Raw genomic sequence first — 264703 nt, 5'->3', positions numbered from 1 at the left:
AGCAGGTAAAAGCCAACGCCTGGTTGCCACAGTCAGGGCACTGCAGCCAGGCCAAAGAGCAGTGAAAGTGCCCGTGCCAGAAGCTCCTCGACCTGCTCTAGTGATTGAAGTGTCGCTAGAGCTGCAAAATGGACACCCCCTAAAAATAAAGGCGCTGTTGGACTCAGGCAGCTCCTGCAATTTTATGAGCAAGGAGTTTGCTGCTGAACACCAGATACAGACGATCCCTTTAAGCAACCCCCTTCAGGTGACCACGATCGATGGCAGGGAACTGTTGGGAGGAGGAGTCAGCTTGCAGACCGTCCCAATGATAATGAGGGTGGCAAGGCACACAGAACTGATAGCGTTTAATGTGGCCACCTTGGGGGGCGCTCCCATTATTTTGGGAATGAGCTGGCTAGCCTTACATGATCCGCTGGTGGGCTGGCATCAAAGAGTGGTTTCCTTCGGTTCAGCACATTGCTTAGAACACTGCAGGGGGGAAAAGGGTTCAGCAGGGGCCCAAGCCACCCTGGCAGGGACTGAAGTAATGGAGAAGGGGAAGGTGCCACCACAGTATGCTGATCTCAGCGACGTGTTCAGCGAAAAGGAAGCTGACCAACTACCCCCGCATAGGCCCTTTGATTGCCAGATCAATTTACTCCCTGGAGCACAGCTTCCTGTAGGCAAGTTGTATGCCATGTCAGACAGGGAAATGCAGGAGTTGCGAGAGTTCATTGACAAGAACCTGAAGAGAGGCTTCATCAGAGAGTCCAAGGCAGCGGGGGGTAGCCCAGTGTTTTTTGTGGATAAAAAGCACACGGACAAGCCGAGACTTGTATGTGATTTCAGGCGGTTAAATGCAGTGACAGAGCCGGCGGCTTTTCCTATGCCCAGGATTGATGATATTTTGACCAGGGTGCGGAAGGGAAAGATTTTTACAAAGCTGGACCTAAGGGGGGCGTACAACCTGATACGTATAAGGAAAGGGGATGAATGGAAAACCACCATGTTCACCCCTTTGGGGGCATTTGAATACCTCGTGATGCCTTTTGGATTACAAACAGGCTCCGCGTGTTTTCAATCCTTCATGAACCACGTACTGGGGCCTTTGCTCTACAAGAATTGCGTGGCCTTCCTAGATGATGTGTTGGTGTATTCGGAGAATGAGGAGCAACATGTGAGAGACGTCAGAGAAGTGTTGAGCAGGCTGCAAGCCAACAGGCTGTGGGTGAAACTGGAGAAGTGTCAGTTTCATACCAAGGAGGTGGAATTCCTGGGGTACCGCTTGTCAGACAAGGGGTTGGCCATGGACCCCGGCAAGGTTCAAGCAGTGCTGGAATGGAAAACACCCAAAACCAAGAAGGATGTGCAGAGGTTCCTAGGGTTTGGAAACTTTTATCGTAAGTTCATCCGAAACTTCGCCCACCTGACGGCGCCCATCACGGACTGTCTCAGCAATAAAAAGAAGTTTGTTTGGACGGCGGAGGCGGAGCGAGCGTTTGAGGAACTGAAAAGGGCCTTCACCTCTGATGAACAACTTCTGCATGTGGATTTACAAAAAAAGCTGAGGGTCGAAACAGACGCATCTGACAGAGCCATAGGGGCGGTGCTTCTTCTGCAGCCGGGGAAGGAGGAGTCAGAGTGGCGACCGTGTGCCTTCTTTTCGCGAAAGCTGAACAAATCCGAGAGGAACTACACGGTGTACGACCGGGAACTTCTTGCGATTCATGAGGCTTTCCGGAGATGGAGGCACCTGCTAATTGGTGCACAACATAAGGTGCAAGTGTGCACGGACCATAAGAATCTAGAGTATTGGAGAACTGCGCGAGTGCTCAACCAACGGCAGTTGAGATGGGCCCAGGAGTTCTCCAAATTTAACTTTGAGATTTGTTACGTGCCAGGCCCAGAGAACGTTAGGGCGGACGCTCTCTCACGCAAACCTGAATATTTGGAGGGGGAGGAAGCACCCGAAGAGACCCATGTCATTCCAGAGGACCGCTGGGTGTGTGGGGCGGCATTGGTGGGGCAAAGGGAACTGGTAGAGGGAACGGTGCAGGATGAATACGCCCAGGACAAACTCAGGGGTCTCAGGAGGGAGGGAGACAAACCCGGGGGTTTTGAGAAGAGAAACGGGGCGTTGTACTACAAGGGAGCGTTATATATACCTGAAGGGGAATTGAGGGAAAAGGTACTCAAGCAACTGCACGATAGCCCCACAGCAGGGCATTTTGGGCAACACAAAACCATGTGGCTGGTTACCAGGGAATTCTGGTGGCCCAAGGTCAGGGAAGATGTGCGGGAGTATGTGAGAGGGTGTGACCAATGCCAACGAGCCAAGGGGGAGAGGCGGGCACCGGCAGGTTTATTAGAACCACTACCCACGCCGGAAAGACCATGGGAGGCAGTGGCAATAGATTTCATGACTGATCTGCCAAGGTCCAGAGGGAAAACAGCCATCATGGTTGTGGTAGACCTGTTAACCAAGATGGCCCACTTTATAGCCTGCTCACATGCGGTCACAGCGGAAGAAACCGCTAAATTGTTTGTGGAAAATGTGTTTAGGCTGCATGGCGCCCCCTTGAGGGTGGTTTCTGACCGAGGGAAACAATTTACTTCCAGGTTCTGGAGGAAGCTCATGAGCTTATTGCATGTAGAGGTGAATTTCTCAACTGCCCGTCATCCAGAAACCAACGGGCAGGCGGAAAGAGCTAATGGTGTCCTCCAGCAATATTTGAGGTGTTATGTGAATGACAGAGAGAATGATTGGGTGGAGAAGCTGGCGTTGGCAGAATTTGCCTACAACAATGCAGAGAACGTGAGCACGGGGATGAGCCCCTTTTTGGCTAATCACGGGTGTCATCCCCGAGCCTTCCCAGGGGGGGAAGGGGAGAACTGGAGCGTTCCAGCTGCAGAACAGTTCGTTGAAGAAATGGAAGCGATCCATCGCCAGCTCCAACTTAACTTTTTTTTTTATAATAATTTTTATTGCATTTTTTCCAAATTACAGAAAGAACAAAAGGAAAAGCAGAATAGAAGAAAAAAAGAAAAGAGAACAGAAAATCACATCCATTTCAACAGCTTATTTCAAATTTCCATTGGACTTCCCCACATCTCCCGCATAATGCATTCTTGATAATAAAGTCATCAGCAAATTATACCCTTATTTCGTGTGTTTCTTTATATTTTCAGTTGCAATTTAAGTTTAAATCTCTTATTCTCCATTTACTCTAAAAATATAACATGATATCATTTTTACCCATTTAAACTTTGATTCTTTCACAAATGTTAGCAATTTCATAGATAATTAAATTTCATTGCTGGGGCTAACGTTCCAAATCATACGACGTCTTATGTTTCATACAACTTATAATACTTTTGCAAATAGTCTTTAAATTTTTTCCAGTCCTCCTCCATTGCCTCTTCTCCCAGGTCTCGGATTCTTGCAGTCATCTCGGCCAGTTCCATGTAGTTCATCAATTGCGTCTGCCACTCCTCCAGTGTGGGCAAATCTTGGGTCTTCCAATGCTTGGCGATAAGAATTCTTGCTGCAGTTGTAGCATACATAAAAAAAGTTCTATCCTTTTTTAACACCTTCTGGCCGACAATGCCCAGAAGGAAGGCCTCTGGTTTCTTGGGAAAGGTGTACTTAAACACCTTTTTTAACTCGTTATAGATCATTTCCCAAAAGGCCTTCAATCTTGGACAAGTCCACCAGAGGTGAAAGAATGTCCCTTCAGCCTCCTTGCATTTCCAACATTTATTGTCAGACAAATGGTATATCTTAGCAAGCTTGACTGGGGTCATGTACCACCTGTATACCATTTTCATAATATTTTCTTTCAAGGCATTACATGCCGTAAATTTCATACCGGTGGTCCATAACCTTTCCCAGTCCTCAGACATAATGTTGTAACCAATGTCTTGAGCCCATTTTATCATGGCTGATTTAACTGTCTCATCTTGAGTATTCCATTTAAGCAGCAAGTTATACATTCTCGATAATACCTTGGTCTTTGGTTCTAACAACTCTGTCTCAAGTTTCGATTTTTCCACCTGGAATCCTATTTTTTTATCTAGCTTAAAAACCTCATTAATTTGGGCATAGTGTAGCCAATTTTGCACCTTGTCCTTTAATTTTTCAAAGCTCTGCAACCTCCAATTACCTCCAATGTTTTCAATTATTTCCCAATATTTCGGCCAATATGCCTCCATATTGGATGTTTTCCGAGCTTTGGCCTCTATTGGTGAAATCCACCTCGGAGTTTTACTTTCCAATAAGTCTTTGTATTTTTTCCAGACCATATATATTGCTTTTCTGACAATATGGTTTTTGAACATTCCATGTGTTTTCCCCTTGTCATACCACAAATACGCATGCCAACCTAATGAATTGTTAAAGCCTTCCAGATCTAGGACATCAGTGTTTTCCAATAAGATCCAATCTTTCATCCAGCAGAAGGCCGCAGCTTCATAGTATAACCTTAAGTCCGGCAGGGCAAACCCCCCTCTCTCCTTTGCATCAGTTAGTATTTTAAACTTTATTCGGGGCTTTTTGCCCTGCCAGACAAATTTAGAAATGTCCTTCTGCCACTTTCCGAAACAATCCACTCTGTCCACAATCTGCAAGGCCTGGAACAAAAACAACATTTTTGGCAAAACGTTCATTTTTATAGCTGCAATTCGGCCTAACAAGGATAGTTTCAATCTTGACCAAATTTCTAGATCTTTTTTGACTTCTGACCAACATTTTTCATAATTATCTTTAAATAGATTCAAATTCTTAGAAGACAGATTGACCCCCAGGTATTTCACTTTTTTAACAATGTTTAGTTCTGTTTCCTTCTGAAACCCCTCTGTTTCAGTAACCGTCAAGTTTTTCCCTAACACCTTAGTTTTTTGTTTGTTCAGCTTAAAACCCGCCACCCGACCAAATTTCTGAATCAATTCCAAAACTCTTTTTGTACTAGGTTCTGGCTCCTGTAATGTTAAAACCAAGTCATCTGCAAATGCTTTCAGTTTATATTGTTTCGCTCCGACCCGTATTCCTTGTACCTGCCGATCCTCCCTTATCATATTCAGCAAAACCTCCAGGACTGAAATAAACAACAGAGGGGATAGGGGGCACCCCTGGCGTGTTCCTTTTTCAATATGAAGTTCTTCTGTCACCACATTGTTCACTATCAACTTAGCTTTTTGTTCTGAATAGATTGCCTCTATTCCATTCTCAAACCCCCTTCCCACTCCCATCCCTTCCAAGTTTTTCTTCATAAATTTCCAAGAAATGTTGTCAAAGGCCTTCTCCGCATCAATAAAAATTGACACTGCTTTGGTGTTAATATTTGTTTGTAAAAGTTCCAGAATATCGATAATGTTCCTGGTATTATCATACAAATGTCTACCTGGGAGAAAGCCTGCTTGGTCCTTATGGATTACTTCATTTAGTACTTTTTTAAATCTGTTAGCCAAAACATCCGCAAATATTTTGTAATCCACGTTTAGGAGTGAGATGGGGCGGTAGTTCTTGAGTTGAGTCTTTTCAGTTTCCACTTTAGGTATCAGTGTGATGAATGCTTCTTTCCACGTATCTGGTGCCCTCCCTCCCCCCATAATCTGGTTGCAAACCTCCATTAATGGTTGTATCAAATAGTCTTTTAAAATCCTGTAGTACTTGGAGGTGAGTCCATCAGGGCCCGGAGATTTGCCTAGTTGCATATTCTGAATGGCATCCTCGATTTCCTGTTGTGTTATTTTACAATTCAAGAGAACGTTAGGGCGGACGCTCTCTCACGCAAACCTGAATATTTGGAGGGGGAGGAAGCACCCGAAGAGACCCATGTCATTCCAGAGGACCGCTGGGTGTGTGGGGCGGCATTGGTGGGGCAAAGGGAACTGGTAGAGGGAACGGTGCAGGATGAATATGCCCAGGACAAACTCAGGGGTCTCAGGAGGGAGGGAGACAAACCCGGGGGTTTTGAGAAGAGAAACGGGGCGTTGTACTACAAGGGAGCGTTATATATACCTGAAGGGGAATTGAGGGAAAAGGTACTCAAGCAACTGCACGATAGCCCCACAGCAGGGCATTTTGGGCAACACAAAACCATGTGGCTGGTTACCAGGGAATTCTGGTGGCCCAAGGTCAGGGAAGATGTGCGGGAGTATGTGAGAGGGTGTGACCAATGCCAACGAGCCAAGGGGGAGAGGCGGGCACCGGCAGGTTTATTAGAACCACTACCCACGCCGGAAAGACCATGGGAGGCAGTGGCAATAGATTTCATGACTGATCTGCCAAGGTCCAGAGGGAAAACAGCCATCATGGTTGTGGTAGACCTGTTAACCAAGATGGCCCACTTTATAGCCTGCTCACATGCGGTCACAGCGGAAGAAACCGCTAAATTGTTTGTGGAAAATGTGTTTAGGCTGCATGGCGCCCCCTTGAGGGTGGTTTCTGACCGAGGGAAACAATTTACTTCCAGGTTCTGGAGGAAGCTCATGAGCTTATTGCATGTAGAGGTGAATTTCTCAACTGCCCGTCATCCAGAAACCAACGGGCAGGCGGAAAGAGCTAATGGTGTCCTCCAGCAAAATTTGAGGTGTTATGTGAATGACAGAGAGAATGATTGGGTGGAGAAGCTGGCGTTGGCAGAATTTGCCTACAACAATGCAGAGAACGTGTCCACGGGGATGAGCCCCTTTTTGGCTAATCACGGGTGTCATCCCCGAGCCTTCCCAGGGGGGGAAGGGGAGAACTGGAGCGTTCCAGCTGCAGAACAGTTCGTTGAAGAAATGGAAGCGATCCATCGCCAGCTCCAACTTAACTTAAACAGGGCTAAGGAGGAATATAAGAGGCAGGCAGACAAAACCAGAAGGGAAGGGGAAAGCATTAGGGTGGGGGACCAGGTGTGGCTGTCCACCCAAGGGTTACCATTCAAAGGGGGTTGTAAGAAGTTAAGACCCAAAAGGCTGGGCCCATTTGAAGTCACGCAGCAGGTCAACCCAGTGGCTTTCAGACTCCGGTTACCGAACCACATGAAGCTGCACCCAGTGTTCCACAGGTCGTTGCTGTCACCATATAAAGGGGACAGAGAAGGGAGGGTCAATAGGGGACCAGCTATGGAGGAAAAAGAACACAGCTACCATGTAGCGGAGATTCTCGATTCCAGGTGGAAGGGAGATCAAGTAGAGTATTTGGTAATGTGGGAAGGGGAGCCGGAGTCGGAAAACACCTGGGTCATGGCAGAGGATGTAGATGACGAGGTTTTGATAGAAACTTTTCATCAGAGATTCCCTCGTAAACCTCAGCCAGTGGCGAGGTTCCGGAGGGAATACTTCGCCACCACCGACGAAGAAGAAGAAGAGTTGGAGGGGTTCTCTGATTCCGAGGCGGAGGAGGATTCAGCGAGCCGGAACGAAGACCGATGGAGGGAAATGTTCGAGACGTCTGAAGATGAAGAGGATTCTTTTCGGGGTTTTAGCTCCTCACCGCCCAGAGGAGAGAGTAGGGGCGGGGGGGAAGGGGGCCCTGGAGGTGGATGTCAGGGAACTGACATCAGAGGAAGATGAGGTGGTAGGGCTCCCAGAGGCTGGGAGAGAGTCAGCAGCTAAAGCAGGGACCAGCAGGGGGAGCGAGGGGTCTCTGGAGGAGGATCTCAGTAATGCTGAGAGAGACGCAGTAGCCAAGGCAGGAACCAGCAGGGGAGAGAAAGGGGTGAGAGACACGTCCAGCGAAAACAGCGGGGAGGTGTCAGAAGCAACCGTAGGGAGACCCATACTTCGCCGGAAGCTGCCACGTCGTGAGTCCAGGAGACGCGTTTCCGTTAAGGAGCTTCTTTGCTGGAAACGCTTCCGCAGGCAGCCACTGTCAGACTCTACTAGTGACTAGAGCAGACATGTCTGAGGAGCTCTGTCACACACAGAGGTTTGTGGAGCCGCACAAACTCTGAGGGGGCACAATTTTAAGCACAAGCAGCTAATCATCCCCTCACACCAAGTATAAGGACTTCTAACATTATATAAAAAAACATCCTTAGGTGAAGTATGCATCCAGTTTCAATTGAGAAAAAAGTTTGAGAGATTACGCTTTACATAGATGTTTTAAAAAATCAAGCCTTGTATTTCTGTTCTCCCCAGCACAGTAGCTTTGAAAGTAAAATATTGTCTGTTAAACACATTTTCACAGCATGTATAGTTATGTAAGATGGCAGTTTAATTTGGATTGCAAAGTACGTTTCTGAATTTTGGCTTTCCAAATACTTTTACTTTGGGGAAGGGCTTCAACTTTTGTTGTGCATCTGGACCAGTGTTGTGTGCGTGTTTCAAATTCTCTCTGTGACTCTAGTCTGCAGAGTATATTCACTACTGCATCACATTTACAGCATATCGCACTGGTGAATTGTTTTCTGCAATTTGCCACCAGGGCTGTTCCAATACATTTTGGCACCTGAGGTGAACCCAAAAATGGTGTCCCCTGCTGGCCAGGGAAGAAAGAGTGAGTGAAGATCTATATCAGGGACAAGGGAGAAAATAAATATCTCCATCAGGATTTGCTGCCCTTGTGGAACCTGCCGCCTGAGGCAGTTGCTTCACCTTGCCTCATGGGTGGGCTGGCCCAGTTTGCAGCTGTTGATTAATTGAGGTCTTAAAGCTCTTCTGCATGTCATTGTATAAGCATTTGAATAATTTTGTATATATTCAATTCATGATTTTCCATAACTTAGAACTTGATGGATGTCTGCCATTGGTACCTAGTCTGTATTGCTTTGTTTTTGTTTTATAAAAACATCTGCTGTCTTTTTTGTTCTTTTTATTGTACAAGCAATGACCAATTGACCATGCACAAAACAGTAAATGGCTTTAAAAAATGGCAAAATGGTCCGAAAACAATGCCTAGCAATCCCATGAGCCTTTGCAAGTACAACACCAGGAGCTCTTGCACTGACCTTTGAGGCCTGGGGACAGTTGAAGTTCGAGCAAGGAGGTCTGGAAGGAGCAATTGTGGTAGAGTTTGGTGTCTGGAAGTACTGCTGATTTTTCAAAGGATTTTTCAAGGGTTTGCAGAGGTTTAGAGGGCATTGGCAGGCTTTTCCAAAGGTGTTTCAGGTATATGTGATTTCATACAGAAGTGTGGTGCCTTGGAACATATCCCCCACGTAAATGGAGAGTTGCCTGTTCATTGTACAACACAGAAGGGCTGACTCACACCCCCCCCCTTGAAGCAAGGGAAGGAAATGCAGCTTAGCATCTAACAAGGTCACCCCCTCCCTGCAGTAAACACTATTCAGGACCTAACTGCACCATCGGGAGATCCCACCTGCAGTCTGCAGTGTCACAATCCAGACAGGTTTACCTCCTCATTGGCTGTTTATGATAACCAAGCCTCGGAGAGAATGAGTTTAGAGAGGGAGAGAGCAATTCATGGCAGGGACAAAAAAACAAAGCACCCCTTTGTGCCCCAGCTTCACTTCCCTCTTCTAGATCTGTTATGTACTGAGTTGAATAGGATCCAAAATGCAGCAGTTTGATTGGTCCTAGAACAACAGGATCCAGAATGCAGCAGTCTGATTGGTCCTAGAACAATAGGATCCAGAATGCAGCAGTCTGATTGGTCCTAGAACAATAGGATCCAGAATGCAGCAGTCTGATTGGTCCTAGAACAATAGGATCCAGAATGCAGCAGCCTGATTGGTCCTAGAACAACAGGATCCAGAATGCAGCAGTCTGATTGGTCCACAGGAGCCACCCAATCCAACTCCAGGTGGAAGTGAATCTGCAACCTGATTGGCCTACAGGAGAATCCCAGAATTAGCCAAAGGAGTACGGCAAGGCTGTATATTGTCTCCCTGCTTATTTAACTTATATGCAGAATTCATCATGCGAAAGGCTGGGCTGGATGAATCCCAAGCCGGAATTAAGATTGCCGGAAGAAATATCAACAACCTCAGATATGCAGATGACACAACCTTGATGGCAGAAAGTGAAGAGGAATTAAAGAACCTTTTAATGAGGGTGAAAGAGGAGAGCGCAAAATATGGTCTGAAGCTCAACATCAAAAAAACGAAGATCATGGCCACTGGGCCCATCACCTCCTGGCAAATAGATGGGGAAGAAATGGAGGCAGTGAGAGATTTTACTTTCTTGGGCTCCATGATCAGTGCAGATGGTGACAGCAGTCATGAAATTAAAAGACGCCTGCTCCTTGGGAGAAAGGCGATGGCAAACCTAGACAACATCTTAAAAAGCAGAGACATCACCTTGCCAACAAAGGTCCGTATAGTAAAAGCCATGGTTTTCCCAGTAGTGATGTATGGCAGTGAGAGCTGGACTATAAAGAAGGCTGATCGCCGAAGAATTGATGCTTTTGAATTATGGTGCTGGAGGAGACTCTTGAGAGTCCCATGGACTGCAAGAAGATCAAACCTCTCCATTTTGAAGGAAATCAGCCCTGAGTGCTCACTGGAAGGACAGATCGTGAAGCTGAGGCTCCAATACTTTGGCCACCTCATGAGAAGAGAGGACTCCCTGGAAAAGACCCTGATGTTGGGAAAGATGGAGGGCACAAGGAGAAGGGGACGACAGAGAATGAGATGGTTGGATGGTGTTCTTGAAGCTACTAGCATGAGTTTGATCAAACTGCGGGAGGCAGTGGAGGACAGAAGTGCCTGGCGTGCTCTGGTCCATGGGGTCACGAAGAGTCGGACACGACTAAACGACTAAACAACAACAACAACAACAATGGGGCCCATTGTATAAATAATGTATATAAAGCAGACATTTCGGGGGAACTTCCATTCCTCACTATTCTGAGCTGAATAAACAGCATGAAATCCACACTTGACTCCGAGTATATTTCAAGATCCCTCTTCTACCTGCCTGAGCAGCTGAGGCTGATGAGATTAGCATCCAGCCTGAGACAGTGTACCTGCAGGCTAGGTTGGGGGGGGGATAGGATGTAAGGGGACCCCGCCCTTTGAGCTGCCTACAAGGGTTTGCAGGAAGGAGGGAGGGGCTCAGCCACCCAGTTATATAACAGGCTATTTTTTGAGGAGGAGTTGTTAGTCAAAAGTCCAGTGGGGTGGGGTCCTAGATGGCCAGGAACAGAGATGAGCAAAGGCCCACTAGGTTACAACCAGCCTCCCCTCCTCCTAGCATTTCTCCCTCCCCACAGCTCTCCTCTCTCTTTTTCTCTGGCCAGCCTAGCAAGCAGCCCTGTTTTCACAGCTGCAGGCCTCCTGTGCCTTGGAAGCGGCATTACCTTACTGCTTCCCCTTCCCCGGCCGTCATCGCCCACCCTGCCCCAGGACGCGAGGGGCAGGAATGGCAAGGGCTGCTGTGAGATGCAAGCCAGAGACGGCTGCTTTCTGGGTAACAAGAATCAAGTCAAGACAGACCAGAGGAAGCGGGTGGTTCAAGGACCGACTCCACTCTCCGCAACCGACAACAAGCAGTCAGAAACACCTCTCTTGCTTTGTTTTCTTCCCGACCCTTTCTGCCTCCCAGCACCCTCTCTCCATGAACTGTCTGTTCTCAGCATCATCAATACTTGTATAACCGGGGTGGCGAATGTCAAGCCCAGGGGGCAGATGTGCCACCACAGGCCTCACCCCTCACTGGCCTGCTTCACACCCTGAATATTTTTGCCCTCAAACCCCAATGATGCCTCTTGCCAGTCTGGGTGAAGGATAAGAGAGCATGTGTAGAAACTAGCACATGGTGCAAAAGCAAATTTTATATTTGTGACTTGGTGCACTCTTGCCTCTGGCCCTGCCTGCCACTGGCATGTGGTCCTCGAAAAGTCTCCGAGGAGGAAATGCGGCCCCTGGGTTGAAAAGGTTTCCCCATCCCTGCTGCAAAACTCATACCCTCCAACATTTCTCTGCTGAAAATAGGGACATCCGATAACTTATTTTGGTGTAAGGGATATTAATGCAACCTTTTCACGATGTATTGTGGTTGGTCCCTAAGATTGTTCAACCAAGCCTGAATACTTTTTAAAATTTGTCTCTCTCTCTCCCCCCCCCCCCAGGCAGACTGACCAGCTCCTTGTGTTTTTCGGGTTCCTCAGTAGCACCTTCTGCATCAGGAACAGCTGCCTCTTGGTTTTTCATTGGCGTCTGCAATGTGATGCAAAAAACCCCCACGTAACACTGAAAACCTGTCTGGGCCCCATGAGCTGTGTGCACCAAGGAGGGGCAGACAGCCCAGCCATTTTTTCCATGTTCCATTTGGGGCCTCTGGCTGGTGGCAAAGTCTTGGAGCCAAGTTGTCATTGGCCTCCTGCTCTCACAGTGCTGCTGTCTTTTTGGCTGTGAGGCCGGGATTAATGATGACGCCGGAGTTTCCAAACCTCCCCCCTCCCACCCTCTCCCACCCCACTTCTCCACCTCTCCAGTTTTCCCAGCCAGCGCCATGACTAAGAGTCCAGTTTTGCACAGGGCTGCTGTACACTGGCCTACCCTCCAACATTTCTCTGATGAAAATAGGGACGTCTCATTCCATCATGATAATTTCACTATTTATACCCCAAACATCTTACTGGGTTGCCCCAGCCACTCTGGGCAGCTTCCAACATATGTAAAAACATAATAAAACATTAAACATTAAATAAACTTCCCTGTCCAAGATTGCCTTCAGGCGGCTCGGTCGGATAACTCCATACCTTCCAACATTTCTCCAATGAAAATAGAGACATCCTAAGGAAAAGTGGGACATTCTGGGATCAAATCTGAATCCGTTTCTCTCTCTCTCTCTCATTGATATTTATTTTTATTTGCTTTCTGAGACAATTCCATGTCAAAGAAATGAGCAGAAATAATGCTACAGGAGGGCTGGAATATCAATGAGATCACACCTAAGTGCCCTCTGCGACCCCGCAGAAACCGGGCTCCCTGGTTTACCGAGGAGCTCCGGAAAATGAAGCGGGACCTCAGACGGCTAGAGCGAGTATGGCGGGGTGCCCGTGACGGAGCCTCAAGAACATCTTATAGGGCTTTTATGAAAACCTACGAGATGGCGGTGAAGGCTGCTAAGAAGTCTTACTTCTCGGTCTCCATTGCATCCGCTAGCGCTCGCCCGGCGCAATTATTTAGTATAATTAGGTCTTTAACATCCCTTGAGGGACAGCCAAATTTAAATAACAATTTGACAAACAGCTGTGAGGCATTTGCGAGCTTTTTTGCCAAGAATGCTGCGGCAAGGCTCCTTACGGGGTCATCACTGTGAGATCACATTCACCCGGTGCTATACCAGCTGCACTGGCTCCCGGTGGAATACAGGATCGGGTTTAAGGTGCTGGTTTTAACCTTTAAAGCCCTATACGGCCTAGGACCCTCGTACCTACGGGACGGCCTCTCCTGGTATGTCCCACAGAGGAACCTACGGTCTGCAAATAATAACATCCTGAAGGTCCCAGGCCACAGAGAGGTTAGGCTGGCCTCAACTAGCTCCAATCTGGTGGAACGCTCTGTCACAAGAGACTAGGGCCCTGCGGGACTTGACATCTTTCCGCAGGACCTGCAAGACAGAGTTGTTCCACCAGGCCTTTGGCCAGGGCACAGCCTGACTCCCTTCTTCGGCAATCCTCGCGGAGCTCTGGCCCAATGGTTGCCAGTGGCTTGATTTGAATTAATTTTATAATGAATGATTTTAGAGTGTTGTTTGTGTTGTACTGTTGTACTGTTTTATTGTTGTTAGCCGCCCTGAGCCCAGCTTCGGCTGGGGAGGGCGGGATATAAATAAATTTATTATTATTATTATTATTATTATTATTATTACAGACACAAAAAAGAAAACTCTGAAATAGAAAAGAAATAACAATTTTAGGATATCGAAAAATAAACAGAAAACCAGAAAGCATTCCTCCACCAACTTCCCACCCTTCTCCTTCCATGGCTCCTTTTGTCTCCTCTTTTTCTCACATTTTCTTGGTTCACCTCATCTATCATAACTATTTATCTACACTTTAGTTTTTGCTTACCCTGCTGAAAATATCACCATCCTGCTAGGTTAATTGTGTGTTTATCATACTTTTTCATATAGTCAATAAAAAATATCCAGTTCTCCTTATATCTTTCATCATTTTGATTTCTTATTCTAGTGGTCATCCCTGCTAACTCCGCATATTCTTATACTTTAATATGCTTTTCTTCTTTTGTTGGTACCTTATCTGCTTTCCTTTTTGGGGCTAGTAATACATGTGCAGCTGTTTCTCTCTCTCTTTTTTAGTCACTTCTGTTGTTATTAACCCCAGCAACAATGCTTTTGGGTTTTTAGAGAAGGATTTTTAAAAACATTTTGTTTATTTCATTATAGATCATTTCCCAGTAGTTTTTAATTATGCTACCTGACCACCACATGTGGTAAAAGGATCCCTCTGCTATCTTAGATTTCCAGCAATTGTCCTTTATTGATTTTGAGATTTTTGCTCGTCTGTTTGGTGTCAGGTACCACCTATCCAGCATCCTCATAAAGTTTTCTCTTACTTTGCATTTACTTTCCACAATTGTTCCCATAGTGCAAAATCAATACAGTGGTGCCCCGCAAGACGAATGCCTCGCAAGACGGAAAACTCGCTAGACGAAAGAGTTTTCCGTTTTGGAGGTGCTTCGCAAAACGAATTTCCTATGGGCTTGCTTCGCAAGACGACAATGTCTTGCGAGTTCCTGCGGGTTTTTTTTCCCCTCCCCCCCTTTTTCTAAGCCGCTAAGCCGCTTATCAGCTGATCCGATCAGCAGATAAGCCGCTAAAAGCCGCTAATAGCGCTAATCCACTAATCCTTCAATGGGCTTGCTTCGCAAGACGAAAAAACCGCTAGACGAAGAGAATCACAGAACGGATTCTTTTTGTTTTGCGAGGCACCACTGTATTTAGTCCCACGTCCCTAGCCCAATTTATCATTGAAGATTTAACCATTTCCTCCATTGTTTCCCACTCAAGTAGTAAGTTACACATTCTTAATAATATTTTGACTCTGGACCCTAATACCACCTTTTTAAATCATGAACTCTGTGCCGCAAATCCATATTTTTTGTCTAACTTTAAAGTTGCATCAAAATAAAAAAATTCCTTCCAGTAGCACCTTAGAGACCAACTAAGTTTGTTATTGGTATGAGCTTTCGTGTGCATACACACTTCTTCAGATACACACGAAAGTTCATATCAATAACCAACTTAGTTGGTCTCTAAGGTGCTACTGGAAGGAATTTTTTTATTTTGTTTCAACTATGGCAGACCAACGCGGCTACCTACCTGTAATTTAAAGTTGCATGCAATTGATGGTAACTTAACCAATCTGTCACTACCAATCTTTGCTATCGATAATAATCTTATGTTTTATCCTGGGTTTTCTCCCCGGCCAAATAAGCTTAGATAGATCTTTCTGCCATTCTTTAAAGTTTCGTATTTCATTGATTATAGGGACTGTCTGAAGCAGAAATAGCATCCTCGGGAGTACCGTATATTCATTTTAATAACTGAGATTTTACCCAACAGTGACAATTGCATTCTACTCCAAATTTGCAGATCTTTTTAAATTTCTTTCCAGACCTTTGTATAGTTATCATGTTAAATGATATTGGCCCGGGATGGCTTTTCTAAATCAGGGATATCCCTGTAAAATAGGGACACTTGGGGGGTCTGTACTTGGTGTGGTTTGACTTTCACTTCACATTTAAAGGCAACTGCTACAGAAAATGGCCTTTTCACTCTTACCATGCCTGTCTTCACAAAGTTTGCTGTGCTGTGGAGCAACTTCTTCTTTTAGCAACTGGCAGGCCATTTCCCTCTTTTCTTTTAAATCTCCCCTTCAAACTAGATGACCTTTTAGTCCAGCTACATAATCAGTCCTTCGGTAAAATAATTACAGGAGGGAAGGGGAGCCGATTTGTCCAAAGAAGGGCAGCATCTGGGGAGGCTTATCCCTTCACTCCCCCACTGCAGCTGGAATGGAGGTACCCTCCCCATTGCTTGGCATAATCGCATGAGCACTGTTCCAGAGTATTTTTCATTCTCATGTATATTCGAAAAAAGATTGGTTAATGAAGAAATTACATATCTTTCTACTTACGAATGTTGAACTAACTGGCTGATGAAGAATTCAACGAAACAGTAGTTGTTATCCAGAAACACTGTTCAGCAGAGTTCAGGGTTGGACATCAGAATTGGGCATTTGCTAATTATACAAAGCTTCACAGCTTGTTCTCCGCCGGGTAAAGTCTGGCACTGTGGTTCATTTAAGGACTTTCAGAGACTTTCAGAGACTTCAGTTTGTTAGTTTTGATGTTTTGAATTATTTCACAAAGTTTTCACATTGTAATTGTTTCTGGCCATCGTGTTGCTTTTGATATTGCTGGCTAGGAGCTTTGGCAGGGGGAGGAGTCCCCAACTGCTGTTTTCGGATCTTGGACAAAATTGGACTACATGCCAGGAAAGTGGCTTAATTAAATGCCTAGATAGAAGAACAAGCCTTGCATCTCCCAACCACAGATGTATGTGTGTTGGCTATGAGTGCTCAAAAATACTTAACAGGCACTCTGCACATGCTCCCAAGCACTCTTGTCATTACTTGGCATGTTTCTTGCACACAAGAATACCATTGCATATTTCAATGAGGGGTGTGAGCAAGGTTCTCAGCAAAGATTGGAAGCCTTTTCTTGGATATATTCAAAATGAAAATGCTTCCTGCCCAGAGCTGTGTATATTTTAAGTGCATTTGTTGTGGTTACCTTTTTATACTTCATATAATCTCTAGAGCAATGTTATGAACACCAGTCTGCACACACCCCACCAAAATGGATCTGGGTTTTTGGCATGCGTATTTGGGGCTGAGGTCCACATTCTTGGAACAAACTCTCCTTATATTCCCTGCAGCCTTCTCCTACATAAAGCTGGTGCCTTAACATGTTTATAACTATGGATATGTAAATGTGTAGAATCCGTGTACTGGTCAGAACTACAGGTGCTCCATGGAATAATTGCATGTTCTCTGAGGTGCAGAGAGGGCTGAGGGCCCATTCTGGCACTTGACGCAATTTCTGATTCAGCTGAAGCACAGCTGGACTGCAGTTTTTGGAACCTGCTGAAACAATGCTCCCAGTCCTTTAAATTAGAGCTGTCTGGGCAAGGCTGAGATGCAGCCAGCTGTGATCAGTGCCATTTGTCTCCTGTTGTTCGTCATGCTGAATAATACTTGTGGCATATGTATACATAGACAGGCACACATATAGTTGAGAACCTCACTTTAAAAAATTGGCAATGTTTCAAGTTCTCAAAGTTTCACAGATGTATCTGCAAATATACAGGCTATGCCTTCAGCCATTCAGGAGCATGGGAGCTTTTGCATTACACATGTAGCTCAATCTAGATAAGACAGAGGCACTGTTAGTGGAGGTTCCCTAGGCTGGCTGGATGGGAGGTGGCCTGCTCTTCAGAGGGGTTACACTCCCTCTGAAGGAGCAGGTACGTAGCTTGGGGGTCCTCCTGAATCCTTTGCTGTTGCTTGAGGCTCAGGTGGCCTCAGTGGCGCAGAGTGCCTTCCATCAGGATTGCCTGGTGGCTCAGCTGCCCCCTTATCTGGACAGGGATAACCAAACTTCTGTTGTCTCTGCTCTGGTAACCTCTAGGCTGGATTATTGTAACACATTGGAAGTAGGGCTGCCTCTGGAAACTTCAACTAGTGCAGAATTTGATGGACAGGTTGCTCACCAGAGCAAGACAGTTTGAGCAGATTGCACTGATTGTGGCCCAACTGCACAGGCTGCCAGTTAGTTTCTTGGCCCAATTCAAAGTGCTGGTTTTGACCTATAAAGCTCAGGACTGCAATACCTCAAGGACCGCCTCTCCCCATATGAACCTACCCGGTCCCTGAGATCATCTTCTGAGGCTCTCCTTTGTGTGACTCTTCCTCAAGAGGTCCAGAGGGTGGCAACACGAGAACGGGGCCTTCTCTGCAGTGGCTCCCCATCTGTGGCATGCTTTCTCCAGGGAAGTTCGCCTGGCGCCTTCATTACACACCTTTAGGTGCCAGGCAAAAATGTTCCTTTTTAGCCAGGCCTTTGGTTGATCTGTTTGACATCCAACACCCTTTTAGAATGTGGCTTTTTTTGGGGGGGGGGTTATTGGGTCACTGCTTTTGGTTTGATTTTATATGTTGTGGTCTTGTTGTGAACCGCCCTGAGACCTCTGGGTATAGGGCGGTGTATGAGTTGAATAAATTAATTAATAAATAATAAATAATTTGCCCAGCCACTCCCCCCCCATCTGTTCTTAAACACTAAATCGGCACAAATGGCAACCTGTGGGAAATCCCGTTGCCGTTTGTTCCCATCCAGTGCTAAACCAGGGGTTTCCTGGGGTGAAAGAGGTGGAAAGTGTTATGTACTGAAGTTCTCACCCTGGGCCAGCAGGGGGATACTGTAGATAGTTATGCAAATAAGGGATTGAAAGTGACGTTCAGTGATTGGATAGTTTTAGAAAGTTGTTACTGTTGCATTGTAGTGGAGCTCTATATAAGCAAGCTGACTGAACCCTTCAGTTCAGTTCTGTCCTGGCCTGTGACTAAACAAGAGCTGTTTGAAGAATCGCTGTGTCGTCTGATATGTTCACCCACAACTTAACAGAAAGGAGTGTGGGTGTGCCTTGTCAATGTTTACTTGTTTGATAGACTTTTGCATTTGGAGTGAAGGACAAGAGAGTGAGAGGGGGATGTTGTTGTTGTTATTTAAATTTATATACCTGTTATGTACTGAGCTTAGATCCTACTCAATAGGCAAGTAGGATCCTAGAATGCAACAACTGATTGGCTTGCAGGAAAAGACCAATCAGGCTCCAGGAGGGAAGCAGAATCAGCCAATCAGAAGGGACTCATTGTGTAAATAATGTATATAAAAGCCTGAGGTTGGAGGGGGGTGCAATTCAATCACTGTTTTACAAGCTGCAAAAAAGAGCATGAAATCACTGCAGGACTCTGAGTATATTTCAATACCACTCTTCCTCTGTAGATCTCAGGGCAGTTCACAATATGAAAACACAGGTTAAAAGCACAAAACAAATAGTTAAAACGAAACATAATCCACCCTCCCACAAACACATTTAAAAGGCTGTACAATGTTAATCAGCCCAAGGCCTGGTTGAAGAGGAACGTTTTTGCCAGATACCTAAAGATGTATAACTGCAGAAAAGGCTTGTTCTCATGTTGACACCCTCCAGACCTCACGTGGAGGCAGCACACGCCGAAGGGCCTCAGATGATTAACGCAGAGTCCAGGATGGTTTATATGAGGCAAGGCGGTCCTTGAGGTATTGTGGACCTGAGCCGTTTAAGGCTTTGTAGGTCAAAACCAGCACTTTGAATTGGGCCCAGAGACTAATTGGTAGCCAAAACCTCTCAGACTAGGCACAGGACAAGCAGGAAACTGCTTGGACCTGTGCTTTCTAGGAGTGCACTGTTCATTATCAGATTCCAGGCTAAAAGTAGACAACTTCATGTTACAAGCAAACAAGGAAACCCAAGGCAGCTACTAGAACCCTTTGCCTCCCTGCTGTTTTCCACTCTAAAGTCCCTCACCTGCACCCCATCAGCTCTTGCATGTACTTCAGAGAAAAGAGCAGCAACAGCAGCTAGATTTATTGTAATAACTAGCTCAAAACCGCGTCTCTTAAGAGAGAAACACCTGAGCATATAAAAACAGCCCTGCCTAGTGGATCTCTCTCTCTCTCTCTCTCTCTCTCTCTCTCTCTCTCTCTCGTTTGCCTTTCAGATGTTGGGATACCGTGAGGCAGAAGAAAGCAGCTGGCACATGGTTGCACAATTTCTGTTTCCCAAAGAATTCAGGACAGGATGTGCAGGATATTTCTTGACCAAGAAAGTGGGTGAGAGAAGGAGGCGGGTGGTTTTAGAGAAGAGAATGGAATTTCCCCAGCTGGAGTCAGAACAGGAAACAGGGGTTAACAACACACTGCAGCTCTTGAGGCTCTGGAAGTTTGGACCTGCTTCAGTCTTCCTGGGGTACTTGGTGACTAGGAGGGGTCTCATCCGCCCCATACATTTAGAGCATTTTTACAGCACTTTAAGAATCCTGGGAACTGTAGTTTGTTAAGGGTGCTGATCTTACAGAACTACAGTTCCAGAACCTGTGACAAACCCAGTCACCACCAGCTAGAGAGGAATAAAGGTTGTGGAGCAGTTGCACTTGCAACCCACTTCTCCCAGTAAGAAATTATGAGGTTTGGGGATTCTGCCACTCAGAACCTTTAGGATGTAATTTTGAAAGTATAAATAAAGTCATCCACAAAGGGGAAAAGGCCCTCAGCAGGATGCAGCAGCGCAAACCCAGAAGGCGCAAGGCAGCGCCCTTGTTTGTCGAGGATCAATACACATCTCTCTCCTTCCTACTAAATGTTTCAGATGGGGGGGGGTCCTCTCTCTCTCTCTCTCTCTCTCTCTCTCTCTCTGTGTGTGTGTGTGTGTGTGGCCTTGTTGACCCCATTGGGCAGGCAGGTGAGAGGGAAAACAAAGGATTGTATCCAACATAGTGTTTCATGAACTTTCTGCTTGCACAAGGATTTCTGCTTGTACAACTGAACATTTTCCTTCTCTTCCTGCTCCTCCTAAATCTGTTCTAGGGGCTGCTTCTACCTCTATAACATATTCAGGCAGGGTGTAGTGTGTGTGGGGTGGGTGGGTGGAGACTATGAAGTAGTCCTGTTGCCTGGGCGGAAATGCCTGCACTGACAGGATGGGTTGGTTAAGTACCTTCCAAAAATCTTTAAAATCAAGCTAGAGGAGCCATTCTTCCAAAAGAACGGTAAATTTATAACAAATGTGATGAATGGTTTACAACAAGAAGTAACACACACATGTGTGTAAATGTTCCATTCTGTCACAAGACATTCATTTTTGTCTCCCTGACCCCAAGTAAGTTTTTAGAATAACAATTCAAATATTTTAGTGCACTCGGATATTAAATATTCTGAAGGCATCCAGTTGCATAACACTCTAAGCTGGCTTTCCTGGTAAAGAACAAAGGCAATTCCTGTGCTGTGTTAAGTAATCTTCTACTCTGACTACAGCTGCAGTGATTTGGGGTGAGATTGTCCATCAGATTCTCAGTTTTCACATTTGCTCACTTTTAGATTCATGTGACATTTTGCTTGTGTTCTGACTATGACTGCAAAGCAGGAAGGACTGAACATGGAAGTTTCTGTATGCAAATCGTGTGCTCATTTTCCTGCATTCATTTCTGCGGAGCTTCTGTGGGAGTACTTGCCTGCACAGTGTTCCCCATTATCCAACCTACGGTATCTCCTGTTACAATTCTGCTACCCTTACTGGGACCCAACATCCAATATCTGGGAGCCAAACTACATAGGACATCAGTGACTACTAACCATGACCGCTGTGCTGGTTGCTGGAATTGCAGGTGGGAAGAGTGTTGTTGCGCTCAGCTTCTGCTTTCAGACTTCCCATAGGCACCTGGACAGCCACTGTGAGACTAGGATGTTGGACTAGATGGGCCAGATCCAGCAGAGCCTTCCTTATGTCCCCATGACATTCGCCCTCCCCAATCTGCTATTTGCATCTGGTCCCCTTGACACCAGTGGAAACTCCCCTGCCCTGGAGCTAATAGCAGCTTAAGGGGGGCAGAATGGTAGTCAGAAACAAAGTGTGAGAGGAAAGCTTAACTTCTTTCCCCGTGTGCTGCTGTGCCAACCCTGCTGCCTTCAGTGACTCCCTCCCCTTCTTTCTCTTTCTGTATGTGCGTGTGGATAGACAGATAAATAGAGCTAGAGATATATTATGCACATAAATTGCTCACAGTAACTCTATCAGGTCCAGATCCCAGTAACTGGGGGGCATTCCCCAAATCCAATATGGTAAGGGACAAGGAAGTGGGTGGGGGGATAATTGCCTGGGCTGGCACATATCCCTTCGCTTCAATAAACAAGAAAGCTGACTTTAACTAAATAGTTATTTCAAAATATTAAAAAGCAGCTCCAAGCAGTGCTCTTAAAAACTCTGTTTCTCTCTCTCGGCTATTTAATATTGTTGATATCCAAGAGCAGGCCTTTAAGCCTTCCTGGAATCTTGAAATCAGGCATGGCACTCTCAGGAATCAGGCACATCTAATCTGATTGTCGCTAAACGGGGCCAGGCTAACTTCAGTCTCTTGTGTGGTCTGCTGTTTTCTTCACTAAAATCCCCTATGGCCCACCAATCTGTTTTTAATGTACGAAAAAGAGTGCATCTGTAGGCTATCCTAAGGCATGGCTAGTTTATATTAAATGATCCTGAGAATGCACTCCTAGTCAATATTGGAACGGACTCCGTCAAGAAGTGGTGAACTCTTCTTCCTAGGAGGTTTTTAAGGTGAAGTCGGATGGCCAATTGTCAGGGATGCTTCGGTGGAGATTCCTGCATTTCAGGGGGTTGGACTAGATGACCCTCGGGATCCCTTACAATTCTATGATTCTGCCCACCCCCAGTTTAAAGGCCCTGAGTCCATATTCCCCGCTAACTTCCGCCCTATGTTGTCTGGCACACATGCACACACAAGCGAAAGGGTCTTGGCACAAAATTATCTCTAGCTGTGTCATGGGGTGGTTCCTCCTTTGCGGGCTGTTGACCAACAGGTGACCCAGCCTTCAGTGCTGCATCGCATCTTATCTGTGGTAACAGGCAAAGCAGCGGCAACAGCAGGTGCTGGAAGAGGCCTCTCCCTGCTGCTCCAGCACTCCTTGCCCTGGAGCAGCAGGTGGGCAGGAAGCCCGAGGAAAGAGGAGCAGCTTCTGTTGGTGATGCTAATAGGGGCAGACAAGGCTTTGGCTGGTCACATCAGGCACCGCAGCACATGGCAGGAAGCGAAGGCACTGGGAAGGGAGGAACATGTTGAGAAAGGAGGGAGACACTCATTTCCTCCGCAATTACAGCAGAACTCCACCTGTTCTTCTGCTATCATCTCACTAAAGTACAGCCAATAATGTAATTTCTTAAACAAGTATTTGGTATATACTTTGGTATATACATCCAACAAACCAATAGGGCGATAATTGGCTGCTTTGTTAGGATTGCCTTTCTTAAATATAGCAATGACTATACTAATATTCCACTGAGCAAGGAAGTGACCACTATTATTAATTTCTGTAGCAGAGCTGCAGGGATAGAGGCCCAGAAATTGCAGGCTGCTTTCTACACTTCTCCAGTGATTCCACCTTCCCGAGGCACCTTCCCATTTTTTAGATTTCACTAGGAGTGAAGGCTTTCCTCTCTATTAACAGTAGGGAGGTTGCTATCTGAACAGGGTTTCAGAAGAAGGCCTTGGGGAATGGAATGTTGAACAGATCTCAGAAATGGGCTCCCAAACTTGTGAGGGAATAGTTGACTGCCTCAATGTGCCCCTTGGCATGCCAAACTACCCATTCAGACTCCTCTCCCTCAATAGCTAACCAGCATCACAAATGTCAAATGAAGAGAAACTTTACAGCTCTACGGCTCCAGTCCACGCACTCGACCAGAGCTGGACGGATGCCATCACCAGATCCCCTATGAAGAGAGAGTTTGCCCATGTGGAAGTACTTGCTTGTTTGTCCCATCTACAAGGACTAAGCAGCAGACTTGTTCAAAGATTTAAATCTCCCAGTAGGGAGATCAATTGGCTATTTGATTAACTTTTTTTTAGGGGACAAGTCCCCTCTGAAAAGTGGTCTGCCTTGCCTTTAGAATGGCAATTCTAAGGAGAAAAGCTTGTGGGGATCATAAGTTCAACACTTATCTGATAAAATGTCTGTTTTTAATAACTTTTTAAACTGTGTAATGTATTTTTCCCTGTTTTGTGTATTTTATCTTTTGTAATGGCTTTGGCTAAACAAACAAACAAACAAACAAACAATATTTGTGTTGCATTTGTATTTCCTCAGCACTGAGCGCATTGTTCTAGCTGCCCTGCTGTCTTTTCCCTTCTCACCATCCATTCATCCATGACTTGCCTTTGCTGTGATGAGGAATATGCCACAGTCCTACTGGAGAGTGGAGGCAGGCTTTATATTTGACGGAGGGTCTGTCTGCATCCCACTGGCAGAGTGTGGCCCTCCGGGTCTCTATCTCTGGCCCTTGTTAGGACTCTACCCAAGCCATGCCTCTCCCTCCCTAGGCCATGCCCTCTCACCCCACCCCACACACGGGCTCTTCCGTCTTCTCCATGTTCTCCTTGGGTAATTTCCCCTGCCTGTAACTTGTCCTTCAACTTTGATAGTGCTTCTGGTTTGCTGAGACAGAGAAAAGTGTTTGTGTGTGTGTGTGTGTGTGTTGCAAAACCTCTGTTCATATCCCATTTGGCAAGGGGGCTCCTCTGCCCTTGCCCCATGTTCCTTCAGTCCCCAATACAGCATTTCTTCTCTCAGCTGACGTGCTCCTCTCCCTTCCCCACAGCTGGGCCCCACGAGGGACCCGTCAAGAGCAGGGAACAGTTAATGCCCAGCTTGCAGCTACAATCTCCTCCTGATCTGGATCACAACAAAGGCACTTCCTGTTTGGGGAAGGTCAGAGGGGCCAGCAGCAAATGCTGGCTTTGGCTCAGGCTCCTGCTACGCCTTCCAGTCCCCACGCCGGGTTGACCTAACAAATTGATCTCGCAAATTGGAACCAGCTTGGGAGGCTGCATCATAAGCGTCGAACCCCTGCCCCCACCCCCACCCTGAGCCATTTACTGCACAGACCGAACAAGGCTGTGCGGTCAGGATGAGCCTCAATGTGTCCTGCCCAGTGAGAGACTACAGTTGCTCTTATGTGGCAATGATGCCTCTGAGGGAAAGGCAGCGGTTATTCAAGGAGGTCTCCTTCTGAATCCATAGGGGTCCATGCATTATGAAGTGGCAGGCTGGAGGTTTAACAGATGTTGGCTCTCATTTTTCTCCTTTGGTTTAAAGCAGCTGAGGTGAATGGGGGCATTTGGATTGGGGCTGCTGGCCCAGAGCCTGAGGCCCAGAGCGGGTTCCCATCCCCCCACTTTCCCTAACTCGATTTCCAGCTCTGTGGTTCTGTGATGACCCTCCTGCCAGCAGACTTGCTTCCTCCTCTCTGACATCAAGGGAGAACTTCCCTCCTCCATCCCTGGGTGTCCCCCGTGTTGTCCCACTCTCTGATCCTTCTCTTTCGTCCAGTGCTGCCAAAACATGCCAGATCCTGATGGAGCCAAGGGATCCATGGCTTACCCAAAAACAGGCTTGAGGGTCAAATGGATTATGTGTGAGGGCCAGAGATTCTGCACCTCCTGCCGCTGAGCAAGTTGAAACAAAGCTCAGTCAGTAGAGCATGAGACTCTTAATTTCAGGGCCGTGGGTTTGAGCCTTGTGGGCCTTTGCTTAACAAAAACAGGGCCAAGTGCAGATGTGTTGCCATACAAATTGCATTGCTGGGGGAATGTCTTTCTCTGCTCCCCTGGCTGGAGGCAGTGTCATCATGGTGTCTGTGAAAGGGGACAGAAGAGGCCTTATTTGCTCTCTGTGAGAAGTGAATGCGATGGGAAATCTCCATGCGTCTATTGGAATGTTAATGCTGTGACTCTTCCAGTTTGTGCTCAGTTTGTATATGTGTAAATTAAACCTTCTAATCACAGAAATGCCATCAGCCCAGTGACCTTCATTCTAAGGAAACCAAATCTGAGGGACATGTTGGAACTCCTGAAAACTTTTCCTGCTCAGAGATTGGGGTTCATGTAACAGTACACAACATTTTGCAAAGGGTGATGCAGAAGTTTCAGCAGCTTCTTCATTGTCCACTGCTTTACTGGAAATCAGTTATAAACAAGCATAGTGTGGCCTTTCGCACAGGAGCATCCAGCATCTTTGTTGTTCATGAGTTGCAGCCAAGTTGACTTTTTTACTCTTCATGAGGCATATCAGTGTTTTGAACTTTGGGTCAAGAGCATTTGTTTCGTCATATGGTTTGCAAACCGCGAGCTCATCCTCTCCCTCTCAAAGGAGTCAGTGTTAACTTTAAACTTTGAGATACAGTGGTACCTCGGGTTAAGAACTTACCATAATTCGTTCTGGAGGTCCATTCTTAACCTGAAACTGTTCTTAACCTGAAGCACCACTTTAGCTAATGGGGCCTACCGCTGCCGCCGCCGGAGCCCGATTTCTGTTCTCATCCTGAAGCAAAGTTCTTAACCCAAGGTAATATTTCTGGGTTAGCGGAGTCTGTAACCTGAAGCGAATGTAACCCAAGGTACCACTGTATATCCTGGGTCACTGTTAGGAATGATTAAGTAAGGTGCAGCAGAAAACAAAACACTTGAATTAATATGTTTTAAACTATTTTGTTATTATTTAAAGAAGGTTTTTTAATTCACAAATTGAAAGAGCAAAAACAGTTATACATAAAACAATTGTGAAAGATTTCAACGTAAGTGAAGAAATACAGAAAGTATATAGCACCAGACATATTAATAACATTTACCACATAAAAAAGAGGTGGGATAAGAGCACTGAGCTGTCTGATAGAATTTGTGTTCATTTGTTGTTGTTTTTAAAAAAACTTCTTATCAAACTGATACACCGGAGAGAAAATGCTACCATATTGTGAGTTTTTGCTGTGGAAAGTCTAAAGAGAGAGAGTCTGGAATGCACCCCCCCCCTCTTTATATGTAGCAGAATTTGGAGGGTTATGAGGTGGCAAAAGCCTCAGGTGCTGACTACAATGGTTAGGGTAGGGAGAGTAGAAACAACATCCTTGGAAATGTTGTCAGTACCATACAGATGACAAAACACAGACCATCCATAACAAAACCTATCTACCTTCTGGTGCCAGACAGAAGATCTCGTTTAGGGATGTGGAATCGGTGGCCTTCCAGGTGGTTTTGGACTCTCATTTCCCACCAGCCTGAGCACAGCACGGCCAATGGTCAGGGATGATGGGGGTTGGAGTCCAGCAACATCTGAAGGGCCACAGGCTTCTCCATGCCTGCACTAGAAGAACTTCTCTCAAGGCTTTTTCACAATTGCTTTGCTAAAGGTTCCTGCTAAAGGCCTTTGATTAACGGGTGGCAACAAGCTAACTGTCCTGTCCACCTGCTTGAAGAAGAGCTAAGGAGACAGTCTGGTGCTGCAACAGAGTCAGCAAAGGACACGGAAGCCTTGAATTTTGTAGCAGGATGACAAGAGAGGTTCAAAGATATGCTGCTGCTTTGGGGGCACCGGGTGTCTGTGTGGAATGTTGTCTGCTAGGTATTCGCCTGGTCATCTGTGTTCACCTTTGTACATTTGTAATGTTTCCAGTACTCTCTCATCACAAAAAAACCTGATTCCTTAAAAGACTGCCCCTGAAGCCTCTAGTGGGGAGCATGAAACAAGTGACAGAGAAGAGAGAGGTGCCTATTTCCTTGCCCCTGCAGCACTGTGATGTCTTGAAGAGCAATTATCTCTCCCCGCGCCCCCAGGTTGGGACAGTGTTTGGTCCCATAGCTTGTGACCACCTCACAGCTGTTGCGAGGGATCTGCCAGGCACCTTTAGTAGTCGTCCTCTTCATTCTGTTGCGGCCGCAACACTACACTGTGGTAGGCTTTGATGCAGGAGAAGGCTGTGGGTGGGATCCGGCGGCGGTCAATCAAGTTGTTTTCCAGGTGCATCGACACAATGTTTGAGTCCTCTGCCACCCGCGTGTCACAGACAGAGTTCAGGGGGACATGCCTGCCAGGAAGAGAGACTAAGAACCCTCAGCATCATGCAGCCCTTGACAGGGCTTCACATACAGTACCTTCTCTCTGCAGTACAAACAACAACCCTGTGAGGCGTCTGAGCATGATCCCCATATTACAGGTTTGGTCAGGAGAGGTGCTGACTGGCTTACCCAAGAAAACGTAGTAGTGAGTTCATGGATAATAGGAGAATGAGATTAAAACTTCTTGGCTCACATAAGTCATCTTTAAAATGAGGGTGAGAGTAGCAAGGCTAGGAATCTGATTTCCTGTGTTTTATCCCAGGAGCAAAATACAAGCTCAAGATACCAGGTACAGTGGTACCTCGGGTTAAGTACTTAATTCGTTCCGGAGGTCCGTTCTTAACCTGAAACTGTTCTTAACCTGAAGCACCAATTTAGCTAATGGGGCCTCCTGCTGCCGCTGTGCCACCAGAGCATGATTTCTGTTCTCATCCTGAAGCAAAGTTCTTAACTCGAGGTACTATTTCTGGGTTAGCCGAGTCTGTAACCTGAAGCGTATGTAACCCGAGGTACCACTGTATTTAAAATAGTTGCCTGCGGAGCCTGACAATAGCAGTTCTGTTGTGTGCTGGGCTGCCTGTGTGCTTGCTTGCTAATTGGTATAGTTATATACATTCAGATTTTACACAAACGCCACCAGTCCCTACAGCACTCTTTCCTCCAAACAGACTGACTGTAATGCCCTAGGATTTCTCATCGCTTGTGGATGCAAGAAGCACAAAGGAGCAAGGAGCAGAGTAGGCTCTCTTTTGGAGATGGAGAACCTGTGCCTTTCTCAGTACTGATGGACTCCCACAAGCCCCAGCCAGCATGGCCAATGGTCAGGAATGAGGCAAAGTGGAGTCCAATAACTATGCAAAGGGCCACTGTCTCCCCATCCCTGCTTTACCTGATGCGGTTGTGGCTCAGTCTCAGAACCTGCAGCCCCTTTAAGTTCAGGATGCCACGGGGAATGGCTTGGAGCTGGTTGTTGTCCAAGAGCAGCTCAGCAAGGGAGCGGTAGAGCCCCAGGAAGGAGACGGCGTGGATGCCATCGTCTCGCAGTGCATTGTGTGACAGATGCAGAAACTCCAGGCCAGGCTTCATATGGGCAAAGACGTAGCCAGGGATGCGCTCAATGCGGTTGTGGTGCAGAGTCAGCTGCTTCAGGTGTCGGGGTAGAAATGAAGGCACGTGCACCAGGCGGTTGTGAGACAGGTCCAAGGCCTCCAGCTTCCTGAGGAGGAAAAAGACACACACAGCCCTTGGGGATTCCTGACTTCCCAACAGTGGTGTTCTGGATTTCCTCCTATATACATGAATTGCTGCCATTCCCTTCCTTGGGAAAAACATTGCACTTGGGGGCATATTGTAGTTTAATATGGACAATAAACTTCCTGTATCTCTGTTTTCTCTGTTGTCCATCTGACAGTTACCTCCAGCCAGACCTACAACTTTATTATGAGGCATCTTGTCTTTGCTAGCTAAAGAAGTGGTTAGTATTGAAAAATACACAGACTTGGAAGGACATGGCAATAAGTTTGGCTCACATTCATATTTATAGTATAGGTAAAGTTAAAATGCATAAAGGTTTAATGAATCATGTTAACAGGAAGAATTTATATACAGTATGAGATAAATATAAAAATTTGTTAGAAAAAGACACCTTTGTGGCTTTCTCCCATAGAAGTTATATCAGTGAAAAAATGAAATATGAAAATGTAGAGATTTCTTAATGGATGGAGATGGAGATGTTAAAATAAAAAGGTCCGGAGAAGATAAGTATAGTAACAGGTTGGTTACAATATCATCAACTTAATGAATTGTTCAAATTAGATAAAAGAAATAGATTTGTTAATCAAACCTCACAATTTGAAAGAGAACTTAAATAAATTTGTTTTTTAAAAAATGACAGTCACCTCCAAATCACCTTCCCACATTTTCCCCTCCCTCAATCTGGATTTTCTCATACCCTCTCCTTTTGGAGTATCACTGGTATGAGAAAATGATGCCGAGATACTCACGGGAGGTTTATCCAGGCACGTGGAGCAATGCGATCTTCCTGCAATTTGTTGTTGCTCAGAACCAACACAGTGAGGTTCAGGGTTTTGTTGAGGACACTCTCGGTCACCTCCTCAATGCGATTAGAGTCGAGGTGCAGCTCCTGCAAGAGTGGGAAACTGTTGATTTTAAATCTGTCTTTTAATATGACTCCAGCTCCCCCCCCCATACAGTTGATTCCAGCATCCTCCCCCCCCCCCCCGCCGCCGCCCCTTCCTTGATTCCAGTTCTGCTCAGTCCCTGTCCAGCTTTGTGTGGCAAACCAATCCAATACCTATTTCACACAACCTATCCACCTCTAAAACAACAACATACAGAAGAACTCCAGAATGAGACAAGTTAAATGGGGCCTGACTGGAGACAGACAGTCATCTTTAAAGAGAGATGTAGGTGGTATCACAGGAGCAGAGGGAAATAACCCTGCTGGACCAGCCCTGGTTCAGCATCCTGTTTCACACAATGGCCAACCAGGTGACTCTGGGATGTCCACAAGGACATGAGGGCAACATACACACCCCTCCCATGGTTGCAGTGTTAGAAACTGAAACATGAAGGCTAGGAGATAATTGGCATCCTTAAACCTAGGTTTAACCACGGAATGGCTAGGCACACTTTTTTTATAACAAGAATACAAAGCTGAAAATGAATGAACTGCAGCTAAAATATTATGTTCATTTTTCACATGGTCTAGTCCTTCCCCTGCCCACCCCCTAATATTCTTAAGAGGGTCTCTTCTCCAGTCTTCATATTGTAGCTGGAAGTGGAGAGGCAGAAAATGATCCTCTTTTCCTTCCACTCTGCAGTTTTAATATTAGGTGCAATACTGTGCCCAGTATTTGGCTGATTTGGACAGTGGTGCTGCTGCCCTGAGCAGACAATGCAGACATCACTGGCTCACTTCAGAGCTTCTTTCTCTATCCTGGCTGCTGCCCAGAGAAGAAGCGGCGCCAGGTGAGAGCTCTGCAGTGCATACCACTAGCCCAGCTAGTGACCTTCTAGGGTGGAGCAAGCAGGAGAGACCAACAGACAGAGCTGTTTGGCCCAGAGGGGCTCTAAAATAAGCACAGCTTAAAACACATGTGTTAGGGGGGAGCGGGAAGAGTATGTTTAAGTTGAAGAATGACAATGGATAGATCAGGCATAGGCAAACTCGGCCCTCCAGATGTTTTGGGACTACAACTCCCATCATCCCTAGCTGACAGGACCAGTGGTCAGGGATGATGGGAATTGTAGTCTCAAAACTTATGGAGGGCCGAGTTTGCCTATGCCTGGGGTAGATCACTGCCCATTTTTGATACTGGGTAGTAGTTCACAGCCTATTTGAAGTTGCACATTGCTTGCTGTACGGTATTCCTTTCAAATCTCATACATTACTTTATACCCTTTGACCTACCAGGTTTGGCTCCTGGTTCAGCTGACAGCCCCCTGACTAGGGTCTGGTCCTGTTACAAAGAACAACCCCTGCTGTGCTCACCTGCAAGGAGGCAGGCAAACCTGGCGGGATGGCCCGAAAGCGGTTCCGATCCAGTCGCAGGTAGATGAGTCTGCTCAGGGGCTTGAAGGTGGTGGGGGGCACATTCCCATCATGCAGCTCGTTTGCCTCCAGCTCCAGGGTGAGCAGCTTGAAGAGGCCTGTGCAGAGGAGAGATGAATCCATGAATCTCCTCTGGCCACTTGCAGCCAACCTGCTTATTGAGCATTCATCCTGATGATGTTTGGCAGAAAGATTGTGGGAACGTTATACAGTGGTGCCTCGCAAGACGAAAAGAATCCGTTCCGTGAGTCTCTTCGTCTTGCGGTTTTTTCGTCTTGCAAAGCAAGCCCATTAGCGGATTAGCGCTATTAGCGGCTTAGCGGATCAGCTGATAAGCAGTTTAGTGGCTTAGCGGATCAGCTAATAAGCGGCTTAGCGGATCAGCTGATAAGCGGCTTAGCGGATCAGCTGATAAGCGGCTTAGCAGATCAGCTGTTAAGCGGCTTAGCGGCTTAGCGGCTTAGGATCAGCTGATAAGCGGCTTAGCGGCTTGGGAAAAAGAGGGGGGGAACCCCGTAGGAACTCGCAAGACATTTTCATCTTGTGATGCAAGCCCATAGGAAATTCGTTTTGCGAAGCACCTCCAAAACGGAAAACCCTTTCGTCTAGCGGGTTTTCCGTCTTGCGAGGCATTCGTCTTGCGGGGCACCACTGTATGGTGGCAGCTACTTATTAAGCATTTCTTCTTATTTCTTTGCAGAAAGGTTGTATGATGTTGCATCAAGCATATCCAGCACTTTCTGGGGCATTTCCCCATCCTATTGATTGATTGATTGATTGATTGATTGATTGATTTTGATTGATTTTCAAAATATAAAACAGCAAGTTCCCCCCACAACTGCAATAAAGAAACTTCCCTGTTCCTTCCCATCATGTTTCCTTGCTGCAGAAAGCCCAGATTTTTTTGGGGGAGGACAGTTTTGTTGCACAAGACCACTGAAGCCGTTTTAATTGCGTGGTATAAATTTGCTGCTATGCCATTTAAATGTACCTGCAAAAATAACAACAGTCTGGATGTGCTATCACAGTGCTGTGGAAGAATTAATTCTTTGAAGGCTCACGTATGAGATGAGAATGGGGGCTCCCCAAATGTATTATGAAATGACATTCAGAAATGAGTCCAGTGCTGGAATTATACTGGGACAGGTAGAGCACCCCTTAAGGAAATGCACTAATCCCACTCCCTGAATTCCTCCAGGTTTAACCAAATCATGCCCTCCGTAGCCTTTGAAAAACAGCTGCAAAGGAGGACCTCACAGAAGCTAAGAAGGCTACCCCCCCAACTGAAATACAGGACTGATATGCAGGTCAATATACATTTGAATATGGGTCAAATATTCCCCTCTCTGCCCACCCCCACCCTGCCTCCCATTACCAGCCTTGCTCTTAAGCTCTTTGCCTTTTCGCTGACATGGAGGGATTTAGCAAAGAATGGAGAAAGCTTCACCTGCCAAATTTCTGCCTCCCCAGGGTTCTTGGAAAGACACAGGGACAACAACAGTTTAACAGGGGAGAAATATATTGGCAACACAGCTATCAGAATCCCCCAATTGTTAAGGAACAAAAATTTCAAATTATATAAAATTAATGCATGTAAGCATATTAGTCCAGTTTTTACATTTCCTTTCAGTTTCCACTGCTGGAACACTCTCAGGATGGACAGGGTAGAAACAACGGGCCTCTGTTAGCAGCAGAACTTGCTCCCAGGAGGCCCAGTGTGTATCCCAGCTTCCTGTTTAGCCCCCATTTATCAGCTGCTAACAAACTTCTCAGGAAACAACCCACACACATCCAGCACTGGGCAATTATAGAAACAGAAAGACACTAGACCAGTAACAGCAGGCTTCCTGGCTTCCAAACTGATGGAAGATCTTCACACCGATATTGGAAATAGCATAACGTGTCTGCATGAAAACGGTGCATTGCATTCAGTAGGCTTTGTCAAAGGACAATGGAGGGCGCAACATACTGTATCTAGATTTGCCTTTGTAGTAGCAATCCATGTGATTTGTTTATATGGGGGATCTCTTTTTGCTACTGTTGTCTACTTTCAATGTGTCTGGGCAATAGTTTCAGGTCATTTAGACACATGGATGCTGTTAGCAAAATTAGGTCACTTGAAATTGCCGGGCATCCCGTTATGTAATTGTTCTACTGTGCATCTTGATAACATGTGTGTGCACTGTGTAGGGCTGCGGCAGACACCGTTATCTGCAATGTAATTTGCCCATAAGGGTATACAATACAAGCCTATGTATCTCTCCTCAGAAGTTGTTGCCACCTGTCTGTCTTGGGAGACAATGGAGTGTGCCTCCGGGAGGGGGCAGGGGAGCCAAACTGCTGGAGAATCACATTGCCTGAAGTGACCTCTCTGGGGTGCAAGCCTGGTCAGTGTGTCTAGAGCAGGGGTAGGCAAGCTAAGGCCCATGGGCCGGATGCGGCCCAATCGCCTTCTCAATCCGGCCCGCGGACGGTCCAGGAATCAGCGTGTTTTTACATGAGTAGAATGTGTGCTTTTATTTAAAATGCATCTCTGGGTTATTTGTGGGGCATAGGAATTTGTTCATTATTTTTTCCAAAATATAGTCCGGCCCACCACATGGTCTGAGGGACTGTGGACTGGCCCACGGCTGAAAAAGGCTGCTGACCCCTGGTCTAGAGGTCCTGGGCTGCCCAGATGACAAGCCCCTCCCCCTCTTGGCCTCTCCAAAGGAAAGCAAAGAAATGAGTTTGGCACCAGCTGGGCTGCAGGAGTTGCAAGAAACAACGTGTACAAAATGGCATCCAACTGTCTTGGAAACTCCACTCCAGATTTGTGTAGGATTTGCTCCTCGGCCTTTTCTTCCCCTGAATATGTTCCACAAGGCAACCGTGGGGCAAAGGGAAATAAGAATGTGCCCTAGGGCTCTGGAGACTAGGATTCAAATTCCCACACAGCCACAGAATTCATGTTGGGCAGTCACTATCATTCAGTCTAGCCTCCTTCGCAGGATTGTTGTGAAGCTAAAATGGGTGGGGGAGAACTTTGTATGCTGCCTTGGGTTCCCTGGCGGCAAGGTGGCCTATAAGTGTAGTAAATCATGAGCAAAGGAATGAATTCTTAACATCTTATTAAGTGGTTTCCATAGCTCTAGTCCTGCTTAAAATGTGGAGATCATAAAACAGGGTGGTTGTAATCGCCATCACAATCTTAAATATTAACAGCGGCTATTCTACAGAAATGCCCACATGGGGTATTGTTTTCATTTCTTACTATGGTATGTATTTTTGTGTTTTTATATTGTAAACTACCCTGTGACCTTCAGATTAAGGGCAGTATAGAAATTTAATAAATAATTATATAATTTCCATGTCTCAGTGCAGTTCTCTTTGCTATGGAAAATGTAATTTTTTTTTTCTAATGACGAAGGGCTTCTGCACACTTCCATTCGTCCCATGCCTAGAAACCATGGGGGGTCTGAGCAGTTTTCCGCTTGCCCCACTCCTTCTTCAGGGAAAATCTGAACTTTAGTGCTCAATCAGAGCAAACGTCAATCCTAAGAAAACCTGAATTACTGTTTGTTCCGATTGAGTGTTAAAGAGCACCTTTCCCCGAGGAAAGAAGCAGAACAGTAGAAAGTATAGATGAGCCCCTAGGTGTGTATGCCAGAGTTTCACAAATCTATAGGAAATGTGACTTAATAGGGTGCCGCCTTGTGTTTACAAAAATTCCGGCACCTAGGAATGAGGGCCTCTGATCATATGCAGAGTACACACACACATCCAAGGAAGGACTTTTTATAAAGTGACCCCTACCTCGGAAGTTGTGTCTCTGCAGTCCTTCTAAATTATTGTCATTCATCTTTAGCTCTTGTAGTGAACTGGGCAAAGCTGGGACTGTAGTGAGGCGGTTTCCATCCAGATTCAGACGCTTCAGCTTGGTGAGATTCTGCATGGAAGAAGAAAGGTACTGATGGGGTTGTGATCATGTTCAGTAGTCAACAAGAAATAATTATTTCTTGCAAATGGGCAAATTATAGAGCAATGGCTCAACACATTCTTTGCATGTACAGTCCTAGTTTCAGAATCTCCTTTAATTGAAGACGTTAGGAGTAATTGATCTCCAAAGGTGCCTGTGATAATCTATTTCCCCCTCAGTCCCCGTCCCCCCAAATAAATTGACTTCCCTCTTTGCTTCTGAACTTCCCTTCACAGCAAAAGGTCTTTCCCGTCTCCACTCACCTTGAAAGCTTCTGGGTGCAGGCCTGCGGAATCCAGCTTGTTCTTGCTGAGATCCAGCCATTCTAGATTGGGCAACCCCAAGAAAATCCCAGCTGGGACATGTGTGATCTCATTCTCTGGGAAGCATAAAAGATGGAAGGTGAGAGGTGCAAAAGCAGTTACAGGGAAGATCACACTCTGGGCCTTGTAATGACAACTCTAAAAGCCCAGCTCAGGCATCTCAGTCTGTTCCTCCAATCTTTTTTTAAAAATCAATTTTATTAAAGGTTTTCAAACTAATATTCTATAAAATTCCAATGAGACTAAAGAGAATAATAGAAAACAATTTATCAATCAGAAACAATTAAAGAGAAAGAGAAAATGAAACACATAAATAATCCTCATATGATCCTTATAAGACATAAAATTATGCATACAGGTATATAGCCCTCAGTCACCCTTTTATTTTGATCTTCACACCCTGAATCCTCCCACCTGGGAGAGCTTCCTCTTCTTCAGTCTCCCACTCTGAGGAAAAAAAAACACTGACCTGCCTTTCTCTGTCAGCTCCCTGTATGTATCTTCATTTATCACAGATATAAAATTTTAGGTGTTAAGATATACATCTAGTTAACGCTACTCAATAGGCACCCAAAATCAAAGATCATACAAGAGACTCAATCCAAAAGAAAAGAGAGAGTGAAAGAGAAGAAAAAAGAGAAAGAGAGACTTCTGTTTCCCTATCTGCCAATTGTGAATATATAACCATTATTCAAAGTATCTAACATATATACTCCTGTTTTTTGTTTTTTCATTCTGCATGATTGTGTTATCTCAGAATTCCCTCCCAGATCTACAACCATCATATTTTGCCATTCAAGAAATCCTCATAACCTCCCCCCCCTTTTAATTATCTTCTAGTGTCCTAAATTGGTATTTCACTGGCTCCTTGTGATGTGTTTTTTTTAGGGGTTCCATCAAATCTCAGTAACATATTTGTCCATGTTAGTCTATAGTTATTTGCCTGTTAAATCATCCTTATGTTCCATCCTCATAGTCTCTTTCCCTCTTTTCCCTCCACATAACTATGGTTTGAATGACCTGAAACCTGTGTTCCCACTTCCTGTGCACCAATTCCCTCCTCCAGTCACTGCTTCCCAGGCAAACTATGGTTAGTGCTAACCTCCAAACCACTGTGATACATTGATGGGCCCCTGTATTTGGGTTTCTGTCAGAGCAAAAGTCATCATATTGATCCCAGCAGCACACAAACCTTTTGGGAATTCCAGATCTAGCTGGCTTCTATCCACCACACAGACATTTGGAAAACGGGGAGAAAGGGCCTTTCCAAACTGGTGTTTGGCTGCAAGTGCCTTCTGCAACATATCCTTGCACAATTATAGTGGTGGATTTTTTCCTGCTTTATTTCTTGTTCTGTGATGCTTCCCCAGTGCTACCACATTATTGCTCTCCAGAGGGGCTACAGTGCAACAAAAGCAAGTGGGAAAACACCCCAAAACATTTGTGGTATGAAAAGTTAAAAGGATTTCAGCACTTATTGGAAATTAAACAGTCTGATCACCCGAAAACTTTGCAGGCGCAAATAGTATTAAAAGCAGGATCATTACTAATGAGCGCACTGCAGCGTATCGACTGAACAAGGCTGCAATCCTATACACATTTACCTGGGAGTAAGTCCTACTGAGCTCAGTGGAGTTTACTTCTGAGTAGACATGTATAGGTTTGCACGATAAGCCAGTTATTGGGCCCAGAAGAGTGTTTACACTGGGAATGAGGTGAGGAAAGAGAAGCTGGAGAGACACAGGCTGGTGAAGAAGAAAAATCCCTTTCCTGCCTCAAATATGTACCTGCCAGGTAGAGGGTTCTGAGCGCAGTGTCACTCAGCCTGGGCACATGTTTCAGGCGAGCATTGCCACAAGCGATGGCATGTTCAGAAAGCAGGCAGGTCACAGGCAAGGATGGCATTATGGGCTCATCTCTTTCCTTTGGCACGGCAGGTTGCCATTTTGGTGTGCCTCCTGCTCTGAAGACATTTCTATGAGATACGTTTTGTTCTTTCACAGCCTCAGTTTGGGTGACATTTCTGAAGGGAACACCAGGCAGATTCCTTGCTCGTGCCTGTCCACCTTTCCTGTGCAGGATGCCATGTTCTGCCCCTGCCAGTGACCGACTGACATTTCTGCGGGAAGAACTGGAGTCTTTCCTTGGCAATGCCCAACTGGCGTTCTGGTGAGAAGGTCTGTGCTCCTTGTTAACCTCTGCCCAAGTGATATTCCTTTGCTGGGAGCCATCCTGCTTCCCTGGCAATGCCTGGCTGGCATTCCTGTGAGAAAATCTGGGTTTTTCCTGTGGCGCTGCCTGGCTGGCATTCTTATGGGTAAGGGTGAGCTCCTTCCTGACCTCAACCCAGCTGGTATTCCTGTTTGGGGTCATGAGCCTTTTCCCTGACAGTGCCTGGCTAGCATTTAGGTGAACAGCTCTGAGCCGCTTATTCATCTGCGCCTGGCTGGCATTTCTCTGGGAGATGCCCTGCTTCTGCCGTGTCAGGGACCAACTGGTGTTTGCCGACGGAATGCCATGTTCTTTCTCTGATTGTGCCTTGCTGGCCTTTTTCGGGAGAAGCCTGGGCTCTTTCACTCCCTGGGCCTGAGTGCCATTCCTAGTGAGGGCACTATACTCTTTCCGCATTGGGGTGTGACTGGCATTTCTGAAGAGGGGGCCTTGGTCCTTTCTTGATGCTGGCTTGCTGGTGTTCCTGTGGGGAGAGATGTTCTCCTTCTGCAGCAGTGCCCGGCTGGCATTGCTTTGGATTATTCTGGGCTCCTTTCCTTCTTTTGCCTTGCCAGTATTTTTGTGGGTAGGACTAGAGAGTGCCTGGCTTTCATTTCCATGCCAAGGGCCTGGCACTTTTCCTATCTGTATCCGAGTACTATTCCTAGATGTGACAGCGTATTCCTTTCTTGCCTTTGCCTTCTGTGGGGCAACAGGTTCCCTCACTGGTGTTTTCTCTACATGGATCAAACCTGTAGAGACAAGAGATGCGCAATGAAAGGCAAGGCAGACTAGGACATTTTGGCACCTACATGACCCATCTCCGCTCCACCCACACCTAACAGGGGGCCCAATACCTAATTAACAGTCCTTGATTAACTTGGGGCACCATTGACCAGGTAGTTGCCCTGCACAAAGGCAGCATGGTTCTCTCTCTCTTGCCCAGCTGTTCATTCAAAAGGGGAGCCATGGGTTAGATCAGTCTTCCACTCAGCCACACGTTGAACTCCACTATCAGATGCTCTTGCACTTAGACCCAGGTCTGTTGGAAGAGGCCTTCTGCATGCCACCATTTTACATTTCCCACAGGGCCCCTATGTTGATGGTAGCTAAAAATGGCACCTTGCAGCTCCCCATGACTATTACCAAATAAACACCATTGATATAGGAAGCGTCCCAATGGAGTGCACTTCTCTGGGGCTCTCGACAGCCTGGGCATCAACCCTACGATACGATATGCTACGATATGCTACGATACGATATCTTTATTGTCATTGTCCCATAAAGGTAAAGGTAAAGGTACCCCTGCCCGTACGGGCCAGTCTTGCCAGACTCTAGGGTTGTGCGCCCATCTCACTCAAGAGGCCGGGGGCCAGCGCTGTCCGAAGACACTTCCGGGTCACATGGCCAGCGTGACATCGCTGCTCTGGCGAAGCAGAGCCGCACACGGAAACGCCGTTTACCTTCCCGCTTGTAAGCGGTCCCTATTTATCTACTTGCACCCGGGGGTGCTTTCGAACTGCTAGGTTGGCAGGCGCTGGGACCGAACGACGGGAGCGCACCCCGCCGCAGGGATTCGAACCGCCGACCTTTCGATTGGCAAGCCCTAGGCGCTGAGGCTTTTACCCACAGCGCCACCTGCGTCCCGTGTCATTGTCCCATACAGAACAACAAAATTGAAAAACCCTACCTGTATTAACTGTACAGTTAACCTCCACGGAAATTAGTATGGGATGTTAGCATCCAAAATGCATATGTCAAGGGCTGATGTTTGAAAGGGCTGTAGGACCTTGCGATTTCCCTTGGTTCTGTTATTCACAGTCTTGTGAGTCTTAGCAGTCAGAGCAACAGGTGTGTTGTGTTGTGCTGCTGTCTGCCTTGGAGTCAGAGTATCGTCAGTCTGTAAATGTTCGTTAGTCTGCAACAGCTTAATCTAGGTGAGATGTTTTCGTGACTAAAAGAAACATCCACCTGTATTGTATATTTAATCTGCACTGCAAGTACAGTTAGCTGCCCTGAGCCCAGCTTCGGCTGGGGAGGGCGGGATATAAATAAATTTATTATTAAGTAAAAGTCATATGTTCTTTAAACTTTAAAAGAGAGTGTATTGCGTAGTTTTTATAGGAGGGAAAAGAGAACTAAAGAGTCAAACAGCCTTCTGCATACTCTGCAAATGGGAGCTACAGTCTAATTCCCACAATTAGAAGTAGTTTGTTAAGGGCACTAGATATAGTAGCTCTGTGAGGGGTGAACTACAGTTCCCAGGACTCTTTGCAGGGTGTGTCTGCTCTAAATGTATGCTGCACACACAGCCTTACTCAGAAGTAAGGCCCACTGAGTTTCGCAGGACTTCCGGAGGCGGCGCGAAACGGGTAATGGCGGTCCTCTTTGCGCTGCAGAGAGGGGCTCCGCAGAAAAGGGTTGTTTGCTACGGCGAAGCGACGACCCATTAAGTTAAACCACGAGCAGAGCGAGCTCGTGGCCGTGGGATCCGGCGGGCACCGAGAGCGACCCCCAAAACGAAGAAGGGACCCCGTAAGGGGCTCCGGAAGCGCGGAGGGGAAGCGGTGCTGTGGATTCATCGCTCTTTCTGCGGGAGTGAAGCCGCGCGGCTGTTACCGATGAGCGCCGACCTTTCTTCCTTTACATTGGATTACAAATCAAATACTCGTGAGTAGGATTTATATGAGATTGGATTACAAATTGTGAATTCGGCTGAAAGCGGGAGACGAGAAAAAGGAAGTCCGTCTCCCGGAGGTGCTTAATGATTAAAGGCAAAGAAACTGACAAGCTGGAAGCAATAGAAAAGGGTTTTAAAAAGAGAGATACCATACGTCTGGAGAAGCTTGGAAATTGAAGGGAAAGGCAAGTTATTTCTAATTTTCTGTGACTGTGTCTATTTTAATTGGGGTTTCTTCTCTGTTAAAATTTTCAAAACTTTAAAGACTTGAGAACCCCTAGCCCTGGACTTGCAGCGGGTAAAAGTTATGTTGCGGATATATTTACAAAGTTGAAACAGATGTCTACCGGTGGATACAATTAAGCAACTGTATTTTGCACCTTTTAAGAAACTATTGTGGCAAAACTGAGAGGGCTCTGCAAGAAGGAAAAGTTCTTCTCTAAAGATATTTATTAACTTGTCTAATTGTAGGAACTTTAATGGCGACTGAAACTTTGTTTCTTCTTTCATGAACTGAGCTATACTCCCTCTAGTGGAGTTTGGGATTTACAATTTCCTGAGAACTGACTTTGCTTTGTCTCTCTGTGGCTTGGTGACTCATTCTGAGGCCTGTCTCTCCCATGGAACTTTTGACAGCTTGACCTTGAATCCAAAGACAGGTGTGGAATGAGGGTGGAATGAGTGGCAAACCAAAAACAAGAGCTGCGTCGAAAGCAGGGAAAGGCAAATTGGTACAAACAACTTTGGTTTCCCAGGGCCGTAGATCTTCAGTCCCTGCGGTACTACAGGCTGTATCATTACCAACAACCCCAGCTGAAGAATTAGAACAATTAACAAGTGAAGAAGATATGGCAGCTGGGGGATCCAACATTCTTCTAGAGGAAATGCTACAACAATTTGCAATTTTGAACAAAAAAGTGGATGATCAGACTGCAAAAATTGACTTAGCTACATCTTCAATTAACAAACTTTCTGAACAGGTGGCTAAGCATTCACAAGATATTGGAAACCTAAAGGACGTAGTATCTGAAAATCGAAAACTGGCCGAGGCTGCGAATGAGAAAGTAGAAGCAGTAACTAAAGAAGTAGAGGAACTGAAAGGAGAGGTAAGGCCACTCCATAAACATATTACTGACCAGCAGGCCTATCTGTCTTTGGTGGAACTGCGAAACAAGGAAAATAATTTGAGATTACGCTTTATTCCAGAGATTGAGAAAGAGGATTTGACTGGCTTTTTGACAGCAGAATTTTCTAAATTCTGGGGCATAAACGAAGATACAGATTTTAAAATAACAACTGCATTTAGATTGGGAAGGGCGGCTGGGAAGGACAGACCTAGGGACTGTTTGATTATCTTAAGGACCAAGCAGGAGAGAGACAAGCTACTTGACCTACACTTTAATAAAGCACTTGAGATCCAGGACAGAAGAGCACAAATTTACAAGGACATACCTAAACAATTACTGGATCTAAGATCTAACTACACCGACCTAACTGGACTTTTGAGAGGCAACGGAATACCTTACAGGTGGGAGTTTCCACAGGGTCTTTCGTTTAAATACAAAGGAAAGAAGATAAAGATCAAAACGAAAGAGGATAGCCAGAAGTTCCTACACGACCACGGAGAAGACTTGCAGAAAGGAGTGGCAGCCATTTGGCCACCACCAGTGCTAGGAAAAGAACCACCACCTTCGGATTTGGACAAAAAAGAAGACACCCAATAAGAGTAACAACAGATTGATACAGGATGTCTCTGCAGCTTTACAGTTGGAACATTAATGGCGCGAATTCCCCAGAAAAACGCAAAAGGATTTTTCATATATTAAAGAAAGAGAACTTGGACATAATTTGCTTGCAAGAAACCCATGTGACCAGGTTACATAGGAAGGTGTTAATAAACAAAAGATTAGGCCAAGAATTTATCTCATCAGACCGAGTTAAGAAGAGAGGTGTGGTGATCTATGCTAAAGAGAATTTATCACCAAAATTTTTGTTTAAAGATGAACAAGGAAGAATCCTGGCTATTGAAATTTCGACCCAAGGAGAAAAAGTTTTGATATTAGGAATCTATGCACCAAATGAGGGGAAATCAGAATTTTATAAGAAGCTGCATGAGACACTACTGGACTATCTGGACTACTCCAACATCATTATGATGGGAGATATGAATGGGGTTGTCTCCACTTTGATGGATAAGTCACAAAATCAGAATTTGACTAAAGATGGAAGACTACCAAAAACTTTTTTTGAATTAACTGACAATATGGACTTAATTGATTTATGGAGGACGAGAAACCCCCTAGGTAAAGAAGGAACTTTCTTTTCTGAGGCCCACCTGTCATGGACAAGAATCGACCAAATCTGGGCAACTAGAGGACTGGCACCTAAGACTACAAAAATAGAAATCTGCCCAAAGACTTGCTCCGACCATAACGCTTTGAAAATGGAAATGAGATTTACTACTGCCGATTCCTTCAGATGGAAAATGAATGACAACTTGTTAAGAGATCAAGAGATCGTAAAGAAGGCCCAAAAAACTTTAAAGGATTATTTCGAAATCAACTTGAATACCTCAGTGGAAAAAAGAATTATCTGGGACGCAAGCAAAGCTGTTATGAGAGGGTTCCTGATACAACAGAATACAATCAAGAAAAAACTCTGGAATAGTAAAAAAGACAAGATTTTGGAGAAGATAAGTGATGGGGAGAAAAAATTAAGAGTGAATCCAAAATCAAAAGAGACTTTAAGAGAAATAAAATTCCACCAGTCACAATATGCGAAATTGATTAACCAAGAAGTGGAATGGAAAATCAAACAAATGAAACAAAGATCCTTTGAATCTGCAAACAAATGTGGGAAACTACTTGCTTGGCAGTTGAAAAAGAGACAAAAATTAAATTATGTCACCAACCTAGAAGTTGAAGGGAAAAGCTTTCAGAAACCAGGAGAAATTAGAAAGTGTTTCCAGAAATATTTTAAAAAATTGTATACACAAGAACCTGAGGAAGCAATTGAGATAGAACAATTCTTGAAAGATAATGGCCTTCCAAAATTATCTCAAGAGAAGAGATCAATCTTGAATTGTAAAATAACACTACAGGAAATCGAGGATGCCATTCAGAATATGCAACTAGGCAAATCTCCGGGCCCCGATGGACTTACCTCCAAATATTACAGGACTTTAAAAGACTATCTGATACAACCATTAATGGAGGTTTGCAACTATATTATGGGGGGAGGGAGGACACCAGATACGTGGAAAGAAGCATTCATCACATTGATACCCAAAGTGGAAACTGAAAAGACTCAACTTAAGAACTATCGCCCCATCTCACTCCTAAATGTGGATTACAAAATATTTGCGGACGTTTTGGCTAACAGATTTAAAAAGGTATTAAATGAAGTAATTCATAAGGACCAAGCAGGCTTTCTCCCAGGTAGACATTTGTATGATAATACCAGGAACATTATCGATATTTTGGAACTTTTACAAACAAATATTAACACCAAAGCGGTGTTAATCTTTATCGACGCGGAGAAGGCCTTTGATAATATTTCTTGGAAATTTATGAAGAAAAACTTGGAAGGGATGGGAGTGGGAAGGGGGTTTGAGAACGGAATAGAGGCAATCTATTCTGAACAAAAAGCTAAGTTGATAGTGAACAATGTGGTGACAGAAGAACTTCATATTGAAAAAGGAACACGCCAAGGGTGCCCCCTATCCCCTCTGTTGTTTATCTCAGTCCTGGAGGTTTTGCTGAACATGATAAGGGAGGATCGGCAGGTACAAGGAATACGGGTCGGAGCGAAACAATATAAACTGAAAGCATTTGCAGATGACTTGGTTTTAACATTACAGGAGCCAGAACCTAGTACAAAAAGAGTTTTGGAATTGATTCAGAAATTTGGTCGGGTGGCGGGTTTTAAGCTGAACAAACAAAAAACTAAGGTGTTAGGGAAAAACCTGACGGTTATTGAAACAGAGGAGTTTCAGAAAGAAACAGAACTAAACATTGTTAAAAAAGTGAAATACCTGGGGGTCAATCTGTCTTCTAAGAATTTGAATCTATTTAAAGATAACTATGAAAAATGTTGGTCAGAAGTTAAAAAAGACTTAGAAATTTGGTCAAGATTGAAATTATCCTTGTTAGGCCGAATCGCAGCTATAAAAATGAACGTTTTGCCAAAAATGTTGTTTTTGTTCCAGGCCTTGCAGATTGTGGACAGAGTGGATTGTTTTGGAAAGTGGCAGAAGGACATTTCTAAATTTGTCTGGCAGGGCAAAAAGCCCCGAATAAAGTTTAAAATATTAACTGATGCAAAGGAGAGAGGGGGGTTTGCCCTGCCGGACTTAAGGTTATACTACGAAGCTGCGGCCTTCTGCTGGATGAAAGATTGGATTTTATTGGAAAACACTGATGTCCTAGATCTGGAAGGCTTCAACAATTCGCTAGGTTGGCATGCGTATTTGTGGTATGACAAGGGGAAAACACATGGAATGTTCAAAAACCATATTGTCAGGAAAGCAATATACATGGTCTGGAAAAAATACAAAGACTTATTGGAAAGTAAAACTCCGAGGTGGATTTCACCAATAGAGGCCAAAGCTCGGAAAACATCCAATATGGAGGCATATTGGCCGAAATATTGGGAAATAATAGAGAATATTGGAGGTAATTGGAGATTGCAGAGCTTTGAAAAACTAAAAGATAAGGTGCAAAATTGGCTACACTATGCCCAAATTAATGAGGTTTTCAAGCTAGATAAAAAAATAGGATTCCAGGTGGAAAAATCGAAACTTGAGACAGAGCTGTTAGAACCAAAGACCAAGGTAATATCGAGAATGTACAACTTGCTGCTTAAATGGAACACTCAGGATGAGACAGTTAAATCAGCCATGATAAAATGGGCTCAAGACATTGGTTATAACATCATGTCAGAAGACTGGGAAAAGTTATGGACCACCGGTATGAAGTTCACGGCATGTAATGCCTTGAAAGAAAATATTATGAAAATGGTGTACAGGTGGTACATGACCCCAGTCAAACTTGCTAAGATATACCATTTGTCTGACAATAAATGTTGGAAATGCAAGGAGGCTGAAGGGACATTTTTCCACCTCTGGTGGACGTGCCCAAGATTGAAGGCCTTTTGGGAAATGATCTATAATGAGTTAAAGAAGGTGTTTAAGTACACCTTTCCCAAGAAACCAGAGGCCTTTCTTCTGGGCATTGTCGGCCAGAAGGTGTTAAAAAAGGACAGAACTTTCTTTATGTACGCTACAACTGCAGCAAGAATCCTTATCGCCAAATACTGGAAGACCCAAGATTTGCCCACACTGGAGGAGTGGCAGACGCAACTGATGAACTATATGGAATTGGCTGAGATGACTGCAAGAATCCGGGACCTGGGAGAAGAGGCAATGGAGGAGGACTGGAAAAAATTTAAAGACTATTTGCAAAAGTATTATAAGTTGTATGAAACATAAGATGACGTATGATTCAGAACGCTAGCCCCAGCAACGAAATTTAATTATTTATGAAATTGTTAACATTTGTGAAAGAACCAAAGTCTAAATGGGTTAAAATGATATCAGGTTATATTTTTAGAGTAAATGGAGAACAAGAGATTTAAACTTAAATTGCAATTGAAAATATAAAGAAATATATGAAATAAGGGTATAATTTGCTGATGACTTTATTATCAAGAATGCATTATCCGGGGGATGTGGGGAAGTCCAATGGAAATTTGAAAAAAAGTTATTGAAATGGAATCCTTTGTTTTCTTTTCTTATCTTTTCTTTTGTTCTGTTTTTTCTTCTGTTTTACTTGTAATTTGGAAAAATGCAATAAAATTATTATAAAAAAAAAAAAAGCATGCTTGGAATTGCAGCCTAAAACTGGTAGGCAAGCTTAACAATGAAACTGGTCCAAGCTTATTCACAGGCTGGCCTTCATCCCTTTATTCCCACTCTTGTTCATACCTTTCTGAGGGTGCATACTGCCTGCCTGGGCCAGGCTGAGGTTTGTCGCAGGGGCAGCGTATTCTGGTTTTGTGCCCATGCTGCTGCTGGCAGTCTCTGCTCTCTTTGTGCCCAATACCTTCTTTCCAAATTTGGACAACTTCTTCGGCACACCTCCCTGCCCCAGATTTTGGCCATTCAGGTAGTTGGGGAGCGCTGCCTCCTTCCTCCTCAAGACACTGTTCTTCAGGATCGAAGGCTTTTCATCTTTCTGGCGCAATCCCTTTTCTCCTGCAACACTTTCCACACCGGCTACAGATTTGAGGGTCTCTGCAAATTCGAAAGGGGAAACAGAAACCACGACACCTCGGTTATTTACTTAGGGTTTGAAAAATGCACATCCTGCCTACCTATGTAATAGCTTCTAAAATTATGCCTCATCAGAGTGACCAGGAAACAGGACCTAAGTCTGCATTTTGTTGTTGTTTAGTCGTTTAGTCGTGTCCAACTCTTTGTGACCCCATGGACCAGAGCACGCCAGGCACTCCTGACTTCCACTGCCTCCCGCAGATAGCAGATAGGATCGGATTTGCCCCCTAAGGCCTGGGATCATTAGGGGCAAGAAGCAGGTCAAGGTGCTACATCTGTGGTGTCCCTGAGGGCATTTCCTTTCTCCTCCCATGTGCATCAATGGCTGCCAATAAGTCCTAACAGAAAAATCAATGTGCTTCCCTTGGGAGTACTACAGCAGGGTGGTAAAACCTGACCCTGGGTTCTAATGTGATGAGGGGTGCAGGGCTCATCCAGACTTCCTTTGGCATCCCGCTTTCCAGGCACAGGTCCGGGATTTAAAGTTCCCTGACCAAGCAGTTTTGTGTTTGCCCCACAACTTTCCCTGGGAAAGCCCACGTTTTACTGCTGAATTGGAGCAAATGACCATCTGTGGAAAACCTGATTTCCATTCAGTGGTAAAATGCAGGTTTTCCTGGGGAAAACGCCGAGACAAAAAACAAAATACTTGGACATGGAGCTTTAAAGCCTGGACCTGTTCCTAGGAACTCTGCACAAAAGGAAGTCTGTGTGAACAAGTCCCCAGAGAAAAGATTTTCTCTCTGGGCACTTCCAGGTGGCCGATTGTTTTGGGTGGGGTTCAGTGACGCACTGGCCAATCACACTTTTACAGTTGATTGGGAGGTCTCACACAAACAAACCCACTTCCCCAAAAGACCATAATTTCTTTGATAAGGAATATGGCAGGAAAATGCATGGGGAAACATGTGATAGCCCTTGCTTTGATGCAACATCATCAAACCTCCCTGGAAACAGATCAGGATGAATGTTCAGTAAACAGGCTGTTCTGGGAGCAACCTCTCTTTCTGCCTCTCTCACAACACTAGGACCGAGGGTCATCCCATAAAGCAGAATGGTGGGAGATTCAGGACAGCCAAAACTATTCACACTGTGCATAGTTAAAACCTCCCACAATATGTAGTGATGATCATTAACCTGGATGGCTTCAGAAGAGAATTAGGCTTATTCCTGGAGAATACCGTATTTTTTGCACCATAACACTCACTTTTTTCCTCCTAAAAAGTAAGGGGAAATGTCTGTGCGTGTTATGGAGGGAATGCCTACGGGTGGCATGCCTACAGATTTTCCTCCTCTAGAAACTATGTGCGTGTTATGGTCGGGTGCGTGTTATAGAGCGAAAAATACGGTAAATCTGACCATCAAAACCAGCCACTGGGAGAAGGCTGCTGTATTGCCTTTATGTCTGGCTTGTTGACTTCCTAGGAGGCATCTCACTGTCCACCGTGGGAAACAGGATCATGGATCGGATCAGAATTTAGGGCTAGACAAGACAGAATCGAGGCGACTGGGATTTAAATGCATTGTGCAGATGTAGACATTCCTTCGACATTCACAGCTTCTTGGTTCTCCAAGTGGTAGGGAGTTCCAAGGACAGCCATGACACAGCTAATTTCCTTATGCAGAAGGTGAATACTTGAGACTGACAGCATTTTTGTGACAATGTGTTAGTTACATGTATACAGTTTGAACTTGTGGGAACAAGCAAGGGCTCCAAACAGGGTTTGGGCAACCTATTTCTTGAAAGTTCATCCTGAGGTTAGTTTGTCTGCCACTGAGCATTTGTCTTGCATTCATCCTCATCTGCTATTAGTCATTTGTTCAGCCCACACTTTTCAGTGCATTTCTCTTTTTTTATAATATATTTATTAACTTTTCAAAGGTTATACAAAAAACAAAAAAAATACAAAAATAAAAACACATATAATTCCATTCGCTTACTTTCTTTTAACTTACTTCTCAGACCTCCTCATACCTCCCCTTGTTGTATTCCAATTCAAATTATTCATTCAGCAAATCCTCGCCATTAATTTTCACTTAATTTTCCACCTTTCTTTCTCCCCCCCCAATTATCTTAATCATTACAGCTGATAACCACTTAAATTCTAACCAACATCATTCTAACATTCACTAATTTTGTAATATTTCCCAAGATAGTCCTTGAATTTCTTCCAATCTTCTTCCACTGACTCTTCTCCCTGGTCTCGGATTCTGCCAGTCATTTCTGCCAGTCCCATATAGTCTATCACCTTCATCTGCCATTCTTCCAGAGTGGGTAGATCTTGTGTCTTCCAATACTTTGCGATAAGTATTCTTGCTGCTGTTGTTGCGTACATAAAGAATGTTCTGTCCTTCTTTGGCACCAATTGGCCGACCATGCCCAGGAGAAAGGCCTCTGGTTTCTTCAAGAAGGTATATTTAAATACCTTTTTCATTTCGTTATATATCATTTCCCAGAAAGCCTTAATCTTTGGGCACGTCCACCAAAGGTGAAAGAATGTACCTTCAGTTTCTTTACATTTCCAACATTTATTATCGGGCAAATGATAAATTTTCGCAAGCTTGACTGGGGTCATGTACCACCTGTATATCATTTTCATAATATCCTCCCTTAAGGCATTACATGCCGTAAATTTCATACTTTTCAGTGCATTTCTCCACCATGTCTCAAACAGCAAGAAGGCCAGATTAGCAGAATACCTCTTTTCCCATCCACCCCAATTTCTGCCACTATGTTTTTCCTGGTGCACACACTCTCTCACATTGGTATACAGTGGTACCTCGGGTAAAGAACTTAATTCGTTCTGGAGGTCCGTTCTTAACCTGAAACTGTTCTTAACCTGAAGCACCACTTTAGCTAATGGGGCCTACCTGCTGCTGCCGCGCCTCCAGAGCATGATTTCTGTTCTTATCCTGAAGCAAGGTTCTTAACCCGAGGTACTATTTCTGGGTTAGCGGAGTCTGTAACCTGAAGCATCTGTAACCTGAAGCGTCTGTAACTCGAGGTACCACTGTACACAGACATATACGCAGATAGGACACTGATCTCAGCTTCCAGCATGGCTGGTAAGATGTGTCTAGTACTTAGTAGCCAGCAGCTATCACAAACCATAAATGCTAATTTAAGCAAGTATCCTCTAGGAGTCAGTGCCCCTTTTAATAACATTCCCCTCACAATACTTTTATGTCTGCTTTCCCCTACACTGCACACTTCAATGCTGTCCTTAAATTCTATTTTGGAAACTTCAGCTGGTGTAGAATTCTGCCACCCAGTTGCTTGCAAGGACATATTACTCCAGTTTTTGCTCATCTGCACTGGCTTCTTGCTCACTTTGGGGCACAATCAGGACCAGCCTTTCCAAATGGATTAGAAAGGTCCATATAATATTAATTTATTTTATACTCTCAATGGAGCTACTGCAGTCTGGGTCAAGTCGATCCTGGGTGAAGCATAACATGATGAATGCTCTGACTTTGTTTGCTGTGCACATCAACAGAATATTTTCTGCTGATTCTTTGTGCTATCCATCAAAAAATCTGGGTCAGCCCTTGCCAGAGGACACATACACAAGACCACACTTTTTTTGACTTTGAATGAATGACTGCTGAATCACAACTGCTCTTTAAGGCTGTATTTCTAAGTTGATTTGCTGCTGGAGTCCTTTAGAACTGCTAACTGCAAAGAATTGCCTTTCCATATTAACTGGAAGTGGAATTAAAGCAGAGGTTCTGCATAGCATTATATTGGTATTAGTTTGTGGGTGCCTTGACTCCCCTAAACTCCTGGGTCTGGTGGGTCTTGGAGTTTGAGCAGTGCTTGGAGTAGTAAGATGTGCTGTCGGGTGCTGAATTAAGCAGTGTGAAAATACAGGTCAGCCTGATGATGGCTTCTGAGTCCTTAACAGAGAACAAGGACAGGGGGGATAAGCCATCAGCCAGCAAATGGGTGGAGCCAGCCCTGGGCTCTGGGTAGTTAGCAGAAGACAATGCCAGAGTTTTTAGGAGGAAGAAGTTTCAGGATTGCAGTTGGGTATGATGTAAGCAGGAGGAAATACAGCTGCAGTTTGCAAGCAACAACATGCTGAAGGGCTGGGGGAGGTCAGAGCACAATGTGGGCTGACACTTTGAATCTGAGGCTGCAGGAATGGGAGACACAAAACCCTCCTGGAGTATGATGCTGGGAGCCCCTCCACCGGAGGCTCAGACCATATATGTGAGTAAATAAACCACATCTCATAAAGACATCACAGTCTCTGCTGTGGTAAGCACCTGGAGCCTGAAATCTAACTCTGCTCAGAGATTGGGGTGGCATGTAGCAATATTATACCATTGTTAAACAATATATACCATAGCTAAAATCTTTCTGCAATGTTTGCTGGCAAAAAGTTTTAGTCAGAAAAAGTCCTTGCCCATGTAAAATGAAAATCCTGCCCATGCTATTTCTTTCCGTTGACTGGAGGATTGTTGGTGATTGAATAACCTCAGTTAATTGTCCATGTTGCTGTTTCTCTTCCTGTTTGATAGAGAGGCTTTGATTACTGGTTTTCTTGCTCTTTTACTTTTTTATTTTTTATACTAAACAGTGTTATTTTACTATTATGTTTTTTTAAACAAAAACCAAGTAGTTAAAGACGACCACCACATCCATGAACAGAACACAACACTGGGCAATTAACAGTCTAAACCTATTTACTTTGATGTCCATCTTACAGAGTCTAAAGCATGTGTTGGATTGCAGCCTAAAAGATGTTATTCAGCAGTAACCCTCCAGACGGAATAAACAGGAAGCAGTAGTATGGGGAGGACCTGCAAACAGGAACTTTAAAGCTGCAGTAGTCCTGAAAAGCTTCAACAGTCTGTGGAGACAACCCCCCAAAACACACACATATACCAAGTCTGCAAATTACAGTACAGGAGACTAACACAGAAACCAATGGACTACAATTATTTGACAACAATATAATTTCTTTTCTCCATTAAAAGTATGTGAACAAAGGGTGGCAATTTCAGATACCAGTGTGGAAGTAACCATAAATGTTGAGCAGAGGCTAGCTCCATGCATAAATGTATACTGAAAAAAATGTGGGGAAATGTGCTTCCTTTTACCCCAGGAAAAACAACTGAAGGCTTAAGGAACATATTTGTCCCCAGATGTTTGTTATCTGGGCTCTAGATTACATTTTGGTTTGCCTGGGGCTCATTGGCATAGCCATAGCCAAGAGGCCAGTGCTCACATGCAGTTTTGCCAAATGGCTCCAGTTGCTGCCATGCGCCACTTGCTAAGGGGCTTATTCTCACATGGCAGCGCAATGCACACACATTCAAATTCATGGTCCACAACTTCATTTACAGCATATGCAATACTACAAATGGTACTACCACCAACCCCTCCAAGCAAAAGCAGCTTGTGGGAATGTTTTCTTTTGGTTTTGCATCCTCCAGCTCTGGCAACGGGGTAAGATTCTAGCTGAGCCTGCCTGCAAAATCCCAGCTGCATGTGGGACAACTCCTATTCGTAAATGTGGGCTGACACACTGCAGGACGGACGGGGCTTGACAAACACGGCACAAAGTATTGAAGCTGAGCTTCCCTCCTTCACGGTTGCCTTTTTTCTGCAAGTGTTCACAGGGGTGAGAGACTGTAACAGTTTGGTACATTTCACTATTTTGTGGTAGTCTGCACGGCGGCCCGCTTCGTGACCCCACTGCTTCACTTTTCAGCCACGCCCCTTTGGAAGCCCCTCCCTTAAGCAGTTCCACCACCCACATGGCCTTCCCCCTGACTCACCTTCCGCCACACCCTGCCCCAAGATGAGCTCGCTTGCTGCCTGCTGCTTTTGTCGCTTCCCGGGATGGGCTGGCCCATCTGGGGCAGGAGAGGATGAGGAACTCAAGCCCTTGCTTGGGCTTTCAGGTTTTTTCCGGGCAGCCCAGCCCAGGGGAGCCCACAGAGCCAAGGCAAAGAGAGCAGGGAGAAGGAGCTTCATGCTTCCTCTGCTTTCCAGACTGCAAGGCTGCAGAGCTCCAGGCTGGTTTCACCACTCGGCGCATATTCCTGTACAGGGAGAGGTTTATATTCTTCATCCCCACAACTCTGACGATGGGGAGGGAGGGAGGGGGGAAGCAGGGCTTTGACGGGAGCAAATGGAGGGAAAGCTCTGGCAGGAGCAAGGGGGCTCTGGCAGTTAATGTCCGTTGGGGGAGCCGGCTCACCTAAGACAGGGGAGTTTGTCTCTTAGCACCTGGCCAGGCTCCGAGGTCTCACTCCAATGAATGGCACTTCTGTGCATGCACACAACCAGCTACTGTGCAGAAACCGTGAGCGGCTCTTGTTAGAGAAGGCGATTTGACGCCTCCAGGGCCTTGCTAGCCCATCCCAGCACACTGCCAGGTCTGTGACTACAGAAACCAGCATCCGTCTGGTGGAGGGGCCTGGGGGTTTGCTGGCTGATGACGCAGCAGAGGGCCCTACGGGGGTCCAACATGGTCTCAGGGATTTGGGCAGGTTGTGAAGCTTCCCTTGAATGAGCCCTTTGTTTGGGGGCACCATAGCGCTCAGAATGGCCACTGTATCTCTCAAAGCAATGGCTTCCAAGCTGCCTTCTCTGGGGTACCTTGGAGGTTCCTCCTCTGAAGCTTACCAGTCTCACCTCAGTTACAAACTGACAAGTTTACCACAGCCTACTCAGGTCACCACTACTTTCCCTGCAATACCTCGTCCCGAGGGGTGGGTGGGTCTTTAAAATATTTTGCAACCACTGATCTTCAGAAGATTCCAGGGTGGTGTACAGAAGTGTTAATAAAACTGTTCACACAACAAAGGAATACAATCTTATTTATTTTAAAAAATGTAACAACAGCAGCAGCAGCAATTACTATATAATTTGGGAAATGTTTGTCCAGTATTGTTGCCAAACTCAGCACAAAAGTTCCCAAGGTGGGGGGGGGCAGGGCCTTGTGTGGATGCCGGGTGCCATTTTGAGTCAAGATGGTGGACAATAGCATCACTTTGGTGCAACATTGCCTTTTTTTTTGCATAGGTTTGGCCACATCTCAAGATACCATTTCCAAATTAGGCATGTGGGTTCCTGAGGAGGGGGCAGCAGTCTTTGTCAATGTTTGGGTGCTGGGCAGTTGTCCTTTCTTTCTCCACACTGAATAGCTGCCAATCTGCTTTCATGAAGATTAATGCTTTCCAATGTGTATGTGTATATGTGTATGTGTATGTATGTATGTATGTATGTGGGACGTGGGTGGTGCTGTGGGTTAAACCATAGGGCCTAGGACTTGCCGATCAGAAGGTCGGTAGTTCGAATCCCCATGACAGGGTGAGCTCCTGTTGCTCGGTCTCTGCTCCTGCCAACCTAGCAGTTCAAAAGCATGTCAAAGTGCAAGTAGATAAATAGGTACCGCTCCGGTGGGAAGGTAAACGGCGTTTCCATGTGCTGCTCTGGTTCGCCAGAAGCGGCTTAGTCCTGCTGGCCACATGACCTGGAAGCTGTACGCTGTCTCCCTCAGTGAATAAAGCAAGATGAGCGCCGCAACCCCAGAGTCATCTGCAACTGGACCTAACGGTCAGGGGTCCCTTTACCTTTACTACCTATATAGAATATATAATTAGTTTAATGTCTTCTTAAAAAAAACCCACCACACTTCACCATGCAAAAGCAGCTTGAACATAAGTGGGCACATGATGCAAGAGGCAGTCCCATTAGGTCGAAACCTCCACTTTCATCATCCCATGTGAAAGACGTGTGTGCCGCCTGCATTTCCAGCTTCTCACCAGGGTCTCCCAGGCGGAGAAGGAAAAGTACTGGGTTACTGCCTATTCTCCTGTCTCGTCCCAGTTGGTGTGTTGGTCAGTGCAGGCATGATTCATCTGTAGGGACAGATTCTCCAGACAGGCTAAATGTGTTTGTCTTCTTTGCGACCAATATTATTTGCTTCCTTCTGCCTCAGTCTACCCATGACTTCCTCATTTTTCATAAATGTGTTCCGTTAGTTTTGCCGTTATTGGTTTGAAGTGGCATGTGCCTCCACATAGGGTTGATTTGGGGTGAAACAAGGAGAATATTGTCTATGGTTTACAAATGTCACATTCTTTTATTTATAGCCTGAAGTGGTACTACCCGTAAAAAGCTATACCTGAAGCTGGGAGAGAGAGTAGTTTTTCTCAGGTCTAAACTAGACATGATGGGGTTTCTCCAGGAATACTTTGGGACATCAAATTATTTTGAAATCATATTTTTCAATATTATCCTGACCTGTTGGTAAAGATCTTTTCTCCACTGCAAAATATTTGACTGCCGACTCCACCCAGCTGCCACTTTAATGGAAATAATTTTAGGAGGTCATTTTTCCTACTGTTCTTTTTCAGACAGAGACACCTTACCCCTTTCCCCTGGCTGCTTGTGAGTGTGTGAAATGCAGATGAGTCATGTCTACCAGCCATTACCTAGACCTCTTAGCTCCCATAGAGTCATGTCACCAGAACACCAGCTCTTCACGGTTTCCATAAAATTGGAGACTCTGGTCAGATATATCCTTGGCCCTCGGGACAATCCATACTGAGAACCCTTTTCACAGAAATCTGTTGGGAAACTCATAAAAATATCCTACTTTGATACCAATATGTTTTGCCTCACAGGGCAAATTGTAGCTTTGGTGTAATATCAATCAGAAAACTGCTCTGTGGAGGAAAGGGTTAAACCCTCTACACACACACACACACACACACACACACACACACAGTCACAGTCTGAATTTAAGGGCTGCAATTGACCATATTAAGGAATCTCTTGCATCACATCCAGTTGGCCCTTGAAATTGATCATCTTTCTCCAACTCTGGTTGCCATTTTTTTTAAAATTACTACAGATGTTTCAGTCCTATGAGTCACCGTAGCACTGAAGGAGCCGTGCCTTTCTCAGATCTTTGGAAGAGATGGTGACAGGTCTGGCAACAGCTGCATGTGTGCACTGGTATGCAACATCCAATCATTATCCGCCACTAGCGACCAGGATTAGGATGGTGCTGGAGTTATGGTGATGCACATCGCTGCTTGCTCATTTCGGCTGAAACTGCTTCATAGGCACAGCCAGTAAAACTATGAAGTTGCAATATGGAAATGCATTAAATGCTCATTTAAAAAGAGATCTTCCAGATCTGCCCCTCTAATTAAAGAGAATATTGAAATATGCCTGCAGTGAGTGTGTGTGCTGTAGAATCTAGCCTTCAGAAGAAAAAGACAAAAAAGTCAAAATCATAATTATGCACGTGCTACAATTCCACAGGAATGCAGAAAAATGCACAGAAATCATATTCCCAATAATTTTAGATTTCTTGTTTGAAAAAGCATCTTTCTAGTCTTGAAATGCAGTTATCTGCTAAAGCCTTTGAAACAGGAGAGTGGCTGAAAAAGCCTGTATACACATTACCAGCTTAAAGCACATGTATAGTAAGTCATTATTTCTCTCAATTTGGATTGAAGCTGGTTTTGGGGGAAATGCAATCAAAACACAGTATTTCATAAGAAACGGCAGGATAAATATGAATTGTGGCTAACATCATGTGTACAGCAGTGAGAGTCCACTGGATGCAAACTGGAGAGGACATGAGGCCTAATATTCCCAGTAGTGGGGCTTCAATGCCCTTCAGTCCCTGGTCCACCCCCTAACTAGGGAAACAAACCTGAATAAATTAGACAAGTTAATATGAATTACAAATACATGCCCAATTTATATATTTAATACAGGAATTCAACTTTTCTTGGCAAAAAAATTGAATGATCTAGTAGCAGAATTCTTCATTCATTTATTTATTGCATGTTTACTCAGAAATGTGTTACACTTGTTTTATTTTTCTAATAAATTACTACCCCAATCAAAGCTTGGCTTTGTTTTTAAAACATCTCATTTGTTCTGAGCCAGTCTCATGATTTCAGTGCCAGCACTTATTAAGTGTTATTAATAAGCCTGCAATTCAGGGCTATTAACCAGCACTTTTCCTAACAAACATACTATTAAGTACTTGTCAGTTCGTGAATGTACCGTAATTCCCTCCTATAGTGAACTGACATTGTTGAAATGAAATGGGGACACCTACACATAGATATGTCTACATAGAAAATGACATTTTATGAACAGCAAAAGGTCAAAACAAAGGCTAATTTCAAAAAGCTTAAGGAACTACTCAGTGAAATCCCATAGTCAGAAATACTCAGAGAGAAGAGGGTCCAAGATTGATCAGAGTTTCTTAAAGGTGAAATCCTGAAGTCACAAAAGCAGACAATTCCAAGAAGAAAGAAAAGTGAGAGGCATCTAGAGAAACCAGTATGACTGCTTAAGGAGCTTAGAGATGAGATGAGATTTAAAAAGGGCATGTATCAGAAAGGGAAGAAAGAGAAAATATATACAAGTAACCAACATTTGCAGAGAGAAGGTCAGATGAGCCAAAGTTCAGAATGAACTCAAGCTTGCAAGAGAGGTAATTTAAAGAGGTTTCTTTGGCTATGCTTGAAGCAAGAGAACAAGCAAGTTAACAGGTCCTTTGCGTGGAGAAGATGAAGATATGCTATTGGGTGACAGAAAGACGGTGGAACTGCTCAACACCTACTCTGTTTTCACCCAAGAGGAAAGCAGTGGCCAACCTGGTGAAAACTGGATAAAGAATGCAAGGAGGGAGCTGCAGCCCAAGACAGGAAAAGAGGTGGGAAGGCATTTAGTTGACAGTCCTACAGCTCTCTCTTTGGCGATCACTCGTAGCCGAGTAAGATTGTCTTCCATAAACACGGTTTTAACAGTGACTTTGGAGGCCAATTCTGGATCCACAGGTCCTTCCACTGTGGGGATATTGGTTTCCGGGGGGGGGGAGTTGATCACAGTATGCATTTGCCAAGCATGCCTTCCTCTTGGCACGTTTCTCCCTTGTGTCCTGAGTTCAAGTGTCTTCAAAGCCCATGACACCTTTGGTAAAGGCTGTCCTCCAACTGGAGCGCTCGCAGGCCAGTGTGTCCCAGTTGTCAGTGTTTATACTACATTTTTTTTAGATTCCTACATCACAGGGGTTGGACAACATGACCCTGAGGGGGCCCAGCTTTACAGTTCTATGATTCTGTTATTCTAACCTGTGTGACAGAAACCTGTGGGTTCACAGATGCTGCCTATCCACCTTCTTTAAATAATCAATTAACCAATAGAGAGCTACATGTGTAGCTTTTTCCTTTCTCCTCCGGTGAAGAGGCTACATCCTAATGTTTTAATGTTATATTTTAATCCTTTTTAAATTGTATTTTAATCAACTTGTTTTTATTAATGGTTGTTAGCTGCCCTGAGCCCGGTCTTGGCTGGGGAGGGTGGGGTATAAATAAAAATTTATTAGTAATTATTATAATAATTCTCAGCATCCTAAGCAAAGTAGTTCCCAGGATTCTTGGGGTGAAGTCATGTGCTGTAAATGTGCATTGTGTATGTCACCAGAATGTTGATAGCCTAAAGCATACCCTCCAACATACCCAGAGGAAAACTGGAGCACACATATTTTGGGGCTGTGATCTTGTGGGAGCCAGGTGACTCGTTGCTGCATCACACTGTTGACTCACATTGAGCTTGTGGTCTACTAAGACCCCTTGATCCTTTTAATGTGTACTACTGTCAAGCCCGGTGCCCCCCATCTTATATTTGTTTATCTGGTTCTTCCTGCCTAAGTGTAGAAGCTTACATTTGTTCCTATTGAAATTCATTTTGTTAGTATGGGCCCAATTCTCCAATCTTTTAAGGTCATTTTGAATCCTGATTCCGTCTTCTGCAGCATTGGCTACCCCTCCCAGTTTGGGGTCATCTGCAAATTTGAGGAGCATCCCCTCAATGCCTTAATCCATGTCATTTATAAAGATGTTGAACAACAATGGGCCCAGGACAGAACCCTGTGGCACCCCACTTGTCACTTATTTCCAGGATGACAATGCACTATTAGCGAACACTCTTTGTGTTCAGTCAGTCAGCCAGCTACAAATCCACCCACAAGAATATCATGGGGAACTTTGTCAAAGCCTTTGTCAAGATACACTATGTCCACAGCATTCCCCTGATCCACCAAGCTTGTAACGAGAGAGAGAGAGAGAGAGAGAGAGAGAGAGAGAGAGAGAGAGAGAGAGATTAGAGTCATCTAGTATGACTTGTTTTTAAGAAACCCATGCTGGGGCTTAGTAATCTCAGCATCTTTTTCCAGGTGCTCTCCACAAGTTTGGAGTGCGAATGACTGAACTGGGGAACCTCCTATACTTGTGAAGTTGTCCATGCATTTTAGAACCTTAATATGAGTAAGATATTTAGGGCTGGGGAAAGGTGTCACTATTCCTTTTCCTGTACCTTAAATATGACCCAAAGTCCAAGGGGCCAGGTATAGCCATAAAACAGAAGCATGCCACTTAGTGACTTCAGGATATGCTGCAAAATTTTATTGCAAGTCCCCCTTATAGGAACAATTTATCTGCCCACCTGTACAGCTGTCTGCCCAGATTTCCTCTCCAAGGCTCATCCCTGCCTAGTGAACACATGGCTTCAGTCAGCAGCTCCTGGTCCTCTTACATGTGGTGATGCAGCCTTGGGAAGCAAGAAGATGGGAAGACCGATAAATAGAGAGGTAAAGTTTATTACCCTTCTTTAATCCAGAAGGGCTGCTGATGTGTTTCCCTCCCCTTTCCTGTTTTCATTCAACCTGGCCTCATTCTACTGATAGAAACCATCTTTCCCTCAGCCCAAGCGGCTGGTTCCCATTATGACACTACCCCCTCCCTGACCCCCTGAGAAGGCTGCTTATAAAAAACAAAACATTTTATGTAATTTTGTCCAAATAAATTCATGGCACACAAGACACCACCCCAGGCTCAGCTTGGGACATTCTGAACTTCTAGCTTGGACGACTTCCCAAGCTTGGCTTGTGAGATAAGACATCAGTCAGAAGAAGAAGAAGAAGAATGGGCTATCTCCTCCACCAAGCATAGAACAGGTCAAGGAACTAGTTTACTGAATCCTGGAAAAAAAGGGGGGATTTTTGATACAATGCACTCCTCTCCCCTCTACATCTCTCTGTCAGTCTGCTCTCCCTTGTACAGTACAAATATTTGGTCTGCCAGCAGCACTGCAGAAGCTAGGCTCAACATGGCATGTAGCAGCCAGTAACATCCATCCATTAACTTCCATTATTAAGAATATATCTGTGCACAAATCTATATGTCTGCTGCTCTGTTCTTCATATGCTCAAATGTATGCATTTGAGTCCTTAGCTCCATACCAGTCAATGATAAGAGAAGGTGGCAACTGATCTACCCACCCAAAACTCTGGGGGGGAAATCATCTGGAGTGCTTTAGAGTCCACATCAAATTGGATTATCCACATATTGGGTAAACTCAAATTTGTATGGGAAAGGAATCAAATTTGGTGTTGTTTGAGGGTAGCATCATGTGGATTATGTGAATTTAATGGAAATGCAAACAGCTGCTAACACACAGTGAAGTCCAGTGTGAACGAGCTCTTAGTGAGGCTAGAAGTGTACTTTGAATTGCACTTGTGTTGAGAGAACTGCACTGCCTCACAATTGGATCCCAGGCATAACTGAAAAGTGCTGGTTTTAATATTTAAAGCCCTAAATGTTTGGGGTTTGATACTCCTTTCCCCATCCAAATGCACTGATGTTCTCAGGTGGGGCCTTCACCAAGTGCCTGACTTGAATTGTCAGATTTTAGGTTGGCTGGCAAAGTGGCAAAGCCTTTTCTAGGGTGATGTCTGCCCCATGAAATTCCCCGGTGACGTGTGATGGGTCTGTTCAGTTATGGTTCCCAGGAAATGAGCGAATACTGCTTTAGCTAAGAAAGCATGTGGAATTTAAACCCCAGTCCACTTCAGACCATATTGTGACTGCAGTGGGAAAGTCTGTAGCTGCTACGGTTTTGTTATACTTCTGCTTTCCTGTTTTTAATAAGTGAAATGTTATTGATGTAACTGTATATCTTCCGAGTTTTTATGTTGTAGGCCATCCTGAGGGATCTGTTAAAAACTGTGCAGCAGAATATAAACATGAATAATAAACAGCAAATCCTGAGCCCTCTTACTCAGATTTAAGTCACCTTGAGGAGTCTGTGGGACTTCTGAGTAAACCTGCGTACGGCTCATGACCTGTAACCCTCAGCCTGCTTCCTTGGAAGTAAACCCTCTTGGAAGATATGGGTCTAGGGCCAAATTACACATCCACTTCACCCCATCACAGCCATGGCTTCTAGCTTGTCGTGTTGTGGGAACAGCAGAACAACTGGAGCCGTTCTGGCATTTAACCAGGAACAATTTATTGTTATAAATTGTCTGGAAAATCCAGAAAATCCAGGAAAATAGATTGGTACAGTACAGAAATAGCAAGTTATCTCAGCTTGACTTTGGGGCCTAGCTCTTCCCGTGTCCTTGAGGTGATATACAGTGGCATCTTGGTTCTCAAACTTAATCCATTCCGGAAGTCCGTTCCAAAACCAAAGCGTTCCAACACCAAGGCACGCTTTCCCATAGAAAGTCATGCAAAACAGATTAATCCGTTTCAGACTTTTAAAAACAACCCCTGAAACAGCAATTTAACATGAATTTTACTATCTAACAAGACCATTGATCCATAAAATGAAAACAATAATCAATGTACTGTACTATAAAATAAAGAAGATAGTATTGTAGATGATAAAAATAAAAATTACATTTATTTATTTTTTACCTGCACTGATGATAGTCATTGTTTGGAAGGGGGGCTTTTATCCATTTCTGCAGTCACACAATCAATCAATCAGTAGCTGAATTGGGCTCCACACAGTCACAAAAACAAATTAACCAAAAAAGCCTCAAAACAAAAATGCAAAATAAATAGCAAAAACAAAAGCGCCAAACTTAATCCATTCTGGAAGTCTGTTTGTCTTCCGAAATGTTCGAAAACCAAGGTGCAACTTCTAATCGGTACAGGTCCCTCAGAAACAATAGCTGACAGCCACATTAGACGAACGGCTTCCGAAGAACATTCGAAAACCGGAACAATTACTTCCGGGTTTTCGGCATTTGGGAACCAAAGCATTTGGGAACCAAGGTACCACTATACTTGCAACTGCTACCGCTTCTACTTATGTAAAGAGTTTCCTGACCTGAAGCATTCTGCCATAATGCACAGTTGCCCCTGGAAAATGCAGTAAGGCATGGGTTACAGCCAACTCAATCTGTGTGGTGAGATGTTGTTGGTAGTCTACTGTATAGCCATCATGACTACTGGCCATTGATATCCTTTTCCGCCACATATTAAGGAATGGGATGTTAAAGAGGCCTATGGAAAGAATAAAAATACTTGTCAGGAGAGCCAATATGATGGGCCATTAATTTATAGGAAATACATAACAGAGGGCAGAAGGGATGAAGATATTGGCTACCAGCCCTCCTTTTCTCCCTGTGGCAAGGCTATAGTGTTTATCCAAGGTACACTGACTTGGTCTTCCCATTTTGTTGCTCCAGATCACTGGAAAGTAGGATGTTCTTTAATATGACAATCTCAGTAAATTATTATGTGTGGCTTGGGTTGCCTGAGGGAAGACATTTGTTACGATTGTGCAAGGATCTGTCAAACAACAGTACAAACAAAAATGTTTTCAGACAACTGAGGGACATGAGAAGGCAAACAGGACTTGGTATTATAGATGGAAGGTGCAAGGAAGGAGAGAAGGAAACTAAAAACATCATTTGAGCCAGGCCTTGCTGAGGCTTTGCCCCAAAACTTGTTAACTTCTTCATATCAAGCTATGGACAAAACACAAGTAGTGAAGAAAGTCTGGAATTTATTGAGCTGCAGGCTTATCACACACAAGAATAGAATACCAGGCAGAGGGCCTTCTCAGTAGTGGCACCTGCCCTGTGGAACACCCTCCCAGCAGATGTCAAGGAAATAAGCAACTATCTTACTTTTAAAACAAAATAAAAAATTCCTTCCAGTAGCACCTCATAGAAAGTGTGCATGTACACGAAAGCTCATACCAATAGCAAACTTAGTTGGTCTCTAAAGTGCTACTGGAAGGAATTTTTTTATTTTGTTTCGACTACAGCAGACCAACACGGCTACCTACCTGTTACTTTTAAAAGACATCTGGAGGCAGCCCTGTTTAGGGAAGTGTTTAATTTTTAATATTTGGTTGGGAGCCACCCAGAGTGGGTGGGGAAACCCAGCCAGATGGGGGGTATAAATTATTATTATTGTTATTGTTATTGTTATTGTTATTGTTATTGTTATTATTATTATTATTATTAATGACAGCTCCTCCTTTCTGCTACTGGGAGCCCCAGGGACGTAGAGGCTGAGACGACCTCCGCCTGGCCAGGCGACACAGCACATATGTTGGTTCAGGCCAGCATCATAGCTCCCCACGCTGCCTCTCTGACTCAAACCCAAGGTTGCTCTGTGCCCCAAGTCCTGAGGCCTAATTGCTAAGCTAGCTTCCCCTGGCTTGATTGTTCAGCTACCTTGATCTAGGCCAGCAGGCAAGCAAAGTAATTCATCTACAGCTGTGTTGTCTCTGCAACAGGGCATTCAAGTCAGCAAGGAGGCTGCATTAGAATCACTTCTGCTTAGCTTAGGGGAGGCATGAAACCTAGTGTTATGAAGGGTTAATTGTGCAGGGCCACCCACACCTCCTTGTATTAACCATTTGCCTTCCACATTTCCACTGCAATTCCCTGTTAAAGGCACAGGAGCAGAGGTTGGAAAGCATACACCTACACTCCATCTAAATGTATTTTTTGACCATGGACCAGATAGCCTGGACCTTTAACTCCCATCCTCCCCCCCCCCCCCTGCCGCCGCCTCCACTGCCACATAGGCAACTATGCTGGCTAATTTGGCCACCTCCATCTCACATCCTGCAGGCCAAGCTCTTGTTGCCGGGCAACAGTAACACAAAGGCCCAGATGAAAGGAGGTCTTTTACAGCAGCGCTTCACTTGGTGCTGCACTCAGCTCATCCTGCGCTGCAGTGGGCAGGGGGGGGGGTGTTTGTGCAAAGCTGCAATGATGCCACAGTGCTGCTGTTTTTTTGCAGAGAGCCTTCTCCAGATGTGGTTTTAAAAACCTTTCACTCTACATGGAACGGCCAAAGCGTTTCTGAGTGGCACTGACCTCCCTTCCCCCTCCCCATTAATATTCTCTGCCATTCTTTATTTATCCAGACACTTTTGAGTCACAGGTGACCCTGCCAAGCAGTCCGTCTAGACGGAGAGTCATTCCCAAGCTATTCGGCTTTTCATTTCCTCCCTCCTGCAATTGGTGAAAACTACCCCCTTCCCCTCGACTAGGCCAGCTAGGTCTGCTTTCCTTTCAGATCGCCACGTGTGGAGACTGGCTTGAGCCTGGCTGCATCTGATGGGTTGCCCAGCAACAAGAGCTGGGCCTGGAGTATGTGAGGTGAAGGCAGCCAAATTAGGGAGCAAAGTGGCCTAGATGGCAGAAAGCAGCACGTGGTCAGGGGAAGGGTCCTAACCAAACACACTGAGGTGTAGGGTGGCCAAATGTTTGATCTGCAGCAATCAGCAGGAGACTTTACAGAACAGAGATAAGAATACTACTCACCATACTGTGAGAAATGTCGGTTAGTAATTTTAATAAAATTTTGGTTAAAGGTACAGGAGCAGTACAGACTTCTTTCCTAACCAGGCGGCAACCAACTTACAAAAGAAAATCAACCTCGAGAATATGAGTTAGCTCAGCTAATATACTTATTTATATTACAGCAAATGTGTTGCTGTTTATTCACTGTAGAGTGTAGAAAGTGATGGATCTTGCCTCTCCTCTGAGAATCTCAGTCTGCAATCTCAGTCATACTTTATAGATTTTAATTTGCCTTTTGGTGTATTGTTTTAAATGAAAGGTGGAGTAGAAATTTAAATAACAAGCAAACCAGCACTTTGGTCAATTGAAGTGTTATATTCAGATTGCCAATGAATTAAAGAGCCACACTGAGTTTAATATATGAGAACATTCAATGGTTCTGCACAACTGGACTTTAATGCCTTGAGCACAGCTGCCATGCAGAATAGCATTTGGAAAGTTCAGAGTTTCTCCCTTTTTTTAACTGCAGAACAGTTCAGGGAGAAGCTGCACCTGCAGACGTTCCATTTCCTTCACACCATTCATGCTTACATGAGCAGGCATGTGAGCAGCAAGCAAGCTACTATACAGTACTTGTATTTCTTGATGCTCAAAACCTGGTCCAGGAGCTGGTGTTCCCACTAAAAAACTCCTGCCAGATTTGGGCAGTGGCATCAGAAGGGGAGCAGGAGGGTCTGATTCAAATCTGCCCCACTGTCCTCCTCCTGGCCTCACACAGTCTCTTCTTCTGAAAATCATGCTTTTCATTCTCAGGAGGAGACATGCTCACACCAGCTCACTGATGCATGCTCCTCTTACACACATGAGACAGAATCCAAAGGCTCTGTGTAGGCTTTCCATGTGTCGGGTTGGAGCAGGAACTGGGAGGATGCTGTCAAACTGGACACAAATGAGCTTGGGGCGCCCCCTGCTGATGACTGGCAGGCATTACATTAACCAAACCGGCCACTGGTGGCCATTTGAGGCCTCTCAAAGGTATAATAAGGCCAAAAGAGAATGAAAAATAACGCATAAACGGGGAATGTAATATTGGTGTGTGCGCGCAGTACCAGAGTCTTTTTCTTTTTTGTTAATATTTTATTTCATTTATAAAAAGAGTGAGAAGGAAAAAAATAATAAAAAGCGAGAATGAAAAGAAAGGAAAAATACATTATTACCATACATTAATATACAGATGTGTATATTCTTATTCAGATCTGTGGACATAAAGCTCACACATTCCCCAAACAATTTTGTTTTTATTCACTATCACACATTATGCTTCTGCTGAATGTACGTCTTTCAAATATTGACCCATGTATGTGTATATGGATATTCACATCTGATGCTTGTTCACAATGATGTATGCACAATTTTTCTGTATCTTTTCTACTTCTTGAAATATTTTTTAAAGTTACAGTAAAACCATTACCATCTATATTTGCATCATCAAGTTGAATCCAACATTTTATCCTATATGAAAGCACATTTAAAGAAAAAAATCGAGGAGAGATTATGGGAATTTGCATGGATGCAATAATAATAACAAAAGCTTTGGAGGCAACTGGACAACACTGTATTTGAAGAGACCAGAAAGGCCGCACCCAGAGTAGATCACAATTCTAGGGTTATGTGTGCAATATGGTTGCCAAAACATAGGCACTACAAAAAACAGCAGAACAATTGGAAAATGTTGGCACTGGAATTAGAACTGTAAAAAATTGTACTTTTTTGTTTTTTAAAAATCTCAAAAACGACTTTAAAGAAACAACTCCATATTTGAAACTATTAACTTGCAAGTTCTGGTTTCCAAAGGGACAGAGATATGTCTTGACATGTTAAAATGAAATACCTGTGTTTGACTACTCAGAAGGCAATCCTGATAGGCTCTTTGGGGACTCTTCTACATATGTATGTTTCAAACTTATAAACGTACCATACAATAAAAAAATGGAAGGGGGTATTACCCAGAATGTGAACTTACAAGGCAGATAGTTGTCTTGCTGTTTAGCAGTTGTGCACCAGTCTGATACATGCATACATGCATTGAAAAACAAAGGAGAAGGAGGGCAAGTCTAGTAAGGCTCCACCCCATATTGAGAAAGGCAGTAACCCACTTTTTGGGGGTGTAAAAAATGTGGGGGGTTCAGTACAATAAGGTTAAAAACAATAGCACAATTTTAGCATTAACTTGGAATGGTGACTTCAAATATTCCTTGATGTGCTTTCTGCAAAACTTTTGCCAGACTTTGGTGGCGGTTTGGAGTGAATCAGACAACACTGGCTTTTGGGTTGACCCCATGACCCCCAGGTTTGAGGGTCTATTGCTCTGTTTGTGGGGCTTCAAAACACAGGGTTTTCGCTGCAAAACTTTTGCCAAACTTTGGTGCCAGTTTGAGGTGAATCAGACGACATTGGGGTTTTAGGTGTTAACTACAAACCCCAGTTTGATGTATCAATTTGTGGCGCGCTGCAAAACACAAGATTTTTGCTGCAAAACAGTTGCAAAACTTTAGCACCATTTTCAAGGGGATCCCAGATTTTGAGGTTCACAGTCTTAAAGTGGTTACTAATAAATGTTACAAGATACAAAGTAACATTTTGCTTTTAAACAAGCTAGCAATGCGGTCCCATTTTCCTTAAGTCCTTAACTCACTTCAATACTTTCCTTGCTCTGCTCCCAGAGAGAGATCCTAAGGAACTTACTTGTTCACCATCTCAGGTTTCAGCCTCCTGCTGCGAGAGATTGCAGCTCAGTTTCCAGGATGAGTCACCAATTAGCCTAAAGGCTGAAACAAACATCCAACCTCTTTTGCCTCATTTGCCAGAGTGAAACCAGCTGCGCCAAATACAAACTTTTCTGCTTTGCATTTTAAATACAGTGCATATAAACATTGCATTTTATGCGCATTAAATCTTACATCTTTAACATGGGGAAGGTTGTTGAGCCCGTGGTGGCTAGTCAGTTCAGATATGACAATGGATCCAAACTACAAGAAAGAAGATTCCACCTAAACATTCGGAAGAACTTCCTGACAGTAAGAGCTGTTCGACAGTGGAATTTGCTGCCAAGGAGTGTGGTGGAGTCTCCTACTTTGGAGGTCTTTAAGCAGAGGCTTGACAACCATATGTCAGGAGTGCTCTGATGGTGTTTCCTGCTTGGCAGGGGGTTGGACTCGATGGCCCTTGTGGTCTCTTCCAACTCTATGATTCTATGATTCTATGATTCTATGACTGGGGGGAAAGGAAAGGATTGTGCTCCAGATTCAGAACCGAAAAAGCCTTGGCATGTTGGCCAATGACCTTTGAGTAACTCCTGCCTTTCCATGCTGTTTTGGGAAACCAACGCTGTGCAATCACCTTCCAAGAAGGCTGGCATCTCAAGGTGGCACGCCTGGTTCTCTCCCCTCCCCGTTTATCCTCATAATAAGCCTGTGAGGCAGGTTAGGCCAGGCATAGGCAAACTCGGACCTCCAGATGTTTTGGGACTACAATTTCCATCATCCCTGACCACTGGTCCTGTTAGCTAGGGATCATGGGAGTTGTAGGCCAAAAACATCTGGAGGACAGAGTTTGCCTATGCCTCCAGATGTTTTGGGACTACAATTTCCATCATCCCTGACCCTGGTCCTGTTAGCTAGGGATCATGGGAGTTGTAGGCCAAAAACATCTGGAGGACAGAGTTTGCCTATGCCTCCAGATGTTTTGGGACTACAATTTCCATCATCCCTGACCCTGGTCCTGTTAGCTAGGGATCATGGGAGTTGTAGGCCAAAAACATCTGGAGGACAGAGTTTGCCTATGCCTCCAGATGTTTTGGGACTACAATTTCCATCATCCCTGACCACTGGTCCTGTTAGCTAGGGATCATGGGAGTTGTGGGCCAAAAACATCTGGAGGACAGAGTTTGCCTATGCCTGGGCTAGGCTGAGAGACTGTGACTTGCCCAAGGGTCAGCCAGAGAGATTCATGGCTGAGTTTGAACCCTGGTCTCGGGTGGTTAAAAACAAAACCCCAAATATGTGTGTGGGATTGAGTCGGGACCTTCACTGTCCCTTCAAGAATGATTCCTGCTGGAGGCTGTGTGATAGGAATTTTGAGGTCTTAGATATATGGTATTGTTCATAAGTATACCAACCAAGCACAGGAAGACCGACCTGAAACCATTTTGATTCCCAAACTGAGCAAATGATTTCTCTGCAAGGTCAAAGTGGGAAACCTCCCCATTGTCTCTTTCCTCACAAATCCTGTCTTAAGAACACATTTAAGATATGAATAGTGTTACCGGGAAAATCCGAGGGCTCCCTTGGACAAAAACAAAGACACCAACCAGGATAACTTGGAGCAAAACAGCAGCCTGTAGGCTTGGCCTTTATTGAACTGTTGCAACAGGGTGTTCCCCTCACTTGCAGGAGAGAGGAAGGACACAGAAAAATGGTGTGCAAGGTCTTATAAAAACTTTTGAAATTCCCACCCTGTAGATCAAGCCCACCCCCAGAAACATCATGAATACATCACAGAAAGGAGGGGTTCAGGGAGGAGTTGTGGTGGTAACCTGAGTGTCCTGTCACCTGGCTGGTTCCCTTCTCCCCCTCCCCATAAGTCATTTTCAGAAGACAAAAGGTAGTCTCAGTTTCCTGCCCCCTGAGGGGGAATCCAATCACTGTTCTTTTGTTATAGTCCGTGTTGAATCCACTTGTGTTGAATCCACTCGTGTATGCAGTCCGTTGTGTTGTTGATGGTCTTCTGTCTGAGACCATCAGGGTTGGCATAGCAACTGGGCAGGGCTCCTGTGTATGTACTGGCATGTTCAAGGATTATGGTGGCCTGTATCAAACCTTCTCCATTTTGTAGTCCTTCCTTCATGGAGTAAAATAAAAGTGGAACAGTGCAAATCTGATGTATGGTTGCTTTTCTATGAATTTATAACAGAAGCGTAGCGTATGTAGTGTGTGAGTGTGAGTGTGTGTGAAGTTTGTACAAACTGAATGGTGGGGGGGGGGGGGGTTCCTGCTACAATAGGGTGTGAGCCTGTGACCTGGCCAGGAACTAAGTATTTATCATTACAAAAGACTGGCCAGGATTCCCAGGCAATCCAATCAAGTAAGCCGGGTAGCCAATCAAGTAACCTGCCAGACAGGAGATAAAACAACGACAGGAGAAAAACAACATTCAAATATCTGTTTTAGACTGCCTTTTCTGTGATGTAGGTATGATGTTTCTGGGGGGGCAATTTCAAAAGTCTATATAAGACCTTGCATGCCATTGTTCTGGGTTCCTCCTCCCTCCAGCGTGTAAAGATCAGGCTTAGGAGCTGCTTTGCTTCTCAATATTCTCTGGTTGGCCTCTGTTATTTTCTCCTATCAATAGGGAGCCTAAGTTAGGACTCTGTATGGGCTCTTGGATACCCCATTAGGGGGAAAGGGCAGGTTTCCTGCTGGAGGCTGCGAGACTCAAGCTCGCCTTGTGCCAAGTCTGCCACACCAATGGCAGTTTCTTCTCCCTGCGAGTTTTGAGCCCCCTCTCCGGGAGGAACACGGCTTTGGTTGAAATTGCTTGCATGTTTTTAATAGACAGGACCGATTGAAAACATGCAGATTTCAAATCTATTTAAATTCGACCGACGTTTGCTTGTATCGTGCTGTTGCTTTCTACGTTTTGAGCTGTTCTTATATTATCTGTGAGCCGCCTCGAGCGAGTCCCTGTGAGCGAAAAGGCGGAGGGTGAATAAATTCAGAATAAAAACTAGCAGGGAAGCCACAAGGGTTCAGCTACTTTTCTCTGGTGGGGGAGGGTATGTGTATGAATTTCAAAACTGAACCATAAAAAACCACAACGAACAATGAGAGAACATACAACACGACGGAAACAACAGCACAAAACTTCAGTGTTTGTGAGGTGCGGGTGTGTAGGGGATGAGGCGTTCCGGAGGGGCAAACCCATTTTCAGCCTTCCCCCCCCCCGTCCCCGGCTTGGTACAGCTCAGAAAGTTATGATTCCCCTGACGCGGCCGCCCCGCCTCCTCCCCCCGCCCTTGCTTCCAATCAGCTTCGAGGCTCCCCGGTCCGCGGCGAATAGGAGCGGAGCGGAGGCGGCGCCTTGTGCTCGGCGGGAAAATGGCGATGGCTGCTGCTGCTGCTGCGCTTTTCGGGCGCTTGAAGGTATTCCGGGAGCGTCCTCGGGGCAGAGGCCTCGCCAGGCAGAGAGCGAGGCGGCGGCGGCGGCGGCGGCGACCGGAGCCTCCCTCCAAAGTGCGGGGATGGGCCTCCTGGGACGCATTAAGACCCTCAGAACCAGATTAGGGTTTCTGCGAAGAGGCTGAGCAACGCCCAGTGACCGGCCCTCAGCGCAGGGGTCTTGGAGACACAAATAAGCCGGCTGGCTGCAAAACGAGATGGTGACCGTCTCGTGAGCATAGTAGGACACGTGTAAGCCATGCCAGCAAAGGCCTCGAATGCAGACCTTGGGCTGAGGAAATCCTGAAGGATCCTGACATCTTCCTATGCAAGGCTGATGTCTGGGAACTTGTTTGATGCATTACTGCATTTTAATATTTGGTTGGAAGCCGCCCAGAGTGGCTGGGGAAGCCCAGACAGATGGGTGGGGTAGAAATAATAAATTATTATTAGTAGTATATTCTGGCAAACAAGACCTCCTGCCTGCTCTGCTTGGTTGATACAAGACTGACTTTGGTAACATGCACAAGATTCTTTGAACGCTTGCAATCCTGAATGTTTGCTGAGTATTATCACTTGGAGTTTAAAATTGTTTCTTTCTTCAGTGAGTGCATATGAAGGTGGGGAAATGAGCACTGCGCTGCTTAAAGAGAATTGTAGGGTGTTGCAGATTGTGAGTGGAGCATACCTGTGCCTGTACCTGTCCCTGTTTGTTCTTGCCCTCATACAGGAACTGGGCTGCCCTGCACTAGATGGTGTCTACCTGTCAGAGGCTAAAGACATACAGAAGTTGCTATGCGCTCCCTCCCCGCATCGCCTGGACATACTGGAATGGATTTGTGGCAGGTGACAGCCATCACCGTTCAATCCGTATTTCTTTAGTATTTGCCACTCTCTTCCTACTTCTAGACAAATGATTCTCAAACATTTTCTCTGGGCCACACTTTCAGAATAAAAATTTGCTTGCACCACACTAAATTTGTCATTGATAAGAAATGCATTGGCAAACAAAAAGAAACAACTCCTAGCACTAGTTGATTTATATTATAGAACACAACTACTTTATTATATGACCACAGGGCATTCAGAAAATATAAAACAATAATTTTGATTTTATACTACACTGAAATATTTAAATGTTTCTTTGATTGTCCTTGAACCTACCCATCACACTTTGCATTCTCTCCTGACACACCCTATGAGAAGCATTGTGCCAGGACAGCTTCCCTGAGCAATGCTTGGCTCCTAATGGGAGTCTATAGCTTGAAGCAAACACAGCTTTTGTTCTTCATTTACTTATCTAAGACCACTTTTGCAGCTAGGCCAAAGTCCAAGGTCTGACAGCCCAGTACCCCCAAAATGACCACATGGAGAGCAGCAGATAGTGAGGGCAGCTCTGAACAGGTTTGGCACTGGCTGGGCTCACTGGGGCTGATGACTAGTCAGTCATTCTTGTATTTTAAGACCTCTTATAGGTGGAGGACAGACATGTACATGGTTACAGGTCCACCTTTTACTTTTGCTTTAAAATATACAATATTCTCTATTTCTACTATAAAACGGTGTTTAGCATAAGTTAGCAGAATCGTGATAGTACTGTGATTGTGATAGTACCGTGACTTGAGTGAGTTTTAATGCACTATACTATATCATTCTGTACTGTCAACTGTCAGGAGCAGGTCAGCAATAAAACACCTGGTGTTCATAGTCAACTCTTTATTCAAAGAAACCAAAACAGCTCAGGCCTAGTGATCAGAGCCACTCTTCCCAGTAGGTCTTGCCCCACTGCTCTCTGCCTCCTCCCCCAGCAACCTGAACCTCCTCCATCTTGTCTCTTTGCTTTGCCTCTTCCTTCCTCTTTGTGTTCTGGGAGACCAGGGGGAGGAGAGCTGGTCGCAGCAGGAGGGGCAGACCCCCTGGCTTCTTCAGCAGCCTGCCTCCGCTTTGCTTCTTGACCTGCTCTCTGCCACAGCCTCTTCCTGCTCACTAAGCCGTGTTACCTCTTCAGCTCCTGACACCTCCTCCTCCAAGTCTTCTCCCTCCTCTCCCTCCGCCCCTCATCGTCATCCCACCACCAGTCCCCTGGCTCTGAGCCTTCTTCCCCTGGGGGTTCCCAAGCTGGTGCCCCCCACCACTCCTCTGCTTCCAGCCAGTCCATGACATATAGCATATACTATACTTGCCAGGCAACAACTTACCAGCCACAAGCTGCTGTGCAGCACAGTAACAGCCCGCTTTTCTAGGGAAATGGATCTCTGAGCAACCTGGGAATTTTGTGTAGTTGCTCTTGTCCCTTTGCTGTTGACACTTTTTTCCATACTGTGTACCATTCTACTTTCCCTGTCGTTATGATTTTCCACCAACCCCCATCAAATTGCGAGCAGGGACACGCTTACATAGTTTTTTTTGTTATGAAGGCACTTTAGAAAATCATCATTATCGCCTCTGTCAGTACTGAATCTTAGAATCAGAGAATTGTAGAGTTGGAAGGGTCCCTTGAGGGTCATCTAGTCTAACCCTCTGCAATGCAGGAATCTTAACTAAAACGTTCCTGACCGATTGCCATCTAACCTCTGCTTTAAACCCTCTAAGGAAGGAGAGGCCACCACCTTCTGAGGAAGCCTCTTCCACTGCCAAACAGCTCTTACAGCCAGAAAGCTCTTCCTTGTGTTTAGTCAGAATCTCCTCTTTTCTATATAGTTCTGTACTTTTTGCTTTCTCAATCTTAGTAGTAGTGGTAGTTTTTAACTGCCCATCTCTCAATAATTAGAATTAATTTGTTATTAGTAGAGGGCTGGAGTAATTTGTCTGGCTTCTCGGGATCAGCTGCAGATGTATTGCTGAATCCAAATTTGGAGCAGATATGTGTCCCTTCTGCAGCTCATCAACAATGTTGCAGCAAGACTGCACTTTGTTTTGTTCTTCCTTGCAGTGTGTCTCCAGCCCACCGAAAGCAGTTGTCATCTCTTGGAGAATCGCAGTCGGATTTGAAGATAAAAGGTACATATTGTGCTTTTGTTGGAAGGAGAAGCATGTAATAATTGTCAGTCAAAGGGATTTGTTGGAACCTATTGAAATGTGTTTGCCTTTGTGTGTGGGCATGTATGTGTTCAGAGGACCTGCAGGTTACAGGGAGCCTGATGGGGGAAGAGGTGAGGGAGAGTTGCAGTGCATCACTGTGCTTTGTATGCAGGCACAAATTGTATTTGCCTATAATAATTATTATTATTATTTATTATTTGTACCCCGCCCATCTGGCTGAGTTTCCCCAGCCACTCTGGGCGGCTTTCAACAAAGATTAAGAATACATTAAAATATCACACATTAAAAAATTCCCTTCAGATGTCTTCTAAATGTCAGGTAGTTGTTTATCTCTTTGACATCTGATGGGAGGGCATTCCACAGGGCGGGCGCCACTACTGAGAAGACCCTCTGCCTGGTTCCCTATAGCTTTGCTTCTCGCAATGAGGGAACCGCCAGAAGGCCCTCGGTGCTGGACCTCAGCGTCCGGGCAGAACGATGGGGGTGGAGACGCTCCTTCAAGTATACTGGGCCGAGGCCATTTGGGGCTTTAAAGGTCAGCACCAACACTTTGAATTGTGCTCGGAAATGTACTGGGAGCCACCAATGTAGGTCTTTCAAGACCAGTGTTATGTGGTCTTGGCAGCCGCCCCCAGTCACCAGTCTAGCTGCCTATAATCTCCTTGGGTTTTATTCACAGTAGCACTGAGCAGCATGTCCTGTTGTGCCAGCAAAAATTGTTGCACACTAAGGTCAAGGTCAAGCAATGTTGGGTGTGATTGGCAGATGTTATTCCAACCTGTTATTTGCCCCATCTAAATGCATGGCTAATATTTACTCCTCTGCAAGGGGAATAAAGTGATAGCATTTGCGACAGCTATAGAAATGGAAACGAAACCTGCTCCTGATGACCACAGATGGGGGCGAAGCAGCACAGCTCTTCTGTCACTTCTATCCTGGATTCCCACTTGTTTAGCTTGTCCCATAGAACTCCATGGAAACAACTGAAAACCAAGCCAGCCACTGTCTGTATTGCAGACGGAGATGAGAAGCACAACCTCTTCCTGAGCTCTGTTTTTGGTCACACTAGAGTGTAATGGAATGTAGAACTAACTTTATTTACAGATGGCTAGATATATCTGACTAGAACTGGATTCCATCTAGTCTTCTCATTGGATTACAAGGCTAGGAGGAGGATTTCTTAAGCTGCGGGGTTGTGAGTCTTCCTGGGATTTATTACGGCCATTGGCCCGTCACACGACAGTTTCCCACCAACATATATATACTTAAACCTCCAAATTTAAAACAGCCAAAAACTTACAGAAAACAGACAAGAACCAAAGCAAAATAAGGAAAAGACCAATAACATGCATTACAATAAATTTGCAACATAAACATCGCCCTCTGCTCATAAATTAATAAAAGACATCAGTGGTGGTATCACCTAGTTACATCCTAAAACATAGATCATGGTTTAAAAGGGTTATCCGAGCCGCACAGGAGTCCATTTTTCTTCTTTAGGGATAGGACACTGATCAAGAATCTGGCAACCGTGAGTGATCTTAGGGGGTCTTCATCATTTAGTAGATATCTCAGTTTGGCTTCATTCGAATCATCGGCGATTCCCTTTAGATATGGATCAAGAAACTTGCTCCCGGCCGATGAGTGAAAAGGGGTTGTGAGTCCTGGAACAGTACACCCCCCAGAACTCTTAACAAGCAAAAGGAAGGTCTTGCTTAATGCTGTGTTTTATGTACCAGTTAAACATACCTTCTAGGTAGGACAGAGGAAATGGCTTGGTACTGAGTTGATTCTTTAATTTACCTAGATTAGTATTGTCTTCACTGACTGGCTGTGACTCCCCAGAGTTTCAGACTGTGAAAATTGCCAGCTTTGCCTGGAGATGCTGGGGACTGAGACCTTCTACGTCTTTAGCTGTAAATCAGAATGCACTAATCTGACAATCAATATGCACTTCTGCTTAGGAAGATGTACAAATTAGAAATTTGTGTGAAGTGATTTTAGTTAACTGAAATCAGTTGCTCTCTCCCTTGCAGATTTCTAAATCAGCCTACCTTCTCTCTCTCTTTTTCACTCACTCACACCAAAGTAAGCAAATATAAAGCAAAATGATGGAAGGATGATAGTTCCCTTGTCCTTTTATGTATATATATATATTTAAAAAATACTATTTCACTGCCACTCAGCACCATCAAATCAATACTTGTGGGCAAGCCTGCAGCCCACTGCAAATGCATAGCAGATCAGCTGCTGCAAGGCTGAAAGCTGAGCTTTCATATCATCTAGAAATGCTTGGGCCTCCTTTCAGAGACTGCCTTTTCTCTCCTAGTCTCAAACTTCATGACATGGTGGAAGATTCAGCCCCATCATTGACCTCTGCCCTTCCCACTTTTATTTCCACCAGGTTCATTTCTGGTATCTGAGCCTAACAGGGAGATAAAATGAGTTCTGGTGATAGACTATGGGGAAGTAAACCCACAGATGTGGGGAGCATCCAGGTCTCTTAACCGTCTCCTGCTGCTCTAAAATCCACCACCAGCACCACCTGCTTCCTCTCTGATTGAACAGATGCTTCTGCCCCTGTTGCCTATAGCATGAACCTCGGAACAGTCAGCCAAAGGAGGACCACCATTTTCTCCACAGGAAGCAAAGGATTCATGGATCAACTAGCATAGTCCTGCAAGCATGCTGAAATGGGGTTTGAATGTAGACTATGTGGTGAAGCAGTTGCAGGAATGATTCTTGGAGACTTCAGTCTCTGGTATCTCCCATCAGCTCCAGATGTGTGAAAGGAAAACCAGAGTAGGAATGCCATGTTAGATTGGCCAATGGTCTGACCTGCGCAAAGGGGCTTCAGGGTGCCAAACGTGCTTCACAAGCTGCATTGTGGATGGGACTTTGGAGCATATTACTGCTAGGGAAGTTGATGGTTTTTATAAAAAAATAAAACAGGCGCTCCAGACCATATTTAAATTTAGGGGAAAGACATTCATATGAGTGGCTCAAGCTATTTACCTAAAACTTCTTCTGTCCTGACAGCAATGGCAAACTTGGGATATCACCTGATGCTCTGTCGAGCCAATGACTTGGATCTCATTGAGGTAAGCACTGGGGGAATTTCTGCAAAATGAGACTGTCTCTTCATAGACATCTTATTCCATTTCTTAACTGTTCCCTCAGGTTCCCCTCCCCTTTTTAAATTTTAAACTGCTGCAGCTTGATTTGAGACTCCTGCAGCTTGATTTGCTTGCACTGAACATGGTGAACAGTTGTTCCCCTTCCTGAAATCATTTTAAACTACTTTTGAAAGTTCAAGTTCCAGTATGAAAAAAGACTAAGGGGATAACATATCCACTTCATCCTTTTCCTCCTGGCTTTCCTTTCCTAGAGCCTTTGAAATGTGTCTTGTTTTCAGTGACCCTCTGTATACAAGTTGCTGAACATGGGGAACACATGGTTGTGGGGGTGCCCTGCCCATGGCAGCCTCTGGAGGCCTCTAACAGGCAACAGTTTGGTGCAATGCTGGAGTAGAATAATAAGATGGTAGAGCTGGATGAGACTCCAAGGGTCCTCTAGTCCAGGGATAGGCAACCTAAGGCCCGTGGGCCGGATGTCGCCCAATCGCCTTCTCAATCCAGCCAGCAGACGGTCCGGGAATCAGTGTGTTTTTACATGAGTAGAATGTGTCCTTTTATTTAAAATGCATCTCTGGGTTATTTGTGGGGCATAGGAATTCATTCATTATTTCCCCCCAAAATATAATCCAGCCCACTACATGGTCTGAGGGATGGTGGACCAGCCCACGGCTGGAAAAGGTTGCTGACCCCTGCTCTAGTCCAACGCCCTGCAATGCAGGAATCTCAACTAAAGCATCCATGGCAGATGGCCAGCCAACCTCTGCTTAAAAACCTCCCGTGAAAGAGAGCCCACCACCTTCCGAGGGAGTCCATTCCACGCAGACCCTCTGCCTGACCCAGCAGGGCTAGTCTCCAAGTTGTAGCACCTATGCTGAATGCCATGCTACAATAGATGGGTACTCCTACTTCCTTTCTCAAAAACCATCTTCCTGTTAAAGGTAAAGGTCCCCTGACAGTTAAGTCCAGTCACAGACAACTCTGGGGTTGCAGTGCTCATCTTGCCTTACTGGCTGAGGGAGCCAGCGTACAGCTTCCAGGTCGTGTGGCCAGCATGACTAAGCCGCCTCTGGCGAACCAGAGCAACGCACAGAAACGCCGTTTACCTTCCCGCTGAAGCAGTACCTATTTATCTACTTGCACTTTTTGGTGTGCTTTTGAACTGCTAGGTTGGCAGGAGCAGGGACTGAGCAACGGGAGCTCACCCTGTCGCGGGGATTCAAACCGCCGGCCTTCTGATCGGCAAGCCCAAGAGGCTCAGTGGTTTAGACCACAGCACCACCTGCATCCCTGGTCCTGTTAACACAGCCCAAATGACCCCTACTTTTTGTGTTGTATCAATTGCAGTTTTTGTTGTCGTTAATGCTGCCACCCCACCCCCAATAACTGGAGACCTATGTGTTTGTGTGTTGTATTTTTACAGGGAAAGGTCTCTGCGCAGGAGCAGCTCCACTTCCTGGAACAACTAGTGGCTGTGATTCCTGCTCAAGCACTCAGGTGAGAGAGGTTTTTCAAGCACAAAGAGGATTGGAATCTCCCTTGCCTGATGAATCTGATAACTGTTATGCTAGCGGGATCTATTGGATTGATAGCCTTTGTGGGGTATTTAGCTTTACTGTCAATCTTGCTGAGCAGGATTGAATTAGTTGGCAAAGGGTATAGAGTTCTGTGCCTGATAAGATGCCAGCAGATTCTGAAACTTGGATTAAATTAGCACATCACAAGTGTGTCCTTGGCAAGTTAGTCCTGGATATTTTGTGGTCAAAGTTCCAACTGCTGTGGGTATTTTGTTTTGTTTAAATAGTGGACCAGAGAATGAGGAATTAAATATTTGAGGCAGAGTTGTAGATGGACGAGAGCTGGGGGACTATGGTGAGAATCCTGGACATATCATACATACTGGCAACCCAGCAACAGCCCCTCTCCCTGATTCCTAAGGCCTTCAGCACACCACACTTCTACCAGTCTTTCCCTGTAACCAGGAGGACTAGAAGCATTTCTAGTGCTTGGCTGTAAACCCCCAGGGATGCCTTTTGTCAGGCTTCATAAGCAAGGGAGACAAAGAGACCACTCCACAGTGCACAGGAATCAATTTTGAGCTGAATAGGGCTGCAGGGGGAAGTGACCTGCTTTATATGGCACCATAGGGTAGGAGGAGAATAGATGAAGGTAAGGATTTGATGTCTTGAGTGGTGTGGTAAGATTATTTCGCAAATTATTAGCTCTAGGGGAGGAAGTTTTTGTGGCCTAAAGCAGAGCTCAGATGCCAGCACTGAACAGGTTGCTTCAGATTGTAAACTTTTAAGCAGTTCCTCTGAAGAAGCTGGATCAGGTTCCCCTAAAATGTGTTGTGAGCCAGTTTTAGGGTCTAACACGCTTTGAGGCCACTTTCTTCCCTTTGTTTCCTGTGTTTGTGCCTCCCCCTTCCTGCCTCAGTATCACGAAGCTGCCCTATTTTGAGCTAAGCACTGGCTGTGGTTTGTGCCATTCAGCCTCTACTAGCCTCCTCCAGAATTCATGGGAGGTCCAGGTACCAAGATGGAGCTCTGAGCCTGTTCTTCCTTTTATTATACCAAAGCAGCATATCCTTCCAATAATATGGTTAAACCACAGCTTTCTTGATTTCTTTGCTCCACTGTTCACCTAAGCAGAGCTCGGAATAGACCAGCCTGATTGATGCCTGATAAGCTGGGATGTGCTGCCATTGTCACCTGTCTGTAGTTCTTACCCCTCCCCTTCCTCTTCCAGCGCAGTGGAATCTTTCCAAGAGATAGGTAGGAAGAATGAGGCATTTATCAAGCAGGTTTTCACCAGCCCTTACCTGCAGAGTGTGTTGAACCCAGAGTGCCATCCCTGGCCTTCGGACATCAAGGGCCTCTTGTTGAGAGAAGATGTGCTGCAGGAAAGGTGAGCTGCTCGGTTTCTGTGCCAATGCCTGCATGCGGAAAAGAGCCCACAAGTTCTTACACTGTGTTTCTAAAGCTAGAATGAGACTAGAGGCCAAACCAGAGAAACACTTGGTTAGTACAGTGGTGCCTCGCAAGACGAAATTAATTTGTTCCGCAAGTTTTTTCGTCTAGCGAATTTTTCGTCTTGCGAAGCACGGTGTCAGGAAAGTTTTGGAAAAGCTTCAAAAATCACCAAAAACCTCAAAAAAGGCTACCACACCGCATTCTATGAGTTGCTCCTCAAATTCAAGTCGCAACTGTATTAACGGTGTTAAGAAAAAGGAAACAAACTTGCAAAAAACGCAATACGTTTTCGTCTTGCGGAGCAAGCCCATAGGGAAATTCGTCTTGCGAAGCAGCTCAAAAACCGCAAAACCCTTTCGTCTAGCGAGTTTTTCGTCTTGCGAGGCATTCGTCTTGCGGGGCACCACTGTATAAGCCTGTAGTGGGGATGGAGCCCCCATGAGATGAACTCCCAGGCCTCATGGATCCCCCCATCTCCTTCATTCCCTATTGCCATATCTCCCCTTTGGACACCAGTGGTGGAATCAGGGAGTTGTGATGCCCAACCTCCCTTCCTGTGTCTATCAAGGTCCCTTCTGTCTGTGACTTCTCATGAGGAAACCCTGCTAGAGGCATCGAAGGAGCTGGAAGAGGTGGTGGCAGCTCTACAAGATCTCAGAAAAGAGGTAAGAAGCCTGCAGACTGGTCTGGGTGTCTTCCAGGGATCAGGGTTGAGTGAAGAAGGGGTTGCTGCTTACCCAGTCACCCGGAACAGCTGGCCCAGCTGTAAGGTGCATCAGTGCTGTCCGTGGCCCCCTATGTTCTGATGGTTCATGGTGGGATGTTGGGAGACGGGCCTTATAGTCTGAAATTCTCTGATTATTTAGATTTTGCTAAGGATATGCTCACTAAGTGCTGAGCCTGCATATTGAACAATGACCATAAAGAAGGCAGGAGAGTTGCTGTCCCCTTCTCATCCCACCACCTGTGTTTCCCTTGGTCCTTGCACTCGCATCTGAACTAAGGCTCTTTTGGGGAAAGGCTTAACAGTGCTGGGGTTTTTGCCCTGCAGTGAAGGAAGGTGGGGCATAATATTATTTGTACCCTACCCATCTGACTGTCTTTCCCCAGCTCCCTCTAACCGTCACAAACCTCTGCCTTTTCAGTGTTCCTTCCTGCATGGGGATCCGGCTGGTGCAGATGCAGCCTCTGTCCAGGCCACAGCTCTGCAGACCCTCAGACTGATGGCTTCCGATTTCAGCCAGCTGCTTGTGGCCTTCAGCCAGGTGTATGAGCGCCAGCTGCAGCAGCATTGTGAGCGCCCGGCTCCTGTGCTGAGCTGCCTTGGCCCCCTTGTCCAAGAGGTCCACCTTGGCCTGCAACTCTGTGTGCAGGTGAGACTGGAGGTGGGTGGCGGGTGGCAAGGAAGGAGCTCAAGGGTGAGCAGTCAGGTGCCCATAATATAGGGAAGCAGTTTTTAGTTCTCAAATGATGCCCAATGGCTCCGATATTTAGAGAAAGGAGTGGGGTAGTAATAATACAAATAGCTAAAGCATGTCACAATTCATTTCCTAGCAATCACCCCGCTGTTTCCCCAGGGCTTTTGTACCTTTCCTAGGTCTGGTGTCTTAGACCTGTATCTAAGTTGTCCCACTTCAGCCTGCAGGTAGGGGCTCACGTAATGGACTGCTTTCTGCGTGAAATTAACCCTAGATGAGTATGTGAGTTAGAAGGCTGGTTAGATGATGTTGGGGCAGGTCTTTCCTCCACCCCAACTCACCTGAAATCCTGGAATCTGAAACACAATATTAGACTGTTACTGGTTATTAGGACACCAGGCTAGTGAGATGATGCAGCTGATCAGGCTCTTTGGTTTCATCAATGCTCCTACCTCCAGGAGTTGCAGGCTTTGCTCCAGGTTAAAGAAACTTCAGAGTGCATCGTGAACTCCGTGAAAGAGAAGGAGCAGGGGAAGAGGTTTTGGAGCGGCAGTGCCAAAGCCACACTGTGTGAGTACTGTGCCCAAGAGGAGATGGTTTATTGGTGCATATCATTATTACTATTATACAGATATATAGACTGCTTCACAGCATAAAGCCACTGAAGAGGTGTACACAGTAAAAACAGAATAAAATGCAGAAACTCAAGCTCTCTAGGAACCATGAAGTGGATCCAACAAGTTCTTAATGTGCCTGCATGCTTGGTTGTCCCTGCCGCCCTTGGCACAGAGCCTTGCCTATATAGCATTCCAGTCTTCTCCTGCAGGTTGGAATGGCTCCCAACTGCAGTGCTAATAGAGAAACTCCACTGCTGCTTAAATCCAAGGAGAGGTCACAGTGTGGAGATGTGTTTTGTGACTGGGATGCTTTCTGAGCTCACGTTCCTTCCATTCTAGTCTAATCCTGTGAAAAAAGATCTAACTCTTTCAGGAAGTTTGCATTTTGGGGGAGCTAAAAATCTACCTTTAGAGCTACAAGGAAGAAGGCTCCAGGTGCACAGTGTACTGGCCAGGTAGTGGCATCCAGCAGTTGGGTCAGTCAGTTCCTTTATGCCCCTTCTAAGCATAGCCTAGCAGTTTCCATAGCAGCAGAGGAACAACAAGAAGCGAGAGGCGGTCTGGCTCAAAAGGGAAAGGGAAAAAAGCCAATGACTTCAGGACCCCAGTGCCTTTTGTAGTCACTACCATAACTAGCCAGTGTTTTACTTTTCCAGCTTCTAAACTTGAAGAGTTGCAACAGAAGTACAAGGCTATCCATGCAGCACTCAAGAAGTGCCAACAACCCTGAGTTCTAGTTGTCTGCAAATTGTAGGATATTATGGAGGAAAAGACTTGCCTTTTGCTTTCCTAAATTTAAATATATTTTTCTGTATATATTCTTTTGTGAGAATAAAGAGCATGTTTGTACTTTTGTCCTTATTTCATTGGGATGAGGGAACACTTTTTCTCCATGGTCTTCTGGACTGTTGTTCAGGTGCAGTTTAGATTTCTGTAATACTTTTTTTTTTTTTAACAGCCCAAGTTGAAACTCTCATCTTAGCTACTGGCTTTCCAACATTTTTCTGGTTTTTAGTTTAACTCCTATTGAGATGAATGAGCAACTCTCATCTGCTGCCCCTGCATCTTCTTGTTATCAAAAGGACAATAGGTTTAGTTTCCACTTCTGTCATTTAAGCACCGTGTTAGCTCCCTCTTTGTGACTTCTTTAGTCATTAGCTTTTGCCTGTCACCTAGTTGGTTGATCTGGCCTTGGTGTGTTGGAAAGAATTAAATTCATCTCTAAATCATGTTGGACAGCCTTGTTCACAACTTCATAAATCAATAAGCCAGAGTTCCCGATTATGTCTGAACAGGAGAACTATGGCTTAATGCCAGGCTCTGCAGGCAGAAGCCAGCAGGCGACAGGGGACAAGTGAGGAATACATGGCCATGATACCCTGATGTTATAAACAATGGTGCAGACATAATATGAGCTATTAACCATTGTTAGGTAATTTAGCTGGCGCATGCAGATGGAGCGCTCCCCTCCCCTCCCCTCCCTTCCCTAAGGGAAACAACTTGGTTTTCTTGGTTTCTTTCTCCCAATGAGCCTTGGCGTCCTGACCATAGCTTCTTCAGGAGAAAAACCACAATCACTAGCTAGTCTGGATGCAATGCTAAGCAGGAGCTGCCCGTTCAATTTTGCCACCTCAGGTGAAATGGAAAGGTTGCCCCCCCCCCCGCCAAAGCCTCACTTACTGGAGTCACATGGCAGCCGCTTCCGGTGACATCTCGCCAGAAGCCACCGCCATACAATCCCAATGGCAGGGAGCACTGGCCCATGAGATTCTGCCACCAAGGTGGGCTGCTTCACTCCGTCTCATGGGCCCTGACGCCCAGTCAGTTGCTCCATGGTTTGTTTCTCACAGGAAGGAGCAAAGCTGGAGTGCTCAGGCTGAGTGCAGTAGCTAATTTCACTGACCATAGCTAATGGCACCGGTTATAGAGAAATGCAACCAGTATTCCTTGGAGACGAAACAATTCTGTAACTCCAGAGGATTTCATCTTAAGTTGGAAGAGGTCTTCCTAAGGCATCAGATTTCTCCATAAGGTAAATTATAGAACAGGTTTCCTCAACCTCAACCCGCCATATGTTTTGAGACTACAGTTCCCATCATCCCTGACCACTGGTCCTGCTAGCTAGGGATCATGGAAGCTGTAGACCAAAAAACATCTGGAGGGCCGAGGTTGAGGAAGCCTGTTACAGAAGGTCAAATTTCCCCTTGTATTCTGAGGGAGTGAGAACTATCAATGGATTTATACACCATGGGAGGGCTTATTTTTATACCAAAATGTCACACTAATTCATATTTCTCATGTCACCATTCCTTCATTATTATTATCTTTTTTTTAAAAAAAGGCCACCTCAATACTGGAGAGGGAAGTCTCTGAAAGCTACCAGAACTGCTTTGTTTCCTTGCCACAAAATAAATATGTTTATATATCACCTGTATTGCCACCAGAGAATTGAGGAAACTTGGTGCAGATTGAGGCTGATGGAAGTCATAGGGCAAAACATCTAGAGGGCACCAGGTTGGCAAAAGCTGGTGTAGATTAGCAGGAAAACTAATATGTCTCTCATTTCAAGCTTGTTTATAAAGAATAGAAGCGGGGCTTTTCTTTCAGCCAGAATTCACCAGAGCCCAGTTCCTGCACCTCTCAGGTGGGCGCCATTGCCATTGTAAGAGAACAAGGGAGGCACTCATGGTGAGTTCCAGCACTGCTTTTTCTAGAAAAATAGCACTGAATAGAAGCGTTTCCATTTTCTGCCAATGATAAGATGAAACATTGTACATTCTCCTGACTGTTTTTAAGACTGTTCTCCGTTGCTTCCAAGGCAAGAGTGCTGCTCTATAAAGATCTCACTTCAAAGGTTTCCAAAATATCTTTTTCCCTGTTCACCATTAATGGTCATCAGCTTGTTGATAAAATCTGTTGAGTCATACACACAGGATTTGATGTTGGGTAGGAAAACCTTAAGTGGAGCACAGACTAAGGAGAGTGGCTCAAAGACTATGCTGTTTGCTTGATGCAGTTGGTTGTCCTGGAGGTAAAAAGCTAGTCTTCAGTAAACCATCAGCGGTCCTTGGGTATTATGTTTATATAAAATTTGTATTGATGGATGGCTATATTCTGTTGCCAAGTTGTTTTCCAAAAAATTATTCCAATCCTGGAGTGGGCTAGACTCTCCTACACACTAGCAGAGTAACTTCTTATGGCCAGCAAAACTTTCAGAAGTTCCCAGGGGACATATTTGTGCTGCTGTAAATGTGTGTGCATCTTCCTAGCAGTAGAAAATGTAACATATGAAGTGGCCCTTATACAAGTTCTTTTCCATGCTATCTTCAAAGCTAGATAATTGGACCAGCCTCACTTCACAACAAGATCCCCCCCCCCCTTGGCCTTGCTAATGTGCAGCTAGCTCACGCCACTTATTTTATTTTATTTATTTATTTAGCAACAGTCCCCAGTAAGCAGTAGCTGTTATACACAGTTTCTGCTCATTCCAGATCTATAGTAGTTTAAAGCATTGAGCTCTCCTTTCTCCGTCCCTGGGGAATTAAAAGTTGTGTCAAGTGGGAAGCTGGTCATGGCAGTAGCTGGGAATCTCTGAACTCAGCACACCCCGCACACTGGCATGGAGCTGGTGCAACTCTCGTTCTGTGAAGATGTGGCCAATCTGACCATAAATTGCAAAAGGGAGTGCAGTTGATCACTTCGCACGTAACGGGTTTGACTGAATGACCTTTGGGGGTCCCTTCCAATTCTACAGTTCTATGAATTGCTCAGTCAGGAGGTAAGCCCTGCATTGTGCTTGTACAGTGGTACCTCAGGTTACATACGCTTCAGGTTACACACTGCTAACCCAGAAATAGTGCTTCAGGTTAAGAACTTTGCTTCAGGATAAGAACAGAAATCGGGCTCTGGCGGCGCGGCGGCAGCAGGAGGCCCCATTAGCTAAAGTGGTGCTTCAGGTTAAGAACAGTTTCAGGTTAGAGAAGCATTGTTTAATGTCTGAATAAGATATAAGGACTTGTTAGAAAATAAAACCCCAAGATGGTTGTCACCAATGGAAGCGAAAGCTCAGAAAAAAACTCAATATGGAGGCCAAATGGCCGAAATATTGGGAAATTCTGGAACGAGGGAGACAGAATAAAACTGCAGATCTTTGAAAAATTAAAAAACAAAGTGCGAGATTGGCTCCATTATTACCAAATAATGGAGGCATATAATTTGGATAAAAAACTTGGCTTCCAGGTGGAAAAATCAAAATTGGAAACAGAATTGTTAGACCCCCAAATTAAGAATTTATCAAGAATGTATAACTTGCTGTTGAAATGGAACACTCAGGATGAAACTGTGAAATCTGTTATGATTAAATGGGCACAAGATGTTGGACATAACATCATGATGGCTGACTGGGAACAGTTATGGACCACAGGTACAGTGGTGCCTCGCAAGACGAAATTAATCCGTTCCGCGAGTCTCTTCGTCTTGCGGTTTTTTTGTCTTGCGGAGCATGGCTATTAGCGGCTTAGCAGCTTTAAGAAAAAGGAAACAAACTCGCAAGACGTTTCGTCTTGCAAAGCAAGCCCATAGGGAAATTCGTCTTGCGGAATGACTCAAAAAACGGAAAACTCTTTTGTCTTGCGCTTTTTTCATCTTGCGAGGCATTCGTCTTGCGAGGTACCACTGTATGAAGTTTGCGGCATGTAATGCCTTAAGAGAGACTTTAATGAAAATGATTTATAGGTGGTATGTGACACCAGTCAAGCTTGCAAAAATTTACCATTTGCCCGATAATAAATGTTGGAAATGTAATGAGATTGAAGGTACATTCTTTCACCTTTGGTGGACGTGCCCAAGGATTAAGACATTCTGGGAGATGATCTATAATGAAATGAAAAAGGTATTTAAATATACCTTCCTGAAGAAACCAGAGACCTTTCTCCTGGGCATGGTCGGCCAATTGGTGACAAAGAAGGATAGAACTTTTTTTATGTATGCTACAACAGCAGCAAGAATACTCATCGCAAAGCACTGGAAGACACAAGATTTACCCACCCGGGAAGAATGGCAGATGAAGTTGATGGACTACATGGAACTGGCGGAAATGACTGGCAGAATCCGAGACCAGGGAGAAGAGTCGGTGGAAGAAGACTGGAAAAAATTTAAAGACTATTTACAGAAACACTGTAAAATTAATGAATGTTAGAAGGATGCTGGAATGAAGTTACATGGCTTTAGCAGAAATGTTATAAAGAAATAAGTAAAAATAGACTGTTAATGGGCCAAAGGGGAAAAAATAAGGTTAGATTGTGTTGAGATAAATTATAGGACAAAAACTGAGAAAGAGGGAAAGGATTTGCTGAAATAGCTAACTGAACTAGAATACAAAAAACGGAGGTGTGAGGAGGTCGTCGAAACAAGTAAATGAAAGACAAGATACGGAAATATTGGATGTGTTTTTAATAGTTTCTGTTTTTGTCTTTGTTTTTGTTTTGTTAAGATAAGCAGTGTTTTTTGTTTTTTGTGTATTGTATTGTTTTGCTTTGTTTAATTCTTTTTCTTCTTTTTGTAATTATTAAACTCTTAATAAATATTACTTTTAAAAAAAAGAACAGTTTCAGGTTAAGAACGGACCTCTGGAACGAATTATGTACTTAACCCGAGGTACCACTGTATGCCCTATTTCTCTCCCCCCCCCCCATATTCTGCCGGGGAAAATGAATGATGTTCATGTGCAAAGTGGACCCTTTGGAGCCGTCCGAGATTCTGGCTGCCGCATGAGAAAATAAAAGGCCCAGACTGGAGCCTCCTCTACACCAACCAGGGGGGAAACTGGCTCCACTCGGCTGCATTGTTTCTCCTGGTGACTTTTAGTGGGGAAAGCAGGTCAAGTAAAACAATATATTCTAGACCCAACTGAGGAGAAACTGGAAGAGTGAGCTTCAACCGAAAACCTGAAAGGGGGACATTTTATCCCTAACATTCTAAACGGCGCCCATGGTGTTTATCACCATATTACAGGCATTCCAGCACCGGACGACAAGCCACATGAGGTAGTTGGGGGTCGACTACTAAGCTGCAGGCAGGTATCTGTCTGCCCTTCTGCATTAGATTTGTGGGAGCACTTTCAAATGTAGCAGGGTTAGGGTTAGGGATTTTGCCACACATCCAGTGTGATGATGAGCTCTGGAGAACCCGAAAGCTTGCACACTGTTTTGTAAACATTTTGATTTGTAGCAATCCTGACAATGGTGTAGGAAGATTACAGGCACACTGTGTGTGTGTATTGCCCAGAATTAAGTCCAGCTCACCAGTAGTCCCATAACAAGCCATTCTTCCTTTCCTTTCATAATACTCTCGGTCTCATCTGTGCACTGCCAAACTAGGTAATCCAGTGAAAGTAAATCTCCTCCTCGCTGCAGCCAGATCCAGACTTCAGCCTTGCTTACTGCCAGCAAGCTTCTTGTGTCTGGCTGAAAGATGGACTCAGCAAAATAGTGATGCAGCCCCAACCCACCCCCTCCCCTCTGTACTGTGTTCATAGAAAGGTTAATTTGATAATGCAAAGAACAACACCCAACCCTCATCTTAATGTCATTGTTACATGCAAATATACAACTTGAGATGCTTGTTGTTTTTTCTAAATTCAGTGATGTGTGGGGACAAAGCCAAATACAAACATTCAGAAGTGATAATCTGAGTACCATAGAGCAGTCAATGGTTTCCCTCCATTACTCTAGACCTTTAACAGTGGGGATCCTGTTACCTTCTAGAGGCTGTTGGGACTACATTTCACATGATCCTTAACTCTTGCTGATGCTGACTGGGGATGATGGGAGTCAAAATCCATAAGCACCCGTTTTCCCTCCCTGTTGTTGGCATCCATTTCAAGAAACAACGCAATGCACCTTCTGGGGTGAAGAATCACAGCGCCTGCTGTGGCTGCAGAGACCGGTAGTTTGTAACTGCTATGTTAACAGCACAGTAGTGACCTCTTTGGGGGCACAGGCCTGAGCAGCTGATGTGGTCCAAAGGAAAGCAGAGCAATACATTTGGCACCAGATTGGGACTCGACTCCAAATCGGTGTGGGGTTTTTAAGCCTTTTCTTCTCCTGAAGATATCCTACCAGGCAGCAGAGCTTTAGGACCAGAGTTTTCCTTCTCCTGATGGGTTACCTTCTCAGGTTTACGAGCCCCACTTGCCCCTCACTTCCCTCTATAGCATGTGCAGAAACCACCTTCTTGACCACTGATTGGACCAACTCTTGCTCTTGTCCGCTCAATCCACCGGAGCCTGTCTTCTCATGCAGGGGAAGTCCCTGCTCACCAAGAGTTTGGGACCCATCAGCTACCCTTATCTAGTTTAGCTGGCCAGGCAAAGCTGTTTCCCAGGGTGTGGCAGCTGTCACATGCCGACAGCTTCTAGGAGCCACAGGTGAGAGCTTGTGCAGGCTGGGGGCCAAAGGTGGGTAAACGATCCCAGAAGGAGCATGACGTTTCCCACAGCTTAACACCCCATGCAGCCCTCCCTGAGATGTAACTATCACATCAGAGTGTGCTTCTGAGCTCTTCCATGGAAGGTCTCTCTGGAGCACAGCCTGCTCTATAGCGCAAGCAGTAGGAGTTTCATTTCTCTGACTAGGGCAGCAGGGGGCACCAAAAGACCATGAGCAATGTTCTCGTGTAGCGTGTAGGTTAAAGTTGTAGGCTGTGCCCCCAATCCTTCCACAGAGCTCAAGAAGATGCCTGAGCCCCATTTCCTTCTTACTGCCCTATTCGCTCTTTCTCTCCCCCCTTACCTCCCTCGCCCCCAAAGGAAAAATAGCAAAAAATTATGTGGAGGTTTCAGAAGCGAATGTTTCTTGATGTGCAATGTCTCCCTTAGCTGTTCATCTCAGCAAGTCTCTCCCATCCCACCCCCCAGAGCTCAGGAATGCAGGCCTTGAGCTGAGTCACCTTGGCTCAGTGTAAACACAGCCCCAAAGTGGAGTGGCTGCCTTATAGGGGAGAGATTCCAGTGCCCTCCCTGCCTGCCTCCCTCCCCCAGCCAGGAACAGGCCTCAACAAGCCTGGCTCTCAGCCCAGCCGCCCACCCCCATTCTGCCGCACTCTCCCCATGTCCTATCCAAGGGGAGAGGCGGCGGCGCCTGGCTTGCCGCTCTTCCTCCAGTTCACTGCAATCTTGGCAGACTCCAATGCTGCTGCCCCAGTGGCTTAGGGCTGCCTGCCTGCGCATGTGCTGTGTTTCAGGCAGCTGGTTCTACAAGGGCAGTTAAGGGCTATTAACCCCTAAGGGGGTGCACATGTCTTGTGCTGCTGCATGTCAGAGCTGCGGAGGGCCGTAGGCGCGTCACAACGGCAGCCCAAACGTGGGAATCTTCCTTATACTGAGCAAGATCGCGGTTCCATCTTGCTCAGTCTCTTCTATGCACTGGCTGGCAGCAGCTCTCCAGGAGACTTTCTTGGCACAGATACTGGAGGGTTGCACATGGGCCCTTCTGCAGGCAAGGCATGTGTCCTGCCCCTGATCGGCTGCAATTGCTGCAAACTGCTCCCCTCTGCACACACTTCACCAGGGAACTCTTGTGGTGAAGTTCCTTCCGCGCTGGGATCCTCGGAGAGAGCAAGAAAGGAAGTGTGTGTGTGTTGATTGACTGACAGGCGGACAGGAGGAAGCTCATCCCTCTCTAACCACCCAACTTTCCTTTCCTTTCGGAGCCAGAAGTCTTGCCTCTGGTCTTTCTGATAACACCATCCCTCCTGCAACTAGGAAAAAGAAGCCAGGAGGACTGCAGGCCCACATCCACCCTCTTCTCATCCGCTCCATTTTCCTTTTCCATGCCAAGGGAATGAACCCAGGAGTCCTGGCTTGCAAATGCCCCCCCCCCACTTCCCTTTAAGCGAGGAGACATGACCTCCTCACCCAGCTGGTATTTCTCAATGACGCTTAGGTCTATCTCCAGCTTCTCCCCCCCTTTTTTTTTTCATCCTTGCAAGGCCAGATTCCTGAGGGACTGAGGTAATGGGTGGGAGGGACTGGCTGCCCTGTTCACCCCCATCCTTGCTGTCATCATCTGGCAAGAAGCCAGGCCTGGTCTTGAGCATCCGGCTCGGCTCTCGGTTCCTCTGGGCTGCAGCCAACGCCCAGGCCTGCTGCCGAGCCTCCTGGCTGCTTCATGGCTGCTTCATGGCTGCTTCATGTCCTCGCAGTGGGGCAGAAGCAGTGGCAGAGGGGAAGGGCCCTGTGGGCGCCCATCAGGCAGCCCCTTCGCATTTCCGCTTAGCTGCCGAGTCGGCAAGTTTCCCTTTTTAAATTGCTTTTAAGAAGAAGGGCAGTTGTTGAACCTGCTTCAGTCAGCTCTCCCAGGATCCCTTGAGGAGCCCCCATCCTCCTCTTGCACTGGTTTCAGGATTTGCTGGGGGGCTGTGCCTGTGGGGAAGCAGGCCATCATCAGTGGGCCCCCTTAACTGGCAAGGTGAGCCTGAACTGGGCGTGCTCCTGAGTCCTCTGCCCAGATGACTCATGGAAGCTAGCCAAGCTGCACCACATGCCAAATGGTTTTCCCCCTTAAAAAATAACAATTCTGCGCCTTCCAACTCTCCGTCATGCGACTAAAGGTCAGCTTCATCATTTTCTGGAAATGTGCTGCTGCCCAGGAACACTGTCATCCTAGGTTTGTCAAGCTCCTTCAGCTCCCCTTTTCCAGTCTTGCTCCCAGCTTCTCACCCTAGAGAGCTGAGCATGCATTATTCTCCCTCTAACCCAGGGGCAGGCAACCTAAGGCCCGGGGGGCCAGATGCAGCCCAATCGCCATCTCAATCCGGCCCACGGACGGTCCAGGAATCAGCGTGTTTTTACATGAGTTGAATGTGTCCTTTTATTTAAAATGCATCTCTGGGTTATATGTGGGGCATAGGAATTCGTTCATTTCCCCCCAAAAAATATAGTCCAGCCCCCCCACAAGGTCTGAGGGACAGTGGACCAGCCCCCTGCTGAATGTTTGCTGACCCCTGCCTAACCCCACTTACATGGTACAGTCACAGACACTGTGATGCACTTAGGTGATTTTAGGCTCTGGACTGGTCTAAGCAGATGGGGGATGAGCTATTTTTAGATGGTTCCTGTTCACTTCGTAGCGGGCTTAGCCTGTCCTGTGGAATTTGGGAGCCCTCCTTCCCATTATGCCGTGTGGGGCCCTGGAATCAACCCAAAAACCTTGCCTCAATGGCACCACTGCCTAGAGAAATTTTATCTATTTATTGTTACATGTAAACCCCACTTTTCCTGCCAAATAGGAGTGCCCCCATGCCACTGGAGCCAAGCGGGGCTACGCTGCACCACCTGCCCATCTGCGCAGGGAGAAGTCTGGCTGGCTGGCGCAGCCCGTAGTGGGTAAATTCCCTTCCTTCAACACTAGCCAGGCAGCCATTCAGCAAGGGGGCCACAGATGCAGCAGCAAAGCCAGTCTGGGCCCTGAGCACCAGGGCCCCGGGGCTCAGTGATGCCTGGTGGCAGGGCAGGGATCCCTGCAGGAGGGTTGTCTAGTTCATGTCCCCTCAGAATTGTGCACCCAAAGCTGAGGCCCTCTGCCTCCCCCAACACTACACCTCTGCTCTCAAGACAGGCTGATGCCAACCAATACCAAGTTTATCAGCACACCAGAAAAAAGCCACTGTCTGCTAATTGCTACAGCTATTGCTGTGGTGGAAGGCACAGCTAGACAATGTACTTGTGGCAAGCAGGGAACAGCTTTCAGCAAATTGTAAATGTGGAAAAGTGAGGAGAGGAACTGAGTGATCTGCAGTGGGACAATAGAGGGTACACAAGAGTGTCCCTGTTTTCATCCAGGAATTGCTGTGGGAAAGAGTGGGCCATGCACTCTGCTTTCTGTGCCCTCCATCCCCAGCAGGCAGGTTAGTCCTCTGCCTTTCAATATGGCCATTGAAACCACGTCCCAGCCTTTGTGCAAAACTTCCACTAGCTCCTTCAGGGTATCAATAGATGGACATCCTGTCCGGACATGGGAGACCTGCTCACTGCTCTCTCTGAGCCTTGCAGTGAGATGTGTGCCCCAGAATCAGGGTGGGAGAACAGGAGAATGCACAACCCCCAAAGAGCAAAACCAAAAACAAAGGATTGCAAAATAGCCAGGCATTTTGGGAGGGAGGGAGCCTTGCTGGTGGTTGTGCTACATTTTCCAAAGAGGCTTAATACTTCCTCCCTGGAGACTGCACAGTTGTTGCTCCTTCATTTGTCTAATGCCTCTTTGGCAATCTTCAAGCTGGTGGTCAACTGGCCAGAGCTTAGCAGCAGAGCATCTGCTTTGTGTACAGAAGGTCTCAGGTTCAATTCCTGGACCCTGCCAGATCCCAGGCGCACTGGGAATGTCTCCTTTCTGAAACCCTGCCAGTCAGTATAGACCAGGGAGGGGGAACACCTGGCCCTCCATCATGCCTGATCACTGGCCATGCTTTCTGGAGTTGGGGGGCGGGGGGCGGGATGGAATCCAGCAACATCTAGCAGGCCACAGGTGTGATGCAGCAGGAGCAAAAAAAGTCAATGCTACTCTAGGCCAGGAAGCAAGGCTGGATGAAAAAGGTTCCTCACACCTGTCCTGTACCTGAAGAGAGGTTTCTAAACTTGCTATTAACTCTTATTTTTCAGCTTTGTAGTCTGCTTTAAGAAGCAGCTTGCTTGAAAGCTGGCCTAGAAACTGAGCAAATAATATTTACATTAGAAATAAAACCAAGTGACAAAATAACACATGGCATGAAATGAAAAATCCCGGTCCCAATGGTGGTTGCATTGCTGTTGGTGACAAGGACCCCGGCCCAGCGCAAGGGACAAGAGAGAGAAGGGGAAGGAACGACCTCCCCTCCCTCCCTCCCTCGCCCCCTCCTCCCTCCCCTCTCCCTGGTGCTTTTCCTCAGCTGCAAATCCACTGCCACTTGGCCCCCTCTGACACCCCAACCTGATCTCTCCTCCTCCTCCTCCATGCTCAGGTCTCTTGAAGTGGGCAGCCAAATGCAGAGAACCCACCTGCACAAGGGAGAGGGGAGGATTTGGGATTATGAGTGTGTGTCCCCACCCCGACCTGTCCTTTATTTTGTTCAACCTGCCCCATATTTTGCATGACCAAAGGTGGCAACCCGAGCTGAGGCCCACTGCCCCAGAAGCACCTTCTGCCTCTCTGGTGTTGCTGATTGCACTTTTGAAAAATGTGTTTCCCCAGCAGTAAAACAGACCGGACCTGCTTGCCAGATTTACAGTTCTGGCCACCACTGGCTGCCTGGAGACCCTATCTGGACTGGATTCCCATTATGGGGCTATATAGAGACCACATGGCTGCAATATTTGTGGATTTGCTGTTCCATTGCTCTGGGCTTACCTTGCTTCTCCCCCTCCTGCTGGTTTTCCTCTATTCTAGCTTGAACAAGCCCTTGCCTGGCTCAGAAGTTCTCTCTCTCTGGCAGCCATCAAGTGAGCAGGTAAGAAAGGGCAACAAGGCAGGCTTATTTCATTTTGTCTTTGGCAGGTGTGGCAGCCAGAAGGAACAGGGTCCAGGATGCTGGAAAGTAGAAATCCTCCAAAGGATGCAAAGGGGTCTCCAGGGGATAACTTTGCAAAGGTGGAAGACTTGGAGGTTTAAAGGAGACACGGAGCAGCACAGAGCCTTGCAATCTGGCACTATGGAGAGCTCTGCAGATTACGCTGAGAGAACCCAATTCTTGCAAGTCACCATACCAGGAGAGAACATGGCACCTCCAGAAGCATTATTTCAGTCTTGTTATTGTCTGACTTATTTCACTTCCTCCTATGTTTCTTCCCTTATTTTGAATTAATTTCCTTTTCCTTGCAATTAAGCAAGACGTGTTCATTAAGCAAGACATAGGATGGGCAACGGAAGTGAACTGGGGAATTTTTAGGGCAGGGACAGTCCATGATTTAAAGCTCTGTGTCTGAGCACTCTTAAAAAATAAAAAATAAATTAACTACTACATTGCTGCAACGCGACACTCCAACTTTACGACATCTGTGCTGACTCTCAGATTTTGGGATTGGTGAAATATATTTAACAAACAAATAACCCGCTTAAATTGTGTAACCCAAATAGGGTCTACTTGACCCAAAGAATTTAAGCAATGTGGACTATAGTCACTTCTGGGGTCCCTCCGGAATTTTGGGCCCTGGACCTAAAGCTTCAATAGTTTCCTAGTAGATCTGCCTCTGCTGACATACCAACCAAGGACCAGTTCTGTCAGGAACCAGACCAGGCTGCCAGGAGGGTCTCAGCATACAAACACCTATTCCTCCTGAGATATTTCAATGCCATAGTTGGGGACGATCATCATGCATGGGACACCTGCATAGACCACTTTGGTATTGGGAACATGAACAGGAACGGACAAAGGCTGCTGGAGCTGTGCTCTTATCACAGCCTCTGCATCACGAACACATTCTACACAACAAGGCAAAATGGCGAGTGTCCTGGAGACATCCAAGGTCACCACTGGCACCAGCTAGACTTGATTATCACCAGGCGATCGGCGCTGAACTGTGTTTGCATCCCACAGAGCTACCACCGCACTGACTGTGACACAGATCCCTCCCTGGCAGTGAGCAAAGAGCCAAAGAGGACCCATAGTACCAGCCTCAAATCGATACTGCCGGAACAGTCACACCTGAATTGTGAACGCTTCTCTGAATCCGTAGAACATGCTCTACTGAACTGCCCCAGAGATCGCATCAAAGCAAGGTGGGACCACATCAAAGGGACAACCTACAACACAGCTATGGCCAATGCTCAGGCAAGCTGGGAGTTGAAGACCAACAATATCAGGAGGACAACACAGGTTCCCTGTCTGCTTTAGCCAGATCCAGCCATGAGCCTGCAAGCTGCTGAAATAGTGACCAGCAACATCACTATTCCTTCCATGGTCTTAGGAACCACAAAGATAGTGTCTGGGATACTTGCTAGGTGAAGCACAGGACTGGAATCCTAGTGTGACTTTTCTCCACTCGGAGAATTGCTCCCTCTTAAAGACAAAGTCAGTCATTCAGATCCAACTCCACTTCCTAAATTTCCCAGGTGTCCTCTGGATCTATGGAAAGTGAATAGGAATTCTGGATTGGAAACTCATACCCTGCTGTATGGTGTTCACGGTTGTGAAAGGGCCCTTCCTCTCCCAACCACCCTCAGACACACACGGGGGGCTCTTTTCATCACTGTGAGGGTTTTTGTGCAGATTGAAACATAGGGAGCTCCCTCAGATCTCTGGTCCACTGGCCTGGTCTGAACTGACTTGTGCCTCTCCAGAGTTTTGGGCAGGAGTCTCTCCCCGCCCTGCCTGGAGATGCTGGGGACTGAAGCTGGTACCTTCTGCACATAAATTGGATGCTTAGACCTTCCCCTAAGGACTTTGGGCTTCTCCTTCACAAATGGAATGTTCTTGGGTGTTTCCTCTTGCTCCCACCTCTAGTAAACACTGTGAAGTGTGAAGCAGGGAAGAGTCCCATTCATGGATGTAAACATACCGAATGTCTCCAGGCCCTGGTACGCAATGGTATCATCAGTGCTGCACACCAGGACCTGGAGAGGCCTTAAATATTGCTTGATCTGCATCCGTCTCTATATGGCCCTGAACCCTCCAGTCTAGGGACATCCTAATTGCAGAAGTCTCCTAATCTTGGTTCAAAATCTAGATTTGTCAGGATTTGCTAGGATTTTTTTACACCATGTGAGTGCTCTGTGTAAACCAGATCAACATGCAAATCTGTCTAAGGGCTCACAGTTGGGTGTTTACTTACAGCTGAAGGAAGCATATGTCACAAGGAATCTGTTAGTCTTTGTACTGCCAAAAGACACTTTGCTGTTTTTACTTAGTGCTGGAAGACCCAGCAAGTTTACATTGTTTCCTAGTTGATATCTCAAAGAAAAGGCCGTTGCAGAGCAGAGCATCACTTACGGGCAGAAGTAGCTGAGCTGAGAGTCCTTTCCTAGGCAGCCTCATCCACTCACCCCCCACCCAGCACCCCCTATTCAAAGCAAAGGAACATCTAATCTCAGTATGGGTGTGAAACCAAGAGAAGCGGCCGTAGCTTAAACTGGAGTGCTTGCGTCAACCAGACCAAAAGGAAGTACTCTTGCTGAAGGGCAGCGTTAAAGTGGGTCAAGATTCCTCTTCTTTGAAAGCCTTCATTCCAAAACTTCATTCCAGGTATGCAAATATGGTAATGTGGCAGCTGGAGGAATGCACCCCATTGCACTTCCTATGACTTTGTACCCTTGCACATATACATTCCATTAAACTGACTGGGTGACTTACTGAGCAACATCACGATTGGATTCAATTTTTGACTTAGCCACATATTTTTGCCTAGCTTTGGAAAAGTTTCTCTGGTTCATTTGCTTCGTTTGAGACATGAGCATTATTATCAATAAGAATGCTTCCACATGCTCCTCCATTTCAGCTGGTATGATGGCTTTGGGGCTGTGGGGGGGGGGGCATTTATGTGTATTAGAACCCCAGCACTGTTTCTTTTTTCAAAAAGAGAGGAACCGATTGGAGGAAGCAAATTGCTTGATGTTTCTATATTCACAATTTTCCTGCCCCACATCCTCCCCACAAGCAGCTTATTCCACTCTGTATTCCATATATATTTTTCAAAAAAGGATCTCGGGTTGGAGTGATGGAAGGGGCAGCTGCACCCGAGCCCTTGGAAACCTGCTAGGGGGGAGAACCTGTGGCCCTCCAAGTCAGCATTTCTTAACTTGGTGCCCCCCATATGTTGCCAGACTCCAACTCCCCTCATCAGTAGCCATGCTGCAGTCTGAAATGTTTGATTGGGAAGCTGCTTCAGATGTGATGGACCCCAGCTCCCATCAGCTCCATCCAGCACAGGCAGCAGAACACCTGGAGAGCCAGAGTTGTCATTCCTGGAGTAGAGGGACCAATGGTCTGAGTCAGTAGGAGCAGCTCCACACTCTTGCTCTTGGTTGTCTTCGTCCAGTGTGCACACACCACTGAAGTATGCGTGTTTTATTCTACCTCTCTGTTGCAATGAGCTTAGGTGAGTTGAACATATAGGAGCAGGTCCAACACAACCCACCAAGTTCATTGTGACAAAGAGGTAGATTAAAGCAATATAAAGCATTTCGTTCATTAAGGCTGAAATGGATTTGTTGAAATCCATTGGATTTGTTCCTGAGTCACCATGGAGAGGGCCAGGCTGTAAAACTGCCATAGGCACAATCCTGGCACTCTGCAGAACAGCTGCAGAGTGCGTGCTGCATAGAGCCTCCTGTATCACATGTCATTTCCTGTGTGCCAATTTGTGCCTCTCCCCCAAATTTTATTAAATTTCAGAAATTTTAACAAATCAACTTCAACTTTAATACGTACTTCCCTTAACGGTTTGACTTTACCTCCATGATGTTTTTAATTCCTTTCTCTGCTGCATTATGTTGCACATATATATCCTACTTATTTCCTCTATTACAATTGTTGTCATTTCTCTTCTCCTACATATATTTTCAATCCTGCTCACGACTTCATTTGGCCACAATACTTCCTCAAATAGTCCAAAAGAGGTCTCTACTTTTCAATAAAAGTTCATTGTTTTGATCTCTTACTCTTGCTGTCAATTTTGCCATTTCTGCCTAGTCCATTAGTTCTAAGATCCATTCTTCCTTGGTTGGAACTTCTCCTTCCTTCCATTTCTGCACATATAGGATTCTGGCTGTTGCTGTTGTTGCGTACATAAATAATTTAATCATCTTCATATGAAGAGGATCCTGAGGTGTGGATAGTATATGGCAACAAGACTGCAGCCTGCCACTAGATGAGCCAGAGCCTTGCTGCTTGGCCCGCAGAAGAGTGGCCCCCTCAGGAAGCCGATTTTGGACACTTTGAAGGGTGACAGATAGGTAGATCTGGCCCTTGGGGCTCAACCCACCAGGAAGTTTTTCTAAGCAAAGGAGCAGATTCAAGAGGAGGCTGTTCCAAGAGAACTTCCCAATGTATTGTGCTTCATTTTACATAGGAAGCTTCCATTGGCCCATCTTGCTCAGTAATGGACACCAATGGCCCATAGTTCTCCAGGGTTTCAGGCAAGAGTCTTTCACTGTTCTATCTGCACAGGCCAGGGATAGACTGTGGGACCTTCCGCATCATTCTGCCACTGAGATGGGCACTACCCCAACACTTCCCATATTAATCAATGGAGAGGAAGTGGGACCATTTGCATTTTAGACACCAAAATGGCTGGTCCTGGCTGCACAGTTTTCTGGTTTAACAATTTCCGGATCTCCCCTCAATATGGGATCCAGCAGCCCACTTGCTTTTCTCATGTGCTCTGTCTTCAAGAAATAGATTTGGAAGATCACCTCTCTCTGCCCCACACTGAGTGTGCAGCTCAGGGTTCCATGTTCCATATTGTGCAAGCCTAAAGCATGCATCTGTGCTGCGGACACACATGTGCATGCACACAAGCTGCACCACACAAGTGCCCGCATAAACACCTACACAGACATGCCATGGAGCAGGCAAACACATCGCATAGGAACTCCAATGCGTATAGGCTTGCTCAGCTGTAGACATACATCCAACTCACTCAAGTGGATAACAAATCATGTGCCATTTTTTAAGTTGATAGGTTTGCCGATTTTTAGACATAGTTCTGGGTTCTTTGTATGTCATCTACTACAAATAAGTATGTATTCTTATAACCCAGGCATGGCTAAACTTGGCCCTCCAGATGTTTTGGGACTACAATTTCCATCATCCCTGACCGCTGGTCCTAATAGCTAGGGATGATGGGAGCTGTAGTCCCAAAACGTCTGGAGGGCCAAGTTTGGCCATGCCTGTTATAACCCTTGTCATTCTCTCTCTCTCAAGTCTTTTATCAGCCATGCCAGCCACTCAGCCATCCTGACTGCGGCCATTTGCAGCAGCAGCTTATCACCCTCAACACCCAGGCCTGCCATGCCTCACTTCCTGACACTTCCTGCCCCCTCTGTCTCTGTTCCCTACCCCCATGCCCCACGTCCCTCACGAGCTGACCCTCTTCCTTCCCCTTCTGTGCCCATGATTCATGCCCAGCCCATAGTGATGGGGCACAGAGTGGCACCATGACTAAGCGGAAAGATCCCTGGGTCAATGTGGGCATGGCCATGGGGGTTAAGGGGGCTTGTGGTGGTCTGCCTGGCATTTGGGGTGAGGGAGGTGGCCTAGAGGTGGGGGGTCATTTTGGGGCTTGAGGAGGCAAGTCCTATTGGCCCTCTGCCAATTGCCACAAGGAGGCTCTTCCTGTGTCCACAGGGTAACTTCCAGGAGGCTTGTGCAGGACGGCAGCTCTGTGAATTGTGCCCCTGGGGAGTGGGGCAGATCTGTCTGTTGTGCCCCCTACCACCCTTCAACAATGTCCAAAGCCCGCTTTGCCTTGCTTGAGCCCTCCGCTCGCCAGTCCCCTTCCCCACATGGCGGCTGATGCCCCCTAGTGGAAGGAGGGGGATGCCCCTTCCGTGGCTGAGCTTCCCACGCCCCGCTTGCAGTGGAGGGCAAAGGGCCAAGGACCGGCGCGCTCCCCGTGGGGCGCCCTCTAGAGGGGCAACCCTTGTACCCCGAGGTGGACGTCGCTCTGCGCTCCCCCCGGGGGCGGCGCCTGGGTCCCTCCTCCTCCTGCTGCTCCCCCCATCTGCTGCCACCGGCCTCCCCCCGTCCCTCCTTCCTCCCGTCGACTCTGCTCTTTACCAATTAAGGCTTGCTGAGCCGCCCGCCCGCCCGGTGTCCTCCCCGCCGCCGCCCGCCGCCCGGCCATTCCGAGCCCAGCTCCGGCCCGAGACGCACGCACCGCCCCGTCCCGTCCCAGGCAGGCAGGAGCACCAGCCCCAGCCCTGCCCGCCCGCCCGCCCGCCGGTCCGGAGAGGTGAGATGGGCCAGAGGGAGCGGGCGCCGCCGGGGCTGGACGGGCGGGGGAACGAAGGAGGCGCCGGGAAGGAGGAAGGCGGAAGGTGGACCAGGCGGGGAAAGGGAGGGAAGTCAGGCTGGGGATGGAGGAGGGAGGCCGGGAAGCGCAACGAGGAAAGAGACGTCGGCGGGGAGCACGAGAGCCGGGATGCCTAAGCAGAGAAGAGCCGAGGCGGGGAGCCAGGAGGACACGCGGCGGAGGGACCCGCGTGCACGGCACGTCGGGATGCGGGAGCTGCGCGGAAGAGGGAGCAGGGGAGCGGGAGTGTCCAGAGAAGAAAGGGGTCCGCTGCTAAGCAGAAGAGCGGAGGGCGAGCGGGGTCTCGGGCCTTCCTCCCCTCGCAGCGCCCCCTCCTGGGCCCGGGTCCCACCCTCCATCGCCCCCTGGGTGGGCAACAGGGGGCCTCTTCGCGTGACCGAGAGGGAGATGTGGAGGGCAAGGTCCTGGGTGGACCAGCGGCACGGAACCTCCCCACTCCCCTTCCAGTAGAACCATTTGCTTAGCTGATTCCTGGGCATCATCCGGCCAGGGGCAAGAGATCTGTGCATCACGCATCAGGTACAACAGACACGAGATAAGTGGCCACCCGCGTGAACTCCTGCTCAGTGCAGAAACGCGGCAACCCGCCCATTCCCCCGCACCCTGCTCGGCCGGGCGATGGACGCAATCGCTTTATTCAGGTGACTTTACCTGCACGCCCTGGTTAAACCCAACAGCCTTTTCAGTTCAACTTGCTGCCAGCCTGGGTTGCATCTGTGTAGGTTTCGGCAGGCGGGCTGGGAGGACGAGTCTGGAGCTTGTGAGCCTGTGGTTCTTGCAGCACAGCCAGAGCCACCAAAATCTTTTTGCCTTTGATTAGTAGATCAGAAGATAACTAGCACTGGGGAAAGTCGGGAAGTCTCTTGTTAAGCAGGAAATCGAAACAGACCCGCGCAGGTTCCGTGCGCCACCCTCAAAGTGCCCCCACTAGATAACATGGGGCACAGTCATGGCATCGCATATTACTCGGTTCTGCGCCCCCTAACATGAATCCTGCCCCTCCTAAAGTAAATCCAGACTACGCCAATGGGCACAGTCTTCTCGGAAGCCCTGCAGACTGTCGAAGTGGTGGCTCCCCTGCCTATTTTAGTGAGGTGGGGGCAGGAGAATTTCCCCGCGGATTTTGTCCTCCGCGGGTGGGAACTTTGCTGGCTCTCACTCTGCTGTCCTTAAGGGGACCACCCCCAAATCCACCTTAGGGGGCTGCAGTGCATCGTTTCACAGTGAGGCTGCTTCTCAGGGAGGAGAAGCCCCACATCTTAGCACCTCTTTAACCACATCTGATTCGGAATACAAAAGTGTGTCATCTGGTCTAAGCAATTTCTGGGTGTGTGCCTTCGAGGCTGATGGTTCTGCAAAATGCAGAAGTTTCTGGTCACTTTTTTTTCCTGTGTGATGGGGAATGTGCAATTATGGGCTCGTGATTGTGCCCCAGGTTGGTTTCTGACACCACTGAGTGTCAGCCACAACTGGGTGTGGCCGGTGAGAACAAGGGAGAAGAATACACTTTAGAGCAAATTAGCTACCCCTGAGCATCGTTTTAAACATCTTGTCATCTTCACCATCCTGGAAGCTGTATTACATTGCTTGGAATTGTAATGTAATACATTGTACAGTATTATATTATTTATCCTTTCCCTAGCAAGTTCATGGTGGTGCACATGGTGTTATCCCATCCTATCCTCGTAACAGCCCTGCAAAGCAGATTAATCTGAAATGCAGAAGCGCATAGCTACACAGCGAGCTCTCTGGCTCAGTGGGGATTGGAACCCAAATTGTTGAGCTCTAAGGCTAACACACTCCACCACACTGGCAAACGTGAAAATTATTTTCCCCACCAACAATTTTAATGCATATTTTATTTAACTTATTGAATTTCTACACCACCCTCCATCCAAGGGTCACAGGGTGGTTTGCAGTATCAAAGCACAAAAATACATAACATAGTAACAAACAAAAACAATAACCTCCATACATAGTTTAAATGTTATTATAATTAAATATATTATTTCAGGAGTCAAGTGGCAATTCTAATGGCCATTAGTGACTGTAAGCATTTAATCAGGAGAAGGTGATATTTATTCTGGATGAATTAACAAAAAGTCGTAAGGGTGTGATTTTGTGCCTATCGTATGAATGCAGTCTCACTTAATCCTTGTTCACCACCCATGTGTCAATACAATTGTGGTAATTAAAGAGTACAGCCCCGCCCCTAGTTCTCAGCGCATACTCACAGGCGCTTGCTCAAGATAATGTAAGGCAAAAACCAGCATGACCTTATGCCGTTTATGCAGAAATAAATCCCACTTTATTCTATTAGGATTATTCCTGGGCATACCATAGGATAACAGCCTTACAGTAACCATGTCTACTTGGAATTAAAACCTTCTGTACTCATTGGGACTTACTCCCAGGTAAATGGGATTAGGATTGCAGTCAAGCAGTCTGCAATCCTATATTGATTTACATGGAAATAAGCCTCATTAAACTTGTCTGATGATTAGACAAGTATAGGATTGCATTATTAGAAGTCCCTGAAAAGTCATTAACTATTCCTATATGTTCACAATTAAAGAAGGACTTTCCTCCTTCTTAAAATGCACAATTAATGGTAGAAACCACATTACAAATCATGGCTATGCAACCTGGAGGGGGTGATATAATTTCAGCTAATGAATCCACAAAACAGCCATTGGACACCTGGGGCGCTCCAGATGTCTTGAACTACAACTCCCTTCGGCTCCAGGTAGCAGGGCTGATGGAAATTGCAGTCCAAAGCAACTGGGGGGGGGCAGGTGAGTGAAGGCTGGCATAAAAGCTTGTGTGAGCCAGTCAAGGGGTTCTGATGTGCTTTAGAATTGTGAATATAGTACAAGTATTGTTATTGCAGATTACCCTGGAAAGAATGAGTATCATTTGGTGTGTACATTCCAAAAGTATATTGCATCAGAAAGAGGGGGTGAGATTGGGCAGGTGGAATAATATAGGCAGGGTTGGTGGTGGGGATGGGCGCAAGGGATGAGAATGTAAAAACCTAGGACTCTGTTCTAGACCAAGTGGCCCATCCTTCCTATGCCAATCCCAAATGCTATAAGGATGTCCCTAAGATCCCTTTTAGGGATGCAGGTGCTGCTGTGGGTTAAACCACAGAGCCTAGGGCTTGCCAATCAGAAGGTCGGTGATTCGAATCCCCGTGACAGGGTGAGCTCCTGTTGCCCGGTCCCTGCTCCTGCCAACCTAGCAGTTCAAAAGCATGAAGTGCATGTAGATAAATAGGCACCTCTCTGGCGGGAAGGTAAACAGCATTTCCATGCACTGCTCTGGTTCGCCAGAAGCGGTTTAGTCATGCTGGCCAGATGACCTGGAAGCTGTATGCCGGCTCCCTCAGCCAGTGAAGCGAGATAAGCGCCGCAACCCCAGAGTCGTCCACGACTGGACCTAATGGTCAGGGGTCCCTTTACTTTTAAGATTCCTTCTAGGACATATGATGTGTTCTGAATTACGCTGCCCTAGGAAAGTCCTGGGAAGGAGGAAGGACGAAAAGACATGTCCTCAATGCCGGTTTGCTTTGTGACATGTTAAAGCATCGCTGAATACATTAAAAAAATAAGAAAAAGGAATACCCCGCATGTCTTTTGGCAACTGCAGTCTCACTTGCACAGAATCCCTAGTGATGTCCTCAAGGTGCGTCGCCACAGCTTTGAAGCCTTCCTGTCCCATAGCTCCATCTATGTGCATGGAGAAGAGAGAGGGGCAGAGAGGAAGAGCCACTCTGTCTTGGTTAGTATGTCAAGCGAGAGCCAAGGAGCCCCAGGGTCAATGCCTCACTCAGCTTACTAGATGATCCACTGCCTCTCAGCTTATCCACACAGGGTTGTTGTGAGGGTAAAAAGAAAGGGGAAGCCATGTAGGCCACCCTAAGGAAAGTGCAAACAAAAAGGTACTAATATGGAAGTTGGGGGCTGCCAAAATCTCTTGGGGAAGTACTAGAACCCCTTACTTTTTTGCAGGCCTGAGGCAGAAAGTTCACATACCCTACCCTGACACCCACTATTAACACAGGGCACAATCCATAAGAGGCTAAGAAGACCCTGGCTGCTGGATCAAGCCAAAGGCCCTTCTAGGCCCAAATCCTGTTTCTGAAGTGGCCAGCCAGATGCCTCTGGGAACGGCCACAAACATCCTCCTGGAGGTTATATTGCATGAGCCTCACCGAAATGAACAGGAGCAGACCAGGAGTGTGGTTTGCTTTGCTGTCCTTCATGGCATCCCAAACCTACTGCCTCGCTCTGGGGGCTGCCCCTCTGGCAGAGAGAGCCTGAGGCATTTTGGTGCCTGAGGGCAGGAACGCCAAACAGAACTCACCAGGTAAATGCAAGCATAAGAACAAACGTTGACATGTTGCTGCTGTTTAATGGACTGTCCCCCTCACAAGCCACCTGAGGCAGCTGGCTCAGATTACCTCATGACAGGCCCACTTTTCCTGCCACGCTGCCCTAGGCTGAACTGGCTGAGTGAAAGGCAGCTCTTGCTGTGTAGCTAAGCTGAGCCTGCGCCCGCTTTTGGCATGCCATCGCAACTGCTCAGAAAGCTGGCCGAGCCCCTGGTGGCTGGGCGACAGGTGGGAAATGGCCAGCTTTTACACAGGCAGCCCAGAGCTTGCAGCCGTGTGGGAGAAAGTCTGTGCTGGAGGCACTAAAAGAAGCATGGCCGTCATGGCCATCAGCGGTTGTGTGAATGGGCTTTTGGTCTCACCGGTGTCAGGAAAAATGAGCAAACAGGTGGGACATCCCCAACCTTTGATTGCCATGCAGTGTAGTGGTTAGAGTGTCAGACTAGAACCTAGGAGACCAGGACTCAAAACATGCACACTCCCAATCAGCCCTGAAGCTCATCGGGTGACTTTGAGCCAGTCCCTGCCGCTCAGCCTTGTAGGGTTGTGGTGGTGATAAAATAGCTTATTGGAGGAAAGATGGGATAGGAAGGCAATGAATATTCCCAGTGCTGCATCCTTCAATTAGCCCAGAGCTCCCCTGAACTACGCTGCTTCACACACAATTGGGGTTATTAAATATTTGGGGGCGGGGGGATGACAGGGACAGACCGTCGCTTTCTCACGCTTTCAAAGCATGTTCATGAGGAAAGTGGGGATTCCTAAGCCTGGTGAGGAGAGCAGAAGTGGGGTGGGGTGGGGGTGGGATGACTCTTATTCCAGATTAGGTCATGCAGAGTAAAAGGAGTTGTTGTTTTTTCGAACACCAGCTCCAAGAACTTGGACCACCACCCTTGCTTCAGCCTTAATTTCTTACAGCTTGGGCTCCCCCTTGCTCTGCTACACACCCGCACTGCCCCCACCCCAACCAAGCCATAGCCTTCTTGCACCCCCCCATCCCCAGTGCTCCTTCCTCAGCTGACTGACACCCTTCTGCCCTGATTCGCAGCCCACTGCAATATCCCTTTCCCCCAGGGCCCTGGGGAGGGTCTGGCTGGTTATTTTAAAAACCCAAAGAAATGAAAGTCTCCAAATAAGGGGAAAATATGAAGCCAGGTCCCTAGGCTGGGAGTTCTTCTGTGTTGCTTGAAGGAGGAGCAGCAGTGGGGGAAAGAGGGGGGAGGGGGGAGCTGGGAAGGGAGTCAAGAGGGCCACCTATCGATAGAACCTCGGAACTGCATGCATCTCTTTTACTAAGCACCCCCCACCCCACCCTGCCAAGCCTTCTCCATAGAGCAGGGGTCAGCAAACTTTTTCAACAGGGGGCCGGTCCACTGTCCCTCAGACCTTGTGGGGGGCCAGACTATATTTTGAAGGGGGGGGAATATGAACAAATTCCTATGCCCCACAAATAACCCAGAGATGCATTTTAAATAAAAGCACACATTCTACTCATGTAAAAATACGCTGATTCCCGGACCGTCCGCAGGCCAGATTGAGAAGGCGATTGGGCTGGATCCGGCCCCCGGGCCTTAGTTTGCCTACCCATGCCATAGAGGGACTTACCTGCTCCGTGGATTGCCATAAGGTGGAAGGGAGATGAAAGGCATTCCTTAAAGTTTATTTTCTGCACCACAAGGAAAATGATTTCTCAAAATGAGTGCTCACCAAAGAAGCTCTATAAATCAGGACTGATGAGTAGTGGCTGCTTGGGTGGGGTAGGATCCATAATATACTTTACAGAAGTGTCTTTGGTTCCTCTTCTTGCTGGTGTGTGTGTGTGTGTGTGTGTGTGTGTGTGTGTGTGTGTGTGTGTTTGCCCAGCTTGTATTTGCATGAGTGCCTTGGAAGCTCAATGAGCTCTTGAAACCACGTAGTCAAGTCTCTTCCATAATCGGCCAAGAGCAATGCATTAAAAATTAGCATCCTGTACCAAATGTGGGTGTCCTATGGTCATCTCAGCTCCACAAGGAACCCAATCTCTTGCACTACTTTTAAGGGTTCCAAAGAGGCAGTGTGTGCGATCCAAGAGGGCACAAAGACACACACACACCCCTTGCAATGTTGTGGCGGGTGCTAGAGATCAACCCATGAAACATGTGCAGATACCTTCAAGGGATGAGCCCATTGGCATAGCCAAGGGGCAGTCCCCCCCCCAGATCCACAAAATTATGGAGAAGCATTGAAAGTACTGTGTTAACTGAGTTTCTGCCCCTCTCCCAGCAGAAGCCTGCCCCCTGTAATGCTTTCTCTTTGGGGGTATATTTACCCATGATTTTCCAAAGAAAGCTCAACAACTGGGGGGGGGGGCAATCTCCTAAAAATGTTCAACAACTTTGGCTCCCCCCCCCAAAAAAAGAAATCCTTTACAGAAGTGTCTTTGGTTCCTCTTCTTGCTGGTGTGTGTGTGTGTGTGTGTGTGTGTGTTTGCCCAGCTTGTATTTGCATGAGTGCCTTGGAAGCTCAATGAGCTCTTGAAACCACGTAGTCAAGTCTCTTCCATAATCGGCCAAGAGCAATGCATTAAAAATTAGCATCCTGTACCAAATGTGGGTGTCCTATGGTCATCTCAGCTCCACAAGGAACCCAATCTCTTGCACTACTTTTAAGGGTTCCAAAGAGGCAGTGTGTGCGATCCAAGAGGGCACAAAGACACACACACACCCCTTGCAATGTTGTGGCGGGTGCTAGAGATCAACCCATGAAACATGTGCAGATACCTTCAAGGGATGAGCCCATTGGCATAGCCAAGGGGCAGTCCCCCCCCCAGATCCACAAAATTATGGAGAAGCATTGAAAGTACTGTGTTAACTGAGTTTCTGCCCCTCTCCCAGCAGAAGCCTGCCCCCTGTAATGCTTTCTCTTTGGGGGTATATTTACCCATGATTTTCCAAAGAAAGCTCAACAACTGGGGGGGGCAATCTCCTAAAAATGTTCAACAACTTTGGCTCCCCCCCCCAAAAAAAGAAATCCTGGCTATGCCCATGGCTGAGCCTGAGTGTTATCTCTGTGGCTGGAGTGCATCTCTCAGATTGTGCGGGGGGGGGCACAGCTGCTTAGGGCAGCAAGATGCCCCCTGGCTGGCCAAAGGCGGCGGCTGAATCACAGTCTGGAGCTGCCTTCCCTTGGAGGCAGTGGCGTAGCGTGGGTTGTCAGCACCCGGGGCAAGGCAAGTAATTTGCGCCCCCTAGCCCATGGATTTGCGCCCCCTAACCCGTGGATTTGCGCACCCTAACCCTAACCCCCAGATGTTGCGCCCGGTGCGGCCGGCCCCCCCTGCACCCCCCACGCTATGCCACTGCTTGGAGGTATGCCAGAGCCCTAGCATGAGCATATTTCAGGGTCCAGTTACGTGAACCCTTTGGCACCAGTTGCCAGTGGGAAAAGCCTCGCTTGTGTTGATTTCTATTTTTTAAAAAATAATATTTATTAGTTTTCCAACAAATTAAACACAACACTACAAAACACCCAAAAAGAAAAAACATACAATACAAAAAAGAAACAATCAAAACAAAACAAAACAAAAACCATTTAAAACACAATCCAATTTCAACATCTTATCTTTCTTTCCCTTATTTCCTCGACCTCCTCACACCTCCCTTTTTGTATTCCACTTCTGTTAATTGTTTCAGCAATTCCTTTCCATCTTCCTCTGTTTTCTATCCTATAATTGTCTTAACACATTCTAACCATATTTTTCCCTTTAAAGCTCTATTAATCTATTTATACTTAATTCCTTGTAAGATTTCTGCTAAAGCCATATAACTTGATTCCAACATTTTTCTAACATTCAATAATTTTACAGTATTTCTGTAAATAGTCTTTAAACTTTTTCCAGTCTTCTTCCACCGACTCTTCCCCCTGGTCTCGGATTCTGCCAGCCATTTCCGCCAGTTCCATGTAGTCCATCAACTTCACCTGCCATTCTTCCCTGGTGGGTAAATTTTGTGTCTTCCAATATTTCGCAACGAGTATTCTTGCTGCTGTTGTTGCATGCATAAAGAAAATTCTATCCTTCTTTAACACCAATGGGCCGACCATGCCCAGGAGAAAGGCCTCTGGTTTCTTAAGGAATGTATATTTATTTTTTATTTTTTTATAAAAAAATTATTGGTTTTTCACAGTTTTTAAAAACACAAACAATACACAATACAAACAAACAAACATGTATAATTTCATATCGCTTTTTCTTAAACCTTGCTTCGCTGACTTCCCCATACCTCCCCTTTCTGCATCCCAATTTCCAAAATTATTTCAGCAAATCCTAACACTTGGTTTTATCAATTTTTCCCTTATTCTTTTCTTTTACTTAATCTTTTACAGCTGTAGTCTCCTTTTTTCCCCCTTAAAACCACGACATTTTAGCACTCATTAATTTTGCAATGTTTCTTAAGATAAACTTTAAATTTCTTTCAATCTTCTTCCACCGTCTCTTTCCCCTGATCACGGATTCTGCCAGTCATTTCAGCCAGTCCCATATAGTCTATCACCTTCATCTGCCAAGGAATGTATATTTAAATACCTTTTTCATTTCATTATATATCATCTCCCAGAATGTCTGAATCCTTGGGCACATCCACCAAAGGTGAAAGAATGTACCTTCAGTCTCCTTACATTTCCAACATTTGTTATCAGGCAAATGGTAGATTTTTGCAAGCTTGACTGGTGTCATGTACCACCTATAGATCATTTTCATTAGATTCTCTCTTAAGGCATTACATGCCATAAACCTCATACCTGTGGTCCATAACTATTCCCAGTCAGCCATCATAATATTATGTCCAACATCTTGTGCCCATTTGATCATAGCAGATTTTACCGTTTCATCCTGAGTATTCCATTTCAACAGCAAGTTATACATTCTTGACAAATTCTTAACTTTGGGGTCTAACAATTCTGTTTCCAATTTTGATTTTTCCACCTGGAAGCCTATTTTTTTGTCCAAATTATATGCCTCCATTATTTGATAATAATGGAGCCAGTCTCGCACTCTGTTTTTTTAATTTTTCAAAGCTCTGCAGTTTTAGTCTATCTTCCTCTTGCTCCAGAATTTCCCAATACTTCGGCCATTTGGCCTCCATACTGAGTTTTTTCTGAGCCTTTGCTTCCATTGGTGACAGCCATCTCGGGGTTTTATTTTCTAACAGGTCTCCTTATCCAAACATTAAACAATGCTTTTCTAACAATATGATTTTTAAATGCTTTATGTACTTTTACCTTATCGTACCACAAATATGCATGCCAACCAAATACATTGTTAAAACCTTCTAAATCCAACACTTCAGTATTTTCAAGAAGCAGCCATTCTCTCAGCCAGCAAAAAGCAGCTGATTCATAATAAAGTTTAAGGTCTGGCAGGGCAAATCCACCTCTTTCTTTAGCATCCGTTAATATCTTAAATTTTATTTGAGGCTTCTTGCCCTGCCAAACAAATCTAGAAATATCCTTCTGCCACTTCTTGAAACAATCCATCTTATCCAAAATTTGCAATGTTTGGAACAAAAATAACATCCTTGGCAACACATTCATTTTTATCACAGCAATTCGGCCTAACAATGATAACTTCAAATTTGTCCATACTTCTAAATGCTTTTTCACTTCAGTCCAACATTTTTCATAATTATCCTTGAATAAGTTCACATTTTTAGCAGTCATGTTAACCCCTAAGTATTTCACTTTTTTAACCAATGTTAGTCCTGTCTCCTCCTGAAAATTCTCTCTCTCATTCATAGTTAAATTTTTCTCTAGAACCTTGGTTTTCATCTTATTCAACTTGAAACCTGCAACCTGTCCAAATTCTTGAATCAGTTCCAATACCCTTTTAGTACTAGGTTCTGGCTCCTGTAAAGTCAATACTAAATCATCAGCAACACTTGTGTTGATTTCTAAATACGGTACATCACTCAGCAAACAAACCGCCGGTCATCATCTGTAAGCATGTTAAAGAATCAACTTTCCCTTTTTGAAAACATCTGTGATGGCACACCAGGTGTTGAGTGTGCTCATGACGACTGCAGAAGCCTGAGCTTAGGTGGGACTGCAGACTTAATGGTGAATTTGGGGTGCTCTTATGGGGCTGGGGAGTGGTGTGGAAGACAGACAGCAAACTGCACACAGGTACCCCTGTTCACTTCAGTGGGGCCTGATGTAGGGAGGCTTTCTGGAGGACTGTGCCTCATGTTGATTGGTAGGATGGGGAGGTAGAAGTGTTGTCATGTCAAGCACCAAAATCCTTGGGGTGGCCCACGGACTGGCCTGTAAGAAGCCAGTGGTGACTAAAAGCCAATTTGGAGAATATGTTTCCTGTTGCTACCAAGTTCTGAGAGTGTTTGGTGAATGAATGTTTCTGTTCATATCTACTTACCTCCCGATCTGTTCTTCACTAACATATTCTTACTTGCTCTGGGACTCCAGGATAGAACAGGATTTCAGGAATTTAAGATTTTATTTCCTTATGAAAGCCAGTCCCAAGACCCCCCAAAAATGAACTGTAGATGGAGGAGGGATTTGTACTGGAGAAGGAGCTGGGCTATGTAAATAAGCACAGTCTTGATTCTCAAAGGCTTCTATGGGACCTCAATGGGACTAAGTAAATAGGTGGCAATATGGGACATAGATGAGAAGGGAACTCACCTGCTTCAGGTGAGTTATTCTGGGTGTGGGTAGGAGGGAGCAGGTTTAGCCTCTAACGCAGTGGCATCCCTGAGTGTACACTGTTACTTTCTACCCAGATGCTAATAAGAGCAAGTGAAGCACTGCATTGTGGCATTAAGGGGGGCAAAGATAGAGATCCTTCAGGGTGCCATGACCAGAGATGTGCACCAGCACTTGCCCCATCCCTCCATTTGCCACAACAACAGACACTTTGCTGGTAAATGAAACTGCTTTGCAAGCCTCTAAGTGGCTGATGCCAAAAATGCCCTGATAGAACTGTCTCTCCCAGCCACCCAACACCAACAGAAAAGGCACCGACCTGCTCACCATGACTGGGGGTATTACTGAGAATCATTCTGAGAACTTTAGCGTATGTACTTGCACATGTATACACAGCACACAAACAACCACCCGCTATAGCAACTTACAGATAAAATTCACACACACAGTCCCATATACAGTCTGCATACCCAGAATATGGATATGAATGATTGTGTGCATGAAAAGAATTAATTCCCTCCAATACCAATGCATGGCAGTTTCCATTGTGAGTGGTGCACATTTGTTTAAATGGTGAGGCTTTCCAACCATGAACACACAGTATGGGATCCCAATCTTTTTCTGATCACTGTTTTCATGTTGCAAGGACAACATTTGTTTAAATAATTGCATACTGCTCATAGCTAAAAGTGCTGCATGTGCATTTGTTCATTTAAACTCTTGTGGTTTTTCTCCACTTCAATCTGCATGCATTGGGGGAAAATCTGTTCCCATGATATGTGTGCATGAACAGCAGCCATACATTTCAGACACATGCAAGCCACTTTAACCTTACTGACTGTGCCTGATACACATTTATTTCCTCTTCCTCCACTCCTGCCTTAACTGACAAATTAGATTTCCAAAGGGGTTACAGTGCTTGAAGAAGTGCCTACTAAAATCTGAAAACTACTCTTCACCAGGAGTGCAACTTTCTTAGTAGACTTCTGTTTTGTATGACTATCAGAGGGTGGTATTGAATGGTTCCTAGTGACATCAATAATTGCAAAATGAGGTTCTCCACACATCTGCCCCCAGGACTGAAAATCTGAAAATGTGTGTGCATGTGCAAATACTTAGCTGAAAAAGAAGAAGCAAGCATAACATTAATTAGTTGTATGCTGTGGTATGTGCCACCAGTAATTTGACTATGGCTGCAATCCTAATGCCACTTACCTGGGACAGTAAGCCCCATTGAATCAGTAGGGGTTACTTTTGAGTAAGCATGGCTGGCCTTTTACTGTAAGCAACTAACAGTATGTTGATGTCTGTTTTAAACACAAAGTGTATAATTTGCTTATAAATCCCCACAGCTGACTTCATAGCCTAGGCAAGCTAATAAACTCTTAGTGTTGCATATGCACAACTTGAAATATAGGGGAGGTGATACTGGCTTTCCTTCTAGAGATATTGTTTATTATTACTTTATCTATTTATACATTAAATTGATATTCCACCTTTCCTCCAGGGGCTCAAGATGGCAGACATAGTTCTCCTTGCCATTTTATTCTCGCAATAACCCTGTGAGGGAGAAAATGCTAAGAATGAGTGAGAGGCCCCAGGTCACCCTGTGAGCTTCATAGCTGAGTGGTGATTTGAACTCTTCCCCCCCACACACACACACTCTAACCACACCACCACGCTGGTTATAAAGGTAAAGGTAAAGGTACCCCTGCCCGAACGGGCCAGTCTTGACAGACTCTGGGGTTTGTGCGCCCATCTCACATCTATTGGCCGGGGGCCAGCGCTGTCCGAAGACACTTCCGGGTCACGTGGCCAGCGTGACAACGCTGCTCTGGCGAGCCAGAGCCGCACACGGAACGCCGTTTACCTTCCCGCTGGTAAGCGGTACCTATTTATCTACTTGCCCCCGGGGGTGCTTTCGAACTGCTAGGTTGGCAGGCGTTGGGACCGAGCAGCGGGAGCGCACCCCGCCGCGGGGATTCGAACCGCCGACCTTTCGATCGGCAAGCCCTAGGCGCTGAGGCTTTAGCCCACAGCGCCACCCGCGTCCCTGACTAACGCTGGTTATAAGACTCACTTAATGAAAATGCATTGTGTAATATGCTCTGAACACTTGAAATGTGCTATGTAGATGCTGTTATTTACATGGATAATGCCTTCCAGACAGACGTGAGGCCTGTCAAATTTAATGTTAAATGCTGACTTCTGGGCATTTTTATCTGCAAAGAAGCTGTGTGTGAGGAATTTAACCCTCAGTCCTGATTCTTAAAAGGGACCAAGCTCTCAGAGAGAGACACACAGAAGTGCAGAATGCCAATTCCTGGCTAGGCCAGCAGGGGGCACCCATGTATCCTTTCCCATCCCTAGCTAGTCCCATCCCCACTCCTGCTTCAGCTGGGGAGAAAAATGGAGGGGACAGGAACACTTATAGTGCTCCCGTCATTCAGAGCATCCCACACTTTGTCTTCATGCGCTTTCATAACAACCCTGCACGGCAGGCCAATATTGCATATTGCAGACCTAGGGGGAGCAAGCTGAGGCTGAGAAAGATAGGCTTGTCCGAGGCCACTGCAGTGAGAGTGCAGATGATTTGAAGCAGGCCGCCAGCCCTGGTGAAGAAACAGATCAGGCTGCACGACTCCAAGGGCAGGAAATGGGCTGAAAGGCGATGGACACAGGCAGCACCTCCTGCCCTCATGCTCAACCAACTGGCCTCTCCCTGTCAGAGCCTGTTGATGTTCCAATGCCAGGACTGGTTCTACAACGAGCGTCTGAACCTGCTTGATACAAAGTCAGGCCATGGGTCCATCTAACACAGGACTGCCTACACTGGCTGGCAGCAGCTCTCTTGGGTTGCAGGCAGGGCGCTTCTCCCAGCCTTTTCTGAAGGTCGGGGATTGAACCCAGGGCCTTGGGTGTGCAGAGCATGTGCTGCACCACTGAGCTATGGGAGCCATGTTCCTGTGGGATGGAAATGATACTGAGTGCCATGCGGTGCTGGCCCAAGGGGAAGGGTAGGGAGGAAGGCAAGGAGCCAGAGTCCACGACAGGCAGAACCAACACCTGATGTGCAAGGGAGGCTGTGCCCCATTTGCCCTAACTGACCAGCCCCCACTGGTGGCACCAAACATGTGCTGTGTTCCTTCGCCACTACCACCCCGTCACTGAGTCACTCCAGGAAGCCTCCAAGGCAACTGGAATTAGAAGAGGAATCTCTTCACAGTTTACAGGGCCAGATGCTTTCATGTCTCCCCCATCCAGATATATAGAGTTTAAGCACTTCCTCTAATCTTCCCTAGCAATGGGGTCCCCTTACTGCACACAGTGCTTTGTCTGATCTGCCCACGACCTTCCCCCAGCCCTGCAAGATGGGGAAGTCCCAGGGAGGGGTGCACAGGAGCTGGTACAAAATGAGAAATTTCAAAACCCGTCTCAGGAAGTCTGGGTGGGGCTGGGGCTGCTTTGACAAAGCCGTTAGGCCACTGCAGCTTGCTGAACCACAGCAATGTGGGGGAATGAGTAGGGCAGAGATGGGAGCTGGGGCAGAACCACAAACACTTCCCACTTGTAGGTGTTGCACTGCTCCTCCGGCACGAGGGACTCTTATGAAGTCCTCCAGCTGTCCATCCCAAAGACTGCTGTTAATACACAAGCAAGACCCTGTCTGTTTCCCTCCATGCACAGCAATGCTCTGCTCTCCAATGTTTAACTCCCATCATCCTCTGACTGTCCTACTGGCTGGGGATGATAGAAATTTGAGTCCAACAGCATTGGGAGGCCCGCAGGTTACTCAGCCCGCTGTTAAGGTACCCCTCCACCTTGGACCTGAGCAGGGCTTTTCTCAGCTGGAACTCAGTTCCAGCACCTCTCATGTGGGTGCCATTGCCATTCTAAGAGAACAAGGTGACCTCTGGCACCTCTTTTTATAGGAAAAGAGCACGGGACCTGAGGAAGTCTTATTAAGCAGAGAAGTGCTGTTCTGCAGCTGCAGACCCCCAGGCATTACCCTCTTGTAAAAATAAAAACAAAAAACACTGTAGTGTGCACAAAGATACATGCATGTGACTTTATTTCAGGAACTGTAGCTTGTTAAGGGTGATGGGAAGTGTAGTTCCCAGGACTTCTGTTTTGGGAAGCCATGTGCTCACCCGTGTGGCCTGGCTGTGCTGCCACTCTCGGACCTCATGGGAATTCTGGGTGGCCATCTTCGCAGGGGGTGGAGGTGCTGCTTCTGAGTGAGAGTCAACATTGTCTCCCTTCCACAGTGGCTGCTCACAATCAGAATTTACCCACAAATGCACAGGCTGCAGAATTGCTGTCAGTGCAGTAGGTGGTTTGTTTTTGTTTTTTGAACCTGCTGTGTGTTTGTTAGGAAGCGTCATCCACGGCACTGTGCCAAGGGCCTCCTGGAAGTCTGGCACTGGCCTTGCCGTCTCCCAGCATCAGCTGCCTCGCTCTGCCTAATAGTAGGGCTGGCCCTGGTTGTAGCTGCACATATCCTCCCTGAGGTCTCTCCCCGTCTCTTTAGCTTTGTGACATGGGAGTGACATAGCAAGTTGGAACAGACTGACAAGGCCATGGCAAAACACACACACACACACACACATACACACACACACACCTGGCCCAGTTTCAACAAGGAGGAGGCTGAGAATGGACCACCTTGGCTCTTCTTAGCACTGTTGGTGGAGTGGGAAGAGTGCGGCAGTGATGTGGCGACACCAAGAAGCATGACTTCAGGTGGTGATAGCAGCTCAGCAGGACATGCTTTGCCCAGGTTCAGTCCCTGGCAGCTCTAGTCAAAGGGACCTTAGCTAGCCAGAGTAGACAATACCTGAGCCAAATCACGCAATAGTCCAACTGGTGGCTTCACGTGAGACTGTTTTTGGTTGGGTCTAGTTCATTTTCTACAAATCAAGGCTGCCAGGGTTTCTCTTTTCTCTGAAAAATTACAGGGCCCTTAACCCTAGAATGTGTATGATGTGCAAATGTGTGTGTCTACATCAGTCTGAGAGCGGACTTTGCACATGTTCAGAGGTACTCTAGCCTCTACCACAGATGACCCAACACAAACCATTCAGCAGAGAAGTGGAATCTTTGGTCATGAATAAAACCTGCTCCAGAACACCTCTCCCCAAGCCACTTCCCTCTGTCTGGCCGGCCCCAAGAGGCTTGTAAAATAGGAAGGGAGCACGAAGGTCAACTAGTCTGACCCCCAACCATGCAGGAATCTTTTGTGCTGCATGGGGGGCTGGCACCCACAAACCCAGAGATTTTTTTTCTAAACAAAAATTTTATTTCTTTATTGAACTAAAATAAAGTTTGTGCAGTCATTTCTGCACAAATATCCACGTATTTTAATAATTTATACGGTAAGGATCTTTGATTTTTTATTTTATTTTGAAGGTTGCTTCTTGTAGAAGCCCTGAGGTTAAGAATCTCTCGCTCTACTGACTGAGCGATCCTAGAGCAGCAGCTCAGCCGTGTAGGTGTCAGAGAGGGAGCGCAGCGGAGGGAAGGCAAGCAGGCGGGCGGGCGGGCGGGCGAGCAGCTGCAAGCAGATGACAAGCCGAGACCGGCCCCGTCGCCGTGCTGGGTCGAGGGCGAGAAGGGAGGGAGACACAGAGAGAGACCCTGGATCTCACCCTCCCCAGGGCAGCCAGAGCCGCAGTCGAGGCAAAAGAGGCGCAGGGCCGGCCGGGGCGGGGGCGGCAGGAGGGGCAGGCGCAGGAATTCGGGAGACGTGCGCTTCCTAGCCCGGGGGCATTTCTCCGGCGCCTTCCAGCTGGGGGAGGGGGGCTGGCTCACCGCGGAATCCCCCCGCTTCAGAGCTGCCTCCCTCCTGGGGCAAGACTCGTTTCCTTCTCTGGGACCGGGTGTGCGCGAGAGACAGAGAACACCCGGGATCAGGGCCTTCCCGGGCGAGGGCACCTTTCCTCCCGCCTTGCCACCACAGCATCCCCCGGATCTTCGCGCCTGGTGCCCGAGATCCTCACTTTTAAAAAGGAAGGGGTGGGCACGGGGGGTGGGCAGAGAAGGAGGCCCCACGGAAGGCGCGCCCCCCATTCTTTCCCCAGCTGCTCTCCCGCCTTCTTTCGAAGGTGTGGGATGAGCGAGCGGGTCTGGCTGCGGCTGCAATTCCCAAGTAACGCCCCCCCTTCCTTGTGATCCCTTGCCAAAGGGCCCCGCGAAAAGCAAAGGCCTCGGCACCCTGCAATTCCAGGCCCATAGGCTCCAGAAGAGAGGTCCGCTGGAGGGACCCGAGAGGTTTAGAGCCTCGTCCACCGCTTCCCAAAGTAGCCTCCGGGAAGCCCTCGCCCTTCCTCCTCACAGATACACTGCTTCTGCACATGGAGGCTTCCTTGGGCTGCCGTGGCCAAGGAATAGCTTGCCCTTTTCGCCGCTTCACTCCTTTTGCAGGACCCCTCCCTAAGCTCGCTGACCCACCTTTAAGAGGGCTCGGCACTTTTGCAGCTGTTGCCTATATATAAACTTACTCAAGAGTAGATCCCACTCCACCCCCGCACTCCCAATTGGGATTGCGCGCCAAGTGAGCGTGCACAGGATTGCAGAAGCCTCGGGTCTGGGGATTCCTTCCTGCCCCGCCCGTCCGACTACCAGCCCCTGGAGGTGCGCGCAGCTTGGAGGCGCTCGCCGCTTCTGTGGGGCTGGGGCTGCCGCCTTGCCCTCCTTGGAGCCCAGTCTCCGCTGCCCCGAGGTGGGCGTGTGTCTGGCTCTTCTGTGCGCCTCGCCGTGCGCCTTTGGCCGCGCCTAACTTCATCGCCTCCCTCTCCTCTGTCGTTCTGCAGGATCCTGCGCCTTTAATCCCGGGCCCAACCTACCCAGCGCCGGGGTCCCACCCACCCCGAGCCCAGCCGTTATAATGAGCGGCTCTCAAGCGCGACTCCATCAGGCCGCAGGAGCGGGAGGCGTTGGTGGCGGCGGCGGAGGAGGAGCAGGCAGCGGCAGCAACAGCAGCAGCAGCATCCAGGGGGAGGTCGCTGCCGAGATGCCGGCCACCGAGAAGGACCTGGCGGAGGACGCGCCCTGGAAGAAGATCCAGCAGAACACCTTCACGCGCTGGTGCAACGAGCACCTGAAATGCGTCAACAAGCGCATCGCCAACTTGCAGACGGACTTGGGGGACGGGCTGCGCCTCATCGCGCTGCTCGAGGTGCTGAGCCAGAAGAAGATGGGGCGCAAGTACAACACGCGCCCCACTTTCCGCCAGATGCAGCTGGAGAACGTTTCGGTGGCGCTGGAGTTTCTGGAAAGAGAGAACATCAAGCTGGTCTCCATCGGTAAGTCCCAGCGAAAGAGGGGAGGGGGGCGGAGAGGGCGAAAAGGGGACCTGAAGGGGGCATCCTCAAAGTGGGGGAGTGCGGGGTCTTTGGATGCGGGGCACCCAAGTCTGTCTCTTACGGCGGGGGGGGGGGCTGGAAAGGCACCCCGCTCTCCTCTACATGGCGAGGCCCAGGTGAAGAGGAGAGGGGCGCGCTTGGCCCCACCCGCGAAGGGGGCGTGCGTAGCTTCGCGGGATTTGTGGCGGGGTTGGGCGGGGGGGGGGAGAGAAGGACCGCTGGTGGCGGATCGGGGCCGCCTCGGAGTTGGGGGTCCCATTTCTGTAGTCATGGGGTGCCTTTTGGGGAGAGTCGCGGGAGGGGGGCGGAAAGCGAAGAGGCCTGGCTGGAGGGGTAGGGCGGGCGGGAGGACGCTGCATCTGGGCGTGGCGGGGAGGGTTGCAGGAGGCGGCTCCGGTTTCAGGCTTTTTGTCTGGAGTCTGCAAAAAAAGGGGGGAAGCCCCCTTCAGCCCCGGCCTCGGTTCGCGTTGCTGCAGCCCCCGCCCCCCGCCCTCCGCCCCGCGCGCCCTCCCTCCCTCCATCTCTGGCCCAGCCCAGCCCGGCGCGCTCCGCTTCGGAAAGGCCCGTTAACTATTTAGGAATGGGAGGAGGGGCGGCCTGGCGCTTGCCTTCCGCTGAGCCAGTTCTTGTAGATGCCTTTTGAATCGCCGGTCGAGCGAGATCCTGACGCGCCGCACGCACATTTTCCAAGCTCAAACAATTGTTTGTCTTCTTTTCTCCCCACCCGCCGCATCAAATTTGAATTACTTGAATTACATTGAGGGGGGAAATTGCCCAAGAAGTGGAAGTGGGATGTGGTTGAGCCAATATCTGCGCTCTCGTGAACCCACAACCGACACCTTAGGCAATAAGAAGCCTTTGTCCTTCTGCTCTGATTTTGGGGTAAATCTTGCGTCAGTGCAGAGTCTGGGCAAAGATTCTGCCTTAAGGAAAGGTGTCAGGAAGTTGATGGACTCTTGAGCTCTTCCAGTCACAATGATGCCCTAGTACATACCATCCAACATTTCTCCTACGGAAATAGGGACATCCTAAGGAAAAGTGGGACATTCTGGGGTCAAATCAGAAACTGGGGCGAAATGGGGACACTTGGAGGGTCTGATAGTAGTCTGGGATATTGCTACAGTGGCACATGCTGGGGATGAACAGTAACACAGAAAGAAGCTATGGCTTCAGACGGGGCCCTTAGCTAGGATAGACTTTTAAGGACCCAGTTTGTGGGAGAGCCTCCTTATCTCTTCATTGATCTGAAGCTGCTCATACATAAACTATAACGAATGAACTGACTGGGCTTGTATGGAATGCTAATCCATAGTTAAGGTGAGTAAACCAACAGCCAGCAACAAACCATGGCTTATTTTTGCTAACAAAATCATAGCTAACTGTAGTTAAGGTGCTGGGCTGGCTTTGTATGCAACACCAAACCTTAACTAATTTAAACCATGGTTTAACACTGTATGTAAACCAGACCATGGTATATCCCATTGGAATTATGTGTACCAAGCAAAGATTGCATTCAGTTCACTGATCCTTATATTCTCCTTGCTTTGCCATGGACCCCTAGCTCCTGAAGCAAAAGTTCAAGTGTCTCCTGTTTTGGCAGAAATACAAGAAAGCAAATGACTTTTAATTGCCCTTTACCTTATAATAGGAGCAGCCTTTTCTTGGAAATGGGTGGTGACTCTCAGCTGCTTCCATGCTTGGGCAGCTTGACTTGGCTTGGATGCTTGGCATTTATGGTCCCAGCAAAGGGAGCCTTTTGGATAGTTTACCAGCCATCTAGGTTTGGACTGACTGGTGGTGGCTCCGCTGGTAAAAACTCCATGCAGTAAAAGCTGTGGATGGGTGTGTCTCTAAATAGTGTAACATTGGCCCTGAGCAGCCTGGCTCTTGCATTGCCTGGTAGAGGAAGTAACTGATTCTAGTTTAGGTCTGACTCATTAATGTGGGGATCCTGGATGTCTCATTAGCTTTTCGGAAAAACCAATGGCTTATGCATACCTTGCTTTTGCAGGGAGCTTCCGGTGGCCTCTCATTCAGATTTATCATGCCTGCTCAGCCTCAGCACTGCTGAAACATCTGCTATTCCCAGACAATTCACTGGGCCCAGACTTCCCCACTGTTGATTCAGGGTCATGAGCATCCATAGCCTGTTCTGGGGTTGGGGTTTGCCCATAGCCCTTTGTTGAGGAAGTCAACTAGACCAAACATAGGTGGAAAAGAGTAACATGACTAAATACTGTTATAATTATTTAAAAAAAAAACCACAGTCATCTCCTACTGCTATCCCTTGGCTCCTGGAACAGCTGGTGTCAATCCATGTTGCCAATATAAGCAGAATGTATTTTCTGTACTGATGCCCCGGTCTCATTCCTGCTCTTTCCCGCACTATCAGTTTGTAAAGACCTGGTGTCAGCTGGGATGTGTTGACATCACAGCACATGTAGCTCCTTGTATTCACTAAAATTGGGCCTGTGACTCTGCAAGCTAAATACAACCCAGCAGGGTTTTCATTTAGCTGTGTTTGGCCCAGGATTGCAAAAATGTGGCAGCGTGTTGAATGCCTGGCAGGCCTTAGTACTGGTGGGCTATGATTAGGTGGATCTGACACAAAAAGTGTAGTCCTGTGTTACCTTATGTTGGACCTGGTGTGGTTCCTTGTCCACTTGACCAGGAACTCCATATCTTGGGGTAAAGTTGGGGTAACACACCTTGTAATACAGAGAGAGCTTTCAAAGGCCTAGTTACTTTGAGTACCTTAAAGTCTTAAGTTGTTCTGGTGACTATCCAGAGGTACAAAACCACCTATTATTCTGAAGTTGCACGGTTTTTTATTATTTTAAAAAGTTCCCTATTGCCTATTTCTGGCAGCTGCCCATGTACGTTGCTGCAGAGACCCCTCTGTTGAGGAAACCCTCTTGGTGTATCTGTCTGGATGTGCTCTACACGGTTGTGAGCTGGTAATGATAGGAAATTCTGGATTAGATTGACTGCTGTGGTAAACTTGCTAGATATTCAGCAATGTGGTGGCTGTGTGTAACACTTGTAAAGCCGTACTGTATGGGAAGATAAGGCCCACCGAAGGGATACTGGCTTTCATTCCAGCTCCCTGTAAGTGAGGTTCTAAATGGGCCCCATGTTGTTGGACTCCAACTTGCATCTGCTCTACCCAGTGTGGTCAAGAAGGGTGGGAGTTGTGGTCCAGCAAGAGCTGGATGGAGGGTTCTACCCCCTGCTCTGTTTGACTCCCCCTGGAGCCTGCAGAAGACCCTGTGGACAGTGGGAGATGAGAATCCTGCGTTGCCCGTCAACGCAGTGAGTCAGTCCCTGGGCCACAGACTCTGACTCAGACAAGGTCTGGCAAGCAGTTGCTGAGAAGTGGAAGGGCGTGCGCACACCATTACCATGCCTGTAGGCTAGAGATGGGTAGCCCTGTGCCTGGGTGTGCCTGTCTGTTCCTCCTCCTCCTCCTTGGGTTGGGGTGAGGAGAAGGATGGGCTGGGCGGGTCTTTTGCTCCTCTTCACAGAGAGGCAGGATGTAGGGAAGGCGGGCAGAGAGGGAGGGACCAGGCCAAACATGTGGAGGGGGCGTTCTTTTCCCTCCCCCTGGAAGGAGAATCCTGTTGGGACAGAGGAGCTGCTGCCTGCCGGCCACTCCATATAAGGCTAAAAAATGCTGGAGCGGTCTGCTCTGTGGCTGGGTGGGCGGTACAGAGCCGGGTGGGGAGGTGGCTGGGATGTGATGGCTTGCCTTCTCCCTGTTCCTCCCCCCCCCCATCACCACCCAGGGGAAAAAAGTGGCAGGGAAAGCATGGCGTATTTAACCCTGCCAGAGGGATGCATCTGCTCTGGCACTCCAATAACAAAAGCTTCAGTGCATGAGAGCTAATGGGAAGGGGCTCCCATCCCAGCTTCTCTAGCCTTGACTGGGTCTCTGCTCCCGGGGAGGGATGGGGCATGTGGCCTAATGTCGGTGAATCTCAGTGGCCTCTGGGTCTTAGATTCCCTTTGGCCCTCCTGTCCTCTTTGATAATGCTTGTTCTGCAGTTTACAGCTTATTCAGCTCGACAGTGTTGAATGCTCCTCTCCAGCTTTGAGACTGGCCCTGACGCCTGCCCTTTTGAATGCTCCCAAATGCTATGGGGCTCAGTGGATATGGAGGGCAGAAGTTAAAGTGTGTGCGATGGGGAGGGAAGAATGCAGATGGAAGCTTGGAAAATGCCTTTTTTCAGGATGGTACTCACTCCATGTTGCCTGTAACCAGATCCTGCAATCTGCTGCAGAGGGAGAATAGCAGCTCCCTCTAATACTGTTGAGGGTTGTGTCATGTTAACTGTTTGGAGGCCACAGACTGCTTGGGTAGGAAATGGACTGAAGCCTATTGGGTCCAAGTGTGTATATTGTGTGGCAGTAGCAGCACATGTCTGGATGCTAGGAAGCTGTAGTTCAAGGGAGGGAGATCCTTTTTCACATTCCCATCTAGCCAAACTCTGGGAGCCTCATGGAACTGGTGGGTGGGGCCAGAGCAGCAAATGTAAAATTTAGCTTTGTATACTAGGCTAGTAGTCATACCTCAGGTTGAAGTAGCTTCGGAATGAATATTTTCGGGTTACGCTCCGCGGTGACCCGAAAATAACGGAGCGCGTTACTTCCAGGTTTCATTGCTCGCACATGCGCGGACGCTCAAAATGACTTCACGCACATGCATGGAAGCAGCAACCCGCGCACGCGCAGTCGCGTCTTAAGTTTACTTCAGGATGCGAACGGGGCTCAGGTACGGATCCTGTTCGTATCCAGAGGTACCACTGTATCTACAAACACACACTCTTCTCCATCCAGTACCTGTTGAGTTTCAGTGGCAGACAGAGGCGCTTTGAGGGTTACATTTGGCCCTTGAGCCTGAGATTCTGCTCCCTGTTGTAGCAAAAACAGTTCCACAGCACATGCAACAAAACACACATGCACCTTCCTGTCACTGTGGGGGTCCCTAGCCACAAGCTTTAGGTAACCAGGGAGCACGTTCCCTGTAAACATGTAAGTATATTCTTCCAGAAGGTGCCAGATACTTAATTTCTTCCTTCATGGACCATAAAACAGAGTTGCTTGTTTTCCATACTAAAAAGACAACTGACCTGTCTAAATTATGCAAGTTAAACCACTTTTCATAATAATGCTTCCCCTTGCTGTTATGGGGTAGAGGAGCATGTAGACTCCTTCGCTGGAGGTCTTTAAGCACAAAATAAATAATTTTATTATTTATACCCTGCCTATATGGCTGGGTGGATTCCAACGCATATGAAAACACAATGAAACATCAAACACTGGAAACTTCCCAATACAGGGCTGCCTTCAGCTTGGGGGATGCTGTCAGGGATGCTGTAGTTGAGATTCCTGCTTTGCGGGGGTCAGGCTAGATGACCCTTGGGCTACCTTCCAGTTCTGCTGTTCTATGATTCTATATAAATGTAAAGGGCACTGAAAACCTGACCTCAAACCACTGGAAGGTTTCTTCAGTAATTTTTCTGACTTCTGTTGCATGCACACCCACACCCAGCCCACATGCACTTGCAAGAAGCCTTTTCCTACTTCCGTGAAAACCACCTTCTTGTGTTTGTGCAGCTGCAGGAATTATTTATTACATTTGTATGCCGCCCTTTATTGGAAAATCACAGAGTACAGTGGTACCTCGGGTTACAAACGCTTCAGGTTACAGACTCCGCTAACCCAGAAGTAGTTCCTCGGGTTAAGAACTTTGCTTCAGGATGAGAACAGAAATCGCGTGCTGGCGGTGCAGCGGTAGTGGGAGACCCCATTAGCTAAAGTGGTACCTCAGGTTAAGAACGGACCTCCAGAACGAATTAAGTTCTTAACCCGAGGTACCACTGTAGTTCACCACATAAAGCACTTAGGATGCGCTTGGCTTGGTGACGTCTTGGACATGGTGTTCCGCTTCCATGTTGGGAGTCAGTGAAATGGGAACCACCCTGCCCCTCAGAAAATCTTACACCTAGGAATAGGTTCTGTGCTTCTGAGATTAGGCCATCGCTTTGAATTCATTCTAGGTTCTCTTCTGTTGCCTCGATCTTCATCAGTCTCTTTCACTTTGTATCTGGAGGTTGATACTTCCTTCATACCTTGTGCACCGGTACCCATAGGATCTGTACACTGGCTTAAAAAAATAGAATAAAAGAATACACAACATCAAATGCATTTAAAGCAGAAGAATGCATAATAAATAGCATAGTCAAGCAATACAATGCTGACCTTGAAAATAGCTAGGTCTTCACTGCCTGCTGGAAAAAAGGCAAACCATTACTAGGCCAGGTGGGTCTCCCTTGGGAGTAAATCCCATAATGGTGGTGCCACAACTGAAGGCGAGGGAAGACAGGGCAGGGCCTTGGGCTGTTCCTTAGAGCCTGTGGGAGTTCAGCTTTATCCAGCTTGCCTACCCCTTGGGGTTTAGAGGAAGGTTGCTTAAGACTTGTCTGAACCTGAGCTGAGGGAGAATAGTTGGGCCCCTTTCAGCTGCTGTGTCTAGTCTCTGGAGAGGTTAATCTTGGCAGGAGGCCAGTGCATTGAAGGAATTCTTTGTTTCCCTGAATCTGGTGTGTTTACATCAATCTGCTGCTGCGCAATCCTGGCCAGGCCTCTTTCTGCTGCTGCTGCTTCCTCTTCTGTTGCCTCTAACCATATACAAAGGGTGGGATTCCTTCATACACTTTCCCCAAGCGGCTCTTGGGTAGTGTCTCCTCCACATGTACACTTCCCATCCCTATCTTCCTTTGCTCCAAATTCCCTTCATGACATCTTCTGACTCACCAATTTCTTTTGAGTCGGCACGCAGTCAGCACAGCAGAACACCTGAATTAAGGGCTGCCTGAGTGATGCTTTTGCTTTGCAAGATTTCTGCTTTTTCTTGCTTCAAGACCTCAAGGTAACAAAAATCTATGTTTGGTAACATCCCACATACTGTGGGATTCATGGCAGTATGTTGCAAACAAAAATTGTAGGAGAATCTACATAAGAGATACATATATGGGGATAGAAACAAATAAAGTGGGGCCAACAAAGGGCCTGGGGCAGAAGAACATGGCTCTCCCCACCCCCACCCCCACCCCCACCCCCAGGCTTCATTGGCTGCCTTTCTTTATGGCCTTGTAGCAAAATTGGGCCTAACTGTGGGGGCCATTTTACATATGCATGTTTAGTACTGGATTTTTTCAGCACTTGTTGACTTGCTCCTGAATAGACTCACTGGGAATAATTTTGTGTTTTGGTATTCCTTTACTTAAATTTGTGGCAAAAATGCTGTAGCCGTTAAAATGAACTGAACTGCAAGCATGTTATTAAAACAAAACAAATTAAAAGGCCTGTGCAAATAAAATGATGTTTGCCTAGTCCCTGAAGCTCAATTAAGGGTTGGCACCAGATACGTTGAGCTACTGAGGGCATTCTAGAGTTTGGGCATGACCTCTTGAAGGATCCCTGGATACAGTCAACTTTACCTCAGGAGCAAGGGAGCAAGGGAGAGAATGACTCTTATGACCTGTTTCAAGTATTTCCAATATTCTAAGGGAAAAGGCTGTTAGGTACAGGAGCAGACACTTTTATACCACTTCAACAGTCATGGTGTTCCCCAAAGAATATTGCGAATTGTAGTTTGTTAAGGCCGCTAAGATCACTATTTCCCTCACAGATCTACTGTTTACCAGTCAATCCCTCTTCCCAAATAACTCTGGGAGTTGTAGTTCTGTGAGGGTAATGAGGTCACTCAACAGCATCCTTAACAAACTTCATTTCTTAGGATTCTTAGGGGGACGCACCATGACTGTTGAAAGTGATACAACTTTATATAGTGTACAATGCCGGTGGCTCCTTACTTCCAAGTAAGTGTACCTGAGTCTGATTCACAGCTACAGTAATACTTCATCTCACTGTCATGTTGCCAAAGGAGGGGGGCATTGTTGTCGCCACACTTTGCAAGGAAAAGGAGAAAATGAAGCAAAGCTATAGCCACTGAGCTCAGTACAGTCCAGTCAGCTTCTGGTGCTTTCAGATTTATCAGGTTTTTAACTAGTTTGCATAAAGTTTGACTGCCATCGTGAGTGGCTGGAGAACTGTATTCGCATCAGATTCAAATCTCTCCTCAGTCATGAAAGCTTACTGGGTGATCTTGAGACCCTCATTCCCTCACAGCCAAAAGTACCTCACAGGGTTGTTGTAATGAAACTTGAGGGAGTATGGACCATGTATGCCACCCAAAATTCCCTGGAGGAAGCAGGAGATAAAAATAATAAATAGAACCCATAGCAAGAACAATAAATCAAGTATCAATTGCAACTTGTTTATTTTCTGTTGTCACTGTTACTTTAAAATAAGGTTAGGAAGTGTAGATGTGGAAGAGACGCTACCAAAGAGACTCGAGACTGTATAAAGGAAAGCCATTCTTAGTACATGGTCGGTGGAAATGATGGCATCTAAAGTGGCAGGCAGTGGCCACTGAGTGAAAAAGGCATGGTAGTAACCAGCACACACAGGCCACTTTTAAAATCATTTTTAAGTTTCTTCAAACATGTCACCTGCAGTCAAATTATGGCCATTCTTCATCAAAATCCCTCCCACCAGCTTCTTCAGGCCCCTAAGGACAGAATCTCTTGCTAGAAGCTTGTTCTGTAGGTCTCCAATCTATTGAGGAGGTGAGAAAAGGTGGGAGTGGACTTATTACTTGGTGGAAACTGCCTGCAGGCTTCCTCTTGGGTTTCCTTAGGTGTAGAGACTGGCCTTCCTCCTACGAAAGGAGAGAATTCTGAAGGGAGAAGGCCTAGGATGTTGCTGAGTGGGCCTCGTCTTCCCTGAAAGTCCGGGTCACTGTCCTCTTTTGTGAATGCTGAACTGTGCTTCTGACTCTCAGACAGCAAAGCTATCGTGGATGGGAATCTGAAGCTGATCCTGGGCCTGATCTGGACGCTCATCCTGCACTACTCTATCTCCATGCCCATGTGGGATGAGGAAGATGACGAAGAGGCCAAGAAGCAAACCCCCAAGCAGCGACTGCTGGGCTGGATCCAAAACAAACTGCCTCAATTGCCCATCACCAACTTCAGCAAGGACTGGCAGAGCGGCCGGGCACTAGGTGCTCTTGTTGACAGCTGTGCCCCAGGTAAGCGAAGGAGCAGCCCTGTTCATGTGGGGGTGAGAGGGTGAACTTGAGAGGTTTGCAAGGAGGCCTCTTCTGACTTGCTCACATGGGAGCTGGAGGCCAGCACTACTTCCTGTGTTAGTTGACCCATAGATCAGGAGTAGCCAATTAGGCTCCCTCCAGAAGTTTATGAACTACAACTCTTGTCATCCTTGACCATGGCCATGCTGGCTGGGGTTGATGGGAGTTGGAGTACATCATCATCTGGAGGGCAGCAGCATTGGCTATCCTTGTCATTGATGCCAACTCCATCTTGGCCCTGGGTCTAATATTCCGCTGAGGGTTTGGGATGCCTGTGTTGGAGTGGCCTGTGCTGGATGCCTGCTCCTTCGGCTTTATTTCTACCTTACATTGTGAACGGATGCTACAGTGCCCCAGAGCACTCTTCCAGAGATCTGTATGGAGGAAGTGTTACTACTGTGTGTGACTGACAAAGAGCTGGGGCACTCTCTCAAATAGGTCTGTGCCCTGACTGGGATTCGTGGGATGCTAGCAAACCTGTCAACAATGCCCGGGAGGCCATGCAGCAAGCGGATGACTGGCTGGGCATCCCACAGGTAAGCAGCACAGGTACTTTGTGTTAAGCTGAACTTTGCTATGGGTAGATGTATTGGCAAAAGTGTTTACTGCTTCCAGTTTTGGCCAGGGGCAAGTGAGCAAGGTAGAGTCTGAAGGTGTGTTATCCCTTGACACCACCCCCCTCCAGGATGCTGCTTAGATTTCCCAGAAATGCTTAAAATAGTTACATTCTAGGCCCCCCCCCCTCTGCAGCCTTCAGGGCTAGAAGTCTACTTTTTGAAAAACAAGCACTGGGTTTCCTGGGAGGCTGCATCCTGTGCCTGCTCTGTACTTGACTCTTGGCGTGTGAGAGGTAAACTTGCCTCCTCTTTGCTGTCTCCAGCTAATTGCCTTCTTTCCTCTGTAGGTGATCACTCCTGAAGAGATTGTGGACCCCAATGTTGATGAGCATTCGGTCATGACATACCTCTCCCAGTTCCCCAAAGCTAAGCTAAAGCCAGGAGCCCCCCTTAGGCCCAAACTGAACCCCAAGAAAGCCAGAGCTTATGGCCCAGGTGAGTCCAGGAACAGGTGGTAAAGGCTTGGGATTACACGTGTGCAGAGGAGGGTCTGGAGGACTTCTTAAACAATTGGGAGATTGACCACAGTGGGGGCAGGTGGGTGTTGACAAGGACATTGACAAGGTGGGTGTTTTCCTAGGACAGCGTTCTTCAACCTTGGGTCCCCAGATGTGGTTGGACTGCAGCTTCCATAATCCTGCTATTTTAGCCAATGGGATGATGAGAGCCCAACAATCTTTGGGGATCCAGGGTGTCATGAATAGAATAGCTGCCTCATAGGGCTCGACTTAAAGGTGTTTGTACGTGGGTGGTGCTGTGGGTTAAATCACAGAGCCTAGGACTTGCTGATCAGAAGGTCGGCAGTTCGAAACCCCATGACGGGGTGAGCTCCCGTTGCTCAGTCCCTGCTCTTGCCAACCTAGCAGTTTGAAAGCACAAGTTTGTTTGAAAGTGCAAGTAGATAAATAGGTACTGCTCCGGCGGGAAGGTAAACGGCATTTCCATGCACTGCTCTGGTTCGCCAGAAGCGGCTTAGTTGTGCTGGCCACATGACCCGGAAGCTGTACGCTGGCTCCCTCGGCCAATAAAGTGAGATGAGCACCATAACCCCAGAGTCAGCCACGACTGGACCTAATGGTCAGGGGTCCCTTTACCTTTATGCTTTTTTAACCTCTTCCTTGCAACACCCTGTGATCGCCTTGTGATGGTTTGCTCTGTACCATCTCTGTGGCTCTCCCATCAGCTCTAGCTAGCATTTGTGGGCTTTCCTGAGGTCATCTAGGCTGTACAGAAGAGGTGATGTTAGAACCACTGCTGTACAAATTGATGGCATCACAGGCCAGGGGTGGTACAGTTACTACTGTGTCTGATCATTTCACAGGCATTGAGCCCACAGGCAACATGGTGAAGAAGAAGGCAGAGTTCACCGTTGAAACAATCAGTGCTGGCCAGGGAGAAGTGCTAGTCTATGTGGAGGACCCTGCTGGACATCGGGAAGAAGTGAGTCCCCCTGGGAGTGTGTCCTTACAGGTCTGGATGGCCAGGCATTGAGGCGGAAGAGTTATGGGGGGGTGTTTTGGGTGGGTTGTACAATGCCAACCACTACTGAACTTCCTCTGTCTGTCCTCAAGGCGAAGGTCATTGCCAACAATGACAAGAACCGGACGTTCTCTGTGTGGTATGTGCCAAAGGTGACAGGAATCCACAAGGTAAGAGTCTGTATATCGTGTAGGTGATTGGGAGAAAATTCTGGAACTGGGCCTTCATCTCAGTGATCAACATTTGACGACCTTCACTTTTTGCTCCAGGTGACGGTACTGTTTGCTGGGCAGCACATTGCCAAGAGCCCCTTTGAGGTGAATGTGGACAAATCGCATGGGGATGCCAGCAAGGTCACTGCCCAGGGTCCTGGCCTGGAGCCTGTGGGCAACATTGCCAACAAGACCACCTACTTTGAGATCTTCACTGCTGGTCAGTGGATGGGGCGGGGTGCTGGTTCTGAGAGGGTGGAAGGGTGTTGGCCAGCTGAAGCCTGGATGCAGCTTGAAAGCAAATGAGGTAGTTGGCTGGTTTCTTAGAAACTTGTTATAAATATTTTAGCCACCGTTCCCCAACCTGGTCCATTCTTCGTCCCCAGCTCCCATCAGCCCCAGCATTCTTGGCCCCAGTGGTCAGAGGATGGGAACTGCAGTCCAGCAACACTGGGGGGGGGGGGAGTACTGTGTTGGGGACACCTGAATTGTTAGCAATGAATAAACTGTCATTGGAGAACTTTTCTCACTATGAACTGAGTAATTGTGTTGGAGGCTTCAATTTCTCGCCAAAGTGGAACCTTTCTAGCTCTCCTGCTTTCGGAGTTGCTTGTCAAAGCAACATGTCTTCAGAGACTAACAGCTCTGGGTGGGAGGGCTTCCAAGCTGGGAACAAGTCAGGCTACACATAGCATTTTTAAGCGTCCAGTGCTTCACATAAGATTGTTGGGAGGATTACAGAGAATACCAAAAGGAAGAGATTGTGAGTGAGTAGCTTGCCTAAGGCTGTCCGTGGAGGAGGGCAGCTTAGTTGGCTTAACAGCCCCACTCTGACTCCTTCAAGGTAGGCTGTGGCTGGAGGAACTGCTTTCTGCTCCTGCTGTCCAGGCTTTAGTTGGTCAACATTGTGGTGAAGTTTATGCCTGTTTCTTCAGCATGCCATAGTGTAGGAGGCAGAATGATCAGACATTTATATTAGGAATATACAGTTTCATGATTCCACGTGTTCTTAAGTTTCATATGTGTAATTGTGAATTCAGAACTGCCGTGAGTAATATTGTATTCAACGTGGCAGGATATGAAACGAAACAATGATTCAGAGTACACAGTAGAGCTTGCTTTGAGATCAGTCATCCTTGATTCTCTTATCCAGGAATGTCACCCTCTCTCCTTGCCTGCCTTGAAACTCTCGGCTCTTCTCCCTTCAGGCAAAAGGCAACTTCCTTGTCCCAACAGCCCTTTGCAAACAATTGGTCTCTTGTCTTGGTGTTTCATTTTTATTTATAGCTGGATGTTAGAATAGTCTCCTCTGAACTCTTGAGGCTGAAGATGAGTACCTTTGCTTCCAGGCTAGTTGCTGCCTAAGCAAGTCTGTCTGAATTGTTGGCCTCATCTTGCAAGCATGAAAGGTCTCCCACTAAATCCTAGCTGAAGCCTATCCAGTGCTAAGTAGAGCATAACTTGCAGCCCACAGTCACTGTAGCAAACAAATCTTACATTTCTTTGCTTTCAGAAATGGGTCTGTTACCAAAGGCTGAAACATAGTGAAGTTTTAACTTGGGGACATTGTGGTGTTTTCTCCACTAGCTAGAAAGAAGCTGCAAACAAATTTTAAGGCTGCTCTTAAATGTCTTTAATTGCTAGGTGCATGGCTACAGGATGCCCTAAGCATGGAAGGTAGGGATGCAGTATAAATAGCACTTGAATTCTGTTCTTAAAATGCTGCCCCAAGAAACCTGCAATTCCTACGTAAATTAAATAGAGCAAGCAAAACTTGCATAATGTTTCTCTTACACAGCACTGCTAACTACAGAAAATGGCAAGGAGCTGTGCAGGGCTTTATTTTCCCCCTGGAAACCCATTGCTGTGTTCTTGGTCCAGATCAAAGGCCTTCCCGTAACTGAATACTTAAGGTTGCATGCACTATCTCCACCTAACACCTGCCTCTCTTCATCTTACCCTAATCCCTCCCCCCAGGTGCTGGTGTTGGGGAAATCGAGGTAATCATCCAAGATCCGACTGGCAAGAAAGGGACAGTGGAGCAGCAGCTGGAGGATAAAGGCAATAGCACCTACCGCTGCACCTACAAGCCCACTCTGGAGGGCACCTACACCATCTACATCACCTTTGGGGGCATCCCCATCCCCCGCAGCCCATATACGGTCACCATTGGCCAGGGTGAGTCTCCCATCTGGCACGGGGCTTCTCGGTGGGGTCTCTTTTAACCTTAACACCACTGCTGCTGCTTGGTTTCCTCTTTGTGACCAGAAGGGGGGTGGTTCTTTGTTCTGCTCCTAACGCTTCTCCTCTCCTCTCTGCCTACCTCCACCTGTCCTGGCCCAGCTCTCCTCTGCTCTGTCCTCTCTTCCTCTGAAGAGCCATCTCCCTGGATCTCTGCTGGCACTCATCTCCTCCCAGCTGCTCGGCGCCTGGATCCAGGGCCAATGGTATTTCACTCTTGGCAGGTGTGGGTGGGGACCTGTGGCAAGGGTGCATGTTGCTTCTGTCCAGGGGAGCAGCCTATGGGCTTGAGATCCGGCCTCCCTCTCGTGGGTGGAGCTAGTTGAGTGCCTGGCGTGTTAATGATGGCAAAGACCCACCCAGTTGGGAAAACTGGAATTCTACTTGGACTCGAAAGGGACGCTCACCCTCTCTGCCACCCTCTCTCTGCTGCTACAGCATGCAACCCAAATGCTTGCCGGGCCGTGGGTCGAGGCCTCCAGCCCAAAGGTGTCCGCGTGAAGGAGACAGCAGATTTCAAGGTCTACACAAAAGGCGCTGGCAGTGGAGAGCTCAAAGTGACAATAAAAGGCCCAAGTAAGTCCAGTGTGTGTGTTTGTCTTCCCCACCCTCTGTGTTTCAGACATGGGAGGGTGGGATTTGCACTTAACCCAGAAGCTCTGCCTTTTGGCCTGGTAGCGCTATAGTCTAATTACTCTGTGTGGGAAGTGTTGGGAGCCTGATGACACTTTGCATAGACTCAGAGGCATTCAGGGTGCAGCTGCTGCACATGTCTTAAAGCAGACCCCCTAGCTTCTATGGTAATGCCCCTTTGGAAGGCAAGCAGTATACTGCAAAGCCCATCTAGCTAGTGTATGCCCAGATCTGTTTGGGGAACAGGAAGAAACTGCAGAGCAGTGTTCAAAACACCCATTGTTCTAAGCACGTTTTGTGACAGGGACTTTCATTAGTGCGAGAGGTTTCTGAGCTCTGGGCGCAGAAATGTGCCTAAGATTTCAGATTAAAACTGCAGAGTGGAAAGAAAGGAGGACTTTTTTCTGCCTCCCCACTTCCAGCTACTCTCTGAAGACTGGAGAAGAGACCCTATTAAGAATATTAGGGGGTGGGCAGGGGAAGGACTAGACCATGTGAAAAATGAACATATTTTAGCTGCAGTTCATCTTCAGCTTTGTATTGTTATAAAAAAGTGTGCCTGGCCATTCCCTTGTTGCTCCCATAACCTAGGTTTAAGGTGCCATTTAGCTCCTAGCCTTCATAACTCGTTTCTAACACGGCTGCAGAGTTATTTATTACCAATGAGGGAACAGGCTGATTGCACAAGAGGCTGTTGCTTCTGCTGTGCTGGAGCATCCATTGATGGGGACGTGGTGATTTGGGCTCCACTGACTCTGACATGGCAAGCTCTAGAAACTCTTTGAAGCCTAAGAAGCTATCAATCTCGCTTGCTTGCCCATGGACTGTTTTAAAATTTGTGGGTCTTACAGCAGGAAGTTCTTCTGGTGCAAGTGTAACTGGTCTATAGGAGGGGCTGATGGTGGCATTTGTACTTTGTGCAACCATGGAAATGTGCTGAGGCAAGGAAGCAAAGCAGTAAATTGAGTGGCTGTTGTGGAGTCATGGCGGGGCAAGCAGAGCCACAAACCACTGTAGAAAACATAATTGGGTTCTTGTCTGGGCTGGAAGGAGAGGCTGCAGCAATGCAGAGAGGTATGTGAATGATGGAGGAGCTGGATTTTGACAGTTCTAACCCTGGGTTCAAACCGCAAGCATTCAAAGCAGAGGTTGGGTAACTAGGCCCCAGGCAGACTTCAGGAGCCTGAGACATTTGTCGGAGCTGAAGATCTCTCCCAGCTGGAAGATAACATCTTGAGAAAGTGACTGCATTTTATTCCCTTGGAGGCTGTAGCCTGCAAAGAGCCCTCAAGAGATGCTTGGGTTTGTCAGTGGTGGGGAGCAGAGCGCAGTATAATGTTACGACATCCAGGACTCTTTGGAGATGCCAAACAGCAAGCTGTACTTAAGCTGGTTGCAGCTGTGTGTCAGTGTTTTGATCCAGACCCCCTCCATGGGGCTTTGGTGTAAGGGCTGCAGTTACTAGAGAAGTGTGATGGGGGAATTGAATGCAAATGGGCACCAGGGTGAGGGGAGACCAGAGTCCCACCCACCAGCCCCACCTCCTCGCCAATGTAGAGGATGCTAAGAAGCTGCTGGTTCCTTTAGCTCAATATTGTCTAGCCAGGGGTGGGGAATCTTTTTGACCAAACCCTGTGGGCAAACCTGTCAAAGTTGACCAGCAGGAGCGAAGGGAGATAGCGGTCAAGTGCGATCGAACCCCCTGCACATTAGCTGATGTGCTAGAGTTCAGTCCCACTTTCTGCAGGGAATCTAGCTGAGTCTTTACCTGCCTCACACCTGACATCGCATATGGTGTCAGGTGTGGGCAGGTGGGCATGGTTTGGGGAAATGGCCTGGTAGGACAGATTTCGCCCATGAGCCAGAGGTTCCCCACCCCTGGTCTGAACTGATGGGCAGTGACTCTCCAGGATTTTAGACAGGGCATCCCTGGAGACACCAGGATTTGAACTAGGGACCTGCATACATTCATGCAGAGCAGATGCTCTTCCACCTGTGAAGCACTCCCAACCTATACTTGTTCTTGGCAGCATTCCCAATTATCTTGCCTTTCCTCCAGGGTGCTCAGAATAGTGTGCATAAGAGTTGAATCCTCCTTTTTGTCTTCTATTATTTGGGAGTAAGACTGGGATAGGGACTGAGATCAGGTATGTTCCGTGTGCTTCATGGACCCAGTGGGCATTTGACCCTAGTAGCTCTCCCTGGGAGCCATGCTGAGACTTGTGATAAACATGATGTACAAGAACTCGTTGACTTATCTTCCGCAAGGGGAGGGCATGCTTGCATGATCTTCCTTGGTAATATGTAACTGGCAGGTATATGGGTTTTGTTTTGCTTTTTCTGTATGTTGTGAAGTTCCTTCCGCCCTCAACCACCACAATCTCTTCCCACAGAAGGACTTGAGGAGCGTGTCAAGCAGAAGGACCTGGGCGATGGGGTGTATGGTTTTGAGTACTACCCCACAATTCCTGGCAACTACACAGTCACAATCACTTGGGGTGGGCAGCACATCCCCCGCAGGTAAGAAGCGGGAAGGCTGGGGAAGGAGGGGGGGAGAGAACTATTTCCATCTGAAAGAGAGAAGGAAAGGGATGCTTGCTGAGACTCAGGGAGATACTATGAGTTATAGGGGTGCCTTGAATCTCTTCCTTGCCTTGATCCTTCTAGCATTCAACTTGATGGTCTCAGCTGTAGAGTTTTCATTTCATTTATATTTGAATAAAAATTTAGATACTACTTCTCAATCCTAAATAGAGGTCCCCAAACACCTTATTTTTGAGGCCTTTTAGTATGTGCCCCCCTCCCCAGGGGAGGTCAGGAGGGCAGCAGCTTGAGAACGGCCCTTTTCGGTGGTGGCTCCCTGCTTGTGGAATCCTCTCCCCAGGGAGGCATTCCTGGTTACCCTCTTTATCAGTTTATTGAAAGAGGCAAAAACTTTTATTTTCTCCCATTTGTTGCATCTTCCTTGCTCATCTTCTAGACCTGTCTTTTTATATCTTATTGGTGTTTTGGTTTTTTATACTTGGTTGAAATCTTTGCTTTATAATTCACTTTGGTCCAGTTTCCATGAAAAAAGCAACTAATGCTGTGAATCACCCTGGGAGCTTTGGATGAAGGGTGGTGTACAAATTTAATAAATGTAAGAAATAAAATAAACAGACCACACAACTAAAATCCTAGGTAAAATACACTTAAAAACAGAGCAGATTGGGGCTTTGATTCCAATTAACCAACAGGAGAGCCGGCATGACTTCCAGAGGGGGTGGAGATCTAGCGTTGGTGCAATATGTCTCCTCTTCTGGGGGAATGAGTGTTCTCTTTCAGCCTGCAAACTTACAGATGTTCCCGTATTTTGCACAATTCCCTGAGGGGTGAGGGGGGCAAACACAATCTGCTACTCAAGAGATTTATAACTAGGCAAACAGACTAGGTAGGACTTAATTAGGGACCTGTTGTGTTTTTGGGGATGGGTGGCTGTCCAATCACAGCAATAGTGCACAGGGCCTGACCAAGGCATTTGCTGCTTAAGTGGAGCAATTGATGACTCCGTCTCCAAGCCTAAGTGCTCAATCAGCCAAGTTGTTTTGGCACCTGAGGCAGAAAATCCCACAAGGGCCACTCCTTCTTTCCCTGGCAGTGTACAACATAGCTGTAATAAATTAACCATTTGCAGTCCTTTTGTGACACACAAAACCAGCTGGCCCCTCAGTCTACCAAATGATAGGGCTGGCTTCCTGCAGCTTTCTTTGTTCTGCAGTCTGATACCTCCTCATGTGATGACTTGCAAGTGTGCTAGCTGCACTGCTGGAGCAAACTGGAGCAGGCAAGTTTCATTAGCAAATCGGCCTGTTAAGATAATCCATTTTATCTTAAGGCTGAGATCGAACATAAATGTTTTTTATTCCCCCCCCCCCCCGGCCTTTTTTTTTTTTTTTTTAGCCCATTTGAGGTAAAAGTGGGAACGGAATGTACAAACCAGAAGGTGCGGGCCTGGGGGCCAGGCTTGGAAGGAGGCGTGGTCGGCAAGTCTGCTGATTTCGTGGTGGAAGCCATTGGTGATGACGTTGGCACACTAGGTAACCGGCAAAGTTGGGAGAGGAGCGGAAGTGGCTTGGCATTTGTGGCATTGGTGTTTACGCAATGCATAACTGACTTGGGGAATTCATTGTCACAGTGTTGTGGCCTCCTAGCTTAGATGGCTCCAAAGCTCAAGCAGATTTCTGAAGGACGCCGCTTCTCTGTCAGCATTGGCCTTGACGCTAAAGGAGCCTCCAGGTTCCTGGATGGTATGATTTGGTGTTCAGGGAAAAGGGACAGTAATGGAACCAGTAACATCCTTACCTGGGATCTCTTTGCCTGAGGAAGCCCACCTGCCCCTTCAGCTGCAGTCACCTTGGGCAGTTTAAGGCCTTTGCTTAGGTGGAGCTTTGTTTAGCCACCTTTGTTACTTTTACCTTGTCTGTGTATTCAAAAATTGTTTAAATGACTTTCACTTGGTTCTAAGCAGCCTTCAGAACCCTTGTAGGATTAAGTAGTCAGCCTTAGACGCTGATATGCTATCAGTGTTTTAGCTAAATACAAGTCTTCATGATAACGTAACTGTTGGGATAGGCATTTCCGAGTGTTGGTTTAACTGTGAGCTAATGCCTGGTTCTGCATGTGCTCCTGGCAGGCTTCTCTGTGGAGGGTCCCTCGCAGGCCAAGATTGAGTGTGACGACAAGGGCGATGGCTCCTGCAATGTGCGCTATTGGCCCCAGGAGCCAGGCGAATATGCAGTCCATGTGCTCTGCAACAACGAAGACATCAAGCTCAGCCCCTTCATGGCGGAAATCAAAGCTGCTCCCAAGGACTTCTACCCAGAGAAGGTAAGTGTCTGCATGAAGGAGACTCCTTTTGGGATGGTGCATCCTGGCACTCTTGTGTGTCTATGTATAAGGCTGTGAGGGAAGCAGAACTGAGAACCAGTAACTGGCCCATGTTGGTGGCTTGAGAACTCGTCACAACCACGTCTGTAGGGGTGTCTTGCCAACTGCTCTTCCTGGTGTGAGCATACACATTATTGGAAAGCTGATCTTGGCTGTAAAGGTTCTAGGTTTTATGACTGTGTGGAAGAGCTTGGTAGTTGGAGGTCACAGTTAAGGGAAGGGTTGAGTGGTGCTTCTGGTTGAGGAGTGGCAATGGTAGAAAAAGGTCTTCAAGCACATTGTCCCTTTTGGCAATCCAAACTTTTATTTTGATTTGCTGTCAGCCAGTGGTGTTCTGCTGCCCTTCTCCCCACCACCAAGTACTCCAGATGGGAGCTGGGCAAGACTAGCTCGAGCTACATGGGAGTAGCGTCCCAAAAAAAAACATTTCCAGCATGGAGTTGTGTGCTTGGCACAGCTCTCACAACCTCAAGTGTTGTGTCCATGCTCCAGCCATTCCCGCTGAATGAAGGTTTAGCTGTAAACCTTATGATGACCAGTGCAGTGTGTTCTAACTGTGCAGAAGTTGCTTTGGAGTTCACACCTCTCTTCCAACCCCTCTCCAGGTCAAAGCCCATGGTCCAGGCTTGGAGAAAACGGGCGTTGCAGTCAACAAGCCAGCTGAGTTCACAGTAGATGCCAAGAGTGGTGGAAAGGCTCCTCTCAAGGTGCAAGTACAGGTGAGACTTGGTGCTTGTGCTACAGAGGGGGCGTAGCTTTATCTCGTGCTGTCACTATGAAGAATGGGAGAAGAGGCTTCCAGGATGCTGATCTTACCACAGAGGACTACTGTTTTTGTTTCTCCGTTGCAGGACTCTGAAGGATCCCCTGTGGATGTCTCTGTGAAGGACAATGGCAATGGCACCTACAGCTGCTCCTACCTGCCCAAGAAGCCCGTAAAGCACACAGCGATGGTGTCGTGGGGCGGAGTCAACATCCCCAACAGTCCCTACAGGGTTGGTGTTCTCTGTATTCCACCCTACCCCCAAATCACACTGAGAGCAAAAAATGGATAGATAGCTTAGTTGGTTAGAGCATGGTGCTGATAACACTAAGGTTGCATATTCCTGCATTTCAGGGGGTTGGACTAGATAACCCTCAGGGACCCTTCCAACTTTGTGCTTCTTTGTGTCTTTCGCTTACCAAGTAGCTAAATAAACTTATTTCCCCTTGCAAGCAGATAGCTAGGTCAGGTGTAGACTATAGCTGTCTGTGTGCAGGGTCTTACTGGGCTGGTGTGCTTGTTGTGTAGATTTAATTCCTAATCACATGTTACACCACATTTTTTTTCCATCTCTCACTCTAGGTCAACGTTGGTGCTGGCAGCCACCCCAACAAAGTGAAAGTGTATGGTCCTGGTGTGGCAAAGACTGGCCTGAAGGCTCACGAGCCAACCTACTTCACAGTGGACTGTGCAGAAGCCGGGCAAGGTGAGTCTAGAAGGGCTTCTGTCACCTGGAGTCCAGGCCAAGAAGCCTCAGGGCAGGACTGGTCATGCTGGAAGCACAGCTCTGATAAGCTAGTTGTCTTCTGTTGATGCCCCCCCCCAACAGAGCTGGAGGGGGAAGCTCAGAGAGTGCTCCATTCTGGAGGGTAGACACTGGGGGCAGAACTGCAGGGGGCTTGCTCTGGCCCACTGCCCCAGAATGGAGACCATAAACATTGGGCCCGCAACTTACGCTCACATTACATACACAATCGCAACCTATGCGGGTGGGTGAGAGAATAAATAAATGGAGAGCAGGTCAAACTTGCCAGTCGCCTACACTCTCCATTTGTTTAACACCCCCCACCCCCGCCACTCAGCTGTTTTCTCTTGCTTACTGGGATCAGGGCAGGTTGCAGGAGGGTCCTGGGATGCTCCCTTCCCAGAGCCCAGGATGCAGCCCTCTGCCTTGTTGAGGTGGTGGTTTCCTGACTTTGCACTACTTTTCTTTGTGTGCGGACAACTGCAACTGGAACAGAGCCCCTGGGCCAACTCTGAGCTTCACCAGGTCCTTGTTCCTGGCCTTACTACAGCCTCTACCTTTTAATATAGCAAAACAAGAGTCTCTGTAACAAATTCTGTCAGTTGAAACCCATTCACTTTCATCCTTTGAGGTCACAAAAGCTTATGCCATAATGAATTTGTCTGTCTGTCTAAAGACTGTCACAAGACTTCATTGTACTGTATTTGTTCCCAACAAGCTGGTGCAGCTACCCTTCTGTGTATATTTTTACCTTTTTTGAGACTCCTCTAAAATATATCCCAGTGGCTTTAGCCCCCAATGGCTAAGTGGAGTGTCCATGTTGGAAGCACTGCCCTTCTGGCCCCATAAGCGGCTTGTGTCATTATACATGTTGCCTACTATTGGGGAGAGAGGATGCTGCACTTCGCATCAGAGTTTGTCTGCCGCATTGTGTGTTCTTCATATTCTGTTGGAGTGGCTGGAGCAACCCAGACGGGTGGGTGGGCTTACAAGTAATTACAAGTGGTGGGGATTGTCAGTTAAGTGGGAGTAGAGAAGAAACTTTTTCTTGCATAAAACGACACTGAGAATATTTTTCATTGAAGGGATTGCCCTTGGTCTCTCTCCCTCTTCTTCTGCTGACAGCTAAGGAAACAATAGACAAAGTTGTGCAATCTGTTTCTGCTCCCTCTGCAGAGATCAGCCGCTCCCTTCTTTATTGCCCAGTTCAGCAGATCCTTTTGTATCCTAATAGCTGTTGCTTGCTGCCTCATTTAATGTTTAGAAGCTTTGACCCTTTAAAGTTCCTGTACTTGGGAGGGCTCTCCAGGGCTACGCATCCTACAATGCAGGGTGAGGGAGAAGTAAGGTAGAAAGCAAGGAGAAAGGGAAGAGCCATGCTTCTCCTGACTCCCAACACTCACTCACTCTTGTGCTTGGACCAGTGGCATAGCGTTGGTTGCCGGCGCCTGGGGAGAGCGCTTGCCAGCCCAACCCTCACCACCAGCGCTGGCGCTGGAGCAAAGCAGGGCTGCCTGAGACACTTGCCTGCCTGCCTGCGCAGAGGGGATCCTGGCCAGGGGGGATCCTTGGCGAGTGGAGAAAAGCACTGAGGTCAAAAATGGTGCGCCTGGGGCCATGGCACCCCTGGCACACTACACCCCTGGCTTGGGCCACACCAAACCATGGATTTAAGGTCTCCAAACATGCTTTAAAGCTTCCAGGCTTCCAAACATCTGCTTTTGCTCCCTGCTCAGCATTTCACCTTCTAGCTACAGTGGCCTGCAAAAGTGGAGCAACAGCTATCAACTGTGCCTTATCTGTTTCAATGTCAATGCTAAATAATAGCTAAACTTCCTTCACTGTTGTCTTGCATTAGATCTGAGTCAGGGCACACTCTAATACTGTTTAAGTGTGTCCCTGAACAGTCATTGGCAATGAGATGAGCAGTCCTTGTTTGTTTTTATCATCATTCTCTTTCCCTCAAGGCCTCTTCCCTGTTAGTTGCTGGCTGCTCCTCTGTCCATGAGATACAACAAGGGCATTGTTGCATATGAAGCTAGAAGTGCCTTGAGTTATTTACCCACTCCATTGACATGTATGGCTTGCTAGATTTTCTTTGCTGTCATTTTGACAGTTGTGGTTTTCCCAAAGGGTTCTGGGCATTATAGTTTGGGGAGGATGCCAAGAAACCTATAGCCCTCCCTTGCAGAAATCGCACCCCAGCAAGCCTGGATGCTATAGGATTAAAACCGGTTGTCCCCCCCCCCCCCCGTTGAAGACAACTGACAGAATGCTGGCCTCTGTTGCCAAACTGAAACCTGGTCACGAAGACTCTTCCCCCTCTACTTCAGTGGACTCCTGAAACTACTTGGAATCACTTCCTATTGTGTTCAGTAGGGCTTACTTTCAGTCAAGGTTTCATAATACTGCTGCCTTAGGTCATGATCTCACACTGCATCTCCGTCAGAGGCCAGGAATGATTATGATGATTCCCTGCTCTCCACTCCAGCTGCAAACCTTTGGAGCCAATCAGTAGCTAGGTGTTACTCGAGTACCCACCTGTTGCCTTCAGTACTAGAGACCTGCTACACCAGGAAAGCAGGTGGTGCTGTGGGTTAAACCACAGAGCCTAGGACTTGCCAATCAGAAGGTCGGCAGTTCGAATCCCCGCAACGGGGTGAGCTCCCGTTGCTCGGTCCCGGCTCCTGCCAACCTAGCAGTTCGAAAGCACGTCAAAGTGCAAGTAGATAAATAGGTACCGCTCCGGCAGGAAGGTAAACGGCATTTCCATGCGCCAGAAGTGGCTTAGTCATGCTGGCCACATGACCTGGAAGCTGTACGCCAGCTCCCTCGGCCAATAAAGCGAGATGAGCACCGCAACCCCAGAGTTGGCCACAACTGGACCTAATGGTCAGGGGTCCCTTTACCTTTACACCAGGAACAGGGAACTCATGATCCTCCAGATCAGCAGGTCTTAACCTGTGGGTCCCCAGATGTTGTTGCACTACAACTCCCATCATCCCTGAGCCCTGGCCTTGCTACCTAGGGGTGATGGGAGTTGTAGTTCAACAACATCTGGGGACCCACATGTTGAGAAAGGCTGCTCCAGATGGTGGTGTGGACTACAACTCTCATTCTTCCCTGACCACTAGCTGTTTTGATTGGGGCTGGTGGGAGTGGAGGTTAAATGCCATCTGGAGGGCCACAGGTTCCCCTTCTCTGTGCTGTACCTTTGGGAAGGCCACAATAAAGCAGCTGGGTTCCAGTTAAAGCTGCTGTCTCACTCCCACTTTTTACTTCTTAAAAGGTGACGTGAGCATCGGCATCAAGTGTGCACCAGGCGTTGTGGGCCCAGCAGAGGCAGACATAGACTTTGACATCATTCGGAATGACAATGACACCTTCACAGTCAAGTACACACCCCGCGGTGCTGGCAGCTACACCATTATGGTGCTTTTTGCTGACCAGGTAAGAGCTCCTCTTACTGCAGAAGGGTGGGGGTGGGGAGGAGGCCAAAAGAGTGTAGGAAGCAATGTTTTCACTTGCTTCATGTTCATCTGCAGGCCACCCCCACCAGCCCCATCAGAATCAAAGTGGATCCTTCACATGATGCCAGCAAAGTCAAGGCCGAGGGACCTGGACTCAACAGGAGTGGTGAGCTGGGGGATGCTCTGTAAATGGGGGTGAATTGGGGCTGAACTGTATGGCTGGGTATCGGGATCCTTGGAGCCTAAGCTAGAGCAAGGATAACTAAAATTCCTCCCAAAGGTACCTGCTTCTCTTAAAATTTGTGCAGGAGCTTTGAAGCTCCAACTCTTTAGACCCACTGATTCCCATACTTAGAAGTATGCATGACTCTGGATCCAGGACAGTGCTTGTGTTATGGACCGCCAAATAGTGGGGGCATGATTTATCAATCCTTGGTGGGATGGGGCTTTGTTAGTCCTCAGTACTCCTTGAGGAGCATTTCTATCCCTCCCTCCCACACTGATAGGATCCTGCGAGTAACCAGGGATTATTGGGAATACTCCCAGGAGGTCACGTGGTGGGGAAGGGGCTGTGGTTGGGTTACAGGCCTTCCTTCCTCTGCTGTCCAAAGTTTCTCCCATGTTTATGAGGAGAGGGCATCTAAGGGCATTCTCTCTCCAGTGTTGTCCCATCTCTTAGGCAGAAATCCTCAACCACCCCTTTGGAAGTCAAGAGTGGATGGTGTGAGGAAGGAAATGGGAATACTGAGCCTCTAGTATGGACAGCTGAAGGCAGCTGACAAAAGCATTTTATTGAGTGTCCCAATTTGCAAAATGGGTAGAACTCAAACGTAGGCAAGAGGTGGCTTTGGGCGAATGGTTTGTGTCCTAAACTGGATGATTGGGGTGGGGGGATTCTGGTAAGCTTTGTACTAAGGAGCTTATTAGAAAAGTTGTTTAACTTTCACCTCCCTTCACTACAGGTGTGGAGATAGGCAAGCCAACCTACTTCACAGTCAACACCAAGGCAGCTGGCAAGGCTAAGCTGGATGTCCAGTTCACTGGCCCGGCCAAAGGAGAGGCTGTTAGAGACTCTGAAATAATTGACCACCATGACAACACTTATACTGTCAAATACACCCCTGTGCAGCAGGTGAGTGATGGGGAGGAGACATGGGATCTTAAGGGCTCTCTTATCCCCGAGGCAAGATTTCTTGGTCAGTAGCAGACTTCATCCCAGAACACACAAAGCCTGCTAGGATCTGGCGTCTCCAAACTCTAATAAGAGCAAGGAAAGAGGAGCCTGGTATGGCAGCTTTAGGCAAATAGGATGGTTTGTGGCTTGCATGTAGGGTTGGTGTTCTAGCCTAGTCTTGTCCTGGATGTGCTATATGCAAGGTGTCCCCCCCCCCTTGCGGAGGAGCCCTTGCTAAGTGTCGGGAGGCGTTGCTGTCCAGATACAGGCTTACAGTCTCAGTTAAAGTAGTCTTTAAAATCTACTCAGGTAAGAAACTAGATTTGGCTGTGGCTTGGAGTTGGCAGGATGAGGGCGGGAGAAGGCTGTCTCTTTATCACTCAAAAATGGTGTCTTTAAGTGATGACAGTCATGGTTCTTGACTTTCAGGGTAACATTGGAGTGAATGTTACATATGGAGGAGACCACATCCCCAAAAGCCCTTTCAGTGTGGGAGTGGCACCCACCCTGGACCTCGGCAAGATCAAGATCTCTGGACTTGGCGACAGTATGTATCCCAGTGACTTAAATGCTGGACACAGCAGTGCCTGTACCTGCTTTTTGCTAATCCTGGGAAAGGGTGATGAGCTACACACAGTGTTGACCTCTAACCCCTCTGCATCTAGCATTTCTGACATCATTATAGCATACTTTTGGCCAGCATGAAACAGGCATCTGGATCTCCAGATTTTTGCAGCAGTAACAGGACAGGCTCTTTGTGAAGTCATCCTGGCTCTGGTTGCATCACTGCATGCCTGTATCATTTCATCTGTTCAAAATTTCAAGCTGCGGTCTTTCTTGGCTAGTATACCCAAAGAAAATGTCTTTAAAATGTAAAAGTCTTTGCACATTAGAGTAAGCCTAATTTTATAAAAGCAGCACAAGAGTCAAATTTGGGAATAAGGTAAGATAGCTCTAGTAAAGGTATTGTGTTCCTACAAGTTACAATTTGATCTAAACCCACCCTTAAATTAGTTAGTTTGTCTCTGCCCCCTTCCTTTCAAATGAAGATTGAATTGAACTAGTTCAGTCTTCCCCCAACTTGGTGTTTTCCAGATGCTTTCAACTACAATGTGCTTGGGGCGAACCATGTTGTAGTCCAAAACATCTGGAGGGCACCAGATGTGGAGGAGGGTGGTGCCTGAACTGTACAGCTGCTGTTTACACAACCCTTGTTGGGTTTCTTTTTTAAAAAAAATCTTAAAAGGTAACCACCTAATAAATAAATGATCTATCACACACTTAAAGGTCTACTCTGCTTCTCTGCAGTCATTGGCTTGTCTGAAGTAGGTTGGCCATGTCAAGTTAATCCCTGAGGATTACAATACAGCCAATGTTTGCAGCTGGCTGGTAAAGCCTTCTGGGATCAGACCAAGAGCCCATCTGTTCCAGCATCCCTTGGGAAGTTTTGTTTTGTTTTTCCCCCAAAGATGTTTATTAAAGTTTTTAAAATATAACAATAAAAATGAAAAATAAAAATAAACACAATACAAAATACAACATAAAAACAATTAAACAAATAATTTTCCATAACGTATCTTCCTTACGCTTATTTCCCCAGACCTCCTCATACCTCCCTTCTTTGTATTCCACTTCAATTTGTTAATTCAGCAAATCCTTACCATTAAGCTTTTACCCATTTGTAAACCTTTTTTTTTCCGTATCTCCTGATCCCTTGGGAAGTTTTGGCCCCTGCGAGGCAGATTCAGGCAGCTCAGAAGATATGACCACATTGAGAAGTCTTGCATTAATAGGGTTTTGCAGGCCTGCAATTTTGCAGAGCAAATGTGGAATAGTTTTGCTCTGTTGCTTGCTGTCTTGGGTTTATGAGTTCCAGGAGGCATTGTCCTTCAAGCATACTCACTTTTGCAAATGTACTTTTACAGCCATAAAAACTAGAGTAGGACCTTTCCTGAGTCTTGGGGCCAGATCACATTGCACTTAAAACACAAAGTTCTGCCCAAAATGGCGGTGGCAGCACATCTAGCACTCTTGGTTCCCATCCGCATCCTCTCCTCCAGCAGCAACCCACCCATTAGAACTTGCCCTGGGGTTTCAGTCAGCTGCATTTTTGCCAACCCAGCTCCCGTCATCCTCTTCACCAGCCTGTGATGTGAAGCAGCGACATCATAATTTTATTTGTATGCTTCCCTCCTACAAAAAAATCAAAGCAGCTTTTGCAGCCTAGGAAACGGGAATGCATCTCAATCGGTTGTCACAATAACAATTTCACGGCAAAAGAAAATCACAATGGCAAATATAATAACGTACAAAACCCATAATTGCAGTGCTATAAATATAACAAGATTACATTAACACCACACCTCCTGGCAATAGCAGAAATAACAAGGGGAGCTGGGCGGTTTCCCCTTGGTTCTGGCAAATTCAGCTCCCGTGGTGTTGCCTATTGTGGCAGGACTCGCAAGCCTGCTGCATGTTAAGGGTGAAGCTCAATGCAATGGCCTTTTGAGTGGCAGCTGTGCGAGTCTGCAGAATGATTCTAAGCTATTGCAGCAGCATTCTCCTCGTGCCCATCTCCACCCTCCCCCTTGACACATTGCAGTTTCTGCGCTATGCATGTGTGTACGTTCCTCCCCATACCATGTGGCAGAGCCTCCACACAATAAAAATCCCTGTCAACCCATCTGTGCTCCCAACATCAGCAAGCTTTAAACTGGTCTTGTGTAGTCTTGCCTTACAAGATTGGGGGCATTTTGTCACACAGGCAATCATCTACTACAACCCCCCCCCAGAAGGGTTTTGGGGTTCCATGGAGGTCAAACCATGATGGGAAAATTCCCCATTTTTAGATGCCTCCCAAGTGGCAGCTGGATTAAAAATCTTTGCTTCCTGGAGACCTGCCAGGGCCAGATGATTGGAAGCACTCCAAGGTCTTTGTTTTTTTCAGGAAACACTAGTCATGCCAGTATTTCTCCCCCCCCCCCCCAACTTAACCCAAGCCACAAAAGTATTGTCACCTTCTCTAGGCCTTAGGAAGTGGTGCTATAAATCTGAGAAACGGCTACCTAGGAATCTAGTGGATGGTTCTGTCTTAGCAATTCTTAAGCCGCTCTCTATAGGGCAGGCAAAGCAGTGGATTTTGGGGGTAGGAATACTTGGCCCAGAAGAGGAGGATCTCTCCCCTCCTTTTTTAATTCAAAGGGCCAAATACACTTGAGATCTGACACGAACATGCACACTCTGCCCCCCGCACATTGTTTTTTGCAGAAGTGGAAGTGGGCAAGGACCAGGAGTTCACCGTCAAGTCGAAGGGGGCTGGTGGCCAAGGCAAGGTGGCTGCCAAGATCACAGGCCCCTCCAACAAGCCTGTGCCCTGCAAGGTGGAGCCAGGCCTCAGCTCCGACAACAGCGTGGTGAAGTTCATCCCCCGGGAAGAGGGGCCTTATGAAGTAGACGTGACCTATGATGGTGTGCCAGTCCCAGGCAGCCCCTTCCCTGTGGAGGCTGTACCCCCCACCAACCCATCCAAGGTAGGAGCTACACACACACACACACACACACACACACACACACACACACACCATTAATGTGGCAGAGGGATTGGGCCTTGTTGGCTGATTCAGTCTCTGTGTGGAGGTGCAGAACAGCAGTCTGCTTGCCACCTCCTGTGTTCTAGAACTCTGAGCGGTTTCTTGCAGCATGTATGTGGTGGTGGTCTCATGGGGCATGCACAGAGTGCCCTGTTTTTGAAGTGTCTTTCCTCACCGAATTTGTTTTGTCCTAAATCTTGACTTTTCTTTCTTCCTGTCTCAAACCTTCCATTCCTGTAACTTCACAGTATAATAGCATTCTGACCTAGCCAGTGAGCTCTAGCCATTTCATATACCTAGACCAGGCAAAGCGGGCCTGGTTAGGGGGCATACGGGGGCACTGTGGACAGGAAACCACTATTATGCAGACAGCAAACCCTTAAGAGTCTAGATTAATCTGACGGTGTGGATGTTGGTTATTCCAGTGGGTGGGGGCTTAAATATTTGTGTGTGTGCACGTGCCTAATAAAGAGTATGTGTGACCATATTAGGAGAGACGCATCCTCTCCCTGGGCAAATTAGTGCTTGAGTTTCCAAAAAAACCCCAAAACCCTGAATGCCCTTAATTCTTCTTTCCTGAAAAGGAGGGCTTGTCTAGTAGTGCAGACTTGAGTCGAGGTGGAGTCTGCTGTTCTCCTCCATATGTTGTAAGACTCCAAGTCCTATCATCCCTGACCATTGGTCATGCTGACTGCTGGGACTGCTAGGAGTAAAATGGCACCTGGAGGAGGGGCCCCGGTCCCCCATCCTCCCTGGACTAGAGCCTTCTCATCGCTGTGCTAACTTGTCTCTGGGTGGTTGCCGCTGTAGATTGAGATCTGCACACATCTCCATGAACTCAGTCACTCAGAGCCCTGCATAGATCTGAAGGGGCAGGTTGACCATTTATAAAGCATTTGTCTTCCTCTGGGTGCAGCAAATAGTCACCTTTTGATGGCGGGAGGGTTTGCCTTGATAAATCCTTTTTATTTAAAGGTCTTGTTTGATGGGCCAAAGTGACCATGGAGCATTCTTCTTCTGTCTTCTCTTTCCTTGTTCCCCCTGCCCTTGGCCTGTCCCAGGTGAAGGCCTATGGACCAGGCCTGAAGGGTGGCTTGGCTGGCGCTCCTGCCCCCTTTACCATAGATACCAAAGGGGCTGGCAACGGAGGCCTTGGCCTGACTGTGGAGGGCCCTTGTGAGGCCAAGATCGAGTGCCTGGACAATGGAGATGGCACCTGCTCCGTCTCTTACCTGCCCACGGAGCCTGGCGAGTACAACATCAACATCCTCTTTGCTGACACCCATGTGCCGGGCTCTCCCTTCAAAGCCCAGGTGTTGCCTGGCTTTGATCCGTCCAAAGTGAAGTGTTCTGGGCCAGGGCTGGAGCACGCCACGGTGGGGCAGGCGGGAGAGTTCAGCGTGGACTGCTCCAGCGCCGGCAGCGCAGAGCTCACCATTGAGATCATTTCGGAAAGCGGCACACAGGCTGAGGTCCACGTGCGGGATAACGGTGATGGCACCTACACCATCACTTACATCCCTCTCTGCCCGGGTGTCTACACCATCACAATCAAATACGGTGGGCAGCCTGTGCCAAACTTCCCCAGCAAGCTCAACGTGGAACCAGCTGTGGACACGTCTGGAGTTAAAGTCTACGGGCCCGGAGTGGAAGGCAAAGGTGAGGCTGGCTGGGCCCTCTCCTTGGAAGAGTGTCCCAGTGGGACTTGGCGTTGAGTAGTCTGCAGCCTGTCCTAAGAAGTTTATGGCTTGGGTTTGGAGAGGGGAAAGGGAATTGCTGTGACAAATTTGTGTCAGCCTAATTTGAATTTAGGTGACTTGCTTGAGCTGCAGAAGGAAAACGTAATTGCCTGTCTGTATTTTTGGGAATAAATTTGTTTCCCCCTAGTTATAGGGCAGAGGCACTGGAAGTTTCAAACAACCCTCTTGGGGCTTCCTTAAGACTTCACCAGGCATTATCCTTATAGAAATTTTCATCATAGACAGAAGGGGTAGAAAGTCAAACCTGTTATATGCTGGTGACAAGTGGGCACATGATGCTGGTAAACCATTTTGTCTTGAGCCTGGGGCTTCATAATAAGGGGATTGGAGGTGTAGGCTAGGGAGGAGAGTAATGGGGAGTGAAGACCCTTCATGTCAAGCTTGGCTGTGATAGATGGCCTCCATCTTGCCCTCAGCATGTCTTATTTGGCCTGGGGATATGTCTGGCGATGGGTGCAAACACCTTGGGCTTTTAGCTCAGACCCATATTCCAAATTACTTTCCCAGGTGATGCTGGATACAGTGTAGGGCCTCGGGTCATTCATGAAACAGGGTGCAAAATGAGACTGGGTTGGGAGAGTCCTGTTGTGCAGCCTCCTTCCGTATTCTGTGACTTCTGACCCTGCTTGTGCTCACCAGGTGTGTTCCGTGAAGCCACCACAGAGTTCAGCGTAGATGCACGAGCCCTGACTAAGGCTGGAGGCCCTCATGTCAAGACGAGAGTGTCCAATCCCTCAGGAAACCTGACCGAGAGCTATGTGCGTGATAATGGGGATGGGACCTACAATGTGGAGTACACTCCATATGAAGATGGTGAGAGAGCTGTGTAGCAGCAGGGAGGGGCGTTCATGATGTGGGGAGCCCCCTTGGTACTGATGGTGCAGACCCTAACGGAGGGGCTATGGATTTCCAAGATCCTCTTCAACGCTTGCCTCACAAGCCTGCCCTTTTTGCTTTGAAAATGTGCCCAGTTTCATGGGCAATTGATGCTGTTGTTGTCTTCAGTGTTGGCCACCTGAAACTTCTGGCCCTAGCATTGGGCAAGATGAGGTGACCTCCTTTTTGGAAACTGTGGAGAGTGAAAATGTGTGTGTAGCATGCACACATGCTCTTTAATCATGACTGTTAAGCATGTGCTCCATCAAACATTTTTGCCTCATATATCAAAATGTCTTGGGCTGCTTGAGCCTGGGCATTAAGGGAATAGTGCCAGAGGAGTGAGCTTGGCTGCCACCAGTCTGCGCACACCTGAGGCCACAGGAGGGCTTCCATGATGCATAGGCTTTGAAGTTCGAGGCATAGCACCCAAGAGCTCCAGCTTTCCCCTTTCTTCTTCTTCAGGTGTCCACTCTATTGATGTGACTTACAATGGCAGCCCTGTGCCGAGCAGCCCCTTCCGGGTTCCAGTAACAGAAGGATGTGACCCCACAAGGGTTCGAGTGCATGGTCCTGGCATCCAAAGTGGGACCACCAACAAGCCCAACAAATTCACGGTGGAGACCAGGTAAAACTGGAGAGAGACCAAGGAGGATTGCTGTGCAAAGGGTGCGGCCTGAGAAGGGCATCACCGCCTGGTTTGGGCAGCCGACCTGGCCTGCTACCCTCTGGGGGTGCAGCCCAACCCTCAAAAGAAGCTGTGCTAATCTGGAATGGGCCGGAAGGAAGTCATCTGCTACCCTCTAATGGATCACCTTGGTGGCTGCTAGGAATCTTGCAGGAAGGCAGGGCATTAATATGCAAAAGCAAAAAGTAAATTAAAAGTTTTGTGCTTTTTATAATATTGCAGGCGAAGCACCTTTAGTAAAGGTTTTATTCTTTTAGTGTTTTGAATCTTAGTCAGTTGCTTTTATGTGGTAAGTGACAAATGTAATAAATGTGAAAAGTATCTCTTTAATGAGATGAGATCCTGGCCAGCTTTTTGCAGTCACAGTAATGCAGCACTGAGCTAGTTGGAGAAGCAGCCTGGAAAATGAAGTCTGCTCCTAGCAGTAGCACTTCTAAAGGTGGTGAGAGCATAAGAAAAAATGCTCTCTCCATTGGGATTCCTTTGCTTTGCATCAAATCTGCTTCCTTTTTTTAAAATGATATTTATTAAGGTTTCAAAGAAAAGAATTACAAGAATTAGAAAAAAAGAAGAAAAGAAAAACAAAAGTAAAAATAAAAGAAAAAATACAAAATACAAAAAAGATAAAAAACACTTTAAAAAATACATCAGTCTTTCCATACCTTACATTCATTTCCTTGTTTCCCTGACCTCCTCACACCTCCCTTTAGGGCCCAAAGATTGGTGAGAAAGTGTGTTAAAAGTATAAGCAGGAAAACATGGTTGGAAGGACAGATAAGACTAGGCAGGCTGTGGTCTGATCCAGCCACCCAAGCAAAACAAGATAGCATACTTAAGCTACAACTAATCCTTAAGGCAACCAAAATGGTTTCTTGCTCTGTGAATTTTAAATTTTAAAATGCATTGGCGTGTGGGGATTTTAGCTTTTTAAGAGTTCACGCAAGATTCATTGGCCCACCCCAGAACTGTTCTTAATGGAAGCACTTCCACTTCCACTGCGCTTCTAAGTTGCTTGAACAGGAGCTTCCTAGTTCACTTCCTCAATCTTCTTTGCCTGAGGCATGAATCTGTGACAACTCCCAACTATCACAGGCTTTGATTTGTTGATCAATTGGGGCCTTTTAGAGTCAAAACTGGTTTCTTCTTCTACAGGGGTGCTGGTTCTGGTGGACTGGGCCTAGCTGTTGAAGGTCCCTCTGAAGCAAAGATGTCATGCACTGACAACAAAGATGGCAGCTGTTCTGTGGAATACATTCCCTATGAACCTGGCACCTACAACCTCAACGTCACTTATGGTGGCCACCAAGTGCCAGGTACCGATTGGGGCTGGGATGTGTGTGTGGCAGTGGTAGGCAGGAAGTGGCATGGGCCACTGATTTATAGGTTGGTGATGGTGGTTCTTGATGCATAGGTATCTTCTGTCGCTCTTGGCATACATGGCCCAGGAGAGGGAGGCTACTCCAGCAGTCAGGAGCCTCTGGCCCATGGTCCTAATGAGGCCTGGCAGGAGTCCTAATTTGGCCCACAATAGTTCCCCCTGAGTCCTGCCCACCTACCATCATATAGCATTTGGTGTGAGGCAGGTAAAGATGCGGCTTCCTGCCTAAAGTGGGATTTGACTGAATTGCTGTTGGGGATTGCAATGTTTTGTGCCTTTGGCCAAGTGCTTTGATTTTGCACTGCCTGGGCAAAGGAAACACATTGGCAGCTGCCATGGTAACATCAGGTGATTGACACCTGGGTGGCCCTGCACACCTGCCAAAATGGCTGACAAGGTCTGGGTGACCTAGGGATCTGGTCCACTGACCGGAAAAGATTGCTCTTCCCTTGGCTCCACACAATTCAATTGTTGCTCTTGATTTTTCACCACTTTGGTGTGTTTTTTGCGGGCAGGGCACTGGTGGAAATTTAGGCTGCCTTTCTAGCCAAAAGAGAGGCATATAGTCCCATTAGGCTCTCCTGGTACCTAAATAATGAAAGCAAGATTTCAAGCTGCCCAAGGTTCCTTGGCCTAAATATTCTGCAAAACAAGTTCATATCCATCTCTGTTTTGCGTTCTTGGTGCACTTTGTCAGTTCTCCTCTGAGCAATCTCCAGCAAAGCAGGAGTGGGCTGGGCAAGCAGGATGGTGTAATGCTTAGTTGTGGGATCAGAGGCTGTGGACCGTAGGGCATGCCACATAGGGGTGGGGGACCTGTGACTCCCCAACTCCCATCATTGCTGAGCATTGGTCATGCCGCCTGTGGCCCTTCCAGCTCTACAATTCTATGGTTTTATGATTGTATGCTTCGCTTGAGTCCCCTGGAAGCTCAAAGAGACAGGCAATTGGATTGCAAATAGGACTTGCTGGTTAGGAAAGTTGGCCTCCTGAAACACAAGCGTGGGTGGGACTCAAAAGCTAGAGACTTCTTTTAAAACTGCATTTGATGTAAGGAGTGTGTGCTTTACCTGAAACCCTGAAGTGGTTTCTGGGATCAAATCCAACTTTTTTCACCCCCTTCTCTCTCTCTGCATAGGGAGCCCCTTCAAAGTGCCTGTGCATGATGTGATAGATTCATCTAAAGTTAAATGTTCAGGCCCTGGCCTGACTCCAGGTGTTGTCAGAGCCAATGTCCCCCAGTCCTTCACGGTTGACACCAGCAAGGCAGGTGTGGCACCCCTCCAGGTCAAAGTTCAGGGCCCTAAAGGTAAGCGAATCTCGGCTTGACTAGACCAGTAGTGCCTTCCTGGGGCTTGGCCCTTCTCTCACCTGTTGAACTCTTCCTACAGGAGTGGTGGAGCCTGTAGATGTGGTGGACAATGCTGACGGGACCCAGACCGCGAGCTACGTGCCAAGCCGGGAAGGCCCATACAGCATCGCTGTGCACTATGGAGATGAGGAGGTGCCCCGCAGGTAAGGGTTGTGGGTTGGCCGCTGTAGGCCAGAGGGAAGACAGACTCAGAAGCCTCCTTAGGACAGAAGCTTGGTACACTGACATTCATAAGGAAGCTTCTAGCCCCTCTGAGCCAAGGCAGAGACTCTAATAGCAATGGCTGCTTTTTGATGTTTCCAAAGCTTCAGATGATTCACCATTTACTGGAAATCCAGAGTGTTTGTAAACCCAGCACTTGAGAATCTGAGGCTAGGGGACTTACCTCTCAGGATAATGTTTTTAAAGTTTCATTGAGCACATTGGGCAAGTTGTTTGAGAGAGGGCCTCTGCAAATCTATTAAAGACTCCCATGTAATCAGTGTTGGAAGCAAAACCTTATGCCACAGATCTTTTTGTCTCTTGCTGTCGACTGGCAAATTGTGTCAGAGCAAAAACTGGCACAAGACTTGAAAGCTTTTCCTGGAACACTGAGCCCAGTGTACAGTGTCTTACACTTACCAGTTGTTTCTGCTGAACGTGCTGTCCTGTCAGTGGGAACTTCTCATTGGTAGAGGATTCCATCAGGCTGCAGTGGCCTCAGATTGGTATTTAATGCCTTTATTTTGTGTAAGAGAAAGATGAGTGACCCTTAATGATCCTGTGGGGGAACACCTGTGCACCCTGGAATTGAGGGATGGGGGTGTGGCCATTTCTGTCAGTTGCCTAACATTAACAGAGGCACTTCTCTCCCTCCCTCTTTTATATGCTCACAGTCCATTCAAGGTTAAGGTTCTTCCCACACATGATGCCAGCAAGGTAAAGGCTAGTGGCCCAGGGCTGAACACAACAGGTGTGCCAGCCAGCCTGCCTGTGGAGTTCACAATTGATGCCAAGGATGCGGGAGAGGGCTTGCTGGCCGTCCAGATCACCGTAAGTGGAACAGTGTCCGAAGGGGAGATGAATGCAGGTTGGGGGTTGTTGTGAGAAGGCCTTCAGGGCAGAGGGGTCGGTTCCACGGTAGATACTTGGGGGAGAAATCAATGGGAGATGATGTGGAAAAGACTGGGACAAGTCTGAAGGTACACAAGCTGCAGTCAGGTGGACTGTGAGCTCCTTCATTCAGTCACGTGGTGGCACTGCCTTGTGGCAACATCCTCACTGATTTCTGTAAGCCCCATGGTTGCATAGTCATACTTGCTGTCTTGTACTCAGAGGGTGGGAGCTTTGATAACATTTCCAAATGGCAGAAAACGCTGCCTTGTTCATTGTCCAGAGCTTTCTGCCCTTGACTCAAGCTACCCTTCTCATCCTATACTTAGAAGGGCCACCAACTCTGCACTTGGTGAGAGTCTCTTGACTCCTGAGTATCCCACTGCAGCAAGACAGTAGATTTCAGTACTCATTTTGAACCAGAGGTCTATAGTGGTGGCAAGCCTTAAGCTGAGCTTGCATCTAAAGCATAACAAGGGTGTTGTGTAGGTCACTGACCAATTTCACAACTCCTCCTTGGTAATCCCAGTTTATTCATGCCTTGCTCAGCCCCCCACCCATTTTAAACATAAAATGTCCTTTCAGTGCTTTCCTATGTAACAGCAAGAAATGCTCGTGGTGGCTGTCTTCTTGTGCCATACAGGGTTCAAGTGGGTTTTCACTCATACAAATTCCTGTCAGATTCTCATGACCATAACAACTTTGGGGCAGGGACCTAGGTTTAGAATGGCTGCTGCAGTTGCCGCTTCTTAACTTGAAATGCTTGCCTTCCTTCTAACCCCCCCCCTTCCTGGGCTGTGCCGTGGCCAGGATCCTGAGGGCAAGCCCAAGAAAGCCACCATCCGTGACAACCAAGATGGCACCTACACTGTGTCGTATGTCCCAGACATGACCGGCCGGTACACTATCCTCATCAAGTACGGTGGGGATGAGATCCCCTACTCGCCGTACCGCATCCGGGCCCTGCCCACTGGCGACGCCAGCAAGTGCACCGTCACAGGTGAGCGCTCCTCCCAGGTGAGGGTCTTATGGGGGGGTGAGGGCTGCTGGAGGGTGGGGCGAGCCACGCTAAAATAATGCCACGCCCTCCCACCACATCGACTGCTTTTTGCCGGGCACATCCGGCCACACCGCTCACCCACCATGGGGAGGGAAATGCCACATTGCCTATGTTCTCCTGTGTTTTATTTTAATTGTGCACTGTTCCGTGTGATTCTTGTCTCACTCTGATTACCCTTGCTCTTTGCCCTTTCACCTCAGTGTCGATTGGAGGTCATGGGCTAGGTAAGCAGCTTGCTGATGGCTTCCTCCCCCCACCCCAAGTATGCCTGCCTGCCTGCCTGCCTGCTCTCGCTGCTTCCTTTTCCGCTGCATGGTCTCACACTGGCATTGGGCTCCACCTCTGCCCCAGGTCAGAGAGGAGAGGGCAGTCAGGCTTCCCTGCCCAAAGGGCTGGTTGGAATAGTCCATCTGGAAGGGACCTCTTGTTCTCAAAGCAGGTCTCTGCTGAAAACTGGGTCAGTTGCTAATATAGAACTTCACAGAACCTGGATAAAAGCTGCCATTTCCCTGGTTAGGCTATAAAAGAAGCCTATGTATTCCTTGGTCTGTTAAAACCTTGCCAGGACCAAAATGATCAGGCGGGCGCTTAAAGTGCAGTGCCACTGATTGGTCAGTTAAAGCTTCTAGTTCAGGGATTGTGGGGGGGGGGAGGCTGTGGCACTTGCAGTGGTGCCCCTCCTCCCAGACATAGCCAGCATGGCCCAGTGGTCAGGGATGATGAGAATTGTAGTCCTTATATCTGAAGGGACACAGCCCTGCTTTAGTTGTTGTTTGTTTTGGGCTTTATCTCCTCTACGCTTGCTGCTAAACAAGAACTGTTTTCAGTAGCTCCCTTTGATACCTGTTCCACTTTTAGCAAACATGTGATGAGTTTGAATGACAGGACTTGTGCCAGCGTAAGGGAATGCCAGCTTCACAAGTAGCGCACGTGAAGGCAGTTGGGGCCCGTACTTTGTCTTAACCCATTATGGACTATTGAAATCAGTAGTGGCTCTTCAGGGTCCCAGGCAGAGGCCTTTTGCTAGAGAAGCTGTTCCTTGAAGCAAAGATGCTAGGGGTCAAAACAGGGTCCTTCCTTTCTTTTTCATTTTTCAGTTTTTTACTTGCAGAGATGAGCCACTAGTTTGCCCCTGCTGGAACATATTCACTTTTTGCTTCTTCCAGCAGGATAGGATTGCTGTGAACTAAGCCTCTGCTTCAGAGGCAGAAGAGAAGCAACTTTTGGGGAGGGGGAGCTGGAAGCCTTGCATTTTCTCCAACCCTAGCCATTGATAGGAAGCAAGGAGGTGGATCTGAATGTTAGTGGTGGGTTGGATTATGGCTGTCATGGTACATTTCCCCCTTCCCCCCCCTTCTCTCCACCCTCCCCGCCTCCCCAAATAGTCCTCTCCTACTCTTTGCCTCCCTCTCCATCTTCCATCTCCTGCTGTGCTTGCCTAATGAGGGGCATGAGCTTGTGAATCAGGAAATGGATCAGGTACATGCATGTTTCTTAACTCTGGGGAAGGCTTCTGTCTACAGGCAGGCATGTTGCAAGCATTGCGGTGGCTCAGTTGGCCACCTAGGTTTGTGGGAGTCCTGTTGACGTTGTCTTGGCTTTCCACAAGAAGTGTGCTTCAGGGGTCTGTATCAGGCACGTGAATGGATTTTGTTTGCCACATTTCTATACTGTCAAATAGCTTGAAAACTCTGAGCAGTTCACAAGAATAAGAGGCTAAAACTGTAACACATAAAAATCTAAAACAACTACAGAATAAAGTATTATTATTATTATTATTATTATTATTATTATTATTATTATTATACCCTGCCCTCCCCAGCCAAGACCGGGCTCAGGGCGGCTAACACCAAGTATAAAACAATTGATTAAAATACAACATTAAAATGCAGCCTCCTTTCAGTAGAAACTCAAATCAAAAACGTTTTTGGGGATGAAAATGTCATCAAACCCAAAGCAAAAGCAAAAGAGCAGCAACACTTCTTTTGAATGCAAAGGCCCTGGGAGCATTGAAATGTCTTTTCCTATCATCCAAAAGATCAGTGCAGGTGCCAGGCGTGTCTTTTTGGAGAGGGCATTCCACAGCCTAGGTGCCTCCACTGGAAAGGTCATCGGGGTGAATTCCTGGCAGCATCTTCAGACCAGGGAAACTGATAAGTGGTTGCCATCTTCAGGAAAGCTAGGTTCCCCACCCCAAGTGTAAGGGGAAAATAACACCTCATGGTCTTCCTAAGTAGATTAAAGGAGTCATAAGCTGCAGATAGAGCCCGAGACCACAGTGAAGAAACATTATTTATTCAGTTTACATACTGTCCTTTATTAATGACACATTATCAGTGATAAAAACATAATAAAAATTAATAAAAAACATAATAAAACATAATAAAAATTATTATTAAAAATTATTAAAAATTATTAATAAAAAACATAATAAAAATTAATGACACATTATCAGTGATAAAAACATAATAAAAAGCATACTGGCAGACAGCCTAATAATAAAATAGTCATCATAATAACAGTCTTTCCCCTCCACATTTTTCCAGGCTGTGGGCCATAGCCGTAAGCCTGGGTAAAGAGGAATGATTTTGCCTGGTGCCTAAACATGTACTATCTCATCTCCCCCCCCCCCCAACGTGCACCCTCTATGCAGCTTGACAGGCAACTGGTAGTCCTCGGCTTGTCTTTGCTATCCAGAGGGCTTAGGAGTCAAATTTGGCTGGACATAAATCTAAATATTTCCCCTTCCCAGCACTCATTCCCAAAAACACACTCTCATAGCCAGCACTAGGGGCCCAGTTTTTATTATTGTGTGTGTAGCTCTGATCATGATTTGCCATTTTACAATAGGAACCTAAGCCAACAATAGAAATCTCGATTCAGCTTGATGTTGATGTGATGGGGGAGAACACAACCATGATATTTACAGCAGCTTCTCTGTTAACAGTGTTGTTGCTTTTGGAAATCTCTTTAAGCCAGAGCCCTCTCTGTAAGAAGGATTAACCCATTGTGGTGCCTTCCAGATCTTGTTGGGCAAACTCCCATTGGCTCCAGTTTCTGTGGCCATTGGTCAGGTAGGATGGGAGCTCGAGGGCACCAGGTTGGCTGCCTCATGTTGGCTGCCTTTAAGCTAGTTTGAAAGTCTGTGGCTCAAAATCTCCTCTTGTGCTATGATTTCATAGGGTTCGTTCTTCAGTGAGAACAAGCATTTCCTTGGCATTGGCCGACCCCTAGTCACCCAAAGCTGTAACATCCCTTGCTTTATGAACAACCAATGCTTCTACCGCTGGGGTCCAATCATGGCTTTAGTTGCCTTAACTCCATCTTGCTTTAGTCCTTTTCAAAAAATGTGATGTTATCTGACTGTTTCCTTGGGGGCTTGGTGTCAGATGGCAAGAGTTGGGTCTGATCCAGCTCCCAGCCTCCTGTGCAAGCTGGAAGGGTTTTTTAACCCCCACCTCAACACAATTGGCATGGGGGGCTCTGACAGCCTCTCTTCTGCACCTCAACCACCTCTCCCTTGCATGAGCACATGTGAAAATGGGAGTGAGCCACTGAGGTGCATTGGAGAAGAGTCTCTGGTAGATAGTGGTGGGTGGGTTGGTAACTCTTGGCTGAGTTCTAAACATTGTCCTGCCAAAAACTTAACTGCTGACCAGGTTTTGGTATTGGCTGGAACAGCCATCATTTTGAGCAAATTGTGGTGTCTGCAAGTATTCCTGGAAAGAGCTTGCGTGGGGTCCACCAGCAAGTGTGACCTGGCCCTAGTGTTCCAGCCTGTGTTTTCTTACTTGCAAAGTTTCCTTTCTTTCTCTGTCATCCACTGTAAAAGCCTTTGGCTTTATACAATAAAATTGACCACTTGTACCTGCAACTGAATGGGTGAATATAGTCCATTGGTAAGTTGCTCTGTTTTGACCTACAATGGCTTAATTCATCTGTGCAATATTGTTCCCCCCACAATTTGGTCAACCTGCCCTCTGTCTCAAAGTCCCCATGAGGCCATGTCAGCTGGTATAAGAGGCTGGGAGCTTAGGGAGACCCGTGGTGCATGATGGGAAGGAGTTGGGAATTGGACTCCAGTTCTCCATTCCTCACTGGCTTTCCCTTCTGCCAGGAGCTGGCATTGGGCCCACCATCCAAATTGGTGAGGAGACGGTGATCACGGTGGATGCCAAGGCTGCCGGGAAGGGCAAGGTGACTTGCACAGTATGCACTCCTGATGGCACAGAGGTGGACGTGGATGTGGTGGAAAATGAGGACGGCACCTTTGACATCTTCTACACGGCGCCCCAGCCAGGCAAATATGTCATCTGTGTGCGCTTTGGAGGAGAACACATTCCCAACAGTCCTTTCCAGGTTACGGTGAGTCTTGGGGTGACCAGGGGGCAGTAAGTGGCCAGAGGTGTCTGGTTCAGCAAAGGGCTTAGTGCCTAATGCAATTGTGGCTAACACGGTGCTGATGTTGGAAGGCTCATACATGTGTGCAAGGTCAAGTCTTGTCCTGCGGTAGTTCTGCCTCCTTTAAATGAGTGATAATGGAACTTCCTGCCATATTGACTTAGAAGCCCAGAACTGCGGTGGTGAGATGATTTTACCTGAAAGAGCAGGGGCCGTATTAGCAAAGGAGCTCAGTCTTTGTTTCGGATACTTCTTGTGTGTCTGTCCCAAAACTTGTGACATGTTAGATGGAACAGTCCTCCTGGCACTGAGTTCAGATCTAAGCCCTGGGCTACATCTGAGCTGGTTAACATGAATGAACATACATACATACATACATACATACATACATACATACATACATGGGAAGTGGGAGGTGAGTCCCCTTCTCAAAAAAAAAAAGCTCATGTGTATTCCAGATCTGAGAATTATACATTCTGGGCTCTGCTTGTTTGCTCTAGGGTTGCATGTTCTCAATGGCAAAAATCCAAAATCCTGCAGAAAGGGGGCTCTGTTCAGACTAATTGGGGTTGTTGGGGTTTTTTTAGAAGAAATTGCATCCATGATCAGATTAGAAATATAGTGGTTGTTCCCCCTGTGCCCCCAAAACAGAGGGTGTCATAAGAGCACAGGCAGAGGGAGAAGTTCTGTGCAGTGCAGCATAGCATACAGAATGCTCCCAGCTGTCTTATGCAAAAGCTGCTGAAAACTCCACCTCAACCTCAGATTTTGCCACATTGCAGTCTTGGGGGCTAGACACATTATTTTAAACAGATCATTGGTATGTCCAGTTTTATAACCTCCTGCTTTTTGAGGGGTGGGGGGATGGTAACTTCTGGGTAGGACTTGCTCTGTTTCTTGCCTTTAGGCACTCTTTGCAGGAGCAGACGCCTCAGTTTGCTTAGGAATAATCAAGTGGGCAGCCCCCTGCTCACGCCTCTGGAGGATACATGTGCATTGGGTGGCAGAAAAAGCTGTGTTGCCCTGATGTATAGATTGTTGGTTTATCTTATTTCATAAAATTTATACACCCCTTGATGGTAAAAACAATCTATATTTGCTCCCTCTGCTCTTATTTGTGTGGTGAGGAGATCAAGTAAAAGGGATCATTACTCAGAAGTAGGAGAATTCTCATCTGCAGGCATTTTTGAAGGCTTCTCCATGTACACTTCCTGCCTGTGGTGTAGTACTGCAGCATAGGGGCCATTTCTGGGGGGATCTGGGTGCCGAGGCACCCACAAAATGTTCACTGGGTGGCTGGGGGGGGGCACCCCAACGCAGCGCACGCATGACATTTCATGGTGCGCTGAGGCACAATGGGGCTCATGGCAGCCTCAGGAGGGCCCGTTGGGCCCCATCAGCCCCCTCAGGCCGTGTGATGACATGCGTGTAATGCACTGGGCACCCACAATGCAGGGTGGAACCCGGTGTAAGTGTACAGCAGCATGTGATTTTAGTGTACCCTTCCATCTAATGATCTTTTTCTGTACTACTACTTTTGAAAAAAATAGGGTTCCTTGAAATGGTGCAAATTCTACTGACAGGGCTTATCCACACTTACTTTTTCCTCCAGGCATAAGCGTGCTTAAAAACTCGCATGTCAGAGTGTTTTTCTCTCTCCTTGCCCTGGAGCTTTCTCCACAAAAACCCGCTCTTTAGTGCTCAATCAGAGCAAAGGTCGATTTGGGTTTCCTGCGGATTGCTGTTTGCTCCAATTGAGCTTTAAAGCAGTGGCAGACCTTGGGGTCCCAAATTTCAGCGTCACCCTGTGCAACACCAAAATTTGGCGCACTCCCCACCTCTTGCCTCTTTCATTCTGGGTAATAGTTGTGCTCCCAAGGCTCCATGCCCAGGGCAGCCAAATTGGTCGGGCTCCCCTAAACCTGCCTCTGTTTAAAGAGTGGGTTTCCGTGGGGAAAAGTCGTGAGCAAAAAGCAGGTGCTTGGACACCATGCCTAGAAAAAGTGGAGGGAAAGTAAGTGTGGATAAGCCCTTATTCTGCACAATATGTTTATCTGGAGCCCAGCATCAAATCTGTTACAGTCAAATTGCATCGATGTGAAAGATAAAAAAAATGTGTTTTGTGTTTTTTTTAAAAAAATGTGAGCTAGGAACTTGCACACAAATGTTGCATGCGCACACACACACAAAACTTGTCCTGCTGTAACATGTGACTCATTGGTTGGCTTTTGTAGACCCAGCCTTCCTGTTTAATGCATTACTCACTCTTTCCAGGTTCCAGTGCAAAAGGAACCCTCTGGCTCAGTCACAGAAAGCGGAGGGAGGGAGGAAGCGGTTGGGAAGGGACAGTGTCCCTTTTTTCTTTATGGGTATTGTCTTGTGTGTGTTAGAAACAAGCAAGCAAATGTCCCTCCACCAGGGAAGTTTTGACTCAGTGGAAAGCATTTTTGAACCTGATTTCTTCCTCTTCCTCTCTTACCCCACCTCACAGCCAAGAAACTGGAGTCTCTCCACTTGAGCACAGATTTCTTGCACAACTGAACTTCTGCTTTAACTCTGTTAAAGGCATCACCAGCAACAAAAACCCGTTAATATTTTTCTTCTCCACCTCCATTTCATCCTTAACATTTTTATAGCACTTGCAGTCAGTGCTGGGCATCTTCACTTGGAAATTTACTGAGTTCAATAGACCTAGCTGAGTCCCAGAAAAAATTGCCTAGGATCTCAACCAGGACTGGCCCTGAACATTTTTCTCCCTGAGGCTCTGAGTGTGTGTTGTGTGTTCTTTTCCCCTAGTTCTGCTGTTAATTCAGTAATACACCACAGTAGTAGCTTATGCCCATGAATTACAGAATTTCAGAGTTGGAAGGGGCCCCAAGGGTTATCTAGTCCAACCTCCTGCAATGCAGGATCAAGGTTCCCCATCCAATTGGAAACCATACTGGACCCTGCTTAGCTTTGCAAATATGCTAGCACCTAACTTATTACCCAGATTTTTCTTGAGTTCTCCTGCCCTGCCCCACCCCATACAAAGTGTCTCTGCAGAATAAAATAAGTCCTGTCTATCTTAACTCTTTTAGTCATTTATTTGCATCCACTTCATGCAGGCTTCTTAAAATGGCACAATCCCTCCCTAGGGAATAGAATGGCTATGATAGAAAATCCAGATCATAATTCATTCAGCAGGGTATTCTCCCCCCCCCCACCTCCAGCTCTATCCCTGAGAGCTATAAGGTGTGTGTGACCATCGCATAAAATAGCCAGAAGACTTTTTAGCATTGCGGTTTCCTGTGCTTTTTGTGTGCAAAAGGAGAAACCCCATTCTCAGCCCACAGGCCACATTTTTGGGCTGTCTCTCTGCTCTAGACATAAATTGGCACCACGTTGCAACATGTGCGTTTCAGGCAATGAGATCATTATTTTGCGTTGGCAAACAGAATTGGTTTCCTTGTGCAGGCCTGGTCATACAATACTCCAGCTACATGCAAACTTGAAATACTTTGCACCAGAGTGTGTGGCTTCTGTGATTGTGGACATTATATTTGGGTGGTGGCTCACAGGGGCGCTGTCACTCCCCATCACCTTTTTCCTGGTGTACCTGGGTTATAGCACAGTTAGACTTTCTGAATGTCTAAGCTTAGGTTTCCTTTGAAAAGCAAGTTCTTAGCTCCATTGATGGTTTACTACTTTGGGTGAGGGGATGTGTGTGGATGCCAGATTCAAGCCCTTTCTGAAGCAAATAATTCTCAAAACAATCATAGGTGCCCTATGTTGCCATATTGCTGTGGGAGATATGTGTGGGATACTATCCTCTGGCAAAGAGCTAGTATCTGAGAGGATTGTTTTGTGCAATAATGACCGAGTCTGGAAGGTTTTTTATTTTTTATTTATTTTTTTTACTGTTTTTGCAAAGTAAAAACTTGTCCCAGGGAGATGATGGTTATGGGATGACATGATGGCAGCATGCTTGCCAGAAAGGGCCACTGGGCTGTTTCCCCTGTTCCTGTGGTTTTAAGTTCTGAAATGGAAGCACGGCAGGGTTGTCCTGGCCCTGAGCCGGCCTCTCCACTGGTCCATTCTAACACTCTTGCCCCATTCCCGCCACAGGCCCTGGATGGTGAGCGCACGACCCCCCAGCAGATGGCCCAGCCGATGCGGGCCCCACCCTACGCATATCCACCTGGTGCACAGCAGCCCTGGGGACCGGCAGTAACAGTTCAGTTTCTTGGAGGAAAAGCTAGCCCAGGGCATTCTGGGTGGGGGGAGCACCCCATGGAATTCAGCCGCCTCTGCTTTGCGCTGTTTGCCACTGCTTGGGAGGGGGGGGGAGCTGGTTTTCTGCTTGAGGTCGCAAGATCAAAGGTTCCCTGCTCTTTTAAACAAAAACAACTGGTGGCAGGGTTAGATTATGAACCCACATCTGGAAACTGCAGATGGGTTAGAACGTGTGCCAAGAAATGGAAACCCACTCCCAGGAAAGGCTCCAGCCCCTGCCTTTGCCCTGAGAGTTGTTGAAACTGATGTTCAAATTATTGTTATTTTCCATTTTGGGTGATTCTTGGTGGAAACAGAATAATCTAACCCAGGGTTTCCCAAACTTGGATCTCCAGCTGTTTTTGGATCACAATTCTCATGATCCCTGAGCACTGGTCCTGCTAGCTAAGGGTGATGGAAGTTGTAGTCCAACAACAGCTGGAGACCCAAGTTTGGGAAACCCAGATCTATCTAACCCAAATGATCTCTTCTGTCAGAGCTCCTGAGGAGCACCTGCTAGTTGGGTTTCCTTCCCAGGAGGAGGAGGAGGAGCAGCAGCAGCAGCAGCAACCTCCTCCTTTTCTCATGAATTTCTTTGTTTCCAAAGTGAAGAGTAAGCAAGGGGGGGCCACCAATCCAGACCAAAACCACGGTGGGGGCAAAGGGCTAATGGTCTCATGTCCCCTGGGTCTAGGATCTGGAGGAAGCCTCATCAGGAGGACATTCCTTCACTGAGTGGGAAAGTCACTAACTTTCAAGACCGCCTTTTCTGAGGCAGCAACTTTTTTTTTATTTTAACTGAGCCAGGAGACAATTCACCATTTCCACAAACTTTGTGATCTTGGGCTTACAATCCTTGGAAATAGCTGCCTTTTATTGAGCAGCTGTGACACACACACACACACACACACACACACACACACACAGTGTCCAATGCTAGAAGTCGTTGTGCCTACTAGGAAGAGAATCAGAGCAGAATCAACGCAGTTTGAAACTCTGCTTCCTTTGCTTCTGCAGAAAGCTTTTGTGGGGTGGGGCAGTGGCTCTGCTCCTGCAAGTGCCCCACAAGAACCCAAGCAGTGGGCTTTGTGGCTCTTTTGGGTGGTCTGCCGGATGCCCTGTGCAGACTCTTCATCGCTTCTCTCTCTTGCCCCCAACTTTGCTTTGATGCTAACGCAGGTGGGCTGCTTTCAGAAGCAACTTTATGGGCACCTCTTCTCCCCCACCCTTGCTTGGCCTCTCCCACACCTGAATTCCAAGGGGAGAAGAGACCCCCCAGAATGTGACCGGATCGGGGCTTTTCCCAGGGTGTCTTTGTCTTTGAGGTCACATCCCTTTCTCTCTTGATGCCGGGGAGGGGGGCCATCTGTGCTTTGTATGTCGTCCTTGTCAATACCTCCATTCTTTTTTTTTTTGGGGGGGGCTGCCAAGTCATATCTCAGGCAGGTTGTGTGATGTTCACCTTTCCAGGATGCAAAGAAGGATGCTTCTCTGTCCCCTGGGGGGGGTATGGCTAGCATTTGTCCTGGGCAGACACAACTGGGAGTCTTACTTGGCTTGCATCCTTGTAACTGCTGATAGACATGGCCTCCCAACTCCCATCAGCACCTGCTGGAACAGTCAGTACTTGGGGATGATGGGAGTTGTAGTCCAGCAATATCTGGAGGCTCACACAGGTTCCCCAACTGTGCTGCAACAGCTGGCTGCACATCAGTGGGATTCCACTCCAGTGAAACACAGCCACTGCCAAACAAATGGGGGCAGTGCAGCATGGGTGGGTGTGTTGTAGAGTAGTAACTCCCTTCTGCGTTAGTGCCTTGCAGTGCTGACCTTTTCAGCTGATGATCATAAAACTGGCATTCAGTTTCTCTCCTGTGGATGAAATATTCAGCTACCAAATGACAGGGCCATGGGGGTGGGGACAGAATGAGCTGCACAGAAGCAACTGCCCTACTCTCCACTTGTTGTGCAACTCCCAGATACTACAGCGAATGCCACCCCATTGGGAATGCTTCCTGAAACAGCTCTAAAACCAAACCAAACTCCCTCAGCTTCTGTTTAAACCCACCATGAAATAGAAAGGGGGCAGGGGGAATAAGTGTCATCTCTCCAGAAATGTGTTCTTGAACTAGGAACAAAACCAAAATCGAGTTCTGGTTCTTGCCAGCTTCAGTGTGTTGAGTCCCAGGACCTCTTTCTGCACTGAGCAGCTGTTGGAATGGCTCTCTCGGTATGTAAAATGACTGCTGAGCTCCACTTCAGAACCCAGCATTGTGCTCAGTTCAAGAATCTGACTCCAAAACTCTCCCAAGCAGATGTTTGCAATACAAACTTACCGAAGCAAACCTGAAATTTAAAAGCATTTAAAGGGAAGAAGGTCCACCAAATCCATTTTTATGCAACAGCTCAGGTGGCTTGCTGGCCAGCTTGCCTGCCTACATGCTCTTTCTCTCCCCCCCCCCCCCGACTGTCTGGTACCTGGTGGCTTTTCAAGGTCTGTCTTTGTCTGCTCCATGTTCCATCGCTGTTTATGAACTCCTGCCATTTCTTCCCATCCCTCCTTGTCTTGTCTGGCTCTCGAAAAAGCAAAGACGATTCTCACTGCTGTGTTGGGTTGGGGGGTGCCTCTGTCTTTTCCAGGCAACAGACCGTCCTGTCAATGGACTGGATGCCGGGCTGCGGCCTTTCGACTTGGTCATTCCTTTTACCATCAAGAAAGGAGAGATCACAGGTAATGGGATGTGAGGGGGACGTGATCAAAGCGGTTTAGGACTCTGCCTTTTACAGAGGTCAGGGCAATAGTTTATAGCCAGCCTGTGTTTTGAGCAGTATGCTTGGAGCACAGAATGTAAATGGAGGCAGAACTCAGCTTCCTGATCTCTGTTCAGTTCCTAGTCCTTGTGGCTCTTAAGGTAGATTGTGAAGCATATGGCAGTGTCTGGCAAGATCAGAGGGCTGCCTGAATAACGGTTTATAGTGGCTGGGGTAGGGGCTTCAGTGCGGTTTCTGTTTCTGCTTTTTGTTTTGCCCTCTCCATAACTAGCATAAGTAGAATAAGTTCTAGAAGGTTTTATGCAGATTCTGGTTCTCTTGATAAAGGATATGGGTTACCTGGGTGCAGAACGTTTGATGCAGAAACCAAACTTTCCTAGTTTGCTTCAGGACAGTCTGAAAATATAGCTGTAGCACTTGCTGTTACATGCCCTGGTATATAAGGATTTGGATATAGATCTTAATCATGTCTCCATCCTTGGTAGCATATTTTTATCTCTAAGAGTCATGGAGCTGGAAGGAACCCAAAGTCTAACCTCTTAGTCCAACCTATGCAGGTCTAACCATCTAGAAAGCTTATCTACTTCCTCACCTCAAATTAATAATCTGTTGATGGCATAGCAAATAGAGCTTTGCCAAACCAGTTCAGTTTTTTAAACTCCTAGGATTGCAGCATATTAAATGTCTCTCCTTTCAACAGCTCTATGAAAGGTAGATGGAATTACAGCTTTACATGAATCCAGTGGCCTAGCTAAGCCCAGTGAATTGTGGACCAGTGATTTTAATCCAAGTCCCCTTAAAATGTCCTCTCTGGGGTCCTTGCAAAAAACAGATTCCTGGGTCCTTGCATTCCTACACTGATGAACAGAACCCACCAACTTAAAAGGGCTTTCTGTGGTTTCCTCCCTCCCCACAGGTGAGGTGCGCATGCCCTCTGGCAAGGTGGCAAAGCCAGACATCACAGACAACAAGGATGGCACAGTGACAGTGCGCTATGCCCCCACAGAGGCTGGCTTGCATGAGATGGACATCCGTTACGACAACATGCACATCCCAGGTAACACACACAAAAAGGTGTTTGGCTCTGAAATTACCAAGCTCACGTTGGTTGGAGCAACTAAATGTGCGCTAGTAGGTATCTAAAAGATGTTGACGCCATACCCTCCTCCCACCTCCATAGGTAGCCCACTGCAGTTCTACGTGGACTATGTCAACAGTGGCCACGTGACTGCTTATGGACCAGGACTCATCCACGGGGTAGTCAACAAGCCAGCAGTCTTCACCGTCAACACAAAAGATGCAGGAGAAGGTGAGTCCGCAGGGTCCACTTGGTGCTTGGAACTGCTCCTGCCCTCTGGTTTTCTGGCCATTTGGGCAAGGCTGTTGATGCTTCTGTTCTGTGTAAATGCACACAGCAGCTACCTGATCCCTCCATTCCTTGCTGCAGGGAAGCAGCAGAGAAAATAGGCTTAGGATTGTGTGCTCTTCTTCACAAATCTGTCATTGAGATGCCTAGCAAAACCAAATATGCAAACTTGTATAGTCACACACACACACATTTGGGGGGGGGTCTGCCTTGATTTTCAGCACAGGAGCACACTGGCTCAGTTACTGGGGCACTAGGGCTAATGGCTCTTCCTGTGCTTTACGTTTGATGTTCTGCTTGTTTCCAGGCGGCCTCTCTCTGGCCATCGAAGGCCCCTCCAAGGCTGAGATTGGCTGCACTGATAACCAGGATGGCACTTGCACAGTGTCGTATCTTCCCGTTCTGCCTGGCGACTACAACATATTGGTGAAATACAATGACAAGCACATCCCAGGAAGTCCCTTCACTGCCAAGATTACTGGTGAGATCTGGAGCCGGCCCACCTGGGCTAATTAAGGAAAGAAAGGGGCGGGTGGTAAGCTCACACTGAAGGGGAAGGAGAAGGTAGGCTGCAGGCCCACCTTGACGGCACAATGCCTGCCTTTCTCTGCTTCTGCAGGAGATGACACGATGCGCATGTCCCATCTCAAAGTGGGCTCCTCTGCCGACATCCCCTTGAACATCACCGAGACGGACCTGAGCCAGCTGACAGCCACCGTGATCCCACCTTCTGGTCGTGAGGAGCCTTGTCTGCTCAAACACCTACGCAATGGGCATGTTGGTGAGTGACCGAGAAGACCTCCACTTTTCTGGTTATGTCCCAAGCCGACTGGCAGAGCTCATGGGTAGAAGAAAAGATTATATAGGTATAACGATTCTCTTTTGCTTCTTCCTTTCCACCCCATCTTTCTGTAGGAATTTCTTTTGTCCCCAAAGAGATTGGAGAGCACATTGTGAACATCAAGAAGAATGGGCTGCACATCCCCAACAGCCCCATCACAGTGATGATCAGCCAGTCTGAAATTGGCGATGCCAGCCGCGTCAGGGTCTCTGGCCCAGGGCTCAGCGAGGGACGGACATTTGAACCTTCAGAGTTCATTATTGACACAAGAGATGCTGGTATGCAGGTTTATAATCCTTTGGTTCAAAGACAAGGGCTACTCGCCATGGTGGCTGTGCTGTCGGAGGGAGTTTGCCTCAAGTGAGGACCAGTTGCTGGGAGTGGCAGGTGGGGCAAGGGCTGGCCAGCTTCCTTTGGGCAAGTGTTGGACTAAGGTGGGCCCTCTGGCCTGATCCATCAGGGCTCTTTAGTTCTTATTGCTCTTGGGGAGCAATACGCCAGAAACACAAATCACTAAGTCAATAAGATCCTTGGTTTGTTTTCATCTCTTCCACCCCACTGACTGATCCAATCTGTTTCACCATGATGACGCTGGCTGTTTGTCCTCCAGCTGACAAGCCCCATCTTTGGCTAGCCTGATGTTCAGGAATAGACATAGGAAAGGTAGCATACTGGTGTTCTACTGCTCCATGCATACTAGTTACAACCCTATGTGCATAGGTGTTTAGAGAAGCCCTTCTTGAAAAGTGGACCATGTGACTTTTGCAGGATGTACTGTTATGTGAGCAAGGTAGACTAAAGAGTAAGAAGCAGGGTGCAAAAAGAGGAGCTGTACCTATTTATCTACTTGCACTTTGACATGCTTTCGAACTGCTAGGTTGGCAGGAGGAGGGACCGAGTAACGGGAGCTCACCCCATCATGGGGATTCGAACCACCGACCTTCTGATCAGCAAGTCCTAGGCTCTGTGGTTTAACCCACAGCCCCACCCGCATCCCCAATAGCTCATGGTGGTGATGTCCAAACATATAACAAAACCCTGTTACTACAAACTGCTTCTCTCTTAGGTTATGGTGGGCTGAGCTTGTCCATTGAAGGCCCCAGTAAGGTCGACATCAATACTGAGGACCTAGAGGATGGTACTTGCAAAGTCACATATTGTCCAACAGAGCCTGGCAACTACATCATCAACATCAAGTTTGCAGACCAGCATGTTCCAGGTGCGGGTAGTCTCCTCTCTGGTGGGTTGTTGCATGGGGCGAGGGGAGCAAAGGTGCATTCAGGAAGTGCTGGTGGGACCCTAGAACATGTCTCCAATTGAAGATGGGACAAAGGTGTCCGTAATACTTGGGTTGCTGGAAGAGATTGCAAGTTACCTTCCAGTGCTTGCTTCTGGTTGAACTATGGATACAAAGCATTGCAGGAGTTGAAAGCAGGGGGTTCATCACTTGTAAAACAAATATCTGCTCCAACGTATATGCAGCCTACACACTGCATGATCAGCAGCATTGCCTGGTGCAGCTTTTTGCTGTTCAGGGTTGCAGATAAAGGGCAGTCCAATGCTCCTCTGCATCCTCCCCAGCAGCAGACCAAGGCAAAGAGGCCTCGCTTACTTCCTGACTTGGTGTCGCTTTTTTATTTTTTATGTAGGCCTTGTATGGAGAACATTCAGTCCTTAGTTTTCCAGTTAGTGATAAGTCTAAAACGTGTGACAAAATGATTGCATAGTTTTCTTAATGAGATTTAATGCCAGATGAGAGGCGATGGCTACACTGGAGGATGTTGAGGGCGGGTGTGTGTGTGTGTGTGTGTGTTGTGACATTCAAAAGCTTACACAGGGAAGTTGATTCTTTCTCTGGCTCCTGCCCTGAAACCTACCCCCCCCCCCCAATCCATGATCTCCTCTCCCTGAAAGGGCCAATTGGGGCATGTGGCCGAGCCAGTAAGTCCCTCTCCCTCTGGCTTACTTTCTCTCCCCCTCCATCTCTCTGGTGCAGGGAGTCCATTTTCTGTGAAGGTGACAGGAGAAGGACGAATGAAGCAGATGATCACGCGCCGTCGCAAAGCCCCCTCCGTTGCCAACATTGGCAGCCAGTGCGACCTCAGTTTGAAAATCCCAGGTGAGTGGCTTAAGGATAGGCTTTGTGGTTTGGGGTGCTGCCTAAAACAAGCCCAGCAGTGGAGAGCTATTGCCCAAAACGAGCTATTAAGTACCCCTCCCACATGGTTAAAGGTCAGGAATATTCCAATCCCACCCTTGAACTTGGCACAGAGAAGTTTGGAAGGCCCATGGACAGTGCCCAGCAAAATTTTGGAACCCAGAGTATGTGTTCAAATCTCCATAAGCCTTGTTTTCCAGCTCAGAATGATACAGTGCAAAACCAAAGCATATTCAGCCAGTTGACTCGTAGTTCCCCCAGTTGGCACAGAGGCTGTTAGAAAGGGGAAAATGCTGAAGTGTAGGACAGGCATGGCCATCTGGGAGTCCTTCCAAACCATAGCCAAGTTGGTGGAACACTTTGGTTTAAGACACAGGTTGGTAACTGGGAGCCACATACAGCCCTTGACCTCATGTTATGTAGCCCTCAATGCCTCCTAAAGTTTTCCCATTCTCTCATCCCAGCACAATTACTTTCTTTTCATTTCTCCTGTTGTTGCTTTCCCTTTAATATGTAGAGTTTCAGAATTTTATTTGAGTTTTTTGGTGTATATGTGCTTGCTTTTTTCCTGGTTGTAAGGCTCAGAAGTAAAACTGTGGCTAGACTGTTGTGTTTGCAAGTGGAGTGAAAACTGCTTCTATTTGAATATAAATCAGCAGTTTAGGGCATTGTGTCCAAACCCCTAATGTCAGCAGAACTACTCGGAAACAATGAGGGTAATTTCATGCATGTTTTGAAAAGGGGAGAAGGACCACTGCAAATCTACCTCCTTGAGGGGGGATCTCTTTGGGAAGGCCGCATTCCTCAATGCACCACCACCACGTGCATGTTCTGTAACTGGTGCTGGCTACCAGGACAGGCCTCACACTGTGTTAGAATTCAGATGGCCTGTGGAAGAAGTGTGACATTTGTACAGTGAAATACCTCTGCTTGCCAGTGGTCTCTGCTCCTGCCAAGGCTATTGTGGACGGGATCCTGTCCTGGCCTTCATCTAGAATAGGCATCCCCAACCTGCGGCCCTCCAGATGTTTTGGCCTACAACTCCCATGATCCCTACCTAACAGGACCAGTGGTCAGGGATGATGGGAACTGTAGTCCAAAACATCTGGAGGACCAAAGGTTGGGGGTGACTGATCTAGAACAATAGGGATGCAGTATCACTTGCTTTGTATTTACAAGGGTTGTTTTGTTTTGTTTTTAGAAGAAATATTGGATCTGGAGAAAATTATTAAGATCTGACTATTCAGACAAGGGGACGTGGGTGGCGCTGTGGGTAAAACCTCAGCGACTAGGACTTGCCGATCGCATGGTCGGCGGTTCGAATCCCTGCGGCGGGGTGCGCTCCCGTTGCTCGGTCCCAGCGCCTGCCAACCTAGCAGTTCGAAAGCACCCCCGGGTGCAAGTAGATAAATAGGGACTGCTTACTAGTGGGAAGGTAAACGGCGTTCCGTGTACTGCGCTGGCGCAGGCTCGCCAGAGCAGCTTTGTCACGCTGGCCACATGACCCGGAAGTGTCTTCGGACAGCGCTGGCTCCCGGCCTCTAGAGTGAGATGAGCGCACAACCCTAGAGTCTGTCAAGACTGGCCCGTACCGGCAGGGGTACCTTTACCTTTATTCAGACAAGGAGCAGCATTAAGTTACCTTGAGAATGGGGTAGGGAGACAAGGGGTTAAGTGTGAACTGGACTAAGATCCAGCTGCTCTGAATGCCCTGTGGGCCACCCCTGCCATAGAATGTGTGTGGGTCTTGATGGTCTTGGCACAGTGGTGTTGGCTGATGGTAGGGAAGGAGCGAAGCTGCGGTCTCATGTTTCTACAGCTGTTTTATTTGCTGCCCCTTCTCCCACAGAAATCAACATCCGGGACATGACGGCTCAGGTCACCAGCCCTTCAGGCAAGTCCCACGATGCAGAGATCTTGGAGGCAGAAAACAACACTTACTGCATCCGCTTTGTGCCCACTGAGACGGGCATCCACTCTGTCAGCGTCAAGTACAAAGGGCAGCATGTGCCCGGAAGCCCCTTCCAGTTCACCGTGGGCCCTCTTGGCGAGGGTGGTGCACACAAGGTCCGGGCAGGTGGCCCTGGACTGGAGAGAGCTGAAGCTGGCGTGCCAGGTAGGACTGTGGCCTTGGACGGGGGACGGAGGTGGGGAGGGGACAGGATAGGCAAAAGGGTGTAACTTGGGAGTTGTGGGAGGGAGGGGTGTGAGATGGTACAGCCTGGGCCTGGAAAAGTCTTTTGATGCAGTGATGGGGACTGAGGCAGGTCAGCCTCCATTGTCAGACATGACTGCAGGGGTGCCTTGGAACCCTGGAATCTCAGAATGGTAGAGCTGGAAGGGACTCCGAGGGTCATTTAGTCCAACCCCCTGCAATGCAGGAATCTCCGCGAAAGCATCCATGGCAGATGGTCATCCAACCTCTGCTTAAACACTTCCAGTGAAGGAGAGTCCACCACCTCCCAAGGGAGCCCATTCAACTGTCCAATGGCTCTGTCAGAAGCTTCTTCTCAATGTTTAGTTAGAATCTCCTTTCTTATAACTTGAAGCCACTGAAAACAAGTTTGCTCCCTCTTCCATGTAACAGCCCTCTAGATGCTGGTAGAGGGCTTTCCTATCTCCTCTCACTCTCCTCTTATCCAGGCTAAACACGCCCAACTCCCTCAACTGTTGCTCATAAGTCCTAGTTTCCAGACCCTTGATCATCCTTCAGAAGTTGTTGGGACCCACAACTCTCATCAGCCCGAGACAGCAAAAAATGGTAGTCAGGGATGATCGGAGCTGTAGTCCATAGAACCATAGGTTAGGCACCATTTAATGATAAGGAAATGATGGGGAAATGTGCCCAATGTCTTCTTCCGCCCACCAGGCCACATCGTCCTCCCATCTCCCTTCAGTTTTCAGCTCCCATATCCCGAGAAGTGGGGCCTGTCCCCTGGGCGTGTTCTGTAAAACTCAAGTGTACTTGAAATAAAAAAATTCCTTCCAGTAGCACCTTAAAGACCAACTAAGTTAGTTCTTGGTATGAGCTTTCGTGTGCATGCACACTTCTTCAGATACACAGAGTGTGCATGCACACGAAAGCTCATACCAAGAACTAACTTAGTTGGTCTTTAAGGTGCTACTGGAAGGAATTTTTTTTATTTTGACTATGGCAGACCAACACGGCTACCTATCTGTAACTGGAATCAAGTGTACTTGGATGATGATTATATAGCACCACCAGTCTTGCTATCAGAATCCCCCTGGGCCTTGTGGCTAAGGGCAAATCCACACTTAAAGCACATCACTTCCCCAAAGAATCTTGGGCCCTGTCGTTTGTTATGGGTACTGTGACTTGTAGTCCTGTGAGTGGGAAACTGTGGTTCCCAGGCTTCTTTGGGAAGGTGCTTTAGATGTATGGTGGAGTTCTGCCCTAAGCTGGGAGTAGCCAACATGATGCCCTCAAAGATGCTGTTGGACTACAGGTCCCATCATCCCTGACCTTTAGCTATGCTCCCTAGGGCTGATGGGAGTTGTAGTCCAGCAACACCTGCAGAACACCATGTTGGCTGTTTTTGGTTTAAGTGATGTATCAGAGGAAGCATCCCCAAACACAAGGGTCAGGATCCACACCACCGGCGAAGGTGTCCTTCCCCATATGGGTGCCCTCCAGATATTGTGGACTAAAGCTCCCTGCCAGTTTAGCCAATGGTTGGGGTTGATGGATCTGAAATCTCTGGCAGACACCAGGTTGGGGAAGGCTATGCAGTGGTCACTGGAACAAACTCTGCAAAGCATGTTTCGGATATTAGTAAGAGAAAGGCTTTTTGTCCCAAGCTTAGTGCTAAGGTGGAACTTGCATTAGCAAAAGAGGACGATGGAGCGCCTCCTGATAAGACTTGTTTGCCTTCTTCCCCAGCTGAGTTTAGCATCTGGACGCGGGAGGCTGGGGCTGGTGGCCTCTCCATTGCTGTGGAGGGCCCCAGTAAGGCAGAGATTGCTTTTGAAGACCGAAAAGATGGTTCATGTGGTGTTTCCTACATTGTGCAAGAACCTGGTAAGTGGTCATGGGTGCTGCATGGAGAAGACTGCTGCATGGGCTGAGGGTTTTTAACAGGAGATTTAAAGAAGGGAGGGCATGGATGCAGAGGGGAAGGGGGGGTGTTCTGTGTGCCTGAGAGGGTGAGGTGGGGCAATTTTGCCAGCTGCAGCAGATGCATGAGAATTAGGGAATACTTAGTGAGAGATCAAAATCTTGGGCTCTGCCATCTCCCTAATGCTAACCCCAAGATGAGGGGTGTGTGGACTGAAAACAGCCTTTATCAGCACTACAGGGTGAAGGACTAGGCCCTCTCCACCAAAAGAGGGGACGTTTGGTGTCAGTGCAAAACAGCCTTTTCTGGGGCAGGTCCCTGGTTCTGGAATCCCCTCCCCAGGGAGGCTAGACTGGCCCCGTCCTTGATGGTTTCCAGGGGGAAGTGGCCCCCATTTTTATTACATCCGACATTTAATTCGATGTTGAAGGGTTTAACTCTCTTTTCTTCTTGGTTCTCAATATTGTGTTCCAATTCTATTACTGAGTGGTGGACCACAGCTCCCATCATCCCTGACCTTTGGCTATGCTCCCTAGGGCTGATGGGAGTTGTAGACCGGCAGCTTCTGGAGAACCCCCCCACACACACACACACCTCCATCATGGCCTCCTCACTCTTGGCGTTTGCACTGGCTTTCATACTTTTACCCCTTGTAAACCAAGCTTGTGGAATGGCCCTTGTTTCAGCCGAATGGTGGTATACAAATGTGGTGTTAAATGGATGTAGATAGCTCCCAATTTAACTGAATCTGAGGGGGGTGGGGTGAAGGTAGCCCTGTCAAGGTAGTGGAGAATGCAAGAGCCAAGAAGGGCAGCCTTACACATCACTGTGGAGAGGTGATCTAAAAACAGTCCACCTAGGTTTTCAATGGCCAGGTCAAAGGCCTGGAGAAGGCAAGGCTTCAGGCTATTCCTAGGCAGAGGGATAGGAGCCAGAAGACACAGGTATTAGAGAGAAAGAGAACATGGCTGGTGCAAGGCTCAGTGAAGGGAGATCCCTGCTGCTCTTTGCTCCACAGGTTGTATATCTGCCTTAAGCAATAATAAATTAAGGATCGTGTTCCAACATCCGATTCAAAGAATCATATGTTGAGCACAAGGCAGATGGAAGTTGTATGTTGCAACTCGGAAACCGAGGTCTGTTCCAACGGGTGGCTGCTGGAGAAGCTCCAGAGGCAGACCTCTCTCTCTCTCCAGAGCTTGTTCTAGCTCCTTCTCTTGGGAACGGCTCCCATAAGCCACTCAGGGAATCTGCAGGCAGCCAACTTCTGGAATCCAACAGGCATCGTGTTGCCAACTACCTGGAATGGATCCAGTGCTCTAAAGAGCTTTCTGTTTGCTAATGAGGCTGGCAGATCTTTGGAAGCGGCCATCTGGAACGCAAGCTGGGTAATTGGCTGCCCCACAGTTTGCAAGTAGGGGAGGGAATCTCAGCCAGATCTCAAATGCTTTTTATTGAAGGCGGGGAGGGGAGGGCTGCTTTCAACAGAGGATTGTACTTGGAGATGCATTATTATAACCTCCATCCTTATCAAACACAATGTGTTAATTAAGGATTGGGGCTTGAGGTAGTACGGTGTTTTAGAAGAACTTCTACGTGCTAGAGGTGTGAATTTTGAAGTCTACTGAAAACTTTTGATACAGAAATCAGCACTCAAAATGTTTTTGGAGCATCTCTCACTCCCATTTTTGGCAGTTCAGTTGTTGAAATATGTAATTTCAAGCAAACTGTTAAATATGAAATACAACTTCATGCTGTGATTCTGATATTACCCAAATAGTAAATATGTGGTAATTGTTCCATATGGGGACCCATCTGCACGTCAAACTGATAATTTGATAAAAGAGAAAATACAGTAATTACAAACTTCATTAAATTAAAAAGTCATTCAATTAAAATTGGTAGTGGCAACATCTAATATTTCTTTTTACACATTGTATTAACCAAATGCAGACTGAATAATAATAAAAAAGAAATCTTCAGAGGGTTTCCTTAAAAATCATCAGTGATGGAGCCGTATGTATTTGCAAAGATGTGCATGGCCACTGCTGAAAAGCCCCAAATACCTGCCAGCCTGATGCAGAACAAGGCTTCAGGTGCTGCTCTCATGCTCAGGCAGGTTAAAATCAAACAAGAAAAAACTCCCCATGCCTGGATTCCGGTTAGTCATCCACTGACTGAGCCTTTTGGATAAGCATCCTTAATTCCTCTTCCTCCCTCTTTGCTTGCAGGAGACTACGAGGTTTCTGTGAAGTTCAATGACGAGCACATCCCAGACAGTCCCTTTGTGGTACCTGCCACCTCCACCTCAGATGATGCCCGTCGACTCACTGTTTCTAGTCTTCAGGTGAGGCACTGGGAGAAACCGCCCATTTGCTCCCCCTGCTGGCTGGATTGAGTTGGCACTGTTGCTCTCCTGGGCTGGCTGTTCCTTGATGCAAGAGACTTGGATCCTGAAAGTGGGGCGGGAGAAGAAGCAGATTGGGGCGAGGGTGTGCTCCCAATCTGTACTGATCTGGGGGTGTCGTGTGGCTGAGGTTTTTGCCAAGATAAGGTGATTTAAACAACTTAGGACAAGATGGGTGCAGGGATTGGACCCTTGTGGTCCCTTCCAACCCCACAATTTTATGATTCTGTGGGTGCCTTGTGCCAGCCTTGGGACAGCCACTGTGTCAGCCCTGCTGGCCATCTAGGGATCTGCTCTGGGGTTTTTCTCGTGTCTCGTTTAAAGGCTGCTAACAGTCCCCTGCTCCTTTTGGCTGCTGGGGCTTAAAGATGGAGAGCTTCCCTGGCCCATGCCTCTGCCAATCTTGCTGCCATCCTTTTGAAAACTGCCAGCCTCCCTCTTTCAGGGTACTAGCCTAACAAATCCTCCCCTGTTGCTGCTGCTTGCCTGCCTGCCTCTTGCACTGCGGCCCAGTTTCCTGGGGCAGCTCTCCCTCTCTAAGCCACCTGGCTCTCAGGTAAGTGACCTTCCGCCTTGTCCTCAAGGGGAGGGGAGGGGGGGTTGTGGTAGCCGAAGCTTGATGCCATTGCCCGCTCTGTCCTTTCTGCTGCCTAACGTGCTGTGTGCTTCCAGGAGTCAGGGTTAAAGGTGAACCAGCCAGCCTCGTTTGCCGTCAGCTTGAACGGGGCCAAAGGTGTGATTGATGCCAAGGTGCACAGCCCCTCGGGGGCCCTAGAAGAGTGCCATGTCACAGAAATTGACGAAGGTAAGGAGGGCCTGGCAGAGCAGGGTCAGGCTTGCTGTACAGGTTGATGACCCACCCCCTTCCCTCCCGAAGGTAGAGCTGTTGGGTCCATTTCTCTTCTGACAGTGGAATGGACTCCCTCGGGAAGTGGTGGACTCTCCTTCCTTGGAGATTTTTAAGCAGAGGTTGCCTGCCAGGGATGCTTTGGTTGAGATTCCTGCATTGCAGGGGGTTGGACAAGACTAGATCACCCTTGGGATCCCCTTCTAAATCTACAGTTCTATGATTCCTTTCTAAAATGTAACAGGGGAGGGCAAGCATCTGATGGTGTAGAGCAGGTGTGGGAAACTTGTGGCCCCTCCAAGTGGTGTTGGAACGCCATTTCCCATCAGCTCCAGCAAGTTTGGATTGTGATTCCAAAATAATTGAGGCCCAAAACAGGTTCCTTGGGCTTGAGACTTTTCTGTGTGTGGTTGGCCTCTTTCCCATTGAGGTGATATAAGGTCTAAGCAGATCCAATGGGTTTGTTAAAGAATGATCTGCTTAGACCTTGTGAACCTCCCTGAGATCTTTTGTTAAAGGGGGGTGGTATGTAAGTCTAATACATAAATAAAATAAATGCTTTGCATTCAGAGGCAGAGTCATTTTTTAATTGTGCTGGAAGATGGGTCATTCACATCCAGTTTTAAAAGCAACTGCTACAAAAACTCAAGGTGAAAGGGAAACAGCAGTGGTGGCTTGGGTCATGGCCTGAAAGAACACTCAGGATCTTTGTTTAGCTTTTTTAAAAAATATAAAAATAAAAGCCTTTTCCATGGCAAAGGCTGAACTCCACAAGAGCCCCCGGCAGATCTTGTTTTCCCTCTGATGGAAGATGCTCCCAGAGATAGATGCTGGTCTAAAACCAAACAAGACTCTCTATAAGTCAGCACCTTGAGCAAGATTGAGCAAACCTCCAAGCAGTTTGTAGCAGAATGACCCATCCCCGTAGCATATTCTGCAGTTCTGTCAAGGCATGGGCAATGGAGTTCTGCTGTAGCTGGAGTTCCCAGATGGCATTTGTCAGGTCCATATAAAGAAGTGGGACCTGTGCCCCCCCAGATGTTGGACTACAACTCCCATCATCCGTGAGCACTGGCTAGGACTGTTGCGGGTGGAGGCCCACAGGCTCCCACCGTAAGGGCATTACTGTAAGAAGTCAGGTTGCCAAGCCTGTGCATGATGATGGTGGCCAGGAGTCTTATACGATGGCTGCATCCCTTGAGGAAAGGCACTGCAGGGTCCAGCCTCAGTCTACATCAAAGAGCAAGAAGGCCAACCAAACTGCAAACGTAGACTTACAAGGAGCCTGGCTCTGTCCAGAATTAGTAAATTCTCCTCCTCAAAGTTGGGAGTGGCAGTAATCAACAATGCAAACTGAATCCAGGACACACACACACACGTATTCAGCTTCCATTCTGTAACAGCAATTGCGTAAAAATCTCAGTGGTTATTTCAGGGACTGAGTGATGTTGAGCTGGGAGGTGCTGGCATCCTCCTTACTCTGCCCCCTCCCAACTTTAAACTGCTTTTCTCAGGTTCTCAGCTAAATTTTTCTCAGAGTTGACCCATTGAAATTGTTTTGACCCTGCCTTTTAAAAACATGGATGTGTTTTAGATTTTTCTGTTTTGTTTTATGCTGATTTTTGTGTGAATGTTGTGATTGATGTGATAAGCCACTTTGAGTTGCTTTTGTAAAAATAGTAACTAATAATTGATGATTCAAAGTGACTTATCACTCCATTAGATTCCTTGATTTCAGTAGGCATACTCTGAGTACAACTTACTTGACTACTACGCCGTACAACTAAGATGTGGTAACAAAAAAAAGGCTGTCTGGAGGTGGGGGTTGGCAATGCAGAAGAGGAAATGGGAGGGGCAGAAACATGCCCAGGGCCAACAAAAAGACAAATTTTAAGCGCCCAGTCGCTTCCTGCTGGCTTGAGGACTCTCCCAACACGGTTCTCTTCATGGAATCGTGAGTGGAAGTGGGCAGGGTGTGTCTTAAGCTGTGCAGGACAGAGCCACCTGCCTAGAGTGCCCATTTTGCCAAGTTACTTTACTGAGGAGGCCACAGTCCTGTTGCTGCAAAGTTCAGAGCTTGTGCAGTTCTCTGTGCAGGCTGCTGGGTCAAAATGCTGCTGAGTCTGCACAGCTGGTTTCCTGTAGTGGCATCTGCTGTGTTGGTGGTGGTGATGATGGCATGCGAGTGCCCATGGGCAGCTTCCTGCCACCTGCCTTGTGAGCCATCATGCCAGCCCACAATCTCCTGCCTGGTGTGACTCCACACTTTGAGGCAAGGCTGCAGACTTTTGAATAAGTTGCAAAAATTAGGCCAAGCTCTATTGTGGTTCAAGATAGATGTGCAGCTCATCTATGAAATTGTGAAGGGGGGTCCATAATATTCAGTTCCCCAAATCTGCACCTATTTAGGGTGCTCAGTAAGATTCAGGGGCAGATCAGGGCTGTTTCTGTAGAGTAGAGCTTTCCAAGCTGTGTGTTGCATGAACTCTCCCTGCACTCCTTCCAGGGTGGAAAGGGGTTAGTTTAATCTCTGGTTTGCTAGTAAAACTGAATTCCTGTGTTGTGAAATGATGCATGTCTAAAAAGTGTGTACCAACATGAAATGTTTGGAAAGCTCTGCTGTAACAGCATACAAAGTAAGACTGGCAAGGGCTGAAATAGCCAAGGTGTTTCATTTGCAAATAAAAGCAAGGCGGTATAAACTGCAAAATTGCGCTGTTATGTAACCTGTAACTGCAGATGTGTGTTTAGAGTAAGAAACAGGGTACCTTTGGGAGCTTTAAAAACTATTCGTAACCGTCACACTTGTGTGTATCATACCCCTATCTGGATCAGGACCCATGTGCTTATTTTTACTAGAGAAGGAAGCAGACACAGAACTACAGGCTACATGTGAGGAGCTTGGCCTTGGGAATATTCTCTTCTAGAGAAAAGGGCAGGTGAGGGGAGTGGGAATGCTCCCCATAGCAACTTCCCCTTTGCTTCTCCCAGCCAAGCTCATTTGGGTTTTGGCATGCCCACTGGCAAATGCCTTTTGCTCTAAACCAAGTTCCACTTCAAGTGTGCTTTTTTAAAACCAGAGCTTACCCCAACAGGTCTCTGTCTGGCTTTTAACCCTTGATCTTAAGCAGTTAAGTCAGCCCCAGCTAGCAGGCCGATGATGAGGGATGATGGGAGAGGTAGTCCAACAACATCTGGAGGGCCCCAGGTTTATTGAGCTACAATTAGCCTGTGTCATTCATGCTGGCTGAATTTGCTGGATATATTTTACTATATAAAGATCTTTGGGTAAAGGTCCATGTAACTAAATGTCCACTTCCTTGGGCTTCCCTTCTGGGATCTGTTCTGTGGTACATGCGCGTGCGCACACACACACGATTTCTCATGGAGCCAATGACAACTGCCGCTTACACCTGCCTGTTTTTCCTCCTCTCGCCTTTCCCACAGACAAATACGCTGTGCGTTTCATCCCCCGTGAGAATGGCATCTACTCTGTTGATGTCAAGTTCAATGGCAGCCACATTCCTGGCAGTCCCTTCAAGATCCGTGTTGGGGAGCTGGGCCAAGCTGGGGACCCAGGGATGGTGTCTGCCTACGGCCCTGGCTTAGAAGGTGGCATGACAGGTAATAAGAGAGCCTAGAGGAAGGGAGGGGGGGAGGGACGAGAGGCTGCCCAGAGCCTTGAAGAGAAGCTGCCGCCTCTTGCTCTTCTCCCCTGCAGGAAGCCCTGCTGAGTTCATAGTCAACACCACAAATGCTGGGCCTGGGGCACTGGCCGTCACCATCGATGGCCCCTCTAAGGTGAAGATGGACTGCCAAGAGTGCCCAGAGGGCTACAAGGTCATCTACACACCAATGGCACCTGGCAGCTACCTCATCTCCATTAAATATGGTGGCCCATACCACATTGCTGGCAGCCCCTTCAAGGCCAAAATCACAGGTAAGAGCCTGGGCTGGGGGGCAGAGAGAAGCTTGGCTTAGGCAAGAAGGTGTCCCATTTTTTAAGGGCTTTGCTATCACTCCAGGCTATGGACCATATCTGAGGACACACAAGTAACATTGTAACCATGTTGTAGCAGAGACTGCAACCTTAACATAGATCGGCCTACCCCAGTTGCCCTCCAGAAGCTGGGTGACAACTCCCACCAACCCTGCCAGCTGGCCATGTTGGCAGAGGCTGATGGGAGTTGGAGTGCAACGGCATCTGGAGGGACCAGGATGATGAAGGCCAATTTATTGGTAATTTGGGGAAGGGGAGGCAAAGAGGGTGTTGCCCAGATACAGCCTTACGCTCCTCGCACCTGTGTAATCGTCCTTCCTTTTCCTTGGCAGGGGCCCGTCTCGTCCCCAGCCACAGCCTCCACGAGACTTCCTCGGTCTTCATGGATGGAGTGGCCAAGCATGATGGAGCAGCCCCCAAGTTTGCCTCTGACGCCAGCAAGGTGGTTGCCAAGGGCCTGGGCCTCAACAAGGGCTTTGTGGGGCAGAAGAACTCTTTCACTGTCGACTGCAGCAAAGCAGGTGAGTGTAGATTTGCTAGGGCAGGTGGGGAGGGGAAGAAAGGCACACAACTGCAAGGTTTTGGTCACTGCGGTTAGAAGCTTTGGAAAGCTAATTTGGGCACCGACCAGGTGATGGTCTGGGTGGGTTTGCTTATGGGGTCAGATGAATGTTTCAAATTGAAATGTATGGTTGGCCCCATCCTAGCTGAGGAGCTTGATGTGGGAAATGATGGCTGGACAAGTCATATAATTTGGAAGTGTATTTTAAAACAAAACACCACCATAAATAGCAATTATAATTCAAGCTACCTAGCCTAGACCAAATACGAAATTTGCATAGTAGCTCCTAAAAGAGATTGGGATTCAGGATCTTCTTCAAGGGTGGCCTCCGAGAGACACACCAGGGTGCTCAGAGGCAAAGCCTGAGGTGCCAGAACTTGAGGCCCAAAGTTGGCAACTCTAGTGAGGGCATTAATTGGCAACCTATGCAGGGGGGGGGGAAGGATGGGGACTGGAGAGTTTATAAGAGGGTCTGAAGGGAGAACAAAGGGACAAAAAAAAGTAAGCTGTTTGCTTACTTGCATGTTTGGACCAGTTTCCCCCAATACTGGTGCCCTCCAGCTGCTTTTGACAACGATCTCATCAGCCCCAGTCAGCAGTAAATCACCTGCAGGGCTCAAGATGTTTCCTGCTTGGCAGGGGGTTGGACTCGATGGCCCTTGTGGTCTCTTCCAACTCTATGATTCTATGATTCTAAGATTGGGGAAGGCTGGTCTAGAAATGGAAGGAGAGAAGAGTGGGGAGGGATAATCAAGTTAGTGAGACATTTGGAGCGAAACCAAGGAGTGTGGTGGAGTCTCCTTTTTTGGAGGTCTTTAAGCAGAGGCTTGACAACCATATGTCAGGAGTGCTCTGATGGTGTTTCCTGCTTGGTAGGCGGTTGGACTCGATGGCCCTTGTGGTCTCTTCCAACTCTGTTTCTATGATTCTATGAAACACCTTTTTGCCTCCCTTGTATACTTAAATATATTAGGTCTTTCAACAGGATTAGCTCTTCCCGACCTAAATATCACAGCATGCCTCACTTTTGACTGGACCCCCCTCCCGCCCCTTGCTCTTTCCGCAGGGAACAACATGCTGCTGGTGGGGGTGCATGGCCCCAAGACCCCCTGCGAGGAGATTGTGGTGAAGCACCTGGGCAACCGGCTCTACAACGTCACCTACTTGCTCAAGGACAGAGGGGATTATGTGCTGGTGGTGAAGTGGGGAGAGGAGCACATCCCCGGCAGCCCCTTCCATGTCTCCGTGCCTTAATCCTCCCCCACCCCCACCCCGATTATAACACTGCCCCTCTTGAGCCCTCTTTGTAATGCCACTACCCCAACTCGCCCACCTGAGACGCTGCCTCTTAAACTTCCTTGGCAGGCTTTGTACCGGTGTGGGTGGGGAAAGGGAGCAAGTCGCCCTTGGGATGGGGGGGGGGCGGATTCCTGTGGATCTGTTTACATGCAGCACTAACTCTTTTCAACCAGTTTTGTCAGTGATTTCCCCCCCTTCCCCACCCTTTTTTGGAGGGGAGGAGTGTTGAGGGGCAGGTTTGATTTTGCTTTTCTTGCCAAAGCACTGGCTTCGTGCCCATGGACTGAATTTTGTGCCTCCCTCCCTGAGTTTGCCAGGAAGGCGTCCTTCCTGCCTCAAAAACAGGCACCTGGTACCACATACCTGTATCGGTGCCATCCGCTGCTTGAGAGAACGAAACAAAGCAAAAACCACTGCACCTGATGGAACTGCAGGCGGCCTGTCCCTTTTCTCTCTAGATTTTCACTTTCCCTTCTTCGGCTTGAGATGGAAGCTCCATTGATACACAGATAAGTGGCGGGAGCTGCTGTTGTGCCTCTCCTTGCTTTGCCAGTTTATAACCAAAAATCTTGTTTTAATCCTTCCAAGTCTTAAGTCGTTGTTTGTTGTTGTTATTGTTGTTGTGCACAACTGCCGGTCTCCTTTCTTTTGAGGAGGGAAGGGAATAAAAGTTCTGCTTCAAATGGCTTTTGGTTGTCCTGGTCAATTCTGTTAACTTGGTCCCTTTGCAAAGGCGGACTCAGCTGTTCGTTTGTTGGGCTGCGTTGATTTCCACTTGGAGCCAGTGTGTTCGGAAGTAGAAGACATGTTGAGATCCTGTCCATGCTGTCCTGATAATGGACTCCTGCACACCTGGGCCTCTGTCCTCTGGTCAAATAAACAAACATACATAACAGAAAGGCGGTGGTCCCTGGCTAGTTTCTCACAGAACAAGCGAGACCTCGTTTGTACAGTTCTACAAAGGCTGGAAACTTTTCTAAACCTAAAGCTGGGAATCTTTATTAATGGTTAATTCAGGGGGAACATCTGTATCTCTCTCCCTAATAGCTGCCCATGGCTTTATCTAGCAAAGGATTCTGAACTTAGTGCATAAGGGCTGCCCTCACCCGCTCAGAACACTAGGACTCCAGTGAAGCTGAAGTCCTTCTCACAGCACATAGTTAAACTATGGAGCCTTCTCCCCCATGAGTTTGTGGAATCCTCTCAATAGCTGCTGGCCACAGCGACTCAACGGTTGGAGGCAAGATGCTTTTGCACACTGGTTGCTAGAAACTCTGGAGAGGGAGAATACTCAGGTCCTCTTCACAGGCTTCTTTTGGGCATCTGCTTAGCTGCTGTGCAAACAAGATGCTAGACTAGATGGACCTTGGAGCTGAGCCAGCAAGGCTGCTCTAAGGTGCTTAATGGCTGCACAGCCCCAGAGGTCTGGTGGGCGACCTCCCCCTAGGAGAGTCCCTTGCTACTCTTAGGATGAAACTCCTGGGTTACTAGGAACACTTTGAAAATCATTAGCTTAGAATGCAGCAAGTATTTCTCAAACATCCCACCTAGACCAGAAGGTAGTTGTGGTTCAAAATCTGCCTTGCATTTCTCCAGAACTGAGCAATAGCGCTCAGCTAAAGTTTTGTGTTCAAAGTTTAGCTTGGTTAACATTTTCAGATTGTGATCAGAATTTGCCACAATCAAAATGGGCCTTAGTGCACCTCCTACTCCACTATTTCTTCAGTAAATGTCCTTTTTGCCCTTTTCATTCTTGCTTTTTGTTCCCCACCCTGCTTCTCCAGGCCAACTGATCAAAATTCAGTACTTATTGAGCAAAATAAACAGCTAGGCGGAAACTGAAGAGGGTACAAGAAATAATAATGTATGCTGCTCCTCGAGCTCCATGGAGGCAAATGGAATAGCATTGAAACACATTTAAGCATCAAAGAGAGAAGCATGGGTCTCCCATGTTTAGTTTGAGCATTATGGCAGCCTCATAGCTGTCAACCTTCCCTTTTTTTGCGGGAAATTCCCTTATTCCAGTGCCGCTTCCCACTGCTATCCCAGATTGTTAGATAGCCCATAGATTGTCCCCGAGACAGGTGAGACTGCTGCTCCCTTATTTTTGAGGCTGCTGATCCCTTATTTTCAAATCTGAAAGTTGACAGATATGGGCAGCCTGTAGGGCTGTTCCCTTGATGCGAGGACAGGACACTTCAAGGAACAGGGCTCAGCAGTGTTGTTTCTGCTTAACTGAGCTTGCATGGCAGGTGGGAGGGGGAAATCAGACTGAGGACCACAATCCCAGCTGTGCAACTATCCAGGGGCTACCTGTGGGTGGGACAATAGGCAAAGGTGGGTGGAGAAATAAACACATTTTCAACCTTTGTATGGGAGGCTGCTTTCTACCAACACTCTTCTTCATCTAGGCATCCAAGAGGCAGAGTTCAAGGATGCAGGCCAGCTTGGCAGAAACACTCAGGGAGGCTGAGGGTATGAAGTAGAATGGAAATGATTGTGGAATTTTTTGGGGGGTGGGGGAGGGAGAAGAGTCATATTTGGTACAGAGAAACCTGTGCCTGCTAGTGAAAAGGACTACAGAGGAAAAAATAACAATTGGTCATTTTTGTTTAAAAGCCAGTGCATTTTCTCTTCCTGACAATAAGCATGACTAGCTCGTCTCTCTACTCTTAGGGTGCTTCCAGGTGGCCTGATTTTTTATTTTTAAGCATTTGTCCTAATTGGTTTCTGGGGAAGTTAAATGCTGTTGCATCAAAGCAAGTGCTGCCCCACACTTTCCAGTGCACTTTCCCATTACCTCCCTTAATGCAAAAAGGCCAGTCGTTTGAGGAAGTGGGGCTGTTGTGCAAAACTTCCCAGTCCACTGTGATTGCTCAATATGAATTTACTGGCGTGTGGTTGTCTCTATTTTTGGGTGGGATTCAGTCCAGAAGTGCCCTTGCTCAGCTGTAATTGTAAGCGAGGCCTACAACCAACCAACATTCCATGCTAGCTCTCTAGGGTGGAGCGGTGCTCGTTCACCATATATGTGGCCCCCTAATAGTAGGGTTGTGTATATGCTGCAATTCTGTGGAAGTGGGTGAAATAATGTGGAATGTAGCGTTTGGCAGAGAGTTTGGTGGTTTTCCATTTTGAGGAGAGGGGAAGCAACTTTCTGTCTTCTTTGATTGCAAAGATAACGCTTAATAATATGTGGGCAAAGGTTGCTGAAATCTCGGAAGCCTTTGCATAGCTGAATGAGTGGGTGGGGGCTTCACTGCTTATTATGTCATTACTTTCCCCCAAGTTGCAAAATGAAAATTATGCAAGGTAAGAAAACTTGCATATTTGTATAATTGAGTTGGGGGGGGGTCTATAACTTGATTATCTTGGCACAGAGTTCAGCACTGCTAGCTTGCAACCCCAATTACATTCCCTCCAAGTCAGGGGCCCCCTCCAGATGTTGTTGGAGTCCCATCAGCCCCTGACAGTAGAGCCAGTAGTCAGAGACCATTGGGAGTCCTAACATCTGGGAGGCAACCCCAATATGATAAGTAACCGTGCCCCCCCCCCAACAGTGCAGGACTTAGTGAACTGCTGGAATGTATTTGCAGTATTTGCTTTCTTTTTACATATGCATGCAAGGACATAAGCAGGAGATGCTTCTGCAGAAGATGTCCGATCCCTCAAACTCTGCTCCCAGTTTTCTACCCCTTGGGATGTAGCACTTAGTTCATCCTCGCCTTGCATGTGCTCCCTCCAGAGCAAACTGTCTCCCTCCACGTGGCTTCGCCTTCTCAAAGCACTGGTGGCTGCGGAGGATTGCCCAGCTACCCAGAACATGAATGCTAAGGCTCCTGGCCACTCATTTGCAAGTCAGCCAATCTCAAGCACTTTGCCAAAGCCCTGGGAGTTAAGCTCTGTCTATTCTGGTTTCATGTGTGAATATATGGTTTGATGTACTCACTAAACCTATTTTTAAACAATCTCATTCTGCTACAGCGGAAAGAGGCACAGTATGGCTGTGATCTGAGCTCACACCACTGTGGGAACTCAGTAGCTGACATTTTAATAAGCAGGCTGGTGGTGGAGGTGCTGAGGCTGCAGCTGCCTGTGGTTCATTATGGCCAGCGGCTCTACCTGTGCACAGCACAGAGGCCTCTACCTTGCAGGGGAAACTTCAGTGTGCCTAGCTATGAGCTGGCAGGTTTCACGTCTTTGCACCCTGCTGTTTCCTGGCTTGCCACCAAGCATGCAGCCAAGAGCTCAGCAGCAAGTTCCCAGGGGAAGGGCCACAGCTCAGGGGTGGAGCGGCTGCCTTGCATGCAGAAGGTCCCAGGTTCAAACCCCAGTGGCACCTCCAGGCAGGACAGGGAGTGGACCCTGCCAAGCTGCTACCAGTCAGTGGTGGGGCATAGCGGGTGTGTGTGTGTGTGTGCCAGCAGGGCTGTGGCCAAGAAGCACGGGTTTTTGACTGGGTATGACACAGGTGCCTCCAGGGCCCTTCTCCTGGCATCAGAGGAAGCAACGCTGAGGGTGGCCATAAAAGTGTTGAGCTCCCCCCACCCTTTTGGGCCAAAGTTGTTGAGCTTTCTTAGTGGTGGAGCAGTTTTAAAGGAAAGCTGGCAAAAATGACACTGCTGAGATGGATTGCCGTACGTCTGGATTTCCCCATTTTGATGATTTCTGCCTGGACACTGCTTCCGACCGCAGTATTTCAGGTACGTCTGGGAAATTCTGGACGTATGGCAACCCAAGCAACACATGCAGAGAGGAGCAGCAGGCCAGGCCGCGCTGGGGGTGCCAGCGTGGGGGCACTTACTTTGCCCCCACCAAGTGCCGCGTTGGCTGGCTCCCCCTTGCATGGGTGGGTAGGTGGTGCAGCGCAGCCCTGCTGAACTCTGGTGTGCCACAGTGGGATCCTTCACCCTCTGCGCCCCGCCCCCTGGCACATGCATACCCCTCCAGTGCGCGCACCCGGGCACCGGGAACTCATGCTAGGTGGCTGATTCAGTGTCAGCTAGATGGACCTGGTGATCTGACTCAGTATAAGGCAACTTCCTAGGTTCCTAAGGCCCCAAGGTTTCTGTTCTGGTAAGAGTCCTGGGGTGCTTCTGCATCCTGGCAAATTTCAGGCTGCACAATTAAAGTTGTTTTCAAGGTCTTGTGCAACAAACCTGCTCCCCCCAAAGACTTCACTTTTCATGGTAAGGAAAGTGCTGGAGAGTGAGGGAAAACACTTGCTTTGACCCTTTAATTTCCCTGCAAACAAATCAGGGTGAATGCTCAGTGAACAAGTTGTCTGGAAGTATGCTCAGGCTGGTACCGAATGGGCTTTGGCTCCAGCTCTGTGATCTGCTTTACAGTGTATTATGCTTTACTGCTATTTTTGGGAAGCTTGGGAAAGAGAAAACACCAACAAATCCACTTTACTGCTTGCTCACCATATTTCTGATCTTTAGTAAACGGTCCCCACAATGGCAAAGTGGTGTCCAGATCAAAGTAAATCCTGGCACCACTAAACCAGGCTAAATTGGCACCTGAACTTTCATTTCAAATATGCTTTTAATAAAAGGGTTGTGGAATATTTTTTGCCAGGGAGCAGAGCGGAGCCCATTCCTGACAGTAAGAGCTGTTTGACAGTGGAATTTGCTGCCATGGAGTGTGGTGGAATCTCCTTCTTTGGAGGTCTTTAAGCAGAGGCTTGACAACCATATGTCAGGAGTGCCCTGATGGTGTTTCCTGCTTGGCAGGGGGTTGGACTCGATGGCCCTTGTGGTCTCTTCCAACTCTATGATTTATGATCTTGACCTCAGATACCCTGATAAAACTACCAAGCATTCTGCAGTGGAGTTTATGGTTTGTGGCTCTGTTTCTGAGCTGCTTGCTAAATCTACCCATTGTTACAGCACTCTCTTTTTTAAGGTATAGAAATTACTTTTCCCCCTGTTTTAAGTCAGATGATGATTCACCACTTCAAACACTGTTCTAGAACGGCTTGTTACAGCACTCTTGGTGGAAGATGAGGCGCTCTTTCTCCTTGATTTTATAGAATTTTCAATCAATGCTTTCTCTATTATCATGCAGAAAGATGTCTGGAACTGGAACATGCACAGGGTCTACCAAAAGCCTGTTCAAGGGCTTCCCCATCTAGAAGCCTGAAATGTCCCATGCCCATCTTGCCCAGGACACCCTAGTTACCAAATACAACACACACAATCCTAAAAGGAGGACATCTTCATATGGAAACATTTTTTTAAAAGTGGAAAATGCTGTTTCCTTCCCAACAAAGGTCCTTTGTCCATCACAGATCTTGCAAAGCAACACATACTGGACAGAAAGTCAGGGTTGTGGGAGTTTCATATTTTCATACATTTTGAATTAGAATGGGACTGAAGTGGGTGAGAGAGAGGAATTCCTATGTGGGTCCTGAATGTGTATCTTGTGGAAGCTTGTAAAATACTGTGAAGCTGCCTTATGTCTCTTAGAGTCAGCATATAGATTACTCTAACCCTGGATTGGCAGTGGTAAGGAATCTCTGGCCCTCTGCATGTTGTTGGACTACAACTCCTATCAGCCCCAGCCAGCCTTGGCCCAATGGTCAGGGATGATGGGAGTTGGGAGTCCAGCAGCATTTGGAGGGCCACCGCTGATTTAGGACACCTAGTTTGGGAAACAACCCCTTGGAAATTCTCCTGTGCACACTCAATGTATGGTCAATTAACTGGCTTGCACAGGAGAAATCCCTGGTGTCCCTGTTGGTGTCTAGGGCTGAAACACTGTTTGCCTTAAACACACTCACAATCTGCAGGCGCCAGCGGGGCTTGGGCTGACTTGAAGGACAACTTTGGCAGCTGTTGCTGAACTCTGCAAGATAGGCGTCTGAATCACTGTAGAGCTGCCACAATAACCTGTTGAGCAATCTGCATGGCTGCTGTTAAGCTCACACCCTTCCTGGAAAACCCTTAGCCTAAGGCAAGGGGGGGAAAGAGCCTTCCTCTGCCTACAATGCAAAGTGAGGCAGTGCTTTGCAGGAGAGTGAGGAAGGTTCTGCCCTCCAGCAGGCCTTTGCTCATGAAACGCCAAGGCTCCCTTGAAAGAAGCAAGCGCCTACAGGGTGCATTTTCTACCACTGAGTAGGATTGTCAACTGACCATAAATTTTCTTTTTAAAAAATATCAGTCTGGCATGCTCCCGTGTCCTTAACAGCAATCAGTCAGCAGGAGAAGTATTTTTTATTGCATGGAGAGAATGATCAGGTGCTGCTACACTCAGAAAAATTAATTATCCTCCTACCAAATAAAGAGATGAGGAGGTTGTGATCGTCCCAGCCTTTCTCAACCTTGGGTCCCCAGATGTTTTTGGCCTACAGTTCCCATCATCCCTGACCACTGGTCCTGTGAGGTTGGGATCATGGGATGTTGTTGAACATCTGGTGACCCACAGGTTGAGAAAGGCTGCAGGTTGTTGGACTACACTTCCTATCATCCATGACCACCAGTCATGTTTGCTGGTTCTGATGAGGATTTGACTCAGCATCTGGAAGGTGTAGATTCCCCATCCTTTTGTGAACTGTGGGAATGTACAGAAACAGGTTGCAGGTTGCAGAGTGGCCTTCAGCGAGCTGTGAACCCCTCTCATGTGTGAATATTATTGGCAACTGTGAGCATTGGGGGCAGAGCTGCTGCTCATGGACTGAGCAAGCAAGCAGCTTCCACCGCCCCCTCCAAAAAAACCTCCTGCCGCATTCAACTTGCTGCAAGCTGGTTCCACCAAGCTGGCAGAGAGCAAGCAGCAAAGCTTCCTCAGCTCTCTGGCACAGAGGAAGTCAAAAAAGCCACAGCAGGGCAGATGCTGGGAGGGCTCTCTGACAGTACAGAGAGAGGGAGGGAAGAAATTGGTCAGAGGCAACATTTCCCTAACCGCAGCTGCCTGCCCCACCTGCTCAATGCATAATCATGGGGGGGGGGGAGCCCAGGAGTCCTGGTTCCTTGGGCAGGCAGATCAAAACATCAGGGACATTTGCCGTGGCAGAAATAAGAAGGTCCTGGCCCAGCTTGGCTGTGTGGCAGCACTCCTCTTCGTTGAACCAGATATACTTAGCATGAATTTCCTCTGGTGGTTGACTACTGCCTTCTTTTTGTTTTAAAAGGCAACGTGGATTAATGTCATGAAATAAACCCAGTAAGCAAATTAAAATTGGCCTGACTCACTTAGGAGCAACGGGGGCTGGGCAGGGGGTGGGAATGGCAGGGGTGACATGCAGTCCTTTGTCTAGGCACCTATAAAAATTAAACACAGACTCCACCGTATTCCAAGAACACAGCCGTGTGTTAAAACAGCCTGTAATGAGATGTCCACTTCCCACACCCAGATCCAAGAAGACCAGGGCTGCATCTGACAAAAAGAGCATCCATCCTTTATGCCAGGTGTGGGGAAGCTGTGGCCCTCCAGATGTTGCGGAACTACAATTCCTATCGGTAGCAGCAAGCATAGCCAATGGTCAGGGATGATGGGAATTGTAGTTTAGTCTGGGGAGCCAAAGGTTGCCTGGGCCTGCATTGTGATCTCTGGAACAGTGGTGCCCCCTTCATTTAGATCAGCCTGAGCCAGGCTGGCACTCTCCAGCTGATGTGTGCAGCTCTCCTCGTCCCTGGCCATTGCCCATTCTGGTTGGAGCTGCTGGGAGTTGGAGCTGGGCTGGTCCTGTATTGGGGTCTGCAATGTGAGTAAGCTACCAGGGAGGCAGCAAGGCAACAAGAAGTCTTTGTGGGGAAAGAGAGAGAAATATAAACATAAGGAAAAAAGTTTGGATTCCAATTCTTGGCCTTGTCAAAACGTGTTCTGGAAAAGAGTCAGGAAAGAAGATCAAAGGCAGACATGACATTTTTGCAAGAGCAAACTTAGAAGCTCCTGGATTTTGTTCAGTCCAAGTGTAATTCCCTTCCCGGAGGTTGAGCTCTGAACGACATTATTACAGCAAAAGCCAGCTAGGCAGACTCCCAATTGGCTAATACCAATCATCACAAAACCCCTCTCCCACCCTCAAGCCCCCAATTCCCAGAAGAATTGCTTTTGGCTTTCGTTGTTGCTGCATTCCTCCTCTTGTTGCTTTTGATGTTGAAATAAAATAGAAGGGGCAATCTGCTTGAAGGATTGACAAAGGGAGCATGACTGATGGACGAGTCAGCGTTCAATGCTCCAAGATGCACATTTGTCACTTCAGTTGCAAAACCAGGTTCACTCCAAGGCTGAAGGAGCCACTCTAAGATCTCTTTTGTGTCCTCCTCTCTCCCACCACCCCAACAACTTTCTGTGCCTTCCAGGGCAGACTTTCCAACAGCTGCTTACAAACCCCCTGCTATACTCTGCAACTGTAGTATAGCGCAAGTATCCCCAGCTCCACCTTAGGCCAAACCTGATTTCTCACTCCTTCATCTGCCCAAAGGGGAATGATAAAACTGACCAGCCTCACAGGGCTGTGCTACGAATGACCAAAATACTACCCATGAAGATATTTGAGTGCTAAAAAGAAATCCCGTTTTAATTATACTTTGACACTTTGTTTACGAGCTGTACTGGAGGTTAATTTAGAGTATGGTTACCAGACGTCCCCATTTTCCCGGGAAGTCTCCGGATTTACAAATCTGTCCCCGGACAAAATCCATCCCCAGAATATCCCCGGATTTCATCTAATGTCCCCGGATTTATATTTTAAATGTTGTAGATTTATTAGTAGGCAATGAATGTTGTGTGATTGGTTCTATGGCACAAGACACATCATATGGGGATTTCCGGCGAGACAAAATGGCGGGCACCATGGCAGCGAGCAGCTCCTGAAGCCAGCCAGAGCCAACTGCGCTACCAGGCTGGCTCCAGGCGGCTGAGAAGCACTGCCACCACCGAGGGGGAACTGGGGACACCCAGCGCGTCAACTGAGGGAACTGCTGACACACACACCCCGCGACCCAAATCAAGCCGAGAGCCAGAGCGCCCAGCCAACCGGCTGACTGCCCAGCGGCGCTCCGGGGCCAGTAAAAACGCAGAGCCGACGCAGGGAGAAGGAGGAGAGAAGGAGAAGGAAGAGGAAGAGGAAGGAGAAAATAGAGGAGAGCCCTGACCTTGCCGTGCCGCTGCCATTGAGGAGGAGAGGCAGGAGAGCACCGGGAGGGCAAGGGCACATGGCTGAGCCCAGGCCTGACCCCGAGCCTTCTCCATAGCAGCTAGCACTCCAAGACAGCAGGCCGAGGCCCAGAGGAAGGCTGCGCAACAGAGGAGACCACAGAAGAGACGATACTACTTCTCTTTTTTAAAAAAATATTTTTTAAATAATTTCTTTCTCTTTTTTTTAAAAAAAACTGTCCCTGGATTCTTTGAAAAAAAATCTGGTAACCTTAATTTAGAGGTATTGTTTGAGCATCGGAATGCTAGGCTGCATACATCCTGCATTTAAAGCAACTTTAAAAAACGTGGCCCCCAAAGCATCCCGAGAGACATTTTGTTCAGGGTTGCTGGGATTTGTAGCTCCGTGAAGGGTACACTACAGTTCCCAGAATTCTTTAGAGGGGAAGGCATGTGCTTTAAATGTGCACAGCCCTAGTCTCTGCCCCGCTGATGCCTCCTGCAGACGGACCCTTTCCTTGCTTGCTTCCGCGGCAGGCCTGACTCGAGCTCTGATGGCGCCAGTCCCAGACCCCTCGCGCCATGGATTTGTGGAGCCTGCTAATGATGGCTGTCAGAGCTTAAGAGAGGCCAAGGTGAGCTTAGGGTTTAGCTCTCCTGGGACGTCTTGGCTGGCTTGGCACAGAAGCGATGCTGGCACCCAGGGCAGCGGCTCAGGAGCGTCCTGGAGAGCGATGCTCCACAGCTCAGATATTCCCTTCTTTGGGCATCGCTCCCTCTGGCAAGCTGAGCGCTTGGCTCAGAAGGCAGCACCTCTCGCCTGCCTTTCCGGCTGCAGTTCACGCCAGGAGGAGGGGCGTTCCACTGCATTAAGCCCTTGTTCTTGGACCCTGGTGCCACCAGCTGGGCAGGATTTCTCTCGTTAGTGTCCTTGTTCTCTCTCACACATATGCAGACACACAACCACAACCCCTGGCCTTCCCCGGACCTGCTGCCTAGATTTTTTTCAAACAGCTGGACAATTTCAGCCAGTCTTGTGGAAATGGAGGAACAAGATACTTCCTCTGGACAGCTGTAAGCAGACCGCAGCACCCACACCCCCTTCACAATCCAATCTCTTGCTACGGCTGCCCCAGAGATCCCAGATGGGCTTTCGCTTCGGCCTTTAAGAGCAGCATGCACGGCCACCTGGCTCTCCACACTGGGGGAGAAGCAGCATCTGCTGAAGTTCTTCCTCCGAGGGGACCGTTGAGGGTGCCATTTCATATGCAGTGTGGCACCCCGGGACATGTGCTGTGCCCACATGGGAGACGGTGGAGGTGTAGGCCTGGTTCCAGCATGAGGCCAGGCTTGCACTCTGGCCTGGCCCTCTTGACTAGGCTCAGTGCACGGGAGGCCAGAATGACCCGTCCCATTTCGCTGCCTGAGGCCAAGCAGAAGGGGCCGGCCTCCACCGCCAAAGCCTCGCTTACTGAGGTGGTGTGACGGCAGCTTGCAGGTTCTGCCCAAATCTCACCAGAAGCCAACGCTGCAGCCATTTCTCCCCACTGGGATTCTGCCTCCCGAGGCAACCTCTGCAGTCGGCCTCATGGGTGGGCCGGCCATGACTAGAGAGGCAAAGCACCCCAAGGAACAGGGGCCAGGCCCCTCACAGGACTTGGTTTGTGCTTTATACCCTCCTTAGATACCAGGCCAGACTATTTGGCTGTGTGCACACTGACCTTTAAAACCCATTCTGTTCCTCAGAAGGGATTTGGCCGCTGTGGTTTATCCGTCAGAGTTACAATTCCAAGAAACCCTTAACAAACTACAGCACCAAAAATTCTTTGAGGGAAATAATGTGCTCTAAAGGTACAGTGTAGAAGCAACCATAGTCCATTGAGCCCAGTATTACCTGCTCTGACTGGCACCAGCAGCTATCCAGTACTTTGGCAGCAAGGGGCCTGATCCTCTACCACCAGCTACTTGGTTGTCTGCATCTGGAGCCTTCCGCATGCAACACATGTTCTCGGTCTCTGAGCCATAGCCCTGCCCCCGCTTCAGACCTTCTCTGAGGCGTGCATGCCAAAATGGTGGGCCAACATTAGTTTTTAAAAAGCGGAACCTACAACAAAGTTTTGCAGCATGGACTACTGCTGTTCAGAGTTTCTCCCCTCCTGAGCTTTCCATTTTTGCCAGCAGTCTGCTGGCATTCTGCGGTCACTGAGCATGCTCAGTGGAGCTTGGGCCGTTTGGGGGCAAGGATGGCTGGCAGAAAGGAGTACAGTGGCCCCTGGTCTCTCATTAGCCATCTCCCTGAGCTTACTGGAGGGAGAAGGGTAAGGCCGCAGGGAGGGCAGCGCAGGAGAGGTGCCGTAGCACGAGCGCTGGATTGGCTTCACCACCCCTTAGAGATTTCTAACAAAATAATTGTTTGCACTTCCACAAACCTTGGGGTTCCCCCAAACCCAGTGACACCTCCCTCTGTGCAGAGGGTGCTGTTCTGGTTACGTTAGGATTCACACTCAGCAAATTCAGGGTTGGTTCAGCGTTCAGTGTTGGTATATAAGCTCTCCAGGTTTAGCGGAGAGCAAAAGGTTAAAGGTTAGGTTCACATGCCGATAGAGGAGCGAGCACATTTATGTAGGTGATCTCATTGTGCCCAACATCTGCAGGCAATGCCCATTTTACAGATGGATAACAGAAACTTAAATACTTGAGCACACCCAGTGTGTCCATGGCTAAACTAGAAGCTGAGCTCGGACCTGAGAGATCTGAGTCAAAAGCATGATCTCCTGGCTGTGGATCAAGCAACACTCTGCTCCTCTTCCCCTGTGATGTCATGATGAAACGGTTGCAGTTCATTCCCAGCAAAAGAGGCAATGTCCCCTGCAGAAGAACAATGCTCTATTTAAAGAAGCCAATTCCTTGGAAAGCAGGTCAGAGCCACATTCTTCCTTCTCCAGACTGACAGACATGTAGACTGTTGTACCACAAGTTACAAGGAGCCATGGGACAACGGCAATCATAACCCTACTTGCCTGGGAGTAAGCCCGCTGAATTCAATAGGACTTACTTCTCAGTAGACACAGTTGGGTTTGTGCTGCAAGACATTATCAGTGGGTTCTAAACCATCATAGGCTAAAGAGCATTTTTCTTAAAGAATCTGAGGAAGGAAAGACAAAACTGCATGAAAGTTACATAGTTATTGTTGTTTAATTCCTAAAACCAAAACTCTGGTCTCTAAGCTTCAAAAGCCTACAAAATATTTTTTTCTTAAAAAGGATCTGAACAAGGAAAGGCAAAACTTGCATGCAAGTTACAAAGCTCTTGGTTTTCAAAAATTCCTCAAACCCTGACTCGTCGTATCCCTTCTCCTCCACCACCAGAAGACTTTTAAGATAAAACAGAAATGCAGATGGGGTTCTAAAAGCATTTAAATATATATATAGAAAGCAAAGCAAACCACAACCAGTTTGTGCTTCGAAATGTGCAGAAAAGAAAACATCCTTCAGTCTCCTCCTGACAAACCCTGAGAAGCCACATTCCTTCAGATGCCGTTAGCCGGAGCTGCTGGAGTTTCCGCCCAGTCACAAAGGACCCTCCCCACCCGCTACAACCTCTCTCACCCCTGCAAGGCAAGGGTTAATGGCAATCGCTCCTCGCCATCTAAGGGCAGCAGAAACCCAACCCCATCAAAAGCCATAAAAGTCCATTTTCAGGAGCGAAAAGAAGGCTGTGATTTATTCCCCTTCTCATAAATAACAGTGTTGAATTAAAGGATTAAGGAAAAGGAGACCTATTCTGGGAAGATGGGACTCTGAACAAAGAACTGGGCGCCAAAACAGGATTCAGGCCGCCTAGTCAAGAATAATTAACACAGAGATTAGGTAAAGGTAAAGGTACCCCTGCCCGAACGGGCCAGTCTTGACAGACTCTGGGGTTTGTGCGCCCATCTCACATCTATTGGCCGGGGGCCAGCGCTGTCCGAAGACACTTCCGGGTCACGTGGCCAGCGTGACAAAGCTGCATCTGGCGAGCCAGAGCCGCACACGGAACGCCGTTTACCTTCCCGCTGGTAAGCGGTACCTATTTATCTACTTGCCCCCGGGGGTGCTTTCGAACTGCTAGGTTGGCAGGCGCTGGGACCGAGCAGCGGGAGCGCACCCCACCGCGGGGATTCGAACCGCCGACCTTTCGATCGGCAAGCCCTAGGCGCTGAGGCTTTAGCCCACAGCGCCACCCGCGTCCAACACAGAGATTAGTTGGCACCTAACAACATGTCCTGTGCCACTCTGCTGTATTGGGCTTTTTCTTTTTAAGTAATAAAAGGGTAATTTTCCTTGCATCTTCTGGTTTTTGATTGTATGGTTGGGAAGACTTCTAAATGGAGCTGTGGCCAAGAGTCTCTCAAATTTCTCAATCCCAGTTGTGGGCAGAGAACTTTTTTGGGGGTGGGGTAGATATTACTTAATTCTCCAGGAGACAGAGAAATCCTCCCACATTTTCTCAGGTGTAGGACTTGTCATTAGCAATGGCCGTGGAACTGTTCCTTTACTTTTTTCACACAGTTCCTTTCTCTTTTTTTCCTAAGGGGTGTTGTTGTTGTGACAGTCAGGGGCAAAACAAGGCTTCATTCCACCCGGGTCAACGACCCAGTTTGGCACCCTCCCATGTGCATTTGCGTTCACACGCAAGCTGAGAGCCTGAGTGGCACCCTCTGGGAGCTTCACCCGGAGCAACTAACTTGGTTAGCCCCTCTGTGGCTCTGGTGACAATAACAGCACTTTTACTAGCTGCCATGCCACCATTATGCATCCTTCACAGAGTCCTGGACCGAGTCCTGGGATTCTTTTTTGTGCTTTAAATGTTTGGTGCTTATGCAGCCTGAGACCCAGCAACTGGCTTGCCTGCCCTGCCCCCACCATTAATTCCCACTCCCAGTAATTCTGCAAAGCCAGGCCCTAGCAGAGGCTGATCTGTTAGGGGAATGGGGCACTGCCCCAACCACCTCAATCAACCCCCACCTGCCCTCCCTTCCCACTCACAGCCTCTCCAGGGGGCGGCACTGCCTGCCTGGTTTCTCCTCCTTAGTTCCAGAATTGCTCCTTGCACACGCCACAGGGAGAAGGATGGGGGGGGGGGCTAGGAGTTGTCTCTGCCAGTTGTGGGTTCTCTGGCACCACCTACTGTTGGGCTCCCTGCCTCCCACCCTACCAGTCCCAATGGACACCAGTCAGCCATAGCCGGTCCTCAGTTCTAACTAGCAGCCCAGTTCCTCACTATTTTAGCAGCCTGACTAAGGGGTGCAGCTGGGGCCTCAGGCATTAGAGTTTGGGTGCCACTAACACGATGGACAGACCCTTCTGACCCATGGAGCACAAATCCGTAGCTGAATCCCCACAGAGATGAACAGGAGTTGTGCAAGAACAATGCCCACTCCTTCACTGTAGTGGATGTTTTATCTTGGGTCCCAATACATCTGGACCAGCCCATTTCCAGACCCATCCTATCCACTTTATTCAGTTTCAGAGAGACACCTGGTGGCAATAGCGAGGAACTGCATATATCACTTTCTTCAAGTTTGAAGTCTTTGCATCTGCATCAGGAGTAGCCAACGTGATCCCCACTAGATGTTGCAGGACTACAACTCCCATCATCCCTGACCTCAAGCCATGCTGTCTAAGGATGGTGGAAGCAACACTTGGAGAGCACCACATTGGCTATCCCTGATTGGGGGATCTTTGGATTGTGGTTACGAGATGAAACAACGATCAGGAAAGTATCAGCTGCACAAAGTCTGCATGTAGGCGTGCACAGGAGATTGGGTTGGAGGGCTGAAGGAACTTTATCCTTAGGCGCTGGTGATGGTAGAGCACCAGACACCCTGGTTGGACCCCTCAGGGTCAGATCCCATTCTGAAATGGGGTGGAAGGGCAATTGACTCCATAACCCTCCGTAGGGCAGGAGATGGTGTGGATCAGATTACAGGAATATCCTGGTCTGGCCGCTGTTCATTTCCTGACCGGTTTGAGCCTTAAAAGGTACGCTCTCTCCAAAGGTTGGGTCTTCCTTAAGAAACTGAACCCTTTGAAGGGACCCCTCAATATTCTTATTTCAGGAATAAAGGGCAGGGCAGTTGGGGCGGGGAAGATGGCCCTATTCTCTCCAATGCAAGTAGGTGCATATGCCCCTTCCTATTCTTCTAGATCCAGGTTCCTTCTTAACACGAAACAAGAACTTGGGAGACTTGGGGCACTTGTGGCCGCACCACAATATTTTCTCCTCATTGCCTCTCAATACTGCTGAAAGCTCCACCTGTGGAACTTCTGTTTTTCTGGCAGCTGTTGAGAGAAAGAAACTCCACCAGAAAAAAAGATGTCAGGGCTTCCATTACTGGCACCTGCCCTGCATCACTCCTTGTGGGTAAAATTTGATGGCTTCATAAAGCAAAGCCAGAAATGGATTGTGGATACATATTTTGTTGGTTGGTATGTACCTCAGCATTAATAAGGTTTGTCTATATAAGTTCCCTCCCAAATAACTGGATGATGTTTCTATGATAGCATTCACTAATTCAGATCCTCCAAGTGTCCCTATTTTCCAGGGATGTCCCTGATTTAAAGAAGCTGTCCCGATTTATGATTTGATCCCAGAATGTCCCACTTTTGCTTAGGATGTCCCTATTTTCGTTGGGGGAGTATGGAGTTATCCCCGAGCCGTCTGAAGGCAATCCTGTATAAGCAAGTGCATTAAATGTTTAATATTTTATTATGTTTTTAATATATGTTGGAAGCTGCCCAAGAGTGTGGGGTATAAATAGTGAAATTATCATTACAGAGTGGGATGTCCCTATTTTCATCAGATAAATGTTGGAGGGTATGCTAATTAGCATTTAGTTCAGTGCCCTGCTGTATCTTCCCTGCTACTGCCTTTGCTCCTGGGAGAATGGAAATTTAAACTCCTGTGGCACTTACGCTTCTCAAACTGCTGGAGGCCTCTCATCAAATTGGGGAGGTGGGGAAAACATGGTTTTTCTTTCAGACTTACCTCTTTTAAGCTTGTTACAAATTATTTCTCTCCACCAGGCATAATATGTATGTGCCTCCTGATTTCCACATGTGATTTGTGGTCACTGACTCAATCAGAACCCCGTCTGCAGTTTCAATGTGTCTCTTTTAGGCGCTTTACTGTTAAGATTAGGCTCCATCTTTCACTTCATGGGCCACACACTTCCTGCATGAGAAACTGTGCATAGGAAGTGCAAATACTCCTGTAGAAACACACGCTTTTAACTTAGGAGTGTATCTCTTTGCAGAAAACAACTCCAACTCCCATCAGCCCCGACAAGAACGGGCAGTGGCCAGGAAAGAGGAGAGCATTTCAGCTCCGGCACAGGTTTGCCACCCCAGTGAGAATCAGGCCTTGGGCACGGATGCTGCTGGAAGAGAACACCCATTGCTCCTGACTACGGGCCAAACTGTTGGGGCCAATGGAAGTCTGAACCCAAGAAGCTTGGGATCAGCAACTGGGAGCCACAGAGCCAAATCCGCCCCCCTGTGCTGCACCAATGAGAGAGCGGAGCGAGAGAGAGAGAGAGAGAGAGAGAGAGAGAGAGAGAGAGAGAGAGAGGCTGCAGCAGCCAGCCTATAAAACTGTGACCACCCACCTTGACCAATTAGACACAGTTACACAACTTTCATCCCACTGCTTATCATAAAGTGGATCTCATTGGCTTACCCTCCTACATATACATCCCGCCCATTCGTCTCCTTTGTCCAATGGGCAGGGCCAGGCAACCAATGACAGCAGAAGCGACGTCCAATCAGATGCTTCCGCCTGAGTTATTGGCCGAAGGAAGTTCGGCGCGAAGGAGGGAATATCCAGGACAAGGGAGGCTGTAGGAGAGATGTATTATCACCCACGCATGCGCAGTTGGAGGCCGCCACTCGGTTTCCGGCGCGACAAAAGTCGCGGGCGGCCATTTTAAGGAACCTTCCAAGGAAAGGCCACGTCTCTTTCCCTTCGGCCGCCTCGCGTCACGCGGCGCCGGAGCAGCGGATTGGCTGTGGGGGCCCTCGGCCCCAGCATCCCCCGCGCGGGAGGCGGGCCGCTCCTTTTCTCGTCGCGTCTCGCTGGTCGCGATGGCGGGCGCCGGGCTGAGGCTGCTTCGTCTGGCTGCGGCGGCGGCGCTGCTGGTGCTGAGCGGGGCGCGAGGTACGGTCACCTGCCGCGGCTGCGAGGGCGGGCCGGCCCTTCCTCCGGGGGCCCGGGACTCCCGCCCTAAGGGCTGTGGGTTCGAGGTCCCCCTCGCAGGGGGTGGGCTAGATGACCCTTGGGTCCCTTCCAGCTCTGCACCTCTAGGGTTCTGTGGGCGTCGTCGGGTAGGCGGAAGAAACGCGTGTGCGAAATGCTGAGGACACGTGTCTTGGCCCCGGGAAGCTCGCCCACCTCGCGGGGTTGCTGTGGGGGCCCAAGGGGCGGGTGGCCGAGCCGTTGGTGCTGCTCTCAAGCCTTTCCTTACAGCTCGGTTTGACTTGTCTAGCGCAGCGTGTAAACCAGGCTTCCTCAACCTCGGGCCTCCAGATGTGTTGAAACTACAGTTCCCATCATCCCTGACCACTGGGCCTGCTAGCTAGGGATCATGGGAGTTGTAGGCCAGAAACGTCTGGAGGGCCGAGGGTGAGGAAGCCTGGCGTAAACTCCCCGCTTCTCCCTCGGTCTCTCAAGGCTCCCCACGTGGCACCACCTGCGCGCCAGGCATGGCCGCCCTGGACAGACTTTGTGAGCTGACCCATTCCAGGGGTTTTCTTAGGAACATAGGAAGGTAGTCAAAGGATTTTCCCACCTAGCCCCGTGTTGACTGGCAGCTGCACATCAGGGTCTCAAGCAGAGAAGCGTCTGAAGGTGGTGGACTCTCCTTCCTTGGAAGTTGTCGAGCAGAGGTTGGATGGTTATTTAGTGGAGATTGCTGCATTGCAGAGGGTTGGACTAGATGACCCTGGGGTCCCCCTTCCAACTATACATTTCTAGGATTCTATGAGTAGAAACGCCTCACAGCCACGTGTCAAGGCTCAGCCTGATAGGGTTGGGGGTTGTCGTTTTTCACAAAGTGTAGCTGAATCGTTATTGGTCTTATCTGGAAGTTAAGTCTAATTCAGTGGGTCTTCTTTGGAATCATCCAATTGGGCCAAACTCTGCCTGTAGTGCCTCTGTTTCATAGTGGCTTTTTTACCATATGCCCGTGTGACATTTCCCATCCGCTCCCCTCCTTTGTTCTCACTGCTTAAGCTCTGGCCTGATGAAAAGTGTTGACAAACACTAAAGCTTGCTCACTTCTTTATAGCCTTCCCCATTTGTTTCAGTAAAATATATTGTGTTAACTTTGGATTTTTCCGTCATCCTGGAAGATGTTAATGAAGTATTCCTGGAGCAGTTCATCCAAACAACAGCAGGAGCTTAATGTCAAGTTGGAAAGCAGCAAGCAACCATTTGTGTTTTCACAGAGCTCTTTCTTGGGGCTAGATCTTGCACAGAACATAAAGGAGAAGAGAAAATATATCGGGATACTTAATGACTTTCTTAAAATGGTGCTTCAGGGGAACATAATGTATGCATCTTGAACACTTCACTTCATTGCAGCTCCTACTTGTACCTTTATAATGTGCAGTTTTACCATTGTGCATGTGTATAATGAGGCAGTACATGAACTGGTAAAGGCCAAGTATATAAACTGTACATAAACTGGTAACAGCCAAGTTAAAACTTACTAGCTTTTATTGATGGGGTTTGGATTAATATTTGACACATCTAGAAACTTTATTTTATCTGACCTTTCTTAATGTTTTGACCAATTTCTAGCCAATGCTGTTGAAGCAGTTGGCAATGCAATTTGTAGAAAATGATAAAACAAAAATATGAATCATAACCAACCAACGCATAATAAGATCAATGTTCTGTAGTTAAATCTAGCTCAGATTGTGAGCCAACATTACAAACACCTTCTGAAAAGACCAGCTGTCTAGCAATTCTGGGGAAGCTGATAAGTTGAGTCTCCCTAAGATGGGAGTTGTTGTTTTTTTAACTAGTAGGATGTGTGTTTTCTTTACTACTTGAGCCTTAGATCCAGTTCTCTCAACAGGATCCTTTCATTAATCAGTTGGTAGCAGTAGGTGGTTTCAGCAATTCCTTAAGGTGCATTCTGACATCTTGAGCTCCGTAGGAACATTGCATGTAGACCACCCTCTATGAATGGCCTCAGATGCTTGCTTATCCCTTTTCAGGTTCATAATGTGTTGATTCATAAGCCATTTTTTCTTTCCTATCAGCTGAAACCTGTACAGACCCAGTCATCTCTCCATCCTACTACACTACCTCAGATGCTGTAATCTCTTCAGAGACTGTCTTTGTTGTTGAGATCTCCCTCACCTGTAAGAATGGAGCACAAGTGAGTGCTGGAATACGTGGCTTATCTCATTTCTAAAAATAAAGTGCCACCTTGTAGATTTGATAATGGGCCTTAAATCTAGGGACTAGGGTTTCCCGTTTTGTAACAGTTGCATCCAAGTATGTGCATGGATTTGGATTTATGGTGGGTCCCAATCCATGGGCTTTCCATAGTGTACCCCATGCTACATTAACTTGCCTCCCCGAACCATTGGCTGGCCTGGCTTGCTGTAGTGCCAGCCACTGATGTGGGGGGCACATGTACATTTTGGGAAAGGGACAAAAAGGGTGCATCCAGGGGCTCTCTGTTATCTTCACCAAAGACTCTACAACCCCTATAACTTGGAGGGGATGTTGGCATTTGACCTAGAAAGATTTGCCTTTCCCATTGTCCCTGAGCTTTCAATAGGGCGTGCTGTGATTCCCTTTGATTTGATATTCATCCTACTCTCTTTCTGTAGAATGTTGCTCTCTATGCAGATGTCAATGGCAAGCAGTTTCCTGTTACTCGGGGTCAGGATGTTGGCCGCTATCAGGTAAGAACAAGCAGTGATTTCTGGTAGAGACAGCAAAATGCTAGTAACACTCTGGGCAGAACAGTGTCAGATTTGAGTTTAAATTCTAGCTCAGTCACATATCTTCTGGGCGGGGCCAGCTTAATTGACATTAACTCTTGGGAATATTTTGAGAATGGGCATTTTTAATACATCGCGTGTAGAGAATGTGCTCCCTTCAGGCTTCTCTGCAACGTGTGATGCTTTGTTAAAATCCAGAATCCTGGATTTTTCTCCCAGCTTGTTTAAGCACTTTTTAATGTTCATTTTCGTTACTTGAAAACGTAGACAAAAACAGTGAATCAAGTAAAAATAAACCAGATTCATCAGACTTGTATAACATTCAGGGCATGTTCAACACATGAGAATAATGGTAACCAGAGCAAGAATATTGTAGAATACACCCTTTTCTACTCAATATAGTTTGTCCGTGATGGTGATGGGAAAGTTGTGCAGTTTGCCAACAACTAAAGAAAGTAGGCTATAACTGCCTTATGGTTTTTGGGCTTCATGTTTGACGTTGGCATTGCTGAACAAGTTGGCAGTCTTTATGCTGTATAAATTCAAGTTAGGAAATTGCAGTCCTCCTGCACAAACGCATGGCTCTGGATTTATGGCGGGTCTGGTTCCATAGATCCCTCCATAGTGTACTCCATGCTAAAGCAAGCTGCTACTCCGAACCATTGGCCAGTCTGGCTTGTAGTAGCCCTGGCTACTGAAGTGAGTGGCACATGCGTGCAAGCATCTTTTGTGTGCATGCCCATCTATGTTCCCCTCTGATCGGGGGGGGGGGAGTCCATCCTCGCTCAGCACTGATTGCCCATCCCTTTCTTTGGCAGGTCTCTTGGAGCATGGAGCATAAGCTGGCTCGCTCTGGCACCTACGAGGTGAAGTTCTTTGATGAGGAGTCCTATAGCATCTTGCGCAAGGTGAGGTTGCCCCCTGGTGGGGGAAGGGGGTGGCTTAGCTAATTACATGGGCTGTAGGTGACATGACCTCGCTAGTAGCATAAGGAAAGAAAGCTCTTGCTGGTACTCTTGGCTTTAGTCTCACAGCTCTTACTCCATGTCTTCTAACATTTGTTGTCCTCACTCTACCTCCCATTTATACCCATTTTGAGAAGCACACAGTGTCTCACTTACCACTGAGCAACTGAAGCCTGTCTGCGCACACTTGGACTCGAGAGAGTGATCCTTCCTTTAATGGTGGGTGGCAAGGATCCCATGGCAACCTGAGCCCCAGTACTTAAAAAAGAAAAGAAAATATTTCAAATCTTAATATATTCATCAACCTAGTTTCTCGTCTTTATGGTCTCCACTGGACATTTTCCTGCAGAGCTACTCCTTGTAGGAGAGTGGCAGTGATACCAGATCCGTGGAGAGAAAATTTATCCCACAAGGAGCCCTGTTTAACTGTATGTAAACTCACAATATCCCAATTCTATCTCTCCCACTCCCCCCCCCCCCAGGCTCAACGCAACAACGAGGATGTCTCTGAGATCAAACCCCTCTTTTCAGTCAATGTGGATCATCGAGTGAGTAAAAGAGGGGGAGCTGGGCAGCCTGCTCCTCTCTGGGGAAAGGGGCTGCTTCCAAGGGTGGCCAGTGCCCAAGACAAGGTGGAATGTCTTTTACAGCGATGCTAGATCTTTCAGTGCTATAATGAGGATGGTAGTTTGTGGGTCTATTCTATGATGTGCACCATGGAACATTACCCGAGAGTCCAAATTTGGGCCCCTTGCCACAAGGCAGAAGCAGATACCTTGGCCCCACCAAAACGGGACTGTTGGGCATGGGTCATCTGTGCACAAGGCAGAGGCTATTCTCTGTACTTTGGTTTTTGGGTTGGATGGAGAAGTCAGCAAGTGCTGGTGGAGGAGAAGCTGCAACAAGCTATTGGGCATAAAGGGATGGTCCAGAAGGAGGCTTTTTATGTCCCTTTCAATTTGGTTGGGGTGGCTGTGATTTGCACTTCGGGCACTGGCTGAAAATGTCTCCTCAGTTTGAGGCTTGATCCCCAATTTGTTGCTTGACTGTCGAGATTATTTCTACACCTGAACCAGGGTTAAATAAACCTTGAATGCAAATCCCTGCCCTCTGTAGAAACCATCTGCCTTCATGGCCAATAATCTTTTAAGTCTCTCAAGGCTCCTTATCCTTGGCGCTGCTGTTCTGTGATCTTCCCTGGAAGTGCACAGCAGGCCAAAAGCGGGGATACCGAAAAGATTCAGCTACAACGTTCCTGATGCCTCTCTGTATGCCTTGCTCTGTGACTTACATGTTTTCTGTTCTCTTTTCTCCTCCTCTCCCTCACCCCAACCAATAAGGGTGCCTGGAGCGGACCGTGGGTCTCCACTGAGGTACTGGCAGCATTCATCGGTCTCCTTGTGTATTACATGGCTTTCAGTGCCAAGAGCAACATCCAAGCGTAATCTGTTTCAATAAACCTTTCATGCCAGACTTGCTGTGTGTGTGTTTGCCCTTGTCCTTTCCAGGGGTGGGTGAGGATTTCTTTACACTGGGCTCCACCAAGAGCCACATCACACGGTGCAGCTCCCCCTCTGGCCTGCCAATAATCAGCTGCTGGGGCTCTTGCAGGGAGTGGGGGATGAGAGAAGAATGCAAGGACCAGCAGTGCAGCTCAGGATAACCAGGTGGGATTCAGGCAGGAAATGTTTGCTCCTACTGGACTTCTTCCCTCCTTTTCTTGTTCCTAAAAGTAGCCTTTGAGGATGCCAGGATACTTAGAGCAGTGTTTCCCAACCACTGTTCCGCGGCACACTAGTGTGCCGCGAGATGTTGCCTGGTGTGCCGCGGGAAAAATTAAAAAATTCGCTTTCTCCTCCAAGGAGCTCCCGGGGGCACGCGTGGTTCTCCCCGTGTTATCCTCGCAACAACAGCCCTGCAAGGTGGGTCAGGCGAGTGGCCCAAGGGAGCACCCAGGGATTGTCCTGGCCAGGTGGGGTGATTTGAACCCTGCTCTCTGCCCGGTCTTCGTCCTCATTTAGCCCCCACATGTGCATGACTGTGCATGACTGAGGTTTTCCCCCCTCGTCTTGGCTATGGTGTGAGTCTGTCCTGTTAATTAATGGGGTTCTGCCTTCGGAGAAGATGAGCCAGCCCTCAAGGAGGTGATTATGTAATTTGCTAGCAATTCATGTCCCTCCCGGCGTGACGCTGCGCGCTGACGTCACGGGGCTGTAATGGTGGTGTGCCTCGAGATTTTTTTCATGAAACAAGTGTGCCTTTGCCCAAAAAAGGTTGGGAAACACTGACTTAGAGAATAAGGATCAAGCACCTCTCATGAATCCACCTCCTAGACTGAACCTGAACCCATTTGTGCAGCACAGTCTTCTAAGCCATGGCTGGCTCTGTGGTGTGGATGTGCTGTAATGGCAGCTGCCACCCCACCCCTGAGGTTTGGTCTCCTTTTCTTTGCATTAATCCTGTTAAGCAGCAATATTCGCACCACAGCTCCTTATCCGCCTAATGACAGCGGCTCCTGGTGTGAGCCAGTGCAGTGCGGCTGGGATTACACCATTGCTCTAAAGTTGTGCTAATGCCGGATTAGTAAGGGAAAGCTTGCCACAAAGGGGCTGCAGGGAGGATCTCTCTTGAATATCCTACTGTGATCCTAGAAAGGCAGTGAATCTTGCTGGTTATGGAGAGGTCCCCATTTGCCATTTCCTTGAGCAAGCAAAGCTATCTGGCTTGTGCTATATCATCTCTGCTTGAGGCTAGCTTGGCCTTCCAGAGTTTTTTTCCAGGTGGCTGCCCGCATCTCTGTGACCTGCTTGACATGATGAGTTAACATTGCTCTGTTAACCATCCGATGTCTTGGCCCCTTCCCAGGCACTTGGGGACTGACTTTGAGTGCTGCTTTGTCTTGACATAGCTAGGGTAAAAGAAGTCCTGCCTTTGTTAGAATTCAGAATTTGTTAGAAAAAGGGAGTCCTGCCTTTGTTAGAATTCAGGAGGGTTTTTTGAGTCCTCTCTAGGCAATGTAAGCCCATTGTAGAAGTCCGCTACAATGATACAAAAGGTAAAATTAGTTCAATGTGATGCAAGTTCACGTTAAATATTGTTTGAAGTGGGGGTAACTAAAGGTTTCCTAAACATTTGATTGCTAAATTCAAAAGCTAAAGAAAATAAATATGTGTGGGAGGTTAGGGAGGGAATGTTCCATCTAGAATCTGCTGCTTAATTGAACCAAGAGTAGGTATGGACCCAATGTAAAGCAAACTTATCCTCTGGCTGCCACTCCCTTCACTGAGGTGTGTGTGTGTGCGCGCACAATTTTCAACAGCAATATGCTACCTACCCTTCCTTTGCCTGGGATATTATTCTTTGATATAAACTTCAAGTACTATACCAACCTAAATGTTACGAATTTCCCTAAGGAACTAGGGGGGGCTTGTAGTTTTGTTAGAGCAGTGCATGCAGGGATTTATGCCCATGCAAAAATCTACATATATTCAGGGGTTCATCAAGAGCGTAAGGACAGTAAAAATCCATAAATCAATTTTTCAATACAGATAATGTCCATAGACTATGCAGGGATAGCATAAAAGAGCATTAAACAGCCTTCAAGTACACTTCTTAAAAAAGGGAAAGGACCTATATTAGGAGTGAGTGTTCACTGTGTTCCTTCTGTGTCTGGTTCTTGCCACAAGGCCATAACTGATCTCACAATTGTGTTCATGTTCTAAAACAGCTTCAAGCCTTTTCACTGTGATATGCACTAACTGGATTGTCGTGTTAAAAATGAGTCAAATGTTAGTTTAAGCTACTTTATACACTAAGCAGTAATTAGTCCATCTCCCTGTGGGCTTCTTCACTGCTCCTCTGACTAGCTCTGCAAGGTCTCGGGGTAGAGCCTTTCCCAGCTCTGCTGCTTGAGATCCTTTTGATGAAGCCCAGGGCTTCATGCATGTAAAACGTGGCTGCTCTTTTAAGTCTATCTGAGGTGTTTAGAATAATAAATTTTGATTTACTGTGCAAATAAGTTGCATGTTCCCTCGGAAGCCCCATTAGCTTCAATGGAACATGTTCCCAGGTAAGTTCTTACAGGATTGCAGCCTGAGGGATTGCAGGAAGGGACACTTGCAAGCTCTTGGTTGTGGGGTGCCACCAGGATTCGGAGAGGGGTTTTGCTTATGCTCAGCTGCTCTGCAGCGCGCTCTCCCCAAAGCAACCCCATTTTCAGTATCTGCCAGCATATTACTCCTTAAATGGGGGGGGGGGATGTTTTGTAGGATTGTGTTATGGTGCGAAAGGATTTGATGTTTTCTGGTGTCCTATACCACCAAGCTTCAAAAATAAAGCCCCCGTGAAACGGTTTTTTACGGTTTTTTGCAATGAGTAAAAAGTTTTCTTTTTATTGTAACAATGCAAGTTCAGCCTTGGATACAGGGTTTTACCACAAGCTCTCTGCTCCACAGTCTCCCCCCCTCCCCCCACTAAGCTAGAGCCCCTCTCCATGGGGCAGGTGGGGCGGGGTAAGCAGGTGACAGAAAATGCAGGAAGAGGACTGTCAGTTGCTTGTGGGATGAGCCGCCAGGGCCCAAGCTTCCATTTAAATAGAGAAATGAAAAAGGAATTGAGAGCCACGACCACAAGAGAAAAAAGAGAGAGAGAAAGAAAAAGAGGAAAGAAAGATGTCACAATATCCCAAGGGGAGGGGGGGAGGAGTGCCTTCATTGGCCTTGGCCAGTAGGGAGGGGGTGAGCCTCCTCACTTTCCTTGTGCTCCGCATACTGCACAGAGAGGAACACAGCTGAATCCTTGTGCTTCCAAATGTGATGTGCTGGGGATAAGCTGGCAAAAGCTCTCAGTAAGGGTCAGGTGAGTGAGCTTCTCTGCACAATCACCTTCCATACAGGTAATCTGTGCATCGGGATGGGGACAGACCTCTCCGCAGCAAGCTCCTGGTGGATGCAGGATTGGGGCTGTGGCCCCTCTTGCCCTCTGGTTCTTAAGGCTGCAAGGGACTCTGGGCTTCCTGTCCCCCATGAAATTTGGTTCAAAGAGCCCAATGGAGCTCTGGCAGCAAACGGCGAGCGATTCCTTGGTGTGTTCAAAGAGCAAGCTTCCTGATAACAGAGGAAAGGATTGGCCCATCTAGTCGTCTTTCTCCAGCAAAGCCGGAGGGAAGGAGAACATCACCGCAACTCCTTCTGTTGCTCCTTCCAATGCGCTCAAACCGTGGTGACGGACAGCAGTGGGTTGTAAACCCTGCGCCCATCTGCTGAGCGAGTGCCATGCGCCAGCATCTCCTGGATGGTTATCCAGTTGTCCAGGATGCGCCGGCTCCGTTTCTTCATGGTTTTGCGGTGACTCAGGGCCAGGATGTTGACCTCGCCAGACACTCCCCGGGCTTCGCTGCCTTCGCGCTCCCTCAAGCAGTCCAGCCGGCTCTGCATCATGAACTCGCGGCGCTTCCGCTGCTCCCGGGCGCGGATCAGGTGCTGCTTCCGCTCCTCCTTGCTCCAGTACCGCCCCATCTTCATCTCGCTGACGGCGTCGTCGTCCGTCGTCATGCCGCTGCGCTCCTCGCGGATCTTCATGGCCCTGGCTTTGAGCAGCCGGTCCCTCACCGGCCTCTTGGCCACGTAGCGCGTGCCATCACTGCGCACCTTCACTTTCCACTCCATGCGGGGCTCTCCTTTGCCCCCTAGAGAGTCCTTGCATATGCTGGCTAAGCTCATTGGGCTGATAGGAGCGGGCGGCTCCTCCCGCTGCCGCCGCCCCAAGTACGGGCTGCCTTCCCCGGCTGCCTTGGGGCTGCGCCGCACCCGCTCTTCACGCCGGAATTTGGGCTGGGGCGGTGAAGGTGGGGCAGTCCGGTTGAGGTTGGGGGGCTCTGCCAGGCGGCGCAGGGGGCTCTCCAGCAAGGGGGTGCTTCGGCAACTCTCCCCGGTGTTGTAGGCACTGGTGCTGTCCTTATCGGAGCGCTCCGGCAGCTCGGTGATGTCGGACAACTCGTGTTTCTTCGGTTCACCTTCCAAGGTGTAGAGCCCTTCCTCCTCCAGCAGCCAGGCCTTCATGCAGCGCTCGCGCAGCTGCTGCATCTTCTGGGCTCGCAGGATGTTGCGGCACTTGAACTCCAGGTGGCGGAGCTCCTCCTCCAGGAGGGCCACCTCGTTGCGGTTGACGTCCAGCGCAGCGCTCACCAGGCCCGGCTCATTGCCGTTCTCCAGGTGGCACTTTAGCTCCAGCAGCTCGCGGTAGCGCTCGTACTCTTCGTCAGTAAGCCCCGGCATCATGTCGGTGCCCACGGCGCTAGGTGGCTCCCCTGCCAGCAGAGAGTCCATGCTGTAGTGGAAGTCGCGGGGCTGCAGGCTAGGCCCAAATTTGCGCAGGGTTCCCGGGGTGTTGGCAGCACTAGGTGCTTCGTCTCCCAGGAGGTCATGTTCAGAGCTCTCCTCGTTGCGAGTGCTTTCATCAGTGCGGCCAACACCACTGTCCAGCTCCTGGCTGTTGGTCAGAGGAGTGGCCGGGTCTCCAGGAGGCTTTTCTTGTAAGGGTTCGTTCTATGGAGAAGGAAGGAGAGGGGACCATTCAGAGAAAAAAGCATGAACACCACCTTATGCCAGGCTTCTGGCCCAGAATTTCCTAAATGACACCTTTGTGTGACTCATAGACAGACCCCTGATTGGCAAGGAAGCTTCTATAGGCGCAGGGTTTTGAACTGGGTGAAAACTGAGAGCCCAGCTGCACTTCAAGACTAACACCCATGTAAGCTGAAAAGACAGGCACAGAGGTTCTTCTAAACTCCCTTTATCAACCTGTAAATGGCTACAGAAAGGCAGGGAGAGAGTCATCCTCTTATTGTGCATCTCAACCAATCACTCAAAGCCTATTGCTTACCAGGTGATAATAGCAGCATTTCTCCCCTTCAGCGGCTTACTTGAGTGCAGGCATCAGAAGACTTGGGGTTTATAAAATCTGCATTGCTTTCCACTAGTGCAATTATGGCAGGGGATGGAGTCAAGGACAAAATGCTGCCTGAAGGGCATGTGTGTGAAGCCCATTCCCTCCTGCACTCTAATACACCCTATTATACACTGGGGTGGCCACTGTATAAGTTGCAACACAGCAGGGATCCTAACCTAATCAAGTGTCTGTGAGTCAGGGACAGGGCAGCCTTTCATTGAAGTCATTGCTAAACAACCTGGAGTTAGAAATTGTTGCTAGTCTACTGCAGTTCATCCAGCAACATGAAGGTAGATCTTGACCTATGCAGTAATGCTTAAGCTGAGACATAGAGAAATAAAGAAGTAAAGGCGTCGCGTCATATTGCAAACCTTTGAAATGAAAGTTTGGCGGCCAAGCTAAGCGCCCCCATGACCATTCCAGGTTGAGGCAGCTGGGATTTGCAGCAGTCGGGGCTGTAGCTCCATGGGATATGGTGTGCTTTGCGTCTGACGGGCAGCTTCCCCAACACAATCGTGAACTAGGTGGACCGAAGGTCTGACTCTGCCGAGAGCACCTTCCCCATCGCTTGAAAGTGAGCTTATCCTTTAATGCACATGATGAATTTCTTTTCTAGACATTACAGTGGTGCCTCGCAAGACGAAATTAATCCGTTCCGTGAGTCTCTTCGTCTAGCGGTTTTTTCGTCTTGAGAAGCAACCCTATTAGCGGATTAGCGCTATTAAAGGCTTAGCGGCTATTAAAGGCTTAGCGGCTATTAAAGGCTTAGCGGATTAGCGGCTAAAAGCAATTAGCGGATTAGCGGCTTAGAAAAAGGGGGGGGAGCGGAAAAAAATCGGAACACTCGCAAGACGTTTTCGTCTTGCAAAGCAAGCCCATAGGGAAAATCGTCTTGCGAAGCAGCTCAAAAACGGAAAACCCTTTCGTCTAGCGGGTTTTCCGTCTTGCGAGGCATTCGTCTTGCGGGGCACCACTGTATATCTGTACATGATCCCACCACAAGTCACTCCCTATCGTAATACAATGTACCCCAGAGTTAACCCTTTGCTGCTTCTTGAGTCTCAAAATCCTGCAACACATACAATGTCCTAGTGTGGGGGAGGGGAACTGCATGCCTAGAAGCTAAATCTGGTGCCCCAGGCCACCCTCCTTGGGACTCTCCTCAGGCCACACCCCTCTCCCTGGCCCTGCTCTGAACCCTACTTTAGTGCCTTTTCCAGGCTGGGAAATCTCTTTGAGGGGTGATGATGCCTCTTGCCTGCCTGGATGGAGGTTGGGGAGTTTTGTGGGGGATGTATAGAAACCTCTGGCTTTCATGGGTTTGGAGTTTAGCCTTCTGTACAAAGATGAAAGTCTCATCCATTGCTCCATCTGCTTTTGCCTCTGGTCCCCAGAAAGTTGCCCAGGAGAGAACTCCACCCCAACTGCTTTTCAGAGCAAACTGCTGACTACCTGCCACTTCCCGTTCTAGACCACACACCTGCTGGTCTGGTGGAGAAAGGAGCCGCCGGGGCTTTGTTCCGGCTTCGTGTTCAGAGCCAAAGTCATCCAGGAAATCCTCACGGTCACTATCCTTCCAACGCTTGGACAACTGGAAGGATGAAGAGAATAACAGTGAACATGGCTGGGAATTCCACTGTCTCGCCCGGGACTGGAGACTTGGTTGCCCTCCAGATGTTGTTGAACACCCATCAGCCCCAGCCAGCAGGGCCAATGGTCAGGGATGATGGGAGATGTAGGCCAGCAACCTATGGAGGGCCCCAGGTTCCCTATCCCCAGCCTGGCTTCAATGAGCCCCAACCAAGTGTCCTTGCATCAAATTCACACACTATGAACTTTTTCTTTCCAAAACAAGTGCAATATGTCAGTAAGGGAATGAAATCAAATGCATTTTACAAAGCGTGTGTTTTTTGGGTAACTCTGGAATCAATGAGATCCACATTCAAATCCCTGGACCAGCCCCTGGCTCTCAGCCTAACCTACCATCCAGAGTTGTTGCAATTGCAAAATGGAGGCGGGTGGGGGGAAAGAGCCATATACCGTATTTTTCGCCCTATAAGATGCACTTTTTCCCCTCCAAAAATGAAGGGGAAATGTGTGTGCATCTTATGGGGCGAATGCAGATTCCTTGGCTTCGGCGATAGCAACGCGAAGCCTCCGAAGCCTGCGCTCCAGAGGCTTCGCGTTGCTTCCGCTGAAGCCAGGAGAGTCTGCTCTTTGAGGCTGGTGGTGGGGGAAAGCAGCGCTTCCCCCATCGCCAGCCCCAGAGGATGGGGGGGCAGCCTTCCCGCTACTCTCCAACCCTCCTGCGGGCTTTTGCGGGAGATGGGGGAATTCCCCCACCTCCCGCAAAAGCAGGCAAAAGCCGTGCGCTCTTTAAAGGGGCTCCGCGGCTTCTGCGGGCTTTTCTACGAGGGGGGGGGGAATTCCCCCACCTCCTAGAAAAGCCTGCAGGAGCCGCACACCCTTTAAAGAGCGCGCCCCTCTTGGGGGCTTTTCCCCAAGGAGGGAGAAGGGACTGACTGGCCGTTTCGGTCCCTTCTCCCTCCTGGTCGAAAAGCCCGCAGGAGTCAAGTGGGGCTCCTGTGGGCTTTTGCGGGAGGTGGGGGAATTCCGCCACCTCCCGCAAAAGCAGGGAGAAGGTCTTGGAGTAGCGCACAGGCTGCGTGCAGCCTGTCCACTGCTCCCAGAGCTGCGGGGGGGGGGGAGGGAATCATATTTTTTTCCTTGATTTCCCCCCCCCCCCCCCGAAAACTAGGTGCGTCCTATGGGCCGGTGCGTCCTATAGGGCGAAAAATACGGTACATATCTTGCTCTGAACTCCTTGGTGGAAGCAACACCAGATTTAGGGCGGTGCGGGCGGTTCCGTCCCACAGGGCACTGAGCCAAGGGGACACAAAATTGAGAAGATATACTCTGGTTTCTCTTCAGATCGTATAAATTGAGAAGTTCCCTAACTGAGAAGAGTGATCTGGGACTGCCAAATTCAGGGCGCCATAACACCAAAGATGTCCAAAGTCCATCCCTGGTGGAAAGCCTGGATAAAAATATAAATGAAGGGTGGAATTAAATGTAATGGCAAGTGTCTCATTTCATCGGCACAAGGATTTCTGCTTGCACTGTGGGAAATGATCCCCTTCTTCCCTCAAGCCCCCCCAAATCTGTTCTAGGAGTTCCCCCAACCCTTTGGAGCAGATTTCGGGAGGGGTGTGCACAGGGGTTGGGCGGGTTGTAGAAGCAGAAATCCTTGCCCTGATGGGACATGGCAGTTGGATACCACCCAAAATGCCTGGGGGGGGGGAATGGGCAGGGGGAAAGAGTGGCCGCTGAAACTATCCTTCACCCACTAATTCACAAGGCTAACGAACAAGGTTCAGGATCCTACGTGTTTGCCTTGCAACATGTTGCTCCATCCTCAGGTTGAAGTTTCAAATATAGGCTTGAGTAATACAAAGGAAATGAGATATAAAGGGAGACCACCTTCTTTCACCAGGGCAGGGGCTTGGGGGCTTATGGAAACTGACTTGCTGAGGAGGAACTGCCGCTGCTGCATAAATGTCAATCCATCCCTGTCCTGGCTGACAGCCGAAGCACCTGGCTGTTTGAAATCAGACATGGCTTGATTATTCTGTAGGCATCCACTTTTGCCTGCTAGAGGAGAGCAGCAGCTCCCAATATATATATTCCAATATTATTACCTGGGTTGCCTCTGTCCTTAGTCTGGCTCTGCCTACTTGCTTTCTGCTTTAATTTTTTAAAAATTATAAAATGATGATTGTGTTTGGAATTGGCACACGATCAGTTTGCCACAGTTTTCAATGCATATCTCCACAGAATTGCCAACATGGACCAGCACCTAAGTACACTATTAATATAAATCAGTACAAAAATGAATCCTGATTTGATTGCACAAGGATAATTTTGTGCTGTGATTTAAAACCAACACGCAGTTGTAAACGGGAGAAAGCAACTAAAACTGCAGCCAACTGTGGACATATAGGCATATGACCCAATTCCAGATATAGTGTGTGTGTGTTAAAAGAAGAAGAATGCGTTGCTAATGCATCACTGCTGCTCTGGAAACAAGGGCAGCTTATTCATAATTTTAAAATCAAGAGTGAGAAATTCAGATAGGGAGGATTTCACAAGCACCCCTAAATAAGAGTAGGCAAGGCTCACCAGCAGCTCACACGCCTTCTCAGCATCAGACAAGGCAAACAATAAATACGCCCGTCTCTCCACCCCCCGGACTGCAAGGGACATTGGCAGGAGACAGCCTACTTCCATGCAGCTCCATAACAAGCAAGCAAAGAGACACTCAAATGCACCTGTTCCCTGAAACACATTAAACAGCTGCAAGTTTCTTTCTTACGTGACAGGTTTCAACAGCTGAGGTTTGATCCAGTAGCCTATCCCCCTATCCTGACTCTGGGACCAGAGGAGGCTGCCTTACACAGACCCAGATAACTTGCCCCAGTCTCTCCTTGCCCTACCTGAACATGCCAGAGATTGAACGTGGTGCCTTCTGCATGCAAGCCTTGTGCTCTGCAACTTTGCCTTGGCCCTTCTCCATTCACCTTCTGCTTTGTCATGCATCTAAAGACCTCTCACCTCAGTCTCAGGCCTAGCCAGCAGCAGAGAAATATTTGTCCGCTCCTCCTGGGTGAGAATTGCTACAGCCTCCTCCCGGTTTTGTACCTCCATGCCATTTATCTAGGATTGGAGGAAATGTATAGAAGGGCAAGTTTAAATTTGTGCATTAAATTATCCCTCTTAACACCCAGCACAGTCGCCCACAGGATTCACCTGGATTATGCGATCTCCTTCCCGGATTCGCCCATCCTTGGCAGCAATGCTGTTAGGATTTACCTGGCGTAAGAAAAATTAAATGAGAATCAGGAGGTGAACTTAAGTATGCTACTTCCTAGTTTCTCTTCCAGCCTGCTAAGAACCTACTAATCTTTGAATGCTGAACAGAGAACCCAGGACCCCTCTCCAACCTCATAACTGTAGCACACACCAGACCTAAAATCCCTTCCCTTAGACACGAGCTTGAACCTGATTCTGCTCTGCTCTCTTACATCCTAAGACCTGGAAGTAGTACGTGCATAAGGCCTGTTTCTCCTGAGTGTGTACCACAGCACTAGGCAATGCAGAATGGGATTTGGAACAGTATGGAAAATAACTCTCCATCTAATGCTAGTTGATCTCCAGAATTTGCTCTTTTCTAAAGGCATAGCAAGGATACACTTGTTCAAATCCCTCAGTGTTCCATGAAATTCATTGGGTGGTCTTGAGCCAGTCATACCCTCTCTCAGCCCAATCACCAGCTAGGATTGTTGTGAGGGTAAACAGAGGGTAGAGGGATGGATGGGTGCTAGAATAAAAATGCAATACCTAAACGATTTAGAGTCAAGTGTCTTGCAAATTCCATGCCTGCCTAAAAAAATTATTCACAATTGCACCAACAGATAGGAGAAACAGTTCCATTAATTACTGAAGAGCTCCTTGCCAGGATGCGCTGATAGTTTTAGGGAGCAGATGATGAAAATGTCTTAAGTTGACATCTTCAGCTAGGCAGGGTTCTCCAGATGGCACAGTCTACCTCTGGCTTTCTGTGGTGATAACTTGGTGCATTCTGTTTTCCCTGCCTCCAACTCTTTTCACAATAGCTATAAATCCAACTGTGCTTTGAGCCCAGAGTACCAAAGATGCCCTCTGGGATACTCCTCACACAGCAGCCCCTAATGCTCCTTGGGCATATGCAGCTAACACCACACTTACTAGGGCCAGTGGTTTGTGGTAATTTAAGATCATACTATGTGGTGGCAGGGCAGCACTCCTGGTTATAGTCAAAAGCATGCTCCTGGAATCTTGACTTTGGGGGCAAAGTAGAGGCAATGCTAATTGTATGAACGCACTTTTCCACTCCTAAAAAGTAAGGGGAAATGTGTGTGCGTCTTATGGAGTGAATGCAGACGGGAGGCTCTGCTCACTGCTCCCTTTAAAGAGTGCGGCTCTTGGGGGGTTTTCCCCAAGGAGGGAGAAGGGCTGCCCTTTTCCCTCCTCAGGGAAAAGCCCCAAAGAGCCACACACACACGCTCCGCACGCTCTTTGCCTGGGAGAGGCTGTGAGCAGCTATCCCAGAAGCCAGAACAGCAAGAGGCTATCCCAGAAGCCAGATCCCTCTTGCTGTTCTGGCTTCTGGGATTCAGAATTCCCTGCCCCCCTTGTTTTCCTCCTCCAAAAACTAGGTGTGTCTTATGGTCTGGTGCGTCTTATAGAGCGAAAAATACGGTAAAATGTAAAGCTGATGCACGGGGACCCTGAGCAGCACCCAGACTGCAGCAGGTGGAGAGAGAGAGTTCAACCTGGGGCCCTCCAGACTCCAACTCCCATCAGTTCCACCCAGCACGGCCAATGGACAGGAGATGAGCAAGGTTCCCCATCCTTGGTTTAACCCAATCCCAAAGAAATCTCCCTCCCTCCCTCCCTCCCTCCCGCTCTCTCTCTCTCTCTCATACAGGCTTATTTTTTGCTCCTGCTGCTGCAGCAGCAATGAAACCTGGAGCTCCTTACTCCCCATGGCTTCATAAAGCTTGACAGCAGCTTCCTCCCGCCACTTGCCTGCCTCCCCAGGCCACACATTGCACCCCACCAAGAGTTGCCCCCTCCCCCACCTCTCCAACGTAGATGCCTACATCGTCCTCATCATCAGTTCGGTAACAAACCATCAGGCCCAGCTTGTCCCGGTGACTGGATTTGTACAGTTCCACCTCCTGTGGGATAGAGAAAGCACCAGGCAAAGTCACACACGGCTGCAAGCCCTGAGCCAAGGCAGGAGAAGAAGGTTCGTTCTCACAGACCTTCTCAAATACATTTTAATGTTTCATTCAGTCAGCCCAGGTAGAAAACCACAGCTAAACCGTCCCTTTAGTCTCTCTGAATCGGCCCTACTTAACTTTCCCATCCTTTCCTAGGTTTGCAGTCAAAGGTAAATAGTGCCAAGATCTTCTACAGGGGTCACTGTTACCATTATTTAAATTTATATACTGCTTGGTAGTTGAGCGACACTCAAAGTGGAACCATCTGTAACCCCCTTAGGATCAGTTCACACCTGCATGTTCATCATTAATGTCAAGAATGAATGTGTGAACGATGCCCATCATAGATCAAGCTTATTCCAGGAAGAGTGTGGGTGCAGCCCCATATGAGCAAAACCGTTAAGGATAAGGAGAACAAGGGGGGCTGGTGACAAACTGTTGCAGTGTCTTCTTCCTCCAGAGCAGGAGTGCTCCTGTTCAGGGTTCCAATCAGCCATTTCACCCAAGCAGGGCATTCCATGTCCTCCCCGATTCTGTTTTTCTTTTCCAGTTATTATTGTGCTTACTGAGCATGCACAGTCCTCTTTGGGCTGTGGAATTGCCCCCTTAGAATTGATTTTTAAAACTTCTTTGTACTTTTAACAAATTCTCCTGAGTATGCTGAGGCCCCCTGTTGTTTGTCACTGGTCCCCTTTTGGTTACAATCCTGGTGGCACTCAGGAGACCATACTTCAGCTCTTTCCTCACTCCAAGCTGCCTCTTGACAACATAGGACTGAACTCGCAGCAAGTGGTTATTAAATGGAAGCAAATGCTCATGTGGACCTGACCTAATAGGGATGAAACAGGGCTCACTGGAGATATGAAGAAATGAGAAGCAAACAAGCAGAGCACAGGCCACACCAGTGTTTTCCACAGTGCCACCAGTCTCCTCACTGGAAGGCAATATGTTGTGGAAAATACCTGCTCTGGGATTTGGGGGACCCTTGCGCGAGGCAACTTTGGAGTTAGCCTGGAAGAAGTGAGATTTGCCAGCTAAAACTTCTTCTATGTATGCAAAGTTCTATGCGAAGTTGAGAATGGCAGTCTTTAGGGTGGCAGGCTCTTTGCCAGCCTTGGCAACCTTGCCATTGCCCAACCTTGCAGCTCTGTGCAGCCAGCCTGAGACTGAATGTCTTGTATAAACACATTAAATAACTGAGCAATGTGTTGCCATTTAATGGTACCCAGAATGGGCCACTTGACATGGTTTGCCTCACTCTGCCTAACTGGCAGGGAGCCAGGCCCTGCTTCCTGATCTGTGGATATAAACCCAGAGACTGCCTCTTTCATTCTCACCTCATATTCCAGCTCCTCTGCCCGCTCAGTCTCTGGGGCACCTCCTTCCATGAATTCCACAGGGTCATAATATTCATGCCCAATTGAGGGGCTGTGAAGAAGGAAAGGCATAAAGCAGTTAGGTGAAGCATCCATTTGCCACTCAGGACCACCGTTACCCTTAGAAAACCCCCAGAGCAATTGTCTGCACATGAACATTCAGCACATGCAAACTAATGTGAAAACTTGATCCTGGGACCTTGAAACATGAGGTTTGGTGGCTGTGGTTAACTCAGGGGTGAGGGAATTTCATTTGTACATGCATGTGCTTTTTAGCCAGGCGGCATAATATAGGAAAAGTGAACTCAAGAAGCCAAGAGCAGCTGTGACGGCTCCACAGCCCGGATGCTGGGAAAATGGGCTCATCATATGAGAGTGAACAGGGTTGCCAGCTGATAAGGAAAATGGACTGGCCTGCTCTTGTGAAGACATTTATAGGCGTTCAGGTGTTGTTGTTGTTGTTGTTGTTGTTGTTGTTGTTAATATGCCACCATCTGGCTGGGTTTCCCCAGGCACTCTAGGCTGCTTACAGCATATATAAAACATAGTAAAATATCAAACATTAAAAACTTCCCAATACAGGGCTACCTTCAGATGTCTTCTAAAAGTTATGTATCTCTTTGACATCTGAAGGCAGGGCGTTCCACAGGGAGGGCACCACTCTTAAGAAGGCCTTATGACTGGTTTGCTGTAACTTCACTTCTTGCAGTGAGGGAACTAGCAGAAGACCCTCGGAGGAGGACTTCAGTGTCCAGGCTGAACTATGGGGGTGGAGATGCTCCTTCAGGTATACAGGGCCAAGGCCATTTAGGGCTTTAAAGGTCAGCACCAACACTTTGAATTGTGCTCAGTAACGTACTGGGAGCCAGTGAAGATCCTTTAGGACTAGTGTTATATGGTCCCGGTGGCCACTTCCAGTCACCAGTCTTGCTGCTGCATTCTGCATTGCAGTTTCTGAGTCACCTTCAAAGGTAGCCCCATGTAGAACGTATTGCTGTAGTCCAAGTGGGGAAGAACCAGAGCATGTACCACTCTGTCAAGACAGTCTGTGGGCAGGTAGGGTCTCAGCCTGTGTACCAGATGGAGCTGGTAAGTAGCTGCCCTGGACACAGAATGAACCTGCGCCTCCATGGACAGCTGTGAATCCAAAATGACTCCCAGGCTGCACACCTGGTCTTTCAGGGGCACAGTTACCCCATTCAGGACCAGGGAGTCCTCCACACCTGCCCACCCCCAGTCCCCCAAAAACAGTACTTCTGTTTGTCAGGATTCAACCTCAATCTGTTAGCCGCCATCCATCATTCAACTGCCTCCAGACACTCATACAGGACATTCGCTGCTTTCACTGGTTCCAATTTAAAAGTTAGGTAGAGCTGGGTGTCATCCACATACTGGTGAACACGTGGCCCAAACCCCCTGATGATCTCTTCCAGCAGCTTCATATAGATGTTGAAAAACATTGAGGAGAGGACAGAGCTGAGTTTATCTCAGTGCTGCTAAGGTCTGCATATTGAGCTGCTTAAAAACACACAACTAAAGAGACTAGTTTAAAAACTGGCAACTCTAAAAGATCAGAGTAGTAGGAAGGGACCATGAGGCTATAACTGATTGAAGGGCATGGAGAGCAAATGCAATGGGGAAGGTTTTGCTTGGGGGAGCACTCACAGATCAGACAGCCCATAAGGTTCCAAAGTCACAGCTGGGGGGCTCGGGGGGTGCATCCTGCCTAGCCCCAGTAGGTGTTCAAAGGTGATGTCTGTCTGAGTTCCACTGTCCACCAACGTTGTGGGGTCCCCCTGGGGGGCAGCTCCTTCACTGGCACCACCCCGGCTGCGGGGGCTGCGCCGCAACACCTGGATGACCAGAGGCTCTTTGGAGCACCGCAGGGCTTCAAGGGTTTGCTCCTGTGAGAGACGGGACAACTCCCGGCCATTGACCTATAGAGGAAAGGAGGAAACAGACAGACAGACAGACAGACAGACAGACAGACAGACCAATCAATAGAGCCTTGTAGGTCCAAAGTCTGGTGCTTCTTTTCACCAGTCCACTGAGAACTCCAACCCGCCCCCTCAGATAACATTACTCCTGGAGTGGTTCCCTTCCTTCCTGAGGGATGCACTCATGTTGGGTTCTGCATCTGCTCAAGGTTTTGGCTCGCTGCCTTTTCTTCAAGAAATCTGAGCATTCAAAAAGTACCTGCACCATCCTATCTGCCATGTGTAACCTGCAGCTCACTCCTCCACAGCTGACCACACTGTAACAAACAATCCCTCCTGCAGGGAAGACCTCCACATCTCCCCACATCCCATCCTGGCAATGCTCGCTTAGAGCTGATTCTCCTCCTCCTCCTAAGCAGTTTCAGTCTTTCACACACCCATGCAGACCAGGTTTGCCCAAGACATTTTGCTGCTTGAAGAGCACATCCCCATTCAATCCACAGAAGCCAACGGTGGAAACCTGCTTCAAAAGTGGAAACAGGAGGGCATCCATCCTCTGCTGCATATAACTGAGGGAGTGAAGGACAGGCTACGTGACTGGCGCTCTCACACAGCTCCATCCTCCGACAGAAGAGAATGGCAGGTCCACCTGATATTGCTGCCCTGCATATATACCCAGACTTCTGTTGCCTGGGGCACCTGCTTCATTCTAATGGTAAGACGGGCACAAACATGAGTTCCCTTCTCCCAGCTGACAATAGCGTTGCCACCTTTCAACATGGCAAATTATTGGTGGTCCAGCCATTCAGCTAGTGGGATAAAACAAGTAGAATGTCAAGGGGCTTACTGCAAACATGCTGTGATAGAGAGATTCTAGCAACAAGTACTTTAATTATTTTAAATATAAGGATAAAAGAGAAATGCCTTGTGGCCTTTATAACTCCTTATTATTCTACAATACAATGTCAGTTTTCAAACTGAGCGTTACAAAGTAGTGCAGTGCACCAGGGGTGCTTGAAAACACACTCACTCACTCTCTCTCTCTCTCTCACACACACACACAGAGAGAGAGAGAGAGAGAGAGAGAGAGAGAGAGAGAGGGAGATCATGCAGTTTGAGACACACACACCCATTTCATAGAATCATGGAGCTGGAAGGGACCCTGAGGGTCATCTAGCCCAACGCCCTGCAATGCAGGAATCTCAACGAAAGCATCCCTGACAGATGGCCACCCAACCTCTGCTTTAAAATCTCCAATGGAGGAGAGTCCACAACCTCCTGAGGGAGTCTGCTTCACTGCCAAACTGCTGGTGTTTAGTCGGAATCTCCTTTCTTGTAACTTGAAGCCATTGGTGACCAGTGACCTCTCATTCACGTAAAATATACTTTGGTTGTCTATCAGGATTTTGTTTCCTATGCATAATTACTATCAGAGCTAGTACCAGACTTTGAGGGACCCTTGGCATAGTACTGGAATGTCCACTACCAGTCAGGGCAGGTACTGTATAGTCCTACCTGGACGACAGGCATTACATTTCGGGTTACTTAAATGGTGGACAGCCACCAGGGATGAGAGCCAGTGGCCAACCTGGCTGACTGCTGGCATAAGGACTGATTACCAGCAAAGACACACACGAAATGAATGAACTCCTTATTGGGAGTTTCCAATCATTCTGGGGAGAACCACCAAAAACAAGGGCACCCCAGGGATATTATGAATCAGTGGCATCCTAGTTGACAGGTGCACTGATCTGAAGTCACATATTTCTCTGTCAACTCTTCCACAGAGAAGCTCAGTGCAGCTTATAGAAAGCTATTTCATTTTGCCCTGATACCACAACCCTCTGAGGTACGCCTAGTTCTCACTGAAATGGAAAATCTGTGTGAGATACCACAACCACTTACGACCGCAGCTGGGGACTCATCTGAGTGAATACCTTTTTGGCAAAATAAATAAACACCATTTTTTGCACATAAAAATCTTGCAGGGAAAGGGTTCAATTAGAACTCCATCAACGTACCTCTATTCCCTGTGATACAAATTGCACACTCCAAATCCTATACTTAAAACAACGAGAACTATTTTGTTTGCCTACTGAATGTCTCATTCAGTGATCCAAGCCACACTCTTCTCATGCCAGACAATGGCGAGATTTAAACTTGAATACTTGTTCTCTACCATGCAGCTGTTAAGGGCACAGGGTGCTTCCAGAAAATGACACACCTACTACTCATGTCTAGGACTGCCAACTTCTCTTCTGGTAAAGTTCCTCTGTCAACTCTAACCTCAGGGGTTCCAGAGGGATAGCCCTGTAAGCCGTGTCAGAAATCCCCCAGGCACCAGGTGTGTTTTGCTACTGGCAGAGGTCCAACTGTGACCATGTGGAGATCTGACATCTCCACCTGACTGGCCTCTCCAGCTTTCTTAAGCAGGTAAGCGGAAGAGAATATTTATTGCATTTATAACTGACCTTTTTCTCCAAGGAGTACATGGTTCGCCCCCACCCTGGTTAATCCCTACGACGACCCTGTGAGGAAGGTTCAGAGGCTGTGATTTGTCCCAAGGTCACCCAGGGAGCTTCATGACTGACTGGGGATTTGAACCCTGATCTCCCAGGTCCTGGTTTGACACTCTAACCACTAATCTAAACTGGTTTCCTAGGGTATTTCTGCTATGGGGCAGCTATATAAATTAGGTAGGTAAATAAATATGGGAAAAGCAAAATGTCTCTTAGAGAAGGATCTGAAATATCTTCCTTGAAGCTTAAATTTGTTTTATTCTGGATTGCTTTATTTGATATTTTAATTTGTTGTAAAGCACTTTGATATTTTTCTCTTTAAAATATAAAGGTGTATATAAACAAAATGAATAGTAATAATAATAATAAATTTCATTGTAAAAAAGATGGCGCCTAAACATTCTATTGTGGCAACCCTAACCTTTGATTAACATGCCATTTGGCGGTTGGCTCATATATCTGAGTTTCTAGCACTACCTACCTGTAAGTCTGTGGCAGCAAAAGCAACCTCAAGATTGTTGTAACAGGAGTGACACTTGCTTACTCAATATGAGTTTACCCACCTAAGGAATTAAATATTTTGTCCTGCCACACCTCCTACCTGAACACTTTGGGCCATTTAAAGGTACCCGTTTTTCTATTCTGGTACCAAACCAGGCCTAAAATCTAGTAAGGACCAAGAGCCAAGTGCTGAGATAAAAAAATGGCAAGGAAATTCTGCCACAAAATCTGGCTGGAAGCCTAGCTGGAGCCGAACAGCAGGCCATCTTGGGGAAAACCTGCTCCTTTGTTTACCAACAACTGGTATTCAGATGGACAGAAACATAGGAAGCTGCCCAATACCAAGTCAGACCAGTCAGTATTGTCTGCACTGACAGGAAGCGTCTCTCCAGGGCCATTCCCAGCCCTATTTGCAGGGACTGAACCTGAGATTTGTACCACTGGTGTGGCTCTTTCTGTTTAGCAATCACAGTGGACAATCACTGATACAGCACTTGTGTACACCATTTACAGAGTTTTAGGATTAGACGGTCTATAAATCTTTGCAGATAAATCAATCTATCCTCCATGAATTTGTTTCAAGCCATCTGAGGCCTGGCCAATTTGTACAAAGGAAGAACAAGGTAGCAAAATCATGAAGTGGGAGAATGTCTTGTACCAATGTAAATGATTTCAAGCACAGTGGGGGGCGGCACACCAAAATTTCAAAGACTCCCCTCTAAGAAATTCCCTACAAATAGAAAACCAATCGAGGCAGGAGCAGACTGGGACACAATTCTTCTCCCTGATGTGCTGCAGGGGATAAGCGAGAGGGTGGGAAGGATTCCACCCCCCAGTGGAGGGAATATGGAAAAAAGGACCCCCCCAACACACACACACAGTTTGAAATGATACAGTCTCTACACCAGGGGTTGCCAATGTGGTGCCCTCCAGATGCTGATGTGCTCCAAACTGCCATCCCCCTCTGCCAGCTGGGCCAGAGATTGTGGGAGGGTGCAGTCCAACAGTATTTGGAGGGCACCATGTTGGCTACCCCTGCTCTGCTCCATGACCTCAGGGCTCCATCACCTAGGGTGGCCAGATGGAAGAGAGGAGAAGAATGATCCTGCCCCTTTATACAAAATGGAAGATGGAAGTCATACCTGCTAAATTTCCCTCTTCTGCACATCTATTAAAGGCCCAGCAGGAGGAACTCTGTGTTCCCTTCCATCTGTCCACCCTATAGGATAGGTTTGTGCACAGGGAGGGCCTTTTTGAAGGCTGAAACTGCTGGTTTACACAAATGCTTTGTTCCAGGACATGCGATGAGGCACCGGGCCCCAATCTTGCCAGGGGTTACTGACTGTCAGCTTCATGAGCATGTAAACAAATTGGAGTCTGTTTCAGGGGATGTTGTCACAGGATAACTGATCATGTAAAAAAACCATTACAGCAGTGGCAGTAAAATAAGATAAGGGACTTGCTTACACATTCAGAGATTGCTTCAAAGGTTGTCACAGGGTTATTATTATCCCCTGAGGCAGAAGTCTCTGTTTACACACAGACAAAGAATGCCAGGGTGCATTTTGGACTTGAATCCCTGCTATCTTGGACCACTCAGTTAAATTTTGTCTGCGGAGAACTCTATACTCTGTTCAGCATTTGCATGTCTGGTGGAAGAGATTCCAGAGCCCTTGACTTGATCCTTGCCTTTAACCTCACTTCAGTTGCTGATGTGCCCCCAATTATAGAAGCAAGTTAGAGGCCAAAACAAAGTAGAGGGTTGCTATCCCAGGTTAGCTGATTATGTAGCTAAGCCCAAGTACTTCAGCTCATAGAATAATTGTGGCAATAGCATGAGCAACCCTAAGGCTATGGCACAGTGGATCACCTATGCTTTTAGATATACTTGCCAGCTTTTTAAAATTCTGGAATTGTGCCTAAGTTCTTAACAGCAGCAAGATAAGAGGAAATTCAGTCAGTGTATCATTTCTGAACATTTCTGTCTAAAGCTTAGGAAATATTTCACCTGCTGGATTTCTGATACATAATTAAAGACCCGAAGAAAAAAACCACCCTTGTACAGTTGTGTGATTTGCCTCAGTACAAGCAAATACCCAAAACATCCCTGATGCTCTCAAGTACAAGTACGTAAAGATCATGAAATGTTCCACTACCCCTCATTCAAACATTTATTTAATCTCCATTTTATCACTCCTCTTTTCCAGATGGGAACCTGAAGGGGAAATAAAGTCATTCAGGTTGTCCCCGGACTAGGTAGTATCTGATACTGGCTGTCAAACCCTTATCCTAATCCAAACCCTGGCAGTTTGTGGTCCATTTTGTCTCGCCAAAGGTCCATGACAACACGCCCAGTTTCCTGTATGCACAATGCTCTCTCATGCACGTAACTCAACACGTAACTCAACAGACTGTAGTTATTGTGGGAACCTACACAAGAACCACTTCATTATGCGTCATGGGTTGGTGCATCTGTAGGTGCGTCATTGTACAGTGTGTGCCCTCATACAATGTGCAGAGCAGTTCTGTGTATTGCGTTGCCTTTTGCTGCACAGTCTTGTGTGCGTCTCCCTCTCTTTCTCCATCACTGCAGCTGCAGTTGCCATGGAAACTAGAGTGATTGATACAGGCATCTGCAGCTGGGGAGAAGGAAAATATGGGGAAAGGGGATCAAAAGCCGAGCAAATCTCCTCCCCACTCCCTCTCCTCAAAGTCAAGGGTATCATTAATTCCCATTTCCTCTTCCACTATGAAATATGGGGTGGGGGGAGCCACCAGGACAGCAGATGGATTGCCTCTTCAAATGGAGGGTCATCCCCCAGAACTGGAGAGGGAGAGCTGTGGGCCGGAGTGGAAAATAACTGAGAAGGGGGGGCGGGAGCAGTAAACTGATGATGAGGAATCCAAAGGGCTATAAGGTAGAGAAATGAGGCTGCATGTTTAAAAGCTTGAAACGAAGACCCCAAACTGGTGGTTTGGGGAGGGGCTGTGGGTGGGAATGAGGAAGATGTTCTCTGCCTCAGGAAGACCCTGCAGGAATTTATAACAAATGCTAATCACATTCCTGCAGGCAGGTCTGGAATGAGATCCAGCCTCAGGCCTTCAGCAGATGGTTCCCACAGCTTCCCTTTGTGTGTTTCTTTTCTTCTTCATCTTTCCCAAACTGCCTTTCCAGCAACTCTCCCCGCCTCTCCCCCTCCCTCCAGATCCCGACTCTATAAGCCTCCTGGAGAGCCTTCTCTCTAATGTATTCTCTGAAGCCTTGGGCGCTTCTTATATTTTATGATTCCTCCTAGCTCTGACCAAAAGCTCCCCCATTCCCCTTTCTGCAAGAATCTCTGGCTAGTGACCAGCGTTAGAATGCGCAGCCTTGTCCCACTGCAGCAGAGTGTGTGCAAGCGAGGGGTGGTGGTGAAAAGGCATTTAATTATTTTTGTGTGAAATGTGGTTGGGTCTGCAGTGTAGAAATGTAACCCTGTATGTGAGTAGCACCTATGAAATCTCAGGAATCATAGCAGTTGTGACTTTGTGGACATATGGCATTGTTTGCATGTGTAACTACTATTGGGGTGTGTGTTTGTGTGTTATATTTAGATCTCTGTTTTTGTCTGGTTTTGGTGTGTGGGTGTCCATACAGAAAGTGTCTGCAAAGGAACTGTCTGGAAAAGTAATTATTTGGTGTGAGCAATGTGTATATGTGTACACACACAGAGACACAGAAGAGTTTAGCCAATATTGCAAGAGGAACAGTGTTTACACACTTTTATGGTTCTATTTTCATCCCATCGACTTCTGATAAAAGGAGCTATGCCCTGTTTTGTCCATTTCTCTTTGTGTCTGGCACTGATTATGTAACTATTCATATTTAGACAGGGCATATACTGTATTTATGTCACTAGGTTTATATCTCACCTGCTTTACATACATTTCTACAGGTGTGCTTGGTCTTTTGTGTCTAACCTAGTTTGCATGTGATTTCATTGTTGTCTTTGGTCTTTTTGTATGAGGTGTTCATTCAACTGAATTTCTCAGAGAACCCATGCACCAGGCATTTCTCTATCACATCTCTTTATGCAACAACTTCAGAGAAGTTCTCTGTGACATCCTCAATAAAGCAGTTAAATCCTCTACTCAGACCATGACACTCTTAAGCCACAAGTATGCCCTTTGTGGAAAATACATCACCAGTCAGCCTTGTATTTGCAAAAATTCCTTTACCAGAGACAGACAACCATCATACTAGACAAAAGTTGTCCTAGTGAGTCTCCTGAAGTCAGAATGGTGACAGGAGGCTTATCTGAGTCTTCAAATGAAGCTACCGTAAGCTAATGCCTCTGAGAAACTCAAAAGCAGAGTGTGAAAGCAACATCGCTCATTGATTCCTGGCATTCAAAAATATACTGACTGAACATTTCGCTATCATAGCTAATAACCATTTGCTAGGCCTCTCTTCTAATAACCTGTTTTTAAAGCCTCCTTTTTAAAAAGCCATCAGGGGTAGACTTTGGTAACATGGTGCCCCAAGTGAGGCCAAAATTTGTACAAAATTTGTTATTTTCACAATAATTCCTTTTGGTACAGTTGCTTTTTATGGATCTTCTCAGTAGGTACCCATATGATTTTGATATTATTATTATTATTATTATTATTATTATTATTATTATTAACCCTCTCAGTTCAGCATCCTGTGGGCAGAACCACTGGTACCACCCCAAATCCAGTGCTGGCCATCATCTTGTGGCTATAAACTCCCAAGTTAAGTAAGCTAGTGAAGCTCACGCATCCTGGATCTGAGGGTAAGAAGCACAAGAAAATCATATTGTGTGCTTTAAAGATGCACAAGGAAGGTAACATAGAGCAAAAGTACTGTAGATAAAACAGGGTAGCCCTGCTGGCCAGTAGGTAGCCACCATCAACCAATGAGAAATATGGATCCACAGCCCACTCCCACCCCCATGTCTGTTATAACCAGTGCTTTTTTTCCTAGAAAAAATAGGTGCCAGTACTGACCGTGCAGTTGTTACAGTAAGTGCCACACTTTTAACAACAACAACAACAACAACAGCAACAACAAGAGATGCCGGTAACCTTGAGAACCCCCTGAAAAAAGCACTGGTTATAACTAGGGAGTATCAATAAGATCAGAATTAACTAACCAGCAGCCTTCCAGATGTTGTTAGATTACAACTCCCATAATCTCTGGCCATGGGTCATGTTGTCTTGGGCTGATGGGAGTCCAACAACACCTGGCAGGCCACAGGTTCTCCTGTGATGTCCCGTATTGATTGGGAGGAGCATGAGAAGATCACAATTCTATTTCATCAACCCCTGGAATGCGGATGGAAACCAGAAGTCAGTTCTCCTGTTTGTATGTCCATTGGCGGCTCGCCACTTGATTACTCAATGTTTCGTGACTCAGACAACTACGTGAATTGGCTCCACTGAAAAAGCTGTGTGTACAAGGTGCTATGAAAGCTCCATGGCTGCGATACTTGGTTTGTGATTGCTCAGACATGCATGTGAAGTCTTACACTTGATGCTGCTGTTAGCAGGTGGTGAACAGGCACTGTGGAATCAACCCAGGCAGGGAGGGTCTCAAAACACACCCCTTCACAATGGCCCCACAGATCACTCTTAGCACTTTGAGAACAAATGACCTGTGAACTTGACAGGAACAATTCCCAAATCCCAGGACTCCAAAGTGTAAGAAGCATCTTGCCTGGTGTCAGAGCCCAGGGTGAACCTGGAAAACCTGCGTTCCAGATCTGTCTTTGCCATGAGTAAGTTACTCACTATCCTACAGCCTTTGTCCCTCATTTGTCAAACAGGAACAACAACCACTTCCCTCACAAGGCAAAGATAGAGTTGTAAAGCATTTACGAATGGTCTACTCATACACAGTATGGAAAGTTATAAAAACTGGCAAATGTCACTTGACATTAGAAATTCCTCATAATCGTAAGAATATTTCACAATGAAGTTCTTGGACATATCCTTGGACACATTAGTTGGTGATCTTTGGAAGTTTCATCTATAAGTGATAAATTAAGTTTCTGAGAGAAATTGACCCATTAATTATGGCATATGCTACTATAGGTAAAGTGTCTTCATTAAAACAAGAATGTGTGAAGCAACCCTTAAAAACCAGCCATTATTAATTCACAATTTAACGCTAATATTGTATTTCAGAACTTATTACTTGGCTCTCCATGAAACTTGTTATTTATTATTTCTGATCACCCACATTTGTCACAGCCAGGAGCAACCCCCCCCCAAAATCCTTCAACTTCCTAAAATTTGCTTGTTTAAATAAGCAAAAATCTGTCTAGTCAATGCATTTCTACTTTTGAGCTTCCTTGATTTGCACTAGACTGAATATGTAAGCAAACTCTAGTAAATGAAGCCATAAGAATATGAATCAGCAAAGGTTTTCTGTAAAGGTTCCTGATGGCAGAAATTTTAATCTAGAGCCTCATTTCCAAAATGAATCTTTAACTGCTATTGATAAATTTTAATAACTATGCTTACAGCTTAGGTTGGAAGAATTAGCATGCATACCACCAAAGAAAACTCAAAACCATTTAAACTGGACAAATATATATACACAGAGAGAGATTATTGTAGCTAGTATTGGAATCACTTGTGATAAAGGGCAGGGCAGGTAGGTAAATAAATGGCCCCTGGCCATTCTCCAAAGTGACCAAGAGATGAGGCAATGCAAAGCAGAGGTGCAGAAGAAGCCTGAGTTCTCCAGGTCTGTCCCCTCCACTTGTTGGAAACTCAGCCTGAAAGACAGGGCTTCTGATGAAGTTAGATGGGGTGGGAAACAGCAAGAACCCCTGTGCACCTCTCACGTGACAAGGCTCAGCCTCTCCCCATTCCTCTTACATAGTGATGCACACTCAGTTAGTTTTGTTATAAAGAGACAAAGAAAGGAATGACTTCCGGTTATCTCAGTCTGATAATAAGTACATTTTGGAACCAGAAGCTTAGTTCATAACAATATTGGCCCTTCTCTGTAAAACAGAGGAGTGGAACCTTTGGTCCTCCAGATATTGTCAATCTTCCATCAGCCCCAGCCAGGAATCAGGGATTACAGAAGATGTTGTCCAGCAACATCTGGAGGGCCACAGGTTCCTCATCCCTGCTTTAAAATATTATAATGAGACCATTAGCTAATCTGACCTTCCCTATTGGAAGGAAATCTGGTTCCCTCTATTAAAAACTGAACTGGAATTATGAAAGAACACACACATCCCTTCAAAGTAGACCTTGCACACAGGTAGACTAAATACAAAGACTGCCAGGGCAAAAAGAAGACACTTATTTGACATGGCTCAAAAGAAGAGGAAACTTTGAAGGCAAACACCGTTAAAGCAGTCACCTCCCATTTTCCTTAGACAACACAACAGGATCCTCTTTGCTAGATTACTGGTTGCAATGTTCAAGTAACAGCCCAAAGGAAAGGATGGGTGCTTCCAGAGATGGATGTTTAATGTGGGATGGGGGCTCCTCGTGCATGCATTTTCTCCACAATGTCTTTGTCATCAAAATGCCAGCTGGTAATTCCCTCCCCACTTTGGTACAGAAATCTGGTACTTTAAAAAAAACAACCTGTTCCCAACAACCCATTTGCAATATCTGAAAGACTCATTTACAATATTACGCCGTTGTCTAGAAGACCCAAACATGAATGCTTTCTCTGTGTATGTAAATATATGTATTACTGAAGATGCAGATATACATGGCATTGCCTATATATATAGGTAGGAGGGGTGTCAGGATAGCAGGTGAAGATGTTATGAGCACCTATACAGCATAAACCATAACTTTGGGGTCATTTCTCTCACTACACAAGGCAGGCTTATTTGCCACTTGTACACTGCCTGTCTATGAATAAACGCCAAGGGAAGAGATTTAAAAAGCAAGCCAAAAAGAAAATATACTGTCTCTTTACTGTGCAAACAAGAACATGTAAACCTACAGTTATATCCAATAGCCAGTACAGTGCACACTGGCAAATATACTGATGTCCACGCACACAGAAAGGGGGGGGGGAGAGATTGCATCTGGGGGGGAACCATGTTGGCTACTCCTGAGCCTAGACACACCACCTTCATTCTGCCTCAAGGCTTCCTCTGTTGCCCTGAGTTCCAGAGCCTCAACCAACAGATCTGACAGGACCAAGTTGGGGATGTGGGAAGGTGCCTTTGTACCTGTAATCTGGGGAGGGGAGGGGGAGACCAGGATGCATGGAATATATAAATGGGTAGAGAGGGGAGGTGGGGGAGAGAGTGAGCAGAAAAGAAAGATATGAATGAACACGGGCTGACGCAGACAAAAAGAAGGGAGAGAGTCTGAAAATAGATACCTGAACAGGCAGAGAAAGGGCAGGTGGGTTAAGCAGATGCAGAACTATACAAGGACTGAGGGATGGAAAGTGAGTGGAGATGAATGGATGGCTGGATGGGGGGGGGGCTGGTGGTGAATGAATGCCTGCTTCATGTGAGTCTGTCCCATTCCCTCTCAGACCCTTCCCCATCCTTTGCTTCCACCTCAGCGGCCCTTTGCCATTCCTCCCCATTCCTCTTTCTTCTCTTTCACAGAAGCCCCCTCCCCATTATTTCAGGCACTGTGTGGCATGGGAAAATGGGGGGGGGGGGGAGTTGGAGAAGGACCAGTTGCTAGGCAACCTCCCCCTACCTGCTCCCCTCCCCCACTGCAGCATCACCCCCCTCCAATGCCACAGAACCTCCTCCCCAGAAAATCAGGGATTCCTTCCTTGATGTGCCCCCCCCCAATAATTCCAGGCCGCCTTCTCTTTCTACAGTGCCCCCCCTCATTCCCCACCCCTTTCCCTCCCTTACATGCAAAGGGCTCTTTCTCACGTCCAGGATAGTCACCTCACCCCACCCCGCCCCCCCCCGAACCCCACCATCCAGGAACCCCTGGAAACTCTCGACAGCCTTGCCCAGCCTTCCTTGTCCCCAGACAACCCCCCGGAGCCCCAGCCCCTTTTTTATCCCCACAACTACCACAAACGCGCCCCCATAGGCAACCCCTTCTCGCCCCCGCCCTACCCCATATGCAACCAACCCCATTCCCCTCCCCTCCCAGAAGGACTGCCCGCCGGTCACCCCCCAACCCCAAGTCTTCTCCTCTCCCCCCCCCCCCCGCGAGGTCCCCCTTACCTGCAGCATGACCCTATATTGTTCCTCAGGCTTCTCCACCACACACATGTTACATCCCATGGCGAGGCCGCGGGAGGGGGCGGCACCGGGGTGGGGGGCGGCGGCTCGCAATTCGGGAGGAGGGTCAGCTCATGGGGACCCTACAGGTGGGGGGCGCGGGGCGCTCGCTCTCCCGGCCCCCCCACCACCCTGGCATAGCCCTGGGCAGGGAGGCTGGGGGTGCCCTCCGCTCGCTGCGCCCCATTCAACCCCCGGGGGGCATGGCGGCGGCGGCGGCGTGGGGGGGGCGCGGTGCTGGGAGGTCGGCCTGCCCCGCTTCGCTGGGGGTCAGCCGGGGTCCCCTCCCGGAGGAGCAGCGGTCTCTGCCGCGGAGAAGCGCGCGCGCTCGTCCGCCGTCTGCTCTGCCTCGCTCCGATTACCAGAGGGAGGGGAGGGGGACGCGCCGCCGCCGCCGCCTGATAAATATGGATGACTTCGGGGAGGGGGCGAGGCGAGGGGAGGCGACTCCGAGCCCGCCCCAGTCGCTCTCGGCCGCGCTTCCTTGGCCCCCACCGGGCAGAGCCCCCTCGGTCCCGCATCTCCCTCGTGGATTCCTTCCCCGCCAGAGCATCTCTCCGCTCTCGTCCAACCTTCTGCCCCCAGACGCCCTGCTCCGCGCCCCTTAACGCAGCGGGCAGCAAACTTTGTCAGCAGGGGGCCGGTCCACCGTCCCTCAGACCTTGGGGACCATATTGGGGGGGGGGGGACGGGACGAACGAATTCCTATGCCCCACAAATAACCCAAAGGTGCATTTTAAATAAAAGCACACATGTAAAAACACGCTGATTCCTGGACGGTCCGCGGGCCAGATTTAGAAGGCGATTGGGCTGCATCCGGCCCACGGGCCTTTGGCTGCCTACACGCGCCTTAGGCTTAAGGGATATGCCCAGGCAGAATCTGGCCCGCCGCCATCACGTCGCCCATTTTTCCAGTCACTCACCTCTAGAGAGCCTGCTATCAGATATAATGTTATTATATTACACAGGAGAGAAACGTCAGAAAGGCAGATGGGCAAAGAGGCAAGGGACTGACCACTAGGCATGGCGTGCGGTAAGTACGGCTCCTTGGCGGTGGAGGAACTCGAGGTCCTAGGTTCAAGCACCAGGTAGGGCAGAAGATTCCTGTATTGGGGGGGGGGTTGGACTAGATGACCCTCCTGGTCCCTTCCAACTCTAAAATTCTATGATTCTATGTAGTCATCCAGTCATCTCCTTCTGTTGCTACTCTCTGTTACTGTTATGTTTTCTACAGCAAATAACATACTACAAAGGCTAAGTCTGTTTACTACACTACTACTAAACCTTTATTTAGCTTCAGTAGTGTGGCAATAGATGTACTGCACTGCTACCATCCTACCCTACCATTTTAACATACTTAGCCTCAGTAGTATGTTGTTGTTTCTACCTTTTCCCCAGACTGCGACTCAAGGTTTGCAGATAACATAATAGATGTACTAATAGATGTACTACTACTACTATCTTATCCTACTAGTAAACATTTTTAATTAGTGCCAATAGTATGCATTATCATTTTCCTACACAACTATTAGCAAACATTTTATTAGTTCCAAGAGTGTGCCAGGCACCTTCTGGCGGTTCCCTCATTGCGAGAAGTGAGGCTACAGGGAACCAGGCAGAGGGCCTTCTCGGTAGTGGCGCCCGCCCTGTGGAACGCCCTCCCATCAGATGTCAAAGAGATAAATAACTACTTGACATTCAGAAGACATCTGAAGGCAGCCCTGTTCAGGGAAGTTTTTAATGTGTGACATTTTAGGGTATTTTTGGTCTTTGTTGGAAGCCGCCCAGAGTGGCTGGGGAAACCCAGCCAGATGGGCGGGGTACAAATAATAAATTACTATTATTACTATTATTATTATTATTAATCCCAGTAGTAAGTTAATAGCATGTACCACTAGTAGTAAATATTTGATTAGCCCCAATAGTATGCTTAGAAGCATAGTGCTGCTACCAAGAGGGCTTAGCATCTGCAGTAGCAAATGGAGGTGAGATATTGACAACCAGTGGCCTTAGAGTAGAGAAGATCCAGTCCCCTTGTTCTCACCCTTCACTCCACCCACCTTCCGCACATCAGCATTAACCCATCTTCCCATTGATAAAGTCCTTTCCAGAGCCTGCCACTGAGTTGAGTTACTTAAAAATACATCAGGATAATGTGATGGCCACAAGCATAAGGAGGTTGTTGTTTTTAACGGATAGACAAATTTATAGAGCATGGGCCTAGCAGTGTGTATAAATTAGCCATGCTAGCTATGGATGGAATACCTCAGGTGCAACACATGACAGATGACTAGCTGGGGACAGATTACAAGTGGGGGTGGGGGTGTTGTGGAAGCGCCTGTCACCTTCCCAACTTGCTGGCCAGGTCAGAATGACTACTTCTGTGATCCATCCAGTGCCTAAATGTGGGGAGGGGGCAAGGAGAGATGTAGCTACGGGGGGGAGAGAGCTAGCTGGGGGGTTTTGCCCCTAGTGAAGCCTCCAGAGGAGTGCCATTGAGGCTCTCAGCCTGTGTGTGTGTGTGTGTGTGTGTGTGTGTGTCTGTGTGTGTGTGTACGCAAATGCACATGGGCGTGTGCCAAACTGGGTCTTTGACCAGGGTGAAATAGCACCTAGTTTTCCCCCCTGGGAATCGGGAATCCTTCTCCCTACCACCGCTCTGGGAACGGAGGAGAAACAAGGCAGGGATTAGAAGGGGTGAAGAGAAAGGGCCCCCATTTGTTACAGCAATGCTTGCCGCGGGGGTCCCTGCGACGTCTCATAAATGATTCTAGGCATGGAGGGAGTCAGGAGGTAAATTGATTCTTTGATTCATTGTGACAGGCCAGGGTTGATGAACAGCAGGAGAAGGAGCAGCTAGTGCAAGGAAGTAGCGGGGTTATGAAATGCACAGCTGTTTATAAGGGGATTCCTCTCCTGATACTATCCTCTCTGAGGGCTTTTATATGTGTGTCCCCAACAGCCAACCCCTTGTTGAGATGCAACTGCTTCTGAGGTGGAACTTGTTGATGCAAGCAGGGTTTGTTCCCCAAGGTGTGTCCTTGCATGCATGGCTGTCAAGAGAAAGGCCCTGCGTATCATGAAAATGCAGGACGGTCTGCTTGCGCTGGACCACAGAAACATTAAAAAAAAAACAACACAAAAATAACAATAAAAATTACTGTCCTGTTCATACAAGTTCAACATCTAACTGGAGGCAAGTTCAGTAGCTTATTTCACTGTAGAACTTGTAGAACTTGAGCCCAGGGGATTTTCTGAGAGACGAAGCTTGTACGGTACAGTATTGGGATATGACCATTTCCTTGCAGACATCACAATGGACTTCAAAATGTATGTCATAAGCCATGGAAAAGGAAGTTCTTACCATTCCGTCCCAGGAGCATCATACCAAGAAAATCCATGGAGAGGAATATGTGGAAGAAGGGGCAGAGTTATGCAAATTGGGTCCACCTCTATTCTCAAGGCATGTCCCTGCAATCTCTGAGAGAAAAACAAGGTGCTCCAGGATGCAGTTGAGGGCAACAAAGGATGATTTCCTAAACCAGGCTTCCTCAGCCTCGGCCCTCCAGATATTTTTTGGCCTACAACTCACAACCTAGCTAGCAGGACCAGTGGTCAGGGATGATGGGAACTGTAGTCTCAAAACATCTGGAGGACTGAGGTTGAGGAAGCCTGTCCTAAACCATGGGGACCATCAGGGTGGTAGGGCAATTTATTCCCCCCCATCTGCACATAAATGGGGTCCATGGAACACTCTCTTACTTTCCCCCATGTAAATGAATGACTACCATGCACTCCTATGAGTTGCATATGGAAGCAGCACCGCAAATGGGAGCAAAGATCAAACCAGGGGTGGTCTGGTCAACCTAGAGCAGGCATCCCCAACCTTTGGCCCTCCACGTGTTTTGGCCTACAACTCCCATGATCCCTAGCTAACAGGGATGATGGGAATTGTAGTCCAAAACATCTGGAGGGCCAAAGGTTGGGGATGCCTGACCTAGAGTAACCCTTCGGTGGGTGGAACAGCTCTTTGCACATAGCACACAGCGATGTACTGCAGCTCCTGTGAATGGACTCAGTGTGCAGCAGGCTATCCATTCACACACAACTGGCTTCTCATATTGCTAGGGGCATTTTGGTATAACATTGCCTAGCCAGATATACTTTGCAACAATGGTAGCAGGGAGTTTGCATGTCCAGTGGGAGCTGTGGCAAGTGTGTGCTGAATATCCCATGCACTCCACTTTTCAGCCCACAGGCAGCCAGCCATGTGCATCCAGTGCACCTTGTGGCACATCACTGCCAACCTCACTTCCGAACAGCAGTTGCTGGAAACCACAGGAGGGGAGGGGGGGCCTCTCGTGCTCAGATCCTGCTTGCCTATTTCCTATGGGCAGCTGTTTCGCCACTATGAGAACAGGATGCACTGATATGTTCCTGGTGCAGTGGTGCCTTGGTTTACAAACTTAATCCATTCTGGAGGTCTGTTCTTAAACCAAAGCATTCTTAAACCGAGGTGTGTGCTTTCCCTAATGAGGCCTCTCGTCTTCCGGGGGAAAGTTAGCTAACCGGAACACCTACTTCCAGTTTTGCAGAGTTCGTTGTCCGAAACGTTCATTAACAGGGCTGTTCGTAGACCAAGGTACCAGTGTATTCATATACTATACAAAGCAACCCAAACAGGACTAGAGCACTCACTTCTTCTAAAACTTGTTAAAAGCAAAAATAAGAGTTTTCCTTCTTCTAAACAGTGGCCAGCAATTTTTATTTGTTAAAACTCTAAGGGTTCATACTTTAAGTGAAATTGTCAACTTTCAGGACCCTTCAAAAAACACCTGTGGTGAAATATTGCACTGTGCAAATCATTGAAACATAACCACTTAGTTTACCAACCGATCACGCACAAAGACTTCACTGGCACCCTAGACAGGGGCCGGACTTTGAGCTTTCATTAAAAGAAGCCTCATAGCCTCCAGCCCTCCTAGAAAGTAAGTTATGAAGCAGAATATGCAGTTAACATTCTACATGATTTTTGTGAAATGAGTAATCCGGGCTGCTCCCACCTGTCCATGTTTTGGTCAGTGAGTAAAATCAGAGCTGCAATTGATAAGTGATTGGAATCCTTAAAGAGCTGCAGTTTTCCTCTCCCCTTTAAAGTATTTTTCCTGATTCTGTCTCATTTTCAACAAGCTACCGCATTTTTCGTCCTATAGGACGCACTTTCCCCCCTCCAAAAATGAAGGGGAAATGTGTGTGCGTCCTATGGGGCGAATGCAGGCTTTCGCTGAAGCCTGGAGAGCGAGAGGGGTCGGTGCGCACCGACCCCTCTCGCTCTCCAGGCTTCAGGAAGCTCTGTGCAACCCTCGGGAGACCGGCTCCGAGGGTTGCGCAGAGCTGCCTGCCGTCCGGGGATCAGCACAGCTCTGCGCGGCCATCGGGAGTGGGGCGCTAAGTCCCGCCCCGCTCCCGATGGCGGCGCAGAGCTGCCTGCCGTCCGGGGATCAGCGCAGCTCTGCGCCGCCATCCGGAGTGGGGCGCTAAGTCCTGCCCCGCTCCGGATGGCAGCGCGGAGCTGCCTGCCTTCCCGGGACTGCAGGCAGATATGCACCGCCATCCGGAGCGGGGCCTAAGTCCCGCCCTGCTCCAGATGGCGGCGCGGAGCTGCCTGCCATCCCGGGACAGCAGGCAGATCTGCGCCACCATCCGGAGCGGGGCGCTAAGTCCCGCCCTGCTCCAGATGGCGGCAGAGCTGCCTGCCGTCCCGGGATCAGCGCACTTCTCCCCATCGCCAGCCCCACAAGCTCGGGGGACAGCGGGGAGGCAGAGAGTGCCTTCCCACTGTTCCCTGACCTGGTTCTTCCAGCTCCGCACCTGGGGGGGGGGAATAATTTTTTTTCTTTATTTCCCCCCCAAAAAAACTAGGTGCGTCCTATGGGCCGGAGCGTCCTATGGGGCGCAAAATACGGTAAGCCTTTGCTCATGTGGAGATACAGTTATGGAAAAAGCTGTGTTGTGTTGTGTTATGCCACACCTGCAGAGCAGCAGCTATTTTGTGACATAACTCAAAATTCAAAGTGTGTCTCGTGGTCCAAAAAGGTTGACTATCCCTGACTTGCTTCATTGGGTAAGGATCTGACAGAATCAGCTACAATATCTTTAATCAGTTGCTTGGCAAGCTTCAAAATGCTAAATAGTTGGTACCTTGTTCACCAGAAGGCTAAAAACATTTGCCTTAACAAATAGCTTTGCTCTCTCTGTACTTGAGAATTTGCCACCTTTCTCTATTGTCAGGAGAAGAGCTCTGGGCAGCTTGGAAGTCTGCATTAGCCCTACATCAATAGACATTGCACTAGCATAAGATATCCCCTTTATTGCGGCTCTGATGCATCTTGTTCATTCAAAGTTCTTCTCACCACTTGCCTCTATAACTCCCACCCCGTGTGTGTGTGTGTGTGTGTGTGAGAGAGAGAGAGAGAGAGAGAGAGAGAGAGAGGCGCTCCAGCCCTATCACACACCCCTACCTTTGTTAGCCTGGATGGTTCTGCCTGATTGTGAACATGCTGGTTGTGGGTGTGTGGAAACCCAGGGTCAGAGATTGAAAAGGGGACTCATGCTGATACTGCAGACATTTCCCCAGCCTGGAGAACAAAGCCTCTCTCTCACAGTCTCCCTCCCCCTCCACACTGCTCAGCAATTCACCTGGAGCTGCTGACAAAATAGCAGGCACAGGCTTTAACCCAGGGACAAAAGCTGACCCAGGTCTCCCTCCGCCCCACATGTGTTTAGACTTTTTTGGATGACGCATGGGGAGAGGAGGGTTAGGTTTGCACTTGATTCTCCTGCTCCCAGCCTCCACCACAAACATTTGACTATCTGTGCAGGGCCTGTACAGGGCAATGACAAACCTAGACAGAATCTTAAAAAGCAGAGGTCCGTATAGTTAAAGCTATGGTTTTCCCAGTAGTGATGTATAGAAGTGAGAGCTGGACCATAAAGAAGGCTGATCGCCGAAGAATTGATGCTTTTGAATTATGGTGCTGGAGGAGACTCTTGGGAGTCCCATGGACTGCAAGAAGATTAAACCTCTCCATTCTGAAGGAAATCAGCCCTGGGTGCTCACTGGAAGGACAGATCGTGAAGCTGAGGCTCCAATACTTTGGCCACCTCATGAGAAGAGAAGACTCCCTGGAAAAGACCCTGATGCTGTGAAAGATGGAGGGCACAAGGAGAAGGGGACAACAGAGGACGAGATGGTGGGACAGTGTTTTTGAGGCTACCAACATGAGGGAGGCAGTCCATGGGGCCACAAAGAGTCAGACACGACTAAATGACTAAACAACAACAACATGCCTGTGACACCTGCCCTACATATGGTTATGATTTGGGGGGGGGGCACTAGGCTGTGTGCTGAGATCCTTCCAACCCCTGGATCCAGCAGGTGTTAAAAGAGAAGCCAGGCTAGCTTCCTGGTGAGTTGATAGTTAGGTAATGTGTGAGAAGTCTCTGTGGAGAGGAAAGTGTGCTTGGTTTGGAGAAAAGCAACTTTGGGTAGGCATGAGGGAGAACAAAATAACAACTGTGTGCATTGGGGGGGGGGGACACAACTGCAGGTTAGGGACAGAGGGTTTGTTTCCTCTTATCTGCATGACCCACTTACATTTAAATGAAAACCATCACCCCTGGCTTTACACGCGATTTGGATACCCCCAGGTGCGATTTTTGATTATATGAGTTTTTGATCCACTGTTTATGTCTAATCTTGGACTAATACAACGTTGCCTCTTTAGTACAAGCTTATTTTAATATTGTTTCTTTTTACCTTCTGAGTCTGCTCCACTGCCTGCCTCTGGAGCTGCAGCCACGCACTGAGTCAGGGGCGGCCCCAGCAGGAGGCAGGCAGAGACTGGGCACCAGTAAGGACAACAGAAGGGGAGGCAGACCAACCTGATCCACTGAGAAGTTCTCCTGCACAAGTCCCGTTATCACTGTGCAGCAACATGTCTAGGAATTTTGTCAACCTCTGGATGGATTCTGCCCCACCAGTTAATTAAGCAGAAGTGATGGTGCAATTTGGATTTTTCACCTAAATGTCTTGGAGCAGTAAGCTACACCAAGTGCCAGCTTTAAATGCACATTTTTATTTGCTTTGTTTGTATGCCGCATTTTGTCCAAAGAAACCCCATAGGAAGGCAGCTCACAAAGGTTAACACTGAAAGATATGGTACAAAGCAGCTTGCAACAACAATATCTCCATAATAACATATTTAAAACCACAAACCAAAAAGCAATCATATATTTGCTCCTGTCTGTCTCAAAGCAAAAGAGAGATCCCTAAATCCCAAAAGAAAAAGAGAAAGGAAGGAACCCCCAAAGAAATCAGACAAAACGGAGGATAAAGCTATCCATGGCTACTTGTTACGACTGCTACATAGAAACTCCAGGATCAGCTGCAGCCTGCCTATGAAGACCACTGGCCAGGGCACCTGAGGCAAACCACAAAATGGCTCCTCCCCACCTTGCTCTATATCAGGAACGGGTGGGAATAAAGATCTACAGGTGATGCATTCCTTGGAGGCTGGATCTGCTGCTGCTGTGGATCCTGCTGCCCGAAGTGGTCGCCTGACCTTCCCTCATGAGTGGGCCGGCCCTGCCATTTGCTGGGAATCACAAGTCAGAGGAAATACACTCATGGGCTTCCAAGAGGCACCTGGTTGGTCATTGAGAGAAGAGAATGATGCCCTAGATGGGCGTTTGAAGTGCTTTTTTTCTTAAAAATAAATGTTTATGGGTACTCATTTTGACTCAGTAAAATCACCATTTTATAGTTCAAATCAGGAAAAATAAACACAGTAAATGGACAAAAGTACAACAATTCAGAAAATTGTATATGAAAAGGTGTATGCATACCCCTGCATCCCCCCAGGAAAAAATCACTGGGCCTTTGAATTGGTCCTTTTTCTTATGTAAAGTCCCCCATCATTGATCTTATTAATTAATAATGCTGGAATAGCCCAACAGGCCATGATCAATGGGGTTGATAGTTACTTTTTAAATGACAGCTGAAGCACATTAACTCAAGGGTTCAAGCTCCTTGGCCTTTGTCTCAGAACCAGTCTCTACAGTTGCAAGTTCCATATTTGTGAACAGATTTTTTTGCACTAGCATTATCCAGCTGTTTCTTCTAATATATAGAATCAGCTCCTGCAGCCAAGCTGCTGCCAAACGTCTTGCTCTGCTTTCATTTGGACCACCTCCATAAGCTGAGAAGGGGTCTTGTCTTCTGAGCAGCCCAGGGCAGGCCTCCAAACAGGCTTGTGCCCCAGAGAGTCCCTTTGGTGCTGCTAACACAGCGGTTTGACTTCACCCACAGAGGAGCACTCCAGTGTCTCTTGAGACAGATAGATAACAACAACAAATATATAGCTGTACTCTACATATTTGACCAATGGCATAGCTGGTTTTTAAAAACCTAATAGGAAGAGCAGAGTGAAGCCAAAACACTTCTGTTTTTACGGAACGCGTATACAACTCTTGCTGACAGTGATGATTTCTTCTTAATCTCCTTTATTTTCTTTTTAAAATAAGTTTATTCAACATTACTACTTTCTACTTTTATTATGCCTGCCTTGATTGGGGATTTGATTTTCACACTGTTTAATTAGTATTAAAAAGCGTACTGTAAGAAAATGTGTACATAAATTGGGTGCAGTAATCTTCTTAATGCATTCATCCAATGATTCACTCAGAATCAATGAGAAAATGTTTTCCACTCCTCCAATATATTATTCCCAATAAAGAACAAGTGATGTCAGATGAACTTCAGATGAAAATTATCCATCAATTGATTTTCCTGTCTTGTGTGAATGTATTATATTAAGCTAATCATTTTAGAAACTTTCCACACATATTTTGCAGTTATTCATTAACTGAGTGATCTGTTTAAAGCTATTACCACTTTTTCCAGCTGTGAGGGCACTTGTGGCATTAATTCTTTTGACATTCGATATTTAAAGCATTGTATCTAAACCACAGAGCCTAGGGTTTGCCGCTCAGAAGGTCGGCAGTTCGAATCCCCGCAATGGTGTGAACTCCCGTTGCTCAGTCCCTGCTCCTGCCCACCTAGCAGTTCGAAAGCATGTCAAAGTGCAAGTAGATAAATAGGTACCGCTCTGGTGGGAAGGTAAACAGCGTTTCCATGCACTGCTCTGGTTCACCAGAAGTGGCTTAGTCATGCTGGCCACATGACCTGGAAGCTGTCTGCGGACAAACGCTGGCTCCCTCAGCCTATAGAGCAAGATGAGCGCCGCAACCCCAGAGTTGTCCACAACTGGACCTAATGGTCAGGGGTACCTTTGCCTTTATAAGGATCATTGGGCATCAGTGTAGATATGTTGATTACACCTTCATGGGGTCCTTGTCTTGAAAATGGCTGCCACAGGTGGAGGAAGGTGCCATTCTTTCTTCAACAAATTGAATACAAACCACCCTATATCCTAGGGAGTTTTACTGGCATGGGATACCATCCACAAATCAACATCCAAAGTTCTTCCTTAAAAGCTATACAAGTAACACTTTCCAGATGTTTTTCAAACTTTCCTCTCTAAGTCCAAGTTTCCTAATGATATTATGTTCATTCAATGCCATAAATATTTATAGATGATAAGATATTGTTCCTTTAGTTGCAGCTTTTATTGATCACATGTAGCACTTGCACTTCTGATTTCCAACAAGAAGATTAATGTTGGTATTAAGGAAAATAATTATTTTGTAGCATCTGCTATGTGTCTTTTTATGGTGAGTACAGGGACTGAGAAGCCAACTATATGTGTACTATGTGTCAAAACGATACTTGTGACTCCACACAAATATCACAAACTGTAAAGTAACAGAGCAATCCTAGGCTTGTCTAGTCAAAAGATTAACCACACTGAATTCAATGGGACAACCAGCAAAGTGAGTATAGGACTGCAGCTGTGAATCCTGATTCTTTACATGTTTACTAGGAACTCAGGACTCGGCTATACAGCTGCAAATAAAATGTTTTAAGTGTGTTGTAAAGTGCAATATACAAATTTGATACTAGATGGCAATGGTGAGTTATGGCAAATTCAATATAGTTTTAAAAACTTTTTTTTAAAAAGAATTTTCACAGCATTTTTTATATGTGTGTAGATTCTACCTAAGTCCCCCCTGATTTTAATGGAGATTAATCCTGAGTAAGTATGCAAAGAATTGCAGTCTTAAACCTGGTTTGCACATCACACTAACAAAGCCAAACTATGGCTTAGCAGCCGTGTGTTCAAGCATTCAGAGTCACAGATGAGCTCACAGCTGCTTTGCTCCTCTTTGGTTTTGCATAGTGTGTGATCTAAACCAGGGGTAGTGATTCTGCTTACTCCTCAGTAACTACAAGCTGTAACTAAGAACAAACCTTGGTCTCATAATCTGGCTCAGTTTGATGTGTGAACCAGGCTATGGCTGCATAGACGTGACATTTTATTTGAGAATCAATGGAGGCTGAATACTCCCCCTCCCCATCTGTTCCACACACAATCTAGAGCTACTGCATATTTTTTGTTCCTGGAAAGCACTTCTTGAGAAGCTGGTTCCAAATGGAAACAGATGTGGGAAGTCCTGGCAATGGAGGAATGTATCCACACCTGCCCAATGACATTGTGGGTGGGTGCATACCAAGAACGCAATCGCTACTTCATTCACCTGGGATATGGGCATGGAGGCAAAGGTGGGAATAACCTCACCAAGGGGAGGGTTTTCAAATGTGTATCAAGTAGCCAGGGCTAGAATCAATCTAGGCTGAAAGCAACACACTGAATGATTCCAAACTGAGAAAACTAAATTTTGGCTTTACCAACTGGTTGGTGTGTATGCATCCAATGTCTCTTAATTTGCATTTCAGAGAAAGAAAACAGAAAAAGAAACAGGTGTCAGTACCCTCAGAGTAAGGGCCAAATGAGATAAGATTCAGGAGAACAGAGTTGTGCTTTTTTTAAAAAAAACTTCAAAGCAGCAGTGGAGTGTTGCAAGATTTTTGGAGGGAGGAGAATTAAACCTTCCACAATTGCACCATTTTCCTGATCTGACCCCCTCCCCCAGGTACTATAATCTCTGCTGGGGAGAAAGAAAACGCAGGCAGGATCCTGACTCCAGTCAACTGGAAGTTAAGAGCACAGGGGTTCAATGTGGCCTAAAGCTCTGCAGTTCCTTTTATTGGGAGATGTTGTGCAGGCACAGAACTATCTGGGGAAGCCGTGGTTCCTGCACTGCTAAGGGTTTGAATCCTAATATCACATAACACCATCTCCCCCTGTTGTTGTTTTTTTACAGGTTTTGAAGCTGAAAAATATGCTGTTGGAAGCGGATCCTGGCTAACGATGCTCCAGCTGCTGAGGCAGCAGTTTGGGCATCTCTAGGGTGTCAACTGTTTACTGTGCTGCTGCTGTTTAGCCCAGGGAGCTGTGATCTATGGGACTTGATGGTGTTTGCCTTTTAATTCATTCTCTCTGTGAGTAGGAGGGATGTTCATTGAATTTCTAGCTATGGCTGCCTCTGCAGTTGTTCCCTTCCCTGCCACATGCCCTGCTGCTCCTAAATATCCAGGGCAACTGACCCTGTTGAGAGTTTGGATTCCTTTGCATGGCAACTGATATTATATCGGCTGGACCCAAGCATGGCCCTGAACTTTTAGCAGTTCTTAACCCACTTTCCAGCATCAGCAGCACACACTGCACGAACTAGCAGAAGGAAGGAGTCTATGATTCTATGAAAGATCTTTGCAACCGTGGTTGGAAGATTCCAGGACAATCAGAGAAACATTTAAGCATTTCAGTGTAAACACCCTTCCAGTTGAAGGGTGTTTTTCAATGCCAAATGTGCACCTGTGAAAGTAACAAAGCCCGGCTTTGGCTGGGGAGGGCGGGATATAAATAAAATTTATTATTATTATTATATTATTAACATCTTGGTCAGCACCTTTGGGGAAGTGTGTTTTTTTGGGGGGGGGTGGCAGCATTGTTTTAAATTGTTCTTAAGTGTTATGTGTTAATTTATAATTTGTACTTGTATTTTTTTGTTTTATAAGGCTGATTAATATTCTATAGCAATAATAATAATAATAATAATAATAATAATAATAATAATAATAATAATAATAATAATATATTTAGTATTTATACCCCGCCCATCTGGCTGGGTTTCCCCAGCCACTCTGGGCAGCTTCCAACACAATATTAAAATACAATGTGTTTGTGGGAGGGGGTTATTGTCTTGTTGTTTTTGTTTTAAGTATTTACTTGTGTTTTTGCCTTGCATTTTAATCCTGTAAACCGCCCTGAGATCTTGTGATGAAAGGCAGTATATAAATCTAATAAAATAAATAAATTGCTACAATATACAGTGGTACCTCTGGATACAAACGGGATCCGTTCCGGAGCCCCGTTCACATCCTGAAGCGAACGCAACCAGCGTCTGCACGTGCGTGGGTCGCGATTCACCACTTCCGCGCAACTTGAAAGCGCTCAACCTGAAGCAACTTCAACCCAAGGTATGACTGTAGTATCAAAATTTCACACACGCACAACCAGAAATAGTATCCACACCTCTCTTCAAGAGCATGGCTATTCTTCTACAGTTCTCCATGACATATTGCTGCAGACAGGGATTTTCAATGAATGATCAGAAAAGAGCAGAGCTTCTTTGTGTTGATGACGAGATGAGAGTTTGTTTGTCTCAAATTAGACCGAATATAAATGAGATTATCTGGCAAAAGCAAGCTCATATCTCTCACTAATTCTTAAGAGGTTTGTTTATAATTATATTTTGGGAATGATTCATGTTGTTGTTATTAAATTTATATGCCACCCTTCATGCAAGGATCATCGAAGCAATCAGTCTACTTGTCCCACCCTGGGGCAAAAGAGAGACAAATAAACTACTGGTAGGCAGGAAATGTCCATTAGTTTTAAAAGTTGTTGAATGGGAAGCTCACTGAGGAAGGAAGAGAAGTACAGAAGGGGCAGTTCCCAGACTGACAGCCCTTGTACCAAACAGTTATTAATTCCCAGTGCTGCTTGGGAGACTAGAGCAAGCCTTAAAATGCTGCATTGTTTTATACTTTCTGGAGGTCCCGTGATCATATTATAAAGCATGTATGATCCCGTGATCATATTATAAAGTGTTCTGTGTTACAAATCAAGCACTGCCAGGAGTTATTTCATTTTCTTTTCCAAAATATTTCTTATCAATTACAATTTTTTATTCGGAAAGTGTGGCCCAGAGAAGATGTTTGAGAACCACTGGTTTAAGGGCACATTCAGGGGGAAACACCCAAGGAAGGTCAAAGCAGGGCTTGAAGGCGTTGTGACTGGGGAGAGCCCTGAGGGCGAGAGAGGCTTGAAGGCCACATTCTGCCCCCTGGCCTGAGGTTCTCCACCCCTGATATCAAGGGCAGATAATTTACAGAGTTCCATGCGGAGGTAGTGTTACAGTTGATGTGAAATTGATGGTTTCATGTTGCATTTGTGCGGGATTCTTTTGGTGAAAGCATTATGGGTACCTGCTGGCTGAGGATTCTGGTCCTTCAGTCTGCTTGACACCTTTACATCTTTCTTGGCACTGCAAAAGATACTGGTACAGCGGTACCTCGGGTTACATACGCTTCAGGTTACATATGCTTCAGGTTACAGACTCCGCTAACCCTGAAATAGTACCTTGGGTTAAGAACTTTGCTTCAGGATGAGAACAGAAATCGTGCAAGGCGGAGACCCATAAAAATCACAGGCGGGAGAAGCCTGTGAGCGTGGGATTCAGCGGGCACCTTTTGCGCCTCCCCTACTCGCGGGGGGACCCGGTTTCGGGGGTCCAGAGCGACATGGGGTGAGCAGCGCGGTGCTTCGAATCGTCTGCTTCTTCCACGGAGCGAAGCCGCATAGCTGTTGCCAGAGAGCACTGACTTTTTCCTGTGGACAATTTGACTTCAAAGTAATTACCCGTGAGTAGAGCTGAAGCAGGAGAATTGGATTTTTAAACATTTAATTTGGTATCGAAACGGGGAGGCTCAATACAGGAAGTCCGCCTTCCCCTTTTGTAGATAGAGTAAAGCAATGAGGCTGCAAGCTGAAGTCTTGGAAAGCCTTTTGTAAAAGACTAAATTTCCATCAGCAAAGAACATTAAACCCCCCCTTGGAGGCAGGAGAAGAGGGGGGGAAAGTTGTGGACTGAGTATGCCTGTAGGAGAGAGCGAAGAGAGCTAAAATACCGCTGCTCTGACCCTGGAAACGGGCTGCTAGCAGGACTGACGGGTTTTTTGGAATGTTCATTGACAGTGTTTAGAACGTTCATTGACAGCTAGCAAAATAAGAGAAATACATTGTTTCTACTGTCTCCGGCTGCTTTAAAAAGGAGTAAAAGTAACTGAAAACTGAAACTAACTTTTGATTGTTTGAATTGTGTTTAAAAGAGGACATTATTGACCATTATAAATAGAAACTGTTTCCCTCTAGTGGAAGCCTTTGAAACTGGTTGCTTTACAAGAGCTGGGCTAAGGGAATTTCCAGCTGCAAGATAAAAAACTGTGAGACTCTGGGACTGACCTTGAATCTTTTAAGTGTTATGGCAAATGGAAAGGAAAAAACAGACCAGCCAACTGCTGAAAAAACATTAAGGTCTGGGAGGACTTGGTAGCAACCCAGGAGAGGCTCAACATCAGGCCTCCCTGCTTCTTCTTCTGCTGCCTTTGTAACAGTACACTCAAAACCAAGAGGAATGTCGACAGAAGAGCCTTAGCGGTTGCATTAAATAAGATAAATGATTCATTGGAACAGCTTAACAAGAAAGCAGATGCAACAAATGCGAAAGTGGATGCTGCAACTATTAAAATTGATTTAAATACAGAAAGTATAAATAATCTGGGACAAAAGGTGAACACCAATATAGAAACCATCCAGAAATTGATACAGGAATCCACTTTGATACGGCAGACTGCGGAGGAAGCCAGGGAGAAAGCCGTTGCTGTGGAATGTAAAGTAACACAACTGGAGAGAGAGAGAGTCCCAGCCCTACAGAGGCAACTTGATGAACATAAGTTGACGCTTGCTATGATTGAACTTAAAGAAAAACAGACAAATTTGAGGATCAGAGCCCTACCTGAATTGGAGAAGGAAAGCTTGACAGACTTTCTCACACAGGAATTTGCTGACTTTTGGGGCTTGGACTTTGGTCAAGAAGAGTTTAGAATTGTGAGGGCCTTCAGACTTGGAAGAGGAGGGAAAAAAGAGAAGAATAGAATAAGAGACTGCTTGATCACCCTTCCAACTAAAGAAGAGAGAGATAGAATCTTGGGTTGGCACTACCAGAAGAACCTAGAAGTACAACAGTCAAGAGTGGAAATTTTTAAAGACGTCCCGAAATATCTTTTGGATCTTAGGCCTAACTTCGGAGATATTGTTGCCCTGCTGAGAAGGAATAAAATCATCTTTAGGTGGAAGTTCCCCCAAGGTCTATCTTTCAGTTTCAAAGGAAGGAAAATAAAAATAAGATCAGTAGAAGATAAAGTAAAGTTTTTGTATAAATACGAAGAAGATCTGCAGAAGGAACTTGGAAAAGAGCCAAGGGCATTGGATAGAAGATCACCGGATAGAGGACTAGAGCAAAGAGCATCGGATAGAAGATCACCAAACAGGGGAATATTGGATATATCAGCATTATCCTTTGGATTGGATCTCCCAGTGAACGTGTCACCACCACCACCAACAGAAGAAGAGCAAACATTGGGTGCAGTTGGAGGAATATCAGTGTAATTACATGATGGCGTTGCAGGTTTCGAGCTGGAATGTGAATGGATTGAACTCTCCAGAAAAAAGGCAGAGAGTCTTTCATTTATTGAAAAAAGAACATTTGGACTTGATTTGTTTACAAGAAACACATGTGATAAGGCTACACAGGAAGATACTGAGTAATAAAAGACTGGGCCAAGAATTTATCTCATCAGATAAAGTTTAAAAAAGAGGAGATTTTTATGCAAAGGAGAGCCTATCACCGAAATTCATATTCAAAGATGACCAAGGAAGATTTGTTGCAATTGAAATTCAATCACAAGGAGAGAAATTCCTGATTGTAGGTATTTACGCGCCAAATGAAAGAAAATCGGAGTTTTTTAAGAAGCTACACGAGACTCTGATGGATTATATGGAGTATAATATGATCTTGATGGGAGATATGAATGGAGTGGTGTCTACGAGAGCCAGTGTGGTGTAGTGGTTAAGAGCGGTAGTCACGTAATCTGGGTAACCGGGTTCGCGTCTCCGCTCCTCCACATGCAGCTGCTGGGTGACCTTGGGCCAGTCACACTTCTGTGAAGTCTCTCAGCCCCACTCACCTCACAGAGTGTTTGTTGTGGGGGAGGAAGGGAAAGGAGAATGTTAGCCGCTTTGAGACTCCTGAAGGGGAGTGAAAGGCGGGATATCAAATCCAAACTCTTCTTCTTCTTCTTCTTCTACAAATATGGACAAGGCACAGAGACAGGTAGTCACCAAAGATGGCAGACTACCAAAAACCTTTTTTGACATGACTGAAAGTATGGACTTAGTTGACATTTGGAGAATGAAGAGTCCTCTGGGAAGAGAGGGAACTTTCTTCTCTGAGGCTAAAATGACATGGACAAGAATTGACCAAATCTGGGTAACCAGGGGATTGGTCCCGAAGATCAGAAAGTGGAGATTTGCCCCAAAACTTGTTCTGACCATAATGCTGTGAAGATGGAAATGAAATTGACGCCAATTGGCTCCTTTAGATGGAGGATGAATGATACTTTGTTCAGGAATGAAGAGGTGACTAAGAAGGCCCAAAAAACTCTAAGAGATTATTTCGAGATAAACATGAATACTACAGTGGAAAAAAGAGTAATTTGGGACGCAAGCAAAGCGGTTATGAGAGGATTCCTAATACAACAGAATGCAATTAAGAAGAGAATTCAGAATGAAAAAAAGGATAAAATCCTGGGGAAAATAAAGGAAGGAGAGAAGAAACTGAGAGCAAAACCAAAGTCACAGGAGATCCTGAAAGAGATAAAGTTATACCAAGCACAATATATGAAGCTGACGAATCAGGAAATAGAATGGAAGATTAAACAGATGAGGCAAAAGACATTTGAATCTGCAAATAAGTGTGGAAAATTGTTGGCCTGGCAAATGAAAAAAAGACAAAAAACTCAATACTATTACGAATTTGGAAGTGGAAGGAAAGAATATACAGAATCCAGTTGAGATCAGGAAGTGTTTTCAGAGGTATTTCAAACAACTTTATACACAGGAGAAGCAGAAAGAAATGGACATTGATCGATTTTTGAAAATAAATGGACTACACAAAATTTACCTTCCTGCCACAGCGGTACTTATTTATCTACTTGCACTTTGACATGCTTTCGAACTGCTAGGGCAGGAGCAGGGACTGAGCAACGGGAGCTCACCCCGTCACGGGGATTCGTACCGCCGACCTTCTGATCAGCAAGTCCTAGGCTCTGTGGTTCAACCCACAGCGCCACCCACGTCCCTCCAAGCACTGCATAGGTGCTGCCAATTTGTTTGTTTATTTATTTATTTCATAGAAATTATAGACCTCTTGACTGTAGAGAAAAAGTGGTGTTCCTGCCCCAATGTTGCAAAACTACAACTCCCATCATCCCAAGCATTGGCCATACTGGCTGGGTTTGATGGGAACTGTAATCTATAATGACTGAAGGGCAACGTGTTAGCTGCTCTGCTGTAAGCCACATAAACTCTGTAACTAAGACTTAGTAATTGAGTTTTCTTTTTTCCTCCTCCCTCCTAACCCCTGCTCTTTTTGTGTCATGTCTTTTAAATGTAAGCTTCTGTGCCGGGCACTGTCTTATCGCTGGCATTTGCAAATTGCTCTGAGTGTCTTTTCTAACTGAAGAGTAGAATGAAAATGCTTTAAACAGATAAGCTTCCATGGACTAGAGTCCCCTTCATCAGATTGATGGAACGTTATGCATCTGATGAAAGGAACTCTAGTCCATGAAAGCCAATGCCACCATAACCTTGTTAGTCTTTAAGGGGCACATGCTCCAGATTATTGGTGGAATGCTCTGTCCCATGAGACCAGGGCCCTGCAGGATTTACCTTCCACAGGGCCTATAAGACAGAGCTATTCTGCCTGGTTTTCAATTTGAACTTAGCCTGATCTTTTATTCCCCTTCCTTCCTTCCCCCTCCCCTTTTATGAAGATTACCGGCTGTGGCATCTACAGCTAATTCTCCCCTGGTCTCCTCTCTGGCCCAAATAGGACTAATTTAGCCAGCTAGCCCTGGTGATCATCTAATGTTTATTGGATGGATTTTCCCCCTAAATTGATTTTCGATTTCTGAATTTATTGTTATTCATGTTTTATACTGTATTTTATGCTGTTTTTTGTTGCATCAATTAAGTGTTTTAAATTTGTTGTTAGCCATCCTGAGCCTGGTTTTCTGAACTGGGAAGGGCAGGGTATAAACAAAAAAATATTGATTGATTGATTGATTGTTCTAAAAAATAGTAAAAGATCCTTCCACAGCCACGTGAATCAGACTGGCCCTGGCGCTGTGGGAGGGATGCTAGTGGGAGGCAGGTGTCTTTTTCCTCGGGATACACACAGTCGTCTGCTCACACTGGGAAGCCAGACAGATGGTCTTGCCAGCCAGCATCAGGCCCTTGCCAGGCCCTTGCAGCCACATGGGCTTGTGGAAGGGAGACATCAGTAGGAGATGCAGCACTTCATGAGCCAGGATGGCAGAGGCTGGACACAGTCAGCTGGTTTGTTCTGCCCATGATGACATCAGAGCCATCTGCTATACCTTGGCTCACCTGTGCAGTAACATGTGCACAGACACTGTGGCCACCCCCTCAGCCGCTCCATGAATCTGAAAAAGGTGACAGGAGCTGAGATAAGTGCCAGACATTCTGGAAGCTTTAGCCACATAGTGTATTTCCATTTTTCAGGTTAGGTATCACCTAATAAATAATAATAATAATAACAACAACAACAACAACAACAACAACAACAACAACAACAACAATAATAATTTATTTATACCCCGCCCATCTGGCTGGGGTTCCCAAGCCACGCTGGGCGGCTTCCAACAAAATATTAAAATACTTTAATACATCAAACATTAAAAGGTTCCCTAAACAGGGCTGCCTTCAGATGTCTTCTAAAAGTCTGGTAGTTGTTTTTCTCTTTGACATCTGGTGGGAGGGCATTCTACAGGGTGGGCGCCACTACCGAGAAGGCCCTCTGCCTGGTTCCCTGAAGCCTCACTTCTCGCAGTGAGGGAACTGCCAGAAGGCCCTCAGCGCTGGACCTCAGTGTCCAGGTAGAACAATGGGGGTGGAGACGCTCCTTCAATATACTGGACCGAGGCCATTTAGGACTTTAAGGGTCAGCACCAACACTTTGAATTGTACTCCGAAACGTACTGGGAGCCAATGTAGGTCTTTCAGGACCGGTGTTATATGGTCTCGGCAGCCGCTCCCAGTCACCAGTCTAGCAGCTGCATTCTGGATTAGTTGTAGTTTCCGGGTCACCTTCAAAGGTAGCCCCACGTAGAGCTCATTGCAGTAGTCCAAGCGGGAGATAACCAGAGCATGCACCACTCTGGCAAGACAGGCTGCGGGCAGGAAGGGTCTCAGCCTGCGTACCAGATGGAGCTGGACACTATGAGATGTGTGAAGGATTGCCTGGTGTAGGCCCTGAGAGGGCTTCTGTATAGAAAGGAGAATTTGCATAGAAAGGAGAATTTCACTAGCTGCAGCTTTTGCAATGGTGTATGGCTAGGTATTCAGTAGCAGCTGAAAACACAGAGGTAATTTGCGCCCCTGCTGCATATCAAGTCGCATTTGCATGGTGCATCAGAGAGGGGGCAGGCATGCCTTCACCCATGTTTGGTCTTTTTGCCCCTGCAGCCCCTGGCACTCCTGCTAATGAAGTTATCATCTCTGCACGCGTAATGGCAGACACAAACCACTCTGAGGTAGGAAGTGAACGCAGCTTAGGTTTTCTAGTTTGATTGAAGTTGGCTTAAGAAGAAGAAGAAGAAGAAGAAGAAGAAGAAGAAGAAGAAGAAGAAGAAGAAGAAGACAACACATCAAACTGGAGTGTCTCTCTCCTGCTTGGCAGGGGGTTGGACTCTATGGCCCTTGTGGTCTCTTCCAACTCTATGATTCTATGATTCAAGAAGCTGCAGGATTGATATGGACTCTGGCTAACATTGGAGGGAGGCTTCAAACATCAGCAGAGAGAGAGCAGTGGATGCAGAGAAAGCGGGGAATGTGCAGACAGCCAAAGAAGAAGAAAAATCTTTTGCAGGTACTGAATGAGGGCAGTCAAGTTCCTGCATGGGTTGGTCAGCTGAAAGATATTCCTTGTAGATGAAACTGGTTCTGTTAATTACCAGCTGAAGAAAGTTGTGCACAGGGCTGGTTAGCTGGTCTTTCCACTATCATGAAGTCATTTGTGCACACCACACACCACCCTCCCTGTCTTTTCCCAGTGCCTGGATTTTCAAAACGCTGTAGATAAATAAATCCCTTGGACATAGCTCAGTTTGTTGGAGTGTGGTGCTGATAACACCAAGGTGGCAGGTTCAATCCCTGTGTGGAACAGCTGCACATTCCTGCACTCAGTGGCGTAGCGTGGGGGGTGCAGGGGGCCCCGGCCGCACCGGGTGCAACATCTGGGAGTTAGGGTTAGGGGGCGCAAATCCATGGGTTAGGGGGCGCAAATCCACGGGTTAGGGGGCGCAAATTACTTGCCTTGCCCCGGGTGCTGACAACCCACGCTACGCCACTGCCTGCACTGCAGGGGGTTGGTTGGGCTAGATGATCCTCAGGGTCTTTTCCAACTCTACAATTCTATTATAAGGTGCCAAATTAACTTGCCCAACACTTGAAAACTCTGAATGAGAAAGCATGGGCATGGCAGGAGTACTGGATTTGGAGGCAAGTACATATACCATTTGAGAAGAAAAGGGAGGGGGAGCCAAGCAGGGTGGGGATGGGAGAATGTGGCCCTTATTCCTTCTCCTTCAAGCAAAGGTTGAAGTAGGAGTGATGAAGTAATCAATGAAAGTTCATATGTATTTTTGTTTGTATAATAGTAACGCCTCTGAGCATGTAAAGGGGCCCCTGACCGTTAGGTCCAGTCGTGGCTGACTCTGGGGTTGCGGCACTTATCTCACTTTATTCACCGAGGGAGCCGGCGTACAGCTTCCAGGTCATGTGGCCAGTATGACTAAGCTGGTTCTGGCGAACCAGAGCAGTGCACGGAAACGCTGTTTACCTTCCCACCACAGCGGTACCTATTTATCTACTTGCACTTTGATGTGCTTTTGAACTGCTAGGTTGGCAGGAGCAGGGACCGAGCAACAGGAGCTCACCCCGTCACGGGGATTCGAACCGCGACCTTCTGATCGGCAAGGCCTAGGCTCTGTGGTTTAACCCACAGCACCACCCGCATCCCTTTCCTCTGAGCATGTAGAGGCTACCTATTTCTTCACCAATGGGCAAGAAATCCTGCTCCCACACATCTAGCACTAATCAGCAGGGCACCCACACAGGCCTGCCCACCCCCCAGTTCCTGTTTTAGGAAGTAAGCAACGCCTGCTTCCCCCACAACAATAGCCTTCTGAGATCAGTCCTAGTTTACAGTGGTCTTTAGCTCCACCAAACCTCGTGCAGTTTCCACTACTCTCTCATTGACTGCACCTCCGTCCTTTCCCCACTGGGTGCCAGTGCCAGCATTGGAGGGAGTTGTACGGTGTACCTGATATGATTCTCCACCCCATGAACCTCTTAAAATTCCAGGGGCTCTCATGGTGCATAGTGGTGCAAACAAGAGACTTCAGCAGAAAAGCCGTCAGCACAATAGCACAGAGGGAAATAAATAAAGTACCCCAGTGCCACCTGCAGGCCACTAGTACTACTGCATTTTGCTACCTGCTCTGATTATCTTTTGTCTTTCTTTTAGGGCCTGAGGCTGGGGGGGGGGGGATGCTACGGGAGCCCTTGCAACTGTCAGTGCAAGGTGCAGCACTATTCCTAGGGACATTGGGACAATATATGTTGGAAAGCTTAAGAAAGTGAGTTGTGTCCTTTTTGTTTGCTTAGGTCTGAGCCACAACGTTAAGGCTGCCACAAGATGATGCGCCACACAAGTCTGCTTGAGAATTGTGCCCCAGGATGTCTCTCAGAGGATGCTGAGGTGCAACTCTTTGATCACCTGTAGCATGCACAACCTGGGAATTGTATGCCAACATCCTGTGTGACACTGCAACAGACCTGGGGGTGGAGTGTTGCAACATGTCACTGATACAATAAGAGCGCATCATTTATACTGGGCTGTCCACAGATGATTCTGATTTATTAGTTGTTCTGTGATGCTTGCCTCAATGTTACCACATTATTTCTATCTGGAGGGACCCTCTTGCGCAACAAATGTGATATATGCAGCCCTTCACCAAAAAGTTATGGGACAGCACTGACTGAAAATGAAGTGGAAGGTGCAAATGGTACTGAATGCAGGGACTGCAGCAAAGCACCCTGATACCATCATGAGCCCAAATCACCATGAATGCGCAATAAGAAGGAAGGCTGGAGTCCCCCCCCCCCCCGCCACCATCAAGAGAACCAGTTTAGATTGCTGGCTATTGAGCTGGCCCTCCCAGAAAATACTCCACCTCAGTTACTTGGGTTACATGTTCATAAGGGGAATATCTGAGCCTTAAATCAATTGTTCTTTGGGAGGAAGAAATTCACAATACCTGTGCTGGTCCCGGGGGCTAACCGAGAGGCGAGGCGAGGTCCGAGTCCAGTCCAAGGTCAATGGTGCAATGTGAAGGCTGTCCGTCAAAGCTGTAGCTGGGTCCAAGGCGGGGAGTCGGGTGGGATCAGGAACTCTGGCAGAAGAGCAGGTCAGGGTGCAGGCAGGAACAGGCTAGCAACAACATTGCTCCCGCAACCTGGGACTGGGGCCGACTGGCTTTTATCTGCCCCGAGGCATAGGGCGGCCCCGGTCCACAGGTGACGCGCCTCTCCTGGCCCGGAGGCGAGCACTCCTTGCTCAGGCCCCAGCCCCGGCTCAGCTGGTTCTGGAGGCGGGGACTCCTGTGCAGGCTGGGATTCCTCAGGTTCAGCCTCTGAGTCCGAATCCCAGGCCATCACAATACCCATGTTCAGGGGTGACCTGCAGTGGCGTAGCGTGGGTTGTCAGCACCCGGGGCAAGGCAAGTAATTTGCGCCCCCTAACTCTCACTCTGAGTGAGTGAGCCAGGTAGGGGCAGAGAGCTGCGAGTGCGAGCGCGCGCCCCCCCCAGATGCTGCGCTCGGTGCGGCCGCCCCCCCTGCACCCCCACGCTACGCCACTGGTGACCTGTCCCATTTCACCACCCAAGGCCGAAAGGGAAGGGGCACCTCATTTACTGGGGGTGCACAGGGCTTCTGGCAAGATCTCACAATACGCTCCTGCCATTGCTTCTTGTCACTTCTCTGGTGTCGCCGCCTTGTGGGATTCCACCGCCCGAGGCAGCTGCTTCCATCTGACTCATAGGAGGGCTGGCCCTAAAAGGTAAAGGTACCACTGCCCGTATGGGTCAGTCGTGTCCGACTCTAGGGTTGTGCGCCCATCTCACTTAAGAGGCCGGTGGCCAGCGCTGTCCAGAGACACTTCCGGGTCACGTGGCCAGCGTGACGAAGCTGCTCTGGCAAGCCTGCACCAGCGCAGCACACGGAAACGCCGTTTACCTTCCCGCTAGAAAGCGGTCCCTATTTATCTACTTGCACTTAGGGGTGCTTTCAAACTGCTAGGTGGGCAGGAGCTGGGGCCGAAAGACGGGAGCTCACCCCGCCGTGGGGATTCGAACCGCCAACCATGCGATCGGCAAGTCCTAGGCACTGAGGTTTTACCCACAGCGCCACCCGCGTCCCCTGGCCCTGGTGAAAATGTGATTTCTCTGGTGCAGCAGTTGTCAGGCTTTCCCATTATTTCATAGGTCATAGGAGCCAACTCCTAGGGGCCCTGAGGTCTTCGGCACCCACAATAAAATATTTGCCATTCAGATAGTGTGTGTGCACTGCATCATGTGATCAGTTATGTGGGGCAGGACTGACCTGATGGCTGTGAGTTTAAAATGGCAGGCTGTGACTTGCAAACTTGAGTACAGTGGTACCTCGGGTTAAGTACTTAATTGATTCTAGAGGTCTGTTCTTAACCTGAAACTGTTCTTAACCTGAAGCACCACTTTAGCTAATGAGGCCTCCTGCTGCTGCCGCACCGCCAGAGCACGATTTCTGATCTCATCCTGAAGCAAAGTTCTTAACCTGAAGCACTATTTCTGGGTTAGCGGAGTCTGTAACCTGAAGCGTATGTAACCCGAGGTACCACTGTATAGCAAAGTAAATGTCAGGAAAGCTAAGCATTATTTTATTTTATTATTACCAGTGTAAAAAATAAAACCCAGAGACTGCACATGTAAATTATGGGATTAGATCCATATATCTGAATCCCACTAATGACTCTGGTCCCTTGCTCATGTTGTGGCTCTTTTGTTCAAACAACAACTTTACGTGGTTTAAGTTCTCAGGTGTAAAGCGATGGTGGCCTGGTGTGACAGCACTGTTGGGAGGCAGGAGAGAGGTGCAGTTGGAGGAGGTATTTAGTCTCCAAGACCTCCAAGTGACTAATGCCATCTTCCGTCATCTGAGTGGAACTGGAAGTTGACCGTCCTGGCATTCCTGCACTAGGAATGGTGCAAGAAGGAGCTCAATACAGTGTATTCATATAACTGGGTTGGAGCCATTGTTCCTTTGCCTCACACAACAACTTGGTTGGCTAACATCTGATATGGCCTGAGTTAATGATATTTCATAGGAAAATAGGCTTTGCATTTTGTCTGCTATCCTGGAAATCCTTACGAGGGGAGTCTCCTACCAGTTACACTCATTGGTGAAAAGAAACCTCCTCTTATCAAGCCGCAGAGGCTGGTATTCTATGCCTCTTCAAACCTGTGAAGTTTCTCCTCCTGCCATTCCCTTCCACGCACCTGCCCTGCAATTGCCAGGGAGGAGGGAGGGGTCTGGATCACGAAGCACCACCTTCAGATGCCACAGGGGGGTTCAAAATCTTGGAGCAGGTCTTAAGCATGTTTACCCAGAAGCAGGACCCACTGCGTTTGATAGGGCTTACTCTCAAGGATTGCGATGCCCTCCTTCTGTTCTCTGCTTAGAAAGGATCCATGAGGTCTGATTAGTGGTAGAAGCAGATTTGAGTGATCAATGGCTTTTATTGTTTCAGTGGCCCATGTGAAATGGCTGAGCCGGATGGCAAATTGGATCCTCTTCAATCAGTGCTGAATAGCCATCATGTTTTTCTTTCACACCACAGTTGATCAAACACCTGTCATTTCAATAATTATGTGTATTTAAATCAAATACCTTCTTCCCAAACTTCAGTGTAGGGACCTTTTCCCCTAAATATACAGGTGAAACTAGTGTGTCTCTTAGATGGGCTAGAACTGACAAATGTTATTATTTACTGTGAGAAAAGTTTCAGGGGGTTGGATGTAGACTTTAGTCATGCTTAGGGGAGACACACTGAAATCAATAGGATTTGTTAGTGATTTAAATGGACCGCCCCTAAGCATGACTGAATCTAGATCCAGCCCTAAGCATTTGCTTCAGGAATATGGAATACAAGAATATTCCCAATTAAGTTAACACACCGAAGTCAAAATAGCTCCCCCAAACAAACTAGGCCAAATTCCACGGCATGGGTTTCAGCAGTGTGTCATCAGCCTCAGCTGCCCACAGCTCTTCTTGCTTTAGCCATTTCCTCCTCAAAGGAAGGCTTATTGGCTGCTACTGTACTCAAATCACAAGAAAACCCCATTTTTAAAAGTTTGGCTTTCATCAAAACTAGTACGAGGAGGGAGCCGTTGAGGCTGTGTGGCTCTACACACACAGCTGTGTGCCCTTCAATCCCAGACCCGCCAGTTAATCAAGGGCAAGCTTTAATCACAGATTACTCTGCCAATTAAACTGATTAAAGTTTGCCGCCCAAGTCTTTGTGTCCTTAATGTACAAAGCAGTCATCAGAGCAGCAGGCTGGCCTTCCCAAGGAGGCATAAGCAGCTGTTAGGAGAGGCAGCAGCAACACCCTGCCAGCTTTGAGGCGCATCTTGATTGGGCCGGCAGGCAGAGTGGCAGTGTGCTTGGACCAATCTGTGTTTCACAATACTGGCCGATGGAGGGTTGATAACAGAGAAACAGCTAAGCCCCTCGGAGGTCTACGCAGGTCCTTGATCACAGGGAGAGTTCTATGGACCGAACCTTTGCTGGGTTTTGTTCCTCTATAATTATCAGGGTCAAACTAGATGTTACGGCCAGTGTCTGGCTACACCTGGTTCTAGGCTTATCTCCTCCCTGACAAGCTTGCTTTCCATGTGCAGGGAAGGTTACTGGTATAGAGAAGCAATCAAGTAATGAGAAGCCCTCACTTGCAGCACAAAGAGGTATGACTCAGATATAGGTTGGCCCCTTCTGTGAGAACCGGGTCGGAAGCTGCTGGAACTGGCCAACTGGAAAAACCAACAGGGGCATCTTCCCAAAGTCCATGCTGATGATGTCAAACGCTGAATTTGCACTTTATCTGGCCCGAGACATCTGCTGATTGGGGAAGTTGATTTACACCTGGGGTCAAATGTGGTCCCACAGGCTTCTCTGTGTG

The 264703-nt window shown here is 47.4% G+C and overlaps 5 protein-coding genes and 1 long non-coding RNA gene across 12 annotated transcripts; 3 read left to right on the top strand and 3 right to left on the bottom strand.

The window, feature by feature from the left end:
- Positions 1–26344: 26344 nt before the first annotated feature.
- LOC309522446 (uncharacterized protein) lies at positions 26345–67348 on the bottom strand. 3 transcript variants are annotated; one of them, XM_082205720.1, is made up of 10 exons: positions 67067–67348; positions 59259–59363; positions 46415–46723; positions 37328–38503; positions 35481–35596; positions 35055–35187; positions 31200–31357; positions 29689–29828; positions 28575–28901; positions 26345–27654 (listed from the first exon to the last, which is right to left on the bottom strand). In XM_082205720.1, the coding sequence occupies exons 2-10, from the start codon at positions 59296–59298 to the stop codon at positions 27474–27476; spliced, it is 2580 nt and encodes an 859-aa protein (XP_082061846.1). In that variant the 5' UTR covers positions 59299–59363; positions 67067–67348; the 3' UTR covers positions 26345–27473. The 3 variants fall into 3 exon arrangements, with proteins under 3 accessions (XP_082061846.1, XP_082061845.1, XP_082061844.1); XM_082205719.1 differs by lacking the exon at positions 67067–67348 and adding an exon at positions 52550–52816 and having other exon boundaries at positions 59259–59348; XM_082205718.1 differs by lacking the exons at positions 59259–59363; positions 67067–67348 and adding an exon at positions 52550–52867.
- Positions 67349–70471: 3123 nt separating this feature from the next.
- Positions 70472–82618, top strand: HAUS7 (HAUS augmin like complex subunit 7). Its single transcript, XM_082205759.1, has 10 exons — positions 70472–70571; positions 71317–71432; positions 73519–73586; positions 76668–76729; positions 78186–78259; positions 79511–79669; positions 80303–80399; positions 80880–81107; positions 81611–81722; positions 82426–82618. Exons 1-10 carry the CDS (start codon positions 70527–70529, stop codon positions 82497–82499), a joined length of 1035 nt encoding a protein of 344 aa, XP_082061885.1. The 5' UTR covers positions 70472–70526; the 3' UTR covers positions 82500–82618.
- Positions 82619–100258: 17640 nt separating this feature from the next.
- FLNA (filamin A) lies at positions 100259–186182 on the top strand. 4 transcript variants are annotated; one of them, XM_082205692.1, is made up of 48 exons: positions 100259–100688; positions 118668–119159; positions 128128–128376; positions 128875–128972; positions 129341–129488; positions 130375–130493; positions 130625–130702; positions 130802–130964; positions 132722–132922; positions 133424–133561; positions 136012–136138; positions 137558–137694; positions 138291–138484; positions 139150–139263; positions 139396–139539; positions 139890–140013; positions 143342–143502; positions 143598–143688; positions 144485–144654; positions 145126–145243; positions 147964–148226; positions 149348–149945; positions 150686–150859; positions 151388–151550; positions 152763–152923; positions 154127–154297; positions 154380–154503; positions 155236–155392; positions 156263–156452; positions 156713–156736; positions 160630–160877; positions 165021–165128; positions 167808–167898; positions 168856–168996; positions 169120–169248; positions 169613–169786; positions 169925–170086; positions 170221–170424; positions 171213–171365; positions 172143–172265; positions 174154–174420; positions 176206–176343; positions 178612–178727; positions 179460–179592; positions 183082–183258; positions 183356–183574; positions 183967–184155; positions 185263–186182. In XM_082205692.1, exons 1-48 carry the CDS (start codon positions 100274–100276, stop codon positions 185448–185450), a joined length of 8466 nt encoding a protein of 2821 aa, XP_082061818.1. In that variant the 5' UTR covers positions 100259–100273; the 3' UTR covers positions 185451–186182. The 4 variants fall into 4 exon arrangements, with proteins under 4 accessions (XP_082061818.1, XP_082061819.1, XP_082061820.1 ...); XM_082205693.1 differs by lacking the exon at positions 156713–156736; XM_082205694.1 differs by lacking the exon at positions 165021–165128.
- An 84-nt stretch (positions 186183–186266) lies between these two features.
- LOC309522464 lies at positions 186267–203507 on the bottom strand. Its single transcript, XR_014215105.1, has 4 exons — positions 203319–203507; positions 202629–202826; positions 197494–198744; positions 186267–186362 (listed from the first exon to the last, which is right to left on the bottom strand). It is a non-coding gene; the product is annotated as an uncharacterized lncRNA (long non-coding RNA).
- Positions 203508–203636: 129 nt separating this feature from the next.
- On the top strand, positions 203637–209037 carry SSR4 (signal sequence receptor subunit 4). The gene is made up of 6 exons (XM_082205743.1): positions 203637–203795; positions 205907–206025; positions 206486–206560; positions 207418–207507; positions 208047–208112; positions 208905–209037. The coding sequence occupies exons 1-6, from the start codon at positions 203723–203725 to the stop codon at positions 209007–209009; spliced, it is 528 nt and encodes a 175-aa protein (XP_082061869.1). The 5' UTR covers positions 203637–203722; the 3' UTR covers positions 209010–209037.
- Positions 209038–212373: 3336 nt separating this feature from the next.
- On the bottom strand, positions 212374–237316 carry PDZD4 (PDZ domain containing 4). 2 transcript variants are annotated; one of them, XM_082205722.1, is made up of 8 exons: positions 236861–237316; positions 224378–224649; positions 222674–222764; positions 221214–221291; positions 219319–219381; positions 219124–219225; positions 215993–216103; positions 212374–214109 (listed from the first exon to the last, which is right to left on the bottom strand). In XM_082205722.1, the coding sequence occupies exons 1-8, from the start codon at positions 236918–236920 to the stop codon at positions 212775–212777; spliced, it is 2112 nt and encodes a 703-aa protein (XP_082061848.1). In that variant the 5' UTR covers positions 236921–237316; the 3' UTR covers positions 212374–212774. The 2 variants fall into 2 exon arrangements, with proteins under 2 accessions (XP_082061848.1, XP_082061847.1); XM_082205721.1 differs by having other exon boundaries at positions 221193–221291; positions 236861–237313.
- Positions 237317–264703: the final 27387 nt, after the last annotated feature.

The sequence above is a fragment of the Podarcis vaucheri genome, assembly GCF_965113315.1.
Source record: "Podarcis vaucheri genome assembly, chromosome: 17".
In the NCBI taxonomy this organism is placed as follows: Eukaryota; Metazoa; Chordata; class Lepidosauria; order Squamata; family Lacertidae; genus Podarcis; species Podarcis vaucheri.
This window is presented reverse-complemented; position numbering and strand designations above follow the sequence as displayed.

What these genes read in the sequence shown, in the direction of transcription:
- HAUS7 (XM_082205759.1), top strand. Translation starts at nt 70,527, where the DNA reads ATGGCGATGGCTGCTGCTGCTGCTGCGCTTTTCGGGCGCTTGAAG. An exon ending in CTGGAATGGATTTGTGGCAG is followed by an intron (nt 71,433 to 73,518) that starts GTGACAGCCATC and finishes TCTTCCTTGCAG; the next exon opens with TGTGTCTCCAGCCCACCGAA. An exon ending in TACAAGATCTCAGAAAAGAG is followed by an intron (nt 80,400 to 80,879) that starts GTAAGAAGCCTG and finishes CTGCCTTTTCAG; the next exon opens with TGTTCCTTCCTGCATGGGGA.
- LOC309522446 (XM_082205719.1), bottom strand. Translation starts at nt 52,748, where the DNA reads ATGAAGCTCCTTCTCCCTGCTCTCTTTGCCTTGGCTCTGTGGGCTCCC. An exon ending in CAGTATGCACCCTCAGAAAG is followed by an intron (nt 38,504 to 46,414) that starts GTATGAACAAGA and finishes TTGTCTCTACAG; the next exon opens with GTTTGATCCATGTAGAGAAA. An exon ending in CTGAGCCACAACCGCATCAG is followed by an intron (nt 27,655 to 28,574) that starts GTAAAGCAGGGA and finishes TCTTCCTGGCAG; the next exon opens with GCATGTCCCCCTGAACTCTG.
- PDZD4 (XM_082205721.1), bottom strand. Translation starts at nt 236,920, where the DNA reads ATGGGATGTAACATGTGTGTGGTGGAGAAGCCTGAGGAACAATATAGG. An exon ending in AATATAGGGTCATGCTGCAG is followed by an intron (nt 224,650 to 236,860) that starts GTAAGGGGGACC and finishes TTTCCTCTATAG; the next exon opens with GTCAATGGCCGGGAGTTGTC. An exon ending in CAGAGGAGCTGGAATATGAG is followed by an intron (nt 221,292 to 222,673) that starts GTGAGAATGAAA and finishes TCTATCCCACAG; the next exon opens with GAGGTGGAACTGTACAAATC.
- SSR4 (XM_082205743.1), top strand. Translation starts at nt 203,723, where the DNA reads ATGGCGGGCGCCGGGCTGAGGCTGCTTCGTCTGGCTGCGGCGGCGGCG. An exon ending in GGTGCTGAGCGGGGCGCGAG is followed by an intron (nt 203,796 to 205,906) that starts GTACGGTCACCT and finishes CTTTCCTATCAG; the next exon opens with CTGAAACCTGTACAGACCCA. An exon ending in CCTATAGCATCTTGCGCAAG is followed by an intron (nt 207,508 to 208,046) that starts GTGAGGTTGCCC and finishes CCCCCCCCCCAG; the next exon opens with GCTCAACGCAACAACGAGGA.
- FLNA (XM_082205692.1), top strand. Translation starts at nt 100,274, where the DNA reads ATGCCCCTTCCGTGGCTGAGCTTCCCACGCCCCGCTTGCAGTGGAGGG. An exon ending in CCTGGGGACCGGCAGTAACA is followed by an intron (nt 165,129 to 167,807) that starts GTTCAGTTTCTT and finishes TGTCTTTTCCAG; the next exon opens with GCAACAGACCGTCCTGTCAA. An exon ending in TGCAGACCAGCATGTTCCAG is followed by an intron (nt 171,366 to 172,142) that starts GTGCGGGTAGTC and finishes TCTCTGGTGCAG; the next exon opens with GGAGTCCATTTTCTGTGAAG.